General features: G+C 50.2%; 1 protein-coding gene across 3 annotated transcripts; it reads right to left on the reverse strand.

The window, feature by feature from the left end:
* Positions 1-723: 723 nt before the first annotated feature.
* Positions 724-161,403, reverse strand: COL5A1 (collagen type V alpha 1 chain). 3 transcript variants are annotated; one of them, XM_074608283.1, is made up of 66 exons: positions 160,568-161,403; positions 122,985-123,152; positions 116,298-116,511; positions 115,502-115,664; positions 88,006-88,137; positions 86,099-86,245; positions 85,726-85,974; positions 81,390-81,542; positions 80,875-80,931; positions 76,750-76,791; positions 76,372-76,434; positions 68,997-69,071; positions 67,370-67,462; positions 64,059-64,115; positions 63,847-63,900; positions 63,158-63,211; positions 62,234-62,287; positions 59,766-59,819; positions 58,725-58,778; positions 57,250-57,294; positions 54,396-54,449; positions 53,154-53,198; positions 52,421-52,474; positions 51,753-51,797; positions 50,558-50,611; positions 48,198-48,242; positions 46,583-46,636; positions 44,628-44,672; positions 43,463-43,516; positions 41,668-41,775; positions 40,604-40,657; positions 39,264-39,317; positions 34,749-34,793; positions 34,355-34,408; positions 33,337-33,381; positions 32,159-32,212; positions 31,524-31,577; positions 27,918-27,971; positions 26,185-26,292; positions 25,918-26,007; positions 25,772-25,825; positions 25,027-25,134; positions 23,223-23,330; positions 23,009-23,062; positions 22,337-22,390; positions 22,020-22,127; positions 21,871-21,924; positions 21,677-21,784; positions 21,489-21,542; positions 20,996-21,103; positions 19,851-19,904; positions 19,426-19,479; positions 18,903-18,956; positions 18,402-18,455; positions 17,554-17,661; positions 17,054-17,107; positions 16,902-16,955; positions 16,107-16,214; positions 15,567-15,620; positions 15,132-15,167; positions 14,287-14,340; positions 13,661-13,919; positions 13,132-13,244; positions 10,814-10,882; positions 6,715-6,948; positions 724-3,719 (listed from the first exon to the last, which is right to left on the reverse strand). In XM_074608283.1, the coding sequence occupies exons 1-66, from the start codon at positions 160,665-160,667 to the stop codon at positions 3,573-3,575; spliced, it is 5,514 nt and encodes a 1,837-aa protein (XP_074464384.1). In that variant the 5' UTR covers positions 160,668-161,403; the 3' UTR covers positions 724-3,572. The 3 variants fall into 3 exon arrangements, with proteins under 3 accessions (XP_074464384.1, XP_074464383.1, XP_074464382.1); XM_074608282.1 differs by lacking the exon at positions 10,814-10,882 and adding an exon at positions 10,937-11,005; XM_074608281.1 differs by having other exon boundaries at positions 10,814-11,005.
* Between the last annotated feature and the right edge of the window lie 117,422 nt (positions 161,404-278,825).

A 278,825-nucleotide genomic window follows, 5' to 3' on the forward strand; every position in this document is an offset into this window, starting at 1 on the left:
GTGTTGGCAGGCAGAAGGGTGCAATTTCTTACGGAGGTTTCCAGAGGAGCCGACATCTTCTCGCAAGTCCCTGGAGCAAAAGCCATGGGAGGTAAAGAGGAGAGGATGAGCAAAGCGTCCCCCACGTCGCTTCCCCCAGCACGTCCCTGCAGCAGTGCCCCGGGGCCGAGACACGGGTTTGGGGTCGAGGAGCTCACCAAGAAGCTGGAGAAATGGGTTTTTTCCTGAATTCATCTCGGGGTGAGAAGATCAGCCAAGGCAAAGGCTGCGGTGCCAAGCAAAGATTCCTGGGGTGCTGCTGCCACCGGGGTGGAGAAGACGGAGAGGTGGTGGCCGCCTGATCTTCTCGTCCAGCTCGCAGCCACTGAAGTCCCTGGGTTGGATTTTTGCACTGTTGGGTCCATCCGAGTTTCTCACTGAGGGGGGAAAAAAAGAAAAAAAAGATTCTAGGCCTGGAAGTTCTCTCCCTGAGGGGTTTGGTTTATTATTTGACAGCATATATTACCTCCAAGCGCTTTCACCGCTCCTCTGACGAACTCTTCGGGCTCCACTGAGCAGAGGGGTCGTGGGGGAATCGCGCTGCAATCAACTCCAAGAAGACATTCACATCGTGTTGGTTTAGGTGGAAACAGTAAACTTGATTTATTGAAAAAAATCTATTACATTTATTCCTTTATTACACAGGTTTAAAATATTTAAAAATAGCTCTTATGGGCATTACACTTAAATTTTATGACATGTTTATTGGACTTCGAAGAAATGTACAATATGTCATTTGACACTATATTTTAAAAAGGGCCTTATGTACTAAATTTTTTTTTTCCATAGGTTTTATTTTTCTTATCAACATTTGTTCAAGTCATATATATTAAGGGAGGAGGGAAATAAAATTACACAAAAAGAACGTCTGCAAATACAAGTAGTAATTTTATTGCAATATACCGTAGCTAAGTGGTCTGGGGAAATCGGAACAGTTTGGAGCTCAGTACAATTACAACACTGTGGAATTCAACAGAGGAAAAAAAATTATGTTTTTTTTTTTTTCTTAAAGCAAAGAAATAAAAGGAAAAATAAAAGAAAAAAGCTCCCTTGATGAAAATTTATAACAGAATCACATGACCTAGACAGAGGCACACGTGTGTACATACATCAACATATGGCTTATCTCTTGCAGGGAGGAACGCGCAACCTTTTCTGACCTTCCCACTGTTCCTGAACAAGGCTCTTGCCAAGGTGACCGAGAAGCTGAATCCTCCTATATATTATTATATACTCCTTTTCACTGCTTTGCTGCCGGAGTCTGCAGTTTTTAGGGTAGCACCTTTATTTTTTTTGTTTGTTTTCTTTTTTCCCCCCTAAGTGGAAAAAAAAAAAATATAAAATACGAGAGAAGACAACGGAAGAAGGGAGATGGATGGACACGGCTCTCCCAGCCCGAAAAGCACCGCGCGGCATCGCCGCTCCCTCTGGCACGGCTTCGCCTCCCCTCCTCGGCTGCTGCTGCTCTCTGCTTGGGAAGGAGGAGGGAAAAGACATCATATATAGGCTTTTCTTCACAGTAAATGTGATGTCTTTTCCTTTATGGTGAAAGACCCCCCCTCAGCTCAAGCGTTGCTGTAATACTCCAGGCCAAATAATAATAACTAAAAAAAAAAACCCCACCCTGCAACATCTATTTTCCAGCTGAGAGATCTAATCCAAGGAAAACGGCCAGGGAGAAAACAAACAAACAAACAAACAAACGGAAAAAAGACAATGGCGTCAGCAGGTTGCGAGCCGAAAAACGCTGCATGGGAAAGGAAAAAAACAAAGCCACCCTGGCAGAGGCACGGTGGGAAGAGCAGGAAAATCGCAGGCTCCCGGGAGCGCGGGGCGGGCAGGCACCCGCCCGGCTTCAGCATCGCGTCAGGACATCCAACAAATACATAAATTAGCACCACAAACGTTCGGCGACTCGAGCACAATCTGGTATGGTTACCACCGTATAAAAAGGCATGAATATTCTTGGGGGGAAAAAAAAAAAAAAAAGATGTAAGAAGCACATTTAATACTTTTTCTACACGGGCCGTATAAGCTACCGCGATACAATTAAGGAACGGAGTGGAGTCTTCTACATAACGAATATGAAGGTGACATGCATTTATAATCAAAGACTGTAGCAAAAGCCTGCAGTCTGTGTTGAAAGTGGCTAAAAAGCAAAGGCTGGTGGGAGATTGGCCAATGGCAGGGTATCACCAGTGTTGTATTAAAGTTATTCAAATAGATAGCACCACAGAGACGTGTAAAAATAAAAAGCACCTTTTTTTTTTTTCTTTCCTTTTTTTTTTCTTTTACACTTTATATTCAGAGAGGACAAATGGATTTCCCCTGCCACTGCAATCTGCCACTGGGAATGGATTTTTTTTCTTATTATTATTATTTTAAAAGAATGCTGAAGGAGAAAAAAAGAAGAATTAATTTAAAACGCGTGTGTCAAGGTAAGCAAGTGTATAAAAGGGCAGAGACTCAAAGCAGATCCTGCTTTTAGATCAGGGTTTTGCAGAAATCTTGTTAAAAAGTGGCCTTAATTTCCTTCTTTTGAAGCGAATCATTCCAAAAGGCATCTGTGGCGCAGGGGGGCTGGTTTGCCACTCGCTGGGCCCTCATCCTGCAAAGACTCGCGCCTGGGCGTCACTCCAAGGCCCTCCAGATCCAGGCTTGGGTTGGGAAGAGGCAGGAGCGGTGGGGACGTGAGCCGCCGTCTTCATTCCCAGGCTGGGGTGGTGGTGGGTTTTAAGGCAGACAGGGTCACATGCATGTTTTGAAGCCAGAAACATTTAAACATTTAAAATAATATACAATACAAATATTTACTTACAAACATACAAAAATATAAGCACCTTTAATACATGGGAAAGAGATGCCCCAGTGTGACTTTTTAGCTATCAAATTCATGGGGTTAGATTTTGTAAAACGTAGAATTACGCGGTTCAATGGAGATATTAAAAATTCTGGAAATGGCCGTGACGTCTGCTTGCTAGAGCCCACCCGAATCTCGTGGAAGTCAATGAAATGCCTCCGATGAGCTTCGGCGGGGTTTGGATTGGAGCCAGGACTGCCGGGACTTCGACGTCAAGCGGAACACAGGAGTTTCAAGTTTTTTCCAATTTTTCGTTAGAAACAAACACACACACACACTAATGTATAGACAAGCGCTCGGTATCGCTTCGTGGCAAGAAGAAGAAGAAGTCTTTGATGGCAGTGGGGTCTGCTCGGTGGCTGTGGAGCAGCAGCGGTGGTGGCAGCGTGGGGACAGGTCTCCCGGCCATGCGTGCGGCGGTCGGTCATGCGATTCTGCGTCTGTCGCGGGAACGGTCCTCTTGGTCGGCGGTTCGGTAAGTTTGGGTGCGGTGGCACAGAGGAACTTGGGCAAAACGAGGAACAAAACAAAACGGAAAAAAATAACCCATCGCTGTCCAGTTTCAGAACGTGCATGTGACGAGGAATTCCTTTTTTCTTTTTTCTTTTAATTAATTAAATGGCGCAATGAGGTTACGAGGTTGCTCATTTGGAGACTAGTTTTCAGGTGGCTCTTAGCCCATGAAGCAAGCTGGTCCCACCTCGAATCCAAATTTCTGTGACGCTTCTCCGAAGTCATTGAACATGATGTCGACTATAGGTACTTGCTCTACTTTGGGTGTGTTGATTTCCAGGATAGTCTTCTGATAGCCCTTCTTTGCCTGATGGGGAGAAGAGGGAGAGAGAGAGGAGCTCTGATGATGCCTCCAAGCCAACAACAGCAAGTTATCATGAATGAGCATTGACTGGTCAACTGGGAATACAATGACCATCTTGCCCAGGCATTTTCTGAGCTGAATTAAGGGTTATTAAGCATCGGAACAGGCTGCCCAGGGAAGTGGTTGAGGCACCATCCCTGAAGGTATTTAAAAGACGGGTAGACCTAGTGCTTAGAGATATGGTTTAGTGCTGGTTTTTGTCAGCGTTGGGCTGATGGTTGGACTCGATGATCTGAAAGGTCCCTTCCAACCTGGGCAATTCTATGATTCTATGAATTAGAGGCACCCAGCACCCAAACACCCTACATTTGCCCTGCAGACGGAGCAGACATGCTCTCAAGTGGGATGGTGGCCACTGAGCAGACCCCTAGGAGATGACTGTCCCAAGCCCAGACTTTGGAGCAGAAGAAGCTGCTGCCATGCAGATCGAAAGACACTAAACTCTGCTGTCGGCACATCTCAGAGCTGCAACAGCAGCCTGGTAAAATTGTTGTGGCCGTGGTATAGTTGTTTTGCCTCCCCGAGGACACGCATGGGTTGTTGAGCAAATGCGAGCGATTTAATTTGAATATATTAGTTTGACTATTATCCGAGTGCTACCAAAAAGATCACATTTAAAGTTTGATGGAATTCACAAGGTGATGTTGTCTTTTTATCGTGCCTGGTAGCCATACAGTTATTTCTGAAATATAAATAATTATTAGAGGAGCAGAAGCGCACCCGAGGGCATACAAAACTGCACAAACAAGTGAATTTATGGAGCAGCTTTTGGCTCTACCTTACCCTCTGATTTGTGTGTCTCGGTAGAATAGGCTATATCACAGCTACTGAGAAAAGGGCTGTAAGATCAGGAAAAACACATTCAAATAATGGCCCGAACATTAGCCCTGGAGACCCCCGTGCGCCATCTGCAGCAGCCTCCCTCCATCACGGCCGGGGCGCGGGTCCCACCACGACCTCTGCGGCAACGCCGTGTCGGGCAGCCCAACCGCGTTTTTCACATGGTAGGGCTCAATCTTAAATATCCTGCCTGTCGTTCAGGAAGGGTGATCTATCAGGGTACCGGAGATGGTAGGGACTACAGGAGACGCAGAGCCTCCTCCTGCAAGGCTGCCATAAGCTCCCTCGGCATATTTTATCTCCTTTTTATAGCCTGCAAGAACATCTCTAGCAGAAAGGAAGGACTGGGACCTGCCGGCTTGGAAGCGACGCCCAAACTGGTGAGCCAGGAGATGACATCTCTGTGTCCCACCATCACACGGGGCTTGTTCAGCCTCTCCCAGTGCTCCCACACCACAGGCGCCTGCGGCTCCCAGTGTTGTAGTTCTTGCCACAGTCGTTTATTTGCAACGCTGGGACTTGGCTGCGAGAAACAGCCAAGCAAATAAAATGAAAGGAGCTGCAGCCCTCTTTCCATGCAAATATCCCTCGTTAGGGAGAGGAACGCAGGGCACCTGAGCCAAATCACTTAAAGCAGAAGGGTTTTCAGCAGGCACGTCTGCCTTAAAATGTGCAATGATCTTGCAGCATCCCTGAGACTTAAGAAGGGAAAAGGAAAAGAAGGTACTTTTTACCGAGGACACATTGCGTTAGCAGGAGATATGAGGTACTTGAGGATAAACATCCCCACGCGGCTTCTGAGTGTTTCCACAAGCAGGACGGATGCCCTTTCCCCCTCTGAGAGAGCGTTAAAAGAAGTGGTTGAATCTAATCTGATTTTCCTCATTGCTCCTACAGTAACAAACGCGCGTGTGCCAGAAACAGAACCGCTTTCATCTCAAATTATGTGGAGGGCTTCTGTCAAACATCTCAATCTTTCTGTCCCGCGGGCTCCAGGCACTGCAGTTGCAGAGGGTGAGAATTATATGCGTGCTTTTGCACCCGCAAGCTGGGTCTCAAAATAAATGCAAGCAGCACCTGCTTTGCCAAATTTTCAGCTCCCCAGGGCAGATTTTTCAGAGCTCAGTCCCAAATCAGGCAGCCAAAAGAAGGAGGCAGAAGCAACGAGAGGATGCTGGGTCCCTTTGGAAACTCTGGCTGTCGCTGGTGGCCGCAGCGCAGGCGAGGAGCAGCGTGGGCTGCGCGGGGAGAGGAACGAGGCAGCGAAACGCCCGCCTCTGCGCAAAAATGTCACGGGGAACCGAGCTGGAGAGAAGGATGCTGCAAATCGCGTCTGCAATGGGAGTGGGGATGTGAACCCCTGTCTCCCGCATCCCGTAGCATCATCTCGTCTTGCTGCAGTGGCAGGCCTTGCTTTGGTTTGTCCTTTCGCAGGGGCAGAGGCGGCTCCCCGGGGGAGCAGGGGCTTTGCGGGCACAGAGCAAACCAAAGCCCCGTGCCAGGGCTCCTCCGGCAGCTCGGGGGATGCGGGGCTGGATCCGGGTGCACCCCGGTCCCCAGCGCAGCCCAGAGCCCTCCTGGGGCTGCACACAGCAGCCTGCCCCCCGAAAAAACCCCAACCAACCCAATGGCAAACCCTGAATGCTTTGCCTCCAAGGTTTCCTGAAATCACTTAAAAAATTCTCATCAAAGCCCGCAAAACTCATACACAACTGGGTGCCATCGCTTGCCTCTCCCTGCGTGAGAAAAGAGAGTAGGGAAAAAGGCAAGGGGGGGACATTGAAAAGCAACTGGTGGTTTTAAGCAGGTCCCTTCCTTTATGCACAGCCAGCAATTAAGTGAATTAATCTAGTTTACAAAGGTGCTGCGGCTTCCCCCGACCTTGAGCAGAATCACGTACTCCCAGCATAAGGAACAGCAAGCCCGATGTCTCCCGTGCTAGGGACGGTCCTCAAGGCGACTACGTCAACGGGCAGAGGAAATTTGGAAGTGATTTGCTCGGAGGCAGAGGGTGCTGGAGAAGCAGAGGAGGGGGACAGACACCTGCAGCACCCACCCCTTTGGCAGGGACTGGCCGAGACCAGCTCTGCCCACGTACCGCGCAGCCGTCCAGGACGGCTCGGATGTAGGGGTTGTTGTCGTAGGACATCTCCTCGTCGTTGGAGCCCAGGAAGCGGATGGCCTTGTCGTAGTTGTCAGTTGTGGCGTCGTGCCAGGCGACGGACTGGTAGCAGTTGTAAGTGATGTTCTGGTGGGCCGAGGCGCTCAGGAGCCGGAGGAAAGTCATCTGCACCACTCCGATGGGGTTCCCGTCTGAATCCACGTAGGAGAGCTATGAGAAGCGGAGAAGGGGAAACACTGGGCAGTGAGGGGCAATGCAGTGCCTTGGGGGGGCTCCGAGGACCACCAGTCTCACCCATCTTTATCACCCTGCGCGTGGGGCTCGGTCTCACCACCCCAGCGGGGAGCAGACACCGCTCCGGCCATGGGGCTGCTCTGGTCCTCCTGCGGCCAGGGCACGGCCACCGAGGGCAGCTCATTTCTCTGGCTGGTTGTGAGCTAAAAAAATAAGGCTAATGCAGAGCAGGAGGAGAAAGGAAGGGGGATTCCAGCCCTGGTTCCAAAAAGGTGCAGTGCTAAGCAAATCTGGGAATACGCGCCTCAAGTTTAAGCCAATATTGAACATACTGCTCCAGCTTTTGAAAAGGAGAGAAAGCAGATTTCTGTAAGGGTTTGGGCCTTCATTTTTCTGTCCTGTTTGAACCTCACTTTTCAGACCGCTCTGAGGATTTTGTTCTGCACACACTAGGGTATTTCCCGTTCATTTTTCCTGGGCACCAACACATTGGATTTTAAGTTATCTTTGCACTTAATCTGCAGCAATCCCGTTCCTGCCGATAAGGGCTCCGTGCTGCCCTCGTCCGCGAGGACACGCTCAGCTAAAGGGAAAACGCGTTGGCTGCCCTTAGGGCACACCATGGAACACGGAGCTGCACCCGCACCCGGATTCGCTCCATACTGCACATAAGGCTCCTTTTCTCCCTTGGAGGAGAACGGTGCCTAGAGATACATTTCTGCAAAACACTTCCAAATATGTATTACTGAAGCCCAATTCCAGCACCTTGGGGATTCAGGACTTTCTGGGACTTTCTCTCGTCCCCCACCGAGGACGCAAAGGCACAGCGGCACAGCCGGTTTGCAGGTACCACCTAACTGTGCTTCAGGTGGCGTCTCCAGCCACGGCCAAGCTACCAGAGCTGCCGCTGGGTACTGTCAGCTAAAGAGAGCGGGTTTCTTTAGCAATGACCAGGAGAAAAATACAGGCAACACAAACAGCGCAGTGTTCTTCGAGGTACCGTGACACATCACGTTGCGGTGCAGGCTGCAAACAGCACAAGAGATTTATAACCGGACAACAAAATCATGAGCAACAAGGTAATAAAAATAAATAAATAAATATACCAACCGGTTGTCAGGATACCGTTGCACTGTCGTCCTGAGAGTTAAATATGACTGACCGTGAGAGAGCCACGCATGCCAGGAGGAGAGCTATGAGAAAACCACCAGGACGTGGAAGGAAGGGGACCCAAAGTGCCGGCTACTTGTCACACACCCAATGGCACATGGCACTGCTGATCTGCAGGAGCCACTTCTCTTATTTGTTCTTATTTCAAATCAGTGCTTGGTTTGGGAGCCCGACTGCTCGTTACGGGGCCTGGGCTGCTGTTCTGCCTCTGCAGATTGCACGAAGCCCTGTCCCAGCTTTGCAACTGGCGCCACCGGGATCTGGTTGAGTGCATAAGGCTTGCTCGAGGGAACACCGTTTTGCAAAAAAATCAATCCTTTCCTGTTTTCTCTGTGACAGTATTTCCCTGTGGCAGATGCCATATGGCTATGAAGGATAACAGGACAGGATGGGTGGCAGCCCTTGTTAGAGCTACTGGGAATTGTAACACACACAGAAGGAAAGCAGAGTCCGGAAGAAAACATCTGCAAAACCCTTTTATCCCTCTAAATGCAGTTTGGCTGCATCACGAGAAATAGTATGAAATCAGCTCCAAGTACTCTGTGTCATTGATTAATGACGGTGCGGAAGCATCAAAACAAGGCGATGTCTTTGTATTTCATATTTCCTACGTCCTTCTCGCCTTGGATATGCCCAGAAGAAGGGCAAGTGTCCTCACGGCTGCGCACCTGGTGCGAGCACCGGGATTCATGCGGAGTTCCCCACGTCGGCAGCGCTGAGGAGCCACGTGGAAATCTCCCCCTCGGCTCCGGGGATCCCTGTGGGCTCAGCCCCCCGGGACACCGCGCTCGGGCCACGTGGGAAGACACCGGGGACATTCTCTAGGAAGTCAGAGGAGCAACGCTGCACCCAGAGGGGAACTCAGGCTCATTCATCCCACCCACCTACACATGGATTCCAAGTGATCTTGGATCCGGGCCAGGCAAACGTCTCCCCCATTTACCAGTCTCACAGTTCCAAATACTGACTGGGGTGAAATGAGAGGTACTTTTTTTTTTAAAAAAATAATAATAATCAAACCTTCCTTTTATGGCCTGTGTGTTTAACAGTTTTGTGGTGTGCTTAGGCAGGTCTTCCACGTGCTGGTGGCTTTTTTTCCAAACAGAAGAAGCAGGACAGGTAAAAAAGCAAGAAAACAGCAACGCAGGAAGATGGAACAAAGGGCTCCGAGTAGCACTGAAATTCCTATTTAAAAAAATGGGCCCTAAGCTGTAGGTTGGCAATTCAGCCTCTAATGTAGCTGGTAAACAGACCGGGGGAAAAAAAAAAAAAGCAGAGAAGATGGAGAAATGGAGGTACTCATAATAATAACTGATGAAGTGCTCCGTAATTAAGCTATGAGTAGTTGCCCTCCAAGGAGCTACAAGGCTGAAGCCTTGGCTTTGCGGCCTTGTTCCACGACGCAGAAAAGCTGCAGAAGCCATATCCTTCTTGTGGGCAGAATCAGAGCAAACGCGTTTAGTGGCGGTGAAATGTGGCTTAGGAAAACAACGCGGTGATTTTTCTTTGTTGTTTGCCTTTTAAGGTGGAAGTCTGGGGCACTGCAAGAAACCTCTGCCCGGGGCGAGGATGGATGACTGCGCGAGGCTGCTCAGCGCAGTGCGTCGGAGCATCTCCTGCTTTCAGGGGCAGGTCGGTTTTATCCGCTGAATATTTCCTTCCTACCCAATTCTCCTGATTTGACTGAGCTCATTATCTGCATCCCACTAATCCTACAAGAATTGATACACACGTGGGAGGTTTCTGTTGCTTACGGAGACCTGGCTTACACTGATCAGTCGCTGCTCTGACAAGGATGCTCTGACGCCCCTGACCAAAGCTCAGGCTCTGTGGGAGCGATCTATCCACAACGTGAGTGTCCTGTTACAGGACAAAATACTAGCGTTTCTTCTCCATTTTACACGTTGCTGTCTTGCTTGCTTGCTGACATCAGACGTTGTTTGACCTTATGACAGTTTTTCTCCCTTGAAAAAAATCTTTAATTGTGACTAAGTTAAATTCCAGGCTCGGCAAATACTCATGGCTTGAAATCTTCCTTTAAACCAATGAATTCCCACATCTCCCAAGCTCTGGGGGTGGCATGGGAGCCCCCGATGTGGTTAATCTCTGGCGTGGAAGGTAAGATTCTTCTGTTGGGCAAAACCCGCCCCAGCCCGGAGACGTGCAGATTCCCCCGCCAGCCCGGGTACCAGCGAGCCCCGGCTGCCCCAGCAGCGTGCCCAGCTCCGGGCCGAAGCACCACGTTGAGGGGCTCAGCTCTTGGGATAAGGCTACGCTGCTGGGGGACGGCAGCATGGGGACACCCAGTTTGCCCTTGCAAACGGGAATAGGAACTGCTTAGAAGACTCCTGCGGGATGCAGCCCGCTGCAGCGCTCCACAGGGACAGACCTGCAACAGCTCCAGCTCTGCAGGGTCCCCCAGCACGTCACCGTGTCCCCTTCTAACGCGGGGGAAAGCTCGTCACCTACTCCTAGGTTTCCAGTCAAGCAGAGTGGAAAAAAAAAGCCGTCCCCCATTGGGTTTTGTTTCTTTTTCAGTATTCCACCTTAAATTTTTTGACTGCGTCTTGCGATGGGTATTAGTCCAGCATGCAGAGTGCAACAGGTCTGGCCATACCAAAGCAGATGATGCGCTCTGATTCAGACTAGAGGGCCAGGGTTAGCCACTTACCAAAGACCCCCGCTTGTATTGACTATACCATGTGGAAGGCTGTTCTTTGGGCCAACGAGCCATTTTACTCTGTAAAATATGACACGGGTTAAAGAAAACAGAAAGCACCAAGATGCATCTTACCAGTTTACCGCGCTTGAATTCACTGAACCAGGAGCCTGGATTTTCCTTTGGCCAAGAAGTAATTCTAGCCTAGTTTGTGGACGGCATGGAGGAAAGAGAGAAAGAAAGAAGAAAAAAAAGAAATAAAAAAAAGTTACATTCGGTTCCACAAGCAGCGTCTGCATGTCTTATTGAAACTGTCCAACTCCCTTTAAAATGTTTTCTTAATCTTTGTACACCAGTAACAAGAGCAGTCGGCAGAGCCCTGGGGTGGCAGCAGCCTCTCGAGCGGAACCGGACATCGTGGTGCTGCCTCGGGTGCCCAGCGCTGCCTTGGCATCAGCCTCCTTTGCTAAGGGCTAACGATCTCTGCCTCCTTTGGACGCAGAACCAGCAGGGCAGGCTATCGGCAGGAGAGATCAAAGGACAGATAGAGGGGGAAAAAAAGGAAATATCAACAGTAAAAGCTCCATTGATCTTCATGGGAGGGCTGGGGTGGGAAAGCAATGCTGACAGCGGAGACGGCGGTTGTCACTCTAACGTCAACTCCAGATGCGGTGGGGCTGGGAAAAGCAGAGTGGGATTAAGGAAGAGCCTCTGCCTGTCTCCTGCCTTTGTGCAGCAATAAGGGGTAGCGCGGGCAGTGCATCCTCCACAGTGGGTGCTGGAGCATCACACGTGACGGAGCTCCAGCTACCTGGAGTGATGCAGGGGGTGACCTTGACAAGAAATGAGCTGTCAGAGCAGCCTTTATGGCAGCCCTGCCAAAGCAGCTCAATCCCTTTGGTTTTGAGCCGGAGCCCAAGGAAGGAGCGTGGCTGCCGTCTGCTCCCTTACCCTCCCCACGAGCTCCTTCACTTCTGCCGTAAATCTGCCCCGAAAACAACAGCCAGGCTATACACAGGTGTCTTGGGATTGTCCTTTCCTTTCCAGTACGTGAACCATAAAGCGAGTCAGTGTGTTTCTGCTGGGTCTGAAAGGGGATATGGCTCAAACTCTGCAGCGGCTTATAATAAAGCCACTCAGCCAATAGTTAATGCTGGTCTGGTAGCTCTTTTCACTCCCCTACTTGGAAAAAGAGCAGGCTGAAGCTTTTTCTTATTTATGACAGTATGTGTAGCACAATTTACATTTGAGGACCATCGCAGCCTGTGGTCAGAAGAGCAGCTCCACAGTGGACGAGACGGGGCCAAAGAGCCACTCGCAGCGTCAGCGTGGCAGGAGTCGGAGCAGCCGTAAGATCACGGTCAGACCCCGCTTTTTTAGCTGTCAAGGTTTTGAGGAGAACCACGGCAAGTTAACGCAAAGGTGAAGAAATCCATCTCCTATTTAAGCAGCCCTAACAAAAACTCCAGGAAGATTTATGTTGCGTGTTATTTGTCCTGTGCTGGCACGTATTTCTGGTGGGTGAAATTCAGCAAGCAAACGGCTTCCACTGGAGTGATCAGCTTCGTCTGCATCTTAACCCAGCTGGAGCTCAACTCTGCCATGGAGGGAGCTCCCCCAGGCCGCTACGCAGGAGTTTCTGCTTGGCCAGTGCAAGAGCTGGTCCGCAGGCGCCGGGGAGAGCAGCTCCAGAGAACAGAGCGCATGGATACGGGATAAAAATGACGAGTATGGCTGAGCTATGCACCTCATTACACAAATAATTTAATCGACCTCGCGCAGCGGTGCCAGGAGGAGCACTGAGGCTAGTTGCAATCATTTAGGAAACCAAACACCCCTGAGAAACACCAGGAAAAGATGACAGGAGATAAATATTTGTCTGCCTGAAGACACAGTAAGGGTAGAGGAGTCAACGGTGCTTATGCCCGCAGCCAGCGGAGCCGCAGCCCGGCGGCAGGAGGGGAGACAAGGAACGAGTTAAATGAAGCTCCCGGGGAGCTGCAGTTCCTGCGCCAACACACCCTTCTGCCTCTGTAATGCTAAGTAAAAAAAAATTAAGGTTTTAGCATTTATCATGCCTGGGAAATCATCAAAGACTTGTCCCAAATCATAGTTTAAGTCTGACTTCCTCAAAGAAATTCTCTTTGTAAACATATTCCTTATTATTCTCGAAGCCAATGTTGTGTAACAAAGACATGTTCTGGATCTTTAATCCTTCCTTGCTATTGTTCACTTCTCCTGAAATTGACTGTCTATGAATATTCATATTAGGAAACTATCTCTTATCACCATGATAGAGAGGCGGAAAAAAAAAAGTTGTGTGGACTTACTCCTTCAGATTTCTTATCAGGGAAGATGCAAGTCTCTCCACCGGCTGTGAAATTACAGTAAACTTTGAAAGAGTCCCTGGAACATCCTTGGTTAGGATCAACCCAGTATTCACCTGGATGCACGAGAGGGAAGAGAAGGGAAGAAAGAATCAGCGCTGCAAAGGAAGGACGACGGGCACTTCAGCCACCATCTCACCAGGGATGTTTCACCTCTGTCATAGGCTACTATTTATGTTTTTGGAAAATTGGTTACGTTCTGATCCCACATAATACTGTGGCACCTTACAGCAATAGCTATTTTTCATCATATATCCCCGCTCTTAGAATATTTCAGTTGGAAGGGACCCACAATGATCATCTAGCCCAACTCTTCTCTACTTATTCCTTCTTTGTCAGCCTCGTTCCTCGTGGCGCACCAGGGCCAGGGACCCCCCAAATTACTTCTCTTCCTGCACTTGCTTATGTTCACTGCATGGAGCTGGGAAACCCACGGTGTTTCCCCCGCACCCCCTCTTGTCCCGGGACACACCGTCTGGGAAGTCGGGGTGACAGAGCTGCAGATCCTTGCAGGTACGCGCTGGGTTATGTTGAGTGCCCAAGGGATGCTTCATTTGCTCAATTTCCAGTTTCAAGGAATTCAGCGACCCGAAAATTTCCTCCATGCCATCTGCGTAGTCCATGTAGTTGTCGGCATTTCCGTCGTCCACCAGCTGGCTGGCGTCAATATTTCGCCTGGTCCGCTTGGAAGACTGGATGGGCAGCGGCTGGATGACTTCTCCAGGAGGACCCTGATTTGTTGGGAAAGAAGATACAACTTCTCATTGCATTGGTAGTGGGGAAGAGACACAAGAGAGGGCCAAAGCAGCCACCAGAGCTGAGAAGGAGCAGCACGAGATACACACTAGACATGTAAAACACCCATTATGGCACTGATAAAAATCCTGGCCACCAGGCTTGAACGCTGGGTCCATCTTCCCATTAGTAACTTCTCCCTTCACATCCTGCTCTGTTCCCCAGCGTCTCTAGGAGATGCCAATCCATTGCCAGGACTCACAATATGCTGAATCTTTGTCCACCAATCTTCTACTTACAAACATTACAACACTCATTAAATCTGAACCTCATTTCACGCTTCATGTAATGGGTTTTACTTACAGGAGGCCCTGGGGGCCCAGGAAGACCCGATTCACCCTTTGGACCTGTTGGACCCTGGGTGGAAAAGAAAGAGAAAAACATATGAGTCATTCAGGAAAAACACAGTTGTCACTTATATCACATCCCAAACATTATTTCTTTTAAAAGTCTCTTGTGGCAATAAATTTCTTCTTGTCCCTTCAGCCACACAAGAGGAGCGTCCTCACACCCCATCAAGACAATGTTTATTTTGGTTATTTTTGATGCTTGGGTAAAAGAAAAGATCGGTCAAAAACTTGGGATTAAACACTCAAATTTTGCTTAGGCTTCCAACACAGAAGGAAGGATCTTCCACTGCATGAAAATGTTAACTCTCCAAATCAATTCAACAGTTTCATAAATCAAATGGTACCTTCAAATTAATAAAACACTGAATTCTGCATGGAAAAAAGACTTTAGGAAGTTGCCCAAGAGGAATTTTTAGCTGCCTGCATAGGAGATCTGTAACATGAAGCTTGCTTCAGTGTCGCATTTCTCACTGAGTTCTTCGCTCCTCAGCTTCCCACCTCCCGCTTCACAGGCTATTTTTAATAGTCTCCGCTTTACAGCAGTCGGTTTTCTCCTAAGGACTATGCACCGGGTTCCTCCTTATGATCTCTGCTGCACTGATGTTCAATGGACTACAGTGCGTGTAACAAAAACCTTTCCCAATTATAATTTCTGGGCTTACACAGCCTGAAAAGGCTGCATTTGCTACAGTCATCTTTGGCTAATTGCCTTAATGCCACTGATGTGGAGAAGTCACAGCAGGTGACACACTTAATAAGAGCTCCTCAGCCTTTTCCTTTAACAACGTCTATACTCACTGATGATCCTTTAGCACCTTTGGGACCAGGTGGACCCTGTATAGAGAAAAACACAGAAAGGAGTCAGTACGTTCCCTAGCAGAGCAGTCAGTCTCTCCTTAGAAAGCGACAGAGTAGTGTTATACAAGGTGGGTTTTTTTTCTTTTAATTCACTTCCTTTCTGTTTCCATTTTTCACATCCACTTGAGCTCGGTCTCGCTTTTATTTGCCAACACACAAAAAGCATTTGTGTCAGACCAATCTGTGTCAGCGCTCCCCGCTCCTGCCTGGATGGGGACTGGAAAAGCTGCTGTGCGCCTGCCGTAAGCAGTCCCATCAGCATCCTCACCCAAGGCCAGGCCAGAAGGACTGCGCTGGGTATCTGGGAGCACCGAGGTGACTCCAGAACCGCTGCGTAGCTCCCGAGGAATTAAAAGATAATTACTTATCACGTACCGGTAATCCTGGTGGCCCTGGAGGTCCGATTGGTCCAGAAGGACCTGTGATACCCTGAAAAATAAAAGCAGAACAACATTGATTTGCATGCAGAGATGATGGCCTACAACTCCACAACTAACATCTGCTCACAGATGACCATGCATCTTTGGAGGACCCCATCGAAATCTGGAGCTTTAACTGGTTTTTAAGCGTGTGCATGATCTAAACAAAAGCATGACTGGGGAACCTCATACCTCATTTAGGCACACAGCATTAAAAAATGAGTCCTCCAGACGCAGATTTAATATTACCATCCCTCCAAGTCTATTCATTTCTCTTCATATGACCCTTGAGAATCTGCTTTCCACTAAAATGGATTATCGTGGAGTATCTCTATATTTCACATGTAGAATAAACTACACTAACATAGAAAATATTCCTCAGAAATTAGCAAAAGTCTCCTGCCGAGGCTGGCCATCTCTCTATGCCGGACCTGCTCAAAGTCAGCAAACACACAGCTCAAAAGCACATTTAATTAAGGTCTCAGGGAATATTTACCTGCTCTCCTTTAGGTCCTGCTGAGCCCTGGGGGCCTGGGAGACCTCTGTCACCCTTTTCTCCCTGCTCTCCTGGTGGTCCAATAAGACCAATTAAACCTGGATGTCCCTAGGAGAAAACAGCAGATGTTAATTACGATCTCTTGCCGCAGGTAAACGAATGCCAAAGGTACCCAGCAAAGACATTTCTAAATACAACCCCAAATATGTAAGCAAGGTGACAGGAGTTTGTAGCTATCCCTGACACCTGGAAGTGGGAGGGTGCAGAAAAGCACTAGCTTTTTGCAACAGAAAATGCCACAAATATGGAAAGAGGACTGCAGCATTGGAGCACCTGCTCGTTTTGTGCACTGACATATATTGCATAAACTTCTACAAGACCGAGCATGATGTCCGAAAGCAAGCCATGTGTCCACACCTCCCTCTGCCCTCTGCTAAAGGGTCTGCATTCGGGCAGCCCCGACAACTAGAGCTGCCATGGACTTCAAGGGCTGACACAGGGGAATTCAGCTCCTCCGTGTCCCTCGTTGTCATCAGTGCTGGGGATACGGGGACGGGAAACCCAGTCTCGGATCCAGACAGGTGGTGGCACAACCTTGGGGCACACTCGCACTCTCCATCTCTCCTCTAAAGATATGTCCAATGTTTCCCCAGTATGAGAGAGAGCCCATGGGGCTGGTGGCACTCCTCAGCCTTGTCCTGCCAGCTGCAGGACCCCTCTACAATGACATTTTTTTTCCCCACACCCAGACATGGGCATCAGGTCACGTAGTGAGCTCGTGTGGGCCGTTCTCACCTTCTCTCCTTTAGGACCAGAGTCTCCTTTAAGACCAGGCAAACCCGGCGGGCCCTTTGGGAGACAGAGAGGAAAACAAAAGAGGGAATGAATTCATGTAAAATACATTCATCCATTTCAAAAACTCCTGGGAGGTGATGGTCTGCACATACCATTGGGCCTGGAGGACCATCTGGGCCAGGAGATCCCGGGAGACCTTGTTCACCCTGTAAAACAGTGCAATTCCCTCAAACCCATCATTCACGACAGCAGTGCTTCCTGCTGGGATTATTCAGATTATTCACCCATCCTCATCTCGTCCCTGGGCCAGGGAACATTTGCCGCGGCTTCTCACAGGTGGGTAAAAGCGAAAGGATTTATCTTGCTTTCATGCTCAAACCTCTACTGGAAAAGGGACTTTGTAGCTCATGGAAACGTTACCCCAGAGAGCGGGTGAGCAGAACCAAGGCTCAAATAAAACATGCTGGGAGATGATATTCACCGTTATATTAGTTCCACTAAAGATGTTTTATCTGCTGTCAGGCGTGTAAGCACAGACAAAACATTACACTGGGAGAAAGGCATCTTCCAAGGCAGATGGGTTACAGTAAAGCAGCGGGAACAACCCTGCCCAGAAGCTTTCTCAGACTTCGCTCAGTTTGGGAATACTCACGACTGGACCAGGAATCCCTCGGAGGCCATCGGGGCCAGGTTTCCCTGGAGCACCTTGGGGACCAATTGGGCCAGTCTTCCCAGGAGGTCCTTCCAAACCAGCTTCACCCTAGATGCAAGAGGCAGCATGGTTTAATTTCCATTGGGGCACCAAACGATCTTCTCACATACGCCGCGGCTGCTGCCAGGATGTCACAGAGTAAAGGCGATTCCATGAAAAACACGCAAAACTTTCTGTTCATTGATTTTCCTACTGCTCCCTACCCCTTACGCACTGAGGACAAGTCTCCAAACTCCTCCACTTTTCAGCCTTGCCTATTTCTGCTGATTTCCAGCAGGAAACCGCTCTTTGGCTGCGAGCTCTCCGGAGCAGGAAGCTTTCCTGGGTTTGATCCTGGGAGATGAGCTAGCAGAGGGCATCCTCCGCCACCAGCGTTCCTGCGGCTGCCGCAACAATCGGACCTACAATTTGCAATCCCACCCTACATTTCCCCACCACCCCTACAAAACCGATCATAGTCCAATAACGCTGTGTTTGCCCTGGGAAAGGACGTAGGGCTGTGCATGCCGTATTATTTACAACACATTAAATTGCCAAATAGGGCACTTCGTCATTTCAAAACAAGAAAAACATTCCCATGACCTTACCAAGCTCTAATTATCTCTGCAGAGTTTGTTAGAAGATGAAACATAAGCTTAGATTTGAGGCTGATGGCCCCAAATTCAGGCTAATTTGTTGTAATATACAGAAAAATCAAATCACTGTCTTTCAAACATCAGCGTTGTCAGAGGATGATCCTTTTGGCATACAAAGGACATAGTAGAAGTGAAATCCCATTCAGCTCTTACCTTGGCTCCTTTCTCTCCTTGCCTTCCTTCGGGACCAGCTGGACCAGGAGGGCCCTAGAGAAAGCACGAAATAGATGGAAAAGATGGAAAACACAGTTAGATCACACTGATCTGAAATGGGCTATTGGAATTAGCACAATGACGCTACAGCCCCGGGGAAGAAGACAAAATGGAGACAAATATCTCTGAAAAGCTTTTTAAATTAGCTTCTTGCTAAATGAAGCCCTGGGCTCTGCCAGCAAGGCAGGAAGAGCAGGAGCACCTCATACTTGTATGTTCTTTTGCGTGTTGAAATCTCAAAAAAAATCCATGGGATTTGGTTGACAACTTCCCATCAATTTCCAATGGCTGTGGATGGCGCATCAATTTTTTTTCATTACTATTATTATTATTTATTTTACATGCTACTGCCTAGCATTTACTGTAGACCCAGTAATAACATTAGTTTCAAAAAGTCAATACAAATACATTTGGAAAAATACTCCTAAACAATCAGCTTACCCTTTTTCCTGGAGGTCCGGAGGGGCCTGGCTCTCCCGTGGGACCAGGGGAACCCTAGATGGAGAGGGGAGGAGAACAAGCCATAATTGCACCTCCAGACATGGGAAGGAGGAGCAAACGTGTAAAACTTGAGTTGAGATGTAGAGTTTGTGCTAAGCCGAGGTGTGGGCGGCCGGTACAACTCCCGACACCTCCTCGGGGGTGCAGGTGGTATCTTGTTTTATCCCTTCCCACCATGCAATACCATAAGGCACGGCAGAGTTAAAATGCAAGACTGAGATTTTGTTTTTCCATGAGTTAAGTTTTGCTTTCAGGATGTATTGCCGAGCAGCCTGGATGGATGGCAGCAGCCAGGCTGACACAGACAGGAGGGACAGGCATCAGGGGACCAGTGCAGCAGAAGGTGGTGGGAATTACGTGCTGTATGTCCTCCTGTGTTAAAAGTACTCGGACAGTCCTTTAGTCCTTGGACAGAAACTGTGGGCACTGATGGGGAGCAGAACTCATCTATGCAGTTACTCACGGTCTGTCCAGGTTCGCCATCGTCACCTTTGTCACCAGGGGGACCATCTTGACCCTAAGAAAGGAAGAAGAAAGAAACAAGCAGGTGTATTTAGGGTACGAATAGGGTTGAGCAGAGCGTTAGCAGCAGCAGGTGTGGTTCAGCTGGTCTTCATGTCACTGGGCACCATCCCTTCCCAACTCCTGTTGAGAGCGCTGGCAACAGCAAATGTCCCGTGCCAAATACTGTGGATAGCAGCATTTGTACAGCTACTGCCACAAAGGTTGTAGTATGGTCTGACAGTCTTACGGTGGGACTTCCTACTCTTCCCCAAGTAAGGGCAGAATCTGTGCCAGAGGAGCTGCTGGCGAATGAACAGCACACAGTCGTATTTCACAAAACCAAGAGGAGGGACCTAACTGCCCTTCTCAGAGACAAACACTTACGGCTGGACCAGGTTCTCCAGGAGGACCAGGGTCACCAGGGAAACCAACTGGACCCTGCAAAGAGAGAAGAAGGAGATCCCCAAGTCAGAGATGGTGCCTCTGGAGAACTGTAGAGCACTAACACCTGCTACCCCAGCAGCAATGTGGGGAGTCACCCTACGGAGCAAACCCCAACTCCCTACCCTCAGACACAATCCCAGACCACATCCCGTCCTTGCATCTTCAGTAATTTCATCCTGTCACCGCCACCAGTTCAGCTCTGCATCCAGACTACGCAAAGCTCCAGTGTCAATGCTGGGACTTTCATCTACTTTTTCCTAAATACCTTGGACAAGTGACAGCGAAATCCTCACACCTTTGGGGAATGGGCAGATTAGAAGACTTTGCTTTTGCTTACTACACGATGCCTAACATTTTTCACACAAAGATCCTCTCAAAGCATTTAATGACTAAAACACTTCACATTCTTCTCCATACAATGTCTATTGTGCACTTCAAATGATTCTGAAACCGGCGTTCAGACAATAGGCTTCAACCAACAACGTGATATCCCAAACCCCATCTGTTAAGAGAGATGACTAACTCCCCTGCCTCCTCTGCTGTTTCATGCCATCTTTGCTTATCGCATAATAAATTTCTTCAGCCAGCAAGCATCAAAGAAGCCGGCACGATAAATACTGTACCATTGTCATCTGCTATAAATCAGTATAGCTCTACCGGCTTCAATAGAACTACAGCCATTAGCATCAGCAGGGATCTGACCCTAGAGGTCCAGCTCCCAGTTTCACATAAATCTCTTCTACGCTATTTTGGAAGCTTCGCTCTGGTGCGAAGGACCTTGGCAATGCATAAGCTCAAGCGCAAAGTAAACCTACTGCAGGCCTTCACCATAGGGGTGAGTTTTCTGATAGCCTGCAAAAAGAACTAATAATTCAAGTATTGCTGGGAGATATGGCACAACCGGGCCTTTTCCTCATTAGCACCCTAAAGGAAGGGGACTGACAGCACATATCATTAGAGGAGCAATTCTGTGGCTGGTAAACTGTTTCAAATTGCCACAAAAATCTCTGGAAAACATCTTTTCATGAAGAACTCTCTGCTGGGCAAGACAAGGAAGCACTGCTTGGACAGGAGGGGGTACTTACAGGGCTGCCTTTGGGACCGTCATCCCCTGGTGGACCTTTGGGGCCAGGTGGACCAGCAGCACCAGAGGGACCTGCTTCACCCTTTTCACCTCTTTCACCTTTAGGACCCTGCAAAGGAAAAAGTGTGTTTCTATTATCCAGGAAAACAACTTAACAACCTCTAATTTTCCTTTAATCGATTGCGAGAAAGAAGCTCTATTTGTATCTCAAAACTCGAGGACATGATTTAGCAGTCCCTTCCCACGAAGATTAAATGGTGTTCATGTTGTTCAGTCGTGGGTAGCCCATATTCGGTGACTAAACGTTATACTATAAATATGCAGTAACATGGCGATGTGTCACCTGATACCCAAACCAAGGAGGTGGCTGGTTCAGTCCCTTCAGCCCCATCCACATGCATGGCTCTGCCACCCCTTCAACCAGCTCCTCAGGGGACACCACTGAAGAAAAGCTCCTCTCCATCAGAGCCAGAGCCACCCCATAGCGTACTTACCGGGAGGCCAACCTCGCCAGGAAGACCAGGCTCACCAGATTCACCAGGTTCACCCTGTAGAGGGGAAAAGAGGATGAGCACTTACAATTCTGCAGGGTGCTGAGGTTTCTGCTGTCGTAGCAAAGCCCCTGCATGAGTGTTGCAGCAAACCCCTGCGGGCTTCAGTCAGGTTCGGCTGGATGCTTTACCTTCTCTCCTACTGCACCAGGGTTTCCTATTCCCCCGGGAGGACCCTGTGGACCATCTGCTCCTGGTGGCCCAGATGGACCCCTGGGTCCAGGTGGGCCTGGCGGGCCCTGAGAGAAAAGGGGGACAAATTTAAGACATGTTTCTTGGAGCAACGTCCGTGAGTGATGAAAGAAGAAGTATGAAAGCATCTTACCATTTGCCCAACGTCACCTGTTTCTCCCTTCTCCCCAGGTGGTCCAGGCAAGCCCTGTGGAGGTGAAGGGGATGAGTTTTAGCTGTGAACATCTCAGGTAGAGCCCCAGCTCTCATTACCCTAAGCCCTCCCTTGATGCTGCAAATTACCTGCAAGCCCACTGGGCCGGGGGGACCAGGGAATCCTCGGGGTCCTTCGTCACCTTTCTGACCAAAGAGGCCTTGCTGTCCTCTGGGCCCTGGCTCTCCATCGGCACCCTACGAGGAAAGAGTCTAACACAGCTTGGCAAAGACACAACGCAGATTCAAAGCTCCATCCCCACCACCTCCTGCCACAGCCAGTGGCATCACCCTGCTCATGCATTGGGCATCAGCAGTGCCGGGCAGAGACTGCCAATCCTTGCAGTGCTTCCCAGGAGCTTTTATGGTAAAAAAGGGGATTTCTGCTAACAGGGGACAATACTCACAGCTGGGCCAGGCTGACCGATTGGACCCTGCGGGCCGGTAGGTCCTGGCGGACCCTGTCATGAAACAGAAGTGCAACATCACCATTAGGAAAACAGAGTAAAAAAACTCCCCTGGAAAAGGCGGTGCCCTCCAACACAGCCTCCATTAAATGAGCATTGATTCCCAAAACAGAGAGGGAGGACAGGGCCAAGTCTCCTTGCACACACCAGCATCCCTCAGCCCTGGTGCCAATGGCACAGCAGACATGTCTATGTGCATTTTTGCTCCTGCAAAGCAATATCACACCACTCCATTCTATCTCGATACTTATGCGTAATTTATCTTCCTCTAGGCTCTGAGCAGCACAAAAAGGTGCTTCAGCGTGCTGCAAGCAACTAGAAAAGGAACTACAGGCAAACACCCAACTTGAATGGCGAGGGCTGCTAATGTTTCACAGATATTTACACGGCACATGGGTGACATGGAAACATCTCAGTGTGCTCCTGGGAGCTGGAGGCTCACGCTTCAGGCACTTGCTCTTTTTTACGTCGTGTGGGTATTTGATGAAGCAAAGGAAGATGATGCGATGATAGAAAGAAATTAAAACGATATTGTTTTCTGTTTCCAGCAAGCCACACAACATAACCAGGCTCCTCCAGGGAAGCATCTACGATGACGTCCACACAACTCACCTGCTCCCCTTTGTCGCCTTTGCTGCCCTTCTGGCCAGGCTCCCCGATCTCGCCCTGCCAGGTACAGAGGGGCACAGTTAGTTCCCTTGGTGACCACTTCCATAGCTCAACACGCAAGCAATAGTCCCGTAGGTCTGCACCCTCATCCCAAAGATACCGGTTCCCACGGAAATACCCCAAAATGTTCTGAAAAAAGCCAGAGAGCTGCTCCCACCTTGTCTCCATCCTCTCCGGGCGGGCCGACAGGACCTGCTGGACCCGGCAGTCCCACCGGGCCCTGGATGCCGTCCCGGCCAGCCGGTCCTTGAGGACCCTTCTCACCCTGGAAGCAGAAGCAGCAGGCAGGTCACACAGAGCTCTCCTCCACCCCTCCAACCAACCCATTACATCCCATTAACGTTTTATTCAGCTGCTAATAACCCCTGACTACGTGGGCACGTATAGCAAAGCCGGTTTCCAGCTGATATTTCATCAGGCTCTCTGTGCTCACTGTCTGAAACAAGACAAAATTTCTATCTCAGGAGATAAGGAAAGAACAAACAAATCTAAACGGTGAATACCCAGATCACAGCTGCAATTTCACCGCTGTAGCAATATAATCAGATTTAATCTGAACCCTCTGCCATCTCGCCCTGGATGACAAACAAGACTCCAACTAATTTTTATTCCCGCAAGATGGGTTTTACTGATTCTGGTCCTGGCTGCCCCAGCATTCGGTGCCTGCTCCCTCCCTGGCTGGTTCCCAACGGATGGGGGTTTCTCAGGAGGCCCCAAGGACAAAGGAAAACACCCGAAGCGAATAAAGCAATCTCTGCTGGCCTCCTGCTTAAACACCTACCCATATTCCTCAGAACCGGAGCCTTCAATCAAATTTGTTTGTTTATAGGAAACTGAACAGTGAATATTTTTCCGTTTCCTCGTACATAATTTAATTGCATGTGAATCCTGGGTGCTCTCTTCTGAATAATTAGATGCCACATAAATTGCCTATTCATCTATCCACTGCTACATCATATAGGTACTTGGCAGGACAGATGTTCATAAAGCTGATTCACCAGGAAATTCTTGCCTCTGGACTAGCTGCTGGGATTTCTAATAAGCCAGCAAATGTGGAATACAGTGGCCGATAAACACTTCTGCTAACAACAATCAATCCCCGTAAGCGTCCTCATGCAGTCTGAAATCCCCCACGCCAGCATTTGCTCGTTTTGCCGGGTCTGAAGCTGAGCTGAAGTTTGAGGCAGGCGACCCCAAAGTCCCTGCAAACCCCACGTGGGGGTGAAATCAGAGGCTCAGCCTCCCTCCGCGGGACTGTCACGGTGCTGGGCTCTTCAGGGACAGAAATAGTCATCCCAGCCCACTCTCTCCTGCCCGCACGTGACATTTCACGCGCGTGCCTGGGGAGCGAAAGACGTGCGAGTTTGCGCGGGCTGGCTGGTGAAGGCTCAGGAGAGGGACCATATGGCAGGACTCCTGCCGAGAGCGGCTCTTTCCACGGGCGCCAGCGGGATGCCTGGGAACGTTCCACGTCCTGGGAAGTGGAGCTAAAACCTCGGCAGCACCTTCACGTGCTGCTCCTTGGCCAGGGCGCAGCAATGGGAAGGATTTGTCTGGGCTCAGTGGAAATCGCTGCTGCCATTGCATCCTCGTAAGCAGTGACGGGGTTGGCTCACTTCTCTGCCCAGAGGCCCGTCCTTTGGCTGTTTGTCACCAGGAGGTCACAGGCTGTCATTTCACCTGGTCATTCCTCAGCCCTTCTCATTGCCTGAAGACATTTCGGTCCCTGGGATCACATTCATTTTTGATAGCACGAGTGTCACAAACGGGGAAGCTGAGCAGCTCACGTTCAGCAGTTTGATGCACCCAAGATGAGAAAATTCCTTTCTAATTGAATTCCTTTTTTTTTTAAAAAAAAAAATCTTTTATACACCTACCCCAGGGAATATCTCCATGCTCAGCTTCCTACTGTACCCATTTCTATTTGACTCACAGCTCTTAACCTTTACGCTGGTACTTACCGGGGCTCCCTTTTCACCTGCGGGTCCCGGAGGTCCCTGGGGGCCAGGTCGCCCTGGCAAGCCTATGGGGCCGGCTGAGCCCGCGGGTCCGCGCTCGCCAGGAGAGCCCTGTTTGGAGAAGAAGGAAGGAAGCATTAACTGGAGTATCAACCTTCATCTATATACAGAACACAGAAATCCAGCAGTAGGATGCTGCAAACGCATCGTCAGTAAGTGAACGCATTTGATGGGGTGACTGCCATGTGATGGCACCATCAGCCTAAGGGGTTCTGCAGATTATTTTTTTTTAATTCAAATCCCTGGAAGGGTTGGGTTCTCCTCTGGATGGTGCAGGGAGCTCAGCTCCTGGGGGCACATTATCAGCTTGGAACAAGAGCATGCGCCACATCATGGCCAATGCAGCAGGGAGGGCTGGATGATGAATATTTTCCTCCAGGGGGGCTGCACCGAGCACAAATCTCAAGCGGGAACAACTTTCAGAGAGAAAGCAGGTGCCTTAGAAACAAAATTCTCAGTGTCCTGAATCATTCCAGTTCTCTCAGCTTGTCACGTATGTTCATAGCTGACACCACAAAGCGACTGAGCTATTACATGCGTGTCTTGTAAAATAAAGCAATATCCAGCAAGTCGTTAGTTAGTGCGAAGGAAATAACGGATAGAGCACTGAGCTGTGACTAACCCTCCGTTTTGGCTTGCCAAGCTTGTAAATGCGTTAGGTGGTGCCTGTAAGGGCAAGGATACTCACTGCTGGACCTGGGGGGCCTGGGGGACCTTCGTTGCCTTTCAGCCCTGGAGCACCCTGGGGGGAGGAAAACAAAGTCATTTTGGGAGGTGGGTGCTGCACCGCCTGGGCACCCTACCCCCGGGAAGGAGCGGGCAGCCTCTACTCACAATGGGGCCAGGGAGACCTCTCTCCCCGGGGAAGCCTCGCAAGCCGGGGGGACCGTCCTTCCCTGGGAGGCCGGCGGGACCAGGGTCCCCCTGCAACGACAGAGAGAAACATCTGAGATCTGCAGACTCCACAGAGACCCAGCTCCTCCCTCTGGGCTCGAGTCGCGATGAGACACTGCGAAACATCATGTCTCTTCTGAATCAGCCCCCTCCATCTCCGGCTGCGAGGCGGGCATCCAGGCTTGCAAGCGGGCTGCTGCTCCCTACCTTGGTTCCTTCTTTTCCAGTGAGGCCAGGAAGACCTTGTTCACCCGGGGGACCTGGAGGACCTGGATGTCCCCGCTCACCCATTGGCCCAGTCTCACCAGTCGGACCCTGAAGAAACAGAGATCGGGGAGAATGTGGTGGGTATCAGCAGAGCAAACACTGAAGGAGGAGGTGCAGGCTATCAGTTTATTCCTTTAGGTTGCAATGGGATGGAAGAGGCTCTTTCCCTTAGCTGTCCCTCAGTGCCACCAGGAATCCCTGCAGAGATGCCTCCTTTGGCATCCAAAGGGACCTTGTTTCGGAAGCGGGCAACACTGCACTCGACACACCAGAGGCACCGGGAACCTCTGGAACGAAAGCGTTCACATAAATGAGCTATTAATACTATTATTATACTTAGGTTTTGGTTTTTTTTAAATTGAAGACTTCCTAAGTACTCTAGGATCATGCTGATTCTTCCTTATATGGGGCATAAATAATGGATTAGGCTTGTAGTACACGGCAATCACTGCCTGTGCCGTACGTGGCACTAATGGTGACAAGTGTCGCATAAGGCCCAGTGCAGGAGGTTCCCAAGTGGCCCGTTTTGGAGGAAGACAAAAGCCACACGCACAAGACTATAACGTCCCCGCACGCTGGTGTCCGTGGGGACGGTGGTTGTAATTCATGTCACGCTGCAGGGTGCCACTTAGTGTAAGTAGAAGGATAACGCTGCGATCGCTCAGCAACCACAGATCACGCTAACTACACGCAGCAGAGCCAAATAAAATTGCCATAGAACCTAATTTGCCTTTGAGAAGACAGACGCAGCCAGGGAATTGCCCCTAATCGGGGAATTGACAAATAGGGACTTTACGCTATCATTAAAGAAGACATATCAATTACTTTCTAACTAAAGAGCAACCTCCCCAGCAGTTCAGGGAAGAAGACTCAACCCAAAGCCAGTCCTACTCGGTCTAGGACTCTGCCCACCAAACGGATCCCGCAGCCGGCCTCGCGCGCCTGTTCTTAAGGGGCACGAATTCTGGTTGTGTAGTTACTGTTTCCAGACTGCACAGACTTCGTTGCGACTAAAAGAAAAATAGCCCGACTCTGACAGAATCTAGCAGCACTTCATGTTAGAGAGGGATGCATTTTCTTCATAACACCACGTATGAGCACTCTTGCACCACGCTTACACTGCCCTGAACGCCCCAGCAGCTGCACAGCCCTTTGAGATCACGTCTGACTCTCTGGTTGCTGAAGGTCTTCCAGTTGGGTTGTGTGTAGCTGGTCTCTCTTTCACCCTACACCAATTTTACACCCAGGTAGCTCTGCTAAGTTCACAGGAACCACCGTATTTACAGCAGCCCTCAGGCACGCTGTCTAAATGCCATCCTTCTGCCTCCACAAGGTGGGCTGGGACCTACTGGGGTATTTCCAGGCCAGGCTGGATGGGGCTTTGAGCAACCCGGTCTAGTGGGAGGTGTCCCTGCCCAGGGCAGGGGCCTTGGAACTAGATCGTCTTTAAGGTCCCTTCCAACTCTAACCATTCTACGATTCCACACCCTGGTCAGGAATTTCAAAGCCACCAAGCTTGCTGCCTTGCCTTTCTTGGAAGAGGATGCTCTGTGCTGTATAACCTGCGGCCCCAGCAGCTCCAGCTGAGCCATCAGAGCTGCGAGAACCTGCTGTGCCCAACTGGTGAAGGTGAGCACAGAGGGCTGGTGCAAGCACGAGCATTTATTTCTTACCTGAGGGCCTACGACACCGGGGGGTCCTGGAGGGCCAGTCTTGCCTTGGAAACCCTGTTGGAGAAAGGGAAAAGAGAGAGAGCTGACACTTCTGCCAAGGAGGGCTCCAGCCAGGGTCACAGGCTGCCACCCGACTGCTCCTCCTCCAGTGAAACTACTGACCAGGAACAGGTGGACACCCAAAGACAAAAGAAACAAGAAATCAAACAGAAAGTGAAAAATGGGTATTTGTACATTCATACAGGGATGAAACAGAGGAAGAAAAGGGGATTCTCAAAGCTCAGCTCTGCTGTTTTGACAGAGGTACCGTGGTGTGGCTGAAGGACAGGCCACGGAGATAAAAAACCTTGCTACACTCGTAAACCCTATAGGCGAAATGGCTATTAAAAAGTCAGAATGTGCGAGTTTCTTCATGCTGCGCAATTGTTAATAACCACGTCCCTTCTCCTGCTCCCCGTCCCGGTTTAGGCTCAGCTCTGGTTCAGCCGTTGCTCCCAGGAGCTGGGTGACCGCCTTCCACTTTCGGCACCGGCAGCGCCAACCTCCAGCCCCACCGAAGCCCACAGCCCACCGGCCCTGGGGGCTGAGCGCAGCTTTATTTCCTTCATCAACGTCTCTTGAAAGAAATCACAAATGCGTTTCTCTCCAAATGCGGATGAGGAGCGGAGTCTCCATGACAGCTACTATAATGACATTTTGAGGAGTGACAATAACGAGCTATCACCACTGCAATTGTTTAGCTCTCCTAAGCCGCTCTTTAAAAAGCACATTAATTATCATTCTTCCTATAGCATGCTGACAAGCTTGAGAAATGTCATTTAGGGCATACAGGCTATTTTCTCATTGCCATAAAAGAGGATCAGATAAACCCCAAGCCAACAGTAACGTGTCATGCTAAAAAACCTACTCAATGCTATTCTAGCTGTCTGCAGACCATGGGAAATATCCTGTCTCTGACGGGGAAACGGCAAAACATCTTTGTGAAATGAATGTACAATTTAAAAAACAAAAAAACTCTTATCTTAACAAAAGTCTTATCGTAGAAAAAATACTTCAGCCCGTTCTGTGCAGGACTTTTCTTATTCATCGGAAGAAAGGGGTTTCCTTTTATCCTGCCTGAACCCTGGGCACAGAGTTTTTAGCATTTTTCTTCTTTTTTAGATCCAGCCTTTTTAAATTTAATATGCTCAGATATTTCCCCATCCTTCAGCACGCCTATTGGCTACTAAAAGAAAAGTAAAATAAAGGGAACTGTTTGACACACAGGTTTCAAGTCTAGCTTTTCTTGCGTGAAGGTACAGAGCGAGCTACTGATGTGTAAATAATATTTAATTCGTTTTTATGTTTCTTTCCTCGCTTTTTGGCACTGTGTAAGGAAGGGGGGACAAAAAAGGGACTTCTGCTACCTGGGTCTGCACGTCTGCGAGCACCCCCAAGGGAAAATAAATTTTGCAAGCTTGTTGATGGCAGATATTAACAGATTTTTGGTTTTCTGGAAGCATTTGTTTGTGGTAGGCAAGCTACTGCTGCAATGAGTTAAGCAAGCCATGGGGGAGTGCTTTCAGACCCCAAATAATTGAAAGCCCATTCTCCATTCCTATTCATGCAGGCTTGGAGTTCGATGCTTTATTCCAGTCTCAAACGTTGGTACCAGCAGGTTCAGGCAAAGTTTTTAGTGCTGCTTCTCATTTGAGCGTAGGTGTCCTGGATGTCATAGATAACTCGGTGAAGGAAGACTAAATGTCACAGTCAGGCTCTGGCAGGCGAAAACTCTTCTCTTCACCTTCAAGCCAATCCTGACCCGAGGACTGTTTGTTCAAAAATACCGCAACCGTTGCCTTAAAGTCAGTCTTATGGAGTGTAAATAAATAGCCGGTGTTGCGCTGAGCAGTATTTGCGTTGCCTTGCTTAGCAAATGCCAGGACAGTTAATTAAATTGTTGTGTGGTAAGTTGAGGGCAAAAAAATGCATAATGTGCAAAGCCTTTTTAATGCTCATTTGCTATGAAAGGCGGTGGAGAAAAATGCAAAGCTGAGTAAAGGAAATCGCTGGTTGTTTTTTTTGGTTTTTTTTTTTTTTCCCCCTGTAAAATAAACACAGAACAAAGAGTCTATCTGCTCACATGCAGCATGCAGTGCCGGGGAGACGGACACACCGACAACAGCGAATGGGCTGGATTGTAAACAGCCGAGGAAAAAAGAATAAACATCCCCAACAATGCCAAACAGAAAAATACTAATTACTGCATGCAGAGGAATACATGGCAGAAGGGTCATTTCCGCTTAGGGTATCCTTCAAGCAAAAAAAAAAAGCGCAGAGAACAGAGCGCCAGAGACGCACGACAGCCAGGGGATCGTACCTTCCACGTGCCTCATCGTTCTCCTTTGGTGAGAAACAATGATCACCTCTGTGCAACAAAACCTTTTAAAACGGACAAAGCAGTCTGCGTACGATACAGCGAGGTCCCGAACCAGCCAGGAGCCGCACTCTGGGTTGCAGCAAGGAATTATTGCTGGAGGGGGCTTAAGCAAAACTGGGTGAGGCCTCTGTGCGTAGCTTTGGCTGAAAGGCAGCGTCGGCAGAGATGCTCTTCTCACTCGGGTGCCAAGGCAGGGGCTGATACACGAGGGTGCTGCAGTAACCGGTGCGGACACAAAAACTAGAGCAAAACCACTGCACCGCTCATCTTGGCCAGGAATTGCCTTCCTCTCCAAACAAGCACTGCCAAAACCGGGCTGGAACTCTTGCTCTCTCTGTAACTCTATGCAACAGTTCTTGGCGTTGGCCACACGGCGCACCAACAAGTGCAAAGTGTTTATTTCTCCCCGTTGCAGGTTCCAGAGAAAACAAAACTGTCCCTGACCTAACGCAGCTGGGTGCGGAAAGCTGAGCTTGCGAAGGATGGCGTCTGTCTTGCATGAAAAATTTCTGCTCTCACCTCCCTAGAGTTATGTCTCTGGAACAGGGAGATGTAAAATCCGTGTCTCTCCAAAGGACAGAGCGGGAAGGAGAGTGCGGAGGTTACCCACAACGCTCCGAAGAGCGGAGGCACAGCCTTCCCCTCTGGGAGGGCAAAGGGACGAGCGCTTTGGCGAGTCCTCAGGGTACGGAACCCGTCCTCAGGGGCTGCTCAGAAATCACCCCCCGGCTGCTTCTCCACCTCCCGAAAGCAAGCGCCACACCGAGTGCTGGTGCTGACCCCGACTCAGCCCCAGCCAACATCCCCCCACCTCGCGAGGAGCTGCCTCTGCAGCACCCGGCACGGCAGAAACCCAACTGCTCCCGTGCCGGTCATCAGCATCACGTCATCTCTCCATTCCCATTTTCTCCCTGCACGATGCACGTACTGACCTCCACACTCTACTAAAGGGACAGAGCGAGAGGAGCTGGTGCACAACCTTCACATAAACCGTCATTAGACCGACCCGTCCTGCTCAGAAGAGGGTCGCTTCCCGTAGACCATCCCGTGCAGCTGGAGAGACACAGACCTCCAGGGAAACCAAACGTGTGGCCACATCTCCCCAGCTGCACAGAAGGGTTTAGAAAAACCAACCGGCAAGACGAGACTCGGGACTAATGATCTGCCCAAGATTTTTGGCTACTTACGGTTTCTCCTCTCTGTCCGGGGTGACCAGGCAATCCGTCCTTCCCAGGAGGACCCTACAGCAGAAAACCAGGGTGAGAAGCAACGTGACCAAGTGCTCAGTTGTAAAACTGATAAGGACAGAATCAAACCTCCTCGCATTAGTTCCCATCCATTTTACAGTGAAACGGGGGTGCTCAGAACCCTAAAAGATACGGCCCTTTCCCACACATCTCCCAAAGGAAAGATTTATCTTACAGGTCCAGAGCGGGAGCGAGATGTCCACCACAGGGAAGGAAATCACTCCAAAAAGGTTTCTGAGATTCCCCCACCAGTGTATAATAATTGCAGAGACAGAAGCGTTACTCGGTTCTGCTGTCCTCCCAGTGTAGAGAGGGAAAATAAAGAACAGAGCAACCATGAAAGATCCTAGCGATACTGAGTCATTAGGAAACGAACATTTATAATCAGCCGCAATTTACTTGGCTATTTAAAATCTTAAACCGTCGAGCTATTATCATGATGTCTCAGTAATGCCTTTTATCGGGTACGTCTCCGCTTGTCAGGGAAGCAGCTAAGACTGAGCTGGCACAGGAGTCACAGCTGGATGGGAAAGACTTTATGTATTTCTTTGAATGTTCTAGAAAGAGTTACTTACAGGGGGGCCTTTTGGTCCCGGAAATCCAGTCGGTCCTTGAGGCCCTGGTGGTCCCTGGGATGCAAAACAAGCCAGAAAACATAGTTAAGGAACCTGTAACGCTTTACTACGAAATACCACCTCTGCGTGAGCAGCAGATGAGCACAAAGATACGGAAAGACAGCTACTTCTACCCCCAAAAAACTGCCCCAAAGGGTGAGATGCAGCTTCACGGGGCCATCCCTTGAAAAAAGGGCACGGAGAAGGGTAAGGACCACCGGGACACGTGTCTGTCCAGCCTGTCCAGCTGCAAAAAGCCCTGTCCGGCTGCAAAAAGCACCGCAAACACGAAGAGGGCTATCAACCGCTTTGTGCCTTTCCCTCCCAGTGCTATGAGAAATAGGTCTTTTCCCATCCCGGCTCAACTGAGAGAACCTGGGAACCACCAGCTCATGCGGGAATGATAAGGAAGAGCTGGTGGCTCTGGGGCCGCTGCTGCCGGCAGCCAACGTTCTTCAGAGCGATGCTCTTCCCCGGAGCAGCAGCAGCTCCCCCCTCGCCCCCACCGTCACCACCAGCAGATGCAAAGCAGGGACTAATTTCATAGATTTCCTCCCTGGCCAATTTTGTAGAACATTTACAAACAAACTAAAACCCAGGAAAAAAAAAAAAAAAAAAAAAGCAGAAATCGAGGCAAAAAAAATATTAATTCCTGAAAGTCCCGTTGTTTCAATATTTTCCACCTAGCGTGCTGTAATCTGGGGAAAGCAGCATGGGGTCCTAAAGGACCACCTCCTCCAGAAAACTGGGGCTCTGGCTGCCTGCACAAAACCCATGGGTGACTTTTCCCTTTCCCCATGGAGCGATGCTTCCACAGGACAGCCAAGGGCCCGTTCGAGCCTTCCTTGGAGAGCTCAGAAGGGACCTAAGGGTGTAGGTGACTTGTGAGACCCCTCTCCACGCAAGCATGCATGGCCTCCGATTTCTAAACGGCTTTTTCCCTTTTTGCTGAGCGGGATGCGCCGAGCTGCGTCCCGGCTCCCGCGAGCTGCCCACCCCTCTCTGCTTCCCAGGGTGTCTGGGATGCTGACTGTAAAAAACCCTCAGCACCGTCTCAGCCCCACCAACCCGCCTCCTCTGCCCTGTTCTTCTAACGGGCTGGGATCGAGCCCCGCTTCAGCCCCACCGGTTTGCCTTACCCTTTCGCCAGGAGGACCAGGGGGGCCATCACCACCAGAGTTGCCCTTTTACGAATAAACAAAACAACACGCCATTAAAAATACATACATTGCCATTGCAGCTGCTGTGCACAAGGACTTCAAATGGCACCAAAGCCCGCGGTGACACCCCACCCCACCGGCTCCCCCGGCCCCTCTCTATTAATCATTCTGTATCAGGAGCTGCATCCAGTGACAAACAAGCAGCTGCTCGTTCCCCCCAAATCGCTTAATAAAAATACAGGAAAGATAACGTCAGCGAGCTCAGGATATTTCCACCAGATAACGGCCTCCCTCTGAGAGATAAATGCTGCCGCGAAGACGAGGTATTTATCAAAAATTCATGCCGACACAAAGCCGAGACATTTATTTTTAAAGCCGGCAGCGCGGTGGTGACAACGTCTCGCTACAAAAGCTTTGCTTCCATCATGCCCGGCCATTGACGGTCACTTAATCAGTCTCTGCAGCAGGTTCTGGAGCTGAGCGTGCCTCCAGATTGGCCGGCAGAAAAATACCTATTTTTCCCAGTGACCAATCGTGGGCGAAGGGTGCGCATACAAAGTGGCTCAGGGAGGTGCGAGGCTCTGGAGCCCAGCAGCAATACGTGCCTCTTCGCCCATGGCACAGCCTAAGGCCTCTAAGGTGGTTCAAAAGCCACTTAAACACCAAAAAACAGGACTTAGGGGAAACGTCAGCGGGTCGTAGGGTTGTGCTGGTCCCCGACGTGGGGGTTCTCCCTCCCCTTCTGGTTGCAATGGCCCTTAATTCATACAGGCACTTGATGTCCTGCTGAAACGTGGGCCAATGCGCTTTTAAGAGCTGTGTGTCTACTTTGTGGTTGGGTTCTGGGCCATTTGGCTGGGTGATAGAGCTCTGGAGGACTCAGCTTTCAAAATACGCCGCAGAAAGGAGAGAAGGGAAATGGAGGGCAATGAACCAGACGGTCTCTTGTACCAGTGCTTTTTAGGACACGATCGCACTAGGCTCCCCAAAACCTTACCTTTGGGCCAGGTTTCCCAGTGCTTCCCCTAGGGCCTCTTTCCCCACGTGGACCCTTAAAAAGACAAAAAGAAGACATTTTAGTCACTCTTGCTACCTACAGCTCTACATGGTGATCAGACAAAGCACCCAAGAGCCTGAGCTGCAATGGGTGAACGAGTCGTCCCACCAGCAGCAAGGGGATGACAGGAGCCTTCAGCATTGCCACTGGAGGCCTGATCTTGTCATGACCTTAAACCATGTTCACTGGTGAGCCCCAGCCCCAAATCGCCATCCCCCCTCTGCTTAGCTTTAACCGCTGAAGGCCAGATCCTACGCAGGGAGGACATACATCAGATCACACGTTCCCCTGGCCTTAACAAGCTTTCAAAATGAATGAAGGGCTGGATCGTTACCGTTGGACCGCGTTGCCCCCTTGGACCTGGTTTGCCAGGCGTCCCCTGGAATGAAAAAAGAAGCGAAGAGGAGTTAGTGGCCAGCATCGCAGGTTCAGCTGGCAGCAGGTGAACCCGCGACGGAGCCTATCGCACACAAACTGCCCCCGGAACCTCCCTGGTTCTCACCTGCAACGAAAAGGACAACAGCAAGTTTATTTTTGCCTCCTGATTCTTTTATTTATTTTCATTTATAATGCTTAGACAGACCCACATGGTAATCCCAATGCCCAGACGACATCTACCATCTGAGGGAAGGAATCTCCTAAGAAAAGGTGTCCTGAGTCCTTCAAAACACCCCAAAGACTTTCAAAGACAAGGCCACCCACTCGGACCAGGCAGTCTCCTAAAAAACCATCCAAAACACCAGAGCCAGCAGAAAGCTCTTCACCTCTGCCACCCCAAAACCCTACAACCCCTTTTCCTGCTGATCTTTGCTGGTCCCTTCACCCAGGAAGGTCCTGGCCCCCCGGGAGCGGGGCAGGCTGGCTCACCCCCCCGCACACCCGCGTTGCAAGACCTGTGCTGTTAAATATTCAAGGAATGACAGCGGCAGAGCAGGGCTCCCGCTCTGAGCAGTGATTTTACACCGCACCAGCCAATTAAGCTGCCCCACATATTTACAAATCTTTTTTTCATCTCTCTGAACTTTGCGCTAAACAAGTAATTTAAGACCCGGTGTCGCAGCGGCGACAAAGCAGCGGGCTTATGAGATCTGACAGATGCACTCAGCTTCCTCTAATGGGGGACTGTGATTAATTCTGACAGAAAAAAAGACAGAGACGGCTGGGTCCTAAATCTGACATTACGTTAAGCTCCATTACCCTGCGCCTAAAAGAGAACTAATGGCCTAGAGCTTGCTCCCCGGAAACGCTATTTTGTGTCAGGTTATCAAAAATATACCCGTAGGTTTCACTCCCTTCCTTTGGACCCGCAGTCCGCTATTGTTCCCAATCACCTGTTACGGGAAGGAAGCGAGAGACTTGCTTTCCATGTAAGGAACGCAGATTGCTTAAAATATCGCTTGTCATTTTCTGCCCCAAATCCATCACCTCAGAGTCTCGCCTTCTCGTATTTGGCACTCATTAACCAGGCGAACATAAAACAGGAGCTGGAAAACTTTACAATCAACTTTCTTCAAGCTACTAAAATTAGCCCTGCTGAAACCTCCTGGTTCCGCGGTTCCATTTAATAAACCCTGCTGGCATAACTTTTTGTAATTAATTACAAAAATCATTTTAAAGAACTCCAGCTGGTTTTCCTTTAGCTACGGGAGGCTAAATTCCGAGCAGGTGGAGAGGAGTGTGTGCCGCCTCCCCGCAGGTAGCCCCACACACTCCTCTTCTTCTTCTTCAGTTCTATTTTTAAGCAAAATTTTCCCTTGCTTATTGCTATCATTAATCATGCACACAGCGCTGCGTACTGTTGCGAAGAATTTATATAGCACTGTAAATGTACACAGACCTATATTTTTCAAACAGGCGTAGCGAGGGAAAGGCATCTAAATTCAGATTATTTTCTAGGCACACAAATAAATGGTTGGATTTCGGCACCTCCACACACGCCCCAGGCTCTGTCAGACCCGGGGAGCGGGGAGATCTATTACCCCCTGCTAATGGCAGAGGCCTATTAGCTCTAAAAATAAGACCACTTATTCACGTCTAACTATTGATTTTATCATCAGGTTTTGAAAACCTCCAAGCCAGCTCATCCGAGCTCGCCGCCGGCGAGAACGGGCATCGGGACGAGCAGCCGCTCGCCAAAACTATCGTGATATTTAACAGGACACGCTTCTCCAAAAACACTGAACATCCTTTTTTTTTTCCCCCACCCCTCATTTTTAACTTTGCCAGCCCTTTCGTGCAGCTGAACAGCCAGAAGCTGTGGTTTCAGGTTAGGAGGGATTTAGCTCTGCCAGCACCAAACCCCAGCTGCCCGCGCTGGCCGGGTCAGCCGGTACTGCTCTTCTGCCTTTGCTTTTCCCCTTTTTTTATTAGTTAAGGACTCGGGATGACTACATGTATTGCTGAAATAATGAGCTGGAAAGCTTATTTCAATTCCTAGATGATGACGATCACAAGAGAAACGTGTGATTCATACTATTTGGGACACATAAACAACTGCGTTGAATAGCGTAACGGTAATACCTTGTAAAAAGAAAAGACAAAAAAGTGATTTTGGGTTGTTTCAGCTGCAAACTGGGTTAACTCCAGAATGCACCGGAGGAGCAAATCTTAGAAACTCTCTTTCTTGGCTCTATGTGGACACGCTCCTAAAAATGGCAAATTTAGTGGTTTTAGGAGAAACAGAGCGGGATTGATCGAGCCGAACTCAATGAGGCTTAAATTAAGTTGATGGTCTCCATTTAGTTTGTGTGGTGCGACCCCAGCACAGTCTATCGTTCTGTATATAATTGCTTTTTACTTATTTCAAATCGGATACTTGGGAGCAAAAAAAAAAAAAAAGAAGGATAACCAGGAGTTACTGAAAATCAGTATTTTTGCTACTCTTAAAACATTTTCAAGCTGGGCTCCTTATAGAAAAGGTGAGATTTGTATGTGAAAATCTTCCCTCTCTCACATGTAAACACTCCCATAAAACAAGCACGTTCTGCTGGACTGGGTGTGGAATGGCATAAATGGTCCAACCACATATTGGAGAGAAAAAAATTAAAATTACCATAAAATAAATCAACTTATTTCTATTTGACAGAGGCGTGCCAGACTGTGCTCTGGGTCTTAGGGATCAGGGTGCCAGTCTCTGCCCCCATGCACAACAAAAACGTTAATTTCTCCCCGAATTCCTGTCTCCTTCCTTTAACACCAGAGGTTTCGGGACTGCTGGTAAGATGGTTCCAGCCTCACCACAGCGGGCTCCGGAGCCCGACCACAGGAGCTGCCCCATCTCCTTCCAGGCTGGGCTTGAAATGCAAAAACACCTTTTCTGTTCCTAAACTGAAAAAAACCGTGGCACGCCGGGGGGTGTAACCAAGCGTCACTACCTCCTCCTAAAAGCACAAAGCTCATTTAGAACAAAAGTGAGCAAACCGCTGATTTTTTGTCTTTTCTTGGCTTATTATTGCTTGGTCCTGAAGCTGGGCCCCTTCCCATCACGCCTTCTCCCTCCTCAATCCCTTTCAGGCTGGGCATTGCCAAAATTCAACCAGCTCAACCCTTGGGGTTTTTTTTTTTCCCCCATCTCCTAAAGGACCAGCTGCTGGTACCCGCCCCGCTCCCCGAAAGGTTTCCCATCCCAGCGGTTTGTCTCTCCATCCCACCGGAATAAAACGAGCAGGTGGAGCAAGAGGGATGGGGATGCTCGGGGACGCAAAGCAGCACACCTCAGCCCCGCCGCGCTGCCCAGCCCTGTTTCACACCACCCGAAACGCCAGCCCAAGGACTTTATTGCTGTATATTCGATAAGGCGGGTGGTAATTACAGGGCTACAGTGAATTCAAGGCTGTCGTGGCAGCTGCTTATTCATGGCCTCCCTCCTCCCGCCCGGCCAGAGCGGAGGGAGGGGAGAGGATGCCGCGTTTGGAGTTCAGAATGAAATGAAAATTACTCAGTGGGGAAAAAAAAAAAAAAAAAAAGAAAAAGGAGGGGGATGTAAACCAAATTTCAGTGGCCTGATATTAATGCAGTGCAAAGTGATTTATATTTTCTGGGCTCCTATCAAACACGTCTGTTAGAAGTCATTTGTATTTAAATGAGAGCAAAAAGGAAACTAATTCCACTCGCTCTCCCCACTCCCTCTTTTTTTTTCCCTGTGACCAGAGCTGCTGCAGAAAATGACTTTATGTTTGTACTCCGAGTCCCCTAATTTCAAGCTTGTCTTCCACAAAATAAAAAAACCAAACAACAAACACCAGCGTATTTAGACAATCCCTGCTCGGGAGCAAAGTCTGTGGAGGTGGGGTGAGAGGTAGAGACGAGTCTGGAGGACGGAGCCCCCGCATTTTAAGGGTGTTTATGAATTTAGAATAGCTCCGCTTATTAAGGGGAGGAACTTGTAAGAGCGTTTTCATCTACGCATTTTGAATCTCAAGTCAGGCTAAAGATGGTTCTTGCTGCTTCTGAACAGATTCACCCATCTCCAATAATTACTGTTAATTAAAAAGCTCTTCGCGCCCCGAGCAAAGTCTGACAGCGCGGGAAGGATTCAGGTTCAGAGAAATCTCTTAAAATATCTTGAGGGAAAAATTTCCAGTGTTTAATTGGAAAGCTGCTGTCTGCGGAGCTGACTGTGCTGTTGCTGGCATCCTCCTCTCCCAACAGCCGCCGGCGGGAGCCTCTCGCCCGTCCCACGCTCCCTGCGCCGGGGACCCGGTCCCGGGCTGCGGGCGGGTGGGATGACCCTTCTTGGAGCATCCCCTTTGCAAAAGCAACCGGAGAGTTCCCCACCTCCTGCCCGAGGAGGTTTTTTTGGAGAGGAAAAAAAAGAATCAGCAAAGCGGCTAGACAAAGCGGCTCTTACCCGTGTGCCCTTCTCTCCATTGGCTCCTGGAAATCCTGGGAAGCCGATTGAGCCCTTGGGAGAAAGAGCAAAGAGAGAGAGAGCGGTTCAAGACAGCGAAAGGGGCAGCTCCGTCCATCCATGCCGGCGCCCGCTGGCCTGGAATAACCCCAGCGAGTGCCCGCTGATGGCTACAGCTCCCAACGCCTTTTTTCTAACCTTCCTTTGATAAAAACATAACCAGAGACAGACCCAAAATGACCTCAGAAACTCCATTTCATCCAAAAATAACAACAACAACAAGAAAAGGTCCATGCCTCATTAGGAGGCGCTGCAAAAGCCCAAGGCCAGGGTTGCACCGGGCGCCTGGGGAACAGCCAGGCTTTCGGGTTTTAGCTCCTAAGTCACTGTACGTTGCACATGAAAATTTAACTCCTGGCTTGTTCCTTTCTAATGTGAGCGCCTGGAGAATAGCTGCTGCTTTAAAATATGAATTAGTCGAAGAAACGCAAAAAAAAACCCCACCCCTACCCCAGATATAAAATGCAAATTAAAAAATAAACCATCAGCACCACAACCAGGAAACAATCTCTTGCAGATAATTATGTCTCTAGTGTTAAACAAGCCTGGGTTTTTTTCAAGCAACGAATATGAATAATAAAAATATGATGCTTAAAAAAAACTGTTAACAAAAACATAAGTTCCCAAAGCCTCCAGGGCATGTAAAAACCGGGCTGCAGCCTTAAGTCTATGTAGTGGAATTCACGGTTTTAATTTAAAAAGAACATTTGAAAATGGCCCAAATGAACGTGGGCATGTAGATAAGACACAAAGGATGTTTGCAAATCTGCAAACGGCACTTTTGTTTTAATTTCAGGGAGACCCTGATGCATTAGCTATTCTTCTTAATTAATTAGCTAACACTAGCGCTGATCTTTGAAGATATAATACAAGGAGAAGGACTATTATGCTTATTACTAGCATGAAGGCTCACATGGAGCCTGTTTATACCCATCACCAGAGCAGCCCTGCACGCCCTTATGTGCTGCAGCCCCTGTCCCACCGCAGCCCCCTGTCCCACTGCAGCCCCCTGTCCCACCGCAGCTCTTCCCACCGCTTCGCAGGAGACTGAAGCGACGCAGAACCAGTCACCGATTTCCACCAGCTAAGAGCTGGGAGCTATTTTTACCCACCCATCCCATCCCACATGGGCGGGAAAGAGAGAAATGCTGCCGTTCCACCTTGTCCCATCAGCAGGGACCGTGCCCCTCTGCCCAGCACCACCAGCAAAGCCCGGCCAGTGCCCACTGGGCTCCCCGTCACCCCCCATCCCTCTCGAGGACCAAACCCCACCGAGTTACCTTCGGGCCCTGCCTGCCCGGGTAGCCCGGCAGCCCTGGCACGCCGAGTTTTCCCTGAAACACAAATAAAAATACGTTAGTGCAGGGAAGAGAGGCCTCACCAGCAGCTTCAGATTTGCACCAGCAGAAGGGGGAGACGCCGAGTGCAGTGAAGTCAAGAGCCAAGCAGGTGTGACAGGGGTGGAATAACGCTGTCGGGCGCTGCGATCATCCCCTGCCCTCCCCGGGGGAAGCCCAGTGGGTTTGATGCAGCGCGAGCACCGTAAATGTATCGGGGACCTAGTGGGGAACTGTCACTTTTTTGCTATTGTGTTTTTTAACTGGATGCACCTAGAAATTAGACTGCAGTCCCTGATACTTTCAATTTCTCCATTTTTTTCATAGAATCATAGAATGTGTTGGGCTGGAAGGGACCTCTAAAGGCCACCTAGTCCAACCCCCTGCAGTCAGCAGGGACATCTGTAACTAGATCAGGTTGCTCAGAGCCTCATCCAGCCTGGCCTTGAATGTCTCCAGGGATGGGGCCTCCACCACCTCTCTGGGCAACCTGGGCCAGTGTCTCACCACCCTCAGTGGAAAGAACTTCTTCCTCATGGCTAATCTAAACCTGCCCTGCTCTAGTTTAAACCATCGCCCCTCGTCCTATTGCCACATGCCCTTGCAAACAGCCCCTGCCCAGCTTTCCTGGAGCCCCTTTAGGGACTGGAAGGGGCTCGAAGGTCTCCCTGGAGCCTTCTCCTCTCCAAGATGAACAACCCCAACTCTCTCAGCCTGCTCCTCTGGTCTTTTTTTCAAGACATTGTACCCAAGCAGATAACCCCAAAGAGACTAACATCTCAATGGGTTCAAGTCATGCCGCTGCAGTAAAACCATCTTCCCTGGGACTCCTCTGGTCTTTGTGTTGGACAACTCAGGCCAGCCTTCACTCAAAGCTCCCGCAGCTCCTCTTCATCCCTCTGCCCTAAAACTGCCCTCTCCCATGCTGGGCACCCACCCGAGACACCCAAAAAAAAGCAGGTTTTGCTGTTAAAACATCCCTGGGCCATTCCATCCTTGAGACTCACCTTCTCTCCAGCAGGACCAAGAGGACCGGGATCTCCATTGGGGCCAGAGCGACCTTTGGGACCTTCAGGACCATCCTCACCTCGGGGCCCAGGAGGTCCAATCTCCCCCTGTTAATCACAAGACAAGCACTGATGAATCAGGTAGACCCTGTGTTTGCTGACTGCAATACCCTCACGGCTGCAATCGGATACTCCACGGAGCTGCTAATACAACTCTTGGAGAAAGCTGGTGTTCACCAAGAGGTTCAGATGAGACTGTCATTGAGTAAATTGCAGAGCGTTATTAGAGCACCAAGCTTTCATTCACGCAGCCTGGCCATTATCTCCCACAACAGCCGCCTTTTCCTGTGCCCCAATTATCCCATCTACACGCAGTGCCTCTCCACCGAAACGGCCTCCATTAGCTCTGATTGCGACGCAGCCTTGTACCCACCTCCCGGTTCCCAACTCGCAGTTGGATGTACAAGCAGGCCCTGGGAAGTGTTTAATTGAGGGTTGAACGGGGCAACTGGAGAAGAAAGGCTGGGCTGGAGCTTTTGTGCTGAAAATCATTAGGAAATCTGAGAGCGGAAAGGACGAAGCCATTAACATGAATTGTTGTGACACTGCAGGCCTCGGCACACAAAAACCCAGTTGTCATTTTGTCACACAGGGTAACAGGAGATGCTTCCATGCTGCAAACACAGGCAGCCTTCTTCTTGCTCGCTAGAGGCTGGGTAGCTGCAGATTTATCTGCAGAGCTCTCGAGTACCCCTTGTCCTTTCCTCGCTCATCATAAAACACAAAGAGCTTGATGGTGGGAACTGGCGCCGCGAGCTTTGTTGGAAGGAGCTTATGTCTATCTGCATTTGGCGAGGACAGGAGTCACCACCCTGACGTGCCACCTTCGGTCCTTCTTCCCTGGTGAGAAGTTGGGGCCGGGAAGTTTCCAATTATTTTAACTGCTCAATTACACAGTTAAACGCCAGGAGATAATGGAGAATTTGATTTCGACTTTCACAAGCTTTCATGCAAGGCATTCATTTTTCCTTTAAACGTGGGAATGAATGATCGCAGAGCTCTCTTGATCCCTGGAAGGGCTTCAGAGCTCAGGGGGACACCAAGCCCCAGGCGGTGCATCGCTCAGAGAGGGGACGAGGACAGTCCCCTGTCCCCAAGGGCTGGGTGCGGAGGATGGACAGACCCGCTGCAAAGCCACGGGCTGCAACCACTGCCCACATCCGAGTCTCCTTTGGGGTTCCTGGTGCTCTGTGTGTTCCACTGATTTTAAGACGCCTCTGTGACCAGGCAACGTGCCTCGCTGCTAAAGATACGAGTCTGATATCAAACTGCACCGCCAGCAGTTTTCACGGCGCTGCTTTGGTTTCTATTAAAGTGTGTTCCCGGTAACTTTACGCTTCTCGTTGATGGTATGGAAGCACATTAAGCTCAGCAAATAAAGATGTTACCAGACCCTAGATGTAATATTGCAAGGGAAAATAGACACTGGAAATAAATATGTGATACAGCTGGATCACGCAGTATTCTGAGCAGTCAAAGCAGCAAGACAGGGCCCTCTATCATCGCTTAGGTTGGTTTTTTTTCACTGTCAAGGTGGGATTAGCAAATCTAGAGATTTACAACTGCTGAGCTTGAGGTGAACGTGGAATTTCTGAGTTCCTGCCTCGAGATCGGATGCGCCAGAAGGACTCCGACAGGAGCCCACCTTGCTGCTCTCCCCGAGCCGCATTTGCACGATAACACACGGGCTTGAAAGGCAAAGCACTACAAGATCACATCGGCCATGGACACTTACGCGGTCTCCTTTGATGCCCATATCACCTTTGAAGCCGGGGAAGCCATCTTCACCCTAAATAACAGAGAGGGGAAAAAACAGACAAGGTGTACAGATGGAATAAAAAGGAAAAAAGGCTTCTCTAGCCTCGCTGTATGACCCCTTCCTGGGAAGGACAAGATTAGGTCCCCACACTGCCCATCACATTGGCTTCTAGAAGTCTTTGGTGTGCACAAACGGGCACGGAAACCCAGCCAGGCTGCGACTGCCGAGGTCCCCAGGGGATCACAGCAAGCATTCCCTACATCGCGTCCTGGCTGCAAGTCAAGATCACGCATTTGGCCCGCTGTGAATAACAACTCCTTGCCAGAACTAGGAACCAATTATTTCTGAAGTACAACTGGTTTTATTTTCACGGAGGATGTTTTACACCAGGCTTCGAGGCAACCTCTAGGACAGTGTCAGTATTTCTTTCAGCCAAGAAGGTTTAATTGCAGCACTCAAATCAATAATGTATTTCATCCTACAGCAAATCTCTCATAGGCAATGAAGACACAGTTCCCAGAAAGACTTTAAAAAGTTTGGAAGGTCCCTGCCAGGATTCCCTAGTTAAACCTGCCGGCTTTGCTGCTGAATTGCTGGCAGCAAGAATGAAGGAACACGGATCTGTTTATGGGACCAGGCAAGGTCTTTCTCCACCTCCTGCTTCTCCTCTGGGAGAAATCAACTGCATCTTTGAGACATGCAGAGACAGACCGTGTTGACTTTCTTATCGACTTGGATTTCACAAGCTGCTCTGATGGCTGGGCTGGGCAGCGGATCCCGTACGCTGTCATCCAGCTGTAACACACCGCAAACCTTCAGCTCCACCGAAGCACTCAAACTGCAGATTCTGTCAGGAGGAAATCATCCCAACGCTGGACCCTGAGCTGCCCCAGCAAACACCTCAAAACCCGAGTGGGCCACGGAGGCTCGAGTACTCCCAGGTTCAAGCCAAGATGTGGCAGAACACGAGGGCAGGCACCCAGCCCACACCCACCCCAAAACCAAAGAGGCTGCCAGTTCTTTGGGTGATGAGAGAAAACCCCACGCGGAAGCAAATGTCAAGGGGAGCATCCTGCGGGACCAGTCGGCAAAAGCGCCCAGAGGCTGTAGGAATCAACCCCAACGTGCAGTGTGAACTCACCTTTTCACCTTTGGTGCCTTTCAGTCCACGAACACCATCTGCTCCCTTGCAGGAGATAAAACAAGATGTTAGAAGGGTATAGGTAAGCCGAAGGGTGAAGAATCATTCATCATGGTGATTTTTGCTTCCTCTGATGTTGACAATGGTATCTCTTCAAATCGTGATGTTCCTAAACATATTGCTAATCAAATATCAGCCACTGACGTCTGGCTTTGGGGTCACCAGTGAGCACCTGACAGTCGCAAACCTCTGACTACTCGATCTGGCAGGTGGGGTTGGTGCTCTCTGCCTGTTCCCCACCTAACTGCAAGAATTATGTTTCCAGGGATAAAAATCACTATGCAAAGTTTGTTTTCTACAAATAATTTCTTAAAAAAAAGCCCATTTCCACAAATGCCTTGCCAGCACGCTGCTCTGCAGCAGGTAGTAGCGCTGTCTCTAACACCTACAAAGGTTAAGCTGGGCTCTTTTCTACCATGGTTCTCACCTTTGTGCATGCACTATTTTCTTTAAAGTACATTTAGGCACCAAAAGGAGGAAAAAAAACCCAACATGACTGGTGAGGACATCTGTGACATGGTGCAGCAGCCCTCCAAAGCTTCACCACGGCAATCAATCCACGGTGTTCAGCCCCAAGGTGCTGAGCATGGTCAGGATCTGGCCCCTGCTGTGCCACCAGCCCAGACCTGCCAGACCTCCACGCTCCCCGTCTATCCTGCCTCTTGGGATAAAACATCACCCACAGGTATCCACACCAGCTGTACTGTGCAATGCAACTCTTACAACAAAAAACAGAAGGGAAGAAGAAGGGAATAATATTTTGCTTGGGGTATTTTATGTTCTTCTTCCCTTTAGCATGTTAAGAAAAGTACATCAAAATTTGTGCAGCAGGACAGGGCCCTGGTAAGCGAGGCAAGATCTGAAAGTTATTTATAGCTGCAAACCCTATGAGACACATTTTTTTTTCCCCTGAACTGGAGGTTCCTGCAGTTAATAGAACGCTGTTTGTAGGAAGCAAAACCTCGTCGTACGCACTACAGGCTTGGTGCATGACACGCTTTCTCTAGATCCCTCTAACGTGGAACAGTTCCACTTTAGCGGTAAACACAACAGCAAACCATTCCCTAATGGACCACTACGTCTCAATCCGCAGCCTTGCAAGAAACGAGATGAAAGCTTGCTTTGGCTAAATACATCCAGCTTAAATTTTGAAGGCAGAGCAGCAAATGGGTTTCTGCTACTGAAAAAAAATATACAAGGGGGTTTAAGAGGGCTTAAATTCACCTATAGTCAGTCCCCAAGCTGCGTCTGTACCTGCTAGCACACATCCCTGCAGATTCGTTGGCCCTTTGGGATGCAGGATGCATCTGCACCTGAACTAATACGTCTTGGTGGGCGTAACAGCCAGAGCTGGATGGGGAAAAAAAATACCCACCGCCTTCTTATCAGCATGCAAGCGCTGCAGGCAGCAGGAGCGAGGAAAGAGCTGGAATTCAATCTAGTGAAAAAGCACATTGCTGAGACGCACAGGCTTCGTCTAACAAGGTTTTGGATCAGGAGCATGAAAAGCTTGCTTTGTTTTAGTAATAGGCTATTCTGTTTTATTAACAAGCCTTGTTAAAGTCTTCACATTCTGGCTGAGATTTACTTTGGTTGTAAACTGGAAACGGTTGGAATGGGACTGAGCCATGCTCACGAAGAATTAAAAGAGAAATCTCTCCAAAGCGCTGAACGATGCTAGGAGGGCTTATTGGAGAGCAGGGACTTGTAATTCTTATGGCCTGCGAGAAGACCCTGGACCAAGGCTCGCTCGAGCAGCAAATAAAGTCACTGAGGTGGCCCGAAGTGCCCTGGTGGGGCATCTGTGCCCACTGGCAGTGTCCATCTCCAGCACAAGCTGGAGAACTCAAGTTGAACAAGCAACACCACAGACACTACTTCTGTGCCCTCCTTACCTTGACTCCGCGTGGTCCTGGATAACCGATGGGGCCCTGAGGACCTGGTGGACCCTGTCGGGAAAAACGTGCAAACAAGAAAAACACGTGAAAAATCAACACCAAGGTGCAGCGATAAGGAGAATGTGTGGAAAACAAATCTCCCAGCCATCTGGCTCCTTCAGACACGGTGGAAATGGCAGTGGCCATCTGAAAATAGCTCAAAACAGCACAGAGAGCTACAGAACATCACCGCCTGCAGGTGCACTGGGCTGAGCCAACCGCAAAGATCTGTACGGTAGGAAAGGAGGAAGAGAGGAGAGAAGATAGCAACAACTTGTTATAAAGGGAATTTATACATAAGGTTGACTATTTCTGTTTGGATTAAAGAAAAGAACAACTGCTCTGAGAGAGGAAGAACATGTTTTTCTGCTGTCGCCCCCGTCCCAAGCCACCCTGGTTCCGCAGTAGCGCAGCAGAGCCTGTGATGATGATGATCACAGAGAGGAGTTATTGCTTGAGGCACAAGCCTCGGGGTGATGTCCTTCGGCCTCCGCTGTGTGGCAGAGGAGATGCTCACAAAGCTCCTTTCTGGCACCAAAAGCTGCAGATCCCCAGGGACACCACGAGCTGTGCTGGACACGGTGCCCGATACGTGTCCTGCAAACACTCCTTCCACCCTCCCTGCCACGCTGTCTCACACTCGCAAATAAATCACGTTCTTTATTGAACACAGTTGGCTTTTATTTTGCTCAATTCCCTAACTAAAATACCCTTCCACTTCTCCCAGCCTGAGATGGACCATTTTTTCCAGCCTGACAGCCAGACGGGTCCAGCAGCATCCCAGACCTCACACTAGTGTCGGCGGGAGGAGACCTGCAGCACCAGCCCCGCTCTGAGATCACCTCCCTGATGTTCGCTAAACATCTCCCAGCACGGGGAGCACCAGCACAACCACGTATTGGCTTCTCAGGTTCTGCAGAGGCCAACGTTTGAATTTTCAGCCTCGTGTGACACCAGCCGCACAAGCGGCTGCGGCTTGCGCTCCGTGCAGCACCCGAGCAAGGCTCCAGCAGACGTCCATCAAACTGGACTGCGCTCTAATCAAAGACCTTTGACAAATGTAATGTTTTTCAAGTGAATGGGACACAGCGGGAACGCAGATGGTAAATCTGCCTGACAGACAGACGACTGTATAATTCAAGGACTCTAGCCTCCAGCAATATTCTCAAATATATTGTTGAAGAGGGACTTTGAGGGGGAGGGGAGGAAAAGGGAAGACCAAGAATACAAAAAGAGTTATTTTCTGCATTCCCTGCGCCACAAAGGATATTTACTTTTGTCTGATCAAGAGAAGCTTCCCTTCACAATTTCAGTTTTCGCATCTGCTGGGCTACAGAGCGCTGCTCGCCAGGAAAGCTGGGAGGAGTTGGGAAAAGACGAGCACCAGAAGAGACTCCCAGGCAGACGAAAGCTGGGCTCCGCTTTCATATTTGAACAGGGTTTGCTTCTTGCCCTCTCCACCGACCCACAGCCCCTGGTCACCCGGCCACCCCCAGAGCCCCATGGAGAGCTGTCTCCATCCAGCTGCCGTGACCTTCCCCTTCGCAGCGATGAGGATCTGGTTGACACCTACCTGACTCCCCTTCTCTCCAGGAGGACCTTCCTTGCCAGGATGACCCTGGTAAGAACAGAGACAAAGAGAAGAGGGAAAGGGGTTTAGTGCACATCTGATGCTTCAGAAGCCAACAAGCTATGATTTATTTATTTATAAGGGAACTGTTGCTCTCCAGGAAGCTCTTACTGATACAAATAGCCCCCCTGAAGCCAACTTGCAAGAGTAAGTTTCCCGCAGAAGGGAGAGAGCAGCATTTGGGTCCTTGGTGATATCCCACCTGGTTATTTTACGCTTTTCACCACCTTTCAGCAGAGAAGCACAAACCATTTTGCAATACTCTTCACATATTAGAACACCTCAGCGAGTTCAGCAGCCAGCAGTGTATAAATTTTGCAGATAAGAAAACAGATAAAATTAACTCCGTGTGTGAGCAAACTTGTGAAGGTCACAAGATGCCCAGACTGGTCAAAGCCCCTCATTAATTTCCTCATTCCTAGACTCCATTACAAGATCTCATGACAAACGCTCAGCTAACCTGCATCCCCGTTAGATGCCGGCTGGCTGGATGCCGGCCAGCATTCCTCTTGGGATTTGATGCTAAATAACTCAACATCCAGGAGATTCCAACACATTCTCATTCACAGCCTTTAGAATCCTTTTGCTGGGATTGCAGTCAGTAGAAAACAAAAGCGTGAATTGCCTCAGATATAGCCTGAAGGATTAGTGAGAAATAGGGGAAAATCCACGAAAGCAGTTTTTAGCGCTGATTTTCCTGTCGGAACCAAAACGGAGCCAGGATGGAAGATGGCTCTGTGGTTGGTAATGTCTGTAGAAAAGCACTCAGCCCCCCATGAGAGCGCTCGCTGCACGCCCAGGGAAACTGTAGTTTATAAGGATGATAAGAGCACATCCAGCTGCTCTAAAGCCACCAAGACCTGCTGCACTCAGTGGTTTCTTTACATATGAACTCCCCTCTAAACACACAAACGACTTGCTAGCAATATAACAAGTACGACCAAAAGACTATTTTCCAGCATCAGTCTTCAGAAGAGGAATGTCAGACAAGCTGGACATTTCATAAACCACGCTGGTTTAATAAAGAAACAAAACGACGGCTGTCATTTATACACCAACAGAACGCAGGAGAAAGCGCAACCTGAATTTGTCCTGCAAGTTTAAATGGCACCAGCAGCATCGGTGCAGGAAGGGGGTCAGTCCAACCGCGCTTGCCTTCAGCTCCTGACACCTGTACCCCGGGGGAGGCAAAATGGAAGCGCAACAAGATTTCAAAAGCCCTCGTCCGCTCTACGCTAAATCAGCCCCGGTTTCCAAACGCTCATCTCCATTACTGCTACTAAGATCAAAAATTGATGAGCAACTTGGTTGGCTTTCGGACTCAGATGCTTCAGGCCCTCGGGGATTTTCAGATATTTTCCCAAGACCAATTCCCATAAAGAGAGCAGGGGCGGGTTTTTGTCCTTGGAAAGAGCAAAATATGCTTACAAACCTCCAAACCGCCTGCAAACTCCAGGAGCGACCTGTGGCAAAGGACCTGTGTCCACGCACAGCCACAGGCGCTCAGCGTGCAGGGCTCACACAGCCTTCGGTCCCCAGAAAAACAGAGCCGGCGTCTTCTCCAGCCGAAATTCCCCGGCAGCTGCCGGAGGAATTTCACACCGAAAGCTACGGCCTTCGAGATGCTCTGGGCTTTGCTTTAGCAGCTCTGTTGACTCAGCTAACAACTGTACGGATGTTCGGAATGCCCTCCGTAGGAATGATAATCCCAGGGTGGGAAATGTAATTTTCTTTGCTCTGCATTTGCGTTAGTGGAATGTAACTATTTTACATTTGTCATTCTTAAAAGCAGGTGCCTCTGAGGTGTGTAAAAATGAGATCAGGTTTAAAGGACAGGGATTTTTAAGACCAATTTCTAGCGCAAGGAGCAAATGATGTTTAAAGTAGGATTAGGAGGAAGCTGCAAGAACACAACACCGACGTGCAATTTCAACCTCTTCTTATCACCGTTCCGCAGCAGCGCCCAGCGGCCCCGAGCGAGACGAGGACCACCCCGCATGGAGACACACACCCGGAGCCCGTCCCTCCCTCGGTGAGCTGCCAACCCACCAAATCCAGGCAGGAGAAGCAGGAGCGGGAGAAAGAGAGGCCCGAAGGGACGGTGAGAAGCGCCTGGTGCTGCTCCGCGAGGTCAGAGCAGGGCCAGGGCTTCCCAAACTCAAACCCTTCAAGCCAGCCGAAGCGTGGGCAGGCTGCTGGCTCCCAGGCTTCACCAGCCCATGGTGCACCCCGTGGTGGATGGGTGAAGGATCAGGCCCCTGCAGCCCCGGTGCCAAGCAGAGACCCAGGAGAGGACGACTTACCGGAGGACCATCTGCACCAGGCATGCCAGGAAGACCAGGTTTGCCCAGCGGCCCCTAAAAACAAACAGAAAATCAACTGCTGCGATGGTCAGAGTCTCCAAAAGGTCAGAGGATGGGGCTTTTCAAGACCCATTTCTTGCTTCTCCTCACCGTGCAAGGCTGCAGGGAGGTGAGCCTGTTGGAAAAGCTGCCCTAACTTGCAGGAGTCTGCTTATTTCTGTGGGTAGGGCTGTTCTAGCAACTTTAAACATAAAGCCCCTCACACACACAGGCACGATGCAGCGATGGGAGCTCAACAGGGGACGGCGGGGCACGAGGCGTCGAGCTGCTGCCCTGCCGAGGGGGCACGACGCTGCACAGGTTGGAGGATATCGAACCATGGGGCTCACCGGACCAAGAAACGCCCATTCTTTGGTGACAAATGGCAAGGCGATGAAGTGGCAACGGACGAGTTCTCACGGTTCAGTGATTACCTTTTTAATTAAGCTCTGGTTTCCCACACCGCCGAGGAGTGCCGCTGCTGCACGTGTGTGACTCAGCACGGAAACCAGAGCGCCCGTTATCTGGCAGAACCGCTCGTGTGCTCCTTTTGCAGGAGAATTATCGATAATTTGAGTCCACCCCACGCTGCCAACACAAGCGGGGGGATTATGCCGGGACGCGTCCGTGTCCCTGCTCACCGGGAGCTGTGCAAAGACCCGGAGAATTGCTCCTCTGTAGGAAAAACTGTTCCCCTTGTTTAACCCCGATGGTCACGGGGCTGCCCGGGGGAACCCAGCCCAGCACCTCCGCCACGTCCACAGCAAGGGAGGATCAGAGGGAGCTGGCGGGGAGGAGGCAGAGGGATGGGATCCCGGCTGAGCGAGCCAAATCCACAGGCCGTTCCCATTTCCATCCCTCTCAGACTTCCAGGCATTGAGCCCGCAGAAAAAGCCAACCTTCAGTCCTGTCCTAATGTTTTAGCATAGGCTGCCTTCAAAATGTTTCTCTTAAGATGGGAAATGAATGCAAATATTATGAATTAGAGGTAAATCGTGCTTTCTTGTCCCTCTTCTGTCTGGTACGAGAAGCATTAGACTTTCATAGACATGGCTGCAAACAGATGTTGCATATGGGGCAAAGGAGCAGCCGAAGTAGTAAATGCATATTAATGGCAACAGTTGTTTTAAGTCAGAGCTGCAGTATTTCAACGTACTTTCTCTCCTGGGGGACCGATCGCGCCTTGTGGACCTGGAAGACCCTGTGAAAACAAAAAAAACCTAGGGTCATTAAGGCACAAGTTATTCGTTCCAAATGCACTTTGGCAGCGCCTTCGCTGAGCATCATTCTAGTGCCTGCGACGGCTGGGGATTTCCCCAGCTCCATTCATTCTCAAAACGTCTTGCGAGAGACGATAAAATTTCATTTTTGCACGGCATGCCTCCCCTGGAGAGCTGCCCCGCTCCGCCGTGGGCAGCCAGGCTCAGCCCCGGGATGGAAACAGGGATGCTCTGAGGAGCGAGACTTGCTGAGAGCCGTGGAGAAGGCTGACAGCAAGGCTCGGGCATCCGTACTACCCATCTGGCTCCAGAGCAACCGGACCGTGGGATGCTAAAAATCAGACATGAGCCACAAGATGTGGCTCGGCCGAAGAGACCGCTTGGACCTGGGTTTGGCTTTGCATCACGGCAGCAAAAGCCAGGTGAGAACCGGGGGCATCTGAAACTGGGAGTACTCTCGGGAAGACTTTGGGCCAGTGATGTATCGTCAAGCCAATTCTCGGCAAATCCCCTTATTGCTGGTCCCAGCTCTGGCGGGGGAGCGAAGCTTGTTCAAAATTATCATTCCATTTTCCCACCCGTCAAAAAGGAGTTTTCCTCTTACCTGAGCACCTGGGTTACCCTGCTGTCCTGGCGGACCCGGCTCACCTTGAGGACCCTGCGAGGAGACAAGGGCAGAGCTGAAGGCAGGAAAGGGGAGAGCGGAGCCGGAGCTTCCTCGGGCACCGCCGCTCCTGCCCTCTCGCCGCATGTCCGCACCCTCTCCATCCTCCCACCGGGAACCAAGAGCTCCTGGGAGAGGGAAACAGCTTCTCTCCCCGGTGGGATAGGGAGGGGTGAAGTTATTTCAGGGCACACTCGCTTCCCTGCATGGACGTGCAGCCCCAGGGGGCTGAGCAGGGCTTTAACGCTACCCGGCTGCGCGCAGGCTCTTCTGCAGGGAGTCCATTTCCTCCAATTAATACAAAAGATGAGGCACATAAAGACTTTTTTTTTTTTTCCCCCACTCAGTTAAATTACTATATTTTGATGTTCATTAGAACAACACACATCTCGGTGAAAAATTTTTGATCTTTCATGGGGAAATAACGCGTAATTCCATCAGAAATTATAATAAATTAACATCCATTTGCTGTAGGAAGATACCCTTTGTGGTTTTCACAGGCTCTGATAGGAATCTAGACCAGGCTGAAAAGTGATTAGCAAATCTAATTTAATACGGTACTTTTTACCGAGGGGTTGGAATTAGGTGATCTTTAAGGTCCCTTCCAACCTGAACCATTCTATGATTCTATATAATCTCTGAACTGTCGGTGAAATTTGCACTGAAAACTTACCACATTCCCCTTGGGACCTGTTTGTCCATCCATACCAGCCACACCCTGAGAAAGGATTTAAGAAAATATCTCGTTATTTTGCACCACAAAAGCAGCGAAACCACCATAAATGCAACAAAACATCAGGAGGCCCTTTGGACCTTATGGAAAGGGAACAATTTTCTAAAAGGTGTTTGGTAAAGCAGCCAATTCCACGACTCCAGTTTACACTTTAAAAAGTCATTTCAGCGTTTTCCCCACTGGTTTAACCTGCCTGCGAGGCAGAATCAGCACCAGGTCGAGCAAATCCTGGCTAAGTACCGCGGCCGATCCCTCCGACAGCATGGAGTAGTCAATTAAAGGGAAAAATTGGCCAAAAGACCTCGCTTGGGACATAACTGCATCGTTCCACAAGGCAGCGGGTGAAGCCAACGGGGCTGCACCGCCTCGTGCCAAGATGAGGATTTGACCACAAAAGGCAACCGGGGTCAAAGACACCCTGAGCATCTTCGTTAAGGGGGTGACATGGCACATGGTCCACTGAAGATGTCCCGCTGGGGGTTCCCCTGTCACCGCTTTGCTCTGGGGCAGCGTAAGGTACCTGGGTGTGACGGCACGCTCACGGGAGATGAGACAGTTTTGGAGCAGATCCTAAGCCCTCATTAAATTCAGCAGGACTAGGAGCTCACAGGGGAGATGTCTCTGCGTCCAAGTAGGGCTTAAGGGTTTCACTATTAAATGCTGACCCTTTGAGCTCTAGCAGCAGCCCGAGTTTCGTTTTTTAAGTTCTGGGGCTTCAGCGAGCTGCAGTGATTTACAGAGAGAGCCCTTGCATCAGCACTTCCAGCAGCACACGACAGGTAAGGTGACTGTCTCCCGAATAAAAAATGGCATGTTCTTTCCTTGGCTTTCACCCGAAATATGAACAAACTGCTTTAAAGTCTCACCAGCCCTCAGGCAAAAGTTAATAGCAAAGCCGCTGTGTTAATAACTCTCATTCTTCCCTTTCAGCCTGAGCGAGGCATTAATATTTACTCAGGTGGGCCAAATCTTGAGCTGCCTTAAATGGACGTGACGCCACTGAAAATGGGGGAGAATCTGCACTTTGAGCCATAACTTTTTTTGAACACCGCTTGCTTTCATTGCACAGATGTACAACATTATGCAGCTGTACTATCTGTTTGAATGACTAATGGGGCCAGGCTATTGTGCCCGGAAAGCTCAGCCTCCTGCCCGAGAAGGGCAGCAGCCCCAGGAACTCACCGGTGGCCCTGGGGGTCCTGGCGGCCCCTTCGGTCCCAACAGTCCTCGGGGTCCCTGTTGGGGGAAAACAAATGGGATTAGTGTTCCCAGTCCCCCCCAGTGCTGCTGTGAGTGTGGACCGGGGTGAGCTTGTGCCCGGCCGAGCATCGCTCAGCCCGGGGAAGCGTCGGGGCTGGCACGGCCATGACCTTGCTGGTTTTGCAACAGCAGCAGCTTTTCTAGGTTTACAAACCAGTAAGAGAAATTCTGTGTGCACACGCCCTTGAATTACAAAGATAAATAATATCGGTGCAGACATTTGTTCTTTGGCTTGGAAGGAGGCCCACTTAAACCAACTTTTTTTTTTTATTAATTTGATCATATCCCTGGATTACCCTGTAATGCACACTATGATGCAAAACACTTTGCAGCCAAGTCATTCTAGCCGGGGAGAATTATGAAGAATGACCTGATACTGCTGACGGATCGTTAGGGTTAGCATTTCAAAATCTCTCCAGATTTAACTTTTATTATTGACAATCTACACAACTCAGCAAGGCGGGAAAAGGTTTTCAGCCTGCAGCATAAATGTACGTTTTCAAAGGCATTTGACTCTTAAACCTTAACCAGCGAGGACTCCTGGTATCCCGGTGCTTTCTTTCCATTTCTAGCTTTCTCACCAGGTTTAACCTCGCATCATCTTCAGGGAAATGGGTGGGATTGGAGCATCCCATCGAATAAGCCGGGACACGGCAGGAGAATTGTGTTCACTCACTAGGAAGCTTTGCAAATCGCCCCCCAGCACCTCCTTCCTCTGCCTCGCCCCCCCAGGGGGGTTTGTGGTGAAAGGAAAGGGACGGGGTCTTGTGTGCGCTCCGCTGCAGATCCGAAAGCTCACCTTATAAATACAGGCCCTCTCTTAAATTTGGGAACTCTGGGTATTTACAAGGGTGGTGCTCGTTCACTGTCACAGAGGAAAATCGTTCTTGATTGATGGGCAGCTTTATGTGTCTGCCCAAATATTATACTTCCCTTTTTATGATGCAGAGAGGCCGGAGGGATTAAAATGAAATGTTACAGGATAAAATCGCAGACATTAAGGAAGTGTTTGATCTTGGGAGACTGCGGAGACTGCAAAAAACGCAGTTTGCAGCAAAAAATGGATGCATCGACCAAGTGGTCTGTCCCAGCCACCAGGGACCTCCACACGCTAAAGCCCATCAGCCGGCGATGGGAACTGGAAGGAAACGGAGCAGGATGAAGAGAAGCAAATTTTGAAGTCCTGACACTATTTTCAGTTACCATGAAACTTAGAAAGACCCTCTTTTGGCTCAGGGCAGAGAAAAAGACAAACGTGCAGATTTACTGTGTATATATTTATGACAAAAACTTTCCTGTAATGCAATTTAAACCTTTACTCTGGCCATCGCAGATAGTTTTACTCATGTTGCAGAAATAAAAACAAACTTCCCTGAGTGCATTATCCTCATTTAAGTTCCTCCTTTGTTACTTTGTGTTACCTGAGCACATAAATGCTTTTAAGAAGTTAATAACCCATAAGCTATTGCTTAGACTTGTGCTACGGAGATAGCTGAGTTGATTAATCTCTCCCAGAAGTTAATCAGACATCTCGTCTATAATTTAGTTCCAGTGAGTCCGTAAATGCCAACCCTTCTCTTTCCATCATGAAGGGTGTCCAACAGTTCTCATCAATTACTCTCAGGCCACCACACCGGGCCTCAGAACAACAAAATAAGACACCGTGAAAGCAAAGCCGATGGTGAATGACAGATAGTTAATGTTCTTTTCATAACAAAGGAAATGCATTTTGGACGAAATAAGCAGCCAACAACTGCGCTACGCACAAAAATCTACAGCCGGCGGGAAGCAGAGTTTACCATGGCCAATAAAATACCCGGTATTGGGGGAAAAAAATGCTTTCAGAATCTCAAATTGACAACCCAACTGTTTCTTTTCAGTGGCATACTCCCTCAAAGCATTCCTTTGGGTTGGTCTAGAGAATTTTGTCCAGCACCACTAGCATCTCCTCTTAACCTGACTGATGCTAGAACTCCTTCCTCCGCCAGCCCTGGTTCAGCTGCTCCGGCGTCAGTGGCATGTGGGGGCCCAAACATTGACACACTCTGCAGGTTTATGAAGTTTTGTGCACTATGAACATAATATTGACCCCACATCAGGGCTAAAAGTCCCCCTCGAGCTCAACCCTGCCAGGATTTCACCCCAAGATTTAAATGGCATCACTCACGCTGCACAAAATTAAGGGTACGGGCAAGGCAGCTGCATGGCTAACTGCCGCCATTACCCGCGGTAGCAGACAAAACCCTTTCTCACTAGAGTTTGCTAGGAACGCCCACGAAAACTGTATTTCACATATGTTTACCGTGCATAATTTCTACCCCTGCCTACTTACCCGAATCCTAAATAACACATCAGGAAGAAGGATACATGCAGGAAAGGCACGAGACCAATCTAAGCCAAGCTTTCTATTTAAAATTATAGAGTTTAAATTTCAAACGTTAGCCAGGGAGCAATCAAAATCAATCAGGATTTTGCTCATTAGAAAAAGGTAATACAAAAAATAGACCAAACAAAATAAACCCCACAGAAAGCGTGTTCTCTTCTTGGTAGCCATCTTAGTGGAAAATAACGCAAAACAGAGTTTTTACAGCAAAGAGAACTCTCTAAACCGCTCACATGGGTGTCAAGCAAGAGAAGCTCAGTTCCTGCAGGACCTCAGGGGTCTTGTTCAGCACCAGCAGAGCTGCCCCACGGGACCCCTAAACCACCATTATCGTAGCAAGACCTTGACCAAAGCAGCGCTGTGCTACGTCAAGCCGAAGGAGGAGATACTCACAGGTTCTCCAGGTAGACCTCTGGGTCCAACTTCTCCATCATCTCCCTGCTCAGCGGCAAAGGCGCAGAGAGGAGCAGCAAAAGAGACAGAACAAACCAGTTATATTTCAGTCACATCACAGGTGTTTCATTCTTGTTAAATAATAATCGCACAGAAAACCAGCTTCCCTGGAGTAATAAAGGGGTAGCCGTGCATAAGGAAGACCTCATAAACCCGGAGACTAATACTGCGTGTGCAGAATTTACCGAGGATTAGAAATGCTGTAAGGATACTTCATAATTCATGTCGATGTTTATAAAGATGGATTTTGCTAATAGACAAGATATTGTAGAAACAATTCAGGGCATGGGAGTCAATAACCACAAGATTTAGTACCAAACAGAATGGCAAGCCAGCATGGGAGCGCTGCCCTGGGAACGTGATTTAGCCAAATTAGGGCTCCTCAGATCAACCAGAGGCAGGAGAGAGGTAATTTTTTGTCCCTCCACTCCCATCTGATGCCCCCACTCATCCCATGGGAGAATCAGACGGTGCGTCCCCTGAGTTGCTCTTAAATCACCCAAAACCTGAGGCTCCCTCTTAGTAAATCAATCCCAGCAGCCAGCCCTTGTAAACCCTCCTTTTCTGCTGATAAAATTCATGCTCTTCTTCCCAGTTATGCCCTCCGAGCTTCTCTCCCTGCACACCTCGAATGGTTTCTTTTTCTCTTTAGGATTAGAGCTCTCCCGACACCCACTCTTCCCCCGCAGGACGCAGGTTCGGTCTTCTCAACTTCAAAGCATTTTACAGCCTCAACTAATTAATCCTCACAACCTCGTGGTGAAGAAGGTGTTATTATCTGTGCTTTACAGAGGAAACAAACAGCCAAAGGTGGAAAGCAAACATCGTGGAAGGGAAGTTAGAGCCTGGGAAATCCATACTCGCTCCTCCGATTAAACCCCACGCTCCTCAGCATTCAGCATTTTCAATCTCTCCTCTTAAACCAGCCCTTCTAGACCTGTAATCACTTTGAGCTCTGCTAAAGGCCTTCGACTATTGACTAAACAGTGTGGAAGGAGAAGTGAACAATTCAATCTTTGATTCCCACGATTGTCTGGAATTTCTATTCCCCAAGCCTTGCCGCAATTTCCTGGATGTTAGAAAACTAGAAGTGACAGTTTGCTCACCTGGAGGACAAACATGTTTCTTGTGTTTGTTTTTTTTTTTTTTTTCTTTCTTTCTGTTAACAAAAACTGAGTTTTCTGACCAGATCTTTAAAACCAAATTCTTCTTTCCACTTTTACTGCCACTTCCTTGCTCTCCTTCCCTCTCGCCAGGGCCACCCGCAGCATCCCCGGGACACAAGGACGGGCAGCAGACGACATGCCGGCGCTCATGCCCTGGCTGCGCTTGCCACGTCTCTGGCTGACATTGCATCTGCTTCTTGTTTTTAGGAGTTGGTTATGAATTCAAAGCACTGCCGGATCCAGACTTACCCTCTCCCCATCCTCTCCGGGTGCCCCCGGGGGTCCGTGGGGGCCTGGCTCACCCTATGAAGGAAAGGCAGAGAAAGCTTCAGAGAAGGCAGGCAGGCTCCGGCAACGGAAAACATCGGGTAACGTTGATAAACCGAGTAACGGGCTTGATTTTCCTGTCTGCACCGTGTGCTGACGGTCTCCGTACCCTCAGGGGTCCCGTCTCTGAGCTCTCTGAAGCAGCGGCCCCCCTCTACCTGCTCAGGGCCACGCGTGGGCTCCAGCACTGACAGACCAACGTCCTCCAGGGGCTAGAGCTCACGGGATTTACTGGTGCCACTTCCTAGAGCTCACGGGATTTACTGGTGCCACTTCCTAGAGCTCACGGGATTTACTGGTGCCACTTCGGCAGGGTCTGGGAACCGAGCAGGCGCTGTAGCTCCTTCAGGGGAGGAACTGGGGCTCTGCACACAGTTATTACTCTACCCAAGGCATGCCATTCCATTTCTGGCTGATTAAGCATCTCTCTCAGGCACCCTCTTCCCTTTCCTGCGTAGCTTGTAATCACGATGCAATCTCCGCTGTTCAAACACTCCCCTGCTTTCCACAGCAATGGCTGCACTCTCCAGGGAGGGGAGGCATGAACAGCCTGCCAAAATAACCAGCTTCTTGCATTTTTTTTCCCCATTGTTTAATTATAAAGCAAAGAGAAGGATCCCATTATGTTTTTGGCAATTTCCATCCAGCACCGCGCTGTCTAAAAGCAAGTTTTGCTTCTTGCTTTATTTTTCAGTCTGCATTTTATTAAAGTGATTTTTTTTTCCTCCCTCTTTCCCATTTCAGGCGATCCCAGAAGGATCCTGGCAGCTTCCCGGGATGCGAATGCTGTGCCTGGGAGGGATGCTGTGACATCCTGCACGCTCGTACAGGACACTGCCGCCCTCTCCTAATTGGGGCTCGTCCCCAGCAGTAGCTGCCCTCCTCCCAGCACCTCCCGGTCACCTCCTCCTGCCGAGGTTTCATTACAGACGGTGGCCAGAAGACAAGCGGACGATAACTTACTCTATTTCCCTTCTCACCAGGCAAACCAGCCAAGCCATCAAACCCTCGGTCACCCTAAAAAAAAAAACAAAAAACCAAACCAGTTTAGTTCCCATTTCCACCTGCTGTTGAATATCTTTCCAATTTGTTTTTTTTCTGTGTCAAGAAGGGATTGATTTTCTCCCTTAGACATCCAGCCTTCACCTCCCATCAGACCAGCAATGATTTCAAAGTTATAGATTAAAAACAGAAAAAAAGCTCAAAGTCATTCTACCTCCTCCCTCTTCCCCCAGCACCTGCAGTTTTATGTTTTTCCATGCGGATTTCAGAGCTTCTCTGGGCGATTTCTCTATGACCTAAAGCATCCCCCTTCTGGATAGGTTCTTCTAGTCCAATTAACTAATTAACTAATTTTAGTTCCATGGAATTGCAAACAACAATCTACTGGTGAGCAAACTGGACATTAGTATTCCCACGCCTGCCAACCGGTCCCCAAACACCCCCCCGAGCTTTACTGCCATCCATCCCATCCATCCCTTTAACCCTGCTGGACGCTCCAAGGAAACAAATACACATATATAAATAAATTTTGGAAACTATCTTAGTGAAGTCAAGGTCAGAAGACAGATCTGGTTTGACCTAAAAAGGAATGTCATCAGCTGGAAAAGCTGGATGACTTCACACGGACGCTTACGGGTACTGCGAAAGGGGCATCTCCACGGCACCCTGCGAAGAGCAGCCTGCCCTGCCCGACCCTGCACAAAGCCGGCTGTGAGACCGCCGATGGATAGGGGATATATAGCCCCAAACTACGGATACTGGGAAGGCAAACCGAGACCAGGCTGGCTCCCAGCATCCCTCTTTTCTTACACTTTGCCAGTAGCTCCAGCCTACTGCTGGAAACGCAGCTCTGGGCCAAACAGAGCTTTGGGCGTCCTTCTGGGGAGCACGACACCAAGCCCAAAATAATGAGCTCTGCTAAAAGGCCGGGCGTGTTAATTTGTGCTTGGCACCGTGTTGAGAGATTCACGCAGCCTCAGGCTGGCAGAGCACCGGCAGCGCCTGCCAGCATCTGCCTGCAAATGGCCATGAGAATGTCCCCTAAGTGTGCTCCTCACGGCCCCCATCCAGGTCTGTGGGTGCTCCCAGAGGAAATGGGCAACATTGAGAAATTCAAGTGCGAGGAAGGAAAAGCAAAACCCCAGGAGTGCTGAGAGCAGGTGGGAGCAGGAACCTGCCTTCCCAGGGCTTTCGCCCGTGCCCACGCAGCTCCTCCGGGTCGGTGTGTGGAGAGCTCACGGTGACCCACAGCAATAGGGTTTCTCTCCAAACTTGTGCCCTGTTCTTATGTTCTGGGGGGAAACGCGGACAGGGAGGCACAGAGACAGCCTTTTCCCGAAAGCCTCAACTCTTTGGAAAAAGAGAGAAGACACAAGGGCATTTGCAAATCATGGGTGACGCTGCCTCCTGCCGCCCAGGGCAGAAGGCAGCCGGCACCACCCAGTAGATAGAAAAGTCCCTTTTTCTCTGTAAAGAGGTGAAACCACTTGCATTTTCACATACTAATAGCATGTGAAAATGGTACCAGCTCCTCCCTTCCACAAACCCTTCACCTATTACCAAGGAAAGGACAGTCGGTTGCAGCCGAGCGGCTCAGGGCCGAGGTGCACCCAGGACAACCGTCAGCTCTGTCCTTCGGCAGCTCCTGGAGCATCGCCCTGTCTCTGCGCACGGCAAACCTTCTCCTTTCCAGCGCTGCTCGTTATTCTGTTTTCCCTTCTTCCCTGGCATCCACTCCTTTGAGGGCAGTCGACGCTCATTAAAGCACTTTGCTGGATAAATGATTTGCAGTCTCCTGTCTCTGTATCAAAACCCCCCATCTATTCCGGCTTTAAGTATCTACATAATAAAGTACTTAAACCTTCTAATACATGATTCCCTGAGCAAACTTTCTCTGCATTCAATTTCAGTGGAACAGCTCCTTTCTTGCTTGATAATACCAGCAGATCACAGCTGAATGAAGGGATTTTGTCTCAAATAAAAATACAGGGCATTAAAATTCCTCACCACGCCTTCTACATTTCCTCACCCAGTTAATAGGTATTTATTTTTTTTTTTTTGGTAGTTATATTTTAGGATGTTTCCAACCGCTTATTCATGCTTGTTTTTCGTAATTGGGATTCCAAAGTATTTGTTCTACAACTGCAGCCAAGGGAGCATATTTCATTCTTAAGAGGATCCAGTAATTTCAAGAAGTTGCATCAAAAAAAACCCAAAGGAAAAGAAAAGAAAGATTGCTGTTCTGCCTTCTAGGTGTGTATTTGATTTCCCCCTCTCAAACGCGGAGCTCATGACTTCACAGGAGACACTGGACCATTTCGACAACCTCCTCCAAGCCACGAGGGCTCCTTCTTGCCGAGGGTCCCTCAGTTCCCGCGTGCTCAGAAGCGGCTGCAATTTCTAAAAACCACATAAATCCGCGGCGTTACCTTCGGTCCCGTCTGGCCTGGCATTCCCCGGGCACCGTCGCTGCCGGCTCGTCCCTGCAAGAGAGCGGAGCCAAGTCAGATACCAAGGGTAAGGCAGGACGGCAGAGACACCTGTGCTTTGCTCTGCGGCCGAGGGAAGCTGTACCTCGCGGGAACTCGCCGGCTGGGGAGCAGCTTCCCTCGGCGAGGGGAAAAACGCTGCTCTGTCTGAAGCAGCATCCCGGGCTCAGCCTGGCGCTAATGAGGGGCGTGAGACAAATGGCAGCCAAGTTTCTTCCCTACACGGGATGCTGGGAGATGGTCATTGATTTTAATTTGAAATAATTATCTTCCAGCAGGTTTTAAGATATGCTAATGACGACGTCCGCAAGTTGAAACGAGACCTTTTTTTTTTTTTTTTTCTCCCAAGAAAGCCAGAAGTGGGTCACAGAAACAACTTTGTTTCTTCCTTTAGCAAGCCGAATCGCGATGAGCCAGAGGATGGCGTAAAACAAAAATCAGCATCGGGGACGCGGACAGGGCGAGCGAGCTCCATTTACACCAGCTCCCAAAACCCTCCGGGGACTGGATCCTCCTCGCGCTCCCGAGACTTGGGGACTGTCCAAACCAGCCCGGAGCGTTTATGCAGCTACAACCCCAACGTCGCAGAGCCAAAAAAAAAAAAAAAAAAAAGAAAAAAAAAAGAAGACAAAAGAGTGGGAAGCGTGGGCTTGCAGTTCTCCCCACACCACCCAGCTTTTAACTCTCCTCCCCATTTGCCTCTGCCCAGATGGACGGAGAGGTCCTGCACAAGCCACCGGCTGGCCACCCGCCCGCTCTTGCGCAACTTTCCTGGGGCTCAGAAATTCTTTGGCAGCAGAGACAATTTCTAGCAGAAATTGTAGTTAACGCAGTCGTCAGCGCAGCAGCTCCCAGGACACTCACCCTGCGGCCTGGTTTTCCTGCCGGACCGGGAGGACCCTGGATGCCTCGTGGACCCTGCGATGCGGCAAGGAGAGAGGAAGAAATGCCGTCACCTAAAGGCACGACAGATGGACCCAGTGCCTGCGGACTTCACTGCTGGGGCTGTGAAGGTCACCGGGGCTACAAAATGGGACCTGAACCCCTCGAGCAGAGCCCGCGGTTCAACCTACACAGGAAAGGCTCAGGACTGAGCACCTCTGGAGAGAAATTGCACGCGTTTATCCATGAGGAGGCCTTTGCCCCGTGAGCAGATCCACACGGTGGAGACAAATCACGTCCCCCACCATTAGAAAACGGGAACTTTCCCTTAATGCAGGATTTACGGCTCGGAAGAACAATTTCCTGAGCATTAGTGAACTCCCCACACTCCAACCTATCTCGTATTTACAGACTCCTCCGCAGATGCCTTTGCAGGAGAGGACTACCACCTGCGGAATTTTACACTGTTGGCTTAAAATTATGTCTTGAGCCTGCATTTGGATGCTCGAAGGGACATTTATATGCAAAACAGATGTTCCCACACCTTCCTACTTTCAGCTGACAGCGGGTTACTGAATCGTTCCTTCACAACAACCTCTAAAGCAGGACTGGCTGCTCCACGCCTTCGCTTGCCCCAGATCCCCCTGGTCGCCCAATTTGCCCATACTCACCTGAGGTCCCATTTCTCCAGCTTCTCCCTTTAGTCCTCCACTACCTGGGGGTCCCTTTGGACAGAAAACATGATTTATTACATTTTTCCGTAAGAGAGCCAGAGGGAAGATTCATACCATGGTAAGAAAGTGCCATTCATGCAGGTAACCCAGCGCATCCACGGAGCCGGCACCAGCTGGGTCTGCTCCGTCCTTGTTGCCCATTCACTTACCATGGGGCCCGGCCGCCCCGTCAGACCCATTGGACCCGCTGGTCCTCTCAGCGCCAGCTGCAACAGAGAGAGAAACGTTGCTCAGTTGGTGTCTCTGCTTCATTGCTGCAACGGGCCAAAGCCATCGCGCCACCAGCCACACGGTCTCTCCACACACCGAGAACCACGAATCCTTGGAGCAATGCCCATACCCTCAGTGAATTTACCCAAGAACATCCAACCTGCTGCCCCACCAACTCTCTTCTGCATCTACAAATGGGCAAATCCCTTGGATGGTGCATGGGTCTGCGGAGAGGACAGATGGACCTACACCCCACCTGCCCATAGGCATCTTCCCCACCTACACCCGCTCTGCACCGTGCACACAGAATCATAGAATGTGTTGGGCTGGAAAGGACCTCTAAAGGCCACCTAGTCCAACCCCCTGCAGTCAGCAGGGACATCTGTAACTAGATCAGGTCGCTCAGAGCCTCATCCAGCCAGGTCCTGAATGTCCCCAGGGACGGGGCCTCCACCCCCTCTCTGGGCAACCTGGGCCAGTGTCTCACCACCCTCAGTGTGAAGAACTTCTTCCTCATGTCTAATCTAAACCTGCCCTGCTCTAGTTTAAACCATCGCCCCTCGTCCTATTGCCACATGCCCTTGCAAACAGCCCCTCCCCAGCTTTCCTGGAGCCCCTTCAGGGACTGGAAGGCCACGATAAGGTCTCCCCTTGAACCACAAAACCCCTGTATAGACACCGAGAGACACTTATAGACACGCCTGGCCTAAGCCCTGGGCAGATGGAGGGGTGAGGAGTCACCTGCATTTAAACCAGATGAGAATCCGCCTCTGCAGGTCGGATCCTCTTTTCCATCATCACGTATGGACACAATAAACCAGACACTTTTGGCAATAAATTATTGAAAGTAAATGACAAAACTTTGCCTGAGGAGGCTACACGATCCCAGTTCTATTTAGGAGGATTCTATTCTTTACAATCCTGTAAGTTCAACTTTGGAGGAATTTTTTTCCCTTCTTTTGGTTACTATTCAATATCCTACAAACAGACAATTCTATTTGCAACCGGGAGCTTTCAGCTCAATAATTAAGGAGTCATGTAACCATGCATCAAGTCAGTAATTTCCATGGTGGGTAATGGGGCTGGTCCACACTTTAAAACATCACTTGGACAATTTGTTCCCTCGTGACAATTCAACACTTTAAGAGAGTTGTAATTATCTGTGTACTCCAGTAATTAAAATCTACCCGTGATTGCACTTGGAATGGCATAAATATTGCACAAATGCTAGATTATGTGGCATCTTTTTACAACACCCCATTAAAAGGGAGATGCTCTGAAACACTGCCGGCTGGGACAATGTTCGGTGTCTAATGAAAGCCAAATTTTAAGGGAATAAATCAACCTAATAATGCAATTAACAACAATGATAACAAAAAAAAAAAACCCCAATAGTGGGAGATACCCTCCCACCTCGCGGGACTCCTTATCCATTCCTACCATATCCTGTAACTTCCCCATAAAAAAACGTTATTTATTTCCCTTTTTGCTTTGGTATCAATGGTTTTGAGCTGAAATTGTCTGACAGCAGGTTGAAGTTAAAAAATAAATGTATTTTTTCCTTTATGGGAACATTCAGCTTTTCATCCACAGCCCGAAAGTCACCCAGGATTTCTTTGTTTTTTAAATCTTTTCCTCCAAACTGGAAATTTAAAAAACAGAGAAAAGGGACTTCGAGTGAGGGGAGGGAGGTTCTTTGTTTTTTTTTTTCGTGACAGTCACAATTTTCAACAGGCCGGAAAAAAAAGAACAAAAGCAGAGAGTCTGAGAAAGCAGATGCTTCTCATGAAATGTTCATCTGGTCAAAACCCCTATTTCCCTGCAAAATAAAATGCTGATGGAAAAACTGTAGGCGGCCTTGAAATTAAGACTGACAAGGTAACACCAGAAACATAATCCACCAATATTATTCTCAGAGCAAGGTTAATGGACAGGAAAATGCAGTGGCTGGTGGCATCAGGGCCCTGTACTCTACCTGAATACATATAAAATCAAACTCCTTTGTAAAAGGGGAGTTGGATGGAAACCGAAATTGCCAAAACCCTCGTTATAAAGCCAAAAGGGGCAAATGCCACCCAGCTGGGTGGAGACCCCAATGGACCTTTTTATCATTCCAGGGTGAAATAAAGTGCTTTTTAGCTTATTTCATCATATCGGCCCAAAAAGTCTGTGCTAAAGCGATCGCCAACAGCCCCGAATAACAGGCTGGTGACATCCCAACCACAAACTCCAGCTGCAGACAGATGTGGGCTGAGAAGCACACCTGAGCTCCGGCCCTGTGTGACCGCATTGGGCAGGGAGAGGAGCAATGTCCCCTTTGCAAATTGCCTCCCAAAATTACCTTGTATTTCCCCCTTTACTGCAAGGGTGCGCTTACAGCCCGAATGTGGTCCCTGCTGGGCAAGACTGGGGCAAACACAGCAGGAGGGCACTTGTGGGGTCCTCACACATTCCCTTCTGCCGTAATTGTGCTTTTCGCGCCTCTGCTTTTAACGTAGCAATGATCAAATCTAACTTCACACAAGCACTCACGGAAGAAAAATTTCAAAGCTGTGCTGGCTAGAAATTAAATTGTATTTTGAAGAGATGAGTACGAAGCCTTATAGACTAAGATGCTCATCGAGTCAGGGAACAGGAGTTGTACTGGGAACGTGCGTGGCCAATCTGGTTTCACATAATTAACACCACCAGGGATTATTTGATCATCAATCAATATCTGAAGCAAAGAAGGCTGCATGGATAGTTATATATTTCCAAATAAATACATTAACAAAAATTTCAGGCCGCCTGTTGAGATCTGTGAAGCTGGGAACAGCTTACATCTGTGACATATAGGTAATTATTACGATTTACTGGAAAAAAAACAAAAAACCAAAATAACGAAAGGAGGCCCCTACAGCACATACCACAACTGTTCATATAGACCTCCAAAACTGTCAGCATGACCAGCAACCACTACTGAAGCCAGCAGGTCTATGTCTACTGGCACCAGCAGAAGTCCTGGTCCAAGGGCTGGAAGCAATTTCAACCCGTGGTTCTCGGGCTGGGCTATTGCTGGCCATTAGTAAAAGGCCAAGTCATCCAGATGTCATCACCTCAAGCCACACAAGCAATTCCATCTCAGACGAGAGGCTGTTACCACCAACACCACCATGGATGGTGCAACTATGAAGACATCTCCTCTGACACATTTATTGTGATCCTCCTCAGGCACCTACTGCATGAGACATCCCCACCGCCCTTCACTTACCCTGGCCTGCTGCAGGATGGCTTGGGCTTGGGCCTCCTGGGCTGAAACGAGAGGTCCTTTAGAGCCAGCATCTCCTCCTCCACTAAAGCGGAACTGATGGGAACAAGACAGAGAAAGCAGGTCAACAGGGTTACTGTCCTTCCACTGTCACGCTAGCCTGACTCCTAAACAACTCTGTTCAGCATGACTGACCCAACCCCATCGTTGTCCTTCCATACCATTCTATTAACCATCACGCTCTCAGGTCACAGGCACAAAGCGACCGTTTCCCGTATCCGTACCCACACAGCAAATGCTGCCAGCTCAAAGTAATGCACAATAAGAGGGATTGTAGGCTCTGAGCTGTAAGGACCTCACACACCACCATTCAAAACTAAATGCAAAGTTCTCACAGGGCTGATATTCCCCATGCGGATGCTGTTGGCCAGGAGACCCCTGGAGATGGGGTTGCATCAGGTTATTTGGCTGTAGCTGCCTGTGTGCCCTGGGACAAAGGCTGTTTTTCTCAAGTGTGGTACTGGGCTTCAAAGAATGGAGTTTGGCCTATTGTTCAAGCCAGGATCCTTCAGCACACAAAGGATTTAGAAAAACCCGAGCATTAATGTTTCATTTTCCCAAACTTGAAAGGGAAGGAGTTTAATGTTTTCTTTTGCCTCTTCCACCCCCAACAGCTACAAGCCCACTTCCCAGACACACACCCTTCTCCTGCCTCAACTGCCTGTGTGTTTGGGGTTTTGCAAGAAGGACTCTCCAGGCTGCAGAACCTACTTGGACGTCTCCTTCACCTCCATTTCACCTCTGTGCTCCGCTTGGTTGGCGCTAGGTATACAACCATGCGAACTTGGCAAGCAGCTTCAAAGAGAGGCAATTTAAAGGCCTAAGGCCGGTTACCGTAGGGGCCAACAAATGTATTGTAGTGGCCAGCTAAGCTCCATGTAGAGCACTTGGCCCAGGCTGTCCTAGGCACCCTGCCAGGAACCTACACAAGTATCGCCCTAGCATTTGGAGCCCGTACAAGAGTGCTGCGGTTTTTCACTAAAGACTCTTTCCCTTTGGTACCTAACCACTTATTTTCAGCAGCTGCTTTCCTTAGGGTTTTCTCAGATCAAAGCAGACACAAAATATAACCATTCCTTTAGCATCACAGGACCAAGAAGGCTGACTCGGTACTTGCTAGCTTCATGGAGGAGAAAAAAAGCAATGCAAATTCACCACTGGTGGTCAAAAGAGACCAGTTCATTCAGGTGGTTACAATTTTGTCACCTGCTTTGAAGAGCTGTTAGAGGTTCCTCACTGTAGGAAGGAGGGCTCTGCCTGGAAATCAGGCCTTTGGAGGTGTCTTCAGTTGCTTCTTCATGACTTTCCCCAGTCAGAAACACTTAAGCTTATTCATTACTTCTGGAATTTTTAACCTACCTGCCCCGTGCTTTTGACTAGTGAAGAAGTTACAGTACTTTGCAAAAAGTGAAGTTACAAGGGGAACCATCCAGATCCATCTCTTACACCAAGAAAAATGTGTCCTCAGTGTAAAAGAGATGGGAGACTTCTGCAAGAACAGGCACTAAGCAGGGGCAAAGCCAAGAAGCCCCACTCATTTAAATGCTTTTTTAGTTACGCTTGTACTTACAGGCAACATAAGCATTGTCCCCGGTGGTCCCGGTAAACCATCTGCTCCTGGAAGACCTGGGCGACCAGGTGGTCCCTACAAGAAGAAGAAGAAATAAAAATAAACTTCTATAGTGTCATTTTAATCAGGTCCATACATAAGCAGTCATGACTGCAAAGGCATATGTCACAATATAAAAGGCCCCCTATCTTGACAGACAGGCATGGAGCACGGAGGCGTCCCAACACTATGGCAAATTTTGTGGAAGCACATCTGTAAGCGCACATGATTTTTCCTAAATTCCCTCTTCTTACGTCCTGGCTCCCATATTTCCAGGGTCTGCCATGTGCAATTTTCAAGCGAGCAATAAAAGTCTCTGCAATGTTCCAAGTTAATGGAATCAACGTTTAGTTGGGGCTGTTAAAACCTATTAAAAAAAGGATATGAAAATTCATAACTCAGGTCAGTGAGATAGAAATGTGGAAAGATAAATACATTTCCGTACATGTTCAGTCATCTGGGTCATTCCATTTTTCTCTCTTCTGTCTTTTTTTTTTTTTTTTTTGAGACTCCTATGAGGCTACTTCCATCTACAATGGAGTGATCCTGTCAGCGGCTGTAAATCAGCAAAACTCTGAGGATCTCAATGGAGCTGCGCTGATTAACATCAGTCGAGTATCTTTAACTTGTACTAAAGAAACGAGTATGCAGTAAAAGATCTATTGATGAAGCTATAAATAATCAAATATGGCCAATTTTCCTAAGGCAGCCCACAGATTATTTGTATTCCCAACTGTGCACTTGGCAAAAAGTTTAAGTTAATCCAAATTTGCACATCCATCCAGCAATCCTACATGCAAATGAGGATGACATCCAGCTACTCCATGTGCATGCCTAATTGCAATTTTCTCAGCAGCTTAATGAGCCGAGGGCATGAGTGACTTCCTCACGTCCCAGTGAGGCCAAGAGGAGCCCTGGTGCTCATCTCATGGCAAGACAGACAGAACGGCCTGGCCACCAGCTCAAGCTTGAGGACTTGGACACTCCTCTATTTAGCAAACACTAATAATAAATCCATTTGTGGAGAACCAAAGCTCTTGGAAGGGCAAGGAGCAAACATCAACATTAGTTCTCACTCTCTTCACCCTGCCTGAAGCCCTCCAGCCCACGCAGGCACCAAACTAAAGTGAAAATAAAACCCTGCCACAAATTACAGACAGGGAGGGACACGCTGCAGGGACGCAGAAGAGCCAGATCTCGCCCCAGAAAGTCACACGCTCACCCCGCAAGGCAAAGGGAGGTGGATGAAGGTGGGAAAGGGAGGAGGGAAAGAGAAATAGGTTACAAAGTCTCTAAAAACCAGAACGTTTTAAAAAAACCAAGCAACCAACCCAAACCATTTGATGCGCTATCCTCTCCCCATCGTCCTCCAGCAAGATCTCAGCACATCTCTTTCCATCTCTCACATCTCTCTGTTCCCTCGTCTTCCATTCCCTCTACGCCATGTCCAACTTAACATTTCCCTCGTCGTCTCCCTCTCTTAAAAGGAACCCAAAATGTTCAAGCCACAGTTTCAAGCAGTAAATTAGAGCCCAGCGCTGGGGTGGGGGTGAGGAGCTGCTGCTGCTCCACCCTGCCCCAGCCCGCGCATCGCCGCGGCCGGGCTGGACCCGCACCACAATTACAGGGCAGGGCAGCGCCGAGGAGCAGGAGCCGAGCTCTGCACCGCAACCGGCCTGGAATAACAACGCCGCTCCCGGCGCTGCAGCGGCAGACAGCCCTGCAGCCACTGATTTATCAGCCAAAAAAAAAAAAAAAAAACCAACAAAAAAACAACCAACCCAAAAAACCCAGCGGCTCCCTCAGCACCGACAGGAGACCGCATTAACACAGCAGCCCATCCATTTTTCAGGACGAGCTCATGATGTTACATTCATGCTGTTTACTTAGTCTGGCCGACACCGGAGTCCCTGACTCCGCTGATGAGGTGCAGAGGGCAGTCCCATCTGTTGGAGCAGAAGCACAATAAATAATTTAGGCCAGATTCATTTTATATAATAAACTTTCTTCCCCCTCTCTTCTTCTCCTTTAACTCCCGTCCTGCAGCTGATGGCTCAGGAATGAGCTTGTTTATCTCTCTGTGTGTACTCTGCCTGACAAATGTTGATGTGATGTTCTTCTACATAAACACCTCTTTTTTTTGTTCCAGGTTGGGTGTGGGAGGTCTTTTCCTTGTGGGGTGGAGCAGTGGGGGGCAATAGCACGGAGGAAAATCAAACCCATAAAGCACTTTGTACATTTAAATTCATGAATGCCTGTGAGAAATGCGGCACGCCAGCCTCTCCGTTGGTGTAAATCTGCGTCGCTCTCGTTATGTAAATAGAGATTTGCTGATATATAGCAGCCAGGGATGGGGACTTCAACTTTCATTTGGTGCAGTGCTCTAAAACGCCATGCTGAGCGCAAACGCTAATGCAATATTTCAAGGGAATGTTTAAACGGAGACCTCGGTGTGTTAGTGCTCGGGCTCCTCCAGTAGCAGACAGTGACAGACAGGCTGGTGCCCAGCAGCCCACTGCGTTGAGCCTCAAAATTTGCTTTAGGTGTCTCTCTTTAGGATCATTTTCCTGCCATTTTCAGTCCTGGTCAGAAAATTACGCAACAGAAGGTCTTTCTCGCAGTATTTGGGGTCTTCTCGGGAAGGCAGCGCTTGCCGTCTGATGGAAAAAAGGGCACCCTGAAAACGTCCAGCCTTTCGGAACCCCAATAAGGATTTTAGGGATCCTATTACACTTCTGAGATGCAAAACCGTCCTCAGGGGCAATAAACCCTTTGGGATGCAATGACTGTATGGTCTCGGAACATATAGCTCTAGCTTTGACACCGGCCTTTCCCTAGAGGCATGCTGATAGAGCCCGGGGCACCCCGACACCCCAGATTTCCAGACACGCCGCGGGGTCGGGCACCCAGCTGCATTTTGCTCTAACGCTGCAGCTCGCCTCATTCCAAGGAGCACATTTTCCCCACTTGCTCCATTCCAGTCCGCAGTACCCGTGAAATAGCTCTCTGGTCCCCCAAGTGCCATGTTTCCTTCTTCCCACTGCTTGAAGAAACCTGCCCAAGTCATCCCAAAGCACCCTCCTCCCAGGCGACTCCTCTGAATCCTCCCACAAACAGGCTGCTCTGCAGCTTTGCCGGTGACGCAAGCTCTTCTGCGCGCTGTAAAATAACTGGGATAAATGAACAAGCTGACATGATGAATAAAACAGAGCTAAATGAGTGTTGGCCGATATTAACATAGCTGAATATTGTTGGTATATTTATTCAGTGCACCTGCCTGATTGCAAATAAAAAGTCTTTCGATCAGATGCAGGCATAGGAAATGTTCCTCACTGTACACATATAAGTGTCATGTAAATTCATGAGCTCTGCGCAGGGTTAATAATAAACAAATTAAAAGAGGAGCTGCTCTAATTGAAAAGGAGTATTTTAATACAGTTGCAGTTCCTGGCTCTGCAAGTTCATCACTTCTCTATGCACAATATGTTGTATTACATTCTGTTCCGGACACTCAGAAAAGCAGAATGTGCCGTCTGTGCTAGAATGCAAATTACGCTTTTCATTTCAGGGCGTGGAGCAACATCATCGGGGAGAGTGTGGCTGCTGCCGATTGGCGTTGCGTGGCCGTTCAAGAGGAGCCTGGCCAGCAAACGTCTGCATCTGCCTGGACAAACAGCAGAAATACAGAGTCCCTCCTCACCAGGGTCAGCATCCATCCTGCCAGGGAAGTGAATTCTTTGGAGCAGAAGCAACACATCAAGGGGAGAAGAAGAGAAAGCCAGGCAACATGTAGGCCCGGTGCAGGATGAAGACCCACCAAGAGCCTGATGAAGCCACACAGCTCTTTTGACTAATCCTAGACCACTACAAGATGAAAGCCGCTACTGGGACCTTGCCCAGCTTGCCCATCCTCTATGAAGTCCGACACCCAAGGATGCAGAGCCCTTCCTTGGTCCTTCTGCCAGAGTGGTGCAGGTGGAACCAGGTCTGTGGTGTCTCAAGAGTTAAGCCAACATCTCTGAGCCGTGGCCCTGGCTCCCAGCCACGGGCTGAGCCTGCAGCTGCGTATTGACTTTCTGAGCTCACAGGCACTGATCGATGGAGCACAGTCAGGGCCTCTCGTTCTCAATCATGTCACAACCACAAGAAACGTTATTACTATTCCATCAAAAAACAATAAATACACCAGGAGTGTAAACGAGGTGGGGGTCTTTGCAGCAATGCTCCAGGGGGGATGTGGGAGGGCGGTGGCCAGTGGACTCCAGCCAAGACCCACAGAGCAACAAAGAGCCTTAATTAAAAAAAAAACAAAACAAACAAAAAACAACACAACAAAAACCAAGACCCAGTTTAGTGTCATTGCCACAAGAATGCCCCAACACCTGAGTAATCTCCTCAAGTCCACCTTAAAACCACAGCAGACCCTTCCCCGTGCAGGCCAGCAATGGTTTTATTTCTTTCAGTGGTTGTCTTTTGCAACACACTTGTCACTGGGCTGGGAGGTGAATAACAAAGGTCTGGAGCCAGCTGGTTGCTTTGTCCTCCAGCAGGTGGGACAACAGGGAACCCAACCCCTCCTGCCCCTGCCCCCAGGGAAGGCAGCCAGGCCCCGGGGAGTCCCAATCCCACCCCAATGGGATGGTAATTTGGAAGAGCACCAAACTGCAGAGGGGCAGTATCCCATCTCTTGCTTTTTGCTGATGAGGAGGTGGGACGGAGAACCACCTCGATGGGCGGGAGGGGAATGACGGCAAGGTCCATGCTAGGGAAGGACAACAGCTCCAGGGTACATAGCACAGAAAAGGGAACACAGCTGGATTTTAAATGCTATGGGGAGGAGGGAGGGATAAACACTACCTTAAAAAAAGACATCTGCAAGTTCAGGTGCAGTGGGTCAGTCTCCACTTAACCCACAGAGAGTGCCAGCCTAGGAAGGACTTAGGGAAAAATATCTTGTTCTGATCCTCTGCAATGGAGCGAATTCTCCCTCTTATTCTTTCTAGGTCTTAAATTACTCAATTAAGATGAAAAAAGTTTTGGGTTTTTTTTTTAAAAAAAAAGGGATAAACAAGGCCACAACACAAATCCTTAACAGCAGTCGCAGCAATTAGCTGTGCTGAGACACACATCAGAACGGCCCAACGCTCCTATCTGTCCAGACCTTCACGTTTGAAACCCAGTCATCAGCTTTTCTCGCCTTGTCTGGGCAGAATTCAACCAAGATCTGCCAGAAGAGCGTGAAGCCCTGCAAACACAGAGAGCCTGGATCACCCCAGCTTATCCTTCCCGGGCACCAGGAGGCAAACGGGATGCGGTTTCCCATCTGGAAACCAATTGCTGACTCAGCGGAGGATGCTGCGGTGCGTGCGAGCTCGCTGTGGGCAGCCTTATCTGCCAGAAGAACGTGCTCAGGACCTCAGCGACCAGGTTAGGGAAGCGGTTGCTGATAAGCGCTCCCCTCCTCGGAAAGGTGTTTCGCATTCGCTGGGTGACACCACCGAGATGTTGTGTGTTTGGGCACGTCTCCTGTCACTGCTGCTCTCCTCCTCCCTCCTGCGCTTCCCAGGAGAAACTCCGGAAAAACAGACCTCCAACCAAGCCTGCCTTCAGAAACCCACCTGTACGCGTATTTTTTGGCCGTTTTGCTAACGGGACCATCGGGACACCTCAGGCCACAACAAGCCACAGGTGGAGGCTAGCGTTAGGGCTGCTGGGAGCAGCATTTCATCCCCCAGATGACACACCAGTCCGCTAGAAACTATATGGAAAGCGCATTTGACTGCACTCAACATCAAGATGCGCCAAGGCACCAAAACGGTGTCAAGCTCTAAGCTCCGTTTGTTTTGCTCACGCAAACCTGCTGAAATCAATGAATTTACTCATGCGAGGCAACTGCTGCTGGTACACATGTCCCCCTGTGCCGCTGCTCGGGCATCGCATGCCACTCCGCTGGGCTGCGCCGAGACGGGAACTGCTCTTCTGCCGGCACAGCCCCGGTTGTGGTGCTCCATCACCCAAACCAGTGTCACTCAAGGGCACCGTGCGCACTCCCCTGGTTTCAGACCCAAACCGAGCTGCTCCAGCAGCCGAGGCTGATCCCACCTCAGCCCCTGTGCAAAGCCAGAACCCGTCTGTGCTATGGTGAATCTTCCACTGGATGTCAGGCAAAATTCCCGATGGGTGCAGGGCTGGGAGCAGCCTGGTCCCCTCTGCCCAGGCAGCTGGGCACGGGTACCCACCGCCCGGCTACCTCTGCTGGGGAGGGGGAATAGGCTTGAACTGTCATGCAAATGAGGAGTATATTGGGATGAGGGTCATTTCAGAGGCTCATCTCAGAGAGTGAAATGAGCGGGTTTTAATTTTTGGCATTGCCAAGCACACAGATGGCTGCTCGACCGGTGCTTGCGCACCACTTACTGACCCGAGGCTCGAGTTCAGCAGCTCCCAAAACACTGGTCATTCTCGATCCCAGGTGAGGACTCAGCAATAACAAATAAATATGCAACTCTGACCAAAGCGTGGTGCTAAAGTATGGGATTTGGGGTCAGAGTCTATAAAATTGTTCGGGAGCAGCTGCCTTCGATGAGACCCCCCGACGCTGGAGCCTTCTGCAGGCAGCAGTTTACAGAGCAGTGGCTGCCAGGGACAAAACTGATTTAAAGTAACATCAAAACTAAACACGCAAAACCTAAGTTATTGCGTTGCTAAAGCACATAAATCAGTCTCTAGTGCTCGCTGGTACGGACCAATAACCCACCTACAGAAAAGGCGAGGTGCTGCACAAGAGCCACCTTCCCACCGGGAGCAGTCTGGGACTAAAGGAGCGTCAAGGAAAGACCCGCAGCAGCGGCGCTGGTGTGACCCTGGGACCATCCTGGACCCAAACAAAACCGAACCCTCTTCCAGGACTCAACACTAGCTGGAACGAGGTCGCAGAATTGTGGTTGAACGTCATTTTAGTGTGCTAACAGCTATTTTGTGTGGTTGCTTACCCTGGTTGCCCAGTGCCACAGCCCAGTTCCCACACTGGAACAAGCAGCCATGTACCACGGGTGCAACCAGAGAGCAGAGGGTTTGCCAGCCTTACTTTTGGTTTTAACCTGGAGAAAACCGCTTAATACATTTGACTAGCGCGGCTCTTCCCCAACCCTTTGCCGCTGGATGCAAAGGTCTGGCCTGTACCCTACCATAAGCTTCTTTTGGGGCTGACTCAGAGGAGATCTCTATTACAGGATGAGCAGTATTTTAGGGCTCCAGCGACACACCGCAGTCCCACTTTGCACACCCAAAACGACCCAAGGCTTCAACCAAAGAGGAGAAAAACATGGGTACTCACTCTCTCCCCAGGGTCACCCATTAAGCCCACGGGTCCAGTTGGTCCTGGAGGTCCTGGAAGGCCCTACCATAGAAAAGACAGGGGAAAAAAATAAGCCACTGAAGAAAAATGTGTTATTATTTGTAACACATTTATACAACGAGCAGGAAAAGAGTTAGAGCTTTCTGTTTATTTTTGCACCAGAAAATCGACCCCGAAGCGCTCTGTACACATGCGTGGCATATGGAAGCAATAGAGCCCGAGAGCAGCTGTGTGCTGAGTGAGCCCTCCCCGGGCAACCAGCATCGTCCCCGGGCAACCAGCATCGTCCCCAGGCATCCAGCGCCCCAGAGCCACGCACACCCTCCCACTGCAAAGGGTAGACAAAGCGTCACTTACTGCTGGACCTTCGGGACCAGGTGGGCCTTCCACCAGCATACCCTAAAGCAAAAAGAAGGAAAAAATGTGATTAGCAACACATCCTCAAAGTCACTTTGACTACAGGGCTGGAAAGCCCAATGCTTTCTCGGTTTTTAACTATTTCGGGTCTTGCTGCTAGCTCTGGGCATCCCAGAGCTGAAGGGTTTCCACTCTCACTGGATGCCATCTCCTGTGTGCCCACGGCCCCAGGCACAAAAGGCAGCACCCGTTGAAAAGCCAAATACTGTCTATTTGAGTCACGCAGGGCATGGCACAACAAGCCCTCTCCCCCAGCACAGCGTCACCCTCCTCATCACAGCCCTCCTCCCTTAGCTCATGGCCAGGCAAAGGGCAAACCCTGGGGCACGGCCAGCCTTGCTGGTGCTGCGGCGGGAGAAGAGCTCCTCTTCAGGAAGAAGCTGCTTCTAGATCCAAGCAGCATTTGGTTTTGTTTTTTTTTTTTTAAAAAAAAGTTAATAATCAAATTGCAAGGTTTTTTAAAATTACTTTCCCAGCAGACTGCATGCTGTGATTTACTCCGTGTACCTACGAAATCACTGTGTGGGCAAAATGGTAGAATAATGTTATTCCATTCCTTTTAATCTAAATATTTTGTCATAACTTTAAATCAGGTCTATCATGTACTCAGTAGAATTGAGTTGCCTTTTTTTTTTTTTTCCCCTCTTGTGTATGTAAGAGGCAGAAAAAACTCCCAATAAACCTGGCAAATGCTTTCCAGAAGGCATCAGGACAATCTGGTGGGAAGACCCCCACAGTGAGCCCTGCCCTTTTATCTCCGGACCAGTGACCGTGCCCCCGGCAGCACCCAGGTCCAGCCAAAGTGGTCACAGCACTTGCCAGCTCATCTCTAGCAACCGGGGACGTTTCTCCCATGGGATGAAATCAGCCTGTAAAAATCTGTAGATAAGCAGTCGGCTCATTCGGGAGAAGCCTGGAGGAAGCAAGTGCAGGGACTGGTTTCAGGTCACCCTTGGCCGGTCTCCTGGGCTCAGGCTCCGGTGCCAAAAGCCTCAGCTGACCCCACGGCAGCCACTACAGCAGACGGGGCTGAGCTGAACGAATCTGAAATGTCTAGAGGAAAATCCAGGCATTCCTGCCCCAAAAGTCACAGTCTCGAAGCCCAGAGGAGCAAAAAACAGGGTAAAACATGCTGCCGTGAACCATCCCTGCTTCATTAGTGGGATGCATGTTTCTGCACCGCTAATGCACGGCCAGCACTATTTTCCATCTTTCCCAGTGTCCACACTACTCATTACCACCTCGTTTAAAATCTGGCTTCCGCTTCATTTGGATGCGTTAGGGGAAATTTTCTGCCGCTGTCATCACAGAAGCGCCTGTACAGTCGTTCTTCACCAGCAAAGAACTAGGTCATGGACTTCACCCCGTGCCCATTATGACAGCAATTTCCCTTCTGCCATGGAGACACTGCTCTCTTCTGGGTGGGAATTAGGGGTGAACCCTACGCGACGTTCCTCCAACCTGCACTAACTATGAGCTATTTGCTGTCGGAGGCTACCAAGACAAGGTGAGCTACGCTGATGGAGACGGTGTCCTGCGAGACTGACATCCACCAAGCTCCATTTCAGACACACGATGAGGACATTGCACAGGGCACCCCTGAGGTCCCAGCAAACCTATCTCCATATGGGCACCCCAAGGTCCACCCCTGCTGAGACCAACAGCGCATGGTTTGGTGTGACAGGCTCCAAACCAGAAAGTAAAAATTTTCTCTGGGCTGGGGCTCTGCCCCAGCCCACATACGTCTCCCCAGGACATTTTTGGGGCTGCTGGGTACCAGGATCACCATGGTCCCAGCATGCCCAGCGCCGAGGCTCCGCTTCCCATGGCTGGCTGCAGAGCCTCGAGACGCTCCTCCGCATGGGGGAAGAGTCTGGGCTAATTAGCCAATTGGCGATGCAAACATCCTTGGCATCTTCCCATATTTATCTGTTGGTTTATGTTGAGCTCCAGCTTTAGGGACATCTGGAGATTCTCCTCGGCAAGAAACCTCCACTGTTTATAAGACTGCTCGTCAACAGGAGCGAGCCACCAAGGGCGATCGCCCTGGCGGGGGTCGCAAGCAAACCATGGACTTGGGACCGTCCCAGAGGAAAAGAGGGTGTTGCTTCCACTCGATCAACACCCGGCTGCTACCCACAAGCGAAGCTGAAAATCGCAGAAACAGCCCAAAAGCTGGCTGCCGCACGCAGAGGGGCTGCGCAAAGGCTCTTCAAACCCTCCCCGACGGCAGGGGTGAGCACCAGGGTGTCCCCCCCGCAGAAGGACAGAGGGCTGTGAGGAGGGGAAGGCAGCCTGGTGCCCCCAGAGATGGGGTGCTGGGGGGTCCCAGCCATCCCCGGCTCCATCCCTCCTCGCCCTGCGCTGCCCCGCTGCCTCCAGCGAGCGTCAGCACAGAGCAAGGATTGAGGGACGGGCGCTTTGAACGCAAAGGAGAGAAAAATCCAGCAAGAAGCCGACGGCTGCGTTTGGTTTTTATTCCCCCTCCGCTGCAGCTCCCATCAAAAAATAAAAAAAATAAAAAAAATAAAAAAAAGATTAAAAAAGAGCTGAAGAGCGCAGCAAATCTGAATTTCTCTCAGCCGAAGAGGAACCGCACGGAGAGGGAAAAGGCGGCATTTGGTCTTGTTTACGTTCTGGCAAAAGCGATACATGCTCCAGTGTTTTGAAACAGCGAAGGCGGCCAAATTCTTTCTGGATGATTAAACTTAACTATTTTGTTCGCTTTGTAGCATTTCAGATTGGTTCTGGACAGGGCAGGCTGGGCTTCTGCTGGCTTCTTCATGGGGTTTGGCTGCACCCCCCCCCCCTTCCCACTCCTCTGATAAGCAAATCCCTCGCTCCTCCTTTTTTGGGGGGGGAATGAGAGCAAGACCCAGAAAGGAAGAGAAGGCAGGAAAGGTCGGAAATGCGTTTATAAGGCACCCGTTCAGGCTTTCCAAGTCCTGCTGCTGCACCCCAGCTTCTCACTGTCCCGTGTCCCCCCCCACCTCGCTATCTGCAAAAGCGCCAGGCAAAGGAGGAAAGGGAAGAAGAATTAAAAGAAAAAGAATGGCCTCCGAGCGATGGGAAGTGCTGCCGCGACGCTGGGCGCTGCGCTGGCCCTCTGCCAAGGAAAATTAGGTTAATTGAGTTGCTGGTGTGCAGCGAGCGTGCGCTGGGCCCTTCGGGGCTCGGGCTCAGGCTCAGGGGAGGTGGGTCCAAGGACCCGAAGCCCCTTTTCCAGCCCTGGGGAGGAGCAGAAATGGGGGTACCTCGACATGCTGACATGCAGCGAGGGACAGACACATGGCCATCAACCAACAGCCCCTTGCTCTGCTCAACGGGCACCTCGGAGCAAACACCACGAGGCCCCACCATGAGGGAGCTCCATCCTCACCTACGGGGGTGCTCAGTTGGGCACCCGTGTTTTTTTGCGGATCACAAAGGGCACGGGCAGTTTACAATCATTCTTTAGAAAGGAAAAACGACCTCAGAAACAGGCAGAATCATAAAGAAAGAGCGCACCGGGTTGCACTGCTGGGATGACACCGGGTTCCTCTGAAAGTGGAGAGCTGGTGGGACCCCGGAGCCGGTGCAGGAGCAAACCTCTCCTCTCCCCCAGCTGTGTGCAGGGAGAACCCTTTAATTTCCAACGGGATGAACCCATTAGTTGCACAATTAAAGCCAGCCCCAAGCTGCAAGGTCAGGTCAGGATATGGGCTGGCCCCCGGCCGCGGGCGGGAGCGTGTTCACTGCCCAGCCAGGGACCCGGGAGCTGAGACGTCTTAACCCTCTGCCTTAACGCTTCAGTTCTGAACGGCCCAGGTTTTATTTTGGTAAATGAGAGATTTCATGGGAAATTTTGCACTTCCTTCATAATCTAGGTCGCTTCTTGAAGTTTAAAAAAAAATTAATAATTACAGTATTTTATGTTTAAAGTTTTTAAATGAACCAAATAATTCTTCCATGGGAAATTTTCCTCCCAGCTGTCCCACTGAGAGCACCAAACCATACCGAACGTATCCCTTGTAGCTTTTTCCTTGGGGAAAAAAAAAGAACACCAAAAACCCAGATGCTCCTTACCGGCTCAATAATCGCAGGCTCCCCCTTCTGTCCTTTTTCGCCCCGTGGGCCACCGATCTGCAGCACACAAGGGAAACGCAAAGGCAGACAGTCAAAAAGGTCTTCCATCCCTGGAGGTGTCCAAGGCCAGGCTGGATGGGACTTTGAGCAACCTGGTTGAGTGGGAGGTGTCCCTGCCTATGCCAGGGGGGTGGAACTGGATGATGTTTAAGGTGCCTCCCAACCCAAACCATTCTATGGTTCTATGACATTGCCTGCATTGGCATCCCCACCCCGCGCAGGAACTGGAGGTCCCGGGACAACTTCTGCAACCCAAGGGCTGCTGATGTTCGCGGAGAAAAGAAACGGGGCATCTCCTCCTCGCCTTGTGCAAAACACACGGATTGCGTTTTGTGGGTGAATCCAAGCGAGATGCTCTCTCTGCTCTTTGCGTTCCTAATCTCTATGCTATAAATTATGGGAAGACAAACATTTTGAACTAGGGCTTACCCTCGATGGAAAATTAACTCTCTTACCCCTTCGTAGATGGTGTCCTGGTTAGCGGGCATGCCGGGGCCAATATCGGGAGAGACGGTTCGGTCGTAATAATTATCATAATAATTCCCATCGTATTCTTTTATTGTTTCCTCAGTGAAGTCTTTATCCAGGTCGTCTCCTCCTTGAGCAGCCTAGAAGGAAAAGAGCAGCAACATGTCAGGCTGCAAATACTGGAAATCTAAGGGAAAGACTCGTTAAATTTGGGAATTTTAAGGTCTCCATTGACCTCCAAGGGTGTTCTCCAAGCAAGAAGGATGGGAGGATCTTTATGTCAAAGATGTACACTTTAGGTACACCCTGGCTTTGCCTGGGATTTCTCTGCTGATCCCTAAAATAATACTGTGAGTGTAAAAGGTTGAGCAAGGAAAAGAAAGCACGGCACAAAGCAGCAGCTCCTGTCAGGAGGATCCCGCACACTCTAAAGGCCTAAGGAAAGAGGAAAAAGGGAATGGAAGTTTCAAACTCCAAGCCCGACTCATCTCTCACAGCCTCAACGTTGCAGACGCTGGATTATTAAGCGTGAAAATTCACACATCCAGTCGCATATTCAAAATGCACATCGAAACCGCGCTGTGTCAGGATGAGTGTTGGATTACAGGAGGAAATGTGGAAAAATCCAAGTTCGCTTCTACAAAAGCCTCCCATTTGTTTAGTCTGGGATCCAAATTGCGATTGTACTTGTCCCAAAAGCAGAAGTTTTTACAAATCTGATGCATTAATCCCTGAATCCTTTCTGAATCCTTACAGCAACCGATGTCACGGACCACGAGCACGGACATCTAGACAAGTATCAGAATTTCCTTGCTTCCCTCCATACCCCTGTGCTTTCTGCAGCTTGGCAGGCAACCGTCTCTTGGCATCCTTTACTCTGAGCAGCACGGAAAAGAAGAACATGTGCTGATGATATATTTTTTTTGTTTCTTTCCCATTCAGGTAATGACCAAAACAGTCCATAAATTGAATTATTTCCCAGAGAAATTATCTCCTCACTACTATGAATTCAAAATCATTTAAATGCCACCATCACTTCCAGACCTCGTTTCTGTGCCAAGACTGCTCACAGCCCAGAAGCACGAGCATCTCTATCTACATTCAAGAGGTTTCAAAGTAAATGCTAAGGCAGCCATCGCTCTGCCACCCCATCTTCTTGTACCTCTGCAAATACCAACTGGTCTTTGCAGAAATCATAGTTTGGCAATTAATTAGAAAGCTTGGAAAGATTAGCATTATTTTTCTTCTGTACCATTCAAATGGATCTAGTGCTGTCACACACGTCTTTTATCCTGTTTGAAATCTTTTATCTTGCTTTGCACTTTGAAACCTTGAAACCTGTTTATCTTGCTGTAAAGCTTTTGGGGATAACGCAGCAACCTTTTTTTTTTCAAATTGCATGTCTTGAAAATGAACGTCAAAAATGTCTGGTTTGATATTTTGATTTAAGGTCCCGAAGTTAATTTGCATGGAACGACATGATATTTTGAATAACTGGGCAGAGAAAGAGGAAAGTTCTCCGTGCTGAGATTTGTGGGTGCTTTGGAGAACAAACCAAAACAAAAGCCTGAAAATAATCTCCTTTAACAATGCTGTTAGACAACCTGAATCAGAAAACGGTCCCCAAAGAAAAAGAAGAGGTCCAAAACTCAGCGTGCGCAATACCGTGACTCTCCTTTGCTGATAACAGCTTCATTTAAATCACCTTTTAGTCTTCCCTTCGGAGAAGCAATGCAGATATGCAGCCCTGGTATATGCATCTGGACAAGGAAAGCAAACTGCCTGATGAATAGCAGGCAATGAACAAAATATATCTGTCCCCAGCTCCTCTTGTTCATGGGAGTATTGCTGCCTACTAAATCTCGGAATTGCTTCCCTGGCATTTATCACGGAGTTATTAGCCATAATGAAACCCAAGCCCAGGAGAGTTCCGTGACTACGCCTGCCTCCCGAACCTGGCACCCAGGCTCCACGAAGTTTCACTTGCTTAAAACTAAATCCCCCTTCAATTCCCATTGCAGGAATTAAAAGTCTTCCCAAAATATAGACAGGTGAACTTCAACACTGACGGACACATCCCACTCTTGCAACAGGTTGGTGACGGGAGGCCAAAAATGACCCTCCTGCACCAGACGGACGTTATCCCGTTTGATGCCAGGACCTGGAGCGAGCAGTGCCAGGGCTGGCACCGCCGGCAGCGCGGGGACACCCGTGTCCCAGCCCACCTCTGCCCCACCGCATGCTTGCAGCCCTGTGCGACACCTCAGGGGCTCCCGCTGCCTTCCCCGGCTGCCGGCAGGAACCCGGGACTAGTGAAATTATGAACTTCCTCGTGACCACGAGCACTATTTTTTTTCCCCCTAAACTAGCCAAAAACCTTATGAGAGTTTTTTATTATTTCTTTTTTAAGAGCAAATAAACATCTCCAACCACTTTAGCAGTCTATCTCCCGCTGCAACCCTGTTTCTAATAACAGGTAATTACCCACAGGAGCTGCCGATCCTCACCTCAGCAGCCTGGTCTGCGGATGGATTAAAGGACTGGGTTTCCCCAGGAGTTCGTGGCAGCAGGCAGGGCCCTCAGCTCCCTCTCTGAGGTGTAAACCTGAAATCCGTACCCTCCTGGGTATTTGTCCCTCAGGCCGACACTTTTTGGAAGCCTTCCCTACGTCATGCTGTGTTAACCTACGCCTCGGTGCACGGGAAGCTCCTTCAGCCAGGCAAGTCGTGTCCTTTTCTCTGCTCATCAGCCAAAAAATTCACTGGAGCAGCCTCCCAGCCCAGGGGGTGTCCCGCAGCCCTTCCCCATCCAAACGCTGTCTCTTTTGGAGCTGCTGGAGGGGGACAGTTTGCACGCTCTCCCTGCGAGATGCTGAGCTTCCACATAGGAAAGCTTTGTCATGTGTTTCCCCACCTGAACTTTCCGCCTCTTCCATTTCCTTTTCCTAACAACTAAAGCGGCCCTTGAGCCTCTTATTTCCTCTTCCAATTTTTTTTCAGGTCACGCTTTCCAATCTTTAATTCCTCTCTATTAGAAAGCTCAAGCTTGGCCAAAGATTTCTGGCTCTTTGTCAGGAAACAGAAAAGTTTCCCATCCATGGGTTCCCTCAGGTTGGCGCTCGCTTCCTCGATACGCTGGAGCCTCTTCTGTTTCTCTCTGTGTATCATTTTGGGCTGCTCAACCTTCTCCTCCGCCGCATTATTTCATCCCCAGTTGGCTGGACTGGATCCCCGCCGCGCCACCAGCCCCCGGGGCGGCTGGCTCCCCTCCCGCCTCGCTCCAGCGGCTCGGCTCTTTCCTTGGACATTTTCCCCAACACCTTTTCATTCAAGCTTCCAGCTCCAACTCCAAATATCTTGGCCAACTTCTGTCTCTTTTGCCACCCTCCAGCGCCTCCCAGCCAGCCTTGAGTTTTGACGCTCCCATAACTAAGTAATTCTTCTCCATTTGAGGAGGAACCGCAAACCCCTGCCAAGTCCCATCCTACCTCCCAGGAAATGTTATCCCACTATCAACTCTCCTTGCTGATGCTCCTGGATAACAAAGAATTTGCCTTATCTAGCGCACTTATTTCCTGCAGCTGCACGACAATTTATCTCAGGCTCATCTAAGGATGAGACCAACGTTCATCTCTTTGAGCACCAGTATAAAAGGCAAGAACTGGGCAAGTCTTAACGATAGAGGAGTCTCAAGTGCGACATATTTCAGTCAAAGCATATTAAAGTGGGGGTAACTAAAAGTGTAATTGCTCCAACAGAAACGTCAGCTGTGGGATCCGAACTGATCTCGTCTTTGAGCAGATCTGGGCACAAAGCGGAGGGGCTCTCTCTGGGCGAATGCAGCAGTTTGAAATCAAGGGTTTGTCCCAGCATCGAAATATTTTTTTCAAAAATTACAATCTGAAAAGCATAAAGATGCTATTTGAGTGGGAACGGCAAAATGAAAAATATTGATGTTCTCCATCAAATCAACATTTTAAGGATTTATATTAATAGCTTTGAAATAAAATGTTTTTACTTAGATTTTAAAACCAACCCTCATTTTTCTTTTTGTCAGACAAGCACCTCGCACAGGGAAATACAGATGTCGACACGAACAGATTTTTCCAGGGGAATAATCCTTAACCAAATTCTAAATATCTGTGTTCCACCCCCTGAAATATCTGGAGTTAAATTATTTTACAAGAAACTTTCTCTTCCAGCAGCTGCCCAAACCACTTACAGATTTACCATATGGATGATCACATCTCCTTTGCTCTCGGCTATGAAAGACCAGAATTAATAAAAAAACACAGTGAAAGGAATAAACATTCATTAAAATTACATCGGTCTCGTTGTAGGTGATGACGGTACTCGTGGGGAGTTCAGCTTCCACGGCGTTTTCAGTGAGTCCGCCCTGGGGGTCTACTTCTTCGTTGTAGTTAACATCTTCATAGGGGAGCGGCGTGAAGTACTCTTCGTTAATGGTTTCATAATTGTACTCATCCACGAGGGGGTCATCCACCGTAGCATCCCCTTCCGTCTGCTTCCCGGGGTCCCCTCCCTCGGGTGATGGCGTGGGGGAAGGATAGTCCTATTGCAGAAAAAAAATGCCAGAATCAGAGAAGCAAAGAGAAAATTGTGCATCATCCTCCACCTCCCCCTCTATAAAGGTGCCATTTATCAACCACATCTTTGCCGGGACCCCGCGTCGGTACCTGCTTGGTTTCAGGTCTCTCTCCAGCAGCCACTTCAGGAGTGCCAGGTTTGGTGGTGGGTGTTTCGGGCTTTACAGCTTCATCAACGTCTTCGTAGTAGGGGTACTCGTAGTAGTAGGTGTCACCTTCTCCCTCCCCGTCGGTGTACTGCAAAGAGAAGATGAGAAGCAGAAAATAAGCTGGCAGCACCCAAGCACGCTCCTGCCAGCTATTTCAGACACCGTTTCATGTCAACGGGGCCACACCGCGATGAAGATCCATGGAGCGAAATCTTTCCCTTCCTCCTGTTCATGAGCTGCTGGGACACCTTCACCAAGAGCCCGGCTGTGGGCTGCTTTGGCAACGGCTGTGATTTGAGGAGGTTCCCAATCACCTCTCGACCCTGGGGCACGTTCTCCCTTCTCAGAGAAGATAGACCTCCCCTGCAGCAATTCAGTCACCCAGGATAACACAATAAAAAAAGAAAACAACATTAATTTGTTTTAACATCAGATTGTTGAGACCTCACCAGGTCACAAATCTGAAGTGTCCAGAGTGGGGAAGAAAACGTTTGAATCACGCGGCCGCTCTGAGAAGCGGGGGTGCAATTTTCACTCGTCCCACTGCACTAACAGCATCCCTGCGACTCCCCGTCCACCCGCGGCCCGCAGGCAGAAGGGCTTGGAAAACAAGATATTTTCAGCGTTTTCCACAAGGCGTCAGTCATTCTTCGAAACGAAACGCAAACAAAACATTTGGTTACAGCCGGGCACGGCAAATTTCTTCGCCGGTCCATCGCTCTCACTGGCAGCAGACGCCGGCGCGTGGAAGAGTTATTCTTACACGGAGCAACACAGCCCTAAGACAAGCCAGCCCTTGTTGAACTGCTGGCTTCAAAAGAAGAGTTTTATTTTCCTGCTACCACGTATTTTGACCGTACCGAAGGTCTATTTTATCTTACTTATTTATTGTTTCTCCAGAAGCGCTGGCGGAGCGGTTAGAGCCGTGCCTCGCCTGCGAGCATCGCGCTGCTCCCCACAGCCCTGCCAGGCCGAGCCTCAGGGTTTGACACCCGGGTTTTTAATTCAATCCCAAAGCTAAACTGGAGCGGGCTGACGGCAGTACAGCTTCACGGGGATTCCGCGGGAGCCGGCAGATTGGAGATCAGCTGAAAGCAAGAGAGTGCGCGGACCGGCAAATCAGGCCAAGAGAGCAGCCAGGATGCCGAGGAGCGGCTGAGGATGCCAGGCACGTTAATTGCTGCGAGCCGAACCCGAGACCTTAAAAACGTGATGTTCTTCTGGAAATCAGCCACACCTGAACATTTCTAATTGAGCAGCAGAAATAAAAAGTTATCCTGTATCAGTCTTCTCTTTTCTTTTCTTTTTTAAAGAAAAGGTCTTGAGGCTAACTCTTTGTTGAAAAAAATATCGAGCACAGCAGCTTATACAGATGAGCCGGCAGCATTCCTGCCAAAAATGAAATTCAAATGGCAAATACCCGGGCAAAAATGTTTCCCCCTCCTTTAACACCTGTTATTTCAAAGAATATTGAAAAAGAACTGCTTAGTCCTTTTACAAGCTCAACAGTAAAAATTGAAGTTCAGAAACAGGTGCCTGTTTTGGTTCAGGATTCGACCCGCCAGGGAAGGTCAGTATTTCATGCTCGGCTCGGGTTGTCTCTCCTGCCAAGTTTTTGAGCTCCAAGTAAATATTAATTTCGGTCTCTGGAATGGGAGGAGCGCAAAAAGGAAGGTAAGGGCAAGACTCAAGACCAGAACCCGTGAATCCTAAAAACAAGCTCTGTCGTGGCCCTTACAGACGAGTTGCAGGGAAGGAGAACGGGAGGAAGACGCCCGAGCCGTTTGCAACCTCAACACGATGCTGGTGCTGCCCCAGAAGCATCCCCAAACCCTGCCAGAGACTTACGTATTCATCCTGGTTGGGGTCCTGGGACTGGGGGGCATCGGGGATGGCGGTGTCGCAGTCGGGGCTGTAGTGCTCGCAGTAATCGTGGGCTGCTCGGGGGTCCGCCACGATCAGGAGCTGCTGGATGTCACCCTGCGGGGAGGGAAAAACAGAGCGTCAGGGGGAGGGGTGGGACACGTGGAGCCACCAGCCCCAGACTGCAGTCAAGGGGTATAAAACACCACCGCGAAATGAAAAGCAAAACACTTGGCAGGGTGATCTCGCCTGAGATGAGCCAGGAGAAAGCCCTCCGTCATCCAGGGCCGGGCCAAGCAGACGCTTATCTCGGGCTGCTCCGCGAGGTGTGAAGCCACCACGCTTCACGCCCGGTCCCAAACGCACCTTCCACAAAGATAACCGTATCTGCAGAGAGGTCACCCCTACAACCCAACAGCGCTGACAGCCCCGGGCAAGGCGGGGGCAGGAAAAATAGGAGAAGGTGGCTCTCCGCACCCCAAATCAGTAGCATCCTGCGGACAATAAAAAACGGCCTTTCCTGCTTGGCCCCATGCAGCTCTGCAGGGCTCCGGAGTTGTCCTGCCCAGTCCAAAAAGCTATTTATTGGCTTCAAAACTTCTCTGCTTCTCCCACCCCATCAGTTGGTCTCATAAAAGGCATCATCTACACCTTGCCTCACCTCGATTCTCCACCCACAACAGCGCGGCAGACATAGAAAGAGATTAGAAATGCATCTGATAATCAGAAAAGGAGAAAAGAGGGAGGGGGTTTTGTAGTGGTTTACTGAAAATCAGGTGCAGAGCAAGCTCATTAGGCACTGAGGCTGCTTAACGAGCCGCCCGCTATATCGGGAACGAAGCACAACGCAGCCACAGCCCAAAGGTCAGAGCAGAGACCGCTCTTCAGTCTCCTAAAGAACCACCGCACTGCTCCACCGTAACGCCAAAACCCGCTTCATTCACAGACAGTTACATAAGACAAGATTTTACTACTTGGATTATTAGAGCTGATACTTTAATTAGGGGGGAGGGCAATATCTTATTTAATAATAGCAAAACATGGCTAAGGCAGCAGGGGAAAAAAAAAAAGGAGCGTTACAGCAAAACCGGGAGGATGACTTGGGCATGTAATAGGAAACAGAAGCTCCGAACGGAGCCTGGCCAGGCAGGCGAACATCCCTGTGGAAAACCAAAGGATATTTTTTGAAATTATGGGCCAAATCTGCCTTCGTGCACGCAAGCTGCGCTCGCTCCAGCCACGGGGGCCGCCGGGTCCGTGGGGAGCTCAGCCCCCCATCAACACATAACCATCGACTTCACCAAAAAAAAGGCGCCGTTTACGTTTTTGGCAGAGATCCACAGGGAAAGAAGGTTGCAAGGACTGCGCGGACCTGGCCATATCCTGCCCGGCTCTGAGCGGCAGGGGCAGCTTACGGCTGCCTGGGGTTTCCCTCCTCAAATTCCAGGTTATCGCATCCATCTCTGCCGCAGCTCACCCAAACGTCTAGGCACCGCGCAGATGCTATGCAAGTTACTCTAAAATTGAGCGCTGGTTTAAGCTTATTAGTCATTGTTTCCTGTGAATAACCTTTATAAAATTAACAGAAGTGTCTGCAAAGTGGTTTTCAATTTTCTATTTTAAGAAAGAGAAAGAGTCTTCCCTTCCCTTTCCCGTTGTTTTTTTTTTTTCTCCCATAAATCCGTAGAACAGTTTTGTCATTAATGTCCTGGTTTTTTTCTTATTCAATAGAACCACCAAAAGTGGGGACGCAGCATTGGGAAAACAGAAAATGCCAAGTTTTTGTCTCTTAGAACATCTCCCTTTCAGAGCCAGCGCTAGCCACCACCTGACGTGACCTGCATGGGGAACTCAACCATGGCGTGACCTAGAGGACATCGACCGGCCCTGAGCAGGGACCTGAAGGAGCTGGGGGGTGTTATGGGGTCACTCACACCATAAAACATCAACCCTGTCTCCAAAGGCAGCTCAGAGCAACAAAACAGGCTGCCCCTTTGGAGCTCCCTCCAGTGGAGGATGCCCAACCTGGACAAGGCGATTTGCTTAAAGTTGATGATGTGAAGATCCCTCCAGCTGCTATTTCTGCACACAGGACCTCAGCCACCCCTGACAGCTGAGTAAAGCCATTCCTGCCCTTCTCTCAGCTAGGGGGTTAAAGCTCCCCGGTTTCCACAGGGTTATGGGGAGTGTCCGGCGCTGTTGGGATAAGCTGAAATAAAACAGCCACAAAAGCAGACTTGGTACTTGACTCCAAGAAGCAAGGAAGGACGGCTGAAAGCTTTTTCTTCCTGATAAGGCTGGATTTACACCTCAAGGAGAGCTGATAGACTGTGTCCTGTAAGTGACCAGGACTATAACTGTGTTTCCTCGAGGAACAGATAAAGCAAAGACAGGCATGTTGGCTAAACACAGTGCAAAAGGTTAAGCAGAAGAGAATTTGCTAAAGCTGACTTTGCTTTCAGTCTCAGCTGATGGCAGCTCCTGAGCTATGCAGGGGGAGAAATCCTGGCTCCATCCCACCCTGCGTCCCTGCAGCACAACAGGAGCCCAGCATCCTCTGGGTCTGATGCCTCAAGGCACTGGCAGCTCCTTTGAGTACGTGGAAGGACATCACCTGCAGTCCCAGGAGCCACAGGCTCAAGTCTTGTGGCCACAGCAGAAACCTCAACCTCACTCAACACACCAAAGGACAGCGTTGGCCCAGCGGTCGCCGCTGACTGACCAGGGAAAGATGAAGAACCACAGAAGGGTTTGGGTTGGAAGGGACTTTAAAGATCTTCTAGTTCCACCCCTCTGCCCTGGGCAGGGACACCTCTCACTAGACCAGGTTGCTCAAAGCCCCATCCAACCTGGCCTTGAACACCTCCAGGGATGGGGAAGAAGGGGAGTTTCCTGCCAGTTCTGGGTCGAGAACCTGAGAAAATCAGTGCGTAACTGAATAAATTTGGTACGCGAAGGGTGCCAGGAAAAAGCATGAGCCGCATCAGACAGCTCCTTCAGAGCTCACCACGCTTCGTGAGCATCATTCAACGCGCCTACTATTTTCCCATTTCCTTTTCAAACCCAATCAATCACCCTGCCCAGCAAAGTTCATCCTTTTCTTCTTGTTCCAGCAGCAGCGTGCAAGCATGCAACACCAGAAGGAAAACCAACACACCCAATGTTGGAGGAAGGAGAGCCCCAGGGAGCATCTGAGCTCAAGTACATGGACACGGGCTGAGCTCAGCGGTGGGGGAAGAAGGAGAGCTCATGGGGTTGCTAGACCATTCATCTTTGTTTCATTAACAGCAAGTGCACGGCGCTGGTGGATACCCCGTGTTAACACTTGTAAAAAGCAGACAGGAGTAAAACCTTGTTAGCAAGATTCCCAGTCAACTGACCTCATCCCTCAGCGCAAAACAATAAAATGGGCTAATTTAGCCGGTAATAAAAAGCCCCACTATCTGAACTTCACAAAAGATGCACAAAGCTCTGCTGTCAAGAGCCCCATTTTCTTTGATTTAAAAAGCCGACTTTAAATAGAGCAAGCCGTGCTGGGAGGTTCACAAGCCTTTTGTGTCTTCTCAAGTGTGTTGCCGCTAATAAATTTCACCAAGAGATAGCTGCCCCCAGCCCCGGCGCGGGCTGACAAAGGCAGCAGCCAGCTCTGCTCCCTTTCCTCGCTCAAGTGTCTATTTGTTTCTCCGTTATGGTTACACAAAACACTCGAGCCCCTCTCCCTTCCTATGGCACCATCTGCTTTTTTCAGCAAGAGCAGCGATAACGAAGATACCATTAATTTCCACCCCCCCTCCCCACACACGCACCAACGACGGATTTTCCATGAAGCCTTTGCAAGAGAGACAACTAACGATTACACTAAGAGAGTGGTTTAAAGACTTTACCAGCCGGGTCATTTAGGTTTTTAAGACTTATTTTCAAATAAAGAGGTATCTAAGTCAGGGAGCAAGTCATTAACGCGCTGGTATCGCTTCGAAGGAGAAGTCTGCAGCTCAGTGTCCTCCAGCCCGTCACCCACGCGGACGGTGGGGTAAAGGCCTCTTCTGACACGTGGACGAGTTGGGCACATCTGGGCACACAGGGCTCCAGAGAGCGCTCCGGTAAAACTGGGATGTTCCTAGTATGCAGAGGCAAGGCACAGTCACGCTTTCCCGGTCTGACAAAAATTTGAAGCGGAGGGATAAAGAAGGCCCATTTTTGTCTGAAAATACCCAATATTTCATCCATCAGAAGAGCTAGTTTTTAAAAAAGGAAATAAATCACATTTTGACCTTTATTCCCAGAGCTTCCCGTGAAGAGGAAGAGGCAGGACAGCACATTTATGAAGACGATTGTGAACTGCGCGGCTTTTATTTGCTCCGAACAGATGTAAGTGCTGACTGTCATGACCAGTAAGAATCTGCCTGACATTTATGGTAAAGCCATTTATGCCTGATGACTCATTTGCTTTATGGATTAAGTTCCATCAAGCCAGTTTAATTCAACTCCCCAGCCAGCTCCCAGACAAGACTGGAAAAGCTCTTCTGGAGCATTTTCTAACACTTATTCTATATGTGTGCAAAAAAATGTCACATCGCTTCCAATGACATCAACTCCAGTAACTTGGAGAAATCGCTGTGGTTCAACAAAACAAACAGCTGGCGAGGATCATCGGAGTGACTTCATCTGGCATTGGCAGCAGCTCCATAAATACTGGGATTCTTCAGGGCTCTCACTGCAACGCACCGATAATTAACTGGGCTGTTGTTTTAGTGCATTACCCCAGAAGTCTTCCAGCCTCTTAACACCCATAAGAATAAATACCACTTGGTGTGCTTTTTTTAAGCTCCTACATTTAAATCGGATAACCGCAGGCCCAGGATGTACAATTGTAACACGCAAAACAAGTAATATTTAAAAATGATTGGAAGCAATTTGGATGTTGTTGAACTCACCGGTTCCAGAAATGCAAACCCAGTTGGGTGGCTTAAGAGCGGCAGAGGTTCAATGTGGCTCGATGATGAAGTGGAAGCTCAGAGATCCCAGCCATCAGAAAGCTTCCAAAAAACCTAATCCCTGTCTGGGAGACAGCCTGCCAGCCCTGAGATGTTCCACTTGATAAAACCTGTCATCGGCACTTGCCCATGGACGGAGGCTCTCTGCTCAGGACACGGCGGCTGCCCTGCTCCAGGGCTCTGAGCAGCTCCTTGTGTGCAGAGGTTGGAGTGAGAGCGGTATGGGAGCAGTCGGGGAAGAAGGGAAGCAAGGGCTGACCCAGAGCTCACCGTGCCCCCGGCTCTGCCAGTGCAGCGAGACCCCAAGTCAGAGGTGCAACAACCGCTCAGAGCATCCTTTGTTGTACTGGCGCCATCCCAGAGTCCCTCGTTTAATCACAGCTGCTCCAGAAGAGAAGCAAAAGCCCAGCCAAGGGGTCAGGCGAAGCCTCGTCACCCCCACCAGCCCCTGTGTCCCTTTGTCCTGAGCCCCTCTCGCTGGCCAGCCACGGACAGGAGCGAGCTCACCAGATGGAGCAACTGGTACCTAAAGGGCATCCCTTTAGGCTTCCAAAAATTTTGCACTACAAAATGGGAAGGCAATAGCTGAAGGTCTGGCCCCCAAAAAAAAAAAAAAAACCAAAAAAAAAGCTTGACTCGCATGCAGTCGTGAGTCAGCTACAAATACTTGGTGGTTTGGATAAATCCAACGCGGATGTTTGCTTCCCCATCCCGCGCACAGGGGCTGGGGGAACAGACCGGGCAGCTTTGCTGCAAGACCTCCGCTATTTCCCCTCTCGGGCTCCAGTTACCACAAGAATGGCTCCCTCTGGCTTTTGGCACTCCCACAGGAGCCTCTTCTGCGCTCTCTTTAGAAAACACAGGTTTAATTACGCAGAAAAGGGAGCGAAATTTCACTAGAACCAAATATGGCTTCAAGGAAAAAACTCTGTTAAAAGCTGATAGTAGTTTCTCTCTCTCACTGCATCTCCATCTGGGAGAGGAGGAACCCTAAAAACCCCCGCTCTCACGACACCCCGGCCCAGTCCTGCACCCCCAGCCCAAAGCCAAGCCGTTAGCTTGTCTGATATTAAACTCGCAGAACACAAAGTGCAGTAATTACTGGGACAACCCACACGCCTCTTTCCCTGACCACAGCAACAAGAAGAAAATAAGCCCTTTGGCTCAAAGGTAATTAACCTCCCCAGTAATTTGCAACCTTTATCTTTTATAATCCCGGGGAGGAACCCAATTTCCTATCACGCGAGGACCCATTAACTCGCCCTTAGCCCTGGCCGCTGCCTTTGAAGGAGCGGGGCAGGGCAGCGCGGTCCCCACCTCTATTCCTCTTCCCCATCCCCAAACCCTGCTACCCTCCGCTCCGAGATGTCCTCGACGCCCAGCCCTGCTCCGATGGATGGAAACACGGTCGGGCAACGCCACGTCGTGCTTCCTCCACCTCCAACTGCTGGATCCTCGGGGCCCCGTGGCCGTTTCTTACAAAAGAGGCTTTCCAGAGCAAGGGGCTGTATTTCACACCGGTTTGCAGAGCCCACAGCACGCTGTAGGTCTGTCGACGTAATACGGCAACACAAATCATGAGCAGTTTAGCAAGGACTCCTTACTGGAAGGGACGGACAAGCGCTTCTCTAAGAGGAGAACAAAAGCCAGATGGCTTTGCTAATTCTGGAAAGCTCTCCTGAAGCAGCTGTCGCTCTGCCAATACCCAAATACCAGTCAAGGACTCAAGTCATTAGCAGAGGAGGAGACACTAACAGGAGGTTCATTTCCAGGCAGCTACTTCCCCCCCAGCCCCGATAACCACACGACGTAAATAATGCCCTACCCTTGTGTAAATGCTCCCACCGAGCACCCTCTGCGCTTGCTGGAGCAAACGCGAAGCCAGAGCTTATGCTAAAGTCTTTTTTTGTTTAAATGACAACACAGAGCTAATTCCCAAAGACAATATTCACGCTATTCATCAGCAGTATGGGTTATTTACGCCACAGCGCTTTACAGGCAACGCACAGACCCATCCACCATTCCGGCTTCCTATCCTCGACGGGCGAAAGATTTTCTTGCCTTTCTAAATGGCTGAGTTTGTCAAACCCATTAATCATTGCTGACATCTTCCTGCCACTTTCCCTGGAATCCTCACCAAATCCTGGCAGCCCAGAGCCCCTTTGCTCTCTCTGGTCCCACGTAACATCTCTACAGTCGCCCTCTCCTCAGCCCTCTGCTACCCTGGGTCCACTTAACCATCACGTCCTGCCCAAAGAGCTCCTTGTGTAGGGACTGGCAACGTCCTGAAGAGAACTGAAAAGGGACAAGATGAAAAAGCCTGACCAAGCTCAAACGGCTCTTTAACGATGGGGCAAGAGCCCAAGCCGAGCTCCAGACCCACCACCCAGACCACCCGGTCCCATCCTCCCTGCACCAGCTCCCCAATCCCTTCACTGCCAACACCCATCCATCCCCAGGCACTTTGCCTAATTGAAACCTCCATCCTTTCAGAAGGGACATCTATTCACCAGTTTAAAGATCCCCAAAAGCTCTGGGGCTGCTTTATGCTTTGTGGCAATTGTACTTCACCTTATTCAACCTTGACCTTGGGTGACTGACGGGGGCTGCGGTGCTCAGATGCAGCGTTACGTGCACCATTTGTTACCCTGCGGCTCCCACCGTAAGCCATAAATGAGCGTTGCTTCCAGTGGGCGACGTGTCTTTCCGAGCTAAAAGCCAATGCCTAGACCTCGGAGGACAGTTTTTGTTTGAAAATTTACCAAATGGGTGGAACTACCCAGCTAAGGCAAATTAGCAACCTGTCATTTAATTAAGATCCCGGAACTTAGGGGACACAGGGCGGAGAGAAAAACAATCCTTAAGAAAGAGGCAGCTTGGAAAACAGGTGGCGCTGGCAGAAGCACAGAAAGCATCAAATCTATAAAGTATTTACTGCAAGGCTACAGTAGCAATGCGTTCCTCCGGGGTTTTTCTTTCAGAGCTGGAGAAGGCACAGCAGGGAGAGCCCAGCATCCCTCGGCGGGTCTGCCCCACACAGCCCTCCTCCGGCCGGGTCACCCGTGGGGCTCGACACGTCTGCTGGGAGCAAGAGGGATTTCCTCCAAAAAATGGGAAAATTTAAGCCAGGAAAAAAAAGAAAAAAAGAAAACACCAGGAAAAAAAAAAAAAAATATCTGAAGGTAGACGTGGCCAACGCAGCAGAAACTGGCCTGGGGTTAGATCCCTTGTCCTCACAACGGCGGCGGAGAGGCTCCCGCAGGAGCATCCCGGGTCAGGCAGGGCAGAGCAGGAGACAGCGTCCGTCCCACGCACGTACCGGGGGACGCGGCCAGCTTTCCCTTGACTCATGTCTGGTCCTGCAAACTACCAGACATGGGCTGCGTGCTCCACGGGCTGCACCGCAAAGCGGACGAGTACTTTTAATACGGTTGCAGCTAATTGCACAAGGGAGCAGGATCCACCCAGAGGAGAAATGACTCCTCGGCTTCTGTTTATCCTCACGCCTTACAGCTCCGGGCTGGTGGCTTTACATCAGCCGCTGCAAACGTGGTGGAATCGCCGACACGCACCGCAGCCCTTCGGAAGAGAATATTTGCAAGCTTTGATTCCCCCCCCCACTTCCACTTCAAGCTCCCTCTGCTCCCCTGCTAACCCAGGTCCCTCAAAAACCGCTGCCATCCACGGGGCCAGGGCTCCGCCGTTGGTTTTTTCTGCATTCCTCCTCTTTTGAGCGAGCACAAACACCGTAACCCTTTCGATGGGACGGGAAGATACACCCAGGGCAAAGCAGGAGCCAAGAGGTAGGGACTGCAGGAAAGGAAAAGGCAGCCAAGACGCCTTAAAAAATAAAGCAAACACAAATACCTGCTAAAAAAACCCAAAAAGACAGATATCCTTAAATCAACAACCGTCATGCTCAGACGCTCGGCTCCGCTGGCTAGTTTTGTATATTTATGTCTGTCAAACAAACCGCAATCTATCTCTGCTAGGATTTTTGGGTGTGAAACGATGAGTTATGGACATGGAAAGCGGACGGGGATCGAACGGCTTCCCCCGCTCCGCAGCCCCAGCCTGGAAGGCCGGACGGCCAGGGAGAGGGGCTGCGGAGACGGTGGGACAAAAGGCTGCTTTATGTTCCCTCCTTCTCTACAGCCCGGCCAAGCACTGGGGTAACGCAGGCAAAAATAATATGAGAGGTTTCTGCAGCTATTTTGCAAAGAGAGGCAAAAAAATAGCAGTCGGTTCAGGCTTTTAAAGGCAAAAAAAAAGAAGAAAACCCCTGACAGTCCCATCTCTCTCCACCCCAATAACCAGAGGACATTACTCTCAGATTTCATTTTCTTATTGTAAAGTCAGTTTTTATATTTGCAAAATGAGCATTTTTAAACTTTTTTTTGTTTAAATTGTGTGTTCTGGGCAGATGGTCTGACCGCCCCCCCCGTCCCCCCCCAGCAGATTAGAAACATATGTGAAGAACAAGGAATCCAAACCACACGTTTTTATTAAACTGCATGACTTCTAGTTCGAATTTCATCACATTGAAGTAAATATTTTCCCTCTAGAGTAGCAGCTGCGCGTTAGGTGATCTGTGATAGATGTGTCACGTATGTCCATACGCATACACGCAGGCGCCCATACCTGCGCCTCCTGCGTTTCCTGATCAACTCAATAGATGCCAACGGGAGACCACACAGCTGAAGCCGATTTTTGCCATTTTTCTTTTAAAAACAACCTGCCTGTGCACGCGCACACACACACAATTCAAAATAAAAAATTAAAGCTACAAGGGTTACAAAATTTCAGAAATACCAGATTTAAGGTTGCATGCTCTAAAACTACCACTCTGTACAGACATGTTAGCATACAGTCTTGAATTGTTACCCAGGAACACGATACTTTTCCAGAGTATTTCCACCTCAGGTGGGGTCACCGGTGACCGGGACACCTTCCCCCCCAGCCCTCTATGCACCGCCTGCACGCTCCTCTGAGCTCCGCTTCGCAGAGCAGCGCTTGCACACGCGTTTTGCGCACCCCTGCTGCGTACCTAAGCATGTATATTTTTAAGTGTGACATCTAGAGATGCCGATGTTAAGCACTGCTACCTTAAAGGAGCTCCTCCACTGACAGAGGGAAGCATCCAGATATGGGTACTTTGGAAATACTGACTTCCTAATGACTTAGTTTCCACTTCTGGCGGGGGGCAGGCACCCTGCTAGAACCGGACGTGTCCCCAGCGGCTTTCCTGAAGCCAGGGCTTAATCCTTATCCCCGGCCTCTTCCTGCAAGAGCCGGGATGGTTACAGAGCACCTGGGCATCACCTCTGGAGCCCAGCACGCGTTTCCCACTGGAGCACCGACCACACGCCACGTCAGCGGGGACGGACCTGGCCCGGCCAGCGCAGCCTCGAGAGCCCATGCCAGAGCTTACCAAGCAGCAACCTGCAGCCGAGGACAGGCTCGCTGTCCCACCCAGTCCTTTGGAGGACACCAGTGCTCTCCGCCAGCCTTGGACCCTTCCTCTGAAGGGCTGACCCAGGCCAGCTTGAAGCCAGCTGAGCATGTGCCACTTACCCGCCTCCACCAGCCACCCACGCCAAGCCCCGACAATCTTTGGGGACTTCCATCACCTGCAGCAGATGCAAAGCCAAGCCACAACCTGCTCCTGGTACCCACCAGCGCTCCGATTTCAGCCGCAGCAGGGCAAGAAGCTCACACCCTCAGCCGGTGAACACCAGCTCCAGGGGGACCTTAGGGCTGGAGGACGAAGAACCGCATCCATCTACAACAAGCAGCCTGCTGTGGCTCTCCCGGCCAGCTGGGGACCATCCTTGGCTGACACTCCTCTCTGAGAAGTCATTTACAGATTTCCTGCAGCAACACCTTCCCCACGAACAGAAAATGGAAGAGGAGCTGGAGTCCTTTGGCTCTCTGGGACTGAGTCACTGAAGGCCCCAGAGGTTCTCACAGCTATGGGATGGAAACCTTGCAATGTGATCTATCTAGACCATGGTACTAACCAGGCTTGACTGGAAGAAATAACTCCTTTGCTGGCTTATTTTCGAGTTGCTGGCTGGGCAAAGGTGTTCCTTCTATTTCAGGGGAAGAGTGAAAAAAAAAAAGGTAAAAAACCTGACAGCACAGAACCCTTCCAAAGTGACTCAGTTTTCTTTGGCTGCTCCAAAACTCCTATGAACATGGTAAATAGTCTGACTCTCTTTTCCCCCTCTCCAGTTTTGACTGAAAAATAGGAAACCTGATTCTGAGAAGAGCTGGAATGAGAGAAAAGCAGGTTTAGGCTCCACATGCAGGGCCAGCTTGGCAGGAGGCCTTGGCACGCTCGCAGCATCTCCTAGGGAACGTGTGAGATGTTAAGGTCAGACCTGGTGTAGGTCCTTAGCAGACCTGATCTGCGCATGCTTCTTGTGTGGGATCTTAAAGGTGGCCTCCACCCCGTGAGGCAGAACCAGGTCGGGCATTTTTGCCAGCACAGGGAGCAAGAGCAGAACTGGGTCTCACCCTACAAGGACCCTACCTAGAGGAAATATGGAGTAGAGCCGTGGTATGTACTAGAGGGAAACACCTTCACCAAAGAAACCACCCAACCTTCTGGCCAGCTCTGTAATTACACTGCTAGCAACTAAACATTCATCTCTTGTGTATACCAGAATCCGCACTGAGAGTTATTTAATTTGAAGGTTTAAACTAACACATGAGGAAGCATTCTCCTCTAATGAATTCATTAGGACAGCCATGCATTTTTTTGGCTGGTTTCCCCTGAAAGCAAGCCATGTGTGATCTCTTTGTGCCGCCACAGGTGTGTCCGTCTACCTCAATAACTCTTGAATCCGATAGCTGATTTCAATCACTTTTGACAGAGGAAAAAGGCTCAAGATAATTAAACTCCTATAAATGTCATGGAAACAGACAGCTAGGTAAAAGAAAGGCATCGGACACGTTCGTTCTCTGAGGGGAGGCTTTGCAGCGAGTTCACAGCTGATCAGATACAGGCACGCACAAGAAGAACATAATCTCTCTAACGTTCCTACCATAAGAAAAGTTTAAGCAACCACGAGACACAAATTAGAAGGAATCTGGACCTGACTAATCTCCAGGCATCTCTGAGATTCCCAGTTCCCACAGTAACTGGAAAAAGATGAGCAGAAGCACCACAAAATAAGCAGTTGTTCTTGCATTTCTGCCTATACATGGAAAACACCCTCATCTCCTCAGTTTTCCGGACCCGAGAGGAATGGAGGAGAAAACCCAGCACTTCCAGGTCCCAGCTCGCCAACTTCCCTGGCAGCTCTCAGAGGAACATCCCGGGACACGGCAGAGCCCAGGGGTTTGTTGCTACCCGTCATCAGATGCTGGCCAGGTTCAGGCTGGCATTGCCACCCAGGCAACCTCAGACGAGCCTTTGCTCAAAGAGAGCGGCTTATCCACCCGCGCAAGAGACTTGTAATCGTTACTGGTCTCCAGCAAACACGCTCGGATCAAACCCTGAGAGTTATTTTTTTTCCCCTATATGACCACACGGCAGCTCACCGCTCTGTGATTGCTGCCTTCAAACTCTTCATTTGGTAACTTAAAATCAGCATTTATGTCATGCTCCACACAAATTACAGCATTGCTGCCTAAAAATAGAGGCCCCACAATCACCACGTGCTCTGTTGTCACTGTCCTTACATCTAGCCAAATACAACCCTTATGGGATGGTCACGATCCAGCTGTTGTTTCCCCCCCTGCCTCCAGATTACAAATGCTTGGCCGGCAATAGCGTGAATCTATAGGACAGCTTTGAAAGGGACGCTTTAAAAACTGCTCAAAAATTGTATTGTTCACAGGTATTCTTTAATAGATGCACCCAGCAGCTGTTTACAACATTAATACCACCAGCTGAGAGTGACTTCAACAGATTATTCAAAAAAACGAAAAGCTATCTATCAGGTATCCATCCAGAAGGTAAACGCGGTTTACTTTTTTTCCCTTTTCTTTAAGGTATTGTCTATTCCAAAGTGTTCGCAAAATAACGAGCGTGAAGAACTCCACGGCAGAAGTTTTTCAAGCGGTTCCTTCCGATTGTTTTCCAGTAGGAGCTGATTTGGCTCAGGTCTGTTCACAGGGTGTGGTTTTGTTCCTTAATTAAAGCATCAAGTCAGATTACGCTTCTGAACACTTGCAAGCAGCAAATCAGACTATTAAAAAAAAATAATAATCTCTTACTACTTGCTCAAAGAGTTTGCTTCCATGGGTATGCTCAGGCAGGGCAACCAGGAGGCACCTGGCAATGGGCTTTTACAACTGCACCCTCCTCTTGATGGTCAAGGAAAGAAGTTTTCACGCAAGGATAAAACCATGGGGTGGTGTGACAAGGTGATACACTCCCTGACAGCCACCGCAAGTGCCCAGTGTGACAGCGGGGCTCAGCCCCCCCCAACCAGCGATGCCAACTGCTGGGACAAACTGGGAAGGTGCCAGAGCCAGGCAAAGTTTGGCTTCACATCAGTGACTGCAGTGGAAAAAATGAAAGATTTGTCCCTCCTCTGCTTGCACACCCTGCCTGCAGCTCCCACCCACACCATCGCCCTCCGTCAGGGTGCTAATTGCTTTGGTGGTGCCCCGAGGCCAGGGTGAGGGGACCCGAGCAGGGTTGCCAGGACTGCCACATCCCCACGGGCAGCGTCCCACAGAACTCACATTCAGGCCCGCTTGGAAAGCTACGTTAACTGATAGCCGGCACATTGTGGGAGGCATCTACATACAGGGAGGATAGTGTCAGCCTGACCTTCCACTGTCCAGCAAGGAAATTAAAAAAAGAAAAGAAAAAAAATAGAAAAACACCAAAGCCCAGCCCAGGCCTCTGAGAAATGAATAGGACAAAATGAATGGATGTCATTGTCTATCATGATCTGCCAGCCCTTTAACTAGCAGTTAATAAAGCTGAGAGGGGGAGAGGAGAAGATGAAACAATGAGCAATTCTGAAATAACACCCTCATTTTGCATCCGGTGTATTCCAAATTACACTGCCTTTCTGAAGCATACGCTCAATATCCTGCGCTCCATAGAACAGCCTCAAAAAAGTTATTTTCTCCATTTTCCTCACGGCATTCATTAGGAATCCCTGGAAGGAACCCAAGTCCCCATTTCCCCTTGTCCTCCACTGCTCTTTGAGCACCAGGTAGCCCAGGGCAGTCCAGCTCTCCCCAACCAGTGCCACCACTCCCCAGGTCCCAGTTGTCACCACCTGAAGGCCATCCCCATTGCAGCAGCACCCAAGGCACGTGGCCTGGTTGGTGTCCCCATGCGCTGTCTGAGGGTCAGCTCTGGGCAGTGCCCATTTATCCAGGCTGCGTTTCTTGTTAGAAATGAGGAAATTGCAGCGTTTTCCTTGGAGAGGAGAGGCAGCCTGGAGGGAAGGCCTGCAGTCTCTGAAAACTCCACGTAAACCCAAATTAGAGCCCGCCAGGCTGCCAAAGGCTGCCCAGCCTTCACATTTCTTCTTGTGGTCGTGCAGACCTGACCACATACTCGAGTTGCCTATTTTCTTTACCATTTCACTTAGTGCTGCATTTCCCCCATCCAACTCCATCTCCTGATGTCACCGCCTCACCAAGGGCTGATCATGCTGTTCCAAGTTTCCTCTCTCCATCCCAAATCAAATAATCCACTAATAACCGAGGCTAAAGGGCTGGATTTTTCCTATAGAAGTTATTTTTCAATGACATATGTGTGAACCATAAGGGATAGTTTAAAAACAGATTCTCCCTCATTACAAGCTGCGGAGCGGCACATCGCGGCGTTGCTCTTTTGTGTCGTCCCCCTCCGCGCCGAACGGTGCCGTTTCCTGGCTCCAGTTTCACGTTGATTTATTTCCCTTTCATCTATGGAAAATGAGGAACGAGATCAGCTTCTACTGGTTGCGCCGCCCACACGAAGCTGGATACGCCAGCGTATTGTAAGGGGGACTCTCTCACAGTGGAAAATATGTAGTAAAGCAAAGCTCTTGGCTAAAGTTACCGGTTTGAAAACGCGCTGTCGGAGCTGCGCGGAGCCAAAGTGGAGGCAGTTGCTCAGTTTTTACTCAGCCCTGTGTAAACAGGGTCGCGGTGTCTGTCTGGGAGGTGTCGGTCCCAACGACCCAGAAAAGCTTCCGGCTTCGTTCCCACCCCTGGCTACGATGGAGGGGAGGGACGCAAAGGGAAAGAGAGGGTCTAGGCAAGGTGGTGAACAGTCTCGAGAGAGACTTGAGGGAACAGCCGGTCTTGGTACAGAAAAGGAGGAGGTGGTGGAAAGAAATCCAACCCCAGGTCTCCATCAAACATCTAGCCGTGACCGTCCACGGTGGTCAAACACAGCAGACGGCATTTCGCAGCTCCATCAGACAATTCACACCACTGCTACAAGGGCAGGAAGAGCAACCAGGGGCCGCTCTGTGGATTTCCCATCCTCTCCCCGCTCCCTAAACGCCTCCCAAACTCTCGTACGAAACCCCAGGCGAGCCCTCATACGGCTCCAAAGCCCATGGCTTGTTTTGGAAAGCCTCAGCCTCCCCCGGGTCTGGGCTCACTTCCATCGCTGAAGGGTGGCTCTTTGCTCCTAGCAGCACATCAGGGCTTCCTAATCCCATCCCACAGCAGCTGGAGCTCTTCTGACTCCTAAGATACGTAAAAGCTGTACGCCCCTTGCTTCTACTCCTCGTTTTTGGGGTTTTTTTTCCCTCATAGCTGAATTAATCTGGAAGCTGAGCTGCCGTTTTCTCAGCCCTGCAGATGGACTTTCCATCCCCCGACTGCCACAACCCCACGATCCACCCTGAGGTTTTAGCCTCAGCCCTCCGCACCGAGGTGGCTCAGGATCAAGGGTTTTGTATACACAGAGGCTTTTAATCAGGTCTTGGAATGCTTTCTGCCCCAGGAGGTAAATACAGAATCCAGGTTTTATGGATTAAAGGGAATAGGGGAAAAATAGACCTGGCTGCCAAAATTATCTCAGGATATAAGTGGGATTACACGCCTAGCCATGGGGATATCTGCTGACACACTCAGAATTTAACTTAACACCAAATTTTGGTTGTGGAAGAATTTTCCAGCATTCTGCCGGCGACAATCACCAAACCATGGAGCAACTGAGCAGGACACATCTGCTGGGACCACCCGAGAAGGAAGCTTTTGCGCAGGTTCCTCTTGCCGTTTCCCACCGTTACTGCAAATTTGGCCAGTGCTGCTCAGGAAAGCGCTGAGAACGGATAGCTGAGCTGGTGTGCACATGTAGGCATAACACCTCCCACCCATGGACCCTTCTCCAGGGAACCCGACTGTCTCCTTCATCCATGTTCACACACCTCTCACCTCCGCACTCCAAAGTATTTCTGCAATTACGTTTCGACACGGCTAGTTGTCCATTAAATACGATTTGGGGTTTTTTTATTCCTCCAAGACAACCTCAGTGCAGCATCTCCCACCTCAAATTCAGCACTCAAAAAGTCTTGTGTTTGAACACAAAATTCATTGTGAGCCCCGTAACAAAGCTAATTAGGCACTAACCCAAGCTTTTCACCCCAAGAAAGGGTGCTGAGCTTTTACACCCTTTTGCCTGAAGAGCAGATGTGAAGTTCAACCCAGAAACGTGGTTATCTGAACAAAACCCATTAAGGAACAGGAACGGATGCAGCGTGACCAGCAGTAGCTGAGCATCACAGCTCAGATTTCGGTATTCTGAGCAACAAGCTGGAAGAGGGTAAACATAATTTGCAGATAAATTTGCTTATGCAAGGCATCAAAGGCTCAGGAAAACCTTGCTATGTTTGCAGACATTCCAGAGCGGAGAACAGTGCACAAAAGTAATATTCACCACAAATTCTCTCATCTCCCCACACATTTCGCATCAGTGGCCAAAGCACTGTTTGTTCAAGCGGACTTGACCTCCTGAACCACAGCCAGTATGTGGCTACGTGTGGAGAACAATGAGCCCACGGTTAGAGACTTTTTTCCGTGTTCTTGGAGGGAATAGAAAACACACATACACACAAATACACAAATCCCATCCAGTATTCCTGCACAACTCATTAGGAATGCCCTCTTCCAGCTCCCATCCCCAGGGTGATGTATTTATTGTGAACATATACATTCGATCCCGCTCGGCTCTGTCAGGGTAAGCAGTACACCTGCACGCTGGGGATGTCTGGAGTGGGCTAGGATTTTCCTTTGGGCTTTGGCAAGCAGCCCAGACTGCCTCAAAAAGAAAAAAAAATAAAAATAATAAAAAAGGCCTCACCATGTGTAAGGAACATGTGTTTCATTTGTTCGTACCTAAATGACAAGGGAATGGGGTTGAACACAAAGTCAACCGAGAGGCTTCTAGTTAGGATGGTCTTTGCTGCCCCGGGTTTCCTCTGTCCTCGCTGCAACGAGAGGCTCTGCGCGTGAAACCCTGAGCTTAGAGAGACTTCAAGCAGTCCTGCAAAGGCAGGACAATAGCAATAAAGCCCTAAATTTTAAAGAAACGTCAGCTTGAACACCGCCAGGTCGACAAGGATGCAAGCCCACCTCCCTGCCTGACCAGCTTGGTGCAGATCCCACCATCCTCTTCCTCAGCACAGCGGCTCTCCCACAACTTTGGCTCAGACGAGCCCGTATTTCCTATAACAGCTTGCTGCAACCATGCAAGTCAATCAAGATTTTTGTACAAAAAGAGGATGTCTCCCTGTCCACAGGCTTCTGCTCCAGAAATTCATTTTTATACAAGAAGACTAATTGGTGTGTCACCTTCCGCATAGGACAAGGTTCCCAAACTCGCAGGCCAGGGAAAACATGCACTGATTGGGGCCAGTGGCACGCTATCCCCCTCTGCTCTCAGTAATCACTTTTACATATTGCACAGCGACGCTGCCAACAAAGTTCAGCTGGAAACTTCTCCCCCATAGCACGAGCGTTTGGCTTTTCCCCCACGCTCAAGCTGAGGAAAATCATCTTTCCCAAACATGTCCCTTCGCTCTCCTCTTCGGGGCCTTTCTAACACACGCCGGGTCCCTTCGCGGTGCTTTTCCTGCTCCTGAAGCCCCGTCCTGCTGCCTGCTCCCAGCAGACATCCGTGTCCGCGACGCTGCCGCAAACCTTGGCATGATGTCACCGGAGAGGAGCAGGTTTCCAGCATTACATCAGCCTGTCTGGGCTCAGCAATCAGCCTTCTGCACCTCAGAGTTTCCATGGAAGGAACCGAGCCCCCTCCTCCTCCCTCCCGCTATCCAAGGCGGCTGTGGGGGGGAGCAAACTACAAACGAAGCCGTCAGCCGAAAGAGTAATGACACTGCACCTAACGGCATCCATCATGTATAACGAGCCTGCCTGGGTTGCTGCTTGCCAGCATTTAAATACAAATCTCTGCCAGGTGAATGTCAGGAACAACCAGACACAACTCGGCTCCCCAAACCCCACAAAATCCCTGTGGTGGATGGAAATTGTTTTGAGGGATGAGCTTTGCCTTCCAGAGACCACTCAGTTTTCCTCGTTAGCAGTTTCAATCAGTTACCCCTCCTCTGCAGGAGGTACCCCACGGCAGAGAAAGTTAAGGAACAGCCTGTCCGTCCTCTCCACGTCACGGCTCAAGGTGACAGCAGTGATGGAGAGCCCCGCGTGGCATCGCTGCTTAGTGTCCCTCCCACTCAGCATCCTTGCCCATGCCCTCCAAAATGGCAAAAGCTCATCCAAACTAATCTGCAGGAGTCCATAAGGCAGCCATCAGGCTCCAAAAACTGCTTATTTGAACCATAATACTAAAAAACTTGTTTATTTCCTGCTTCAGTAGCCCCTGGAGTCATGGCACATCGCTATTATTGTGACCACTGCCCAGGAGCCAACAGGGAAGCCAGTGGTTCCTCATACTGGGGTGAGGTCCTGTGTCCTTCACCGGCCGTTCCCAGAAGACATTAACCCTGGGTTTTAATGAGTGCTGAGTGCCCCGTATCCTCAGCATTTGCTAATGAAATCGTGAGGAGGGACCCCTCAACGAGCAATTGCTCGGGGTTGGGTGCCCTTTCCCATGTACAGCCACCGCCATCCCGTCGCCGCACTCAGGCTGGTGACGGGCGAGCAGGGCTCCCGCGAGCGGGGTGTCACCACCGGGTTCCTCGGTGCCGACTGATGCTGCCAGCGCTCGAGACGTTCAGCCCATAGCTAAGAATTCTCTATTAAACAGGCGAAGCTGTACCCTTGCCTGCAGGCGCCGCGCAAACAGGATTGCACAGTGAAGCATCGAGTAAAAAGCCCTTACTCAGGGTGACACCAAAAGGAGTAAATCCCCTTTCCAGCCTAAGAGCGCACACCAGCACCGAGGGGCAGCCAAACACAGCGCTATTACACATTGCCAGGCTTCCCGGGATGCTGCCTTCTCCCCATCTCCTCCCATAGAGTCCTCCTTTCGTCTCCTCTGCTGGACACAGGGAATATAAAGTGCTTTGAGTAACCACAGCTTCCCCTCATCGCTACCTCCAGTAAGGTCAGCACGGCTTAAGGGCCATCGCTCCACCTTATTTTTAAATTACAGCACACGCCGTATCTTACTGAGCGCAAATATCCGGAGGAGGGTTATTCACATTAACTAATGGAAGTGTCTGAAGTTGAAATCCGGATTCCCGGCAGTCGGAACCCCGTCTGACACAGCATATCGCTGGAAGTGAGAAGCGGCCCCCACCCAGTAAGAGGCACCCACTGCCTTGAAGGTAACACCCAGCAGCACCCATCCGGAGGTGGAGCCCGTGTGGGTCCTCCGGCGAGATCGGGGCTTGACTTTGGACAAACCACAAGCAGCAGCAAGACCGTGCAGCTTCCAAGGCTGATGCTTAACTTGGCCATATGAAAAGATAAATGACGCACTGCATAACTATTATAAACATCAATAAAAGCCTTTATGCGCTGTTTGAAGAGAAGACTGTGGGGTACCAGAGGCCTGAAGGCATTCGATACCAGCAAACTGCAGGAATTATCTACATGTGCCAACGCACCGTTTCTTTTACAGTTTATGAAATAGAATTTACCACTGACCAAACCCCCCCCCCCGCCCCCATCCCATCAAAAAAGTTAGAAACATTAAATATGTGCATTTTGCAATCATGACTAATAAGGCTACATCATTACAGGCAACCCCGACCCAGTCGCAAAGCTTGACTGCGGTCCAGATGGTTAAACCGCCAGGTACCCAGCAAATCGAAATGAAAAACAAGAGTTTGAGCAAAGCGCAGGCAAACAATTAATCTGATGTTTCTGCCCAAACCCTCGCTTTCCTCGCTGGCACCCGACGGAGAGAGGTCAGATGAAATGGTGTCAGTTTAGGATTCGAATGAAACCACCTGAAGCACAGGCAAACTTTTACAAGCTGTTTTGCAATTCTTATTCTGGACCCCGCGTCCCGCCCCTCCCTCGGTACAGACACGCTGATAAAACCAGATGACGTCCCCGGGCACCTGTGTAAGACGATGCTGCGCGCGAGCCCTTGCCAACTGGAGCCGAATATCCCGGCTGGGTTTTGATTAGACTGACTGCCCTGCTCGGGCTCTGGCACAAAAATCTCACCATTAATTGCAAACCCATCCAAAGGTATAATCTGCAATAATTGTAGACATTTTCTAGGCAGCATTGCTCTTCTGGAAGAGCCCAGTTCGGTGATTTAATCCATATGTCTCAAGTGCACCTTTTTGCTAAAGAGGATCCCTTTGAAAAAACAAAAGCAGAAGAAATGATGAGAAAACCAGCAACTAAATGGAGAATTATTAGGAGACTGGGGAAAGCTACAGACATCTTCAATAAAGAACCCTAACGCTGGCTCAGAACGTTTTATTTTCCATCATCTCACACCATGGTATATGCTGGTGGTGTAAAACATCGACTCTTTGCACTCCCTGAAAGGCTCTACAGCAGAAGAGGTGAAATCAGATTTGGCAGGGGCAGGACAGCAGGCAGCCAGAACTCCGAATTACCTTCTTTCAGCAGCCTGCCGAGCCAGGGAAAAATACACGGGAGCATGGATCTGTGGTGCATCTCGACAGAGAAATTCACCTTAGTAAAAAACCCTGATTAATGGTGGGGGTCGGTCTCTTCTCCCAACGAACACGCGATAGGACCAGAGGAAACAGCCTCAAGCTGTACCAGGGGAAGTTTAGCTGGATTCCTGGATATTAGGAAAAATTTTTATGCTGAAAGGGTTATTAAGCATTGGAAGAGGCTGCCCAGGGAAGCGGTTGAGGCACCATCCCTGGAGGGATTTAAAGCCAGGCAGACATAGTGCTGAGGGATACGGGTTAGTGCTGGTTTTGGTCAGAGTTAGGTTGAAGGTTGGACTCCATGATCTGAAAGGTCCCTTCCAACCTGGGCAATTCTATGATTCTAATAAAAAAATGCTTTTTGAAGGTTAACAAAAACTTAATGAGCATGAGCTCTGCCCGGTTCCTTCCTGCCCCTCTGAACTAAGCCCAGGTCTTGCAGAACACGATGGGTTCAACTCCACTCTCGCGAGGAGCCTCACTGAGCTCAGCGGAGCCGTTAAGATGCTGGTGGTTTGAGGATACTGGGGACCTGTAAACGTATAACTTCTCCTGTAAACGTATAAATAAGCGTTCCCGTGTGCTCCGTACCTTGCCAGCGCTCTGTTTGCAGTTGCACAGGAGCCTCCTGCAAACAGGAGCAGCACCGACAGCCGTGCCGGGGCAGGCTTGGGCCAAGGTGTGAATCAGACACGGATTCAGAGCTGAGGCTCCTATGGTACCTTTGCACCCATGAGCAAAGTCTGCAAATACTGCAATTTCCACCAATCTGACTTTCCCCAGAGCCCATTGTGCTAGCGGCATGGCTATCCTCCTACAATAATAGATGAAAGCTATTTGATATATTAACAGCAGATCTGCCTGCAAAAGGGGAGCCCTAAATCTCTCCATCCTCAAACACCAAAAAATACCATATAATGCGGCTACATGTATAAGAACCCTATTTTGATTTGTACACATTTCGCTAAAGGAAAAGCTATTAATCCAATCTTATAACCTCAGAGGCATCTGAGAAAAATAATGTACAGAAACTTTAAAAATACGAGCGCTTTCCAGAGCTGGAAATGCTACAGCCAAGAGCATGGGAAGGGAGGGAGAAAACCCTGACGATCGTGAAATGAAATCTGGGATTATCAACCACAGCGATAATTGTTTTTTAAGTGTAAACAAGCCAGAAGATGAAAAGAGAGTTGGCATTTCAACCCAAGAGCAACACGGCACCTGAACGGCCCCAATGTCTCGTCTAAGAGCACTGAAGCATCTATTCTGCTTTGTCTTGTTGCGCCTTGAAACATTCGACAGCCCTAAGAGCACCTCTGGCATCGCGCCCGGGCTTTCTGGCTCCCCCCAGCACAAACTGCCTTCCCTCCATTTCTGATGTCTTGATTTCACTCGTGGTCTTCAAAAACACAAAGGAGGAAAGAGAATAAAAAGCACCAGCCTTTCAGCATCATCCAGAGCCCAGCAGCACGCCGTATCTCACCCCAGGACAAGCTCTGACATAAGCTAATAGCAAATACTTGGTCAGCCCCTCATGGTTTCACTGCCTTGGCAGAACGGAGTCCACAGGTGTCCAGGACCCTTCTCACTTTGCACCTTGTTTGGCAGCATCAAAGGAAACCCATTTGGTTTTACAGTACCAACTAGACCAATGAGACAGTTATGGTACTCAGCTGGGCAAAACGAGCTCCTCTTGTCTCCAGAGGAGCCAACAGTAAGAGACATAAACCTTAAAAAGCAATATACACATGCACTGAGCTTTTCCACTTCTGGGAAAACTAATCTCCTCCACACCAATACCAGAGACTACTGCAAACCAACGTGATTTCCAGAGGGTCAAGACACCAGTTACTTTGTGGGACAATCCTGCAAAATTTTAGATAGATGAACCAAAAATAATTTACATCAAATGTACTCACTTGTTACTAAGGTATCTCCAGCAGTTTTACCAAAACCTACTTGTTTTTTTTACCAATGTTCACACCACAATCTAGCGATGCCAAGGCCAGCTCTGCCAGCCAGGCGCTGCGCAGTACTTGTATCGGCACAGCGGCCTCACACAATAGTCTCCTCCTGACAGATCAGAAGACAAAATGGGATTTGCAGCAGAAATATGGAAGACATCACTTATCTGGGACTTTGGCAAGGTCTGGGCAAGTTTCGTTTTGTTCGTCAGCCCATTGCTGTAAGTGCTGGTCTACAGAGTGACACTAAGCGGTAAAACAGGGCCGGGCCACACGCCGTTGCAAAAACCAAACTTGCATGGGATTACACAAGATGCTTCAAAACACCATTGCAAAGGGGTTAAGTTCCCCTAACCCTGCCCAGAGACAGTAACATTGACCTGCCGCAGACATCGTGCAGCGCTTTGCATTCAGAAAGATCCTCCAGCTGTGGGTGAGGGGGTTTCTGGGTTCACTGCTGTAATACAGCCACCTCTGGGACCGGAACGCGGCACCAGCCACCTCACTGAGCCAGGACCTCAACTTTGTTTCAACCCACATCTGCTAAACCAGAACGATTTCTTCAGCCCAGAGCCGGCTGAACTGGTTTTCCACCGGACCACCACAGCAAACGGCAGGTTGGAAAAGCCAACCCATGGGGAGGCGCCATCCGTGTGGTCCTGGGACATGGCGGTCAAATGGATTAAGCGAGCTGCAGGCTGTTTTGGCTAAATGCATCAAAGCCTTGCCGGGCTTTGGTTGGGAGTGGAAGAGAGATCATGTTTGAGCCGGGTTGCTCACCCTGATGGAAGGAGCAAGCCCCAGGGAGATGCGTGCTGTCCCCTGCACCCAGTGATGAGCTGTGCATGGAGCGGAAATTCCTCGGCATGGGCATCTTCCAAAGACAAGCTCAGATGAAAGCCCACAAAGCACCCAAATGGCCCACAGCCATGGCTGATGGGTACAACACACAACAGAAATGTGCACATAACAGCCAAGCAAACCCTCAAGTGAAGAAAGAACTGGCCTGAGAAGTGCTCAACTTATTGCCAGCTCTCACACCAGCACAGGCTACCGGGGCGCAGCGACCAAGGCTGATGGACCAGCCTGGGGTTCCACCCGTTGCTGCCAGAAGAGATGGACTCACTTCCAGTTTCTCGTTATCTACACAAGAACTGACGGGATCCTGCACAAAAAGGTGATCCCGCAGTAGGTCACAGGCACCGAACGGGCAGCTCTCGCGGTGCCTCACTGCAGAGCGGAGCCATCACAGCATCAGGACGTTTCGTACAGTCTCCCTGGGTTTCAGGCTGAAGATGCTTTGTTTTCTGAGAAAGGGACTTTCCCAAACTTCATCCTCTCTCTATTCCTACGCCTAACCATTAGGCTGTGCTAGGACTTGGGTTCTAACGTATGTTTAAAAAAAGCACATCAAAAGAAACAGTTAATCCCTCCAAAAAATGAGATACGTTCACATGTCTTCTGACTTCCTTCCAGCGCTGCTGCGGCCGCAGGAGCGCCGCTCGCTACAGCCTGCAAGCAGAGAGAAAATGTTTATCCTGCACCGTGGGCTATTTCTTTTCTCTTTCCTCCTCCTCGCTGCAAAAAGGCCTTTGCTGTCTCACAACAGCGTCCTCTCAGGCACAGCGTGAAGCCGGCCGCCACTTCCCAACCCCGGCGCGAGAGCCTGTCCTGACATTTGTAAACTTCTGTTTTGAACAACGGCTCGGCACAAACCTTAACTTGTATAACCTAGGCTGCAGGCTTGGCCCCCGTTCAAACCTACCCAGCATTCCCCCAGCCGCACAGAGAGATCCACACAGCCTCCCAACTAATTGAATTTTAATGAGAGGAAGTCGTTTTTCCACGGGAAGAATGTTGGGCTAGAGAGAAATATTTTGAAACTCCTCTAACCTTTCCTGCCAGGCTTTTTCTGCAGCAGAACACGAGCAGGGAAGTCCCCATCTGGGCGCTCGGCTGACGGATACGGCAGAGCCGCTTCGCTTGCGACCCCAGCTAGACCTGGGGCTTAAATAATTACAACTTTCAAAATAAAACAAAAAGCGTTCGGGGTTTTATTTGATTTCAGCCCTGACAAGGGAAATATAAACTCCCACTACTTAGAGCTCCTGCTGATCCATGCTGAAACACAGCCTAAGCCCTGCCCAGTGCTGCCATCCATCCCACTCCCAAAAAACTGGGTTATTTTAATTTCCAGAAAAAGGGGCAAACGTGTAAGAGCCAGGCAGCTCCGTGGGTGCAGAAAACACTGGGGAGCATCTTATTAGCTGAGGTTTGCAGAGCTACAGGACAGCAGCAGCTTCATCTCCTTCCTCTGCATTCAGTCCAGAAATTATCAGCTTTCCAGGATACACAATTTACACACAAAAATTAACACTTTACACCCGTTTCCCGTTGTTCTGAGCCACAATTTTCCTTACACGTTTTCTGCGTCGGCTTGCAGATTGCAGAAAGGAGGAACCAAAGGAAATTAAGTTGCTGAGATATGGAGGAAATTAGGTTGTAGCCCACTGCCTTCGTGAAAACCATTAATGACATTCAGTTTAAAGCTGCTGGTATCTCGATGAACGTGTGTGAATACCCTGAAATCCCTCGTTGTTTGATGAGGATGACAAAAGAAAAAAGGACAAACACCAAAACTAGAGAGGTTATTTTATGGACGCGCTGTGTAATATCAGTGCGTATGTTATAAGACAGAGGGAAAAATACTTGCTAATTGTCCAGTTCTCAGTCAGTACCTGCGTCTCAACCCAGAACAGACAACAGGCTCCAGCAGAGGGGAACACTTGCTCCATTTCACCCCACATCCCAAGATCAAGGTGGTTTCACAAGCCCTCTGAGCTCGTACCCCTAGATAAGTCCTTTTCAGCAAGGGAGCTGTGGCCACCCCCGTGGGAAGGGCCAACGGTGGAGCTGGGAGAGCATCGCAACCCACGGACGCGTGTTCCCTCAGCTGGCAGAGGCACCGGCAGCCCTAAATCCAGGTGGGCACTAAACGCCACCTGGGAACATCTCGAGCTTCAAGGGTGGTTATGGAAACTGTCTTCCTTCGCAAAATGAAGTAGTCTAAAGCACAGGTTTCTTACACAGTTTGGATGCGATACCAGGTTCTTTCAGTGAATCTACTGCATCGCTGGGTCCAGCGGCTCCCCAGAAAACCTCACCACTTTATATAACAGCTCCACTTAAAATACTGCATCCAGCGCGACCGCTGAAATTTTTGGCAGAAGGTCCAACGCTTGCGAAAGACACTCCAGTGCCCATTAAAGCCGGCTTTTACTTTCCATTTTAATTGTTAAGCTTCCCAGGGAATGTCTATTAATTTAATGCAATTTAGAGATTCGGCTCTAACTCTGTAAGTGAGATGTTGGCAGCAACGTTCAGTCCATGCATTCTTGCTCTGTTTACAGCAGACCAGCTCCCAGATGTTGGTAATGTTAAACAGACTGGAACGTTCCTTCCGAGTGACAGCAAAATGCAGGCAAGAGCTGGCTTCGCTACGGCTCTAATTATCCACCGGCAGGAGATGTTCCCCATCCCTTGGCTGGGTTGAGGAGGCCCACGAGATACGGCTCTTCCTCAACATAAATGCAATAAAAGTAAGGAGATAGAGATCAATAGGTCTTAGTTTACACTCCATTGCACTGGCGCTGACTTCAGGGAAGCAATTCCAGCTTGCAAGAAAGATCAAGGACAAGATTCTCATACACATGAAAGCCTCAGAAGTGCAGCAGACCACAGAAGTTGAGATTGCTAGTGAAATGCGTATATTAAACTAGCTGCTGAACTATGGGAAGAACTTCTACCATATGTACCTTGTCTATAAATAATCCTCTATCTCTTTGCTTAACTCGGAGGAGCTCATGGGAACAATTCCACCCGTCACGATTTTGGTTTGCTTTTTTAAAAGCAGACGCTGTGTGGGAGGTGACAGGGCTGCCAAACAAGCTGTCGAGGAGAGTCCCCTTATGTCATGGTGCAAGAAACCAAGAATCAATGGCCAGCGCATGGGAAAAGAGCAAAACCCTAAAGCCTCACGGTGAACCGTGACTTGCAAAGGAGCTGCTTTCCTCGGCCTTCATTTACTGCCCCTGAACCTTTATCTAAATCAGCACACGAGGAGGAATGAAAACCCTGTGAGCCCTTCCCATGCGAAAAGAGCCGAGAGCACAAGAGCTACAGACCTACAAAATCCCAGCGAAGGGGCTGGTCTAGAAGCTCAGCAAGAGCATGAAACCAGAGAACCACGAACCCAGAGGAGCCCACTCCAACAGGTCGCCTGGCTCACTGTTTTTGTCATTACTACAGAAAGCATCTACCTAGTCAAAACAAAACTTTAAAAAAAATTAAATTACATAAGACAGTGTTCTATTACGCAAAAAATCCAATGTAAGTTTTAAAAGTGAGCTGTAAATACCTCGTCAACCAGAACCCAACTCATCGTCTCTGTGGAGCATCTCCAGAGCTGTTCATTGTCATGACTTACCTCAAAGACTTCTTCATCCAATATCCTTGTTCCGAATACAATGATGCCATTGACGTCAATGATGGGATGGTCACTTCGGTCCAAGAACTTGGTTATCTTCTTTTTACAGTCCAAAATCAAGGTGACATTTTTCTTCTGCACGCTGATAGCTACTCTGTGCCACCTAGAAGAACACAGTCCACAAACGTGTTAAACAGAGCCTTGGGCTTTCAAGAACAAGCTAACGATTGCAAAACAATGAAGCTTCCATCAACTGATGCTCTGCAAACCTTCATGCCAGCCATCATCTGCAAACACAGGAAAATCATCCTTGGGCAGACCCTAAAGATGTCATTTGGAACAGAAAGGCTGTTTTAACAGACGATACCATTCACTTCTCATCCCTCCAAGACGGGCAGGAGAGCGCCAGTTCTGGCTTCAACAAGAGGCAGGTGAAAAAGCCACACTGATAACTCCTTGGCTATCCCCCTTTCCCACCCTCCTTACGCCCTGCGGAAGACCCAGTGAGGATTTTGCAAGACAAACTGATTTCTTAAGGCCCTTTGTAGCACGAGTCAACAGTGTTCCTATCCCCACAAGTGTCAGAATTTGCACTGACTGCTATGTGTTGCGCACTTTTTATATATACAGTATTCATTCACCAAAGGGCAAAGCTCAAGAACGGGACACTTGGCAGTAGTCAAAGGTGTGTATATACATTTATATATACATGCCTCCTATTTTACACAACGTTCAACATGCTGGTATTGATATAAACAATACTGGTTTTTTCCTTTGTGCACAAAATTTCACTTACTTGCCATCTGCTAGGTTAATGCCTCTAAAGAGAGGATAGTCTTCTGGGCCTGGCTTTCCTGTATGGTCTTCATACAGGAATACAGGAGATCTACCCATCTCCACACCAATTTGCTGGATCCCTTGCTCATTGTAAATTGAGATCAAGAAGGACTGACCTCCTTTCTTCGCTTTTACAGTGGTTAGAATGGAGAAGTCCTCTGGGAATGGGGAAGCTGGAGTGGAAAAGCAAAGAGGTTAGTCAGATTCCCTTGAAAATTAATCCCTACAGAAACAGTCCTGTTGTCTAATGACCCACAGGGAGACCACCGGTTTACCCCTCCAGATGCGGGCACACCAACCCTAAAAATTTATATCGGGCAGCATCTTAGTGGCCAGGTGAAGATCTGGCTTTGCCCCAAAGCCTGTTGTGATACGGGCTTGGGATGGGCTGCAACCCAAGGGAGGCTGCACCAGCAAAGCCAGCGCGGAGCAGCGTCCCCCAAGGGCCACCTGCTGTAATGGCACATTAAGAACCGCAAGCACAGGATTAAGCGTCTCTGAGGGTCATTCGTTTACGATCAGAAAGCCTTTTTCCAGCCCTTATTGCAATCTGTCACAGAGCCAAAAGCCACCCCACATTTGAACTTGCAAGCAAAGGATGGCGAGGGGTCTGCTGTTTGGGGATGAGACCGTAGTGCCGGGGATACAGAGATTAAAAAAAAAAAAAAAAGCTGTTGGTTTTAATCTGTATTATTTGCACCTAACCCCTGCCTAGAGCTTTTTAGGAGACAAGGTAAACACCTTCTCTTTCATATATCATGAAGTTCCCAAATTAACTTAAGGCATTAGAGGGACGGAAGAAATCAAGCATCCCATGCCAGTTAGGACACACACAATATTGAAGGGTTTAGTTTAAGGGAGCAGGAAAGTTGCATCAGGGTTTGGCTCTTCCGGACAAGACAGATTGCACCAACCCTGAAAGCCAAAGCCACAGACACAAAAAAATCCGAGAACAGAAATAAAACTGGCAATCAGTAGGAGATGCTAATTTGTCTGCATCTTAAAAAGCATCTAACAAGTTTCCTAGCTTTTCCTCCGCTCGGGAAAACAACCCTGTCTGATCTCAGGTGATTCCTGACTCTATTTTTGCAGGGTTTGGAGGATTAAAGCCATTAGCCTATGGAGCAGGTACGGCCAGCCCAGAGGCACCGCTCTGCCCAGGCGAAGGGTCAGTGCCCTGCAGTACCAGACGAATGAATTTCAAGTTTCAGGTCAACGTGGGCATCAAATCACACCCTGTGAAAGACACAGCTCCTCCGTTTGGGTTTTCTCCGCCATTCAGACTGGAAAGATGAGCGCAAACTGGAAAGCCTGGATGCACATCCCAAACAGGACGTCTTTAAAGCACCAGAAGCGTTAATAAAGCAGCTTTCTTGATCAAATTGTTATTTTATTGGAGGTGGGACCTACTGAAGCAGCGGGTGCCTGCAGGGCACAACCTCCTCAGACGCTGCGTTTCAGCAGCGTGAGACTTGCGGGGCATCTCTCCTTTAAGGTCCAGGCTTTCAAACACAAGGATCGCGGCGTACCGCTGGCTATCTGCTTGGGAAATCTTAAACCCCGCTGGGGCAGGGCAAAGTGGGGCAGCCCCACCACGGGCACTGCCGTGTGTGTGCCGGCACCATCTACGTGTGTGGCAGCCGGCGGCACGCAGGGAAGGCAACAGCACAATGCATCGGTTTTAAACTGCAGAGCCGTAGCCACATAAAACCACAACAAAAATTTGTCAAGCTCAGTGCCCACAAGCTTCAAACAGATCGCCTTCATCCCTTTAGGCTTTTCTTAGACGGTATCCCAGGGCTGCATAAGGGATTTTGACCCAGGGAGGGGACCGGGAACATGGGAGCGGGGAATTCTTCCGACCACAGCAAAGCTAGCAAGTTCAAACGCAGAGAGGCCATGAGCTCATCCTCTCCTCCTCTGCCTGGGAGTTGCTTTAACTTTTATTAAAAAAACCAGTGTTTAAAATGCACGGAGCTGCCTAGGACGGGGCTCCACGCCGGGCAGCGGAGGAGGCAGCGGCGCGGGGGGGCTGGGCTGCGTCAGAAACCCGCGCTGCCCCAACCGGCGTGTGCAAAGAGAGGACACCGAGGGGGACATCCGAGGATACCTACAGAGACACATTGTGTTCGCACCACGTTAACACCCCTCACCTTCGTTAAATAGCATTTGGAAAGAAGCATAAAGCAGTATTCTGAACAGAGGACTGACAGTCAGTAATTAAATGCCCTGATTATAGCCTGGTTTCCCCCTAGGACACAGCCCCAGATATTTGGCAGAGGCCGGCATTCGATTATTGTGCCTCCCATAGGATGCGCTCAGCTTTATCTCCCTCCTGCTGTACACAAACCCTCCTGTAGCACTGAATCAAGACCATACGCCTTCCTGGTTCCAATTACAGGCTACAGTTTTGGGCCTTTTATGTAAAATAGTTCATGTCCAAAATTTCATTATGAATCCACAATACAGTACCTTTCAACTTGGACAAGCTGCCAACTCATTAAAAAGCTGCTTTTAATTTTTTTTTCATTATTATTAAAATGTCTCCATGGTGATGCAAGTTTCTCAACCCAAATAACCATAATGGATGAATTACAGCTGACATTACTCTGTTACTGCTCTGCTGTCCTGGCAAAATAACAATGCCTTCACTGTCGTAGCTAGAAATGACCCAGGCTATTGAATGATGTATGAAAACGCATCCACACAGACTGCAATACTAATAAATACATCGTAATAAATATATGAAGCACGTAGAAATTGACCCAAATCTGCTTAAAGGCAATGGAGACATCCCCCCAACAACAGGTTTGGGATGAAGCCCCTTGTATTCGGATTCACTTCTTCAGATGAGCCCGGGATGAGGTGCTGCACGTCCATCTCCGCGCTTAACGGCACCCCACAGACGCTGAATTCGGTTCAGCATCGCGCTGTCACCCATGACCATGTCCTTTCAAATTTCCTACGTTCATCCTCCTGCAAGGCAGCAACGGGTTAAGATAGGACCAGAGGAAACGGCCTCAAGTTGCGCCAGGGGAGGTTTAGATGGATATTAGGAAAAATTTTTATGCTGAAAGGGCGATTAAGCATTGGAAGAGGCTGCCCAGGGACGGGGTTGAGGCACCATCCCTGGAGGGATTTAAAGCCAGGCAGACGTAGTGCTGAGGGATACGGGTTAGTGCTGGTTTTGGTCAGAGTTAGGTTGATGGTTGGACTCGATGATCTGAAAAGTCCCTTCCAACCCGGGCAATTCTATGGTTCTGTGACTCCAATTCTGCAGATGGAGCCATGGAAAGAGCTGAGGAGGTCCAGGGTGGGCACAGGTCCTTCCACTCCACGGAACTCCCTGCACTCCAATGCCATTAGCTTCCCTTGAGCGGGTTGCCATCTGTGGTGTGCCCCAATGTGCAAACCAGTGGAGTCAAGCTGAGTTTCTTCTGAGTACCACAACCAGGGATTAAAGGCTCTTGTGCCATCTCATGGTCTTCAAGATAAGGGATAGCTGGGACCTCTTCCTAACCCACATCCCGCAGGTGTATCCAAACACGGCCTAAAATAAAGAGCCCTGCTGCTGCTCTGAGAAGGAGAGGAAAGCTCTAGCTGCTGAATAGCAAGAGGTCAGCAAAAACAATGAGCTGATCCAGTTCCTGACACAAGCACAAAGCAGATCTGTTGTGTGAGGTGGTGTCATTTCCAGAGCCACTTCTCAAAGGAAAACAGCTCTTCAACAGTGTCACCAACTTCTGGCTTTTTTCTTCATCTGAGAAGACTCTCAATTTTCCTATGGCTTTTTTTCCTCAGAGATGACTGTTCAAGCTATAATAGAGATTTTTGAGCTCTTAAATATATATGCAGACACCCACAAGCAGCGCAGAGAATACAGAGTTTGCTAGAAGAATGCAAATGACATTTTGCTGGCTGCCACTGAAAACTTCGCCTTTCTTGCCGCTGCTGGAAAAGCACGGTTTTTGCTGGGAAGCAGAACTTATTTAGGGAGCAAGGACAAAGAGCATCTCAGCAGATTTTCTCACTCTTGTGGGCTTGAAAAAACAGACAAGCTTTTATATATATAGCTATCTTGCTTTGCTGGCTGTGGAAGCAGAATGCAAAGCCCATAAAATTACCATCTTAGAAAAGCACCGACTTCTAATTAGCACAAAATATTATGTGCGGTGTACATTTGCCTAGGGTGCTCTATAGCAGAGAGGGAAAGTCACGCTATAACCCACCCGCCTGTTAACGTGAAATCACTAAAACCACATTTCCCCTGGTACATTGCACTGCAATTACTTTGTTATCTTTATCTCCTCGCTCATTCATTTGGTGGTGCGAGCTGAAGTCACATCTAGTTATGGAGATTTATGGAGAAAACATCTGTTGATCTGATGGAAAACACTAGGTGTTCTTCACTTTGCTCTTCCTTTCCTATTTCCTTAGCAAGCAGCAGAGCAGACTCAATGACTTTGGAAGTCTCCAGAGAGGGACAAAGCTGCTTCCAAGCACCCCACGGTTGTCCAGATGACTGAAAAGTTGCTTGAAGACACCAAGGAAACATCATCCAGATCTTCTCACCCAAGGAAGACAGCAGATGCAAACCAAGAACTCGAACAGGACATACAAGTAGTAATGGGGGACAAAACCACCAAAATCTCCTACAATGCTGAGTTCTCTCTCGTGATGACGATTCAGTTATGCATGCTGTCCTGTTGCGTTAACTTTTATCATAAGTGGTCCTAATCCAGATTCTTTGCTATGTTAATTAGCCAGAATACTCCATCCTTGGTTTTATATCTCAAGGTCACCACTGTTTGCTGTTTTCCATAGCACAAAGGTGATCAGGCAAGAGTTCACAGTGGCTACAGCAACTACTGGAAAGCTCTCAAATCCGCTACAGTTGTATATTCCGAACTGGAACAGTTTCCATCAAGTGCTTGGGTCAAAAACTGTGAGTCATTTCAGATACATGGGAAGAGAGTACACAAAAGCAGTTAAGCACACTCTGCTTGAGCTGATCTTGCCTTGGAACAGATGGATGGACTCGGGGGCCACTGCAGGGCTCTTGCAGCCTGTCCCTGGGATGAGTATTCCCCATATCCACAGGCACAGCCCTCTGGGATATGAAGGCACAACCTGGCAGAGGGGTGCAGTTGGGCACATGATGGTATTATCTATAGTCAGAAAGGACTGTCCTGCCCTGGGCAGCAATAAGGAGAAATACAGGGTCTGTTCTGCACTTCTGCAGATGTTAAAAGAGGACTTTGGCGAAACTGAGCAGCTCCTTCGCTAAGGGTTGGCCACATGATGGAGGGCTACCAGCCCCCAGCCCAGGCACAGCTGCTCTCGTCTTCATGTCAGGCTCAGTTCATACGCCAGACACAGGGTACGCTCCCGCTCACCACGGATTAAATATAAGTCACCTGCTTATTGTCACAGCAGGATAATAACGAAGCCTGAAAATAACCTTAGTGACAACACATGCAATGAAGGAAATACAGGACTGGAGGATGCAAGAACATCGGCGGTCTGGCCTCGGAGTCCTCATTTAGGCCACTGACAGGCTGGGTCTGATAGATACAGCACGTTAATTAAAAAGCATTGGTAGTGGCATGCCACATTACCTCTGATTCAGCTAATGCATTTTGTATCATTAATTCCCTCACAAACACCAAAGGAGAATGTCTGTGTCTGTCTGCTTTGCTTAAGTCGTCTCCTGCTTCAAGGACAAGTTACACGCAGCGTCTTTCTGCCTCATTGCTAAACCTTCCTCAGCAAAGGCCCTTTTCTCACCAAAGCTAGAAAATCCTACCATGCCTCCTCCCGCCATCCCTGCACTCCCCCACATAAACCAGGGATACAGCAGTGCTCCCGTCTGGCTTTGGAAGGAAGACTTCTGATGGTGACCACGTGTTCAAGACTGAAGATCTCAGGCAGTCGCTAGTTTGGGTCCATAACGTGTCCAAGTCTTTTTACAAGCGTATTTTAGTCTACAGTAGTGATTCTCCTTGGCCTCAAAAATTAAAAAACTGCAGTGCATCCTCAGTGACAAACAAAACGGTCAGTAGCCCACATGGTCAGTAGCCCACATGCTCTTCAAGGGCTGTGTGAACTCTTGCATCCTAGCGGCTTTCTCTAACAAACCTCCAATTTCTTCAAACAACTTTTCTTGGGACATCTGTTCTTGTGGGGCAGTCTATTATTTTTATATGGTGATTATTTGTGTTATGAGAGACACCACAGCCACAGAATAAGACCCTACTGTGCTTGGCACTCCACAAACGCAGAACAAAACACGGTCTGCGTTCCTTTGCATCTTCCAAGTCTCTCTCCCCAGCTGGATGTCACTCTGTGATAATGAGACAGCAGAAACTTTCTACTATAGGAGGGAACAGATGTAGGCACTGGCCACATCTTCTGCAGTGAAACCCGCCGCCATGTGCAAACGCAGTGATAAAAGAACAACTTACTGCAATGCTATTTGAGGGCTGAAAGTTTGCGGCCCCCTGAAACAGCACGATCGCTCCTTGCCAACCAAGGGAGCACGCAAGCACACTTGGAAAATTAATTACGCAGTGCCCTGTATGTGCCTGCAGAATCTGAGGAAAGGATCAGATGTTTCCCTATGCCAAATAAAAAGCTGCGGACTCACCAGGATACAGCTGCTTTGTCGGTGCACTAAGTTGAGCATCTTTTGTTACTCTATAAGCAACATCTGCTTCTTTCGAAGATCTTCTGCTTGTGCAAAACCCTGTTGTTTTTGTTATACCATCAGGTAAATTATGAAAATCTAATACCTTCAAGAGGTCTGCAGGTTCAGCTGTAAAAAGAAAAGGAGAAAACAAGAATTAGCAGGCAATAAGACTGGCACTTGCTCAGATCCAAGTCATTATTAGCCTGCCTCCCACAAATCATTCATCACAATTTTAAAAGCAGATGAAATATGTTTTCAATACGTCTGCAAATACAATGTTAATACCAGCTTCAAAGCTAGGACGGCGTACTGCTGGTCAGAGACACTAATTCAATGCAGAGAGGAACGGCTGATCAGCTGTCTGCGCCAGGGCAGAAGGCAGAATATACTACCTTATTAGCTACAGTAGTTATATTTTCTGGATGTCTTCACCCAATCTCGATCATTCAAGCACATCCTGAAGATTAAGCATTAGACAGGAAATTCACGATCTGAGAGAAAGGCTTTAAATCAAGAAGTTGCCACCACGCTGATGCAAATATTTCCATTCTTTTTTTTTTTAAATTGGTTGATCCAAAACATTGTTTTGAAGCAAATACCTGAGCAAGCCTCCCCAAAGGGTTACACACACACACCCCATGCAAAACAACCACATGTAAATTCTCATGAGCTGGGATAACAGGTAAACCCACGGCCATGCCTTGGGCTATAGACAAGTTATGGCAGAGCAGCATCCCAGCACGGTGCTTTGGTGCTCAAGGGTTGCTCCTGCTGGGAGGGTTTGTGCACAACCTCTAACCCTGCCCGGGGTGAAGGCAGGGGCCACAGGGCAGGGAGGCAGCAGCCAAGTGCCCCCCCTGTAACTCAGCCCAAGCCCAGGCAAATCCCATCAAATAATTCGCCCTCTCTGCCAGGTATTTCCCCCATGACACACCAGTGTTTCTGCACAACCACCAGTGCATACCACTAACGCAGCTGGACAGCCAACAAAACACTTATGCTTCACAGAAGAGGAAAAATCTACACGGGCATTTTGACTAATGACATGAAGCAAAAGGTTCCTTTCCTCAAGAGCCCTCCTCAAGCACATCCCATTAAGATCATATCCTGACTGGGGCTCTCACTGCTGCAGACATTAAACTAGTTAATGAAAAGAGCTTGTCTGACACCCAGTGCTCCCCACGCCAGCAAAGTCTGGGCTGCTTCACCTCCAGATGTTCAGGTCTCTAGAACGTCAATTAAGTAATGCAAGTGATACATCTTATTAACTTCCTCATCTGGTCTTGCTCACGTCAGGAGTGATGGTGTCTCCAGAAGTGGAATAACCAGATCCGACTTTAAAAGCTTAAAAGAAATTATTTTGAATTTTGACTTGATACTTGGAGCAAAGTGCTGTCAAAAAGATGAACCACCCAACTCAGCAAACCCCTAGCAGTGCCCAAAGCAAATGTCTGCACGACAGCTTCACTTAGCCTTGCCTGGACAATATATCACAGCTGTATCCTCTTGCCACTGGATCCATTATTTTCCCCAAAGAGTAATATTATTCAGACCCTCAAGGACAGCCACACATTAGATAGTCTGATGTTTGCAATGATACCCAAGACAAGCCCCTGGGCTGGCTGCCCCAGCTTCCATCAGGATCTCAGTGCATCTCACCACGCTGCATGGCCAAGGGTGCAAAGCTTATTACCAGCTCCCAGAATGACCACAAAGAGCCCAGCTGCATTCAGGAAGGTACACGGCATCACTGCTACTGCAAAACCAGGACAGATCTGGTCCAAAGGGCAGGAAAATAATACAGGAAAAATAATCTTGCAAGGGAAAAAAAAAATTAAAATTGGCCTCACGTTTGGATCAAGCGTATTACTAGAAAGACCAGAAAGGAAAGAGAGGGAGAGGATCTGCAAGGGATGTGCCATATTGGAGTGGGGCCAGAGGAGGCCCCGGAGATGCTGGGAGGGCTGGAGCCCCTCTGCTGTGGGGACAGGCTGGGAGAGCTGGGGGGGCTCAGCCTGGAGAAGAGAAGGCTCCGGGGAGACCTTCCAGCCCCTTCCAGTCCCTAAAGGGGCTCCAGGAAAGCTGGGGAGGGACTCTGGGTCAGGGAGGGGAGCCACAGACAAGCGGCAATGTCCTTAAACTAAAAGAGGGGAGATTTAGACTAGATATAAGGAAGAAATTTTTCATGCTGAGACTGGTGAAACACCGGCCCAGGTTGCCCAAAGAGGTGGTAGATGTCCCATTCATGGAAACGTTCAGGGTCAGGCTGGATGGGGCTCTGAGCAACCCGGTCTAGTTGAAGATGTTTTGCTCATGGCAGGGGGGTTGGACTAGGTGGTCTTTAAAGGCCCCTTCCAACCCAAACCATTCTATATGCAACGCATCATCCCTGGGGAAGGGCTGCAGCGTGTATGTCAGCACTGAACACAATAAACACCCCAGCAATGGAAAAAAATAGCATGAACAGATCTTTTACAATATAAAACGTTTTGGTTACCAAGAAGATCAGCCTAATATTTGCATGGAAAATGCATGTGCATTGTTAGGCAGTTTTTAAAAGTTTCCACAATCCTGACAAGTTGGGCCCTCAATGAGAGATTACAAACATATGGCAAATCCAAAGCAGCACTGCAGATAATAAACCAGCTGAGAGAGCCTGGCCCAAGCTGCGTACAGCTGTAATGTTTCCCCATCTCTCTCACTCTTGTTAGGCAGTATATGGATGACACACACTTGTCTAAGCTGTCCTTGCCGCTTGGATCTTCCCACTGCCTTTAACTATGTTTTATTTCACACAAATATCTGCACACATACAGCCCAAGCTGTGTTTAAGCAAATAAAATTACAATAAAACTCCGGCTCTGCTTCCAGTTACCTCCCCCTGTGCTCCCAGAGATTCGAATCATCCAGTTCCTAAGCTGCCTCCAACATTTATTTAGGGAGGAGAGGGGAAAAAGGCAAAGCAAGGGGGAGGGGATGCGAATTCCAGACTCCTGACATCAGCTCGGTCCCCAGCGCCGGCTGCGGGGGGATTTGAGCCTCGCTCACTGCGCTGCACATCAGCCGTCCCACCGAGAGCGGCCACAGAAACGTGGGCAGAAGGGTCTATCGTCCGAAAGGCCAGCTGCTGTCATGACAAAAAACCACTGTGTGGACATCGTCTCCTACGGCAAGGGAGCCCCAGCACAGCCTAGAGCCAGTCGTGGTCACCTCGTAGGAAAGAAGTGCACGGTACCGGACAGGTTACATGCTGCTCGTTGTCATGATCTTACAGCTAAAATTGTGCAGCATATTGAGAGGAAGGAAGTGTGACATGAAAACAGACAAATTTGACAGCTCTACGCATTAACAGAATGACGCCACTTGCAAGCCATAGGGCAACTGCTTGCCAAAAGCTCCTGCAGTGGTTACAGCAAGGCGATGGGCGTTCGACGGAGCTGGACCTGCTCCAGGAGCAGCCGGCCACGAGCAGGTACCAGACTCGGCACTCCGAACCCTGCTAGAAGCCCTCCGAGCAACACCCCCCATCATCAGAGCCCTGTGCAACACTTATAGACCTTATCGTGGCCTTCCAGTCCCTGAAGGGGCTCCAGGAAAGCTGGGGAGGGGCTGTTTGCAAGGGCATGTGGCAATAGGACGAGGGGCGATGGTTTAAACTAGAGCAGGGCAGGTTTAGATTAGACATGAGGAAGAAGTTCTTCACACTGAGGGTGGTGAGACACTGGCCCAGGTTGCCCAGAGAGGGGGTGGAGGCCCCGTCCCTGGGGACATTCAGGACCAGGCTGGATGAGGCTCTGAGCGACCTGATCTAGTTACAGATGTCCCTGCTGACCGCAGGGGGTTGGACTAGGTGGCCTTTAGAGGTCCCTTCCAACCCAACACATTCTACGATTCTGTGACTTCTCATTTGAAAAGGATGATTCAAGCATCCGCCTGCCTCCCCACGCTGCTGTGAGCCTCCAAACACAACAGGCCGTTCATCTTCATTAGGAAGGAAGATCCTCTATACCCCCGTAACTGTGATGGATTAGGTCAAAACAAGATATTAAAAGTCGAATAACACTCTGGGGGTTGCACAAACAAACCACAAACCACGCAGGTAACCGGCAGGAGAGGAAATACCCTCCGTTCCCAGATGTGCAGGAGGGTCTCGCCTCTGCTTGCTCCTGGAAATCAGAAGGGAGCGGAGGAGCCAGCTGAAGCCCTCCAGACCACTCACGCTGCACTTCACCACTGAGAGCATGGGGCTGAGTAGGACTTAAGCAGCATGAAAGTCTCCAGCTCTTCCCAGAAAGATGAGCTTCGCACAGGAGCAGCTCTTATTCCTGCCTGGTTAATCGGTTTATTTATTTCCCTTTGATTTTCCAGCCAAATCTAAACCCCAAAATCTCCTGTTAGGAGCTATGACAGCATCGTGCACAGGAGGACAGAGACTGGACTGACCAAAACCAGGCTCTACAGGGTATTTCTTACAAGCTTGCACTGGGCTTGGCCTTCATCCGAGAACTGAATTAGCTGTTGCTTTATGAAAGCTTTTTTTTTTTTTTTTTTAAACTTGCTATTTTATGAATAACATTACTATGCAGCATTACACACAGGATCATTCTTTCGCTTGAGATGCACAGGGCTCCCCGAAGAGACTGGCAGCCCGGTCCCTGCTGGAGGAGGGTGGCAGCATACCCGGTACACAAAGAGGCAACCCCCAAACAGCCCAAATTAGACCAAAATCAGACCAGAGGGTGCCCCCAAAGCCTCCACCCAGCAGCACCTAAAGCCCTTGAACAAGACCAAAAAGGAGCATTACTCGCCCATTTTAACAGAGCGGAGACGAATGACTCCCTGATAAACCAAGTGGCAAAAGGAGGAATTAAATCCCTAATTCCTCCGTGTCTGACCAAGGCTTTAACTACAAGACCAATCCTTTGTGTTAATCTGCTTCCTAATGATTTAATTACCTGTTAAAACCTGGGTTAGAGGCAGTTAGTATTAAGTTTTATAACTCTACCCCCCACTCGGCAGTGGCCAAGAGCCACGTTCTCTTCCTTAGCCATGGCTATCAAAGCAGACCAGGCGGCATCACCGGAACAAGCTCCCTGGCTTCGGGCTGGGGACAGGCTGCGGCCAAACCAGGGCCAGCGTGGCCATGCCCTGCCACCTGCCAGACCGCCTGCTCGGGCTCCGCTCTGGGATACGGGAGCAGAAAAAGCCCCAAGGAACTCAAAAGGAAACCAGAGCATCGTTAACATCCAAAAGGTGAATATTAGAACCTGTTGAACACCCCTGACCGCAGGGAAACCCCATCCCCAACACGACCGGGTTGTTCATCCTCACCTTTCCTTTCCCTCACTCTTCTTTAAATTAAATTTTAAGAGGGAAAGAAGTCTTAAGCCCTGCTGATCCTTCAGGACATGTGCAATAATAAACAAGGATGTTTTTTTAAATACCGTTCCACTTGCTCGTCACACAGTGACAATGGGGACAACCAGCCCTTACTTAGCGACTGCAGCGAAGGTCAGTTAAAGACCTTTCCACGCACCAACTACCTACCAGCCATAGGTGAAACAGTTTGGTTTCTCCAAGCTTGATATCAAGCCCAGACCCTCCTAACTTTACCTTCCCTGCCCAAAGCATTTGGTTGTGTTTTCGCCAGGGGAAGTTAACGCTGCCCTCAACATTTCTGCCCTCGCTTCGCCCCTGCGAGGGCTAACGGGTGTCCCCAGCTGTTCCCCAGCTTTATGTTCTTAAAAACAGGAAAGATCAGCAGGAAAATAAGACATTATTTCCCCCTCAAAAAACAAACAAACAAACCAACCAACCGACACAATCGAAGAACCTAATGGAAATGGTGCTATTGAAATTCAGTGCAAGAGGGACCTGCAGCTTCTGCAGACCACGCTGAAAATCCCACCATATGCAGCATTGGGCAGCAGTCGTTAATCTAAGCCATATTTATGCCTGCAATAATCATTTTTAACACCTGAAGCAAAGCTCCCGAACGAGCCCCAAAGCACTTTAGCGAGCGTCAAAATACATAAGTCACTTATATGTTACTTGTGGGTATCCGTGTTTCCAGTGTCTGAAAAATTACCAAATTACAAATAACAAACCTTGAAACAATTCTCTCCCCCGTCACTTTTCAAGGCCTTTAATTAAATCCTTATCCCCAAGGAAATCTGCAATATTTAAACTTGTCACCGGGTTGAAGGCTGTAGGTACTGTAGCCTCGCAGTGCTGGTGACAGACGTCCTCCGTGGCCTCCCTGCTTCACGCGGTGGCATTCGGGGGTGGCTGCTCCCCCCGGCCGCCCCGCGCAGCCCAGCAGGGTGAACTGGGCAGCGCCAACACCCACTGGTCCAAAGGCAGAGCCAGGCATTCAAGAAGAGTACAGTCTGGATCCCAGTAAGTTATCCAGTTTAAATATATTTATTTTCCCAACTATAGACAGACGGTTTTATAAATCTGTTACTAAAGTCCAATTATGCACAAAAAAAATTAATAAATCTCTGCTGAAATTTTATAAATCTCTTGCCTCCCAGTTTTTCAGTGCGATCTTCAAGCTTTTCCAGCTGTCATTTGGGAAGATCGGTGGGGTTTTTTTTTCGTTTGATTGGTTCTTTTTTGGGGTTTTTTTTAAGTGAAGGAATTGCCTGACTCCAGGAGCAGAGGCTTCCACAAAAAGAAAACCCCACTAGCTATCACAAGACTCTTCATACGCATCCCCACAACGCTGCTTTATCTCGACTGCAAACTTAGTGCAACGTTTAGCACCAGGATAAGGAGGACTCGGAGTCAATCCAGACTCTCCAAGCCACCCACCAGCCCATGGTGTCAGGTGTCCCAGAGCTGGGTACGTGGCATGGGACTGGAAGGAGCAGAATTACTATTTTTTATAGTAGGGAAAGCACATCTGGAAAACCTACCCCAATTCTTAATGGTTCTGTTGCATTCACCTGGTTGCTAGTGAGAGGCTCTGGTTTGACACCCCCCGAGATCAAAGCCAACCCTTGGAGAACATCTGCAGTAATGAGAGCAGCAGACGAGCTCCCACGCTACGGTCAGCCTGGTCCTTCCTTTGATGCTCTGGAAAGACCACGTATCCACCAGGTCAACAAGAAAACTACTTCCCCAATCAGAGCAATGTCTTCATGATGAGAGCTGGACCTGCCGTGTACTCCAAGAGAGTCAGCACCTAGAGTTAGCACCTAGATCCACCTCTTCCTCTGCAGCCCTCTAGGCATCTTCCAGTGGAGCTGCAGAAGATGCTGTGTATTTGCTGTATTGCTGAAAACAGATTTGCGTTCCCAATTACCTTTCGCTCCTCTTACTGAAATGGTCAGGAGGACCCCAAAGATCTCAATGGACCAGAAGCTGAAAAGGTTTCAGCAGAGCAGTTTAATCAACCAAAATCACACCCCCCCACTAGCACTGCCCAGGGCAACGTGCTGCCCACCAGTCGAGAACGCAGCTGCACGGCCGCACTGCAGCTGTGTTATAGCTGGGCCCAACACCGGGCTTAAAAGGTCAAAGCCTTCCCCTTTCACTAATTACCACTGCCATCGTTAAGGTACATCTGTGTCTTACTCTGTGTTACCTGACAACATCGAGCATGTCTTCAGCATCTTCACTGAACGTGTTCCTAGAATTCAGAGTCACACAAATCCCTTTCTCCAACTTTTTGCCTTACAATACCCTTCACAGTGGAAAAAAAAATCCCCATCAGCATCCCAAGACACGCGTTTATTGTGCAGAGCTGACCTGTCGCTGTATTAACGCAATAATTGAGGCATTTGGGTCTCTGGAGAAGGGTCACCATCCTGTAACAGTGGAGAACCAATTCTTCTATATTCGGTTTCATAACAGCTAAAGGGCATCCAAAGACCTTCAGGACTTCATGACACAGCACTTAGTCATACTAGAGTTTATGTGCAATTATTGCCAAAGATTCGAGGTCATAAGGTGAAGAATGAATAAGCATTTCTGTTCCCAGCTCATTCCAGGTGCCCTCTGCAGCTTTGTCATCATTTAATACATAACCCACCAGTCTGGGTATTTGTAGCCAAGCGTCACATCCCCAGTGAAACAGGTTTACTGGGAAGTAAAGCCTCTTTATATGAATAAACCACATAAAACAAACTCGTCATCTTATCCCACAGCAAGTAATGACAGCAAATGAGGTGAATGAGGATTATTTCAAGAGTAGCAACTCCTTGGAAGTCCCACAGTCTCCTTCTCGAGTCCCGCAGAAAGGTGGAAAGAACAGTTTTAACAGAAAAAGCAAAGCGATACACTGCAATTAACCTGCCCGCAACTAATTAACGGGCTTAAATTGCCCCGTTTCTCTCGCACGCAGCCTGCTGACGGCACCCGGGCTGGGGGGAGCTGGCTCCTGCGCCCGGCCGGGCTGTCCCACCCGCACGGCCCCGGCCGAGGCAGGCAGTGCCGGGGAACTCGGCAGATATAAGGCGGATCTAAACCTCCCAGCTTTCACAGAACAAGGTCCACTTGTGCCACCAGAGAACCCACTCCTTCACACCCCCATCTCTCATCTTTGTCATCTTCAAGCCAGACAACCACCAGTGTCTGTGTTGCGAGGAGGTTACAAGACATGCAATTTTGTGAGGCACTTCCAGGTACTCAGCTAACAAACATGAAGTTATTACCGTGTTTTCCCCAATTAATAACATCGATGTATCCTGCACAAACAACATTAAGCAGAGCACCACTCTGTCTCAATGCCTTCTCAAACGGGAAAGGAGGATCCTGCGGAGCTGCCCGAATGCACGCCAAAACCCATTCCCAGGAAGAGATGGAGGAGAGGCTATTGCCTATTTTTAATGGAACGGATGATTTCCAACAGAAGCCCCAAAAGCCTCCGAGCTGTGAGGGCTCAGACCTCGGAGCACTCCCGCAGGGACCCAGCAGCAGCACCTGAGCCGGGGAAACCAGGCAAGGTCTGGCTGCTTTACTGCCCAGCGTGAAAACCAGCAAGGGAAAACCACATCAAACGCACAGACCCTTCTCCCTTCCACCTTCACCAGCTTTTACTTCCTTAAATTCTTTTCCAGTGTAGTTTTTTTTTAGCGCTAAACACCAAGGACCAAACTCCGACCAGCAGCAAGGGGGAAGGATGCTCGTTCACTGGGCTTGGGGTTTCTCACTCCCCAGAGGGTGACAACACGGATGTCTTGGATTATACTGGGAATTAAACACCGAGGGGCGAATTCTCCTGTGCTGAGATCCACAAGAGACAGCCAAACGCAGATGAGAACTGGAAGCTGTTTCACTTAGTGATGTATTTCTGCAGAGCCTGGAGGCTCCAGTCATACCCGTGGGATTTCAGCAATTTCTTCTCCTTATCTAAACACTTTTCACCACTGTTGGCCTCCAGCAGCAGCCCTTGGATAACTGACTAAAACAAGATGGCAGAGGTTAAGGCAAAATATAGACAAAAAAATAAGAATATAAAGCTCCAGTTGCCATTGCTCAGGCATCCTTTGGATGGACTTAAAACAGCCCCTTGAATTCTTCAGCATCCCAGCAGCCCAATGAAACAAAATGATGTATTTGGACAAAGAGGAAAGAGGCATTTTAAGGAGGATAATCGAGGAATCTGAACTGCAGGACTGAAGATATAAGTTTGTTCCCTAGGAAGGGGCATAATACAGCAAAAAACTGCCAGCTGTAAAAGGGGTCAGACACTCATCTGGCGCAGATCAGCTTCGTTCGAATAGCTGCAACAGAGCTGTGTCACTTCACATTGCTCTGCATAGCCGAATATTTCACCAGTGACTCATGTCATCCCCTTACGAGTTTTTTAAAGGCCCAAATAGTCCCAACTGTGAACAAAGGAAACCATTATGCAGAGTCAGATTCGAAAGATCGTATGCACAATCCCAAAAGGGAAAGAAAGAAACCCAGAACTGATACTGGAGCAGCTCTGCAAGACTACATTAAATTCAAAGAATCAAATAATCTTTGTTCCTTTGAGCGTAAATCTTTTTTTTTTAAAAAATAATCAATCATTTGGGTTTCTAACAAAGCAGTGGTGTTAGCAGCTAACAGCAAGCAAAGAGCAGGCCTTTCCTCCACAGAATGTAATTAAACCACGCAAAAAAAATCCCTGCCGCAAATGCCATGTAAAACTTAAAGACACAACGCAGAGAAAACAGGCAAATGTCGAGGGCCTTGGGGGAAATCCCAGCCCCATTCAAGAGCAGCAAGTATCCCATTCATTTTGAAGAATTAAGGATTTGGGATTCTCCCCTGGGCAGGGGAAAGGAAAAACCCAGCAGTGTAGGGCCGGCTCCACGAGCACAGGGACCGCTCGGTGGAGAACAAAGGGTGCTAAAGGTCCGGGAGGAGGACAGGGATTTTCTTCTGGCATGGGAGCAGCTCCGTCCGGGGCGATTCCTGCCCCGCACCAGCGTGGGAGCCAGGGCACGTCTGTCTGCAGCCCAGAGAGCGGCCAAGTGACACAACCCTCACCGGGAAGCTGTGTGCCAAGAGCACATGGAGGAGGAGCGCCCAGAAGAGGGGCTTCTGCCCCTTTTGAGGAGCTGATGACTCCTGTTCCCACAAATCCTGGGGGCGAAGTACCGAACAAAGTCCAGAGCACAGGGCAAGGGCAGGTCTGAGGGTGCAAAGCCACCACACAGTGTCCCCTTCCTTTCTCTGCCCACAGGCAGCCGCCCCATCCCTGCAGGAACCAGTGGGATGTGCAGTGGGTTTCGCCCATCATTCCCAAGAAGGTGGTCCAGAGCACGACGACTTCTTCTCCCCCCTCTCCACTGACGCAACCCGTCGCGTCGGCTCACGAGAAAAGCACAAAGCCTTTTAGGGCAGAGCCCAAGCCAAGCCCTGCCGAACCCCCAGCCCACGCCAGCGCGACTGTTCAGCGTCCGAGGAGTTTTTACGCGCCCGTCCTGACAGCGGGGTCGAAAGAATTAGGTGAATCACCCTCTTCGCAGTCGCCCTCGTTGCCTCTGCTCGCGCACCCGGGCTGCGACGGAGATGCCGCACATACCACCCTGCCCACGGCCCCGCGCTGCTCTCAGCCCGGCCAGTCGGGACCCAGGAGGAGCTTTTCCAATCCCCCACCGGTTGGGATGAAGTATTTCTGGGTCACTGTGACATTTTGGGAAGTTTTCCAGCAGCAGTTTGATTACTAGCCGGAGTCTTGCCCTTTAAAGAAAAACTAAGGGTGAACGGAGTCTAGAAGTTTTAGAGTTATTAAAAGTGCAAACTCACACACTCAGCAGATCTGCAAAAGGAAGCGGTGACGGAGCACGACTCCGTCTTCTGAATGATTAACTGAGAGGTCTTAAAGAGAGCTCGGTTTTAGGACCAGTTTCTGAAAGTCAGCCATAAAGGGATGCAAGTTATGTGCAAAGGAACAGGCGCTCTCCTCTCCTTCCCCCCGCCTCAACTCTCCAGTTCCATTACTCAAAAACCCCACTGTCAAATCCTCGCAAGGCCCTTGGATTGTCTCAGGCCCGAGGGAGCACACGGAGATGTACGAGCAAGAGGTGGAAATCACATCCAAGGGATCTGCCATTCTTGCCGAGAAAACCTCGCCACAGCCTTTTGGAAAGCAGCTCTGCAGCTTTAGCATTGAGGTGGGGTGAAAACCACACCAAAAATGTAAGAATTGTCCCCTCTCTGCCTGTGGACCTCAAACTTTTCTGCAGGAGGTGATGAGGAACCAGCTAGTATCTCCACAGACATCTGACCGCATGGCCCAGCTTGGTGACAGGGAGGTCCTGAGGTCCCAGGGAACATCTCTTTTGCACCGAGCTGTCACAACACAAGGCAGGGACACAGCTCGAGCCCAGGACCACGTGTGCACAGAGTGCTTCAGGGACTGTGGACACATCAGCATCACTCGGGCACCTCCAAGCCACACTCCACGCTGACCATGTCGCACAGTCAAGGCAACCCAACCAAATGACATGTTTCGCTCAAGCTAATGACAGTTCAAGCAAAACTTTATTTACTCTTCTATAAGCAATCATTATTTTCTGGCTGAGGCTTACAGGACATGCATTGCCCTTCCCCGTGTCACCGTGCTGCCAGGGGACACCCCCAAGCCAGCTGCAGCCCCCGCGGCGGCTCCTCGCAGCTCACAAGCGAGTGCATTTGAAGGGGGAAAAGGGAAGTTCGACCTTTTGTCTTTGCTGTAAGGACTGCCATGTGTTTCCAGACAATTTGGCACTTGGACAGCATTTGCAATTTCAAAGTACTTTGTAATGATCAACCACTTAATGCTCTTTGCAAGATTTAATTAGGGCCTGATCTCGCAGCACATTAAAGTCAACGGAAGTTTAGCAACCAGTTTTAATGGGGTGCAGAATAGTTACTCCGGCAAGGAAGAAAGACGCTGGCATGCTCATTACCCAGACAGAGGGAAATAATCCATGAAGACCTGACATAACAGGCTCTTTGTCAGAGCAAGTGTGAGCATCCTCCCTCTGCCGCCGCAGCGCGCTGCCAGGGCCACCATCTGCTCCAGCCTGCTGCTCCGAGACGCCGCACCGCAGCACGGAGGGCACCTTCCTTCCTCCTCTCGGCATCCAAAGCTACTTGGCACCGAATCAAGAACAAGAAGGGCATCACCCTTGGATGAAACCAGGGAGACACGGATCAAGGCAGTGGCCTCCTCCGCGTGACATCTCTCTCAAAACCTCCCGAACAAAAACCTTCCAGAAAAAGAAACCAAATTCAAACTGCTGAACTGTGGTTTTCCAGCAAAAGCAATACTTCGCAAGCCTCTGGGTCATTTTATGTGGGTGACCATCTCGTTGCATCCCGAGGATGTCACTGAGCACTCCCAGACATGGGACAAGAACAGCATCAGGCTGGCTGCAGCCATCATATGCAGACGGACACACAGCCGTGCCCTACACCCAGGAAGCCCCAAGCCCATCTATACTGGATGCTTACAAGCACCCAGCAGCCCACACGCGTGTCAGGGCAGTTTGGGAACAGGAGCCATGGTCAAGGCTTTTTCCCCCTCCTCTTCCTCCCGCGCTAGTGGCTGGAAGCCCAGCCAAACGCAGCAGGACACATATGAGCAGCCTGCATCCGAACAGGATGCCCAATGCCACGTCACTTCTTGATGCTTCGGGGTTTGGAGAAAAAAAGAAGCCCACTGGGCCACTTTCTACACGGAAATCCGTGCCAAGGGAAATGGGACCACCCTCACAAGTGCACTGCGAAGGATTACGTTCCCCCTCAGCATCTTCCAGCAGCACTCAGGGAAAACAGGAGATGATGAAGTACCATCATTAGAACAGGCTGTCCAGCAACCACGGCTGGAGCTCCTGTGGTGCAAGGACACAAGGGACAAGAGGCACAGGGGGACAGGGAGCATCTTCTGTCAGCTAGACCAATACAGTCTGGAAAGAGCAGGCAAAACGGGCAAGCTTTGAGGGAGCATCAGCCATTCCGGAATAATACCCTCTCTGCAGCCTTCCTATAGCCGTGCCCAGCCCTTTAATTTCTGTTGTGGTGCTGCAAGTGGATTGCCCAACCATAAGCTTAATTAAACACATTAACACAAGCACCTGCATAATTACAATCATTTCCACCATGGTAAACATCGCAGCTCCAGCCAGGCTGGCAATCAGCATCGCATGGTTGGCGCATCACATCAGCCACTTAAAAGGGAACAAAACCCCGGCGGAGTTTACTGCGGGGCGCAACCCCCCGGCCGCACTGGTAGCCCAGCTGGGAGGCTTCCAGGATGCAGTCCTTTAGGAGCTAAAACGCTCATTTTCATGCACTGCGGGGTTTTTAGTTGCCCATAAACTTAATGGGACCGAGCATAAGTAATTTTTATTTTTAAATATTTCATTGGATGATGTTTAAAAAGGCCAACGCTGAATTATTTCCAGCGCTACTGTACGCTTGAACATTTTGACCCGGGGAAGGAGAAACGTAAAACCAATTCTTTCTTCTCAGACGTTTAAATCTATGAACTCTTAGCATTTACTTTATATCCGTATCTGATTTTCCTCAGAAAAAAAAAAAAAAAGTAGCCAGAAGGCAAATTTCAAATTAGTATCTGCTTGGCTTCATGAAAAGTGTTCCCCAGGCTTGTTTTCCAAAATTTTCTCAGGAGCATTAGTTCCTTTGTGAGTTTATATAGCCCCCGTCTGCACAGCACAGGTGCTGCTTTCAAGGCAGGGACGGCAGGAGGAAGACACAGCCCCGAATTAACCACACACAGCCATGAGTTTCATCAGTTCTCAGACACCACAAACCGACCCAAGAGCTGAGGTGCCCTCAAGGGAAGTCTGCGAGCAGGGAGAGAGAAATTCACCACTTCAGCTACTAGTTCCTAGTGATTTTCTCAGTTCTAAGCCATATTTATTCAGCAGATCTTATTCCCAATTAGGTGTTTAAACAGATTTCTTTGTTAACATCACTAGGGAATGAACATTATTTTACTTTAGGCCAACCGAGGTTTTTTCATGGACCAGCTAGAATAATATATAATCTGCTGGTGTCCAAACATGCAGAAGAGGCGGCTCATCCAAATACAACACTCCAGCTCCCATTCCTTTCTGCTTCCCAGTCCCATTATAAATAAAACCCAAGTACACGGTGTATTTCCATACTGCCCAAATTCAGAAATGGCACATGGTGAGGTTTTGCATTAAAAGCACAGGATTTTTGCATTAAAACCCCAGGCCCCTGGTCCGGGCAGCACCAAATGGTGGGAGGGGGTTTATCACCGTTAACTGAGCCCATCAAGTGGCATTAGGGTAACATTAAGAAACTCCTGCTCAGCCTTGACCGACCATTGTGATCTCTGACCCCCGGTCATTAGGGGAGAAAGCCAATCCATTAACCCCCCTCCATCCACTCAGAGCAGTATCTCCATTACCAATTGCTATCAGGAGCCAAATAGGAGCTAATTACCCACCGCCAGCCCCCTCCTCCCTGCTCGTCCTACCTGTGATGGGACACAAACGCTCCCAGAAGCGGCAAAGCACCACCAGAAACCACCTCCCACTACCATTCCAGGAGCTGATTTAAAGGAGATGATGGATTTTTGCTCATCATGTACCAACATTCCTCTAAGATCATGGGTTCCTCTGCTCGAACCCCACGGCTGCCACTATGGTGTTTTGTGGCAGCGACAAGAACTGATTTTAGAAAATTTGGTTCACAGCTGCATGGTCATTTCCCCCGCCCTCCTTCAGATATTTTAGATATTTCCTATTAAACTGGTTACCATGTGGTTTGTACATTGACTGTTCTTGGAAATATCTGCTGCAGTTAATAGCTGAGATGTCATTTCAGGTCTTCCGTGATACATGGAGGACAACTCAAACCCAAAGATAGCATCTAAATTGAAATATGCTACTATAAAAGCTAACAAGAAATATCCAAAATACCCACCCAAAAAGCTTTCCCAGGACTCAAACTAACACTGGCCCAGACAAATATTTACATAATTATTCACATGGGTTTGTTTTAAATAAAGAAGCTTTTATTATTATTATTACTTTGGCATCAACCCTCTAATTAGGGGCCAATGACAGTTTAAAAATCAGCGAGTTCTCCCAGCAGCACTGACAGGGAGATGTGGTACTTGAGCCATGGGCAGCACCAGGAACCTCACGGCCCTCCTGGGGAAATCGGGAAAGGGGACCATCAGGAAAAGGACTATCTCTGGGACGGAGGAGGGATGGCTCTGCCTCCGGCTGACTGCGTGCTGGGGAAAGGGAAAATCGATGGGCAACGGGTAAGAAGTCTCCTGGAAAAAATGCCCGCTCGTGCCTGGTTCCTTCCCAGCTCTAACACCAGCACCACGCTGTGACACCGGACTGGGCGCTTTTATACATCTCTGCTTTACATATTAGCTTTCTGGGACAAGCCTTTCCCCAAATGCACACAGACAACCCAGCAAAGCTGACCTCAATTCTGAAGTCCTGCTGTAGCATACAAACATAATGAAGAAATAACCCACTTAGCATGGAAAAGTAGAGATAAGCACATGCCAACGTACTTGTGGTGGTCTTTAGGAACAAATTGCGCACAACCCAGTTTTAAGGTGAGGTTTCAAATATACCGATGAAGTGGAAGATAAGAAAAACCACCCCCGGCTTGCGGTAAAAAACAACTGAGATCTGTTCCGAGTCACTTCTGTGCACGTTTCCAGCTCACGCCGCTGGAGATCCCTGGGGCTCCTTGTACACGCAGGCTTCCTATCATCAATCCCGCTATTAAAATTGCCTCTTCCCACTGCTGGAAAGGATCCAAACTGGTGACACCACCTCAGGTGCCTCCAGGGACCTTGAATCAACAGGGAGCGCGGCCGAGGCAGGAGCGCTGGGGACAGCAGGGCACGAGGGATCTGCTGCTCTGCAGCCCGGCTCCTGCCCAGGCACTCGTCCTGTTGGGCACTTTTCCTGCTGTGCTTTGTGCTAGGTCACCAAACCAGGTCCTTCAGGACTTCTACATGGCCTCTTTTCCCTAATTTTTCCTCAAATTCACTATCTGAGCAAATAGCCAAGCTCAGCACCGAAATCCTTTCAGGCTCCTGCGCCTCTGGAAAGGACCTTCCCTTACTGACGTGTTTCAACGAGTCCCTGCGAGTCCAGCCTTCAACATCCATCACTGCTTCAGCTGCTGGTTCCTAAATCCCTTCCAACTTTGCCAAATCTTCTAAGATAAGAGAGGAGAAGACACAACACCCCCAGCACGCAGGGAGGGAGCAGTGACCACACTCGCTCCTGGCCACCACCCTGGTTGTGCACACGCAGCTCAGGGCTTTGATTGTCATCTCGCCCCCCCGGGCACTGCCACATCATGCCACTAGCTGATGCCTGGCAATGGATGGCTGAAGTACATAATCACTTGCTGAATATCTTTTTCCTCCTCTTTTCTCACAGTTTTATTGGGCTCCTGAGGCCTTTTGAGCCGGGATGCAAGTTACTGAAAGCAAGACAATCCATCAGAGCATGGCTGAGAAAGAATAGAAATGAAGCTATCTGGGGCTGTAAAGTTAAGCTAAAACAGTAAGAAAAATTTCTCACCCACCCCTATTTATCTTTCTACCCCCAGGGCAGCTGCAAAGAGAGGAAAAAGCTAGAAAATGGTGCCTTTGGAATCTGCTACCTTCAGAATAAGGAGGTGGCGCCGAGACCCTCATCACTGGTTATTTGGTCAAACGCGAGTCTCCGCACGATGTTCCTGTGGAGCCCGATGGAAAGGTGACCCCTCTGTATTTGCATTCGCAGGGAGAACTCGAATCGCTGTGAACCCATTTAATTCAAGCAAGAAAGCAATTAGTGCTCCCTCCTAGTAAAAGGGTAGATAATAAATACCGGGTAACTTTCCCGTGAACCAGTCCCGAAGCACCAATAAAAAAATATGAAAATATATTTTCCTCTACTGATTCCTTTCCAGCTAATGAACGGAAGCCACTGAAGATTTCCCTATGCAATATTCAGCTAGCGTGGTGACCAGCGGGCCATTTCTTTCTGTAAGCAAGAAAAGGGCTTTGTATTTCAGTAGCTCTACCCCCAGGACATCTTTTCTCAGGCTGTAAGCAAAAATTAAAAAAAAAAAATAAAAAAAAAGAAAAAACTACGACCAAAACCAGCCTTGCTTTGCCTCAGCATCTGGGAGAGGTCAATTGCAGTCTGAAGGTTATTTTCAGTTGTCTGGAACTGGTTCACGGCACGACCTCTTAATCATACTTGGAGGTTTCAAGAGCTCAATCACAACTTTGATCAGTCAGGCCTGTAATATTTGCAGACTGCTGAAAATGATGCTTTTCCATATCCTAGCCGGAGCGCCTTCAGGAAATGATACTTCTGGCTCCAAGCAACTAACTTCGGTGACAGCGAAGAAGGAGCCTGGCAGACGGCAGAGGTGCTGGCACTGCCGCGGGGCGAGCGCCGCCGTGGGAGAAGACAGCCAAGAGCCTGGCAGCCGCGGGATGCCGAGCCCATCAGACCACCATCGCCCGGCTCCTGACGGACAGCTGGGCAAATGCTCATTCCCAGGCAGGGAAAGAAGATAAATAAATAAATAAAGCCCCAAACAAACAGGGCGACATAAAGGGTGGCACGTGCAGGCTCTTGGCAAAGGCAGCCAGTGGGATTAATGGCCTCCTTTCACACTTCTGCAGGGGAACTCAGCCCACCCTTCGCACAGGCAGCGGCCGTTCCCACCACGCTTTATTTTCTCTGCCTTTTCAGTCATGGTCAGTGGGCAGGAGAGGGACGCCCGGCAAGGCATTGTCCCCCTTCAACGCAGGTTTCCCCCTCCCGGGTTGCCAGCGAACTTGTTCTTCAGATCGTAATTCACGTAGTGCAGAAACCCAAGAGCGTGGATTTAGGGGGAATTGGGAGAATAAACAATAAAGAAGGAAGACACATAGGGACTCCTGGTATAAAGAGTGATGATTCATCCAGATCTGAGCCGTTTCAGAGCTCCAGCAGGGGTCAGATACAACAGCAAATATGAAACAAAGTCTTGGTGCTGCTTGAGGAAAAGATCAAAGATGAAGAAAATTGAGTCTCGCTGCCAGAGATAGCGAAATGCAGTTTTAATCCCAAATACAGACTCTTCCTCACGTTTCAGGCGAAAACCAGAAAACAGATTAAAGAGATGCTGAAAGATTAATTTCACTGCAGGGCCAACTCTCCTGATGTCCCCCAACCTAAAAGGGTGCTAAATTTGAAAAGTAATTCGGAATTTTATCAAGGAACAAAATGCTTCTCAAATTGTTCTGCGTTCCCAACTACATGGGCGTACTCCATTTAAACCCAGTGAAGTGCAGAAGAATAACACCTCGACATACTGGCTACTCAAACCTGGGCTTTTCTCATTTGCTTTTTGTTTTTGCTAATACCGGAAAAACTAGTTTTCAATCAGACAACTGAATTCTCTAAAGGGAAACAACTAAACTCCAGCTTTCTAAGCAAAATGGCTTTGCTGCAGAAGCCGAGCGCAGCCATATGCTCCCCACATAACTCTCCCAAGCCCTGTTCCCACTGAGGAATAGGATATTACTTTGCTTTCAAACAATCCCAACCTGTTCAGTGGCAATTTACTTGAGACGAGGCAATAAGCTGGCGAATCCCTCCCTAAGAGACGGGTAATCAAAAAAATAAATTTGCGTGAGAGAACACGGCACAACAAGCTTTCCTTTACATGACGCTGAGCAACGCAGTCGCAGCACGCAGAGACGCCCGAGCGAGACCGAACGCAGCAGCCTCGGACACCTGCGGCAGCCCCGAGGGCGAGAGGCTCCGGCTCCTGCAGCCCCTGAAGCCCCTTTGGCTTCAAGCGACGGATCCAGCACAGCTAGAACTAACTGCGGATCGGTATTGATGCCTACTCTACCCGTGTCCCTTAACTACAGGGGGCAAGCGGAGCCCCCATCGCTCTCACCCTTCCAAAGGCTGCAAAAATGCAGCAGGTAAAAAAACCTAGGTGAGTAAAAAGCAGCAGAGAAATCAATACCCTGACATATTAACCACTTTTTAAACTGTTCTCTCTGTAGCGTGAGACATTTACCTTGACATTATCCCCTTTATTTGTTTTAAAGGCTCACAGCATTTCTTGTTAAGTTTATTTTCTTCCTTTATCACAAGCAGGATGATACCAGTGGCCTTGAGTAAGGTCACAGGAGTCTGAGAGATGAAGAGACAGTTCACCTGCAGCTCTGAACACCGGACCATGCTGGCTTGACCAACCGATAAACTTCCCCTTAATCACTTACATTACCCATTAAATGTTAATTAAGCATGTGTTTTATAAGCTTTAAACTGGATTATTTTTTTTTCTGCCACTACTCTTCAGTCCCGAATGCATCGTAACCTTCCCCCCAAGCACATGGCCGAGAACCTGCCTCAACGCCCAAGCCGTCCAGCAGCCCCTCGGTAACGGCGTGTCCATCATCCCTGGAGCATGGCCACCAACCCGCCCTACTGTCCTGGACCAGTTTTTAACAACACCCCGGGCTGTTTCCAGCAGAGGAGCTCATGGGGCAGGACTCTGCCCACACGCACTGTCTGCAAAAAGCGGCTGTTGGCCACCTCCAACCCCAGCCGGGCAACCCCAACCGCCCGAGCCACTCGCATGCAGACCTGAGTGAGGAATTTATTTGTTTGCTTCTTTCCATTTCATAAATCAAGATTCTGCCAAGAAACACCCCTGCTTTTCAGAGCACAGCACGCTGGAAACCCCTTCTCACCATTGCAAGGCTCACCCTTCCTTCCCTACTCCATCCTCTAACCCCTGGGCGCATTCCAGCAGAGCTGCAAGTGCAACCGGCACTTCTGTTCCCAAACTACTTTTGTCTCCCTTATTCCTCTTCGTGTTTCTGCAAAGAAAGAGAATCCTTTTCAGGCCCTTGATCTGCACAGCAGAGCGCTGTCTGTGGCAAACTCTTTCTGGTTCTTTCTCCTGGAAAAAAAAATAAAAATCACGCAGCATCTCAAAGTGGCTTCTTTTTTTTTTTTTGGACTTCAGAAAGCACCACGGTTAAACAGCAGACACCGATCTCCTCCGCCAAGCGCACCTTTGCACTCAGAAACAAGTAAAAGCAGCACCCAGGCAAAGGCACCAGAATGAAAGAGCCCTTCGGAAAGCAGAGGGAGGTCCAAGGATGCTCTGCAAGCACAGCCGACTCCAAGATGCCTTCAAAATATTTCCAGTCCCCATCCCAGCCAGCAGCCATCCCGGGGACCAGCCCAGGGCAGCAGCACAGCCGGCTGAGGAGCTGAAGGCAGAGGGAGGGAGAAGCAGCAACTTTGGCAGGGGATGACGCTGGAGCTGCAGAGATGTTCCAGGCAAGCTGGCTGACAGGACAGGCCGGGCTACGGCTGGGGACAACAAAGGGGTCCCGGTGGCTGGGGGCTGCTCCTCCAGCCTGTGCTCCGGGGTAGTCACTGAAAACCGAGCTGGAACTGTTTTCCCAGGTAAGTCCGTGCCTGTGCGAAGGCCAGAGCTTTGATCAGCAGCAGAAGAGGGATTTTGATTAAGGAGATATTGATGAGGTGGGAGAACAGCTTAGCTGTCAGTAACCAGGATACCACAGAGCAGATCCTCATGGGGTGTAAAATCAGCATCACTCTGCTCAAATCCTAACAGAAGTGGGCAATTCATTGCAGGGAAAAATCCTTCTCCTACACATAGGAAAACCACAGTCTCAGCACATGAGAGTCGGCACACAAGAACTTATCAGGTCCTTTGTTTGGACACGATCCTTGAAAAGCAGCCAGCCAGGATGAATGGAGATGCCACTGAGTAAGAATATTTCAAACTCAAGATGACAACAGTATTAAAATACCCATGGAAGCAAGTATGAAGGAGTCATGCAAAGAGCTGCCAGCTTCAGGCAAAAGCAGACGGCAGGATGATCTGACCTACAAGTGTGCGGTCCCATCCCAGGGGAGCCTTACGACACAGAAGTAGGAAATATTTGGGAAAGTTTGGAGCCTTGCAATTAAAGTTCCTTCCAACTTAATCCAAAGAGAGGAGACTTGTGTGAGCCAGCACGGCTGGGTATGCACAGGTAGAAAAGGGGCTGAAAAAACTTTTCAAAAACTTCCCGCAGTTAAAAGAAGGGTCGAGCGGGGGGAAAAAAAGAAAATACAAGCAGGATCAAGTCTAATTAAAGGAGCAAAAACATAAATGACAGCTACAAAAAGGCAGGGGCTATTTTCATACGGAGCAAAGGGTCGCTGGCATGTATTTGCACAGCCCCGACACCCAGAAGGCAGGGAGAAAAGAGGTCCTTTGTGAGAGGGATGGGGAAGCATGGGAACGCAGGAGCCCTGGGGTAGCTCAGAGGCATTACTGTACTTAGCACAAAAGAGAGAAACAATAGAGGGCAAAAGGAGACGGGGCTGTTTATTTTTCCGGGTATGGTAGGCAAGGGAGGGCTCACAAACAGTGTTGGGAGAGACACTGGGAAAAGCGGCCACTGAGGAGGAGGGAGCCCAGATAACAGCCCGCGAGGCACGGGGACCACCAGGTTAAAAACGGGGGGGTCCCAAATGAGGCATCGTTAGAAATTCTCTGATTATCAAGCAGCTCTTTCCCTAAATTAAATGGCAAACCGGCAATCTGCTTAAGTAATTGCTACACGGTATCTTCTGAAAAGAGGAACAAGGGTGTTTGAGAAATGCCAGGGATTATTAGAAGGAATTACCTAGAAAGGCCCTTAAACGAACATGCTCTCTTTTTATGTGAGGCAAAATGCAGGATGGAAACAAACCACTTCAAAATTACATGTACAGTTATTGTTTCTAAGGCTGTGGATGAAGCCTCAGCTCCGCTCCCGAGCCGGGGCCTGCGTGAAATACCGAGAAACTCCCCAGAGCTCTGCAGTTCCCAGGGCCGGGACAACAGCAGCGACCAAGAGCTGTGTTTTCCGTTACTCCTTCAATTTCAGCGGGAACGTCTCGAGACTCACCCATCCCACTTTATAGAAGTGCCAGGAGCCCAGAGCTTTCATTCAGAGAACTGTTAAGCTGAAATTCATTCCTCCGTTGCTCTAACTTGGGCACCCAAATCCAACACCCACCCCTGGAGCTTTGCCACCATCTGATGAGAGCGACTTCTCTACAACCCTGCCCAACTCCGGTGTTTCTACGATTCCTGTCCCCAAAGAGCCTGAGAACTTATCAGTCATTGTGCGAATAATAAAATAAAAAAAAAAAAAAAAACAAAACAAAACAACAAAACCCAGCATCCTCTTGCAGATAAAGTAGAAGGACAAAAGATTAAGGGTAGACCTAGAGCTCACTGGAGCGCAAGGAGAGATGCCGGGGAGCACCAGGACACCGGCACTGCAATCACAAGCAGGGCAACAGCAAGGCCCTTCCCAGGCAAGCTGCTGCCTTCCTGCCATGCAGAGCAGAGAAACCCAAGACAAAGTTAGTCTTTCTCTCACCAAGCTATTCTTTCCCCAGGAGACATCCCTCCCTACCATGACCAAACTCAGCTTTCCCCATGAAACCAAGTAAAGACCGGCCATCCTGCTGCAAATCCAGATTTGAACCCTGCCCCGGAGTCGCAGCTTCATAATTGCATTTCAAGTCCCGTTGGCTTGTTCCCGCGATGGAGCGTGCGGCTTCACCTCACCCTGGTGAAACCGAGACAAGAAGCGCCCCGTCACTTCAGTTCAAGTCTGGTAGTAATTAATTTCATTGAGTTTGACATTTGAAATAAATGAAGTAAGGAACACGCTTCCACCATCTGGAAAAGTGCACGCTGACACTTCCAATCATTTGTGCATCCACTCGTAAACGTGTGTAAGTAATGTTTGGTATTTTTACATACAGAGAGAGAAGGTAAATGACACATCAAGGCATCAACCCATGCAGACAAGTACAGCAGCCCAGCGCCACTCATCATACGGATGAGCAAGAGGCATGTTAAGTAGTGGAAGGAGCCAAATGAGGTAAGGAAATACTTGGGAAACTGGGACAAGGCAAATGCCAAGAGCTATCAGTATATTTTGAGAAGACTGATCTACACATGGAGCGTGCTTGATATTCTCTCCATCGCTAAAATAAGCAATATACGAAGTACTTTGTACTACGGTATACGCGATAGCTTAAAAGTAATCTGTGTACATGTTATATGCCCTCACTTATTACTCAAAGGGAAGACAGACTTTCCGTAGCTACAGGAAAACAAATTTTGTCCTTACAAAAGTGCAAAGAGGTCACTCACAACATGTCCCCCTTCCCTTCATTAGCATGCCGAGATATCTTTTTCAGGGCAAGGAGAAGGGAGGAGACATTCACTTTGCCATTAAGACAGACATCCTAGAAAATACGTCAGCAGCTACAAACGTGACTCAAAGTCCCGACAGTCTGGAAAGGACCCAGTGCCATCCTGGCTCCTCCTGCCCTTCTGCCCATTCCAAGTGCATGCAGAGAAGTCCGTAGCTACATGCGTAATAGACTGAAATAATTTAATATTAAAAACAAGATATTACAGGTCAAATTCACCACTGTGTCAATTCAAAGCAGCCATAAACCTAGATGAAGAGTTGCTGAGGTTGGTGGCGTGAAACAGGAGTGGGACGCTAACCAGGACCAACCAGCCTATACGAAAAGCTCCACCAACGCCGGAGCCACCGTGCACACGTGGACTATTCCATTCCCCAGCCCTGCACTCTTGCCATTGGGCTCAGCTCTGTTGTTTCTGCAAACATCTAAAATAACCCTACTGCAGCCCTCCGTACAAAGGAAAAGGGTTTCTGCTTCTCACACCCAAACTTTGGGGGAGCATTAGTTCCTCCAGGAGGGACTGACGTCTTGCCTTACAGAGCAGCTCCTGCCCCACATCCATCCTTTCCTCTGCTCCCTCTGGGAAGCTTTATACACGATGGTTTGGGGTGCAGAGCCGCTCTCTCCGCGCTGCGGGATGCTCTCGCACCGGTGTCGGCCTCACCCGTGCCAAGTACGCCACCTCCCTCCCAAGCGCTGATCCATCGCTCGGCTCCTTTCCAGGGGCACAGATGAGGACTGGGGCTCCTCTAGAGCAGGTTATTTCACCTCCCAAGCCCTCCGATGATTACTTCTCACTAGACTTTACTTCCTAGAAGAATTTTCCACATGCCTTATTTAATCCTGTGCCGACTGACATTGCACAGGCACGACGCACCTGCCTGCATTAACACCCCCTCCGCTATCATTCGTCGCTCGCTAAAATGGAAAGAAGAGTGTGGAAACAGAGCTGTTCCCCCAAATACATTTCTTGGGGCACATCTGCAGCTTTCAGTCCTCATCGTAAGAGAGCCCATTTCGGTTTCAGAGAAGCTCCCCCGCATCTCCCACATCCATTTTCAGCCTTTCCATTGACTAACATTTCCTATAAGATACTCTGGGGCTGGGCTTTTGCCACCATCAGAAAAATAATCAACTCGACCCAACAAGCCACAGCAGGGACAGGTATATCAGGACCCAAATCCCACCCGGATTCCTTAGAGGCCACATGAGCTAAAGGAAAGATGCGGCGGATTTCGCTCCCCCAGAAGCAGATGTTTCAGCTTCATCCATAAAAAGCTTAGTCCCAGGCCACAAATTGGCCAGCTCTGCTCAGGCAGCAGAGGCTCAGCTATTTCCAGGCTTGCAGAAATCGTGCTCGTTTTAGCAGCACGGCTGTTCGTTATTTGGGATGAGTGTCCCCAGGGCAAGGAGGGCCCCGGCTTGTCTGGCCAAGGCTTTGGAGAAGGGAGCTGCAGGGAGCGGAGCGTGCTGGGTTACTCAGTTACTCTAAATGTGCAGAACATCTTTAACTGATGTTCTGACTCCGAACGTTTCAGAGCATCTCTAAGTTGATTAGTGTGAATTTTTAAGTACCTTCAAATGAGGAACCCAAAAGTCTTTACAGACACTCCCACACCCAAAACAAGCTCCAGTTTTGGTTCTGGTTCATATTTCATAGGAAAAAATCGTAGTCAGCTTGCAGTTATCCAAGCCTATTCCCTATTGCCACAAGAAATCACATTGCATTTTCCTAGGCTGCATCCCAACCAGTATTGTAAACGCTCCATAAACTGCCAAAAAAATGCAGGCCTGTGGGCAGTGAAGGCAGCAAGTGAAGAGCAGCGGTGGAGAAGGGATCAAGGGTGGTTTTGTGATTTAGGCCTGATGACGCTATCCTACTTCACTGCCTGAATTCCCGAGATCAGCAGGAGCTGTGTCCCAGCCCCGCGTCCACCTGTAGCTCCACGTGGACGGACTCCTGACACAGTGCAGCGCGGCGAGAGCCGGACTCCCAGCCAAGCAGCCAAAAAAATCCTGTCTCTGCCCAGCCACGGGGCCCTGGGCCAAGACAAAACTCAGCGTGTAAGCGCCGAAGGGTCGGACCGAGAACCCTGGCCCCTGCCCAGGGCTGACTTTCCCCTCGGTGCCCAGGAATCCCCTCAGCAGGGACCCGGGCTGCGCGCGGAGGCTGGGTACAACGCGCCGCATCCAGCATCCTTGGGCATCGCTGGCTCCCAAGGGCTGCGCGGCTTCTCGCCTTCCCCTCGGACGGAGCAAAGGGCCCAGCGCTGCTCCAAGGGAACATCTCACAGTCGGACCCTGCTGTGGGAATGTGGAAATGTCGAGGGGGGAGAAAAAAAAAAAAAAAAGATAGTGCGACACTGCAGAGGACTTAACCCTCCGAGCCGGCTCTGGCAGCGGGGTTAATCGCGCCTGCTGCCTTTTCTGTGCGTAGTCCTATAGGACAATAGCCCCCAGTGCACAAAGGCTTCGCTGCTTCCTGATATAGCTCTTTAATTACAGAGCACTGGGAAAACTGATGTTTCCCCGAAGAGATATGGCCCTTATTGTTTTTCTGGTTTGCATCCTGCAGGGAATCAGGACTGAAGCTTAAAAAAAAAAAAAAAAAAAAAAAAGCCAGAGCCAGTTATAAACGCTGGGCTCCGTTTGCTCCTCCTCCCGGTCCCAGCTCCTGAGGTCAGCAGGGAAAGCATCCAACAGTTGCAGAAAGACAGACTGTTTTAATTTGAACATTTGAGAGAGGCAGAGTGAGGGACTTTCTCCCAAAGTGTACAAGACGTGATAATATGCCTCTCCCCGATCCCTGCAAACCCTTGCGAGAGAACATTCCTAGCAGTTTTCCTATATGAGCACTCGCCAGCATGTGCCAAAGGCAGTGACCAGGATGAAAGCCGCTTCCTCCTCCCGCCCTCACGTCGCTTTTGCAGCACAGAAATGATGAGGGGATTCTGAGTGATCTGCCCTCCCCGTTACAAAAAGCAGAATACCCAACAGGATCAAGAGAAAAACAACAAAGAAAACATCAAGAAAACATCATCTTCATCAAGAAAAGCAGCAGGGCTCCAGGCGAGCAGTCCTTATCCTTCAAGGAATCGACAGCTTTCCAAGATGAGACGCTGAGCAGCCCGCGGTCAGGGAACAGATGCAGTACCCGGGGGATGGACAGACTCGTATCTTCTAGGGGAATCCTTCCCAAGGGGCATGTCCAGCCGTGGAGTCACACGCATCTCGTGTGGCCAGCAGCCATGTCCTACCTACAGCAGCCAAACCCACCGACCCATCATTCTGTCTGCAGAAGTCTTCAACTCCCACGCAATACCAACACAAGGGTTCTAGACCCAACGCTTCACTGCGCAAACCAGGCACGGTCCTTCCATGCACGTGAGCTACAAGCCACCAACTCCTGCCTCGCGACACCCCTGGGTCAGCATCACGCTACTGCATCTCCAGCCAAACGGTCCAGGTTCCCAGCCATTTGATACCAAACGGAACGTGTGATTTCTTTTTGGCCACCTTGCATCACAACTACACTGGTAAATTCATTTCAAAGTTGTTTATGGAAATAATCTTACATTAGATGGGCAAGAAAAATGGTTGGCTTGATTTTTCTACTGAAGGTGTATTTTGATGGGGAGGTTAAATCAAGACTCTGAAGCTTGGAGTTCTTTTTTGCACCAGAGGAATGATTTCAGAACAGAAAAATCCAATGGCTAGAAATCAAAAATGTAAATATTTCTATGTACTGTCTCTCAGGATTCGTATTCTGCCAAAATACCAAAGCAGCACTAGACAATCCGCAGGGGTGTCTGCCACAGCACAGCCTCTCAAACGCACTGGGGGGGTTTCCTTTCCAGGACGGGGACGAGCAATTAGTCAAAATGCTGATAACCCCCAGGGAGGGTGTTTCAGCCACGTGAAAAAGGAAACCCATAGGTACAGGAGCCCGTGACTTACAGAAGCTCTACCCTATTAAAAAAAAAAAAAAAAAAAAAAGCATTAACAACTTCTGAACTGGCTTCTGTTTTCTGGCCTCCTGGCCACCACTGCTGCTTTTATGGAAATTGCCCCAGCAGTACCAATTAAAGGAAAATCCTGGCCAACTCCCCATCCTATCCCACCCACTTGGCATTAGCCCATCCGGAGCTCGCCGCTCCCCTGCCACACGTGCAACCCACCAGCCACATCTCTGTTTCCAGCCCCTTGCCAGTGTGGTTAACCAGCTGCCTGGGGCTCGTCGAATGGAGCTTTGGGGCAGGAAATTAAAGAAAGCTTCATGTGCAACTGGGCATTTACTAGGGCCAGGGCAGGGGATGGGTCCATGCTCCCCCTCCAGGCACCCTGGGGACTCTCACATCCCATCACCCTGCTCCAGCGCTGCAGCTCCATCCCCCAGGATGGTGTGGGAATGAGACAGGACCCCGGCGGCACCCGTGGCTCAAGGTCAACACATTTTTCCGCACTAGCATTTCAAGGGGTGGTACTGTCCTGTGACAGCACCTTCACAACATTACTAACCCTTACTCTAAGTGCTGGAGGAAAGCAGCCTGCCTGAGCATTAGCATCTCCACGTCGATGTGGGGACAAGCCTTTTCTGGGTACCACTGGGTGTATAAAGCAGCTGAGACCAAGAGCTCACTAACCCTACAGGCTCCGGCTGTTTGTTTTGCAAAACAGCAGCAGCAACAAGCCCAACGCTTCCAGAATATTACCCTGATTTTCTGCACACAGCCAGCAGCAGCAGCTGCCTTCGGAGCCCCTGGCAACTACAATTGCCAAATCCCAGCTCCAGCCCCTCGCTAACTTTTAGGTGCTTGAACATTTCAGCAGATCTCAGCTGAGATTTACTCTTGTAACTCCCTGAAAGTACAGCGAAACAGAGCTCTTTGGCACCAGCTGAAACACCTGGCTTGGAAGCTCCTTTTTTTCCATTTCTTCTGAGCAGAATGACACTTGTATTCACAGTGACTCATCTCCTTGACCTTTCTATTCACTTTTAATGGTGCAAGCTGGAAATAAGGGCATACAAACAATGCATCCATTATTCAGCTGGTGAACTGCGGCCCTCGGACCAGATCTCTGCCCTGCCGCAGACAAGAGCGCACAGAGCAGATATCTCATTCCAGCACATCGAGGATGAGCCCCCTCAAAGACCACACAAACCCACTGCTTAATTCACATTTGAGGGCTGCAGCTGAATGAGCTTGTACCCTGCCATTATTAAAAAAAATAATAATAAAAATCACTGTGTAAAATGCTGCAGGAGCACAAGAGATCCTGGGAAACTGGCAGCGTCATCTCCAGGAATTCAGCTGCAATGAATTCTTACTTAAGTATTGTCTTGGAAACAAAAAAAAAAAAAAGGGGGGGTGGAGGGAGGAACAGCGGAGGAAAGGAGGCCAGCAAGGCTCCCCGTGAGGATACGCGAGCTCAGCCAAAGCACGGCTCTTTCCTGTGTACCCACACTCAAAAAATAGAAACTCCAGCTGACATGCAAATGAAATTCTAAATCTGGCCACTAAAACTGCCTGACAGTCCCTTCGAGCAGGGGCTCCAGCAGACCCCTTGGTGACCTCCCTTCTCTAGGAGTTTCCCCCCATCAACCTCTTACGGCATTTCCAGCAGAGCCGCAAACTCCCCGTGTTCCCTTTGCAAGTTATAGCAGGGAAGTGCAGAAAGGCGAGAAAAGAAAAGGACTTTAAACAGTTTGTTTAAAAGCCCAGCCAGGGAAAAAAGACGTATTACTTTATTTACTCTGAAAGAATTAGCATCTCCCTGGCTGCAGATGCACAGTTTGATCCCGGCAGGGATGGCACGCAGGGTCATCCCAGCTAACAGTAGGATTTAGCTGTATTTAAGCCAGGCAGGTCATTCGGATCTTCAGCAAGCTGCGGCCTCCTAAGGAGAGCAAGAGGTGCCCCAAGCACACCCCCCCACCCCTCATCTGGAAAACAGGGCGCCAAGCTCCTTCGGGTGACATCCAGACACTGCTCAGATCGATGGAAAAGCTGTCCCTGGGCACAGCAAGGCTAAGACCAACTTCACGTCTTTCTCCGGTGAACCCAGAGCAGCAGGGCAGGAGGAACAGGGCGTCAGGCGTGGGAGACGCCTCAAGAAATCGAACCAAACCCATCCGGATGAACGCACTTAGGCTACAGCCTGTATAAGGGCAGAGCACTCGGCAACGAAATACACCGGAATTACTGTCTTGCATCGGCAGAACAGCTGAATGTCATCACCCCAGTGCCCCCTGCTCCTGCCCACGGCAAAGCCCCGCAGCGATACCCAGCCTCAGGATCCACCACTTCCATCTCCATCCCTCCCCCTTCCAAAGGGATTTCTTCCCAGTAAACTGAAGCACGCCTGTGGCTGCCCCAAGACATCCTCTACCGGCTTTGGATGTCAGTTATACATCTAACGCTTCAAAGTTCTGAGAGTAGTCAATTTAACAGCATGGGGGTCTGTATTGTACCCCCTCATACAATCTGCAAGCAATCTGTCCAAATCTAAAGACAAAATCCAAATAACCTTCTGGATTTGCAGCGTGAGGCACTAGCGTTGCCAGACAGGGAATTGCCATCCCAGAGAGGAAAAGCAGTTTTAAAGTAGAAAACTTTTAGACCGCAACCACTAACGTAACCTGAGGCACAGGGATGAAGAGAAAAAAACACACATCTCGTTGCTAAATCAGCATTACATTTGTGTTAAAGCAACACCTCGATGCCAGGCTCCACGCAGGGAGACAGGATCCGGCCCCAGGGCACGGGAAACGCAGAGACTCGCCCGAGGGCTGCGAGAAAGTCTGCAGCAGAGGTCAGGGACGAGCACTGATGGAGCTCATCCCGCTCATTCAGTCCCAAAACGATCTTATTTTCCTCTCCAGTTTATTACACAGCCTTGAAGAAAAACTCCAGCATCGTAAATACATTAACACCATTTTCCCAGCTTCAAAAAAAATGACATCTCTCAACATTGTGAAAGCTTCCAGATGATGCTAAGAATCCTGCTGGATTCTGGAGAGAAAGAGAGCCCAGACTCAGAGCAACCAACCTCAAAAACGCCTTTTGTGCAGCTCCTTCATTTATTTATTTTAGAACTAAAGATTTTCCAGACACATCCACAGAGAAACCACGGCATCATCTGGACGGTTCACTCAGTGCTAAGCTTCATTTCAAGAGCCTTGAAACTTGCCAATGGTAACCCAGTGGCTAATTATACCATGTTGCCAACCTAAGTTTTTTCCATATAACATTAGAATTTAACAAAGTTTTTCCATTCTTTCATGTCCCAACTTCCCTTCCCCCCGCCCTGGTTTTGGTCATTCTTCCCATACTGGGGTTTTCTTTATTTGTTTCACACAAAGGTTTAGTTGATTTTATTTTTAAGAAAAACTGCCAGCTTGCAAACCTGTCACATGAGCTCTGATTTAACTAGTACAAATAAAAGCTACGACATGCAGCAAGGCCAGGCTGCAACGGGAGAAGATGGAACTTCTCTCAAGCCATCCAGGAGGGCAGCGGAGAGGGAACGCGCTGCCTAGATCAACACCAGCTGAAGGGGTAAGCAGGCGACAGGCAACACCAGGAGGCTGGGGAAAAAAAAATAACCTTAAGCATCTGAAAATTCAATTCTGCTTGCTTTGGTCAAAGATTTGCACCCACAGCCACACAACAAAGCTGCTAGCTCAGGACACCGCTACGTCTTGCTGATGCTCAGCTAACGGGGAGCAGCCAAACTCCAGCAACAAAACCGTTTCCCGCTACAGATGTGAAAGCTCTGCCTTCTCCAGAAAGCAGAAGACAGTGTCCACCTGGAGGGGTTTCCCTTCAAAAAAAAAAAAAAAAAAAAAAAAAATCTCCTAAGGCCTTCCCCAGATAGCCACTACCCCATTAGCAGGGAACAAAGACCTACCAGTATCTTCAGACTGCTGTTCCCCGTAGCTCTGTGCCCCATAGCTCAGCCCCAAGGCTGTACTCCAAAAGGGTCATAACCAGAGAGAAATCCAAATAAAAATAACAAGAGCCAAAAAAAGGCACCGAGCAGTCCAGAGGAACATAACCAAGCACAGAGAAGCCTCCACATCTCATCAGAACGGGGAAGGAAGCGGAGGAGGAACGGTGCCTTCGGTTGCGTCAGCCCTCCCTTGGGGCTCCCCACCACGCCAGCCCATCCAAGGGGAACCCCCTTTGTGGGGACAGTGTCTCCCAGTGCCATGCCAGTACCAGGTCCTACTGCTCATACAAGACTTGCCGTATATCCAAGATAGATGGTTGCGCTCCATACTAAAAAGAAGCTAAAAGTTAAGGACCTACGGCGATAGCGCAGGGAAACCAGCGGAGAGCATCAAACTGAACTGCAGAAGCAGCACAACTCGTGTGCGCACATGCCTTTGTGGTGACACTGACTTCTACTGTGGGACAAATCCTGCCGATCTCGAATTTGACCCAATTCCAGCAGATGACTGTTTCAGGCCTCAGCATTCCCAGAACATCCCCAACAGTAGCAGGATCAGAGACCTGAAGCAGAGTCGGGGCTTTCCGAGGCACACGATGAGTAGAAGCCTACACTGGATAAAAAGCACAGAACGGAGAGTGGAAGAAGTCTTCCTCCACGTCAATAAAGTCCGAGGTGTGTTTTCTGGTCCATTCCTGGTTTATTTCCCAGACAATTCTTCTCTCATTTTAAACAGCAGTTTCCATTTACCAAAATCTAGGTAATGAAAAGTTATAATTGTGTTTTCAACAGAACCCAAATAATGTTTTAAACCTTTCTCTGCAAAATAATTAGTTTTATAGAATGATAGCAGCTTCCTGAGGGTGAGACTCCTGCTAAACACACCAGGCGAGAGCATACGTGGGCGAGTGTGTACGTTCATGATGAAGTGCCAAGTTTAGCCTCGTAACGCAGCAGGGATTTCCCCCATCTTAGGGGCCGCTGCACTCCAAAGTCAATTCACACGACAGCAGAGCACGAGCTCCAAATGCAACTGCCCTTCCCAAATCACTCCGGACCTGGGCACCTCCACCCCACACCACGGCGTACGCAGACCGGTCCTTACTGTCTAACGCCACCAGTGCCAACCAGCAGCCCAACAGAGATGGCCTTAATTAGACCCTTTGGAAGTCCTTTAAGGCCAAACAGTCCCACCCGTGACATGGCCACCGTTTGTCTGAGCAAGGTCCAAGACCCATCTCTGCACCTGCAGCGTTCACTGCCGTCCAGCAACCCCAGGGGTTCTCAGCTCCCCGCTCCTCTCAGCTCCCACCATTCTCCAGACGTATCCACAGGCAACCACGCAAACGCACATAAACAGCAAACCCATGAAACACCACGGCGATATCTCATTTGAGCACTTTTCTACCCTAGATACACCATCTGACCTTCCCCCCTTCCCCTCATTGCCCCTTGTAGGTTTGCTGGGCCACAAAGCCCCGAATCCTCAGTCTGCTGGTGCGGAACCATCCACAGCAGCGTCGCTCCGTGCGGTTCTTCCAAGTGTGAGGTTTTCCATGTCAACACAGAGCGCCTGGCCATCCATCCTCCGCCCGCTCCGGGAAGGGTGGCACCCCAACGCCGCCCCAGCGCCCAGATAGTGGGAGAGCACCGGGAGCGTGTCAAAGCGCCAGGGCACGAGACAAAAATTAACCGTTAAAAAAATTGCCAATTTATCTCTACAGAAGGGAGAAAAAAAAAAAAACAAACCACAAAAACTCAGACCGAAGAATTTCCTGGAAAGTACTCCCACAGATTTATTTCTGACGTCCAGACAAAACTCAGATTTATCTAACGTGCATCTAACGAATGGTACTTCACACAAACACCTCTGCGTTAGTGGCACGTGTCACAGCAGCGCCTTCTGCTTCTCGGTACCAGTTGCCACACGTTGGCTCACCTGAAGAAGTATATACATATATACATATATACAGTATATGAGCACATACTCAAAGCCTACGCCCTGAGACCAGGCTGCAGGACGGACAGGGGAACTTGGAGTCACCAAATGAGGGATGGACAGACAGCATCAGACCAGACCTCATCTTTGGCGTTAGAAGAAAAGCGACTGGGCACGTGCTACTGACTGATGACAGGACATTTATGTGCCATTAAGAGTTTGGCCCTGTGGAACAGAGGCAAAGATTTTCACGTTGGAGCTCTGAGAAAAAGAAAAGCTACGTCAAGAATTGAAACTGTTACGCTGCACATCGCACGGAGCGCAGCTGCTGGTACCGTACATACGGAGAAACGCACTCAAATTAACTTCTCTTGGGAACCACCAGCAGGGTATTCCCAGTTCAACAAGGCTCGCGCCTCCTCACCCGCATCACCCTCCCGCGGCAGAGGTGGGAGATCGGGGCAGGAGCCACGCTACCGAGCCAGACCCCAAAGGATTGCGATAAGTATTAGCACATTCCCTACGACGCTATGATCCGACTGCAAGTTATCGCGAGACAGAAACCTACAGTTAGATTTCCTCTACGTTTCAAGAGGAATGAACCTGGAAAGTCCACCTCCAACAAAACACAAGGGGCAGGGACTGCACCCATCTAGAATAAAGATGCTCATCCCCTTTACAGTCCCTCCCTGTTTGTCCTAGGACGCACTTTACGTCTGCACGCAGAGTAACACCAAGCCGGTTTTGCTTATTGGATTACCCTTGCACTTAAAAAGAGGTTTTACACGTGAAGATCCAGTATTAGAGATCCAGCGGGCAAGTCCACACTCCTGTCCCTTTTTGTACGCCAAAAAATCAGCAACTCTCCAGCAGCTTTTGCCTTAGAGCTACCCCTAAAGACCAGAGATGAAAAAGGATTTCTCCAGTCCCCAACAAACGATTGCCCAGACAACACCGCAAGGCTTCGGACTGGAGGACCAGAGTTCCCGTTAGCTTTGGGGTCCAGACTCAACCGAGAGTCGGAAACCAGCTCCCGCATCCAGCACGGCTACGGGGAGCCTTTAAAAACCACCTCAAAGGGAACGGTCAGCTGAGAGTTTTCATCTTGACCCCAGCTTACATGGAAGGAATAATACATTACCTCAGCTGAGCGCCTCTTACTGCATCCCCTGGACGGGGCACGTCCGACAGCTGGGTGCTTTTAAATCCTGTTCCAATCTGGCAACGCATTGACAGCATAATCCAGATTTTACACTGGAAATCAGATCTGCCATCAATTCCAGACTTATAAAGTCATATTTCTTCTTGTAAAACAATATCAACACTTTTGATTGGCAAAATATTAAACAAAACACTTCTAACTGGCTGGATAAAGATTTTATTTTTTTTTTTTTTAGCTCGTTCTAGATGACTGGGGAAGAGCCAAGAAGAGAAGCAACAGATGGTAACAGGATACTTCATAATTTCCAGCATTTTTATTTCTTTTAAAGGGCATGCTATATATTCTTATTACACTTCTCTTTGCCACTAAAGGAAACGGCTGCTTCCAAAAATTTTCACCCAGAAACCTGATTCAATTTTATAGGGATTTGTAAAAGCAGAAACAGATTCCAACTTTGTCTGTGGGTTAGATTTTTGTGTGACATCATCTGTTAAAATATGGGAAAATGTGAGCTGGAAGGGCAGTGTTCAGAGGCAGTTCAGTTCGTGTCGCCTTTGACACTGCGGTTTCTCTATTTTTCTGGAAACCCTCCCTGCTCGCTTTCTTCCCCCTTTCTTTGGGGCCACCTGATGGATCCGCTCGTGGAGAAGATGACAGAGAAGATTCACCTCTCCCCATCCAGAGAAACCAATTAAAATGAAACTGAAACAGAAACAATCTGCGCTGAAATAAAACCAAAGAAAACTTGGAAAGATTAAAAAAAAAAAAAAAAAGAGCTATAAAGAGCATTAGTCAATGCCATCAGCAGTCCCAATCCGACTCCTCCCTCATTCAAATTATTTGATGTCCTATTAGGAGGCTCATTAGGAAAACTCAAAGCCTTTCGCTTCAAGAGACATTACTTGGAGCTGCACATTGGCCCTGCAGAAGCTCTCCAGGCAGCCAGCACAGCATCGGCTCCGGCCAGCCCACAGCTGGACCCAGAACTTCCAGAAAAGTTACCAAGTAACTCCAAGAGGAGCTAGGTCTTAGGTCCAAGCTGTCTGAAGGATGTACGACCGACAAGTAAAAAGCCCAAGCATGCTCCGAAACCATTAAAACATTCGGACAGACTGGTAATAATTCCGTTTTCAACTAACACAAAGTAACAGAGCGGCTGACGAGCTGCCTGCGCAAAGAGGGAGCTCAAGATGAGCCAGAATCACCCCAGCAGCCAGAGAACTGCTCTAACAGCCCGGGATTTTTGCAGTACAACGCACACTCCCGTGGCAGGTCCAACCGCCGTTAACTTCTCCCACAGTGATGTTCTAGAGGTGTTTTATTCATCGGCTAGCAACTTATTTTCCATCCTGCTCAGGCTTTGCAAGCAAACCATTAATGAAAGCATTCCTCGTACGCCCACCTCTTTTTTCTTCCCCCCTTAAGGTCATTTTAAGAACGTAGAAACTACAATAAGTCACAATCGCGCTGCTATAGACAGAATCCCACATGCATTTGTCCCGGTAACACACAAACAACCGCGCAAACACCGCTGCCTGGGCTTCCCAGGGAAAAATACCCAGAGCCCCCAGAAATCAGGCATGAAAGCCGAATCCCAGACAGCTCAGCTCTTCGGGGCGCTCCTCGGTTTCTCAAGTTACGCTGCAGAACTCCATCTACTTTTAACTTTTCAGATTGCAAAAAAAACCAGCTTTGCCAACAAACCGCTTCTTAGTCTTTCCCTTGAAACACAGTATGAAAAGACCTCAGGGCAGCCGTGCCTTTAAGTGTCCGCTACAAACTCAGAAAACACCCTGAAAACACAGCGAGAACTTTTCCAGCAGACCCCCACGGCTCCATCTGCCCTGCTCGGGCATTTCGGAGCCCACCCAGGGAAGACAGACATTCGGAAAGCGGAGCTCTGGGAACAGACTCAAACCCAAAGCATCCACTTAGTGAAATGAAGTGCTTAGTCTCCCTCTTGCATGATTGTAAAAATGACATTCCAGGGTGGTTTTTTGTTGTTGGTTTTTTCCTGGCTGCATGTCTAGTGCTGTTGCACATCTGGTTGCTTCACAGAGCTTCCTCTTGCCACGCTCACCAGCCACAATTTTGGGGAGAAACCCAACAAACTGGGGCTGGCAAGGCAGAGGGGGCAGAGATCGCCTTGGGGTCGCCAGCAGAAGCGGCTGCAAAGCTTTTGTGTACCGAAATCTGCCGCTTTGATGCACAGAGGGGAGAGCACATTAATTACTTCTGGACAAAAAGTTTCTTCTCCTCAAGGAGGAGGAACTATGCGAGACAAGAGGTTTCCAGTCGACTAAATATATATTCACATATATATACCCGCAGATCTATAAAGAACTACAGCCTCCAGAAACACATCCTGACTTTTGCTCCAGAAAAACGAGCTCAGCAACAGGCAGCTCTGCTCAAAGCAAGGCGAATAAAGTATTGTTTTAAGTTTTTTCCCCTTTTACGGGCCCCCTGACAAATGGCATTCAGACTCGGGCAGCTAAAGGAGGTTGGGTTTTGGGTGGTGGTTTTTTTTTTTTTTTTTCGCCGGAATGCATTGAATAAAGCAAAAAACAAACGTTTTGCCCCCCACTAAAAGCCCCTCGCCCTCTCCACCCGCAGGGTTCCCCCCCCCCCGGCCCCGCTGACACCCGCTTCCCTCCCGCGGCAACCGGGGCTCGGCGCCCCGGGGATGGGCGGGGGGTGCTCGGGGGTCGCTTACCTGCCCGGCCGAGGGACAGGGCACCCAGCAGCACCAGGGCAGCGGGTACCGACCGGCTCCGTATCCAACTGCGCCTTTTCCACCGCGTGTGCGTATCCATGGTCCACAAAAAACGGGGCACCAGTTCGGGACAATTCGGGGGGGGAAAGAGTGGGAGGAAAAAAAAAATATAATATATATATATATATACACACACAAGCGAAGAAAAGGAGCTCAGACCCCCCCGCCAGCCCCCCCCGGAGAGCAGCCGCTTTATAAAGCCATGGGGCGGGCGGAGGGCTGTCGGGGGCTCCGCCGCGCTCACTCCCGGCCCCTGCCTGCTCCTGCAGCGAAAAACTTTTCTTTCTCTCTCTCTCCCCCCACCCCCCGTTTTTTTTTTTCTTTGCCTTTTTTTTTTTTTTTTTTCTTTTCCCTTCCCCTTCTTTTAAACCCAAGGCAAGAGTTTGTCAATCTCGGAGCCGAGCAGCAAATCAGGGCCGGGCGGTGCAGCCCCCAGCCCGGCCCCCGGCCCGCCCCGGCCCCGCGGCAAGTTTGAACGCTGCGGGGCTGCCCCGGCCCCGGCCCCCAGCCGGGGTTATCCTCCCCTTGGCCCCCCCCCCGGGAATTACCCCCAGCCGGAGTTGTCTCCCCATTCCCACCTCCCAGTTCTTTCCCACTCCCGAGGGAGACAGGGCTCGCGGCGCGTGGAAGCATGAAAAAAATGCAAGGATTTGGTGGGGGGAAAAAAAAAAAAAAAAAAAAAAGGAAAAAAAGTTGAGGCTGCTGCAAAACGTGCATGCAAAGGGGAAAAGTGCAAGCAGGAAGGAGTGGACAAGAGGAAACGGCCACAAAGTTGCACCGGGGGAGGTTTAGATTAGATATTAGGAAAAATTTCGACACTGAAAGTGTTATCAAGCACTGGAACAGGCTGCCCAGGGAAATGGTGGAATCGCCATCCCTGGAGCGATTTAAAAGACGGGTAGACGTAGTGCTCAGCAACATGGTTTAGTGATGGTTTTTGTCAGCGTTAAGTCAACGGCTGGACTAGATGATCTGGAAGGTCCCTTCCAACCTAGGCAGTTCTACGATTCCAAGGAGCAGAAAGGGAAGGTGGCAGCCCCTGCCAGGCTGGCTGGGCGCTGGGGGTGGCAAAACCCTCCTCTGGCAGGCAGGCAAGGAGGAGAGTCAGGGCTGAAAGCGCTGCTGGACCTCACTGCAGGCACAGCTTGTCCCAGGGTGCAACCCCAGCGCTCTTCTGCTCCCTCCCATTGCTTTTCCTCTCACTACACCGCCAAGCACCAATCCCCTTGGCACGCCAGTGATGGCTGATGCATCACACTGGTAAACATCAACTTTAAATGATTTTACTCATTCTGGCATTGTGTTGCAGCAATATTAGAACAGTACTGTAAATAAAACAATAAAAACTGGTGTGACTTCCCCACACCAGACCCTTTCCTCCAGAAGTGTCCTCCCTCAGGTCCCAGGAGAGGAGGACAGACCTCAGGCTGTAGGACAAGGTGGCACACAATGCTATAGAGCCCTCAACAAAACCAAGATCAGGTCATGTGGAGACCAGAGAAGGAAAAACCACCATATGCAGCCCTCTCCCTTAACTAAAATACTTTGAAGACACTTGCTGGTGTCAACACTTGCTTTGTCAGTGCCATTAGGGATGTGGACACCATTGCTAACACACATCCAGGTGACAGCCCCAGCTGCCATGACTTTAGTGGTTGAGGCTGTACTGATTTTCATGGAGCAGTGATTTTACCTATAGACTCATACCCTGAACTACACCAAAGCACCCAAGCCCTCCCTCCCTTGCACAGCAGCATCCTTAAGGCCTTCATCATCCACAGGGAAAATAACCATTGCCATCACCTGAGCTGCCACACTCTGCCTCCTCTGGACTCCAGTCTCTTTGCCTATGGGTTCAGTCATTCAGAACTGCAAGACCCCGGGCAGTCAGTGGCCATTCCACTTATTATATACAAGGGGGGCAGTGCAGGAGTTAGGGGTCACTCGTCCGGTCCCTGCTTTGGGCTGTCTGATGGAACCCAGCACAACAGGGGCTTATGTTAAGCTTTAGCAATTCACTCAGCGTAAGTCTTTGACCTGCAGGAATGGAAGCTTCTTGGACAGGTAATTGATACCAAATTAACACATCGAAACCTAGAAGCAGAGGAGGCCAAATCCCACCAGCTCTGTAGAAGGAAGCAAGGGGACAGGGGCACTCCCAGTAGCCTAATAAAGGGAAAGGGGGGCTCAGTTTGTAGCCTAATAAAAGGGTTCTCTAATGGTTCAGTGGAGAAGAGCTATAGGAAGTCTCTCTTTACCTCTGAACCTGTTGAGATGCCTGCTCCCACCTGCCAGCGGAACTGGAAAGGCTGGAGCATGAGCCACAGGCAAGAAGAGATTCTCTGCTGAAAGAGCCTTTCACCAGGGAGAGGCGAGAGGCAGATTGGCCGCAAGCCCCCAGCCGGGAGGAGGCACACAGCCGTGCACGTGCTGGCTGCGGCCACGTGGAGGGTGGGTACGGTGCCAATGGCACTCCCGGGCAAATCCCTCAGATGAAAGCCCCTTCCAGTTCCTGCCTTTCATGAGTAACCAGATGACTAGAGGCTGGCTAGACAAATTAAGTGATGCTCCGTGTCCAGGGGGAGCCTGGAGGCGAGCTCTTTCGGTATGAGTAACACCTGGGCAACCCTGCAAACACCACTGCAGAGCACCCGCCGGGTGCAGCCCAGCAATGAGAGTGTCCATCACCACGGCGTCTCCCTCCTGCTTTAAAATATCCCACTGCTCACAACAACGCTCCTTCCCACAGACTCTCAGCTGCAGCTGTGGAGCAGAGAAGCTGTTCCAGAGCCACAGAAACACTGCGTGGCAGAGATGCTTTCTCTCCCCTCCGTTTGTGTGGACAATGCAGCATCTCAGGCACATGGATATGGAACTAGGACAGCTAAAAACACCAGCAGACCCTGTGGGTTACAGATACCCTCCCCTTCCCAGTAACCCTTCTTATTATGATAACAAAGTATTGGCAGTATTTCTATGGATGCCCAATTACCCTCAAGAGGCACCACCAGCCTCCCTGACAGGGGTGGTGTCCAATTGCAGCCCCGGTCACACAAGTGCCACAATCCTGGGTCTTCTCATCCCAGATCGGCATTTCTGATCATACCAACGGCTCCTTGTTTGGCAGTGAGACCCTGTTTTGCCTTCTCCAGCTGCAAGTAGAAATCCCACCAACACCTGAACTCTGTAACCCAGGTGCTGACATTCCCTGCCCTTCCAGAGGCAGACAGCCATAGGAAGGAGCATACCTAAAGCAGCAGCAGGACCGCGGGCAAGGAAATAAAAGCAGCTCAGGTCGGCGCGCTCACCGACACGCCACCCATTTTCCAAGGGCTCTCCATTCCAGCAGCAAGCCAGATTACCCAAACCTGGACCCACATCAGACGCAAAGCAACTTTGCTTTACACCGGTTGAGAACCCGGCGCAGGGAGCTCTTGCTGAGCAGTAAGTCTGAGTTTCCAGTTGCTTTCCAGGTGATATAGAAGCTTGCACAGACCTGTTTGCCCCTCCTTGACAAGAACAGAGAAATACAGAAATAAGCTTGTAATGGCAAACTGGAAAATTCCAGCATCCGTATGCCAAGTTTAAAGAGCCAAGCTCCGAGTTGGAGTGGGCCAAATCATCTGGTGGTGCAAGCTCCAAGTAGGTTTACACGAGTTGGGTCGGTCGACGCCAACTCCAAATCCCTCCAGCAGCCAGTCGGGGTAACATCTGAGTAGCCGAAGGAATACATCGCAGCGGTGGCAGATGGCCAAATATCCTTAAGGAACAGCAGTTTAGAGCAGTATTTCCATGACTAAATGCATCTTGAGCCCAGCTAGCTGCTGTTTATAGGATGGAGGACACATTTGTCAGCTTTCAAAAAAAAAAAAAGCTTAAGATACACGTGTAAAAATTTTTTTTATATCGTTTATATGCTATGAAGCCAGAGATGAGCATTCAGCCAAAAAACCCCAAAGGCCATTATTCTGTAGTTTGAAATAAAATATTGGGGTAATCAGAAAGAGTAACCCTAGCTGTTACTGACAACCATTACACCCTACGACCAGTTGATGAGAACAGACTGAAAATTAGACTTTCTTAGAGCTTACCTGAGCTGCTCCATAAACAATCAGGACAATCAACTGCTCTCAGGAACGGTTTCAAATGCTATTTACAAAGAGCACATGTATCTAAAAAAAAAAAAAAAAAAAGACAACTTTCCTCTGCAATCTTATAACCTGCCTTTATTGTTTGCAAAGATATTAACACAGTTGCGCATCCCTACCCCAACTCAAATTTTAGGATTCGTCTTATGCTGAAGTCACAAATCCTGACTTATGATCTCACACCTGTTGCCTTGGAAGTGTCTGCTCTCAAATTCAGCTTAAGAAAAAAAAATAATAATAAGTGAATTTAGTGCTGCTGAGACATTTTGGATTGAGACTTGTAAAAAAATCGAGCTATCCCTTTATCCACAGAGGAAGCACCACATCTGGTATCCCAAAGTGGGACGCTGTCTCATGCCTCAGTGCTCTGTGTGGTCTTTAATCCGAGCAGAGCGTTTACCGCACGATCCAGGACTGTCCGCGTCCATCCCCGCCCTGCTGAAGGGCTGCAGCGTGGCAACAGCTTCCCCAATGCCCTAAAGCCTCTCCAAAAACACCGTTTTGAGCAAAGGCCATCGCAAATCTGCGTTTGTGGAGCATGGTGATGGGTAGCACATCAACACTGCTACTGCAATACTGCAAGCCATCAGGTGACACCAAACCCGTAGAGCAGATACCCTTATGTTCTGGTTAGGCTCCAGGCTGGCTGGTGACGCGACGAATAGATTCAACAGGTACCTCCCAAATGTGAAAAAAGTACAACGCTAGAAAGGGTTAAATTTTTTTCCTCCCAGAAAGACAAATCACAAAGCACAGAAGTAAAAATAACACCACTCCTGGGGCTGAGCACCTGTTTTGGCTTTGCAGGCCAGTTTCTTTACAAAATGGCCACAGTGTCAGGAGCTGGACAGCCAATTCTCCCAGCTGCTCCGGTGGAAATTCAGATCTGATTTTTGCCATGAGGTGGCACCAGGACAAGCCCCATCAGTGGAAAGAGCGGCCAACACAAGGTGGGGCTTGTTTTTTGTATGTTTAAATGTTTCATAGTCAAAGAGGTTTGTTTAATAGAGGAAATAGCATTATAAAGAGAACAGACTTTCCACTCCTCCTCTTTTTCCAGTGTTGTTGCCCTCTCTTCGTTTCATGTTAATGACTCCAAGCCTTGTATGTGTTTGAACCATACTGAGCTATTAAATGCAGAAGGACAAACTGCATCACAGTGCCTATTGAAAAGGATGAACTCAGTTCACCTTCTCCTCCTTTCGTCTGGTTCCTCTCCATGCCCAGTGCCAGCCTGGATGACTGGTAGGAGCTGCCATTCCCCCTTCACATCCCTGTGTTTTATTTCCTCGTGCCCTATGATCTGTGGTCAATGGCCCAGGCTAAACCCTATATAATCTGTCTAGACTTCAGGGAGATAATCCTTGGTGCTGCAGAAAGTGTTATGTTAAACCACGAGGCTGCACATTAACAAGGGCCTGTGATTTATTCTGTGATCTTCCCGAGGGTCAAAAAAAAAAAAAAATGAAGTTCCCAAGTGGCTTGGACTAAACTCTCGCTGACCCCAATGAAGGTTTTGTTGAATACAGACCACAGAGTTCATTTTCTAGCTCCAGTTGTCCATCATAATCATGTCTGAAGATTAAAGGTGAGCCCAAGCCACAGGGCTTATGTACAGGTCCAAGAATCACCCAGCGACATCTGGCTTCAGGGGTTGAGCTTGGGTGCCCGTCAGAAATATTGCCCTCTAGACCACCATGGGGTTCATTTTCAAGCCCATCCACAAGGAAGGTTTTTAATATTTTCCCCAGGGATGAATGGGAAGTCAAATGAACAGATGACAACTTCTCATGCACCTCCACCATGCTAATGGTGATGACAAGTTTGCTTCACACTCCATCTGCCAGGACACCATACATTTTTTTCAAACATTATTGAGTTTTAGGGGCGGTTTTTTCCCCCCTCATTGTTATTCCAAGAATGCAGATGAGCAGTTTGGCTGGTAGAGCCCAAGAACTGAGGTCACTCTCCTCCTGCTGCCTCACATTTCCTGAAATAATGACCAGGACAGATGTCAATTGTGCTGATCCCCAGAAACCTTTCCTCATTGTCTACCTCGTCAAGCAATCACCCTGCCATTTTTGCTAAATATTCCATGCACAGTTATTTGATATGAGTAAAAGCATCCTTTGGTAGCGTCTAAGCCTAAGAAAGATTTGGTGTTGCACCAAGGAAAAGCCAGCAATTGATTTTCCCCTACCACATCGAGATCTTTCCTAATGAGAGATGTGCTAGAGTCCTGCCCAGGAAAGACCCGAATCCAAAATATAAATTGCTGGAAATCCTGGGGTATCAGACTGAATAAGAAGTCAGCAAAAGGTATAAATCTTGATCTATAGGATATGGAATAGCTTTTGGAAGCGTGGCAGCCCAACTTGTCCCTGGCAGAGCTTTCTCAGAAAGAGGAATCTCTGAAGACATCTGTGCAGATTTTGGGGGGATATTACAGCGGTTCCAGAGCTCTGTACTCTCAAAAGCAACCCATGCAACCCAAGCCTGTGCCATCTGTGCATACGTGAGGGTACAACACCAAACAGGTAGAGTTCAGGGAATGCATAAGGACGCTGCATGGGCATTAAAAAGCACAAAATTCAGACTAACACGTCGGGAGAAAAAATCCTTACATTAAGATCTCCTCAGCTATGGAAGATCCATTAGACTTCCCAAAGGAAGTGGTGAAAAATCCCATTGCCTGAGTCATATCAAATCAGTCTGGACAAACCTACAATACCGTTGGGAACAATCCTGCCCTGGCACGAGAGCGGGTTGGATGAGAGATCTTTTCCACTGATGGTTTCTGCAGCTCCACAATCCTGAAAAAATTCGGTTGAATTTCACAAGAAAGTGTGGTCACAGCGCTGAGACAAACCTTGTGGCTCCTGCTCCCACCATTGAGCAAGTGGGTTACAGCCTTCTCCTGCCTTTGCTGGCATGTACGGGACATCCCAGTGCGTCTCCTTGCCCACGTACACTCTTAAGGACAAACAGTTTAATTCACTAGGTTTTACACACACAGGCTGGCAAAAAACCCTGCAAGTGTTTTTTCATCCCTATGAGCAGTAACAATACAAAAATTTGCATGTTCAACTTATGTACAAGCACGCCCCAAATTAGCATCATTTATGAATTATTCTGCCCAGGTCTAGTAACTGTTAAAGCATCCCAGTACATTTTGGTTGCATCAGCTGGTGGTCCTTTCATCCTCTGGTCCTTCCTTAAAAGAGAAAGTAGAACAACTTAAAGCCCAGAGATTTTATTTCCCCATGCAATTTTCATCCACGTATCCCCCTTCTCTACCATTTCTATCAATTAATGATGTAACACAATTTCCAGGCAGCTATTTCCATTTACGATCTTGTTGCATTAACTATACCAAAAACGGCACATTCCATGGATTCCCCTTTGATTTCACAAGATTACAGGTTCATTCCACCGAGGGCTTCTGGAGTGACAAAACCCTTCATTTTGTTGTCTTTTCCCCCCCTTGTTGAAGTAGTGGTTTAGAAATTATGAGAATACAAGGATGCTATGCGCACCACCCAGCCATCAAAAAGCAATTCAGAAAACGGGCAACAGTCTCCATAAGACTAAGCTACTTTCTAAATAGAGAGGGGAAATAAAGTGTCAGGCAAAGCAGTCATTTTTGTGGATGAATCATTCGAGGAATCCAGTCCAGCCACCAAGTGGTCTCTAACATGACTAATTTTTACTTCTGTCTCTTCAGCGTTTCCAGTAAGTCACCTTCTTGGGTGCATCAGCACCTTTCCACAAGTCCCCACAGTAACTTACTCCCTTCTCTCCCTGCTGATGAGTTTTCCAGTTTGGGGAGCACCAAAATGCATGGCCAAAGGTACAGACCTCGGCCAGAACAAGGTGCCAGCTCGTTAACATATTTAACTAGACACACAGTGCTCATACCTTCAGATCAAGCACCTATATACCACCCGAGATCACCCCACCACCTGCTAGCCCTGGTTCACGCACCAGTTTCTCAGCCTCTTGTTTCAGCTGGGTTTCCAGGATGCAGCACCCACATACCCACCATATTTCTACAATGGATCATAGAATGGTTTGGGTTGGAAGGGACCCTAGAGATCATCCAGTGCTGCCCCCTGCCCTGGGCAGGGACACCTCCACCAGACCAGGTTGCTCCAAGCCCCGTCCAACCTGGCCTTGAACCCCTCCAGGGATGGGGCATCCATCCAGGAGATGCTCAACTACTGCTTGGGGGGTGATACCTTCTAGTGCTGGTGTTTTTCTTTAGCATCTACAGTCTTCTGAAATTGTTTCCGGGTTTTACAGTTACCCGAAACTACAGATTGGTTGGTCATGTCTTACAGGGTACCTTACTTAATTGTTTTTTAAATATAGACCTGGTTTTGTTCTCAGTTCGGTTCCAGACCAGAACAGCATCCTAAAGCCTCCTGTTTACGTATTTTGGGTTGATTTTCTTTATTTTTTTTACATTTCTCAGACACCTTTGAGGAAGTCCAAGGAGTTTTGGCCACCCATTGTATCTCCAAGAGCAGCAATGCAAAATACTCCACCAGTATTTCACATCCTTTTTTTTAATGTGTATACATATATACACACACAGGCTTGCATTTTTTTTTTTTGCCTGCAGTCCCCTGCCCAGAGGATGGGGAGGATCTCCAGGATCGCTTAGACTTGCCCAGTAGGTTGTAACTGTCTTGTCGGGCTAAAAGGGTTCGCTGCATCACCATACCCAACCGCAGAGTGCAACCGCAGCTTTGTCACACCTTGTGGTTTCATTAGCCCTGGGAAGCAGCACCGCGCCTGTCAGGGGCTCTGCAAACATAGGCGGAGAAAACCCCAGACATCCAACGGATACAGGCAACTCCTAAATGTTAAGAAATAGATATCTGTATAATTAACATCTGAGGGAGATTAAGTTGGCATAGAGATTCATGTGGGCCTGATTAGGACCAGATGGGGTGGTGGTGGGTTGTTGGGTTTTTTTTTTTCTTTTTTTTTTTTAAAATGGTGGTGATCACAATAGGAATTTGGCAGCGCATCTCAGGCAGGGGGGCAAGGAGAGAAGGCTGGAAGACTCAGCTGGGTCCTACCCCTCCCCTGGTTCAGACCCTTCCACCTCTGACCGCCACGAAACACCCTCACAGCGCTGCTATCGATTTACTTGTATTTCTACTCAGATTCATACAAACCAGAAGCACAGGGCTATAGGACACCTCAGCCCCAACCCCGGTACTAAAGCAAGGGCACCTTCTCCAAAGCATCCTCAGCAGCTCCCTCTCCACAGAAGCAAAGCTTCTCTGGCAGGGCAGAGCACTTGACAGCTCGTTACACCTCCCAGCTGTGCAGCTTCCACATTTATGGGTATTCTTTAACCCTTTCTGGCCCCAGGGCCTTTTATTTACCTATCATAGAGCTTGTTTTCCTCTGGCAAGGCTTCCCCATGGCTTAGTATTCATAAATCATGAGGCCAGAGGAGTTCATGTTTCACAGAGGCCATGGGGCTTCAATGAATTAAGTCTTGTTTGAACTAGAGTATCTTTTTTAGCAAGCCAAACAAACTTCCTGACCTGACTTGTACTGCAGCAAAACGAGCTCAGAAAGAACTCCTGGCAGCAGTGGGAAGGTATTTTGCTTGAAAAGTCAAGTATAACAGCTTCCTCGTGGCACTGCTGAGAGAATGGAAGGTCTGAGGAGACACCCTCATCTCAGACACATTCTGCTGGGTCCAGGGCTGATTTATGTAAGGGCCCTTTATACCCTTCTGGCAGCCCTTAAATTGCCATCAGTGCCTTCTTGCAGTTAGAGATGCTTTTCTTGGTGTCATGTTTGGCCCCACTGAGCAGTTTTTCTCCTCCTTGGTCCCTGGCGTCAGCAGCAGCAGCGTGTATCTTGTGCAGATGGGATGCTCAGCCAATTTAAATTGACACAGGTCCATCAAAGGCAATGATGCTTCACACATTTATGCTTGCAGCATCTCTGCCCCACGCCTGCCTTTGAATGAAAGAGTCAGCTACTTCGTCACCAAACATGACTGTGATTTAATTTCCAGGGTGACGTTAAATCTTATTGCTAACTGGACTCTCATTCTACAACCTTCCCCAAGACCCACAGAAAATTCAGACCTTTTCCAGAACCGCTTTTCCACTCAGGCAACAATTTATTTCCAGCACATACGCAGCTCTTGTGCAGGACTTCAAACACTGATCCGTTCCGTGGGCAGCGCTAAGGAGCCAGCTGCACGAGTGGGGCTCCCATCACTTAACTCATGCGATGTCAAACCTAACATCAGAAATTCCGGGACTATTTGCCCCAGTCCTGTGCTCTGCAAAACCATCTATTCACTTCAGGGATGTTTTTGCATAGACTCCACTTTCAAGGATTGTGTATTTAAAAAGTCAGAAGAGTCTTCGGATGAAGGATTCAATTGACAAAGGTCACCAGCAAACATGACTGATCCATTATGCTGTTAAACAACTCAACATGCAGGGGTTAATCAATGCTAGCCCAAGGTCTAATCCCTCTTTCTGCTAAATAACTCACTGAAAACAAACTCTGCCTACTAATGTTCTGGAAAGGAAGATAAATGCATACAAGGCTGGAGAAGGCTCAGTTTTCAGAGCTCTCAGTTACTCTAAAGCCCGACTACTGTCAGTCTGGCCCAGATGTTATTCCCATCCTTGAGGATAGGGATGAGGGGAAGGCTGGCTGGCGCTTCGCCAGCTTACAAGGCTCAAAGCACCGGACTCCTCCTCAACCTGAGTTCGCAGGGCTGTCCTGCGCAGACAAAGCGGGAGTCACTATTCCCTTGGGTTTTTCTCTGCGTATTCCAGGCCCCTATTTATAGCCGTGATTTGTGCTTTTACAAGATGGTAATTTCATGCTGCTCATAAATCTCTCCCTGAAAACTGGTATTTGTAGGTCAGCAAGGAGAGGAAGCCAGCAACCAAAATTGCTGAACTTCTGCAGAAACCATACAATTGGGCCGCAAACACTGAAATGCAATTAGGAGGAATCAAAGAACCTTGTGTTGTCTCATGTTGGGAGGGGACATGTTTGTTCCATGTGGATCAGCGGCTGCTGCCTACACATTGAGGAGGTTGTTCAGGATCTGGGAAGAGGGTGACACCATTTGCTTACCCAGCGGATACAGCTTACTGCATCGATATGCCAGCCAAGTTTGGACTGGCAAGTCACATCACTGACATTATGTCATAAAAACGTTCATCCCTTTTGGGGTGTTTTTTTTTTTTTTTCTTCATTTCTTACACCTCTGGGATTACATTTTCCATTAAAAGGGATGAGAGACTCATCAGAAGGTTATTTCCTTTGACATTTAAAGATATTGGGAGGAAACTAATAGCAGTTTAGACTCTACAATGGTGGAAAGCCCGCAAATATGAATGCTAACCTGTCCTTAAAATCCTTCTGTGTCCCATCGATTCTGGGGCAGCCTTGCAGAAGTCCAGTCCCCGGGAATAAATGGCCACACACAGAGTTACTGCAGGTCATGCCAACTGCCAATGCTTGTAACAGGCAGCTCTCACAAGCTGGGATCCTCCATACACAGGGTCTCAGGTACCATTTTTCCCCCCTGCCAATGCTTCCAACACTGATAACTAAGGGAAACCCTTCGGGCTATGCCCATCCTTGCATTCGTTATACCCAGACTGCAGCACTGAAGTGAAACAGCTTTTACTCCAAATGCTTTGCTGTTACATGTAAACAGGCTTTTATAATTCGGAAAGAAGCATAATTCTTGAAAGAAAGCAAAGAAAACAAACCATGTTCTAAGTTGCATTCAAATGCAAGGGCACTCCAACTCCCAAATAAATTCAACTTTTCATTGCGACAGTTTTGCCTACCTCTGACCAGCAGTTACTGACTTGCAGGTTGTTTGCTGTTTGGCCAAGCACTCAAAGCACCCGCTGCTTTTCCAAGCTAATAGATTTTTTTTTTTTTTAATATGCCACTGGAAATTGCAAGGTTCACAAATAGCTCCAGAGTGAATTTGCAAACTGCATCTTTCCCTCTGAGCTCTCCAGGAGCATCTTACAGTCTGATACACCAGAGGCATCCGATAAAAAAGTGTGATTACGAAGCAAAGAGTCAGCCCAACAGCAAGACTCCCAAAAAGTAACTTAAAAAAAAAATCAAGTCTTTTCTTAAAGACACGGTGCCTGACCTCGGCTTAGTTACACCCAAGTATGTCAGTAGAACTACTTGCAGCCAAAGAAATCCTGTTGCCCTATGAACTTCTTTGATTTCGGTGTGTTTTTTCATGCAAAAAGGCCCAGGTGCTGGGCCTGGGATGCGAGTGAGGACTGTCATTGATAGAAAGCCAGGATTGCGTTCCTGCACACCGGCTTCACCATCCTTCCCCGCCCATTCCAGGCTGTTAGCAGCAGGCAACACGGTCCCCGTTCCCCACCACCAACGTTCAAGGGTCTTGGCTGGGCAGCCCCCGTGGATGGCGGAGGGGAGCTGGGATCTCACACAGCAGCTCTGCCAGAGCCTCCCTGGAGCAGGAGGCAGCAAATGTGGAAAGCAGATGTGCGAGAGGAGGAAACCAGGTTTGCAGGAGACAAGGAGAGGAAGCGCAGAGCGGCCTGCGGGAGCAGCACCTGTCCCGCTAAAGCAAGTTGCATCCTCCGACTAAAATGCCTTTGGAGCAGAGACAGGCACATCAAGCAGCCAGTTCTCTCCCACATCCTCTGCTAATTTGTCTCAGCACAGCAGGAAGCAGTCTAGCCTTTGAGATACCAAGAGGCATCAGCAGGGACCAGGCTGAGGATTTCCAGCAGCGAGACGTGCGTAGCTCCCGCCTGCGCTGGTACCTCACCCTACGAGCCAAAGGGAAGAGCCTTTGGACTGAGTCACCGGCATGGGGAAGGAGCCTGAATTGTTTCCCAGCCCCTCGACTGACTCTTTGGTGAATCAGCCGCTGAAGTCCAACAGCAGTCCCTGCACTGGCCACAAAGCTATGTTTTTTGAGAAAAAACACTGGATGCTGGATATTTTAAGATTTAGTACTGTCTACCTGATTTGGAGCACAGAGTTAAACCTGGCCGCCTCCTCCTTCCCAGCTGTGGAAGATAAATGATAAGTTTCCACAAGGTTTAGTCCCCAAGAAGCAGAGCCTGCCAACTGCAAAGGAAGCAAACATATCAAAATCATTCTCAGACAGCTCTGAAAAATATCCTGTAAATCTTTCACCTGTGACTTTTCACTTGATCTGCTCCAAGGCAGAATGAAGGGGGGGAAAAAAAAAAATAATCAGAAGTGGCTCTTTTCAGGTACGAAGAGCTGTGGTTTAGCTCAGTACTAGATCTGGTGTACAGGAGCGTTGGTCACGGGTGCATGTGGAGTGTCGCACTGAATGTTGTTCAGTCACATCATATAAAGTTTCGGATTTTTGGCATGTTGTGTAGTAGCTGAACTGTGTCCTAATGCCAGGAACATCACAGATGTGCGGGTTCCATCATCCCCCACTAAAGCTATACGCTGACCTCTTCAGCGCCTGCATTTTTGCGTCCCCGAATGAATAACTAAATACCACTGAATATCTGTACTCCTCAAGTTCGTAGTTTAAGCATGGATTGAGCAAATTCCTCAGACAGGTTGGAAACACATTTGTGAAAATATCAGTCTAGAGTCCACTGTAAAGTCATTATCCCACACACAAATCTCTGCGGTGTAAACAAAGCCAGACGAGCCCAGTTGCTGCTCTGCATTTTCCTTGCTACAGCCCAAATCTCTCCGACGCTCACGGGAGGAGATGCCAGGCTCCCACGGGTACCCTCCGAAAGCCCGACAGCGACCCCCCCGACCCAGCAGTGACTCACGGTGCTGCATTGCCTTCCCAAGTTCATTCTCTCGCATACAACACGGTCCCTATGGGACATGACAAAAAGCTGGCTGGTGACTGTTTTATTTACTGCCAGCTGCAGCTTCTCCTCTGAGTGCTGCAGCATCTGATACGTAAAGTCCAATAAGCTGGGTACACCTCTTCCTCATCGTCCCGCTCTGGCTCTTCATCTACTGATGTCCCACGAACACAGAAGGAATCATGTCTCACAATATGCGGTTTGGCCTTCAGAGACACTGAGCATCTTCGTTCACTACAGATGTTTGGCACATGGCAGCACAAGTATCATTTAATAGCAGGATTGAGATCAACATTTGCTGCTAAAAATGTCAATTCAGTGTAACCGAAGTTAATTCACACGCAGATCCTCCCAAAGCAAGACAAAGAGGGTGATTGGGGCACAAAACCGAGCTGTGCCAAGAATTATGCATACAACAGAGCAGAATCAGCATTTTCCACAACAGCAGCGTCATCGCAAGAATCGAGAGTGAGCTTGGGGTGAAGCCGGGCCATTTGCACAAAACCCCAGGGGCAGATTGTTTGCAGAATGTATCCCACCAGCTCTGAAGAAGTGGTGTGCAATGGGAGCGCTGGCATCCAGAGAAGCCGCTCGAGAAGAGGGCAGCTCACCGGGTGATGAGCTTGGGCACCCCACGGACATGGCCTCCAGGAGAGGCACCCAGAGGTGGGAGCACCACACATCCACCCAAAAGAGCCTCTCCTTTCCACTCCTCGATTTACCACCTTACAGGTGGGCCAGTTGGAAGCAAAAAGCACACAAACAAGAGCACTTGAGCCATTGTGGCCATCACAACCCTCTCCTTCTGGCTCCCCTCCCAGCAAGGGCCTCTCTCCTTCCCCTGCAAGGCTCCAGCTATGAGCACGCCATCCCAGGACCAAGCATTGGTATCATTTCTCCCGCACAGTAAAGGTCATACAATATAAACAGCATGTTTTCATCGTTGTGCTTAAGCCGAATGGCAATTAACTGTACAGGGTTATTCATCCCCTCGCTGGCTATGCTACAATATGGAGTTAACATTATTAGTTTAAACAGGAGCTTCGTTGTTTCCCCAAATGCTGCGTTGGCATCAGCAGCCCTGGGGATGAGGAAAAGAGCTGTGCTCCGTAGCCGTCTCTCCCATCTCTTTTAAAGCACAGTAATATGAAGAGGAGATAATCTACGGGCTTTGTTAGAGAAAGGAGAGGCTGCAGAACTCCAGCTTTCTATGGCTTTTGATAATTCTGTGAGCATCCCTGCCAAAACACCACTCAGAGGCTGTCAAATGGCCCTTTCTAGACACACCGTCCCTCTGGGGCACTCACCATTTGTTCCTTCCAGGGAGCAAAAGGCATTGCTCCAGTGTTTTCCCCTCTCTCCCAGGTCCAGCTGTCACGGTGACTGCAACAGCTTTTGGGGGCCGTGGAGGGAACCGTTTCCAGCACGTACTTCAGAGGAGTCACCAGTTCACACACACATCCGTGCCAGTGGTGCACAACAACACGCCAACTGTTACTGCCACAGATCTTGAAATAAATGAAAGTTTCTCCCCACCATGTCATGGTTTAGCCTCATTACGCTGCACTCTTCTCTTTCCAGCTCAGTGTATGTACCTGCATAAACCAGAACTAGCACAGAAAAATCTTGGTATTCAGAGGTGAGAGACAAGACTATTGCTACGCTTCAGGAAAAGGTGAGAAAAAAAAGAGGAAAGTGCCATCACAAGTGTTTTTCTCCTCAGCCTACTCAAATCCTGCATGCAAATTTGGAAATTCAGATCACATTCATTCTAGTGAACAGGCAGCATGCATGAACGCGCACGCACGTGAGCAACGTAAGTATTTCTTTTTTACACCCAGGGAAGAGTTAAGCATGAACATTTTCAGGATATTTAGTAAGGTTAACTGAAAATAAATCTCTTGCAAGAAAGAGAGCAACACAGTATATCAGCCTCCCCCTAAGAGCTGAATTACTTCTGGCTTTATCGTGTTCATCATTTATTTTGCCCAGAGGTTTGACAACACTGCAGTTACAGCTGACAACACACACGGCGGGAAGCGCCGGGGCCAAGGCTCAGTCCCACTCTGTGGGATACAGGCCATAATCTTAGCTGCCGACTTCCAAAATTAGCCAAGCTATTTGCATTTCTCATACATACCACGGCTTTCTTTTGACGCAAGAAGAGAAAAAGGGATTTCTTCTTGCCAAACACCTCTCGCAGCTAGAAGGCATCATGATGAGTCTACCAGCCCTTCGACGCGTGAGAAGATAGCATACGGAAAAAGCTACAGTCCTCCAGACTGTTGGACAAACCTGACTTTTTTCCCCCCTTGTTAGACCCAAGATGGACACAGGGAACAGCTGGGATGGTTTTTAAACAAGAGCAACCAATTTAATGAAATGTGAAATTTATGAGCTGGTCAGCCTTAGGAATAATTAAGCTGAGGGACCCTCTGGGATCCAGAGGGCTCCTCAGTAATGGAACATCGGCTGTCTTCCTCTAGGGTCTACGGGCTGCAATGAAGAAACCCGTAACCCCTCTGGGTAGCCCAGGGACTGATGTACCACGACTGGCATCACGACACAGAAGTGAAATCCCAGTTGCAACCTGGAATAGCAAACTCCCAGCTCTTCTACTACACCACACAGCTGGCTTTTGCATTTCTTCTGTGCTTTTGTTTTCTTAACTGTCTCCAGCAACATGAGCCTGGAGCTTTGTGAATCGAAGCTGCAGCAGGAGCTCCGAGTCCAATTTCTACTCAAAGAATGTAAATCCATTTGCAAAATTGTATGCATGTGTAGGCACTAGCAAAGTAGCGGGGGAAGAAACTGGGGAGCTAAGGATGGGGAAAAGCCAGAGTCTGGATCCAGGGAGAGAATAACACACTCATTTCTTTTGTACTCCTTTTTCAGTGGTTGGTTGGTTTTGCTTATTTTTCACATGGGCAAACAAACAAACTGCAATATTCTGTAGCAGGAGTAGACTTACAATAGGAAAAGTCACCATGTTCAGGCCATGCCGCAGCTCTCCGAGGCCACGGCAGCGGGCGAACGTGGGATGCGGAGGGGGTAGCGCTCCCCCACCGCTGCCAGCGGAGAACAGCCCTCCCTTACGGAACTGCTCCGGACACCAGTTTGCAGAAGAAATAAATATATCCCACAGATCAGGGCAGCAAAGATCACGGTTCAACGCTACACTGAGCATGTACATGTACCGAGAGCCAGAACCTCCCCGAGTACTCCTCCACAGCAAAACAGCAGCAAAGGAAAACAATAACTGTAATAAACAGAGGAACTTCCAAAAGGGACAGATTTAGCCAGTCCCAGATAATAGGATGTGTCTGGCACTCACAGCGCTGTCTTCTTCACTTATCCACCAAAGCACCAGACAACATTGTGCAAAACCTATCCCTAATACATCTGATACCGCACGCTATCCAACCGCCTCAACACAGAATAGCTCCATCACCTCCTGGGGGGTTTTCAACACCCCCACAGCACAAGTGCACCTCGCAGGGTCCTGCTGCTCCCAAACCCCTTTTCCTTGGCAATGGTAGTGGCACCCAAAAATGTTTTGCTATTTGCAGGCCTGCAAACAGCAAAACACGTTGTAGGAATAACCAGCCCCCCCATCATGTTCCCTGGTCCAAGGGGCAGCCTAAAACCCCAGCAGCTTCCAAAGCCACACATTGAAATGGCCAAATTCAAACCAAGGAGAGTGGCCCAGGAGCCGCCAGGCTAAACCTGGCCCCCATAAAGGATGGCCAACCATCAAGCCAAGCAAAGGGAGGGGATTGCTGTGGCTACGCTGGCTCCATGCCCAGGGCAGGGGCTGTGTTTGCCCATCCTGCTGCCTGCAACTGGTTTGAGACCTTCACCATTAGGCTGGTAATACCAGTGGCCCTCGGGCAAGGAGGATTTGGGCAGCCCTGCCACAGCCTGCCCCTTCTGCCACCCCTGCTCCAGCCCCGGCTGCGGGGGTCTCGCAGGGGGTCAGTCCCTTCAGGCACATCTACTGTCCAAGAGCAGCTCTGCCACTCTCGCCACCACAGGAGAACAGAGGAGTTTCCCCCCGCCCCGCCTCTTCCCCCTCAAAAAAACCCCCACAAATCTTTAAGAAATAAATCACACAGTACCTTTGCAAAAACTTAATACCTGGCATTAGTAAGGAGCTGCCAAGATACTCATTTTCGAGACAGAAAACAGTCTTCTCAGAAATCCCAGTGTAGTAAATTAATCCCAGGAGGTAACAGACTGAGCTTTTGCTACTGTAAATAGACTTTTTCATTATTCTGGAGCATTTTGACGCCAAAAGACTGTCCCAGCATATTGGAAAGTGTAAGTAACTGTCTCACTTCTCTGCAGAAGAGGAACATTAAACAGGCAGAGCAAGACAGATTGATTAGTTCTTCCATTCAGCTGGCAGGGTCTAAAGAGTGACTGTTGCTGCTTTCCCTTGTTTCTCTTGCTGGGGAGGAAGGACACACACCCCAAAGCTCCCCACACATGGTGGAAAGAGCTGACACTGGAAGAACAGAGGTCCAGGCTCATGTTCTCAGCAGCTCCAGAGAAGTCAAACACATGGGGCCGGTAGCCACCACCAGGAGCTAAGGACCTGCCCCAGCATTTTTTTTTGCTTTCAGCTACAGACACCGCTGTCTCTCTTGGCGAGACACTACAAGGTGACACTTATGCAAGCTGTGATGGGAGCTATAAATGGTTTTTCAAAACCCTGCTCATACTTTTTCCCCCCCCCTTTTTTTTTTTAAGTTAGAAGGTACATGTGCCTCATGCCTTACAGCGGAACGATGGCACACAGTTTGTCCTAAGCAGGAAATTATTTGGGGGAAGTTTAAGCCCTCTCTGCTCCATTGGATTCAGCAGCACGATGAATAACATGCAGCATAATAAGCATCCCCATGTCTTGGCTCTGAAATTTGCACATCAGTCTGGTCTCCTGTGCAGCAAACGTGCATTTAGGAGATCGCTTGCTGCATTGAGATGAAAGCTAAACCATCTTTTGTCTCTGCCCACCCCTCCACCTTTTTTAAGGTATGGCATGGAGGTGCCAAACAACTTACAGAAAGCTCATGTAATTCCGGAAAGGAGCAAAGAATTATTTCAGCATGAAATCAGAGTAAGAAGCTATGCAAGATTGGTTGCGGTTAATGAAGATTGACTGCAAAGCTGCTCAATAGGAAAGTATGAGCTCAAGAGCCATGAGGCTATAAGCCATCCATAAAGCCGAAAGGGAAGGGAATACGGCAGGGGAGTGGAAGAGCCTGGCTGGGTGAGGGGAACTCTGTGGTGTGACTTCGGATACACTTCATGAGTCAATACCTGCTCCCAAAGCCCTTGTTTGGAAAAGTACTAGCCCAGCGAATAAAACAAAAATCTGCAATTCCCATTTTACCAGGGATCGGAAGCAGAGAAAGACAGACACCAAAAGGGCAAGACTGTATCCTGAATAGGATTTGGGATCAAGAACAGCCCTTCCTTCCACCTTCCCTCCCTGCTCCTGGGCAAGGAAAAACCCCTCCCTCTCCCCAGCCTGGGGGGACCTGCTCTCCCGTGCCAGCAGCCGCCCCCATTCCAAGTGTCACCAAGTGAATGACTCCAAGTGTCATTCTTTAGCATTCCTGCCATGTACTACGTGCACACACCAAGCACCCCGGTCTGGGCACAAAGCCTGGCTCTGCACACACACACCAAAAAAAAGCCAAGTAATTGCCAGATCTCCAACTCCAGCGAGTCGGCTGGAGGGGACCAGAGCCCAGCAGGGCAGTGGCTGTCACAGCTGTACCCGGGCACTGGGTCCGACTCCTGTCACACAGACAAACCCTGTCCCAAGCCCAGGCAGCGGCACAGCAGCCACACGCCCCCAGGGCCCCCGACAAGCAGCGGCTGTAGCCATATAAGAGCTCAGTTTCCACCTATGTAGCAGTAGTGCAGAAAGTGCTTCTAAACTGCATATTTTCCACCAGCTTCCCATTTCCCCTCACAACTTCTCAATTAATTTCCCCAGGCTTTTAGCACCATTTTCGAGGGCCTGTTTGGCAGACGATGTCAGACAGACTGCAAGGAGTGTCACCCTATTTCCTTTCGCTAGTGTCTTTACTGACATCCTTCGCACAGAGCAGTGCTGATCCCGCCATCCCACACCCAGCAGACACCCAGCCACCTCCCTGCGCTGTCTCGAAGATTGGGAACACTCCCCAGACGTCAGAAACCCCCTACCCATCTTTTGCCCCCCCCATCCTTCCCCAAAGCCTGCTCTGACTCACACTCTGCAAAGGGGTGCTGTGGGGAGAAGTAGCAAATAGAAGTGATGAGCTTCTGCTTTCATCTGGGTGAAACAGAGAAGCTTCTCATTGACCAAGCACAAAAAGGAGTAGCAGATTGAACCAAGGATTTCTGCGTTGGTGCTCCTCAACATGCATTTACAAGCAGCATGCATCACTGAAGGTTTCTCACCTGCACATAAACGGATGCACATGAAAACACCTAACAAGCCTTTGGAGAGAAACCTGCATCTATCAGCTTTGCAGCCTTGTAAAGCTCAGCTCATCTTCAAGGAGAAGCTGGCAATTATTGCTAATAGCTGGAACTAATTCATCATTGATTGGGAACACGAGAGGCACTTGAGAAGAAAGCAAACCAGTCCTCCGAGTGCATCTCAGCACAAGCAGAGCTACAGAACACCCCCTCAGTGTGGTGAGCACCCCCATCTCCTCCCCAGCCATCCAGAGCTACACGTCTTAATTGCTCATAAAGACATTTGCTTTTAGTGACACTGCAAGGGGATGCTGGTTCAGATTTTCCTGGGACTTGAGTTTTTCAACTTCAATCGCTGCATCGTGTTAGAGCTGCTAAACTCTTCTCTGCAAATAATTAGAAACAGTAATTTGGGATTATCGTTAATTAATGAGGAAGAAAGCACAGTGCCTCCAGTCCCTGGAATGCTCTTCTGTGGTTATGTCACAAATTATTTTTCAATTGTTTAGGCTGAAAACTGTCTCGTCTCCTCCCCTCATGAGTATCACCCACTGCTCCTCAAGGGTTCAGCTGGACCTAAGCAACCTGCACCAGCTTCCAGGTGGAGGTTACGGATAAGTTTTCATTTAGGTCCCCACTCACACAAGCTTACAGGCATTGTATGTACGCGCTGACTAGAAATCTGATTTTGCCCCCAGCAGTCAATGGGAGTTTTCCCATTGACAAAGGTATAATCATTTTCCCATCAGCTTCAGTGGGAAGCATGCATGGCTCCATGGCTTCCCTTCCCAGGGATCCCAGCCAGCTCTCATTTGGTTTCAATTTAAGTGGATTCACACCCCTTGACTTTAATGTGGCTTTGAAATTCAGGTTCAAGTGAATCAAATTAAGCTGTGAGCAATAAATACCACAAACCAAGATATTTTGCCTTCTTTCCTATCAGTATTAAGCAAAGCAAAAAATCCCAGCCATTGGAAAGTTCATTACAGTATATATAAAGCTACTATTCATTCACAGGAATAGTTCTTATCCTTTAATTAAATCCCACGTGAGCAGAAGTTTTCCAGCTAACAGCAGCCTTGCACCTCTCCAAAAGCCAGCGTGACCTGGGGAGCGCCCTCAGCCCTTTGGGTTACAAGGCCACAGGACAAGGGAGTGCCTTTTAGCTTTATATTTTACATTCTGTGCAAAATAACATACCAGTCTATTGCTGGGTGCTACTGTAATATAAATACCTTGCTTCCACATAAGTGTACTGAATTGAACGTCTCTTTCTCATACCAAAAATACACTTAAATTGTGCTTCCCCCCACTAAGATCCCTCTCTATAGCTGTACACGGGGGTATGTCTGCAATTTCTAGATCACCCAGTAGCAAACTTGGTCTGGTTCAAACTCTAATGTTCACCCAGCTGTTTCTACAGGACTGCTCAGGAATTTTAAGCTGCCATTACCCACAATATTCGACCTGGCCCACATCAAAAGCGTACAGGCTTTTTTTAGATCAAATGCACAAGGAATATATGAAAACCCTATGAGAACAAAAACACTCCCTTTGCCTTCGCTCCCAGGTGGGGAGCCCTTCCCAGGCAGAGCTGCCCGAGCATCCTCTGTCCCAGGAGCTGGTCCCAGTGCCTCCCAGAGCCCACCAGCCCGAGGGAAGCACCTTGTATGGGAGTTCCCGGAGAGCATTTCCCACCTCCAGCACGTGCTGAGGATTGGCATCTTGAAGGTGCATCCCAGGGATGGCAGGCATGGAAAAACTGATGTCCTTCAGCAGCCTCACAGGAGCAGGATCCAGGGAAAGAGGGAAAGTCTCTACCCAGAGCATCCATCCTCCAGCTCAGCCCCATCCACCCCAGGCAGGGAGGAGGGGGCTACCCTTGGGCTCCTAATAAAGCCCACTCCCGCTTTGCTCAATCGCCCAGAACTGGGCTCAGCTGGCAGCTCAGCTGTTAATAATGTGAAACTCCACCCTCCTGCTGCCTTTTTACCTAAGCATGGCTATTCCAAAGGTGTTTCCCATCAATCTTTCCCTCCTGTCCTACAACACTTCTCCCCCCGCAGAGGTAAAAGCCTTGCCCAGGGGCCCCGTGCAGAGCCCTAACCTCAGCCAGCAGGACAGGATAATGTGCCATGGGATTTGTCCCGATTGTCTCGGAGTGGGCGAGCAGATGCTCTGCTACAGATCTCTTGGTGTGAAATAAAAAGGACTGCTCCCACCAAGGTCCTGCTGTGCCAGGAGGGAGAGCAGAGGTGTCAGCCACCGCTTTCCAGGCTAATTTCCACATCAGGGATTGTGCCTTCTGCAGACACGAATTCCCACTGCGCTGGAAATGAACGCAGAATTGTGTTTTCATTTCCAACCAACCGATGGCAACTTTTCCTCTCTAGCATCACATGTATAATTCATCATACAGTGACATTTCGGGGCGTTATCAACTCCGCAGCTGCTACCGTGTCGCAGCGTTGCAGGTTCGAGAAGTGTCTGTTCCTTCGCGTTTCCCTTCCCTTCCCAGCTGCCACGTTTCTGCGTTCCGTCGTTTCGCTGGATGTACGTCGTTAAATCCCCGCTACGCTGCAGCCCGGAGATGGCTGCACGTCGCAACGCCAAAAAAAAAAATCCCTTTCCGTAGTCAGCTCGTAGTTCTTGCAAAGCACCGAAAGGCTGGGGGAAAGGCGCCACCATAAATCAACCCTCCAGCTGGAGATTTGTGTGGCGATTACAAAACCAGGTCCCAGGTTAATGGCTAAAGCTATATATATATGTGCACACACACACTGTAATGAACCAACAAATTGCCGGCTGTGCAATTTTCCGTTTGTGTTTACAAGTGTGCCATGGCATCAGAGCTCAGATCAGAACAGAAACCAGAGATGTGGGTAGAGCGGGACGATTTAGTCACGTCCTGGCCAAATGGACGTATGCCCACATGGAGGACGATACCGTCTGCGTGGGTCTGCGGTGTTCATGGGCCACCCCTGCTTTTAACTCACCCACACAGGGAATACGGGGATCCACTGACCACCCCCGAGCCCCCCTCGCTGTTGCAGAAGCTGACTTTGGCACAAAGCTGCCCCTCAAGGCCAGAGTTATCAATCCCGCGGTTTTCCCTTGTGCTTTCCCAGTCCCAGCTGGTTTTTCTAGGTCAGCGTTAGGAAACCAGCAGCAATGCTTTGTCGAGGAGTGCCGTGGAAGCACGAAAAACGTGAGCCTTGGCGCAGAGGCCACTCTCTCTCCTTTGTTTTGCCTTCTCCCTCCCTGACGCATAATCCTGTACCTAAGCACGTGCTCCTCGGCGCTGGGTTTGCGTGGGGTAGGTGGTCCCCATCCCTCCACCTGGGAAGCAGGACCCTCCTGCAGCTCCAACTGCGTGTGGGAACATGGAGAACGGGCACAGGAACCAGCTGCGAAATCCCTCTTCTGGGCTGGCTCCAGTTTACGGGCTGGGCTCTGTATGTCCAGTCATTCTCTTAATCTCCAACCCATTTGTACTCGTCGGGTGTCACAATCTGTGCCTGAGCAAAGCCCTGACCCTCTGCTCAGGGGCCGCATCTGAAATATCCTGCTGCCACAACCATGTTTCAGCTGCTCGCTGCTCCCTCCAGGGCTATAAATGAGGTAAGAGCGAATATGTGTCCATCTAGCAGTAAATGCAATTGTTTAAGTCAAAACCTGAAGCTCTCTTGCTGGATACAGTGCTAGAATTTGATCATTGGTGACTAAAAAAAAAAACTCGGTAAGAAGCAACTCCTCACGTCCCCTCCCACAGAGAAGAAGGGACGACATCTTGGTTTCCCAAAAGGTTTTTGTGGAGTTGCACCCTTAGAAAAACAGACCTTGCTTCTTACCAGCTTTGCCTATCGTGGTGGGGGTGGACTTGGTTTGCCTTTGGAGACGTGACATGCAACTCACTGCAGAGGGACGAAGCAGGTCTCTGTCGCAAAGCCAACCTCACCCATGAGGGGTGAGGAAGCCAAGAGCCTCGCTGCCCTGGGCACATCAGGCTTTAAGGATTTTGTGGGTCAGGACTGCAGAAATCCCAGCTTTAAGGGATGAAGGGAGCACTCATCAGCACACAAAGGGAGAGGGTGCCGGGGATCGGACCCCACCACGGAGCAGGGCTTGGCCACCTGGCTGGATAAGCTCTGCCATGGTGTGGGCAGGAAGAAGGAAGCTTCTTGCCTGTAAAAACATCCATCACACCTTCCAGTTGCACTGGCAAGCGCTAAGCGGAGGATTTGATTTCTGGTATCCAAACCCTGCAGACAGACGTGCTTATAAACAAGCTGATGTTTATTCTTGTTTCGCTCTGCCACGCTTGGAGCTGAATCCACTCTGTCTCTCCAGCACCATACTTTATTATTAATTTATTAATAAAAAGAATGGAGGGAAAATAACTCTCCAGGGAGAGGTAGAAACTTTAATTTAGCAGCTAAAGGCTTGGCTGCACCAGCTGGAAATTCCTGGAGTTATGAACATGAGGTAATTCTGACGTAGGTGAGATGTGAAGGTGGAGCATGTCCTCGGAGAAGGGTTCAGAGCCTCCCTGGCACCTCGGGCTGCACCTCCCGCCCTGCCGCAGCCCCAGCGAGTGCTGCCATGGTGGTTCCCCACCATGTCCCCCCAGCCCCCGTCTCCCCAGGAGCTCCCATGGCACAGACGCCTGGCGCTTTGCTGGAGCTCAGGCCCCGAGCCTGCAGAAGTCACCCTGGAAGAGGGACACCAGCAGGAAGGCTGCAGCTCTGCCGTGTCGCAAGGGCACGCGCGTGTCCTCTCCAGGGCGTGATGGTCACCCATCAGTTTTTATACTTTTGTTTGGAAACAGGAGAAAGCTGAGGAGCAATTATGATCTGCGCTGTGGCAGCACATGCAGGACAGCAGCCGTGTGGTTAAAGGCTTAGATCTGGATTTCATTCTCGGTTCTGCCACATGTTCTTTGCATGACCTCTGTCAAGCTGTTTTAATTGCTCCGTGCCTGGGCTGTCTGGCTGCAAATGAGCGAACGGTTCTTTTCTGCCTCTCCTTATCTCGCTCATCTAACTCGCATCTAATTTTGGTCCAGCAGCTCTCTCTGACTGTGCACACACGGCACTGCGGGTCCACAAGGAATCCTCCAATTTCCCTTAATCGAGGAGACGAACAGAAGAATCACCTGCAGATGAAGAACTCCCCTTGCTGAAGCAGCTCGGCTTGTTCAGCCCAGCAGAGCAGAGCAGGGGAGGGACACACACCTGGGGAGCTGGAGGGTCACAGCCCGTGTCCCTGTCTCAAACGCCACGGCTGTGGCTGCTGCCTGAAGGGAGCGGGGGGATACGCACGTACGCCCTGGGAATGAACGGTGGGAAATGGGCACTCTCGGGGCAGGGGGGCAGTAGGGGCAGACAGGGGGACATTTTATTTATACTACAGAATGACAGAATGGTAGGGCTTGGAAGGGACCTCTGGAGATCACCTAGAACCTGCCAGAGCAGGGTCACCCAGAGCAGGTGGCACAGGAACGCGTCCAGGCGGGTTTGGGATGTCTCCAGAGACAGAGACTCCCCCACCTCTCTGGGCAGCCTGTGCCAGGGCTCTGCCACGCTCAGGGTAAAGAATTTTTTCCTCATGTTGAGATGGAATTTCCTGTCTTCCAGCTTGTGCCCGTTGCCCCTTGTCCAGTTGCTGGGCACCGCTGAGAAGAGTTTGACCCCATCCTCTTGACGCCTGCCCTTTAAATATTTATAAGCATTGGTAAGGTTAATAAGACTAATTTATTTTATTCCAGTGAGCTATCAGCAAAGATCACAAGCAGTTATGTCCGAAGGCCACTGCAGAGTTTGTACATCCGTATATAAATGTATACGTATTTGTAGAGGGTGGTGCACTCCGCAGCACGGGATAGTTCAAGAGAGGTTTAAGAGGAGCTGGTGGATCACAAGGGACCTATAGCGAGCTCCTGGCCTCACAGGCCTCCAGCTGCTGATCCATACATGTACCGTTCCCAACCCTGCATCATTGCTTGGCACCGTGCATCAAGCCGCTGATCTTCCAAACCCACCCAGGACTATCGCCTTGCGGCACACGGCAAGCGCAGCCCCGCTCCGCTGCGGTTAAAATCCACAGCTTCCCCGTCTCTCTGCTGAGCTCTGCTTTCCATTTACCGCAAAACCATCTTTTTTTTTTATTTTATTTTAACTTTAATATAATAATCTTGAAGAACACTGTGTCTTAGACCAGCTTCAGTACTTGAAGGAGACCTTGTGGTACTATTGGTTTCAAATAGAGTTTCAATAATAACATTTTTCTTTCTCCAACTATTCCCTTGTTCAGCCGCTGCTTCTCCACTTCCCAAATTGCGGCAGGTTCTGGCAAACAAAGTGCTTTGGAGAAAAAATATGAAGGCCCCTGTGTAATAAAATAGATGCCATTCCAGGTTGTGTACAAGGGCCTGCAAACGGCCGGTCTGACATTGGACTTGGAGCCATCTGTCTGCGTCCCCCTCTCACGAAAAATCACACTTTGACTACCCAGGTCTGCACAATGAAGCACGAAGGGAGGAGAGTTTTACAGGCTTCTTTTAGGAAACCTACGTTTGTAAGCAGGATTTCTGTGCCGCTGGTGTTACCAAAAGCCAACCACGCTCCCTACAAACCGCCCCCTTTCCCCGTGACGCCCACGCCCGGCTCACGTCGCTGCTCGGGAGCGGAGGGTGCAGCCGGAGCCGGTGCTCGTCTGGTGCTTCCTCAGCGAAGACGAGATTTCCATTTTATACTTCAGCAAGCAAATGCCATTCCCGTTCATTTCAACTGGGGAGCTGCTAAATAAGAAGTAACTCAAGTGAGGATAATTGCTGGCTGGCAGATAGCGGAGGTAGAAGTATTCCAGCAGACAGTGTGTTTGTAAATTAGAACCGTAGAATTGTCCAGGTTGGAAGGGACCTTTCAGATCATGGAGTCCAACCATCAACCTCACTCTGACCAAAACCAGCACTAAACCATATCTCCAAGCACTACGTCTGCCTGGCTTTTAAATATCTTCAGGAATGGTGCCTCAATCCCTTCCTTGGGCAGCCTGTTCCAATGCTTAATAACCCTTTCAGTGTAAAAATTTTTCCTAATATCCATCTAAACCTCCCCTGGTACAGCTTGAGGCCGTTTCCTCTGGTCCTATCGCCTGTTCCTTGGGAGAAGAGACCGACCCCCACCTCGCTACACCCTCCTTTCAGGTAGTTGTAAATTTGAGCTGTAATTTGTAAATTGAGGCCCTTGTGGTTATTATTTGACAATTTTATGTGGAATTTCCATTTTCAGCAGGGTTTCTGGTAAAACTTTAGTAAAACTACCCCAGCAGAAGGTCCAAACACACCTTGCCTTCAAAGCACGGCTGAGCAGCGGGCTCTGAGCGCCGGCACTGCTGCCGTGAGCTCCGCGGGCACGGACAAGCAGGGAGCAGGAGAAACCGAGCCCGAGCGGAGTCTTCTCCTCCGGGCCTGGTCCAGAAAACACTGGTGACAACGGGAGCTGCTCCTCTGGCTTTGCCAAGCTCTGGTTGAGGTCCTTGGTTTGAACCGGAGGACGCAGCTGGCCTGATCCAGGCTGCAGTTTTGTGAGCTGACAGAGGGAGAAGAGCGTCCAATTCTCAAGGAAATAAAAAACCAAGTAAAGCTTAAACAACGGCTTTGGGACCAGGCTCAGGTTTTTGTCTCCAAGAACACCTACTGGCTCACAGAGCAACCTGGCAGCTTTCCTTCTCTGTATAACACGGAGCTTGGAAGATGACAGCAGCGATAACGCGGGATTCCTCAGCCGATATCGGGTGCCAGCTCGAGAGCAGTATCCCTCCCCTGTGACAGCTCTCGGAATAAGCAGGACAAATGCAAATCCCATTTTTGTGGCTGCAACTCCTGTGCAGGCTGCCAGCCGGAGCTGGCATCGTGCTGTAATCTGTTGAGCAAAGAGCCTCAGACAGCGGCAGATCAGGACTCAGCATGGGGGAATCATTTTCGAAACGAGTTGCGTGTTACATTATCCTCGCTTGTTCACGACCAGCCGAAGGAAAAGAGCTGCCTGAAATTAGACACGACAAAGCAGCACCAGTTTGCCTGTTTGGTGGTGCTGCGGGAAGCGCGGTTTCTTTTTAGCCCGGAGAAATGCTAAAATAGAGAGGCGGCTTGAGCGGCTGTAAACCCCATCAGAAGACCACGCGATTGGAAAAAAAAAATAAAAATCCCCTGTCGCAGGTTGGATCTGAAAAGGCTGGATCCAGCTGGACCTCTTCCCTGAGCAGGAATTCCTGACGGAGGATTTGGGATTGATGGGAATCCGAAGTGGGATCACCGGCCATTTCCACTGTGCCAAGCGGTCCCAGTGAGATGCTGGCACAGGAGGAAGGATGCTTGTAATTGCATTTCAAGCGCTTCTCGAAGGCGCAGCGTTCAGACAGCACCTCTTACCATTTCACGCACCCAAACAAACAAGTCGTTTAGGGCGACTTCCCACGTGCCAAGTCCCTGGGTGCCAGTCTGCCGGCCGCGGGAGCATCCTGGCGTTAAGAATGGATTTAACCACAAAACAGGGAACGGGAAGCAGGAAAAGTCCCTACCCCGGGGCACAAAACTTGTGCATGGCTAAACTGGGATTTGCTGCCAGGCTCTCCTCTAAGCGGAGTCCTGGGATCCGGCCTCGGGCCCTGGGGGATTCCTCTTTTGCAGCAGCCGACTGGGCTTGAAACACGCTGCTTTGCCCAGCGCAATATTGAAGCAGGAGGGGCTGTTCCAGCTCCCACCCCTAAAAAGTCAGTGGCGTTTAATTCACTTCACCGCGAAGGCTTTTGGAGACATGGCATATGGAAGGCGCTGTAAAAATCCATCTTCTGCTCTATAACCCATGTCACCGCACGAGCTAATTGCCTATCAATATGCCAGGCTTTTATACAGCAATTCGTTCTTCTGCACTCAAAGGAGCACGTGGTGGAAGGAAAAAATAAGAGAGTTTCTTTGTTGTTTTCTATCTAATTTTAAGTTTTTCCTGAGTTGGTGTTAGGTTGTTTTACTGGTGTTTTTAAAGCGTTCTTTGGCCCATGTGGCACCCTGGTATGATATTAAATGAGAGAAGTGGCTGTTCTGTGTCTGAGGGGCTGGTGGTAAAGGAACCAGAGACAAATTAGATAAGTAACAACTGTGTTTCTTCAGAGGAAAAAAGAAGATTTTTTTTTTTTATGTGCTCAAGTCCAACAGGACAAGCAAGCAGCGCGAGACTCTGATTTTGATTAATAGTTGGCTAGAGATAATCTTAAACTATTGGGGATTAGGGAAGCAGTCCTCCAACACTGAAATCTTGGAAGGGAAAATATGTCCGTGAGCCAAAAAGCTCGAGCACCAGCTTAGAAACAACATAAGAAAGCAAAATTGATGTGGACAGAGTCTCAGCTGGTGACAGCACTATTGAAAGCTGTGGAGCTGTATGGCATCCCCGGGCAGCGCGTTCAGCTCCGAAAGTCCGAGGGCTGGCGTCCTTGGAAATGGAATCAGGGGAGGTCATGAAGTATTTTCCCCCTCTCTTAGGAGGTGGGGATTTGAAATGCATATACTTAAATTAAAGGCTTAAATAACAGCTGGAGACTTGAAATGATGTTGCAGACTAGTAATGTACCTTTAAAACAAAATTAAATAAAACCCGCAACAGAAAATGCACAGCCGTGAGATCCCGGGCAGCGCCCACCGCGGCCCCCGCGCTGATGGAGAGGAGCCTGTGGCGGCCGGGAACCTTCCCTGGGGGATGCTTTTGTCCTTCACCTCGACAGATTTTCTCAGCGTGGAGGTTTATACCTGATTTGGGGGGCCCGGGCGTTTTCTAAGCTCATTTCTGCAGTTGGGCCAAGGCTATCTGTCTATTTGGGTTAAATCCCAGGCTCGGAATTGCTCCATTGAAGAGAAGAAGCTGGTGCAATCAGCCCGGCTCCACTGGAAGCAGAGCTCCAACCCCAAATGAGCAGGCACAGGATGGAGAACCCCACTGCAGTGTGCGAGAGACCCCCAGAGCAGCCCGGGCTGTCCCCAGTTTATTCCCAGTCCCACGCAGATGCCGGTAAACGCGCCAGCAAGGGGGTTTGGTAACCAGCATCCACGGAGTCTCCCTGACTTGGCCCTGGAACAAAAGTCATCACATTGGAAGACAAACAGAGAGCAGCCAAGTCTGGTGGTGTCCAAGGAGCTGCCAAAACCCCAGCGAGAGCCGGTCCCGAGACCCCGAGCCCTGACAATGTGTCCCAGGGGATTCACTCTGAGCAAGCCAGCATCTCCACCCCGCTCCTGATTTAAATTCTCCAAGGAATTGGGGATGCATTGTATCCCTGGCGAGTCTGTTCCAAGGCTTAATTATACTCACCGCAAGAAAAGGATGGCCTATTTTCAGCTTTTATTTGCTGTATCTGTTTCAGGGTGGCGCAGCGATGAGGAAGAGCTAAGGTGGACAAAGTGCTGTGAAGATCATTAGAAAGGTCCACGCAGCCAGGGCCAGGCTCTGCCCTCTCATACAAAAATAACTCCTGAGGAACATCGAAGAGCTCTGCTCTGGTCTCTGAGAGCTGGACTGGCCATGAGGGTGCCACGTGGCCCTTCTCACCAAGAATTTGGACGATTATTTCCCCACTGGAAAAAAGGTGGCATTGGTACCTCTGTACAAACAAATGAGCAAGTGAATGCAATTCTGCAGAGCCACATCGGTACACCTCTGCGATGGCAGCAGCCGCAAGGTGGGTTTCCAATTTCAGGTTTTCAAGAGAATATAATCACCAGGAATCAGGAGCAAGACGGACTTCCAAAACTGTTTGCACAACTCCCTGGGAAATCCATCAGTGCGCTCTGTCTATAAATCTCCTCAGAGGTGCAGAGACATCTCAACATGTTTGATGCTTCTGTCTTGTGAAATATCAGATTGTTAAGAGGTAAATTCCCTTGTCTTTATCTCTTAAGCATGTCCAGTTGTAAAGCTACTAATGATAGGGTTTCTTTATTTCATTACTGTACGTTTGATGATAGCTAATAATTGTGATTATGACTACACGTATTCCAGTTTAAGAAGAGAGATCCCTTATATATTACTTTCTTTTGCTTCAGATATTAAAGACATATGCTTTTTAGCATGCAATAAATGTCTTATAATAAAAGAAGGACTAGATTTAGTAGCATAGGTTTTAGTCATTTCTTTAAAATATTAGCCAATTATTGAAAACATACTTGCTGAAACTTAGCAAATCTGAAAGGGGCCTATACCTACAGCACAGCTAATCCTCAATATATTTATTTAACAATCTACCGACATATATTTAACCTACCATCAGAGCCAGTGTTGGCAGCAGGCAGGCAGCGGCAGGCAGGAGCCGAGCATGCAGGGTCCCTGCTGCTGCCCTCACGGGCTCCTCCCTGGGTCCAATGCCGGCCCGTCTGTCCATCCAGACCAGGGTGGGTGGCACTTCGGGTGCCAAGCGCATGCTGCAGAACTCCGCTGCAAGTGGATTAGTGGCGTAACACCCACCTCACCCAGGACAGGCACTTTTCCAGCACTCGCAAGGGACGTGTCCTCCCACGTCACCTCCACGGTGCCCAGAGGAGAAGGGTCCTTCCTCCACACTCCCAGTTACCAAGACAAAGTCACTTGTTCAACGTCCCATCAGGAATTCAGGGAGATATCTACCCATCTGAACCATGAGCATCGAGCTCAGACCTTCCATTTAGGGCTGACACAAAACAAGCATCAGCTGGTCCTTCTCCTCCCCGGCACCGAGCACCGGGGACCTCCCATGGGCCCTTCACCCCCACGTGCCACCCCGAGGCAGTGCCTGGCCCTGCGTGTCCCAAACTCTGTTCCGACCTGCACATGGGGTAAGAGGCAGTCAAAATAAATGGTTCATCATCATCTGTGCAAGGTGGAGGGGAAGAGGAGCTGCTGTTTGCTGCAAGCTGGCTGCTGGGTACATCCCACCGCTCTCCCGCATCCCTCTGCCAGCTCGGAGTCCGGCACATGCTCCTCAGCCCCGGCTGTTCCCAGCCAAAATCTCCCACGTGTATGAACTCCTTTCCCAATTTTCTCCTCCCTGATGCCAGGGGCGAGGGTTTTCTTAGAGGCGGGTCCCTGGGTGTGAATGCTCCACCTGCAACCAAGTCTTCTGATGGAGGAGGACACTGGCCATGGGGCTCCTGGCTCCTCTGCGGGGCAGGGACCAACTGTGCCCGTAGCTGCTTGGACCCACAGAGCAGAGCCAGGACGATGCCTTTTCGGAGCCATTTACCCCCTGAGCCCAGCACTGCAGAACAGGCTGTGCCCAAAATTCTTGCGGTGCACGCAGGTTTATATTGGCCTGTTCAACGTGAGCTGCCAGGGCCAAGGCAAACAAAAGGGGAGAAGTGATTCTAATTATTTGATGCATTAAGGGCAGTGACATTTCCAGGAAAAACACAAGGGGTGAGATGAGGATTTTTTTTCTTTCGTGTGTTAGAGCACACGTCTTTTATTTTTTTCTAGCCCCGGTACAAAGCGTCACTTGTGAGCTCTGCTCAGGGATGCGGAGGATAAAAGGTGGCAGCAGGAGCGGAGCTGACGGCTGAGTGGATGCCGTCTCCGGGAGAGGGGGGAGGTGTGGATTCGTGGGGAGCCCGCTGTATTGACAAAACATTGGTCGTGGCGTTGGGGGAAATGTGCCCTTAAAGCCGGGAGCTCTGAATAGCGCTGCTACAAAAGTCCCCATTTATTGTGCATCAGCAGAATTCCGCTAAGCTGGAAATTTCCCAAATAGATCTTTACCTGCAGCAGCGCTGCCAGCCCTGGCTCCCCAGGGGGGTTTCAGACCCTTCTTTCTGCTTTCCCTTGCAAATTTTAGTGGGCTGCTGTAGCAGTCTGGGTCTGACAGGGTGTTCGTCCCCTCCGAGCCCAGCTGCTGCCTGCGGACCCTCCTGTCCCAGACCCTGGATTCCCTGGAGCAGGGATGCTGCAGCTCCGAACGCTGCTGGACTTTGGACACGGCCTTTCACCAGCGCAGGAGCACATGGCTGGGACCTCAAAAGAAGCAGTAGCAAAACTGCGATGGTCTAATGGTGCACGTGAAACACCCAGACAGTCCCGGGGAGGAAGCCAGCCTGCGCTGAATTAAGTCCATCGGGGTTTTTCTTGCTGCCCCTTTTGGTGGAGGTGCATTTCGGTTTGTGGAGGTTGAAAGATGTGGCTAGTGGGCAAAACCTTTGCTGAGCCTCCACAGAGGCCAGGACGATATGCCAAGAGCCTGATGCTCATTTGAGCACAGCCTCATCCCACTTAGGTGATGGAGCATCTTTACCAAGTATCTGCTGCCTGAAGTTTAACATCTCCCTCCTGTTCAACACAAGGACTGTTCTCGCCTGAAGCAGCCCCTTCGGGCATATCCTCCTCTTGCAGACAAAAAGCAGCTTTGGCCGAGTTTCGTTCAGCCCTTTCCCAAAAGCGACAGGCTGCTGCTTTCCTAGTTTGGCAGAACAACTGCCATGCTGGGGGAAATCATCCTTTGGACCTAGCGAGCCCTAAGCTGGTGACGCTGAGCAGAAATCACTCGGCTAAAGCGGGAGAAGCAGCTCCGCATGCGAGCAGTGTGGCGGCTACGGGGCTGGTGCAGTTAGACCTGTAAAGAAGCAGACTGTGTCAGTAAACGAGAGGAGATCCTGCCGAGGACTGGGGTTTAGCGTGCTGCCTGGGCCATGCCTGTTCACTCGCTTGACCAAATTTCCCCCTGCAAGTGCGCGGTGAAGACCAGTGACATATGTAATATCCATATTCGTGCTGTCCTGCAGTAAGGGAAAGTTAAAGCGGAGCCTGGAAGGGCGGCGTGGGTGCGAACGTTCAATGTAATTCTGCGGAGGAACGCATCCCCTCTGCAGGCACTTCTCGTTTCTGTGGCTTAACCCGGCCAGGCAAGACGCATCCTCGACTCCCCTCACGCGCAACGGCTTTCCAGGTCAGCCCAGTGACTTTAGCACCAGCCGGTGGCCACTGGCCAGGCGCTGGCCGGCAGAGGGGCTGCTGGGCAGGCGCGGGAGGAGAAGGGAAACCACACGATGGACATGGTTCCTGCCTGTCCGTGGTTCCTGCCTGTCCGTGGCCACCTCTGCTCCTCCCCACGCAGCCTGTCAGCAGGCATTAACGGCAGCCTTCAGCTCCTCCACTGCCTCCCAACATCCTGCTGCCCATTCGTTTGCATCTCCCACGTGGATCTGATGCTGTAGCGATTACTTAGCAAAAAAGGGATACTAATTAAAAGGCTCATTAATAGGGTAACCGGAAAAACCGCTTAACCAGAGATCTCCGTTTGACGCAGGAAGTGCAGAAGAAAGAGGGAAGCGGTCTGGGAGTACCGAGGTTGTCCCTGTAAGGTACCGAGGAAGGAAGGGACTGAACGGTGGGGTTTCCAGGTGAGGTTTGGGAGCCCCTGCAAACCCCAGGGAATGAAGCAGAGGTTGCTATGAAGTTCAAATCGCAGTCCCGAGCGGTGAGCTTAATGCAGATCCTTAGTGCTGGAGCTTGATGCCTCGTTATTAATATCAGCATAAACTGCCTCAGGCTGGGGTAGATACTATTGATTTGAGTCGGGCGTGTTGCTGGGTTTAGCTCCCGCACAAACTGGAGCTCAGCCAGCTCAGCCAGCACCGGCTGCTGCGAGGGGAGGGTAAGGATGGCCCTGTGCCCTGCTTGGAAAATTGGGGAAATGGGGAAAGAGGTAACTAAAGTGTTGAGCAGTTCTGGAATAAAGGAAGAAGAAGAAGAAAAAACAAAACAAAACAAAACAAAGCAAAACAAAACAGAAAGTCATACATTAAGTCCTGTTGTGTGGAGGAGTGTGCTGGTTGCTGGGGGCTGGCCAGCTGGCCCAAGGCCACCAAGGACGATCTCACAGGTCCCCTCATTGCAGACCCATGTGCGAAGCGAATATGGGCAAAGGCAACTCGTTGAACAAGGAAGGGAGGAGCACCAAGAGGCTGTGAAGTGCTGTTAGGGACACAGCTGGCAAGCCACCCGGCCATGCAGGCCGACACATCTCATTTTCCATGCAAAAGGGCCAGAATCCACTGGCCAGACAGTCCTGCCTGCAAGGAGCTGGGCGCAGACTAGGAAATAGCCCCGAAGTTCATGAGAAGGTCAAAGTTTTTGGCGTGCTATTTGGCATGGGCTGTCCAGTGGTGCTTCCATGGGAGCCAAGAACACGTATGCTGGAGCTAAAGTGGAGGAGACAAACCCTAGTCCTACCATAAACTGCTAAAATGCAGGAATATTGAAGCACGGTCTTGCAAATGAGCTTTCTGGAGAGGCTTTTCACTTCTTTTTGGGCCACTGTGGGCCAACCGTTTCTAGACATTTCTCAAGCTTTGGTAGATGGAGAGCGCGGAAGATCGAAAGGATGGAAAGAAATAAAATTTGCATGGAAAAAGAGAAAACAAGTCTTTCTGACCATTCCCAAGCATCTTTTTCCAGGTTGTTCTCTTAGATTTGGATGTGGTTGCTATTTTTATTTGCGTGGCTTCAAATTGTTTTCTCACTCATGAAGAACACGTGCTCCATCCTCGTTTCAAAGAACAGGGGAAGCGGTGGGAGAAACCCATCATCCCTCTGTGGTCATGTCCCCTGTTGACAGTGGAAGGGAGAACGTGGAGCTGGATCTCAGGGGGACAGGACAAGGAGATGTAAAGAGAAGGAGGGAGACGAGGACGTTGGGGTCGGAGAAGGAGAAGCAACAGCCACATTCCCTTGCAATAACAGAGGAGGATCTTCAGTAACAGACTGATGGGGAACAGAGGCCCTTAATTACAGAGGCATCTGCATCTCATTTCGTGTTAATTCAGCCCTAGGAGCAGGAAAAGCATGTCAGGAAAATGAAGGTGGCTTTTTGACAGGTGCCCTGGAGGGAGGGCTCAGGCGCTGGAGGGGTGCGAGCGGGCCTGGCAGGCTTTGCTCCGTGACGCAGGAGAGCATCGGGCTCGGGCTGTCCCTGGAGCATTCGCTCGGGATTTGGAGAGCACTCTGCTTTTCGCACGTTTAGCTGCTACGATCTGGAAAGTCCTCATGCCGATGGGTAAGAAAGACACTCAAATCCCCTCTGCAAAGATCATGGTCTTTTACCAGCGAGCCTTCCTCTAAGCTTTGCACCTGCAGTTCTAGACATGCCAAACCCTGAGTGCCTTAGAAAAAAAAAAAAAAAGAAAAAAAAAAGAGAAGAAAAAAAGAAAGCACTCACAAGGTCATCAAGTTCTCTTTAGGAGGACACCGAGCTGCCTGAATCCAGGGTTTCTGCTTCCACTGCTTCTAAAATCAGTGTGAGCGAGGGTGGAGTGGGATCAGATGTGAGACTCCCCTTCTGGCCCCATTTTTTAGGTGCCTGGTCTAGGATAAACCTAAAGAAGATGTGCAGGAAGGGCCAGCTCAGAGGCTTTCATACAGTCATAGAATCATAGAATGGTTCGGGTTGGAAGGGACCTTTAGAGACCATCTAGTCCAAGCACCTGCCATGAGCAGGGACATCTTCAACTAGATCAGGTTGCTCAGAGCCCCGTCCAACCTGGCCTTGAACGTTTCCAGGGATGGGGCATCTCCCACCTCTCTGGGCAACCTGGGCCAGGGTTTCACTACCCTCAGCGTGAAAAATGTATTACTTATATCTAGTCTGATCTCCCTTCTTTTAGTTTAAACCATTATTCCCTCGTCCTATTGCAACAGGCCCTGCTAAAAAGTTTGTCCCCATCTTTCTTATAAGCCCCCTTTAAGTACTGAAAGGCTTTCATCTCCTCTGTTCTGGAGTCCTGGATGGCAGGAGTCGTTGAGCATCAGCTGGTGGCATTCCATAGAGTAACGCTGTGTGCTTGAACCCTCCTGGAGGCGTCTTCTGCAGCGCCGGCTGAGCAATCCGCAGCTCGTGCAGCACCTGCAGCAACGCATGCTGGGGGGGAAGCACCACTCCAGTCCATCGCAATGACCTTAAAGGACTTTGCGTCAGGCCCAAAGCAAACACAGTAAGTTGCACGTAGAAAATCAGACATGCAGATTGAGAGGCAGCTTTTTAAAGCCTGGAGGGCACTCGAAGAAAAAAAACCACAAAGTTTGTATTTCATTGCTTCTGCTTGACTCTTTCACCTCCACACTTTATTGATTCACCAGAACTTTCTAAATACAGTTAATAGCATTTTTAAGTGTTTATATTTGCAGTACTTACGTTTATTAAGGAAAGGCTTCTTTTTAATATTGGCCCTTTCCTTCTCCTTCAGCTGGCAAGCAGCTCCCAGAAGCTTGTACTGATTCTGATCAAATGTCTAAAACTTTCCACACAGGATGCCAAATTAACATCTCTGACTGTAGAAGTGGCTGTGGATAAACGTGTGTATATCTAGGAAAAACAAATGCTAAGGAAAAGATACACAGAGCTGTGTGTGCAATAAAAATGCCTCTCTACTTCACCGTTAGAGCCATGCCAAAATGTGAGCTGGGGGGAGCGGGGAGCGGGAGAGTGGAAGTGGGAGGGGAAGGATCCAGCTCTGCCCTCACTGCCCAGATCCAAGTGCCCATGGTGATGCCAGGGCGTTGGGAAGGGGAAAAAGTTGTGTGGTGCAAGGGAAGGATGAAAAAGGGGGGTCAGTAAACTACGTCTCCATGAAGGCTGAGACCATGCTCCTGCTTTCAAAGGTAATAAATAAGGGAAAGGCTCCCAGAGCATTGGTTAAACCAAAGAGAATTGGCAAACAACATTCTCTAACATCTGCTACCTTTAAAAACATATGTCTCTGAAACATAAGCATTGCACAGGACTCTCTGAAGGTCTTGTTTGGTCCCTGCTCGGGGAAGGGAGTGGGGCCCAGGGAATCGCGGTGCAGGGTGGGATGGAGGCCACCCAGCTGGACTGCGCTCCCCTTTGAAGGACGGGGCTGCGGTGGAGATGGCGCCGATGGAGAAGGTCTCCTGGAGTTTGCCATGAGCTGCACCCTGTGCCCAGGAGCAAAGGTAAACGGAGGTATCAGTCACGGCACACCTTGCTGAGCAAACATGGCTCGATTACATCTGTTTGTTCCCCCTCTTATGGTTTCTCCAACAGCCATTTGTGCCTCCATCAAGCATCCACTTGCATCTTGTTATCCCCAAATCCTTTCCCTGATCTGAGGACTCAGCAAGCGGCGCATTAGAAGCTCCCCTCTGTGCTGAAGCAAGGCAGCCTTGTCCCCAGTTTGCCACCACGCGGCAAGCCAGACACAGCAGACTTGAGGATGAAAACTAATAGGCATGTGTCTAGGAGCCCTATTCATCTCCTCTCACACGGGTTCTGCTGGTTGGCTGACCAGGTGTTGATAAAACTGATGCACAGTTGGGGAAAGTTACTCATCCGAAGCTTGGCACCTTCAACAGAATATGTCATGGGAATGTGGAAGGCATAAAGAAGGCTAATTTCTACATGCAGAGCAGCAGCATTTCAGGGAGGAGACAAAATTCAGCTGCAGACTTATAAAGACTCTTGCTGAAGATGTGTGCGCAGCTCGCTCAGTCTCCAGAAAGAAAAACTCCCTGCTCATAGGTAGGGGCTCAACCCAAACCATCAAAGCTCTCTCACTCTGCTAACTCCATCCCAAAAGCATGTCCTGCCCTGATGACACCCCCAGTGTCTTAATCATTGTCCCAGTAATGACATCACGAAGTCCCAACGTGAATGTCCATGGCTCTCTGGGACACCCCTTGCTCCCTGGTAGGATGAGTCTCCACGAATACGCACTGGCGGGGCTGCCAGCACGTTGTCCCGGCCATGTCACCAGGATGGAGCTGGCAGGTCGGTCGCATGCAGATGAGAAGGTCTGAGTCTCCATGTGGCACCCGTCCGCCCGCGGAGCACCGCAGACCAAGCTTCAAAGCGAGCTCTGCATCCTTTTTACTTCTGAGTAGCATATGGTCCAGAGCAGAGACAAATTCCGCAGCCGAAGTTGCCATCTGGGCTCTGTCCATCTGTACTGAAGCCTTTAGCTGCAGCTGATGAAACGCGAGGGCAGGAGTTGAATTTTCCAATATCTCATAAATGTTTAGCAAAACTATCCACTCAGTGTTATGCATTTAATAAAGTTTTTTGCTGTTGTTGTTATGTTCTGTATTCAGAATAATGCTTGACGAAGCATAGGAGCAAGCTCTGCTTCCAGTTATTCTGGGTTTGTAGAGGCCGTACCCCATATTTCTGCTTGTGGAAGTATGAGGGGAAGATGGTCTGTAATTTTAATTGCTATTTAAAATACCCATAAATGAAAGTGGGCTTTCTGTCTGGTTGGTGTTGGCAGATGTTTCCAAATGCCTCATTATAAATGCAAACAAAACAGAGGTTTTGTGCTCAGAAATTTGCCAGGGGATGCAGAAGAAAGCAATAAAGCCCTGTTAGGTGATTCACAGGGCATCCTCCCAGAAGAATGAAAAAATATATATTTACCATCTGGCGCAATCAGATGCCTTCCAAAATCAGCGAAACCCACCCCTTTTTCCTCAGAAATATCTTCATGAACAAGGGACAGGGGCAAACTTGGAGGCGTCCAGAGCTGGGCCAAACTCCACCAGAGGAACAAATCTCTCCTTTCCCCTCCATATTCTGTTTCTAATTTACGCTAATTAGGTACATGTTATTTTTAATTTATCCTGTGACAGGATTTATCCTGTGATGAGGAAAAGGGCTGGTCCCATGGATACAGCAGGGAAAGAGGTTTTCTGAGCATCATTTGCAGTTACGCTGGCGGCTGTTTGCCTTTTCGGGGGGAGAAACTGGGTCGATCCTTCGGGGGCACGGCCAAGTCCTTCAGTCCATCTGATTGTCGGGCACTGCCACCTCCATTAGTGCAGAAAGAGTGATAACTTACACATAAAGGAGATATCGCCCTGGTGAAAGAGCCAAAAGCCCTTGCATAGGTGGTTCCGGGACGTGCCGAGCCGTTGGGGTCAGGCGGGAGCACCGGGAGCAGGGAAGGTGAGCGGCCGCCCCGGCGGGAGCAGCTGGGTGTGCAGGAGCAGATGTTCTGCAGAGGAACGTGTCGGGGCGATCCCAAGAGGGACATGCCTTTTTTTTTTTTTTTTTTTTTTTTAATTTTATTTTTGCAGGGCTGGGATGATTCTGATTCATCCCGACGGCATCTCCTTTGCTGCGGAGAAAGCTTCGCTGCATCCACCGACTCCGGTTCAAATTCAAGCTGAAAGCAAGTGGGGGCAGAGCTACCTCAGAGGCCACGCTCTGGATGGAGAAATACATTTCTGCCAAGATGCTTTCAAGGAGTATGTTGGCTCCCGGGGCTTGATTCTCCAAAGAGAGCGATGAGTCTGGAGAATGCTGTTCACCCCGGAGTACCCCAGGAACTACAGAGAGCTTTGGTCTCCCAACGACACGGAATTTATTTCTTTTTGTGTTTGCTGCGCTGCATCTCCTGCTCCCCGCTTGCCAGATACCTCTCGTTTCAGACCCCGGTCAGTGTTAGGGGTCCCACAGCACCAGCCAAAATGCAGAAATGCAGAGCGCAGAGGACCCCATCGCAATAGGAGGGCAAGGCATGGTTAGGTGACCTGGGCTCGGCTGGCCACCAAAGCCACGTTGAGGTCCCCCAGCTGCCTTTGCACAGAGCCTTTTCCTCCCTCAACCAGCCCGTGCACTTTTCAAAGCATCCAGACGGCATTCCTCTGCCTCCTGAATGAATGGAACAGGCTTTTCCAGAGGCTGTCTGCAGCCCAGATGCATCCAAGGGACAACTGGGCTCCTCTTTCCAGGAGATCCTTTGATCTCTCCCTGAAAACGGACGTAGCATTATTATTTCTTTTTTTTTTTTTTTCAGTGTGCATTGCCATCTATGGGAGATGCAAAAGATGTAGGACATTTGGTTATCATAACACAATGGTTTCAATTAGCCAAACCCCCCTGCCCTCTTTTAAATCGACCGGCCTGCCTATCAAAGATGTCGTGATGGCATCTGGGGCACACGTTGGGACTCTGAAGCTGAAGAGGTTCTTGTGAGCCTCCTCTTCCCTTTCTGTGCTGAGGTCGTTCGTGGAAAACATGTTGTTTTAATATATTCCAAATTAAAATGTCATTCAATCAAAGACCTGATCGTTATGGATGCCAGCACTTTTTGTAAGCAGGAGCCAGAGGAAGGTCACAGAAAATAGTGTTTTGTTTTGCACTTTTTTTTTTTCCTCTTTTTTTTTCCTTTCTTTTTCCCTCACTGCTGGTTCCACATCATAAAGATGGTGCAGGATGGCTCCAAAAATGGACAAACCATGAGAGACTGTATCCAGCCACACAAACCAGCCATGCCTACGTTCCCAAGCTTGGGATGCCAGGACACCAGGACACGCTCCACGCCAGGACGCCAGATCACCACCCGGGTGCCTCCCCTCTCTCCAGTGGCTGGCTTTTCTTGCAGAATCCACATTCTTTTCCCTGTATTTGACTTGGCATTCATGACCTTCCCTTCCCTGCCCAGGCCCACCGCTCCCCCCTGAGCCAACACTCCTATCAGCCATCCGCAAGGCAATTTCCTCTCCCAACGCCGCTCGCTGGAAGTGAAAGCCACGCTGCCACGCACCAGCCTCCAGATGTGCTTCTCCTCTCCCTTCCCCGCTCTTTTATTCTCCTCCACCGCAGCTACAGAGCTCAGGAGCTGAACCAAACCTCTTTGATCCCAGCTCCAGTGATTCTTTTGCTGCTGAGAAAAGCAAGAGCAGAAGCAGAGATGGAGAAGAGCATCGCCTGGTCCTGGAGATCCACTTTCAGCGTCCTGCAGCCCCCTGGGGAGGACACGTGTGGCAACGAGCTGCGGGAAAGAGCATCGATGGGGAGAGGAGGTTCCCCCCATTTGCGTTTCCTTTGCAGCACCTCCATGATGCAACCCCAGCCATTCCACAGGCACATTTTTAGACTGTGAGTCAAATTTCATGGAGGTTTTGCAATCAGCCCAGAAGCATGTTTGATTTACAGTTCCTTTCCACCAGAACACATGGAAGGACACTCCAGCTCTGTTAATAATATCTGGAAACAGAGGCATTATGTGGTGAAGGAGTCTCACAACATAAATTAAACTGGGAGTCCAGTTCTCATGTCCATCGCTTTCAGGAAATTGGATGAAATGGTGCACACTGTGTTTTCTTTGTTACTTCAATCAAGGAGCTCTCAGGCTCCAATTAGCGTTTAGAATAAAATTGGAGATAGCTTGATCCAGCCCCTAGATTTAACTCCAGCCTGCTCCGAATACAGACTGCGTTTATTGGTATGGCTCTACGAATGCAGACATGTGACTTCTGCTCCACGCGTTCAGTCTGTATTTCTGGGGGAAAAAAAAAAAAGAAAATCCATTAAAAGAGTTGTTTCATACAAGAGGAGAGTAAAACACAGCAGAATCTGCTTATCTCTGCCTGGATGTAAAGATATTAATGTAATTTTAAAATAAAATAGAAACATGACCCTGACTTATTGTCTACTTCTGACTCTAATTAAACAGATCCTAATGGGCAACGAGCATGGCTTGTGTAGGTCTCTGCTTGTTGGACCACCTAGAAAATTAGCGCACCCTGCTCTGGTGCCTGGTGGTGGCCAGTTTTGGGGAGAAATAGCCCCCATGCCCTCCTGAGATACCTGCGGATGGAGCAGGGCAAGGAAATATGGGACGTGCCTTCTGCTGCATCTCCCGCTCTCCACATCCTTGCAGCACATCTGGTGGGGAGCCGGTCTGGAGACAAGTAAAGGTCCAGGCAGAGTCAGGGCACGACCTATATATTGGGAATTAATTGTTGCACGTCGTCTTCCAAGAAGCCATAATCCCTTCAGTTTCATGCGTTCATTTATCCCCTCCTTTAAGATAGCCTCAGTAGATCCTGAGCCTCAGGGATGCTTAATGAACACATGCCAGTGCAGCAGAGGCAGTTCGATACTGCAGAGAAATTAATTCTGGAGATTTTTGTGTTAATTATAAATTCTTAATTAGGGTCAGTGGAATCACCCTCTCCCTTCATGCTCATTTCACACTAGCTCGTGGGAGAATCTCTGTGATCACTAGTAGATGAAAGTTGCCAGGGTTGATCAAAGCCCATCGCACGAGCAGGAAGGTGCCGCATCAGCGCGAGCTGCTCGCTCCGGGTAATTTGACCAAGAGCTCAGAGCAGCGATGGTCATTCGCGTGTGCACGGAGGGCACTCTGCACTGTAGCTTCCCATTAACTCTTATGTTTTGCTTCGCTTTGAGAGTGTTTGTCCCGGAGACTGAGAACCTCAACACACACACACAAGAAGAAAAAAAAAAAAAAAAGAAAAAGTGGAGACTTGCTGAGTAAAGGCTCTTTCCAGATATGATGGGCTGGATCAGAGCCAGAAACTGGTAGGAAAATAGAGTCCAAATTATTAAGGACAAGCTCCGAACACTTGACCAAAAATGTAAGTTAAAGGCTGTGAGAAAGATTTCTTTGCTGTGAGGAAACTGCTGGAGCGGGCTGGCGGGAGAGCAAGAAATGCAACAGCAGCAAAGTCACAACCGCGACATTTGGTCTCCGTCCGCCCCACGGGGAGAAGGGGACCCGCCGTCGCATTTCTGGGAGAGCGCACAGGGGCGAATGGGTGACTCAGCTCAGACTGTCCTTCGCTCCAGGGTCTTCGCTCTACCCGATTTGTCTCTTTTTGGACCAAGAGGAGAAAACGAGGCGGATGGACCCTGTGAGACCTCCCCGAGGGGGGTTAGACCGGGATCCGGCACGCACTGGGGCTCTCACCCATGCTCCTAGTGTGCGCTCTGGAGTTGTTCCCATTTCCACTGGCTATCCTGCCCTGCATCCAGGAACCACCCCCTTGGCAGATTTTTTCCCCCAAAAAGACATATTTTCTCGAAAAGATCTGCATTTCACAGATGCAAACTATTTTGTAAAGCTAATAATTTTCAATCAGTTTTACTGCTGACTCTCTAATCTCAGCACAGTCTTAAGGATGCTCTGGGCATCCCCAAGCTCCTGGGGACAGAGGCTGATTCCTGCCCGTCACAGTCGCAGAAGGCTTTTTGGTACCATCTCCCACTGTAAAATTTTAACACCGAGTTTTTCTTCTGTGGGAAATAAGCAACTGTGGTAGTTTCAGGGTCATTTAAGGGTGGATCTGAGTATCAGGATGTAACACCAATGCTGATTTGGCTTTTTGGCAATCTAGAAATTGTGGGAAAGCGATCAAACTTTGTTTTGAACACCTCCTCTTCCCCAACCGGAATACATCTGCCTGAGTTTGAACAAAGCATCCAGGTTTGAGTCCAAGCCTTAAAATGTTTGTTCTTTATAAGTCAAAATCCCAACCAAAAAGATACTTTCAACATATCATACATTTCTGCTTGCTGGTTCCTATAGAAATATAGGATAGGAAATATACAGGTAGGATTCCTATCTCTATATAGAAATATATAGATAAGAACCATATATATAAAAATACAGATCTATAGCTTGTTTCGAACAACTTTTTATTTCAAAATGACTTGGAATGTTTATCTTTTCCTAAATGAGGAAATAGGCAGGTTCAATACCCATTTTCAAAGCACTCTAGTACCTTTGAACCTGCATTTTCTGGTTCAAAAAAGCTCTCTGAGAAAACGGCACCTATCTCTAGTAACAATTCAAACAAATAAAAAGCTAGAGAAAACAATCTAATGGGGGATGTGTGTGTGCTGCATATAATCATCTCCACATACAGGATGTACTGGGAATGTTTTCATAGCTGGAGAAATAGAAGGCGGCTTCTAGGAAATTATCTCCTCAAGGCACAGACTACATGAAACGCCGCGGACTGCGAGGCTTTCTGAGGGGGACTACACTGACTTGAAAGCTGAGGAAGAACAAAAGATTGTGCTTTAACAGACCAGCAAGATCTTAAGCGACATCCAAGGTTTCCACAGCAAGAGAGGGAAACACCATATCCTTCAGCTCGCAGCGAAAGAGGGAGAAGAGCGGCAAGAGATGATGTGTTTATAGAAACATCCCCAAGCCTGGATCCTTTCCAAGGCATTACTCCGTGCGAAGGAATGTATTAAATAGCTTTTTGAAAATGTATGTTGAAACACACAGCTCCATATGTCCCGTGTCATCGCCTTTGTGATATACCGCGTGGCCGGGGTGCCGGGTCCAAAAGGCAGAGCCGGGCTGGGAACGCACCCATCGCTCGATCCTGCTCGGAGCTGAGCACCCGCAGCCTCCTGCCTGCCCCTCCCGGCAGGGGACACGCACGTCTTGTCCCAAAAAGTCTGTCTCTAGCCAAGTTCCACTGCAAACCCAACTGGCCCAGGTCTGCACAGGTGGGAATTGCTCTCCGCCTGAGCTCATGCGCAGGAAAACCTGCGGCTAATCAACTTTGTCCTAATCCTGCTGCGATAGGGAAAAATTAAGGCAGTTTCAACAAAACGGGAGAAGAAATGCAAGCTGAAAACCTGAAGTTGAGAAGCAGCAAACCCTGAAGGCACCTGTGCATGCAGCACAGGGGACCAGAGGTCGGGTTCCTGCGGTCACGGCCCCGGGAGCTGCCAAGCCCGGCACTGAGAGTGATGGTGCAAATGGCCTTTCCCCTCCTGAACACACACTGCCATGGCCCTGCTGGTGGCTGCATGGCCCGGGGCTTGAAACACATTAGATAACCAGCCTGTTTTCTTCGTGGCCTCTTTGCTTCGTTGCTTCCAGGTAGCGGCCGGGTCAGCTCAGGCCAAGCGAGTGGTGCTGGTTAACAACTGGCAGCGGCTGAGCCGCCGGAGCAATTGAGAGTCAAACCCAAGCCCTGGTGGGGATGTGTCTGTCTGTGTCAGGGATGGGACCTGCTCACCCTGCCGTGATCCAGGAAACCTCAGCACGGAGTTATTCTGCTTTCTTCCATCAAGGTTTCCCTTTCCACTTCGTGCCAAGGTCCTCCGAAGCGATGGGGATGTCCAGACCCAGCAAAACAACAGGTCTTGTGAGTCCTTCCCAAATCCGGCCACGGGACAAAAGCCCAGGGGATGGATCTCTTCTGGGGAGAGGGGTCCCCCACCAAACAGCCTGACTTTCATCCCAAATCCTGGGGCAAACTGGGACCCTGGCGACCGCTCTCTCCTCCTGCTATTTAAACAACAGCCCCCTGTTGAGATTCCACCCATAAAGTCAAGGCGATGCTTTTCCAGGCAGCGAGATAAAAATCCCTTCTGAACTTGCAACTTCTTAAGTTATCTGGGGCTGCTGCAGAGCTAGAAACAACTTCAAATAGATGGAATTACAGTGTGCCTTTACAAGTTATTTTGCTGTTTCTTCACTGCAGAAATAAATCCCTTTGTTCTGTCAGATAAAAATGTGCATGAAAAGCCAGTCCTTAATACAAACTCTAGGCCTGATTATTTCTTAAAGTAAACAAAAAAATACATTAAGGAAATAAATTGAGTTTTCTGAAGATACATATGAACATCACGCGTTTCAGGTTGCAGTTAGGGGTCATGTCCCGTCAGGGCACGGTCTTCGGGTGGGGGTTGTAGTTGGGGTGTCTGAGCCAGCGTGGATTCCCCAGAACCGGATTCAGGGTCTGATTTCCCAAATTGAGCTTTGCTTCTGCAAGGCTGGATTAATCCAGACCCGGTGCCCAGACCACAGCACTGGAAATACGTCGGCTTTTTGGCTGATGTGGCCGGCCAGAGGTCAGAGGTTGGGTCATTAAAGCTGCTAGAAATTCTCCATCGGGAACTTCTTTTAGTTCTTTTTTTATTTCTCATCCCAAACTAAAAATCCTGGCAGAAAGCTGTGTCCTGCATCTTTGCTCTCTTTCTCCTTTGTCATCCTTTTTTTTTTTGCCTCATCACAGGAACAGAGAGTTCTTTCCATTAGGAAAGAAGCAATGGAAAAATTATGGTGAGAGACAAATGAAGGAAGATGTTTTCCTCCCCATTGACATGTTGGATCTGTAGCAGCAATTAAAGAAAAGAGGCACTTTCCAAGGCGTTATGTGTCTAACTTTCCAAGGATTTTGGGGGCCAAATTCCTCCCAGATTCCTGAGAAAAGCACAGCCCAGGTGCCCAAGTAAGAACAAGTAGCCCTGAGCCTTAACAGCTCTCCTCCCTTTCATGTCGGAGCAGATCTGCTCAAGGGTTAACAGCGGCTATAACTTTTATCAGCTGGATTGCGACTCAATTTCACATTTCATCTCTATTCACAGAACTCCTATTGATGTCAATATCCTGTTAGGGTTGGTTTTTTTTTTTTCCTTTTGATGTTTGATTTTCTCCTGCTGGCTGCGAGCATGTACACAGAGGCTGATCAGAGTGTATGACATTTATCTTAACAAGGGAGGAGAGGGAATGGGATGTTTTGTCTCGCTCAACATCCCCTGCTTTGCGAGACGAGGTAGCTGTCACAAGATCTCCCGCATTTCGCGTACGGAGTATACAGTTACTTGGCTGACAATAACGTAGCTGTTAATTGCAGAGAATGAAGGGCTGCCGGGGGAGTCGAAGCCCTGCAATCCCCGCACAGGCTGCGGAGGCCTGGGGGGGTCGGTGAACTGGTGCTGGGATACGGGACGCGTTCCCATCCAGTGGCAATTCCCGGTGATGGAGCACACTGCTACCAGCTGTTGCTGCGGCAGAAGTTCGTGGCAGGGAGATGACCGCCGCAGACTGCCACGTTTCTTGGCAGTCTGCGTTCGGCAGGACTTTGGAGCTGAAATCACTGATGGTCACTCCAGGTTCAGGCCGAGACTCACAGCTGCTCCCACTCCAAACTGTGTTTTGATGGATGCCCCTTGGATGAGGCTGAGAAGTTGGATTTGCTCCTTCTACAGACCATTCCTGATAAAGTGGTGCCTTTTTCGCCGTGGCGTAGACACGGCAAAATGCCGTAATAATTTTTTCCAAATTATTATTGATGTTGGCATCACTGAATGGCATGAGCTGTATCCAGGCAGAAAAAACTGGCCATGAAAAACTTCCCTAATTTTGTCATATTTCTTGATACAAATATTGCCAGCTTCAGAGTTTGGAATTCAAAATTTGGGTCCAGATTTCTTTTGGCAGCGACTTCTTCAACTTAGGATGGGCTGACACAACTGGGGAATGAAGGCGGGTATTGAAGTCTGAGACAATTTGGCCCCTGCTCAGAATCCACAAGTTCAACCCATCTCTTTGCAAAGAATTTCCTCTGACGAGGCATCCCTGCTCGGATTTCTTTCTTCTGGCTGTGGGGGAAGAAGGGTCAGTGTCTGGCAGGACAGATGTGAGACAGCACACGTTATGGCAGTGCCGTGCATTCATGCTAACACACGACTAGTCGAGAGCTTGTGCTACCAGTGGATCTTTGTTTCAGTCCCGCTGGAGGAGGCTGAGACAACCTTCCCGGTGGTAACTAAGCTAATAATAATTTAACAATGTGCAACTGCTCTGTTTATGGTAAAAATGCTGACCACATAGTGTACGATGGTTTTCCGTGCACTGTACCTCACCAGGAAAAAATGCAAAACCCCCGAAGAACAACTGAAGTCTGCAGTTTTCCCGGTCCCCAGATCGTTTTCTCCAGTAGCTGGAATGTTTCTGATGTGGCATTTCCTACCATCCCACTCACGGGCCAGGAGCTGCAGGAAGAGGGCTCAGGAGCAGGAATGGCGGCACCGAGCAGACTCCATCTCTGAGGGCTTTCCCCATCCACTGCTTAACGGGGGCAGACGGGAAGTTGTCCTTGAGATTTAACCACAGCCCTTCCAGTAGCAGGCCGGAGGACACATCTGCAGTCTTCTTCAGTCTGTCGTAGCTTGTTTCCATAAATTACCAGTGTCATCATTCAATTTAAAATCTCTTCCTTGCTAAAATCACATGCTACAATCAATAAGTCAGCGCATCTACAAGGCATTGGGATTCCCCAGCGCGAGACGGGGCATATAAATAATAATGAGATCACTACGAGACCAGATAGTTTTCTCTCTTGATCAGCAAAGAGCACACTATCTTTCTACACACAGCCGACTTGAAGGAAAATATGATAATAATAATAGTAACAATAATAATAATTTCAATGGGTAATATGATAAATTGCTATGCAAATCTGCCAGCCATCAGGAAAGCATTTTACCAGCTTCTTTCCATATTATGGGGTTTAATTAATGTGATATATGGACAAGCATGTATTTTATTTCCAGAATGGGAGTTGTAATTTCCTGAGGCTTGGAAACCCAGATGTTTTTGAGTTTAGAAAATATAAGGATTTGTTTTTCAAGAGTGTTTCAGTAAAGGTTGGAGGGGGAGCATTTTTGTTTAGTTGAAAGTTTAATTTGTGTGCTTTCAGACGAAGTTCAGAGCTTCTGATGAGATGCTTGCTGGGAGCAGGGATAGCGAAGGGCTGAAATATGCAGACAGCCACAGGACAATAGCTGTGGGAAGCCTCGCCTGCCTTTGAAATGAGCTCTCATCCAAGGAACCGGGATGGTCCCAGGCTGGAAGAAGCCTAGGATGCTGACGGGCGACGGGAGCAGGGATCATGGCCCTCGAAAGTGACACCCAGATCCAAAAATAAACCTCGCCTTGTGGCGCAGGCTGCCCAGCCACCATCGTGGTGTGGCACGGGGAGGGTTCCCGTGCTGGTTTTGAATGATACCCTTGGGATGACACAGTTAGAGAGTTCCTGGGGTTGGTCATCCACAGGCATAATAAGGACCCATTACATCTTTTCCCTGGGGTTTCTCTGCCTTGTAAGGGCTGAAATAGTGACTCACGTCTTAAGTACATTAAACCCATCCTAATGGGCTCACGGATGGAGAAATCATTAAGGAGCTGACAACATCTCTAGCTCAAAAACCAGCACACATTGAGTCATTAAATGTTCTTGCGCTCTGGATGCAAACCACTTTGCTGTATCTCTAACCCTTTTTCCCACCCACTTTTTGCAAGCTTGTGTTTCTCATTAACTTTTTCAAGTCCCACCACCTCCACAGAGCTGTCATGAAGCATTATTCCAGATGTGCAATGCCATCCTCTTCTCGATGCTGGGTACACATCCATAGGATGAAGCATTTCTTGAAAAGGATGAGCCATTAAGCCCAACAGAGGATGTTAAAAGGCAGAGAAGTTCTCATTTTTCTTATCCTGACATCTTTTTAATGCTGCTGGTCATGGGAGCTGCTGCTGCTCAATGCTGCCGGTCAATTGCAAATTGGCTCCTCCGCCAGGACCACAAAGCTCCTCTGATTTTCTCTTTCAAGCCCTTTTAGGAATTAATTTAAACTTAATTATGTCTCAGTTAGTGTCTCCCTTCCTTTCCCTTTGTTTAGTCCACCAGATCAGAAAGTGGTCATTTGGAAACGGGCTTTCTGCAGTGCTGAGCAAGCTGGCCTGCCCCCACCAGCTCCATGCCTCGCAGAATCAGGTTCTTCTGCAGGACAAATAGATTTTGGCAGAGGTAATTTTGCACCCAAACACTCCAGAGCCTGTTTTCTCTAGATGTCTGCAAAATACACCCCAATGCCGCTTTTTGTTCTTAGTGGAGTCCGAAGAGTTTCAGCTTCTCTTTCCCAGCAAAATCAACCCTGGCTATCGACTGTGTCTGCGTTCGAGAGGCCAATAATTGTAGAGTTTCTCAGTCAAGTTGTATCTGACGGCGAGTTCCTCCTGCCTCGAGCCTTTGTAACCAAACACGGGGCTGAGTGGCGCAAATGCTAAAAACACTCGAGCTGATTGTCAGCGGACGGAAACTGCAGACTCAACTTTTGGTCTGCTCAACAAGTTTAAATAATAGGGCTATTAGGTAACTTGATTTCCAAATCAAGCTGAGTGCCAGCAGTAATTGCAGTGGAGTATATGCGGACCCGGTGCCTCCATTAATCAGGGTAGGTTTTGTGCTGTCACAGGTACCTGGAGCACGGCTGATGGGGGTGCCGATGCTTTTCTACAGGCAGAGTAAATTGCTCTTAGTTTGAGTCTGTTTGCACCGTTAAAACATGCGTCTTGCCGGCAGCAGCTCAGGGCCCGGCAGCAAACTTACTGTAACCTCAGGATGCTGCCAACATGGCTCGAATTGGAACAAGCTGATCTTCAAATGGAACGACTCAGTTGCCACATCGAGTCCCCTGGGGCAGTCATTCCTGCGTGACAGCGTCTCCGTTCAGAGGGTTTGATGGATGCAGGGTAAAGAAACTGCAGGCTGTTGTCAGCCCTGGACCCAGGACTGGGAATTTTAAGCTGCCTCGGTGGTCTGAAAGCTAGAGGGGTCTCCTCCAAAAGCATAGTAACCCCAAGCCTTCAAAAGTCATGAAATGGCTCAAAATATCCCGCTTAATAACAGTCTTGTTCCACTTCACTCCCCACTTCAAACTTCAGCCATTACATCCCCAATGCTCTGGGACCATTGGATGAGAGTTTCCTATTTTTACAGAAAAGGAAGCAGCTATTCTTCCATAGCCATTGGGGCCACCAGGAAAACACCAAATGTCCTGAGACTGCTGATAAAATTGAGGGCTGACCATGAGAACTGTCCTACCACCATCAGAAACAACAGATCAGATTTTGGCAATGATGTAAATCCCTCCATACCTAGGTCCTCTAAATTAGGACCTAAAAATACAGAAGGCTGTCTAAACGTATTTTAATCAAGAGCTCATTCTTCTTCTGCCTGCTATTTAGCATGTGAGTGCCATGGCTGAAATCATCTTCCAAACACAGAGACTTTACAAAATTGCAGGGAGGAGCCACCACCATATCATTATCCTCCTCAGACGAGCCTGGTTAAAAATACACCACATCTCCATGCAGAGGGGCAGCAGCTTTCAGATGCAGTCACCAGCTCAAAGGGATCTTAATTAGGGATAAGCAGTCAGCTGGGACACTGCATTTTTCGATCTCTGTTTTCTATTCCCTGAGCAAATTGTGCATCAGTGAGAGATTCCTGGCTGAGATTTGGGCTCCCATCTTCTGGTCAGGGAAAGCAATCTAGCCCCTTGGAAACCATCTCGTTAACGTGGATGTGGTGGGACATCTGAGCTGGAGCAGGTGATGTCTTTGCCCATAGCATTCCGGAACGGATATAAGCAGCAGCCATAAAGCATCTGCCACGTGGGAAACAGTCGTGCTTACAGATGTGTTTTTGGTGGCTGCTGTGTGAGTGCCCATGCCCTGAAATTCCTTCCTGCTCCCTCCAAGTGTCAAAGTGAACCAGGATGGTAAACCGCTCTATTTCTGCTTCTATTTCAAGCCAATGTCAGCTTGCTTCTGCTTATGTTCAGTTCTGGAGCTTCAGACCATGAGCTAATTTGGCTTCTCGGAGTAGAGTCATAAGCCAAATAGAAAGGGGGGGGAAAAAAAAAGGGGAAAAAAAAATAGACCAAACAAGCTCTGCATTTTCCAAGCAAAGGGTTGTGATGGCACCAGCCCGCTCTTTCCACCCAGTCCCTGAGCAACGTAATCCTGCATTTGCCGTGATTGCTCCCTGCTCTGAATTTCGCGTGCGACTGGTGAGGCACTGGAGCGACGGCTCGTGGCTCACCACAGTCAAGACTGTTTTCATGTGGCCTTGGTCCCCTCTGAAGGATACAGTGCTCAGCTATGAGAATATTACAGCCTTCGCAAGCCACGGCCTCTCCTTCCTCTAGAGAAACATTGCATTTCGGTGGGGTAGGAGCCCTGGTAAGATCCTCCCCTGGCACCTCTTCCGGGATGTGTTTAAAGGAGTCATAAAAGTCCCTCTCCAGCCCTTTTTTCAGCAGCTTTTCTACCGAGCATCGCCCACCTCGTGTCCAGGAGCTCCTGCTGAGAGCTCCAGCCCCTGGAGAAGCACGCGGTAAGGGAGAAGCTCCTGAAAAAACGACTGCTGAAATAGCAGAGCCCAGTAAGAAAGGGTTTTGTTTGTGCATGCATTTTGTGTGATTTTTGTTGGACAAATGCTGCATGAACCTAAAACATTTCAGTGGACATTGTCAAAAATACTTTCACCTTTTAGCATTGTTCCCACTTCCAGTTTTTCATTCCAAATGGGGACGGCAATGGGGGATTCTCCCAGGACGAGAAAACTGACTCTTTCTGTTCCTTTTCCCGAAACCTGCTCAGCACCTTAACATAAAGCCAATTTTCCAGTAGAAAAATAAAACCTGCAAAAGCCATCCTGAAGGATGGCTGAAAGACATATATATATATTTTGATGAATTGATAAGGGAATTATCTGGCCTCGGTGCAGGCCATTAGAACACGATAACTCCCCCAATTTTGAGCACACCTGGTCTTTCATTCTCTCCAAGTTGTGCCCTGGGACAATTGTGTTAAAAACCAGGGCTGAGAAAAAATAATCAGTGACGATACCGGTACCAGCTGTGCCAAGAGAAGATCCCGGTGAATCCCTGGATCTGCGCTGAGCCCCGTCAGCTTCAGTTCTCTCTCTGCTGGCTCTGGCAGATGGGCAAAATGTAAAACCAATGCTGGATAGGGAGAGAAAAAAAAAAAAGGAGTCGCTCCAAAACACTGAAAACAAAGGCCATCAGAGGTATTTTTTCATACGCGGTTCACCTGGGCTGGTTTCCCTTGGGGAGCTGTAACTTACTGCTATCACCAGAACAGCTGGTTGAGGGCACCTTTCCTCCTGCTTGCAGCGTCCAGCTCAGATCCTCCCACCTCCCCACACGAATTCCCACTCTGCCTCTTGCCCAGAAGGGTTTCATTAACAAACAGCCAAGATCTTTGCAAATTCTCAGTTCTGCAAATTCAGGGGCTGTCAGTTCCCAACACTGGGAAAACATCAGGCTCTTGCGGGCTTCACATGGCTCTTTGTTGTACGATCATTGGAAAGCTGATGGCCATTCATGAACTCCGAGTGTCGCAACACGATCCCTTCTTTTTTTTTCCAGGATGATTTAAGAAAAAGAGAGGAAGGAAAAAAAGAAAGAAGAAAGTCTTTTAGGAAAGTCATTTCAACAATTCCTTTAATGGGTATATAAACAGGAACAAAATCAAACAGCAATTAGCTGTAATTATACTTTAGCCTAAAAAATCCCACACATGTGAAATAATTACCATAGCAATTACTGAGGACTTCTGCGCACGTTTGGCTGGCATAATTACACTGAGCGTGCCCTTCAGGAGAGAGCAAATTCCTTCCCTTCGTGGTTGCTGGGTTTTCCTCCTCCCTGCGGATCTGCCATCTTCAGCAATGGCTTTTGCAGTGTCTGGAGCTGAGCAACCGGAGTGGGGACGGTAACAAGACAGAAATGCTGCGGCTGGAGTGAGAAGACCAGGAAAAAAAATACAGAAAAAGGTAATTTGCAGCTTTTGTGTGCGCATGTGGGAGGGGTGATAACGGAGGGCTGGAGGCAGCTGGATGCTGAGAATTGAGCTGGGAGCCCTGTGCCACCTTTGTGTTTGCACACTGGGATGCGGTGCCCCGGGCTGGGAGATCCAAAGGACATCACATATTGCTTGGGAATGCCACACCGTGCTGCCGGACAAGGACATCGCCGGGCCTCCACGCTGCTCTGCCAAAATTCAGGGGTTTCCAGCAGGCAGGTGGGGCCGGGGCTGACTCGTCCGTATTGCAAAGGCAATAGCACCAGCGAGAGCGGTGACGGCATGAATGACAAGTCCGCTTGTCCCCATGGAAATGTGTTCTCCAGCCAGGTCAGAGCCTGTGCTAAGGCTCATTCTTCCTCCAAAGGCAGCGGAACAGCCGGCAGGCTGATTTCTATTCCGACCAGCACCACTGTTTAATCTTGACTTATGGAGGAAACATATGGAATGTATTGAAAAAATATTGCTGTACTCTCTGCGACTCTTCTCTCCCTCTCCTTGGAGCAGGGACCAGAAATATTAAACATCTGTGATTCTTTAGCGCTGGCTGACGTACCGGGGTGAGCTCTCACCCCGGGGGCCACTGCTTCATCCACCCTGCAGGTACCACGGAGGGACGTGGCATGGTTTTGCTGAGATCGGCCCACTCCCCAGGAAACTACTGTCTCCAGACACGTGCTTTGCAGATGGAAGCAGAACTGTGGTCACCTCCAAAGCTTCCCAAAGCATCCGGCTGACAGGTCTGGCCAAGCAAAAGCCTGTGGTCCCGCTAGCCCAGGTGATCCACCACGGGTAGGTTAGTGGCATGGTCTCCTGGGATATCCAGTTTTTGAAAGCCTGTCTTTAATAAGCCCGTTTTGCTTTCAAAATATCCCCAAACCAACAGCTCCTTCCCAACCCGCACATTTTTGGTGACGGGTTGGTGCTGTGCAGTGACAACCCGTGTTACAGCAGACTGCTGGGACAAGCCCACTGCCCGATGACGTCAAACGGGATTTCAGTACCGTGGGAGGTTTTGCTCTACTCAGCACGGGGCCAAACGTTACCTGGGGCTATCAGCATTCCCAGTCTGTTCTCAGAGGGAATCAGTTGGGTGCCCCGTGCAGAGCACAGCCCGCAGGCAATTCACACCTCCCAATGCCGCCGGCATCTGCCAGCCTGGAGGAACCATGCTCCGACTTGTCCCTCAGATCAACAGGGAAGAGATCAGGAGCCAAGACCCAGATCCACCCTTTCATCCATTCTTGCGTTTTCAGGGGGAAAAGAGAGCAGAGACAGGCGAGAGCATGCCAGGGTCATACGAGGGCAGTGTGGTTTCCAAGCACGGCGAGAGTTGTAGCAGCTTCGTCGCCCTGTCACAGCCCCACCAGAAAAGCCACTGGGTTTCATCGCTGCCTTGGGCCTCAGCAGCATTTGGGGCTGCCCCAGATGGAACAAATATTGTTGGCTCGGAGACCCTGGGCTTCACAGTCCTTCAAGACATTCGCGTGTCAGGGCTTAGCAGCAAAGACATGCAGCGCCCAGGTTCACGCCACCAGTGGACACGACCGCCGGCCAGAGGCTTCGGCGAGCTGCAGCGGTTGCAGAAGAGAGCAATGGAGATGGAGTCCACACGCCTCAGCAGCTGTGACGGGAAAGAAGTCTACCTGCCCATACCAACAGCGCCGGGACGGCAAACCCCTTGCATTGGTCTCCCCCAGCGAGGCACCAAGGTGCAGAGCTCAGCAGTATCCCCTTTTTAACCCAGAAGATTTATGACTTCAGCAAGAAATCTCCCATTTCTTGAACTCACCCAACAGATCTTATGTCAACTTAACATTCTTTCTAAAGTGCCTGCAGTGTTTATTCAGTCCAGCCACTGGTTTATTCTAGTTAAATATCTGTTTCAATTTGAGGCAAGTTCATTGCAGGTTTCTATTTCCCCACTGCGAAGCTTTAGGATAAAAAACCCACTTGACGGCTGAGTAAATGACACCGATAAAGAACTCTCGTTGGCTTGTGAAACAGCTGAGAGATATGGAACAGAAATCTCTGAGCTAAAGATGTTCGTATGTTATGTATCTGTTGGTACTGCTCTGGCGTGGACTCTGGGCCTCTGCTTTCCTACGGCTTGAACCAAGTGCCAGCATGGGTAGGCTCGAAAAAAAGGAAAAATAACATTTCTTAATTGTAGCTGGGATTGCTGCTGGGAAAAGTGGCTCATTTACTTCTGAGGGCTCAGCATGAGCTGCAAAACCCCTGGGATATTTCAAATGGAAAACATATCTGTGCTGCCTCCCAAAAGGAGGAAGAATAAACTGCCAAGGCTGAAAACACGGGCTCTTTCATGGGACCCAGAAGGTTCCTTTGTATGCGATTGATTCTCCTGCACAGACATTTCTAGATATTTTTCTGGCTTTTAAGTTAAGGAAGAAAAAAGACACCAAACTCAGTGTTCTGGAAGGATTTTAAATTAGCGCAGCCCTTCAGCTGTGTGCTTTGTGGTGCTGCCTGAGATTCCTCCTGAGAGGTAAAACCCTGTGGTCCGTGTGCAGTAAAAGGATGGCGAAATAACCACGGACCCTCCTAAGGACTTGGGGAAAGGTTTGGTTTCCTTCTTGTGAGCTTCTCTGAGGCCATCTATAACAGAGCTTTGTGGGTGTGGATGTGTGTCGGTTGGGGTCTGAGCCAATTGCACTCAGCGGGAGTCCTTTGAAAGTCCTCTCCTATGCCCGGAGCAGGCCCTGGACTCGGCTTGTACTGAGAATACTCACGGGGAAGGATTGACTTGAAGGAATGTTTTGCGGAAGGAGCAGATTTTCAGAGCGTGTTGATAGAAAGTGATTACCGACCTCATAAATAAGCGCATTTGCACTGGCAGGGGTGAATTGAGTGAAGAGTGCATTAGGAGCGCGGGTCATCCAAAGCCAAAACCCAAGGAAGAGAGTCTTTTAACTCCGAGAAATTGCTCACATGCTATCAATCCTCCCAGATATTTTAGCCTACAATTGCCTGGGCGAGCTGCTTGCAACATGAAGTGATGTGGCAGGAGGGAGCAGAGGGCGCGTGTCCCCTGGGTAGTCGGGATTTTTTGCATGTAGGGGTAAATATTAAAGCTCTGCAGGTGCTGGAAAAGTGGGAGCAGTCAGGGAAGTCCCTATTTCAATGGGAAGGACCGTGACAGCCAGAGCACCCCGGGGACGGGGCCCTTCTCCTGCGCTGGGCTGTTTCGGCTGCTCACGCTGTTTGATTGCTCTCCTGGCCTTCCCTTCGCATCAGCTGTGCCAAACATTGAGTGGAACCATCTGATAAAAGCTGGAAGTGTATCAAAGATGTGATTTGAACACAGTAATTTAGTCCTCATCTGCAGTCCAGAATCACCATCTGCTCAACGTGTCCTGCCCTGGTTCTTCACTGCTCGGTGAGGACCGTGTACAGCATCCCCCAGCTTCGTCTGTCGCTCCGGTCGTAAAATGAACTCAGAAACCTGATTCTTCCCTCACTCTGGTGTAAACTTCTAGCCTTTTATTGATGTTAGAAGAGAAGTGAACCCACAAGTTGTTGCACAGCTCATGGAAATATCAGAAAATGGTCAGGGCCCCGGAGGGACTGGTTTATGGGGAAGAATTAGAGCCTGGATGTATAGCTTGGCTCGGAGAGGTGAGTTAGAGAAGTGGACATGATAGCAGCCTGGAAGGGTTTCAAGGGTGTGAGCACAAAGGGCTGAGATGAAATATGTAGGATGGTACAAGGACATATGACTAGGAGCAAAGGAATGACACGGAAGAGGGAAGGACACTGCGTTACGAGGTGAGCGAGATCAGCCTGTGGCCCAGTTCCACATTGTTGCCGTGAAAAACTGGAAAATACGGATTTTTAATTTAACTGATTGCTTCATTTATTTTGTTGAAGTGCCATTAAACATGACCAGGTTTTGCCAGCTGGTTTGGGGACTTTCAGCACAATCACAGCCGGTTTTTATTCATCATCCCTCTGTACAGCATCACGCATTGTGCAGTTTTGGGGCTTAAGCGTCCTCTCTCAGTAAAAGTAAATGCAGATATTAAAGCAGGGGATATGCAAAATTTATTGGGTTTTCCACAATAAATTGGTAGGAAGACAGGATCCATACTCCAAAATATTTTATCTTCAACGTGTGTGACTGTGGGATCTCATCTATTTTTCATCTTTGACTGCACAAATCTCTATTGGCGTATAAAAAGAACTCTCTGAGAATGGCTATATTTTATCTTAGCCGAGAGTTATTCATTAAAAAACCCTCTGCATATTCTTACGTCATGCACTGGGAAGCTATTACTAATTAGGGACAGATGAATCAATTCAGATAAAATTAAATCCTGTTTCAACTTTTGCCCTAGTTTCCAAGTTTTCTCCTTCCCTGCAGTTTGCAGGAGCCTGCCCGGAGCGCTTGCCTTGTCCTTCTCATGGCTTGGGCTGTGTTTTGGTGGCTCTGGTTTGCAGGCTCAGGCCCCGTCTTCTTCGGAAGTACAGGCACCGGGATGCTTTCTTTCCCGCTTAAATGAAAGCAAAAAGAAGAGCTCTGCACACTTCTTAGCAAGGGAACCTCAGACTGAATAAGCCTCAAGGGGACGTGAATATAAACCAAAGCTTTACTTTGCTGCAAAAAATGGAATTTACATTAATCAAAAGCCTCTTAAGAGATTTCCAACCCAGTTTTACAGGCTCGAGGAGCTTTGCAGACAGAGGATTCCCACCGGCTGGGTCTCCGCTGGGTCGCAGTCTCTGCTGGCATCTCTCTCCTGCCGCAGCCGAGCAGTCGGAGCGTCTCAGGGCAAAAGGCAGCGCCGCGCTAATCGAACGGGATCTCCCGCTGGTACCCGCCACAGCACCTCGCTCCGTGGCTTCTTCATCACATCTAACCACCTGTGGTCCAAGGAGCGTGTGCCTATAGAATGACGTCCAAGGAGCGTGTGCCTATAGAATGACATCCAAGGGAAAACTTGGCGTGTCAACATAAGTACATTTACTGCTGATTTATAATCAGGCGTGTAAGCGGAAAATCAGGTTTGCAGTGTTCGGATAGACACCAGCATTTTTTGCCTTCGCCAAGCTGAACCCCCAGGCTTTCTGAACTTCATTTATCACTGTGCTCCCAGTCTCCTTGGGAACAGCTCTGCGGCGAGCAGAGGATCATGCTGTATTCCACAAACTTTCCTCACCCGCTGCTCAACCCGGGGAAAGCTTCTCCAGTCACTTCCCTGACCAGGATGCTCTTCCACAAATCCATCAATAAAATATCAACAGCAATCTTTCCTTTTGGACAGCGGGTTGAGGAGTCATCATTAGCAACGAGCCTCAGCGACAGTCCCGTGGCAAATCAGTGCTTGAGTCAGGCTTCGAGTTTTACAAGCCGGTTTCCAACAAATTCATTTTCTAGCAGGGAAAACTTGATATTTTTCCCAGAATAAACATATGTGAATCTCATTTCTCTGTTTCTTGCTAAAACATTTATTTTTGCTGCGTCATCCTCCTCAGAGTGTTTGCGTCTTGGATGTTTTCTGGGACAGAAAGGTAAAGAGAAAGATTCAGAAGAAGAACATATATATGTATACATCCTGATGTACACATTAGCCAACTCTTGACTTGTGTTGTTCACAACCAGGATGACTCACAAACTCATATGGACAACATATTTCCTGCCCAGGCATCCTCCCTGCCTCTGGTGAGGGGGACAAGACCCTCGGGATGGGACTCTCCTGCTTTGGGGAGCTTTCCATTATTTTTGCTATTGCCTGAAGTTTCCAGCTGACGAAGACGCTAAATCCTCACTTTCCACCACTCTCCCCTCTGCAGATGAACCCTTCAGGCTTTCCTGCAGACTGGCACATCATTGCCGGTGGCTGTTTGAGACAAGATTGAGGGCCTTCAAACTGCTTTTGGAAGCCGCCTCCGCAAACATGTAAAGAACAAACCGCGGGAGGCTGCTGGGTTCTTCCTTGCAGCATTTGCAACTTGGCCACCACAAGCCAAAGAGAAAGCGGTTCTGCTGTAGATGTGCAGGGAAGGGGCCAGAGATGTTTTAGGCAGCTTTCTACTTCCCGTCTTGTTTGCAACATGCATTGTTTAGGTCTGACTTTAGCGCTGGAGCTCTCCTTCCCCCCTAAATGGGCTCTGGTTTTTGTAGGGAAAGCAAGAAGGCTTCCAGCTACCATGAGCTCACGCCAAGTCTCCAAACAAATCTGTTTGAAGGTTCCTGGTCTGGCAGTGATTAATTCAAGATGGGGGGGATGGGTAAGAGAGAGAGAAAAAGGGGGGAAAAAATCAAGATAAGAAAAGCTTTCTTGAAGAAATACTGTAGTGCCATAATTCAGGGGTTTATTTTATTAACTCTCTGGGCTCTCATGGTGTGCTCATCTCCGATTTGTTTTGCGGTAAACAACGTGCCTTTCAACAAGGCAAGGAGAAACTGAAGCTTGTTTCAGGCTGTCGCCAACATTTTCTTTCTTCTGCATGGCCTCGAAGACCACCAGCAAACACCCATTGCCCCATCACGGTGCCGCAGCCAAGAGGGAATGGGCTGGAGGACACCATCACCATCGACCCAGCGCAACCAGGGATTAAACACGTTCCTGGGGAAATCCTGCAAGTGGGCTGGAAGAGCTCTGGCTATGAATTAAATCGATTAGAGTGTTTTCAAAACAGCCTCTGCACAATATCTTGGCTTCCTTATTGGTGAGTCAAGTGGAAGAGCACAAGGAGCACATGGGAATGTGGCCATTACAACGGCATTTAATTCATTCTGCTGATGCTTTTTTGCACAAAGAGCCTCCCATGAGAAGGAGCGCGTCGAGCTGGGATTCGCAGCCTCGATCCCTGCCGTGGCAGTTAACAGCTTTTTACGCTGCTGTAGGGAAAAAATCCAACCTCCGGGTTTCTAGTTCGGTCGTCTCCAGGAGAGGCACGGCCACAGCTCGTTACCTGCGCCTTCCCCTCTCGCTGGCTCCAGAGACGTGGGAATCGACTCCCAACTGCTGTTAAAGCCATCGGAGGGGATGGTTCAGCGCCGGGGCAGCATGCTGCGGCTCCAGGGCTGTTGCAGCCCCCTGTCTTGGATGTTACCAATGCAAAGCTCAAAATTTCCATCCATCCCTCCAAGCTCTGCTCCCTCTTTAGGGGTCTGATGCTCCATCTCTGCTCCGAGCCTGGCTTCAAACCACTGTTTTAAAGAACAGTTGAGAAGAGCTCCATCTTGCCTTTCTTTCTGGGGGGTTTTGCTTGTTTGGAAGAATGTTGCTGCCATGTACATCATCCCGCGGTGATGCTGAGGACAGGCAGCAGACCGTTTCCCTGCCATTCCCAGAGGACACAGGGCTGTCCCTTCCGCACTCACCCCCAGACTGGCACATCCCAGCGCCCGGGAGCAGAGCCTGGAAGGTGAATTTTGTCAGGTTCCCAGCAGAGAAAGCCAGTCTCTGCCTGAGGGAGGCCTTGGGGACATCCCCACCACCTGCGGGTCCTCCAGCGAGTATTTGCACGGAAAAGCAGCAGTTCTTCTCCTCCATCACTGCTTACAGCCACGGGGAGCCCACAGTGTGGTACAGAGAGATGGGGAACACACGGGGTTAAAAGCAGCCCTGGCTCCAGGGAAAGTGATTGCAAAACCCCCTTTGGCTCCAGTGAAGCGATTTTCCCACCGCCATCACCAGTTCTTTCTTCCCAGAAAGGTGCAGGACATGCCGGGAAGTTACAGTCAGGGCTGGGCAAATAGTGCAGATGTTTTACTATGAATACGTGCCGGTATTGCTGTAGCAAATTCAGTCCTCCTGTGGCTGTGCCTCGCAGCTTTGTTTTTGTGAATACTCCGGGGAGCTAATTTAAAAAGCAGGTGTGTTCATCAAAAAAAAAAAAAAAAAAAAAAGAGACATTCTGGATCTGTTGTTGGTCCCGTTAGCTGGGAAGTGGAAGGCAGGGCCAGGAAACCTTCGAGAAAGGCGTAGAACCAACAAGTCAGGGCAAAGCTATCGTTCACCGCAGCAGAGCCAGGATTTTACCTCTGGACTTGCTTCTGGCTCTCCCCGACACACTCTAGAGAGTCGTCCTATTTTTGGTTAAGGCTGCAGGCTCCCCCGCAAACACGGGCTATATAATTTAGGCAGAACATGCTGGAAGTTGACCTGCAGGTGTGAGGAAAGACGTTAATAAACCGGAGAATAAAGCAGAGAAAGAGAAACAAAACCTAAACCGGCCGCAGTTTGGGAAGTGGCTTAGGAAAAATTTTGCAGACCAGAGGCGTTTGCAGAAGAATTCTGAGTAACGTGAATGATCAAGAAATTACAGTCATCTTTCCTGAGGTAACTCAGAAATTAATGCATAAACTGATGGGAGTTTGGGGAGAACTTTCTCATCGTTTTTACAGTCACCTGTGTGCTGACAGCGGCTTCTGCTCTGTGGCGGCTTTGCTGATCTTCGTACCAGAGTCACTGGGAAAAAAACTGTGTTAGTGCTGATGTTAATGTGCCACTGAAGGGGAATGAGAGTGTAAGAGGAAGGCTCTGGGCAGCTAACGCATTTATTCGGGATGAATAAACCCCTTGTGGTAAACAGAGCTCCCTAATCTCCCTCTCTCGTGGTGTAACTACTCCGATGGTATCAGATCTTTGCTATACCCAGCAATTTTTCCTACCAATTACCCGCCGGTTACAGTCCATCTCCCTCTGAAATAACAGGCAGGTCATTAATGTCAAATTCCAATAGGATGATAAGGGAATTTATTGCCGAGATGATCACTGAAGCCGCGGTGATGAATGGGCTCAGAAGGATTTTAGGGTATTATTTCCCAGCGTTCACCAGCCAGTTATCTCCTTCGCTCGGCGCTTTGTGTCTGCGGCTCGTAGGCTGGCTCCTCGACGGCTTTTCAGTTTGCTTTTAGGGGGTTATTTCTGCACGAGGATGCGCACCTTTCTCCAGGCTCTATTTTTGTTACAGCTCTTCTTGTTCAGGGAACAAGACAATGACAATTAGACCCATGGTAGGGGTGATGCTTCTGATTGGGTTTGTTGTCCTTGGCACCCTGTCAGCAGACGGGTTTGCGATGAAGAAGGCGCACGTTTAAGGTACTTTAATCATTGCCGAAGTGCCATGTAGTCTGTTAAAATGAGCTGCTTTGCTTTTGAAGCTGGCGAGGAGGTGCAGTTTGAAGATCGGCTCCCCACTGCTGCTCACCTCCAAGATTTAGGTTGTTCATTTTCTTTTCCTAGGAATGAGCTTTGCGGCGTTACCTGAAGCTGTTTAATAGCAGAGATGGATCAAAGAGAAAGATTCCCAGCTGCAGCCCCAAAAATTCGTGGCACAAGCCAGTGGTAAAGCAGATTATCTGAAGGGCTGGTCCGGTCCATGATACAGTTCAGGCTTTTTAATGATCCCGGCCAACAGGAGCAGAAAAACATACAGCCCCTCTCCTTCACCCAGCCCAATTTTGACCAGTGGCCAGTAGCAAGAAACAAAGCAGAACCAGGGGAATCCCTAAATTGCTATTTCTGGTGAAGAGGAGGATGAATCTGGATCTCTTTTAGCATCCCTAGTCGGCCTGAAAAACTACCAGAAAGCCCCAGCAGATCCTCACACACAGTTTTTCTCTCGAAGCCGAGTTCTTCAGTGTCCTTTTCTCATTAAGTATCTTCTGCTGGGTCACTCTGCAGGAGCAACGTGATGGACAAAGCGGTCACTGCCGCCTCACGGCAGCCCTAGCACAGACAGCCGCTAACAGCGGTGTGTGCGTGCCGTGGAGCAATGGAAGAAAAATGTAGCTGAGGACATAGGTTTACAGTTTGTTTTTGCAAAAACATGATCTTTTCAAAATTTGGAACTGTACCCTGACGATATCCTAACACAGAAAGGCAGGGGACACTTCCCAGGAACTACAACCAGCTGGAAGATTTAACCCTGGCTGGTTTTTCTCATTCCCAGAGATACAATCAGGGTTAACATGCCTTTTTGTTATTGTAAGCTGTGTGGGTTTTTCTTCTGGGGCAGATAAAGATAATTTCCCAATGGAAAGTGCTGCCCTTTTCCCTAGCTCTGACTTTGGTCAAGCATGGTGCAGTTCTTGACCGGTGCTCTGCCTGCCAGCACAGCCTGGCCTTGCAGCTCTGCCAAAGCACGAGCTGGGGTTTATGGAATTGCTCAAAAGTTATCCGATCTTACAGTGGGAGGGAACAGGAATTAGACCTGGCTTTTATTTTTAGCTATATTTTTGCTGCTTTTTGCTTTTGCCTCTGCAGGTGGGTGGGTAAGAGATAGGGCAAGCCACGCTCAGCGAAAAGCTTCCCCAAATCTGTCTGAAGTCAAAACAATTCAGAAAGAAAAGTCATGCTGGAAAATCTACTTTTCTAAAAGAGCAAAAACCTTCCTGTTCCAAAGGGTGAGGCAAATTGAAGCCTTTATGATCGAGGAAGAAACTGCACCTCTGGAAATCTCCCTGTGCGTTACAAGGAGCAAATGTAAAGCGAGGAAATGGCATCTCGGCATCCTTCCCATCAGAAACCCACCCCAGGTCCTGCAAGAGCTGGAGGGAGCGACCACCGTCCAGCTCCGGTGGTCTCTGCCTCCCACCTGTCTACTGAGTGGTTGTGGATGAGTCAATTCGTCTCTTTGTGCTCGTGTTTTCCCCCTGTAAAGCAGAGATCTTGATCTCCCATAGCTCTGCTCTACATCAAAGGCGGTGGGAGGAGTACGGCTCTGCCAGGTTCAGCTGGCCTTTGCTGAATCGCAGGATGCTGACGTTTAGAGACCGTTACTCTGATCCAGGCGGGCCTCATCTATAATATCTCACAGAGAGAAAAGTCCAAGGTGTTTAGAAGCAAGAGCCCTTGCTAAATTTATATGGAGGCGCAGTTTATACCATATTTAAAGTTGACCAGAGGGCCAACGTTTGATCTGCGTTCAGCCTTTCCCCACTTTATTCTGAAGATAGTCACATTTGGGGATCCGAAGTCTGGATCTAATATATAGCACAGTATTAATAGATGTTGGAAAGGGTTGCTACAAGCTATTACTGAGGCAAAGTAAAAGAAATCAGATGTTTATGTACAATTATGCTATTGTGCAGATCAGTGGCTGGCAGAGAGCAGAGACAGTAAAAAAGAAAAGTGGCTTTTTGCATTTGGGGATGGCGTCGAGATGGATGGATAAGGAGAGGAAGGCATGCGGGGCTCAGGTTTCCCTGACATCCCGGGGAGAAACAAATCCCAGCTCTGCCAGCTCCTGCTCCACGAGGACGGGGGGGTTTCCCTGCTCGCAGTGCCCCCACGGAGCACCGAGCCATGGGTGGATGTGCGGCATGGAAGGGTGAAGCCAAGCCTTTACCCTGCCCGCGGTGACAGCAGCGTCCTGCCGATGGCACGGGCGGCAGACCCTGCTCGGCTCAGGCCAGCACCGAGGGGCTGCTCTGCTCTGCATCGGCTGCAGCAGCAATAAAACGCTTCTTGCTTTAATTACCTGGCTCTATAGCCCGCCCCGCAGACATCAGGATTTCCAGCAAATCCAAGGAGGTGGTTCATCTCCACCTCGACCCTGGGGTTGGCAATACCTCTCTGGCCAAATTTCCCTCTGAAACATGCACGCACGTACATCAGCATCATGTTTTTCACTGAATCATAGAATCACAGAATGGTTTGGGTGGGAAGGGACCTTAAAGCCCACCCGGTGCCACCCCCTGCCCTGGGCAGGGACACCTCCCACCAGCCCAGGTTGCTCCAAGCCCCGTCCAACCTGGCCTTGAACCCCTCCAGGGATGGGGCAGCCACAGCTTCTCTGGGCACCCTGGGCCAGGGGCTCACCACCCTCATAGTGAAAAATTTCTTGCTGATATCTAATCTAAATCTCCCCTCTTTCAGTGTAAAACCGTTCCCCCTCATCCCATGGCTCCCCTCCCTGCTCCAGAGTCCCTCTGCAGCTTTCCTGGAGCCCCTTTAGGGCCTGGCAGGGTCTGGAAGGTCTCCCCGGAGCCTTCTCTTCTCCAGGCTGAACCCCCCCCAGCTCTCCCAGCCTGTCCCCACAGCAGAGGGGCTCCAGCCCTCTGATCATCAGAGGGCAGCCATCCTTTTGTGGCAGCCGCCATCCAAACCCTCCAGCAGAGGGTTCCCCAGGCATCTGCGGTGCCGAGCCAGCCCGCATCAGTGGTGCTGGCCCCTGCCCTGTGCTGGGGCACTGCCTCGTGGCACCGAGTCCCAGCGAGAGAGCCGCCTGTGCCCCTTTGGGACGGCAGGACTGGCATGTCACCCGGCCGACGGGGAGACACCGCGACCCGCAGCCACCCCGCGGTGCTGTCCCAGCCGGAGCTCGCTTCTCACTGCAGCCATGAGCTGGGGAAAAAAAAAAATGTAATCCAGCAGCATCCCCAGGAAAGTTCCCATCGGCATCGCTCCGGCCGTCCACGCGGCCCGTGGGAGGATAAAGGCAGAAAGAGGGAGAGGGGGGAGAGAGATAAACAATTTCCTACACAGTGGTGGTTTGAGCCCATCTTACAAGAAACACATGGTCCCTGACACAATATTTAGTTCTACTGTAACATGGTCCATTTGGAGGCTGGTGGCTGTGTGGAGAGCTGTAGTAAAACATTCCTTGCTGGTAACACACACATAGACAGAAAAACCCACCCTTAGCAGTAATAATTGTGGTTAACTCCATAACGGCTGGAGGACAGGATGGCAGTGAGCTGCTTCTGGAGCTGGGATCTGCTTCGGCATCTCAGCAGCTGGGCAAAGCCCCAGCTCCACGGGTTTGAAACCCTCGTCCTCATGGGTGCTGACCCTTGGCATTGCCCCATTGGACCTGGAGGAGAGGAGCCAGGGTCTTTTGGGGCTGGATATTTTCCTTCAGCGTGCTGTTTCTCTGCTCAGAAAACATTCCCTGGGAGGATCGCTATGTTAAGCCAAAGAAAAAGCCTTTTTTTTTTTCTTTTTTTCTTTTTTTATTCAACTTTTCTGTTCATTAGCTCAGGAACTTACAGTTGGAGTTGTCACTAGGCTCCTCCTGCCAACATATTGCAGGGCTTCGCGGGAGTTACATCATTTGGCCCCGGAGGACCAGCTAAGTAGAAACACATTTGCGTTCGCTCATGTTGCTCGGGCTCCTTTTCGCTCGCTCCCCACTTTCGCCAGCGCAGAGCATGAGGTCAGGCGGCTCTCGGCGCCCGCGCTGCACGGGGCCCGGTGCCGGGGCATGCGCTCCCCGGGACATCACATCCCACGGGCACCCGGCTCCCCAAAACCATCCAAAATCCTCCCACAACGTGTCCAGATCACCTCTGCCCTGGTGCCGGGCAAAAGCGCAGAAAGTCAAGTATTTATCTCATCCTGGAGTAATCCCTTCTGCCTCCTTACGTTTTCCCTCGAATTTCTCCTTATCTCTGAGCCAGTGTGACCCCATGGTCATCCCTTCTGCCCTTCCCACTCCTTTATTTTCTGCTCTGGAGTGCAGGGTCTGCTTTGCCCAGGCAGAATTTCTCTTTTTTCTGCCATTTCTCCAGGAATCAGATGGCGTGTTCCTCCCGGCTTAGCATCAGTGAGAAAATGGTTGTATCTAGAGTGGTCCGTCACTCTGGTCCTCATTATCAAGAGTAGGAGGAGAAAAGAGAAAGGGCTAGACGGTCATAAAAAACTGTTTGTTTCTCTAAATATCCAACATTAAAGTGTTTTGTAAAATAACTGAAGGAGGGGGAAGTTCAGAAAGATTTCTTGCATCTCCCCCTCCCCTTTCACAGCTGGAAAGTTCAAACAGAGGGTTTTCATTTACAGCTAAGGCTGGCACATCTTTCATCTTCCAGCCTGGGGGCAGCAAGCGATGTGCTTCTCAGCGCTCAGGGTACCTGCTGTTGGCAGTAGGTGAGTTAACACCGTGTCATTCCCCAGGGAGAGTCTTTCTAGAATAGGTGGCTAAAATTAGTGATGGCCCGGTCCCACGTGGTAGGAAACACGCGTCCCTCGGCTGTGCTAATGGTGCCTGGAATTCAGGGAGAAAAGTTCGTGGTGATGATAGCCCACCTGCTGCTCTCAAAGCAAACCATGAGTTGTTACAGCAGGGAGCGGCGCATTAGATCTCAGGAAGAAATTGTTTGCTGTGAGGGCGGTGAGCCCCTGGCCCAGGTTGCCCAGAGAAGCTGTGGCTGCCCCATCCCTGGAGGGGTTCAAGGCCAGGTTGGACGGGGCTTGGAGCAACCTGGGCTGGTGGGAGGTGTCCCTGCCCAGGGCAGGGGGTGGCACTGGATGGGCCTTAAGGTCCCTTCCCACCCAAACCATTCTGTGATTCTATGATTTCTGAGCCTGCAAGTTCGGTTCAGGTCCTGGAATAGCCCCATGACCGAGCCCATAAATGAAGTCCATCCAGACCCCTTTGTTACCCAGCTGTGCTTCCTCTGCCCGGTCAGAGGATGACTGTTTCTATCTCAGAGGAAACCATTTCCCCACACATGGTGGCCCTGATTCAATAACTGTCTCCACAGCTCAGGAAAAATGGGCACCAGCATCCCTGGCTGCAGGAATAGCTTGCCAGCACCACCGGCCACCTCCTCCCCAGACCAGGCATCCTGATTTCCAGCATTTCCCTCCCAAACGCCACACGGGACAGGGAGAAGGGAAATGCTTTTCGCAAGAGGTGTTGCAGCCACTGAGCACTTTTGTCTCAAGGCTGCAATTTCACCCCCCAATCAGCTTTTGCAACCTGCTGAAGGTAAGCAGCGTGTCGGTGACGTCCCAGGCTGTGTGCACAGGGCAATTCCTCCCACCCTCAACGTGTGACCCTTCCCATCCCTGTCCTGGCATCGGCTGCCTGAGAAACAGGGAAAGATGGCAAACGTGATCCCAGCCAGCACGAGCGATGGGGAAATGTAAGAAGCGAAGTAATGCTGATGGCTTTCACCGCTGCAACCCGCCTATTTGCATTTCCAGGGTTTACATCACAGGGTAGATCCTCTGCGAAAGCTATTTCTCGACGTTTCAGAGCACAGTATTTGCATTTCTGGCTTGTTGTATGGATTTTCCACTCTCTTAGTGCCAGGACACCCCAGCACTCGTGCAGGACAGGTTTCCGCGGGAGCCCTGGTGCTGTCTGCCATTCCGAGACAGCTAAAATGGGTGGGCTAACACCTTCTCCTTCGGTGCCAGAACTTGGACACCTGAGGCAAATCCCCACCAGGACTATGAGTTAGCTCCTTTACATTATATCAGATCATTAAAAACTGAACTTAAACAGCCCATTAATTCCTGTTCATTTAAAAGAAAAATAAAGCTTTACTAAGGAATTGAAAACACTACCAACACCAGCCCGGTCCTGCTATAACCAAGGGCAAATAAGATCCTGCAGAAGAAAATTGAGTAAAGATGTAGCCTGAAACATTTCTGACCATGATGGGACTGTGCAGTGTTAATATTGCCTACAACGGCTTCGTCTGCTCCTCTATTAGTCTATTAACAAAATTACAAGGGTGGCTGGCACCCAGCCATGCCACAATAACCCTCTACCTCGCCTGTTCCTTGCAGTTTTGTAACCACCCTCAAACCCAAGGAAAAGGGCGATGATAGAGCAAAAGGCGAGGGTCCCGGCTGACAGGCTGGAGTGGATTTTTAATTAATTGCAGAAACGTGAACCCATCGCAGGGCACCCAGCTGGCAGCGACTCCTGGGCTGCCTGTGTCCCCAGCCTGCCCGGGGAAGGGGACTTGCAGAAAGCGAGAGCTGATTTGAAGCTCCCCCACCAGTTTGCGTGTCAGTACAACCCCAGCTGCTCCTCTCCTGGATGCCACAAGGAGCTGCTAATAAATAAATCGTGATTAGTAATAATAAAGCCAAAAAGCTGTCCTTTTGGTGGCCACCCCAGTAGAGGTCCCTGACACCCAGGTCATTAGCTTGCCACAGGAAGCTCTTTGAAAGGAGATGTGTTTAGACCTCACCAACACAAGCAACCGCCTTCCCTGCATCTGCTTCATGCCGCGACATCGACACCAGATTTTCCTCCGGACTGGGGAGTCGCTGATGATTTTTAAGTAAATTTGTGGTCCTGGTTCATTTTTTCTGTACATTGATGTTTAGTCATGAGAAAGCGATCTCTTCAGAGAAGGCCCTGAGCTTCTCTTGGTTCTTCTCCTGGGTGGGTTCGTCTCGGAGGACGTGGCGCAGGGACGGCTGCAACGATTCACAGCGACGTGAGCCCCACGGGAGGCAGAGGAGCCTGGGGAGAGGAGCCCGATGAAGCAGAGCTGGCACGTGGCAGCAGGTCTGACAGCGTGCGGAGTCCTCGTCATGGAGAAAGCAGCCACTCGGCCCTCCTCCTCCTCCTCCTCCTCCTCCCTGCATCCTCTCTGCCTTTGAACACAAAGTGAGGAGAAGAGCTTTTGATTAAAAATGTCAGGGGCTTATTTGTTCAGCCTGATATGATCAGACCCTAAAATCAGGCTGTTAATTACTCCCATGTGTCTGATCAAACAGCCAAAGCCGCTCACCTAGCCAGAGTTAACCTGCAGCAAAGCAGTGTCAGCTGCCGAAGGTAAATGATGTCCCTCTTTCCCTGCACTGTAAATGCTGTTGAAGTGTTTCTCCATCCTGCGTGAGGCCTGCTGGTGTCACCTTGAGGTGGGTAAGGTCAGCGTCACAGCTAGCATTAGACCCTGGGTTTGTCTAGGTCTCTCTATGTGTCCTTCATTTTTCTGTGTTTCTGCCTCCACTTATCTTCAAAGAGCAAGAACAGCCAGGGCGGTGGGACAGGTATTTGTGCTGAGTGGTGTGAGGATCAGCTGAAACTATGACCCGGAAAGCTGGGGTTTCTCACCAACGGGGCAGAGCTCTTGGTTCCCTGGTGAGCTCTTACATGGACCTATGTGTTGGCCTCAAATACGTCACTGCCAGGGCTGAGTTGAGGGTGCTCTGCAGGGTTTGCTTGCAGAGGAGGGTGGGAGCGAGTAGGAGGAAAAAGCTGAGAATTCAGCAAACTGAAGCATTGCTTTGGTTCTGTCGCAGGTGCTCTGCCATCCCCGCCCTCCCCAACAGGGCTCTCCGGAGACGTGAAATATCCATATCTTGTCTAAATCCACAACAAAAATTACAGTTAGATACCTTTTCCTGCAAAAATCTCTCCAGTCCTGCAGAAGCTGGAACCCCTTTGGACGATGGGCAGGGTACGATGTGCACCCGTGCCCTCTCCCCGTGGAAGATTTCCTGCTCTTGACTGAACATCCCTGCTGCTTCCTGCACCTTGGGCCACATCCCGAGGCTGGGGCTGGGGCTGGCCACCCTGTCTGGGAGTGACCACAGCCTCGGCCGACGCTGTGGGAGGGCACTGCCCACCACATCCTCCTCATTTGCTGGGAACTCATCCTCTCACGACAAGACACTTGGCACCCTCGGGTGAGTCAGCCCCATTTTCCAAGCATCGATTTCCTCCAAGGGACGAGGAGCAGCTCTGTCCCCTGAGCTCAGCCCTGTGAGGTGTGAGGAGCGCCTGGTGAGCAGAAACACGACATTCCCAGACACGTTTGTTTAGTGTCTGGCTGTGGTGGCTTATCAGCATTGAGTCAGTCGTGTGGGTGAGCTCTGCTCCCTCCTCCCTGTGCCCCAGCACCTCCCCAGGGCCGTTCACCCAGCGAGGAGGGGTAAGAGCAGCCAGCTGTAGCTCGGGCTGTGCCGGATCAGCCAGGCATTTAGAGAGGACCTCCCAAAAGCCAGTGATCCTTCCACAAGAGAGGAAATCCCCATCCCACAAGCTCCCATTTGAATGCCTGACTCCACTGGTGATGGGAGGATAGGACCTGCAAAAGGCTGTGCTCCAGCGGTAGGGACTCTGGGGAGGCACATGTATGTGTGTGTGTTCCCAGCTCATCACCAGCACAGGGAGCACCGACTGGGAATTACAGCTAGTTGCCCATTCCCACACTGTGGATTTGCTCCCCTGGCCTCAAAAAACCCACGTGTGGTCAGGGTTTGAGTCAGCACAAACTGATGCAGAGAGGGAACGGGGTTCCCCGCGCCCCATCGCAGGCTCAGCACCCTACAGCCTCCAAGGCAGCAGCAGCAGAAGGGGCAGGTTCTTCCCCTAACACCCCAGGGACGCATCCTGCAACATGCTGAGCCCAGACCCTTCCCCTTGGTGAGCCCGGAGACGAGCTGAGCATCTTCCTCGCCGCCGCTATTACGAACGGCAAGACCGGAGGAGCGATGCCCGAGGACCACCCGGCCGCCCCCGCAGCATCCCCGCGGCGCTGGCCCGCCGGGTGCCCGCTGCCCGGGCGCTGCTCCGGCAGCTCGGGAAAACGCAAGCGTTAGCACCATCTAGTGATGCCGGCTGCCGTCCTCTCGGCGGAGGGCTGCCCGGGCAGGCCCCGAGCCAACCGGCCCCCAAAAACCCCGCGGTAGCCCGGCTGGGCGCTGGTGTACTGGGTTCGGTGCCGTGTCCGGCAGTCCTGCCACAGGGAGGGGGCAAGGGGAGCGTCAGAGACTGGGAAATTGGGTAATCCCATCCCAGGGATAGATCCTGCGTGGTGCAAACCCTCCGGACCCTGCTCACTGAGCACTTCATTCATCCATCGCGGCCGATGCCCACTCTGCCACATCAGCCTCCGGCACAGCCCTGCCCGGGAGCACATTGCAGCGATTCCAGGGGTGATTAGCTCTACTGGAGCTGCTCCGGCTTCTGAGTGTGTAATTCCCTGCCCTGATAGTGCAGAAGATGCAGACATCAGCACGACAAGACAGCACTTGCTAGGAAGGGTCTTGAGTTAGCAGGTACTTTTCTTAAAGGTCCATTTCCCGGAATCATGTGATTTTATAAGAGTCTCCGCTTTCATTTAATAGCATTTATTTGAAACGCTAGGAAAATATAAGCTAAGAGAGTGGCAGGGCTTCAGAAACTTGAAAAGCCACATGAAAGATGTATCGCAGATACTGCAATTTAGAGATGGGTGGTAAAAGGGCAATTCCACTTAGTGAAAATTTTGAAGGTATTCAGAGAAAACTTGGCCTGTTCCATACCGAAAGCAAAATGTTTAAAGGTCGGGGGGGGGTGTGCCCAGAAAATCAACCCTGCCCCAGTCAGTAAAACTGCATTTTGAGCGCTGAAGTGCCACCGCGAGCCTGCTCTGCTCTCACGCGAATTGTGGGTTGTTGGTTTGTTTTGTTTTAAAGTCACAGCTTTCACGACAAACCTCTTGGTTTCTGGTACCAGACTGGAATCAGAAATGGTGAATTTTGCTAACAAAGCTTAGCCTGACAGCCTCTGAACTCCTAGCACAAAATATTCATCATATTCTAGCACTTCGCCCAATTTCAACTAAAAACATCCCAAGCACCTTGTCCCAGATCAGCGGGTACCTAAAGCACAGCAGGGGACAGGCAGGCAATTTGCGGAGCGTGGCAATAGCACGGATCACAGCGGTTATAATAACAGCAAGCATTTGGGAAAGGATTTTCAGTCTCACTCTTCAGGGTTTAGGTTGATCTGGTGTTATTAAAGACTAGGCCGAGACTTAATATGGGCAGGGACACCCGCTGCTGCGAGAGTCCTCCACTTGCCCCCCTCCGGCAGCGGTATCTGGCTGCTGTAAGAGATGCAGATGGGCTTCAGGTCTCCTTCAACCTGGCATTTCCCTGAGCGAGGTTGGACCGTGGCACTTAGACCTGCCTGCTGAGCATCAGCCCACTTTTAGGTTGCATCCAGTGCTCCGCATCTCGCTTTTGCTGCTGCCTCTGCAAGAGGTGAGGGCTTTGTCCCTGCGAACGAGAGGGCGGCTGCGAGCCCCAGTGATTTCCACTCCCCGGGGAGGTTCGGGGTCCCCAGCAGTGCAGTGCTCCATGGGGAATAGCTCTGCTCACAGCCGGGAAGGCAAAAGGCAACGTGGCAAGGAGGGGTCCCCCAGAGCTGCTGCCCGCACCTCTGGAGCCATGTTCCTGCCAGCTCAGCTCCGTCTCTCCCTTTTTTTTTTTTAAGGAATATACAGCATGTTCCCAGGCTGGGCTGACAACCAGTTTCCCCTGTGTCCAGGGGCCCGCTGGCCCTTTCCTAGGTGAGCTAAGCAAGCACAAATGTCCTCCCTAAACAACAGCAGCGAGGAGACAGCTGGATCCGAATGCGCGGCTCTTGTGCAGGCTCCCTTTCAAATGAGTCATAAAAGTTCCTTGGCAGCTGCCTCTGTATATCTAATTGGGATCAGGTTAGGGGCAATGTGGATAACTGAGGATGGAAAATATGTGTCGAATTTACTCCTCTGTCCCACTGCTGCTCCGAAGGCTTGGGAACACTCCTGCTGGAGCCCTCTGCTACACGCCGGCTCCTTTCACTCCGGTCTGAGCTGTTCGGGGGCTTGTTCTCCTTCCCATTCCCTGCTGGAGGCTGTCCTTCTGTCCTGTCCCGTGTGTCCCTCTGGATTCCCCACCTTGAACCCGAGGCAGGAGCATTGCCTTGCCACGTTGGTGGGGCAAAGAGGCAGCCACGGTGCTGGGGGAAGGGGGAACAGCAGGCAGCAGCATCGGATGCCCCCGGCGCTCAGCATGACTCACATTGTCCAGGCCACAGAAGAGGCGTGGGGACGGAGGCTTTTCCATCTCTTTTTTTGTCTGAGAGGAGCAGCAACTGGGAAACAGTCCCGTCCCCTCTCGGCAGGCAGGCGGGGAGCAGCAGCACCCTCCTGCCCCGCTCCCAGAGGTTTGCTCAGTAGCAGAGAGACCTGGCAGAGCTCTCACTTGTGCAAAGCACGGTCATAGAGTCGTGGAGTCATAGAGTCATAGAATCACAGAATGGTTTGGGTTGGAAGGGACCTTAAAGAGCACCTAATTCCACCCCCTGCCCTGGGCAGGGACACCTCCCACCAGCCCAGGTTGCTCCAAGCCCCGTCCAACCTGGCCTTGAACCCCTCCAGGGATGGGGCAGCCACAGCTTCTCTGGGCAACCTGGGCCAGGGGCTCACCACCCTCACAGCAAACAATTTCTTCCTCAGATCTCATCTCAATCTCCCCTTTTTCAGTTTAAAACCGTTCCCCCTCATCCCATGGCTCCCCTCCCTGCTCCAGAGTCCCTCCCCAGCTTTCCTGGAGCCCCTTTAGGGCCTGGCAGGGGCTGGAAGGTCTCCCCGGAGCCTTCTCTTCTCCAGGCTGAACCCCCCCAGCTCTCCCAGCCTGTCCCCACAGCAGAGGGGCTCCAGCCCTCCCAGCATGTCCGTGGCCCTCTGCTGGACCCATTCCAACAGGTCCATGTCTTTCCTGTGCTGAGTTCCCCCAGACCTTCTCGCTGGTGCAAACCCATCAGAGCGGCTGCTTGTCACATCAGGCTGGCCTTACCCGGTGACCCGCCGCTCGCCCGCTCCCTGATTTTATCCCCATGGAAATTAGATATGCACACCTCCAGTGCAGCCCAGACTGAGTCAGTGGAAAGCCAAAAGCAAACACGGTGAAAAATGCTCTCAGTCTTTCTTTAGTTTGAAAAAGAAAGTGGCAGGGCCTGGAGGAAACACAGTGTTTCATAGTGCAGGAGGCGCAGCTTGGATGTGGTGCTCAGCAGCAGTGCAGCTGGATGAGAGCATCCCCTGGTCCTCGGTCCGGGCGTCTCGGTTCTCGCCCCACATACCTCCTCCCCACAGACCCACAGTGAAGGGAGGGAGGGCCAGCATAAAGCTCTTGGGAAGAGATTCCCAGGAAATGGAGACACTAAGTAGTCCCTGAAATCCTGATGGAAATGGAGCTCTTGGCAGAGAGCAGAACCATGCTTTTTAGTAGATCTATATTTGGTTGAGAGAAAGAAAAGCCCCTCTAAGGAGCCTCTGCTTTCGAGGCAGAAAACAGCACCCTGGTTTCAACAGAGCCTGCAAGAAAGGAGGGAAATCCTGCCAGAAACATCCTAAGAGGCTGCAAATTCCCTTCTGCACGCCCTACCCTTCCCCTTGTCACAGCATCTCGGCCCTCAGTCCCACCACCAGCCATCAAACACGGCTGTCCGTCTGCTCGTCTCCCACTCCCACAGCCCTCCTTTCGAACACGAGCCATGATAAAAGAAACCCGGGAAAAGCCCCTCTGCAGCCCCCGCTGCCGCTGGGCACATCCCTCCCGGCATCACCATCAGTCAGCCACACGCTGTCCAGGCTTGTGGCCAAAAAAGCCGATCGCTCTCCTTTTCTCAGCCATTTCTCTGCCTTAAGTGGACATTTTAAAAAGGAAAAATGAGAAATGAGCAGAGAGTACTGGGACTGCATGTACAGTCTCGGAGGGCCAGATGTGTAACTCCTCCCTGCCAAACTCTCTGTTTGCTTCTTCCCTCAAAGTCCCCTTCTTGGTGGACACTTCCAGGGGTTCCTCAAGGTGTGAGCCTGCCACACTTTCTGTTTTTTCCCTACCAGGGAGTTGAAGACCCCAGGAAAAGCATGGGCTCTACTTAAACCATCCCACACTGGTAATTCTGAGCCATTACATGGTGACTTGAAAGATCTCACCTGGTCAAGCCAAGGAGGAATGGTGCTGGGACTGCTCTTCACCAAACGGGGACTCACTTGGCAACTTCCCTGCTGCTTTATGGGGCAGTTCCTCCCAGATTTGGGAGTTGGTGTCCATCTCACAGAAGCACGTTGCAGCCCAACCTCATCATCCCCGCTTGTGTCCATACAGGACCCATTTCTATCTTGGCCGGTGAGCAGCCAAGACCACAGAATGACGCCTAGGAGGGAAGGGTTTGCTTGGGCAGGAGTAAGGGGCAGGCGAGTCTCGTCCGAGCGGGGAGGACCCATGCAGACGCTCTCTCCGGGGGATGTTTGCAGAGCAAAGAGCTGGATGTTGGAAGCTCTGGCTCCCAGCCCAGCAGCGTGCCCCTGCCCGCGGTGGGGACAAGCCGACAGGACGTCCGCAGTTGGGCTAAGATGTCTGGGCCCTTCTGCTGTTGTTTTTGTCAGCATCGTCCTGATGGCATGTGGCCTGATCACAGAAGGAGCTTTGCCCTCCCTCAGCTCACACTTTTCCTAAGAAAATGAGTTTGGGTCTTTGCCAAAAAGCTGAAAGCGGAAAACCTTATCTTTTAAAGTTAAAATCTTCACTATTTTTAGCGTTCGGAAGCTTTATAGAGGAAAACTCCCAACTGAAAATGCCTCTACAAAAATTCTAAAGTAGTATTTTGACAGAAAACTTGGTGTTGCTAAAATTTCTCACGGAGATTAAAAAAAAATAATAATTGAAGAACCACCTTAGCAGTGGTGCCGATCCCGGAGCCTGTAGCACTCTCAGCCACCCCATACTCGTGGGGCTTGATCAGATGCTCAGCATTTATTTGGGGAGAGAGAGAGACTGTCCATGTACAAGAAGGAGGACTGAAAGAAATACAAGGAGGAGCTATAGTCCTCCTGTTTCAGGAGGACTCTGATGGATGGGAACTTCTCACAGGCAATGGGAGGTCACTGCTGGGGTAGGATATTGGGTAATGTAGACCATTGGTTTGATCTCTGATCTGCTCAGCAATTCTACTAGTGCTAAATTCCTAAGATTTCATGGTCATAATATTTTTACGGTAACGTTCAAACAGGGAACGATTGGCTTCATATTCTGGTAATCTGTGGGATAAGGAGCGCAGAGCGCCATCTCACCCCACCGGGTTAGCGGAGACGATGCTGGGCTCTCCACTGCTCTTTGGGAGCTATTTAGAAATCATGGAAGTCAATAAATCTCTGAAGTTATTTTGGGCTGGAACCCAATGATGTCTAATCAGAAGCAGATGCGGATGGAGGGCTTTCCTGGAAGGCTGGTGTGGGGGCAGGCATATGGGCTCTAGAATACAGAGGATTTTTATTATTGTTATTATATGTTAATGTCCACGCTTTAAAAAAATTTTCAGATGTACTTGGATGTATATTGGGTGCCTTGCACCAACGAGAGGTAACGATTATCCATCTCAGAGCAGTTCAAAACAAAGTGAAAACTGGACTTTGATGAAAACCTCCAAATAATTTGATTTTTTTAGGCTAAATGTTCCTGCCAAGTCTGCTGGATTGGCTGGACATCATGGACGGACGACTGGGTGACCAGCAGTGGGCTCCTCCATCCCTGGTGCCCTCAGGCTGTTTTTCCTTGGGATAAAAACACCATGTTTTATGGCCTGCCTCCAAATCTGCAAAACTGACTTACGTATTTCTAAAACTGCTGCTTTCTGGCAAGAAACAGCTTGCCAAGGCCAGGAGCTGGGATGCTGCCGTGGGGATGAGGTCTGCTGCCTTCACCCCAGCCCATCCAGCGAGGCATCGCCCGCCTCGCCCTGCCCAAGGCTCAGGAGATGCCCTGGGCTTCCCTCGCAGGCGGGAACCAAACACCACCTTGTGTCTACAGCCCTTAAAACCACGTTGAAACGCGGGGGGAGGGGGCACAACCCTATTATCTTCCCTATCCCATAAGAACCGAAAGGTGAGACAGCTCTGCTACCGCTCTGCAGCCAAACACTTTGCTGTAAGGAGCCACAAGAGGGCATTAGCTTTATATTTTTCCCTACCCAGAGAAATCCAAGACAGTTTCTGGATAATGTTCCATTTTCCTATGCCCAAGTCGAACTGTGGGAATATTGGCTCGTGAATCCTAAAGCCGTAAGAAGACGGGCTGGCTAATAATGCTGAGCCTGACTTTCTTTTCATTCTCGCAATTTGGCTTTTTAGTCGCCTCTGTGGAGTAAGAGGAAGGCAGAGAGCGTTCCCTCTATGTGGGCAAAAAAGAACATTTTGAGAATTAAAAAAGAAAAAAAAAAAACCCAAACCCAAGCCGCAACATTGCCGGCGCCCGAAGAAATTGAACAAGAATTAAAAGCAAAATTTTTGAAAATGTTGCAAAACACCGTCCTGGTTACACCTCACGTGTCAACAATTTTTTAGGTAACGTCAGTAGGTTCAGCGTGCCTGCTGGCATCCGGCGCTTCCTTCTGACTTTGATTTCAAAGGAGGCATTTCCTACCCCGACAGCATCTGTGCTCATGCGTGTCTGGTGTCACTCCAAGGCGTCCCACTGTCCTTAGCCGAGTTCACTGCCTCCAGCACAATTACGCTCGCTGGACTGGGGCCGTACGCTGTAACTACCCTGCAAGCGCGCAGAGATATTTTTTAACCATAAAGTGCCATTAAGGCTAGCCCCCTTAATGAAAAGATCATGCAAACCAGATGAATGTCATCAGGCTGAAGCAGAAAACGAATCAGCAGCAGAGCCCCCCTTTGTCTTCAAAGTTGTTTAAGTGTTTCAGCAATATCAGTACTAAACCAGAAATAGATAAAGAAATCAATATAGACCAACGCATCTAAAAATGAGCCGTCTCGACTGGTGTTTAGAAGAGGAATGGGCAATTAAAAATGTTACAGCTGCTATGTCCACCCAGAATTGAAAGATAACATTTGCTCTGCAAGGACCAGTGCAGCGGAATGTAATGAAAGAAAAAAAAAAAGTAAAATCTTGAAGCGATCTTATGAAGATTTATTTTCTTTTTGTTTTGTGCTCTCCTGGGCTGCCTGACACATTTGGAAGAGAGTCCAGAGAGACGCGTGGGCCAGAGGGAAGCATTCCGGGACGTGAGGCCAGGTAAACGCAGACGGAATCAGCCCAGACTTTGCTTTCCCTGTGCGGGGCAGCTCAGGCAGCACCGTGCCCTTGGCGAGAGGCGGTGCCAGGCCTGGACCATACGCAACCGTATGTGACACGATGGAGTTGCTCAAAAGCCATGCCCCAAACAGCTTTCTGGAGTTCAAAAAATGTGCCTCTAGCTGAAATCATGGTCTGGGGGAAAACGCATCCCCCAATGGATGGGGTGTAGGAGAAAATGGAAATGGGTGTAGGAGGCACCATCCTGGAGGTGAGAAGAGCCAGCAAATACACGGGAATGAGTGGTGAAGGAACACAGCGGTGGACATGGAATGAAAGAAAAGGAATAACGGGGGGACCAGCACGTCCTCAGCCAGTTCCCACAGGGATGGGGCTGCTCAACGCTGGTGTGGGCCCCAAGAAGGGTTTGCTCCAGATATCTTCCCCTCGCTTGGATCCAGAATGGGCTTTGTAATCCCCTCTGCTCTCTCCTTTCCCTCTGCCTGCCTTTCCAGAGGTCTCCTGGCCTCCTACAGTTCCCTGCCTTCCTTCTTTTCCTCTCACCGTGTGCCAAATTTGATTAAAACGTCGCTGGTTTCTGCCAGCTCATGAGACAGAAGGAGAAGGGAGGAGGAAAAGGAAAACAAAAAACAACCAGCCCTTTATCTCTTGCCTTTCCAGACTTCGCACAGCCTGCATGAGGTCTTGTCTAGGATGCTGCCGTGCCTGTTCCTGGGGCGCCACGGCCCATGCCAGGGAGCAGCAGACACCCGTCCCTTCCGATGGCAGCACTTGGCTTGACCACGATGCTCATGAGCTGGATGGTGGTTTCCTTCCCTTTGTTTCTCCTCCCCAGCCTCGGCAGCAAACATGCAGCATCCCGGGATGGTGCAGGGGTCCTGTGTCCACCTGCATCACCGGGTGCCTCTCAGGGACATCCCTGAGGGGAAACAAGCCATTGAGCAAGAAACGGAGGAGATCGCATAAGCCTGTCCAGCTCCATGCCCAAGCTCTGCCAGGGTTCAGCAGCAGAGATCCTCACCTCCTGAGCAAGGGAAAAAACCAAAAAGACACAACCAGAGGGCTCTCATTCTCTCCACTGACCCCATAAAATGAGGGGATGAAAATATTGGCAAACCTGTCCTTACACTAATTAAAGGTTGACGGATGGGGCAGCATGGACACAGGCCCATGACAGCCATGAGTGATTTTGCCCGCATTTCCACTCTGCAATTTCATATTCGTGAAAAGCCAAAAAAAAGCCTGTATCACCTCTTATTTGGAGGCTAACTAGGAAACAAAAACGGCAGAAGAGTTTTAGAGGATTGAGCCAGCCACAGTCATGCCATGTATTTCTGGAGGTGAAATGAGCCCCAGCTCAATGTGGGGGACGGCATCCATCCGTTCTTGCATCCGCATGAGCCCCGGGGACCAATGTCTATGCCATCAGATGAACTTGAAGATCTCTCTACATGAAATTCTGTAAAGGGAACGTACAGGGAAAAGGGATCTGGTCACGGCACATCTTCCCCTGCTGTCACGAGTGGCTGAGCTGAACCGTGAGCAGCTGAGCATCATCAGAGCCATCCTAGAGCTGCTCAAACTTCATCAACACTGAGCAAATCTCTTAATCCCCAAACCCAGAGAGGCAGAAAGGTGGAATATGCAGCCCTTCGGCCACGAGGAATTCAGCCACCGGCGCCGCACCTATGTGCACACGCCTGAGTGTGTCTGCAGGTGCCTGGGAGATGAACCGCTCCGAATCCTCTCCACCAAGAGCCCTGGAGTTGTGGGGGAGGGCTGGAAACTCTGTCTCTCTTCCTTGGGGGATTTGATGTACTTCCAAACCATTTGGAGGCTGCCAGGTTCTCCAGCTCAGGGGGAAACAACAACAACGCGCAATTAATCAAATGAATTTCAGGTTCCTGCTGCCAGCACGTGGCTGCGGCACATTCGCTTCCCGAGCTGACATCTGCCATCATGCAAAGACGTGTGGATGCCAGCCCTCATGGAGCAGCACAACTACCTACCGCAACTAGCCCACCCCAGGCCAAGATGGGATGGAGCCGATCGCACACACCGAGGATGAAAAATAAACCTCATGTCTACAGGAAAAAATTCCCAGCGGGGGGGGAGGGCGCATCTCTGGTCTGCCCGACCACCTCTCCTGGTCCGGGGTCCTTTCCCACCACCACCCTCCATCCCTTGGTGACCGAGCCAATACGAAGCTAAAAGATATTAAACATCCCGACAGTATCTTCCAGGGTAGTGGCATCCACAGTGTCTGCTGTATTCTTCAGAGCTGCCTTCTCCTCTTTAATATGATATATTTTGAAGGCCAGATAATAAGGCCATTAATTCCTTGGCTCCTGCTGTGAACTATTTAATGGAAAATGACAAGAAAACAGTGTTTCTTTCGTGGGAGTAATTATTGTTTGACTTTAAGTCTTTACCTACGGCGATAGCTGTAAGGAGAATAGTCCCATTAAAGGCAGGTGGGGACTCTAAATCCTTAGAAACGAGGACCGTTTTTTAACCTGAAAGACATCATAAATGACCATAGCCAGGACAGTTAATTTATACCTGATTTCAGAACATTTAATGGTGCTTCTTTTCATCACTGAACCAGGCACCCGGAGACGCTAATAGCTGGTGTTTTCCCACATTGCACCTCTTCCCGCGCCTGGAGCCAGCCCGGCCGTGGGACCGAACGGGCAGGAGGCAACAAACTATTCCTCCGCACAGGGATGTTTCAAAGAGCTGCCCTGTGTCTCTTTCCAAGAATCGGTCTTTTCCAACAGCAAAGACTATAAGTTTCAGGATGAAATATTTCCCCCAGGTCAGAGCAGCTGCCCCTTTCCTTGGCCGCGGCAGAGGGACGCATCCCGCGCTGAAGGCGATGTTCAAGCGTAAGCTTATATTTCAAGGAGGGGCTTAGTTAAAGCCAACCACATGTGAAAGCACCATCCAGACAAGACGCTCCGCGCTGTCAAGGCCTGATTCAGAGCCCACTGCAACCCCTGGAGAGGCTCACGCTGCCGTTCGGCAGCGCGTGGACCTGGCTCCCGATGCGGTCCAGCCACGGCCAGCAGCTCCAACTGACATCAGCTGGGCTCTGGGGACATCGGACAGCCAGGAGAGGCCCTGGGGGGGTCCACGTGGCAGTCTGCGATGGCTGCCGGACATGCAAGTCCACCCCATGGAAGGGATTCAGAAAAAAGGCTTTACTAAAGAGAGATAGATGGAGGGAGGATGAGGACGGAAAGAAAGGATGGAGGTGTGAGAGCAGCAGGCAGAGACAGAGCCCCGACCTTGAGGCTCCATCAGACAAACGCTTTGCCTCTACTTTCCCCCCTCACCATCGCAGACCCTGCTGCTGCCTGCTGGAAAATCCTCATCGAACTTAATTAGCTTATACGGATTTGATGTATAGGGTTATGAGAGCTTTTCCCTCTGGTTTATTATTGTAGGGTTGCTCCCGATTGCTAGGCTACGCCGTGTTGCTGTTGGCGCTGAGGGACGTTGGCTGCGGCGGAGCCCACATGTGCGGCCGTCGGTGACTCATGAGATCTGGAGCGAGCGTTTCAGGCTGCCTTGAAAAAATTTCTCAAGAAGAACATTCCCTTCTGCTGAGGCACGGCCCCGGCCACCACGGCTCCTTGACACCCTGGGCAGGAGCGAGACCTGGGCAGCCCCCCCAGGGACCCGAGCACCCGCAGGACTCCAGATCTGTGGGTGAAGAGCCCCGGGGACACTGATCCTGCTCCCGTGCCCTGCGCCGAGGGATGCTGGGGGACACGATGGCATGGCAGGGAGAAGGACCCTGTGGCATGGGGGCACCCCCTCTCCTCACCCAACTTCCCCCCCACCCAGGCTGCAAGCTCTCAGCACAGCCCCCTTTCCGAGGAATGCTCAAAAAACAGTTGAAGCATTGGCAGATTGCCCTTTTCAGAGCAAGCCCCCGGGGGATCTCTCACTAAATATTGCTCTCCAGACAGACACGCTCCCCCGTGAATCGGCTGCTCTTTGCGTGCACAGCCCCGGCCACGCGCTTTGGTCACTTTTGTTGATTATTTGGATGTCGCTTCCGCTGGCTCTTGGCACCTGAAATGGCGTGGTCCGAGAGCCTGCTTTGAACAAACGAGTGCCAAGAGTGATGGAGGCTCCATGGGTGAAAAAGCCACCCCTGGGGAGCCACGTCCCTCGATGTCCCGGGGGCCCCCGAGGGACACATCTTTCCCTGGAGCCAGGGCCAGCCCGGGGCTGGGCTGCAGCTCTGGGAAGTGTGTAGGAGTTCAGGAGTTCAGCCACAGCTGATGTGAAACGTCTCCAATCTGCAAAATGGGCCTGGAGAAAGCCGTGTCCCAGCCATTGGCTTCTCTTTAAAGTCAAAATCCCGGGAGCGGATACCAAACTCGGATCCGACCAGCCCCTTTCCGGACAGGGCTTTACACTGAACTCAGCTCACAGACGACAACCAGCATCCCCCAGCTCCCATCTCCTTTGCTTTAACAACGTTTTGCTCTAGAAATCAGAGCACCATAGGGAAGCACAGCTCACCAACAGCTTTGCATATTTACTGGCAAACGCCAACCTAAAGCCCACACCTCTGCATCCCCTTTCCCTGCCTCGCTCCCCAATTTTCCGCAGCTCTCCAACCTGCAGCTCCCGGTGGCCCCCGGAGACACCGAGTGGCTACAAACCACATTACAGACACCCAGAAGCCTGGTAACCGTGAGCGTCGTGCTAGAGGATGGCCTTACCTCTTGTCCCTGTCCTTAAAAAGTCCTGGCATGTCTCTAATCAGCCCCTCATGTTCCCGCTGGATCGCTGGATGGCAATAAATTTGGGATTCCAGCTTGCACAGGTTTAATACAAGGAGAAAGGAAAAACTATTCTTCAAAAGTCACCCTTGAATAGGAACCGTTTCTGGGACAGGAACCCCGTTTTGTCCCAGTTTGTGCCGTGCTCTGCGTGCGCTGCAGAGACCAGGTCCCCTGGGGGGGGCTGGCTGGGGGGGGCTGTGTTTCGGGGTGCTTTGCCCTCTGCTCCCGGGATGCGGGGTCCTGCTCCGACCCCACATGGGTGGCTGTTTCCAGTTTACGTTGGGCAGCTCAGAAGTGTCTGGGGTTGCAATGGGGAGCAGAGGCAGCACCTGCCTGAAGGGGCACAGGGGTTCCCGAGCAGGACGGAAATAATCTCTCTGTCTAATTTTCAGCCTAGCTTCCTGCAAATGCAACGTTCAGGCCACCGCTTTGCCTGCACCGCTGTCAGTCCTCCTCTCAAACCTCCTTGCCAACTTCTGCCAAATTTGGTGGGGGCCCAGAGTCCCAAGGGGAAGAGTTTTGAGGAAGTTTCATGAAAACGTGCAGCCGAACGAAGCCAGAAGGATGCTGCACCTGCCCCATCTAGCACAACCCTACGAGCCATCAGCGATGCCACACCACCCTCTTCTGGGGCTGGGCTGGCAGCCAGGTGCGCAGCCACGGCCTCAACCTGCTGTCTGGTGTTTTCCTCCTGGCCAGAGCCTGCATCAGGCAGGGAAACGCAGCCCAGGGTTCTGTTTGGCTGCGAGGCAAGAGGAGCCACAGCGACACCGCCAACGGGACCCCCGAGAGCAGCGGGGCAGGAGGGTGCTGCCAGGGTCCCACCCCACAGGTGGGTGCAACACCCTGGATCAGACCCTATAAAACCATATAAAAAGTCAGCTTTGGTGCCCGCGGGCAGTGGTCCCCTCCTGGTTGCTGCCAGGGATGCCCTGTGCCTTTCCCAGATGTGCAGGCAGCTGCCGGGGATGCTTTCTGTCCCCACCTCCTCCCAGTGCCTCTCTAAGCCAGGACTGGGTGCTCGCTACGTGCCTCGCACGGTTGCAGCCGCTGGATCTCATCCCGGGAACATCTCACACCCGTGTCTGGAGGGAGCAGACACCCTGCCAGCTCCAGCAGCGCCCCGGTTTGCTCAGCATCCTGCAGCGCTTCAGGGCTGGGTTTGCAAACTGGGCTGGGGGCAAGCCTGGAGGTAAACCCGGCTTTGCCCCTGGTGTTTGCAGAACACACACAAGGCACTGTCCCACCGGCCGTCCCCTCTGCGGGCAGCTCCGAGTCCCCGTCTGACCCCAGCCCAGGATCTGGAGCTGCTCGAGGCCGCCCGACAGCGGGACCTCCACCGACACGCTCCTCCTTCCTGGCCTTCTGCTCTGGTTCGCCGGCAGCAGAGCGAGCAGACAGCAGGGTCAGCAGGGAGATTAAGGGCGTTTCAAGGCAGCAAGGAGTTTTTGCTGGATTTTTTTTCCTCTCTTTCCAAAACTATTTTTTTCCCACAACACGGCTCATCTTTATCAGCAACAAGAGCTTGACCTCACTGATGGTTACCCCCTGGAACCTCTCAGCTCTCCATTGCTGTCTTCTGTCTGTGTCCCCAAAAGCCAGCAGTGAGATAAGAACCCCGATGTGATGCATATGTGACAGGGACATCTGAGAGAGACATCCCTTGCCGGAGACAAGAGTGTCACCCATCCCAGGTGGCTCCGGTTCCACCAAGCACGTATGGAGACACCACGCTAATGCAAAGTGCTGATGGGATAAGCTGGAAAAATGGTAAAAGTCGAAGCTGGTCCAAGAAGTTTAGTGGGTCTGGGCATCAGAGGTTAGAAAACCAGAGCTTGCTGCTGCTCCTGGTCTTAACAGATTGAGATGTTAAGCTTAACACCAGGTTGACCTGATGTTTCCACCACACACACAGCAGGCAAGCCTCTGGCACAGCCACAGTGTGTTTTCCCCTGCTACCAGGGGATAAATCCCAGCTCCTAAGTCACTCTGATGGCTTATGAACTTGTCACTGTGCGTGTCAGATACTTGCCCTTTTCCTCATGCTTTGTTCCCAGGAATCTCAGAGGCCAATTGCTTATGGTTACAGAATTGTCCAGATAGGATTCTCACACAGCACTGCTGGGCAAGGGCCATGCTCCAAGGAAACAAGAGCATCCAGCTCAGCCGCTGGCTTAAAATTGTTTATAAAAATCAGCAATTTTGAAAATGGAAAGATTAAATTAGTCCAAACAAAAAGGCCCGCTCTCACCACTGCGGATTGTGCTGGGATGATGTCATGTAAACAGGGAAGGGGTGGCCACAGTTATTGTCAGGAATCAGATGGAGCTGCCAAAGGAAATAATTAAGTTATTTTGCCTTTTGATGATTTCAGGGTTTGACCCCAAATCAGGTGCAGGTGGACATCCTGGGATGCACCAGGGATTCCTGCGGGCACTGATGCCGGGGCTGGGAGAAGGGCGACCCGGAGGCATAGGGGGGAGCGGTGCCACAGCATCCCCAGCCCATGGGACAGGGTGGGCAGTGCTGAGACGGTGGCACCCCCAGCCCTTCTGCCAACCCGCTGCCTGGGCTCAGGGACAAGCTGTGGCCACGTTCGCCCCACGCTGGGCTTAATCAGCCTGGGCTAAGGGAGCCAAAAAACAAAGCAGCTTTGGGAAAACAGCCTTTCACCCTCTCTCTCTTAGCTTCCATTTGTTAACTTCCCGTTCAAAATGTAGAGTTGTTTGACATCAGGCGGTAAGTTATCCCCGGGCCCTTTAGAATAACAGATTACTCGTGCCTATAAACCACAGTGGTTTATTTGTTTTGTAAACCAGGGCCTCTCCTGCTGCTCCAGCACACACTCCCTCCCTGAGCTGAAATCCAAGCCCTTTGCACCGAACAGAAACGCTATTCATCCCCTGCCCCAGCAGCTCAGCCCCCTTCCATAGTCCCCCTCCCGTCCCTCCGCGGCCACCGCTCACCCAGACACCTCGGTGTTGGCCAGTCCTGGGGCACGCGGAGAGGACAGTTTCAGAGGCTCACGGATGATGCTGGCACAGGTCATTTTGGATGTGCTGCTTTGCCTTCCATCCTAGAACGAAGTTTTGTCCGGAGGATGCCCGCAGGGTCCCCGCTGCCGCCTGGGACCGGAGCGATGCAACCCTCCGCAGGCTCAGGTGCTGCACCCTGCGCCCAGGGCCAGTGGCCAGCTGGCTGGTTGGGGACAGAAATGACATGGCAGCCGCTTGTGTGGCTCCAAATGCACCACAAAATGAACGGGCACCAGGAAACATCTCTCCAGTGATAACCATGACGCAGAGAGGAGAGCTCAGCTGAAAAAGGCATGGCCATGGCCACGGCCACAGCCATGGGCATGGGGAAGGACATGGACTGTTGGTGTGTCCTGGGACCAAAGGGCTTTGGGACAGCAAGGGCAAGACCTTGGGGGGACGAGGAGGCTGAGCATCTACAGCACACAGGGGGAGGGAACACAGCCCGGACAGCCATACTCGTGCTCCAGTGCTTTTAAGACGGAGAAGGGGTGTCTCATGCCAAGTCAAGGTCAAGAGTTTTGAATGCCCCATTTTAAGCACGACAGCCAGCACTGCCCTGCTCCTCCGCGGGAAAGGCAGCGCCCTTGTCACCGCGCTCTCCCTTGAGAAACAGACGGCAGGTCGTAAAGGAGGAATAGCAGCTTGGCAGGAGGTAGAAATCAAAACCAAAGGGAAAACAGCCTCTCGAGAGGTGTTCCCCTCCTGAAATGCCGATAGGAAAATGCGCAGGCAGGTTCTAAGGCGGGCTGTGGGACATGACACAGATCAAGGCAGGAGGACACCCCTGTCCTAGAGGCAATGCCCGGGGCGGCAGCCCGGCCAGCTCAGTGCAGCGAGTGCTGCCGTCGTCTCCCCTCTCCTCCTTTGCCTGCGTGCAGGAACCTGGCGTAACCAGCCCGAAGAGCATCAATATTATATAAAAATCACGAGCTTGCTTGCTTATTATCTCCAGCTCACTCTTCAACTTTCCATTGCCCCCATAAGAGTCTCCTCCAGGGGCCAGCAGGTTTGATGTAATACTTTGCCTGGCTCTTCCCACCCGTTGCATCAACGCCTCGGGGTTCACAGCATCACCACGTGGCGTAGCCTTTCTCTGCGATTAACCGAGAGCCCAGCTGGGCTCAAAGTGCAAGGCTGAGCCACACGCTATCCCAAATGCCTTCCAGATGATAGCGGAGTGGCGTGCAGCAGTGTCCAGCTTTGCTAGATCGACACCTCCTAATAACTCTTTGCTGGCTGGAAAAGTTTGAATTTGGGGTACATTTCTATTTGGGGACCAGTTGCTTTCTGATCGTGGGGCCTGCTGGAGACATCTCTACCAATTTTTTGGTTAATTCTGCTCCTCGGGAAGGAGCAACGGCACTTCTCAAAGGGTTAAAACAGTCTTGATTATATCACATGGATTACAGGAGTGACAAGAAGCCCCGATCATGGACAAGGCTGCAAATTCAGGAGGTGTCAAGCTGAACAGAAAATACCAGTGAAGGCAGTGCCTGCACCCGCGGGGCTCTCCAGGGCTTCCTGATGCTCTGCCAGCCCAGGGCTGGGATTTCTTTCCCCACCTGCCAGCCGATGGAAATGAACTCAGAGCTGAAAATGCGCCAGGACCGGGGCTGCAGCTAAGCAGAACTCAGCTTGGCGAAGCCACGGAGCCAGCAGCTGAGCCCGCTCTGAGAGTCCAAACTAGCATGGTCTAGGAGACACCCAGAGACCCCCCCCAAACCCAAAGGAGACCTTCTCCCTTGGGCTCCTGTGCCCTGGTAAGGCTGCACAAGGCACCCATTCCTGCATAACCTCCTTATTTCCGAGTTGAACAGTGCCCACGTTTCCCCACTTCTTTGCATGCACACGTTTGAGGGCCATAACTGTGTTTTGTGCCCTGCTTTGGGGTTCCTCTCACACGAAGGCGGTTCTGCTAGCAAGAATGGATCAGGCCCTGCGCTCCCCCACGTACCTGCTTTCTCCCCAGTGTTACTGGGGAGGGGGGGCGGTGTAAGGGGGTGTGCAGCCCCTGGCAGAGCTGCCATCCTGCCTGCTCCTCCCCACCACGGCCACGCTGGCCCCGCACAGCAGCTCTCCATCCCTCTGGGCTGCTCGGCTGGAAGGAGTAACCCACACTTCAGCGGGGAAAGCGGGTTTCAAAGCCACGAGGCAGGCGTCCTAGCAGCCAGGTGTTTGGCAATAAATGAGCTGATCTTGTGGGAACGGCAATGAATGAAGAAATGCCTGAGAGAGCGTTAACATTAATGCCGCATAAAAGTCAGCTCTCGCAACCCTGATTTGTCAAGGATATGGGTTTTTTTGGTTGGGGTTTTTTTTGTTTGGTTTTTTTTTGGGGTGTGTGTATGGTTGGACTTGACTATCTCAAAGGTCTTTCCAACCATGAAGATTCTATGATTCTATATACTGAGATACTTCTGCTGCCTGGTCAGACAATCACTTTCTTTATTAATAAAAGTAATAGATCAATGACCACCTTCCTTCTGGCTTTCTAATGCGCTCCGTGCTGCAGCTCTTGGGGGTTTTACCCTCCCAGCACCCAGCGCTCTTCCCCTAAATGCCATCTGTCCCCTTCCCCTCGGCCTGCCACAACGGGGCTTTAGAGCTGCCCGTAAGGGGGTGCATGAGGGAGTCCCACGGGCGCTTCACTGCTCCCAGGGAAGGGGGGGCACCGGGGAGTGGCAAGAGATGAGGCACGAGCTGCGAGGACCTTTTTCTCCCGGAGGAGGGGGACACTTTGCATTGAAGTTCCCCAAAGGCATTTCAATCTCTCGCCAGGGAGGGTCAGCAGGACCGGGGTGCAGAAGATGGGGCGGTATCTTTGCCCCACTGCAGATTTCAGGAGGACTCTAACAAGTGCCCTGAGTTTCCCCTGCCTTTGGCCCCTCGCAGCAAATGGTGCTCTTCAGGGAGCATGTGAAATACCATTCCTGCAGAGCAGAGATTTCCTTGCCCAACCTTTGCAAAGAGCAGGTCTCATTTGCAGCCTGTTTGAGTGGCTCTCTGTCCATCAGTTAGTCCTGCCTTGGCTGTGTTCGCTGCTTCCAGCAGGTGTTCCTTTAGCCCTAGCGATCCACCGCTAAACCCTGACCCGCATCTGCAAGGCTGGGGCGAGGGCTCCCGCAGAGACCACCTTCCCGAAGGCACCTTCTTCCCTCCAAACCCAAACCATCCCAGAAACGCCGTCGCGGCTCCGGTGACAGCTCGGCATCCGCAGCTGAACTTGCAACCAGAGCAGGAGAGAGCAGGGAAGAAAGGGGGAGCTTGTTCCCCGTGCGGCTGGGGGAAACCTGTACCTTTTAGCAAAACCACACAAAAATGAAATGCAATGATTGCGCTGAACGCAAAGCTGTGTGAAAAGCTCATTCCGTTTCTACAGCTCATCAGCCAAGCAGCTGAGACGTTTCTAACGCTTGTGTCTCCTCAGAGGTTTCGTCTATGCAGCATTATCGTGCAGTCAAAATTAAAACTCCCGGCTAGGCTCTTTGCAAAAAAAAAAAAAAAAGAGGAACTGGCTTAAATTAAATGGCCCATCTCACTCTGTCAAACTCAACTGCAAGAAACAGTGTGAGTTCAGCAGAAAACCTGCTATCCGCACTAAACAAACACAAATAACCCGCAGAGCAGACGGGAGCAGCTGTCTAGGAAAATTTGTACTAATTGTTGTTTTGCTGGAGAATTCACGGCCTCGGCTGTGCGGTCTGAACCGCTCCTAAAGCATGGGTGGTGTGCAAGCTCCGAGAAACACGGTCATCAGCCCTGGTTTGCTTTTTGGAAAGGAAGAGAGGCAGGAAGGCTGGGGGTAAAGCTGGATGAAGACCTGGACCCTCAAACTAGCAATGCCAAAGCACGAGGAGGCAAAGCGAGCCTTTAGAGACCCAGGCACGGAGAACAGCGTGCACGCCAGCCTGATAGTGCCATTATCGTCGTACCCAGATGCCGCTTGGTGGTAAGATTTGACCTGATTTATTCCAACAGGACTTGGAAACACGTATTTGCCGGCAAGTATCGGACAGCTTCAAACATTTCCTCTCTGCATTACCCCAGACGGAGAATGGAGACATCCTCTTCTCATTTCGCTGAGCGTTCGGTAGAGGGCTTGGTAGTTCAGGTCATCTTTAAACGGGATTAGAGAGTAATTGGGAAGATTCTCTCTGCTTCAGAGAGATGGTATTGACCGCATCGGGCTGTGAGAGCTGCAGCACGGAGGTGGCTGAGCTTGGGCCACTCCTGGAGACTTCAGACGTGAAGGCCAGCGACCCCCTGCATTTGCAGGGGGGCTCCGCACAAAGCTGCCCTTTCAAAACCATTCTTCAGTCTTCATACGCCCGGAAATCTCTGCCCAATTTGCTACGTTATCCTCCATCCCGTTTACTGGCGCTGGGGAGGCAGGAGCTTCAGCACAGCCGTGGTGGGAAACCCGTGCGAAAGAGGCAACGGAATTGCCCTGGCTGCTTTCATTCTCCAGGCTGAGCCAAGAGCTAAAAGCCGGCAAACCTGGGGAGCTTCAACCTCCCCACCGGCATTTTCATGCTTAAGTGGAGTCACTGACTCTGTTGGGGTTCGCTGGAGCTCAGGAGAGGGAGATATTACGGCCTAACGCAAACGGCACGAAGAAGAAGGAACATAATTAAGGCCCTAACGACAAACGTTGGACTTGGGTTTAATCTGCCAAAAAATCTCCTTCATAACATCCCCGCGGAGGTATAAAACGCTGAGCAAACCTGGAAAAAAAGAAGATCGGGCTCCTCATTTCCCAGACTGATTTATGCTCTACAAACAGTATCACATGCTGTCGCTGACAATTTCGTGCTGAGTTACTTATGCCGCCGCCCCGACATAACGATACCTACAGATGGGAAGGAGATTCGGTACGCCTCGAGAAGAAGCAAGGGAATATTTCTATTTGACAGCTTGTTTTCTTTGGTCAACGCATCCAAGGATTTTAGTTCATTATTTCATGTCTAGGCTCAGTTCCCAGCCACCAAAGGGACAGCTGAAGTCGTGGGGTTAGATAGAAACTGAAATACTTCTCCTGATTTCGCCTGAGCGACTGAGCAAGATGTGCCTGGGGACACGGAAATGAATTAATTGCTGTAAGCTGAGTCCTGAAGTCCTTGAATGAATGTTTTAATTGGGTTAAAAAAAAAAAGGGGGGGGGAGTTCAGCACTTTAAAGCACTTCTAGAGCCAAATGCCCTAAGCTACAAGGCACCAGTGGGTGCTCTGCTGGGACTGCAGCCCCGAGGGACCGCCCGGGGAGGAGGCGCTGGTGGGAGTGGATGGAGGAGGAGGAGGAGGAGGAGGAGGAAGAGGCAGCACAGAGGTAGCAGAGGGGACGTGGCTGATGGGGACCGGCGGCGCCGGCTCCCAGCCCTGCCAGGGCTCCTCCGCCATCCCAGGGAGTACAGCCAGGCATGTTGTGCGGTGCCCTCGCCTTCACCCTACCTGCCTAATATCCATTCATGATTTAGGATTAGTCTTGGCTTCAAGCAGTGAGGCTGGAGCTGTAACATGAGCTGAAATAGCGGAGGGTAATAGCCTGTGTAAAGAATAGCAGTAAAGGAATAATATTTTCTTCATATGGTGATTAGGAAAGCAAAGGCGAGTGTTGGGAGAGGGTTTGGGGGGGTGGGTGTCTCCTACTCAATACCCAGCTGATGGGAAGTGGTGTGACACACATCCCTAAATAACTTTTCAGGGCCGTGTGTATGCATCTGTGTGACACAAAGAGTGTTTGGACAGGAGAATCCCTTGCAAAGAGGGGCTGGGGGAGGCTGGCTGTGAGGCCCCATCGGCTGTAAACACTTGAATTCTTATTTGCGCTCCTGCCTCCCCTTAAGAATTTGCAAAAAGCCAGCAAACCCTTTCAGGATGCTGAGAGCATCGCGTGCAGGTTGTTTATGGCGTATTATCAAAAGGCCTAACCTGCATCTCCACAAACATGTCAGGAGCTGCTATTTACAGCCACCACCAAAGAATCTTGTAAAGGGTTCGAGACGTCACCCCATGGACAGGGTTAGCAGCTTGAAAAGGTCAGACTAGTAAAAACACATATATATACACAGGACAGCTGCACGGACGGCATGGATAAACGGGGCTTTCACCGAGCACGGCCACCTTGAAAGCTCAAAGCAAAGACAAGGGCAACATTGTGCTGCAAGGACATGTCACGTCTGGGGACCCATGGACTCTATTTCTTCTCCTTCTGTTGATGGCTCTGCAGAATGAGTCCCGGCGGGTTTGAACTCAACCCCTCCCAGCTGCCGCACTCATCCTGCCCCTCCGGAGATGTTATTGCTCCTGGAGCAGGAGGGACCCAGAGCCTGCACAGGGCTTGGTTCACCATCCCAAGGACACCCCCCTCATCCCTCCCTCGGAGAGGCTTTTGCGTGGGCCTTTGCTTAAATCCAACTACAACTGTTAAAGCGTCCATATTTGCAGTCTTTATGTATTTGCTTTCCAGGAATATTTGTGTTCTGTTGTTTCCAGCGTGTGTGGAAATGAGCTTTTGGCTTTGGTGACCCATAAAAGCAGCAAAAATCCCGTTCCCTCAGAACAAGCCTCACCAAAGCTGCTGGAGCGAGCGGAAGATTTGCATTGGCTTGAGTGAGGTTTCAGTGCAGTCCTGGCCCTCGTCTGCCATCATGGCACGCTTCGGGGCTCAGGGAAAGCAGCTCCGGCCAGGCTGGCGGGGCTCGGGCTGCCTTGCTTTGCTGTTTGCCACCGGCGGCAGGGAAGAGCCAGGCTCTGTAGAATTTCACGCTCCATTTCAAGTGATCGCATTGGAGAAGGAGGCAGGCACTCTGCAGAACTCCCAAGCGAAGTGATTAAATGTGCAACAAATTGCAGAGTCAGGACAGAGAAAAAGCAAACCCAGGGCTTTGGCATCCCTGGAAAAGTCGCTGCTTCTTCCTGTGCATCCTCTTTACTCGTTGCCTCTCTTGACTGCAAGAACTTTGAGGTCAGCAATTCCAGAAACTCAGTGTTCATCCCAAAGGGACTTCGACCTTATCTTAGCGCAATAGCAGAAAACTAAGCAAATGATATTCACCGCTGTAATCACCATCCTAATTAAGATTTAGCTGGGTGTGAGATGAAGATGCAGCGTGGAGATTTCCACAGGCTAAAGCTTCACTCCAGTGAGTTCCCCTCGGCCTTTCAAGCTGCACCTCGATGGGAGGAGAACTCAAGGCAAGAGCTCAGCCCACGCCTGGACCGATGTCTGCACGTCCACGGGCCACTGCTCCGCGCAGAAGGATTGCCTGGGGCCTGGGCAGGGAGCATTCAGCCTCCCTGGGCTTTGTTGAGGTTCAGAAGGGAGGAGAGGCTGCGCATTTTAAATGCCTGCAGATTAACGGCTGCTGTTTGATTGCCTGCAGACAGGCTGCGTGGCTGCGTGTCCCCGAGCACGGGGGATGTCGGGGACGGGGTGGGCGCTGCCGGCTCCCCTCGCACCCCTTTCCCGCAGCCGAGCCCCTGCCTCCCCGCTCCCCGGGAGCTGCAGCAGGGCCCCAAGCCGGGCTCTGAATCCAAGGTTTGCGGCTGGATCCAGACTCCATAAGGGGCCGAAGCAAAATCCCAGTTCTCCAAACACGGCTTGTGCTGGGAACATGGGGACAAGCTTTGGTGCCCGGCCATTTGCCAAGCAAAAGTGACATCCAAGGGTGGGAAACAGCCTTTTACTCCAGTGATCCAGCCCTCCAGCTATTCCAGGTGCCTGGAGACTGCCCAAAGCCTCCTTTCCTGCCAGCCACCAGCACACACAGGGGTACTGGGGGATCTCAGGTCCCGCCATGGCTACACTGGCTCCCCACCCTTACGAGGCTGAGGACGGGATGAGCTTTCCTCCTCCCTTCATCTCCACTTTGTGACTGTGAAATACAATCCCCACTGCTGGAAGAAAACCGGGAAGATTTCCCAGCGTCACCCAGAGGGACGTCCCTTCCTAGACCCACCCCCATCTCATACACTGTTTTTTCGTGTAGATGCGAGGAAACTTTAATCTGCAAACAGATCTTTCTCTGGTAAACAGGGAGCTGTACAAAGTCTCCCGCAGGATAAATCCCTGGAGGGTGATGCTTTGGGAAGCTGGGGAACCAGCATCTTTAAGCCCTGGGGAAATCAGGCTAGAGCTGATCTTTGCAGAGAGCAGCGCAGTTGTGTTCGCTTTGCTTTGATCTCCCCCATCTTTGGCTACTCCAGGTTTTACTAAGAATCGACTCTCAGAGAGGAACCCAAGAGCTCGTTGTGCTTCAGCTCAGGAAGCTCTTAATCAAGCCAGGAGCTTTCCCAGGCTCGGAGCCACCCCCGCGAGCCAGGAAGAAGCTCCCGCAGCCCGGCGTGGGCGCTGGCCGCAGGCAGCCAAGGCCGAAGGCTGAGTCACGGTGACACCAAACCCCCGCAAGCACAGACGCCAGAAAGCAGAGGTCGAGTCCCACCTTGGGGTGCTCCCATCACTGCTTCCTTTCCTCGCACCCAGAGGCACCCTGCACCCCGCGCAGCCCCAGCACGCAGGGAGACACGGCTGCGGGAGCCGAGCAGGAGCAAGGGCGCTGGTGTCATGGCAGGCTGGAGGAGATGGGGACCACCAGGTTCTGCTTTACCTGCTGCGGTTGAACAGGGCCAGGGGATGGGCTTGAGCACTCCTGCACAGCCCCTGGCACAGCTTTGCCCCAGGACAAGTCATGGTCCCCCAGACAACGCCGGGGACCGGGCTGCGTGGAGGATGCACCCAGCTCCAGGGAGATGTCCCAATGTCCCATGCCGCTTGTCCCCACGGCCAGAGAGCAAACCACAAAGCAAACCTCAGCCCGGTTCACAACATGGCCATCGCCACAGGGTCCCCAGGATCCCAGAGGAGGGGGAGAGGAGCCCAGCCCCGAGCCTTGCTGCTCCCAGTGCCCGGGATGTGCCCTGCGGCCTCGGGGGCATCTGGAGCACCGAGAAGCTCAGAAAATCTGGCCCCTTTCCCAGGATCGCTGACAGTTTCCCTGACTGACCTTGGGCAAGTCATTTAATTCTTCCACTTTCATTCTCCGTCCAAAAAAGCTGAAGTAATAACACTTACTTCTTCCTGTCCATTCAGACCATAAGCTCTTTATGGGGTCACTCTGGTGACGTGCGATGAAGATGTGTGTGGCTGGCAAGGGCAGGGTGATGTCTGCCATGAGCCCTCCTGGAGACAACAAAAACCCACTCGTGGCCTCCTTCTCTGCCCCCGGGGATGCCCAGGACCCGCAGAAAGGAGCACATGGTCCCCTGGGGGGCTGTCATCCCCCCCATTGTGCTCAGGGCTACATCAAGGCGGCAAAGAACTGGCTTCTGGGTTGGATGGCCAGGAATTTTGGTGATGGAGGTGGGGAGGAGGGCTGACAATCCCTGGCTGGGCTGTGGTCCCCGGGGCTCCCTCCGATCCCTGGCTTTTGTGAACTCCTTGGATTTATCACCAATTCCCTCCACATGGCCAAAGCTCTGCCGGGATCTCTCTGTTGTTTTAAACTGCAATGCAAAAAAAAAATAAAAAATGGTTACAAGGTGATGGAGGGATGCCAGGAAAGCCCCAGGAGGGGTAATCCACGGCAAAACCTTCCTGTACCCGAGCTGATGGGCTGTTTCTGACCCCAGCCCAGAGCACCAGGCTGGCAAGGGCCCCCCCAGGCACCACAGGGTGGGGGTCCCCAGGCAGGACAGGCAAGCACCAGGCAGGCTTCAGACAAGGCCGATCCGTGGGGAGTTTTTACTCAAGCTGGATGAATTTTTCCATCCCTTCAGTGACGGGGAGGAGAAGGGAAGGCAGCGCAAGCAGGGCATTTTGCCGCCATGCATCTTCTGCAAGGGAGATCTGCGGTAAAGAGAGGGTGTAGGGCATCCCCCATCACTCCTGCCCTGCTCGGGGCTCCTTCAAAAACCCCGGCCACACAGCCCAGCGGCTTGGGCCAGGCCTGACTGGGACACGGGGATGTTGGGGACCATCTCTGGGGCCACCACAGCCACCCGCTGCCCTGTTCTGTGCCCGCGAGGCCACGCTCTGTCCCACTCGTGCAACCAGGAGTTCACTCACTTCGGTGTTTCCACCCGGGCAGGGCAGGGCTTCCCCTGCATTTGATTTTAGGGTTTTTATTACTTCTCCCGACAAACTGAGGAAACTCAAGTTTTTGCATTGGATGTTTTCCTTCAAGCAACCCTGGGTTTGTACTGAAAGAATCCGGGTCTGTGTCTTCAGCGATGGTGAGCTCAGAAATGCCAGCTGAGCACCAATGTTTTCCGCGCTTCAGCAGCCAAAAGATTAGGAAACAATCTTTTTAAAGGCTGAAACCTTTTTTTCAGCCAAAACTCCTGGAGAATCTCCTCTGCCCTTATGTCTGATGAGCAAACACACCCCCCCCTCCTTTAAAAAGAGACATATGTGGAAGCTGCAGCAGCGCCTGTGTCCTCCTCGGTGTTGAAGGCAGAGATGTCCACCCGAGCCATGACCTGCGGGGAGAAGGGACCCCAGCATCACCCCAAAGGCTGACGGGCACCTTGCACCGGGGTGACGGCCCTGATCCTGCCCTGCGAGCGATGCCCAGCGGTGGCTCGCTCCAAAGCTGCTGCTCCAGGAAACCCCGAACCATCCAAGCTTTCGTTAATGAAAGCGAGTAGCTGACATGTCCTCACATCAGCTGCGTAATCAGACATGCTGTGATCCGGAGCTCTTCATTAAAAAAAAAAAAAATGAAGGGAAAACGTGAGAAACCTGAATTCCTTCTTTATTTGCAGCCGAGGAGAGACTCGCACGTTTTTCTAACAACTCTGCTCAGTCGCTGGCTCCTCCAGCATCAGCAATGGTGGCTCTGGGCAACTTCTTTTGGCACAGGATTTCCCCTCCCCGTTTGCACACCTGATTTCTTCCCATGGGAACTAGGGGCAGGGGAAATTTTTCCATTATTCCCAAGCCTGTTTTATGACAGTTTAACCCCTATCAGCTGAAAGCCCATCTCTCCTGCTTTTTCCAATGGAAAGTCCGTTAAATCTGACAGCAACATCTTTATCCTTTTAAGTGTCTCTGTCCCAGCGCTGGGCTCCAGGCTCCACACGGAGACACCTCATCCAAACCTCCCCAGACTGACCCAGGAGGCAGTGTCAAATGGGCAAAGATAGCTGGAAATTGCCTGAAAACAGGAGTCTCATGGTTACTAAACTGGGACCAACAGCTCCTGCTTACCCCATTCACCAGCTGGGCTTCCGAAAAGTAAACAGTCCCTTTTCAGTGCAAGCAAGAAAAGCCCAGCTGGGGACGTGTCCTGGCTGGGAGCAATCCAGCCCCAGCTCTGTCCGTGGGGATTTCGGGACTCAGGGCAGGGGCAGACGTGCAGGACAGAGGAGGTTCGTTCGGATAGACACAGGGAGGCGTTTCCCCCTCTCCCAAGGGATCAGCAAGGCACAACCAAGGCTAGGAAAGCAAGAAAGAAAAAGCCCGTCTGGACAGTCCTCTTCTTCTGATTCATAATGTTAAATAAAAGGCCAGAAACCGATCTCTCTCTTTTTTTTTGGTTTTTTTTTGGGGTTTTTTTTTTTAGGTTTTTTTTTTAAGCAGCCAGTAGGCCCTTCATATTTTCCCACTTACATCATCCAACATGGTTTGAATCTACAGTGACTGGTAAAGCCTCAAAGGCATAATTGCAGTTGTCTTAGGAAAGTGAAATCATATGGTGTTCCCAAGATCCCCTCCCCCTTGCTTTTTTCCTTTTCTTTTCTTTTTCTTTTTTTTTTTTCCCCCCCTTTTAATGTTTCTCACTCAGCTTCCAGATGTTTCCTGAGGAAAAAAAGAAAAAGAGCAAGAAGCAAAGCAAGGCGGAGAGGAGGGTGCTGTAGTGGAAAAGGCCACGTGGCAGCGAGAGCTCCCCGGCCAAAGGAGGGGAGCGGTGAAAGCCGCAGCCTTCGTTCAGAGCAGCCCGGTGGCTCCCCGGCTGCTGGGACACAGCGACCTTGCTGCCTGGGGGCCTGAGGCTGGACCCTGCTCTCCCATCCCATCCCATCCCATCCCAATCCCACTGGGAGCCGGCCCAGCCTCTCCATCACTCCACAGCCCAGGTTGGGAACCCCGTAAAAGTCCTGAGCTCAGCAAGGGGTGGTGACCATCAACATATGCCCCGGGCACACTCAGACTCCACATTCAGGGAAAGCCCAGAGCCACGCAGGACTTCTTGCGGCCCTACAACTCAGACCAGGCTCCTCACCTGCCCGTCACCCCATATCACAGTGGTGGCTCCTGACTGAGCCTTCGCCAGCTCCTTCCTGAGCTCTGGGCACGTTCAGGACTTTGATGATCCACCCTTTCTATGGGTTGTTAATGCCTTTGTGGGCGTACTTCCACCCAGCCGCAGACCCTGGGCTTGGGAGGTGAGTTGGCACCCAGACAGCCTTACATCAGGCATTGGCATCAGTTTTTAAGGGCTCCCAAGCTCTGGAGGCATCCAACCCCACTGACCCTCACCTCTGGTGGAGGGTAAAAATTTATGACTGTGCTGGAGTGCCAAATGGCTTGTTAGAGAGAGAGCCGTGCAGAAAGACACTGGAGGAGCACCTCTGTCCCTGCAAACAGCCTCACTACAAGCAGAAATGCTCACCCCACGATTCAGGCCAGCACAGCCTAGGCATGGTTTCAATTAGGGCTGTAATTTACTGGGCTGGCTTGGAGGAGGGTGGCGCAAACTCCAAAGGAGGTGCCTGAAACCCTGCCTTCTCTCCGCCGAGCTCCCTTTCCTTGGGGAAAGGGAAGAAGGAGTCACACCCTGCTGAAAATGCCTCTTTCTCCCTCCACAACCCCTGCTGTGCTGGGACCAGAAAAGCTGTGGTCCCAGGGCATCAGGGATAAACCCCATCAGTGGGGCAGGCTGTGCTAACCCCAAGCCGGGCCTTTCCCTGCCCTGCCATGGGAGGAGAAGCCACAGTGCCCACAGGAGGAGGCGGCAAGGGGTGAGCTCAGAGCCGAGGAGGGGAGGGCAAGGAGCACTGGCTGCGGTAGCCTGACCAGCCTTCCCTCCCTTCCCAACAGTGACAGAAATCCCACCTGCAGTGCTTTCCCGCGGTTTTGTAGCGGCTGTAAGAAAGTGAGGGTGGCCCCATGCTGCAGGAATGACCTTCCCTTTGAGCTGGCAGAGCACAGGATGCAGCAGTGGCCTCAGCATCATTCCCCCGCGGCACACAGGGTGCTTGCAGCCCCAGGAGACCGCCACGATGACACCCCTTGACCGGTGGGCCAGGCACAGATGTTACGGAATGAGACAGGTACAGTTCACCAGAAATGAATCAAGCACTTCCTAGGGCCTAGAGAACCCTCAGAACTAGTAGCATGAGGGGGTGGGAAGGGATGCAGTCAGCCAAGAATTGTCGAGAGTCTGGGTCAAACTCATCTCTGAATCAACTTAAAGACCTCAAAATTAAGTCACATCCAGCAACAGACTCCTAATAGTGAGGGGGTGGTTTCCAGCCTCCTGTTGGGAGTGCAAATACAGCTCATCTGAACCCATTCCAGATGTTCTGCCCTTGCTGGAGAGGAGGGAGGAACCATAGCTGTAGCCCCCTAGGTCTATTGCTGAGCTGTTTCAGAAACAACAGAGAGTGCAATCCATCCTGTCTTCCTGCTCAGAACAGGTAGCAGGCTGAAGGGCTGTTGAGTTGTGCAAGATTCACCCCAGGGCCGGCACAAAAAGGGTTAAATGCAATCTGCATGGGAACACATCTCATTTGTGCAGAGCCAAGGCCTGGGAGGGCTCCTGCTTCATCCCACAGGCAGCGTCTGAAGCGCCTTCTCTACCCTCAGCACACAGTTTACCATTCCCAGTGGAACAGAAATCTAGCTCCACCCAGGGCAAGAATGAGACCTGGCTGGAGAAGCCAGAGTAAGAAAAGGAAATTTGGCCTCTAAAAGATTATCTTGAGTTTCTAGATAGTCTGTACTTTTGCTTCGCAGCCTAGGCCAACCAGATGCTACTATCGCAGGCCACTGCCCAGCTCCACACCAACGTCTGGCTGTCTGCATCACTGTCCACATTCACTAGAGCCACAGTGTCCTTCCATGGAGAATTCAGCACAACTGACCCTCAAAATGGGCATCTCAGTCGACACACCACGGAACATCTGCCAGCAGAGCAGCTCGGGAGGGCAGACAGTGGGAAAGGAAAGAAAAAGGGGATAGAGTGGGAAGGAAAGAAAGAGAGAACAGGTCTGGTATTCAAGTCTGGGAGCGGCAGAGCCACAGAGGCAGCATTAGCAAAGCGTTCAGCCTTGCACAACCCTCCCTGTGTTACAGTGTGACTTGGGTTTGGCAGCGGTTTCACCCTGTTTCGCCCCCGCTGTCCTCCCGCTCAGGGCACGCTCTCACACAGCCATGCGTGGGGGCCTCGCCGCCGCTGCTGGTCCAGCGGAGCAGGGTCCGGGGAGGGAAGAGGGGAAAAGAGAGAGTTTTTGGGAGACCCAGGCGATGGGGGGGATGGAGGGATGGAGCGGGGGGTCGCTGGACCAGTTGCCAGCACGTTGCCATGGCGACGATCCGGCGCAGCCAATGGGGGGGGCGGCGGCCGGGGATGCGCAGTGCGAGGGCGCCACCTGGTGGGCACCGCGGGGAGCTGCACTGGCACCATCGCATCCCGCCTGCGGGTCCGACCCGATCCCGGCCCCGGTTCCCGGTTCCCGATCCCAGCCCCTGCCCTGGCCCGACCCCGACCCCGGCAACAGGCCCTAAACCCCGGGGCTCACCCAGGGGCGCACACTGGGGCCTTCCCAGTAACCCCAAGTCCCACCGGTTGGCAAACCAAAGCTCCGTCACAGCTGGTTTACACCGTGCAATGCCAGAGCAGAGCATGAGTTAAGAGTTCTTTTGTCTCCTCTGATCTTGATTAAAAAAAAAAAAAAAGAAAAAGCTTTGCTTCCTCGCATAAACTTGCCCTTGTGTTAGCAAGGCACAGGCTTCCTCCAGTCCTCCCCAAAACTGCTTTGCAATGGGTGCAAGCTCTAACTTGTTCACACTAGGAAACAAAACTGGTCAAGGACAGCTTCCCGAGAAACCTGTCCATAGCACAGGCTTCTTATTCTGGTTCCTAACACTGCTTTCCATACTCTTATCTTCTTCAGATCATACAAATCATGACAACACAACAGGCCCAGGGAGGTTCCCTTCCCTTATGACACCAAGCTGATGTGCTGGATTTTCCATTCAGGTTGATTTTTTTCCCATGGGAAAAAGAAAAATGCTGTTTATTCAACACTGTCAGGAGTGGAAATAGCTCCCCCCACCCCCAGCATTACAGGGGCTGGAACGGAAGCTCTGTGGGAGAGGGGCTAAACTCTGCAGAACCAGGCCCCAAAATGTTTGGCCTCTCAGCAGAATGAAGAGCTTTAGTGTAGTTCAGAGGTGTTGTAGGCAAAAAAAACCACCTTAAATTGTGAAATCTTGCAGGTGGGAGGTAATTGGATGTATGTCTATGGGGAGGTGAATGGTAAAACCAAACTTTCGAGCTCTCAGTCAGAAGCCTGATAAGTACAATCTGCAGCCAGCGCAGGTCGTAAATTTAGATAAAAGAAAGTGTCACATCCTGAATCCTCCAATTAATAATGGGGCAAGAGACAGTCGCTGATTAGGAGGCTGATCACACATTGTGCTCCTGGACATAGGCTGCTTAGGTCTGGAAAAATGGGGGGCTTACACCTCCAGAAAGAAGACGAGTCCAGAAAGAAGGGTTCCCGAACTTAACAAGTGTTTTTGGAGGGAAGCAGGGGGCCTGGGAAGAAAGGAATTCCCTCCCGGCTGGAGGAAACATCCCGGGATGGGTAAAATCCTGGAGATCAGGGCGATGCGTGGAGGCAAACGCAGGGGATGCTGAGCATCACTGGGGGGAGCAAGTGAGTCAGTGCGAGGGAGCCCAGTCGGGGAAACGCTCGGGTCTCGCTGCTGGATGAACCCCAGCACCCACATCCACTCCGGACTGTCCCTGCCCGTGACAAGGGGACACGGCTTTGCCATACTCCCTGTTTTTCTCCTCTGTGCTCAGGATCAGAGGCAACCCAGTGCTCCGAAGACCTTGTGCTGTTTTCTACTCAGCCGGGGAGGCGAAGGGCTCCTCTCTTTACTCCATTTTCTCCTCAGACCCTTCGTCCTGGCCCTCCGCCCAGCTCCTCTGCCAGGTCCTCACCCTTCAGGTCACTGCCCAACCCAGGTCACCCTGCCTGTCCCCAGGGTCTCTCTGCCTTGCGGGCCAAGCGCTGTGATGGAGAGCTGCTCCAGTGGGGCAGACGCAGCAGGTACCACCACCAAAGTCCCTGGAGCAGGGTTCTGCCCCTCAGCCCCACAGACCTGCCCATGCTGTGACAGGGGACATGGATTCACGGGCCAGATCTCGGAACCAGGGCTTATTATGGTGATGCTCAGGCAGAAGCCACAGAGTGAGTCTTCAGCCTTTTGTTTAGCTCCTTAGGACCCGGATTTTTGACTTTTAAAGCACTTTTATAAAACTCTATAAATAAATCGCATTCTGTGAGCTTGAGTCAACATTAGCCTAAAAACCACCCTCCTTATAGCTCATGTCAGGCAAATAAGACAGGCTTGATAACTGGAGAGAGTGATTTATAAAGGCACCATATGGGAGCTTGTCTAAGAATCATAATTGATTAGCGAGCGGCAGAAATATTGCCGCGGTACAGTGCATGAATACCTCAAAGGTTTAGTTCCTTCAAAGGGGCCTGGCACTACAGTGACTCTGGCGTTTTGTTCCATCCCAAATCCTGTAAAATCGCCCTCCCTGGTGGCAGCCCGTTCCCCGAGGGCTTCTCACCCCTCTCACCAGGAGCAATGGCGCTGAATCCGGGGGCATAACTTGAGGACATGATTCATCCAAGGATAGCAGAGGTGGACGCGTAAGCGCACCCATCCATCTGCCAAGCTCTTTTATTTTCTTAGTACTCCAGGAAGAACTTCTGGCCTGGGATCTGTCTAGACATCGCAGGCAGGTATCAGGCAGCGGTTATTCTCGTGGCAATAGCTCCAGGTGCCGACAGACAGTCCCAAGCAAGCAGGGAGGGGAGGAAAGCACCGTGGTTTCCCTCTTAATCAGGGATTTGGGGCTCAGGGAAAGCAAACAAGACCCCACGGCACACTGAGCACTTAGTACGTGTCAGATTTGTTCCCAGCTGCGTCGCAGCTCGCGCGGTTTGCCCAGGGCCGTCCTGGGTCTCAGCATGAAGTCGGGGGCCCCTCGGTGCTGCCGGTGTTTAAAACATGCTCCTTACAGACCTGCAGCCCCAACCGTCTCGGCAGGCAAGAAGGGAGAAGTGAAAGACTCTAGAGCGCGTGACAAAAATTCATATTTCTAGCAGTAGGTAGCATCCAGAGCACATTAGACAAGAGTAGCTGAGTTAATTAGAAATGTATATTTGATACCCAGGCTGAACAGGGCCCTGCACGCCGCTAAGGTTTAATAATTGATTTGTAATTTATTTGCCCATTAATTCTTCCTCTTTCACAGCGAAGCCAAGAGCGGGTGCGCACTCGTCCATCATCCCGGCCGGCAGCGCCGCAGCCCCTTCTCCCACAGAGCTGTCGGGGGTGACAGACTGGAGCCTCGTGCGGGCTGTAATTAGTTACTTACTTCAGAAGCTTTTTATAGGAGGCTGCGTGCCTCTCGAGAAAGATTAACAAAGGGTTTATTTCCTGCGGGCTCGGGCGGTGTGTCAGCAAAACCCAGGCTCCAGAAATTATTGATTTGCTTTCCATAAGGTTTGCATTTTCAAGGTAAGTGATTTGGCCGTTACCGGCGTCACGTCCCTGGGCTCCATTCATCACGGCGCAGAAACGGGGCTGACCGAACCGCTGGGAGCAGGTTCAGGTTTAAACAGCGGCTGCAACACTTTCTCTCCCTGTCGCCATGTATTGCAACAGCAAAAAGGGCTTCCAGTGTGCCTGTTCCCAGCTAATCAGAGAGAAAATATAATTGCAGTCCCCAGGTGACTGCAAGCCCCCCACTCCCTCCTGCTGCCAGAGGATCAGGGGGTTTCCAGGCTCATTCCTATATGCTCATTCCTTTTATTTACCACATGTCTTCTGAACCTTCAGAACTGCATCTGACTCATCATTTTCAAGTGGATTAGAAGCCTCCATTGCCTTCCAGAGGAAAACAGAGTTTCCCAGATGACTGGGAGATCCTGGGGTCCTGGAAACCAGCGACAGCCCGCACGGACCAGCGGACGCTGAGACGTCCAGGAGCACCAGGGCAAAGGAGCAAAACACCAGCAGGATGGAAAAGGGCCCAAACAGCAACAGCTGGCAAATGGGAAAGTATTTTAAATAGTCAAGATTAACATTTCACAGGGGTAAAGATCGCATTTTTAATAAAGAAACATGCGGTTCACACTCTTGCTAGGAAGGAGAGCCCCCTCTTTCTGCCCAGTGCTGCAGGGCAGAAGCCACCGTCTCCCCTCCCATCTCAGCAGTCCTCATCCTCTTTCCACTGGCCTGAAAAACTCCGGCTGTGAGAAAGTGCTTCTAAAGATACCGGCAATAAGGAGAGAAAAAGAGGTGAATGTGGGTAGGAATGGGGTAGGAACGTCACCTCCCTACATGGGCATGGCAGGGGCATGGCAAAGGCCCCCCAGGAAGGTCAGGAGGCCCAGAGATGATTTTGGCAGGAGCGAGGCCATAGAACAAGCCAATCTTCATGTGTGAAATCTCACATAGAGCTGCGGCTATAAATAAGGATGATGGATTGATTGCCATAAATCATAACCCTGCTGACACCCCAGAGCTCTCGCAAGCAGCGGGGATGCTCGTGTGGCTGGTTGTTCTCCCTTGGCAGAGGCAGGAGAGAGATTAGTCACTCCTTGTGTTTCCTGAAACCACCTCCTCCCTCCCCCGCAAGACGATGGCTTGGATTTGAAGCTCCTTGCGAAAAAGGCTAGGGCAGGTCTTAATCGTTGAGTTCTCCAGATTCATAGGATCAAGCTCCTGGTGAAAATGCTGTCATTAGCAAGGTTACTGCTTATGTTGAGCAGAAGAAAATGAGAATCCAAATCATCTTCCTTTGAGGTTAAAAGCCTCGTTTCTACTATGTTTATTGGGATGACACATGTGAGGTAGCCCTGTCCTCTGGACCAGGTCAAAGAGGAGGTGTCTGCCCTCACCAGAGCTGGGTTCTCCCTTGGCCACAGGCTGTCCTGGTCCAGCAAACGCTACAGAACGGCGGCGGGTGAGATCCGCGGAGCAGGATTAGCTGTGTGCTCTGCTCACAGGGATGGCATCTGCCCGGGGGCTGATCCTCCTCAAGAGCCCAGAAACCCCACCCAGGGCTCTCCGTAGAGGCACAGCCTGGTTCAGCCGTTACAACCCGGGGCTGCACAAAAGCACATGGTTCCCTCGTTTGATCTGTCTGAAACTTCCCTGACTTCCCCAGCGCCGCTCCCGGTTTACGTCCCCATGGAGGTGCGACAGCCTCCCCCTGCACAAGGTCCCTCAGCAAAGCACCAGCAGCCGAAACCCAACAGCCCCAGCGACACCCCCAGGCAGCGGCAGCCCGGGGACCCTCCTGTGAGCCCTTTAACGCCTTTTCTACAAATGCACTTTTCTTAAAGTTCAAAACGCTCTGGGCATAAATCCTTCTCCTCCCTTCCATGCCGCTGGAAGTTTGCTACCGGCTGTATATTTTTAGATTTTAAAAATGTCACCCTCAACTGCTCCGAGAGCACGTAAGTACTGTAAGAAACAAACCATATAGACTTCCTGTCAATAACCCCAGCCTCAGATGGACTCCCTGCAGCCCTGGCCGAGTAAATTATAGCCTTTCCCCCCCAAATGATGGCTGACTGCTTATTATTGGCTTTCATCTTTATTGCCTCTTAAGGTAAAATGGTTGGAGTGACAACAGCAAATAGCTAGCCACAAATTGTCTCTCCTGCCGACCTTCCTCCCGCTCCTCAGCAGGCTGAGATGCTCGGGAAGTCCCCAGCACCCAGCAAGGATGCTGAAATGGGCTGCGTGCGCCCTACCAAGCCAGCCAGGGACCTTTCCTAGATCCCACCCAGCCCTTCCCCTGCCTCAGTCCCTGCAGGGACCAAGCGACATAGGAGGGACACACACCAGAGGAAGCACTGGACAGTTGGTCCTGTTTCTCCCTCTCCCTTACAACACTCCAAATTTTTATTGTGTGGGAGCATCCCATATTAGACACCAGCTATCTGGATGGTGCAAATGGCTCTACACAGGGAGAATGTTTCATGGGGCTCATCCCTTGCTCGCTACCACAAGTTGGCCCCTGAGATCCACCCCACTCCCTCTGCTGTCACCGGAACAGGCTGTTTTGTCCTTGGGGACACAGTGCTGTGTAAGGTCAGAGCTAAGAACTGGCTGAACTGAGCCGTACTGGCTCCGTGACGCAGAGCCTGACATTCGTGGTGGGCGCTTTTGATGGGCTTGAAGGAATCTCCTGTCAACAAGCCTCTTCCAAGGGGCAAGGCAGAGAGCTTAGGGCCGAAGAGGTGGGAATTTTCAGCAGAGAAAGATGGCAGAGACAATTGTCCCCTAAAAAGAAACAAGAAAATTAATCAGCACATGCAGACCAGATCCTTCCAGGCAGGGGTTAATCCATGGGGTCTTTGGGGACCCACCTCCACCCTCCAGATAGCAGGAAATTGTGCACAGCACGTTCTTTGCCATAAGGAGGGAAACATTTTTGGAGCAGGAACAGACAGGCCAGAGCAAGCTTTTCTCATCCAACCGGAGTCTGACGGGAGGATCCGGTTTCAGAGGATTAGGTAATGTCTTCGGATCGCCCAGGAACCCACGTCCTGATGTGTCTGCTCGGGCAGCGAGCTGAGAGGGGAGGCAGATGTTGATGGCCATGGACGCACAGGAGCAGCCCTCCCAACCTGGCCCCACGCGGCCCCCTCGCTTGCCTGCAGTGTGCGGGCAGGGATGGGGCAGGGATGGGGATAGGATAGAGCAGGGATGGGGCAGGGATGGAGGAGGAATGGGGATGGGATAGAGCAGGGATGGGGCAGGGATGGAGGAGGAATGGGGAAGGGATAGAGCAGGGATGGGGCAGTTATGAGGCAGGGATGGGGCAGGGATGGAGTAGGGACGGGGCAGGGATGGAGTAGGGATGGGGAAGGGATGGGGCAGGGATGGAGTAGGGACGGGGAAGGGATAGAGCAGGGATGGGGCAGTTATGAGGCAGGGATGGGGCAGGAATGGGGTAGGGATGGACGGGACAGGGATGATGCTCCCTGGCTAGTGACTGATGGGAGGCAACAGACCCAGCGAGGGGGCAGTGCCAGCGCTCTCTGCTCCTCCTGTGGGACATCGTGGTGAGAGTGCATTTGATTGCCAGCCCAGGGGTGAGGAAGGGGTTTCCCCTCATGCTGGACTGGTGGGATGCTGCAGCGGCAAAGGTGTCCTCTGTCTGCAGCGCACAGCACAGCCCCCTCCCTGGCTCTACCAGGACATTGGAGACCACCTTCCCTGCCATCGAGATGAAGCCCTCCAGCTCCTCCAGCCCCTCCTGGTGGCACAGTGTCCTTAGGGCCCCACCACCCTCCTGTGACGGCGGCAGTGCCGTACCCCTGCTCCTTTCCCACCACAACCAGGACAAGCAAAAAACAACCCCTTGAGTGGGCAAAAAGGAGGCAGGGACCCCCAGGAACGAGCTCCAACCCGCAAAGTTCACAAGCAGCAAAGCCCAGTGTGGTGGGAGGCTGCGGCGGGCGGACGGGGCTGGGTGGGAGCACCCTCCCCGCTCTGCTCCTCGCTGCCAGACGACCTTGAGCCGGGCAATTCCCCCTCCCTCCCCTCCTCTCCCTCCCCAGTTCTCCCCAGCTCTGCAAGGTAGCCCCCACCGCGGCGAAGGATGTGGCCGCACTTATTACAAGGTAAGGTGCTTTTATGTTATAAATTAAAAAGTCCAGACAAAATGAACGCCAAGAGCTGTGTCCTCAGGAATCACAATGACTCAAACACAAGCTTTTTATAAGAAAATAAATTAAATGACTCGGCTGTTTTTTTCATCGGGCTGTTCTACCTTTAACAGTATCCTAGCAAACACTTGTGTCTTCATTTAATTTTCTTCAGCCTAATACCCGCCATAAAAGAAATACAGCAGAAAGCCCGTCTGATAACTTTAGCGAATTTCCATTTGACCCTCCCCCTGGGTTTTAGGTTGAGTGTTGAGTGAATGAGCTTTAAAAGCATCTTTTCATTTAGTCTTCCACAGCAGAAAATCACTGAGCCAAGAATCATACCTCACTTTGTCAGTAGAAAAACAAGATGTGGGCTTAGTGGAATTGAGTTGCGTTGGAGCACGGTATGGAAAATCTTGCATATAAAGCCAAACAAGGTTTCACTGCCAGTGTTGTAAGGGAGAGAGATGCAAAATTTTTGTGGCTAGTATTTCTCGCCTGTGCCTTGGGATCTCAGGCTCTTTGGAAATGTAAGATACTCATTTTAGGCAACACTTTGCTTCAAGGATTTTGTTAACCCTTTGTCATACCGCGAGGCAAAAGCAGGCGCTTGTACTCTTTGAAGGAAAAATGAGTTAAAATACTTAAAATCCAGCGTGTTTAGGTGGTGGGCTGCTGATCGGCCCAACTGGCCACAGCAAGACATTTAGAAATTTCAGAGCCAGGGCAGGGAGGAGGGAAGGAGATGGAGGTGACCGTCAGCGAAGTATCTTTCAGGGATGGGCACAGAAAGGCCTGAGGTCCATGGATGGCACCAGGGAGCGCGGGAGGGGGGCAGACCTTCGCTTCACGAACTTTGTAGCCTTCCAGGACGCTGTCAAAAGCGGGTGACGAACGAAAACACCACGATTTTTCTGTAGGGTGTTCCGTTCCGGCCCCGGGGTTGCCTTGGGGGGGGGGGCGGGGGACGACCCGGGGACGGGGGAGCAGGAGCTCCGGGAAACGGGAGCGGGAGCCGGGAAGGGTGAGCGGGAGCCCCGGGGGGAGCGGGAACCGGACGGGGGGAGCGGGATCCCCGGGCAGGGGGAGCGGGATCCCCGGGGGGAGCGGGAACCGGGCGGGGGGAGCGGGATCCCCGGGCAGGGGGAGCGGGATCCCCGGGGGTAGCGGGAACAGGGCAGGGGGAGCGGGATCCCCGGGAAGGGTGAGAGGGAGCCCCGCGGGAAGCGGGACCCGGGCAGGGGGAGCGGATCCCCGGGCACCGCTCGGCTCCTCCCGCCCGGGCAGGGCTCGCTCCGGTCGGGAGGTGGCAGCAGCACTTTGCTCTTTGCTCGGACGGGTCACACCGGACCCCAGGGGCTGCCCGAGGCACTGCCCGGCTCCCCCCGCCACCTCCCCGGGGGGAATAGCCCCGCTCCTGGGAGCTGCTGGCCCGCAGCCTTCGCTAAACTCAGCCCCTGCGCTTCAGCCCCCTGCCCCGCGCACAGCCGCCCGCGCTCACCCCCTCTCGCTCCCTGCAGATGAACCCCCCCGGGGTCTCCAGCCCAGAGTCCCACCAGGGAGACGCCTGGACTGGGGGGTCCCACACCGCCCTGGGGAGCCAGGGATGGAGAGGGGAGCACTGGGGAGGCGATGAGCTGGGTGCTCAGGTGTGTCCCCACTGCTGGGAACCCCACATTTTGTTAGTACCAGGGACTGAACCTGTACCACGTCCTCCAAGCTGGCTGTGCGCCCATCTCCCGGTGCTCCCATCTGGTCCCATTCTCACCCCCAGATGGGAGAGGCGGCGGAGGCGCCCTGGGGCACGCGCTGGGGGTGGGTGTCTGTACGGCTCGGTGATGCCATGGGGAGAGCCGTGGAAATGTGGCTTGGAAAACGTGATGCAGAAGGCCAAGGTGCCCTTTGCGGCCCCGGCGCAGGGGGACGGCTGCACCGTGGGGGCACGGCGGGACCCCGACCCCGGCCCTGGGGCCAGCTGGGGTGAAAAGGCTACTTGAGGGAGGTCAGGAGGAGAAAACTAACCTGCTTTTCTTTGGCAATTATGAAGTGACAAATCACCAGTGAAAGAGCTCATCTGTCTGTATTTATTTGTAGAGCCCCTCCTCGCTGCAGAACTAAGGCACGGAGAGGACCGGGATCACAGCCCTTCTCTTAAGGATTTCCAAACAGTCTGCTGACACCTCACTCCATCTCTGTCAGCACTGGGGATGCGAAGAAATTAAGTGGCCAGCCTGGTGCCACTAGGCAAGATGCATTTCTAAAAGCGAGCACGCCAGGCATGCTCTGCACTCCTCCAAGACAGCATCTTCCACTCTGCATCCCTTCAAGAACCCAGAGGATCAGGAATGTCCTCTCCTGGTCCCACACCCCCAGGAGTTCAGGGTTTAAGGAAATCTGGTAGTCGGAGGCTCCTGATAAACCAGAGAGCTCTGGACCCTTTGTGTGTGCCATCCCCGAGCTCCATGTCCCCCTGCTGCTCACAAGTCAAGGGTGAATCCTGCACACACCCAGCCCCGAGACACAACAAAAGCCCCGAGCCATTGCATGTGTGAGATATTTAATTGCATTACAACTATCTTCTGTTATCAAGGAATCAGGAGGGGAGTCAAAACAGGCACTTTGATCCCCGCAGAAGCTGGAGAAACAGCAACGAGTTGGCCAAGATGCAAAATTCCTCTTCCCTCCCCGGCAGCAGAGGAGGGGGAGCAGAGCCCTTCCCCAGAGCCAGGTTTGGGGGCCTGGGAAAGCCCCCCCGGCCTTCCCGAGGGGGCAGCAGCAAACATAGCTGCAATCACCCACAGGAAAAAAAAAAAAAAAAATCAGTGGCTAGCACAGCTTTGCTTTTCTTTCTGTTATTCTTATCTTTAAATAGAGAAGCAAGCCCGATTTTCAAAGCAAAGCGTGGCTTCCGAGCCAGCGGGCAGCCTGGGGTGCGAGGGAGAGCATCCCGGCGAGCGCTGTCCCTGGGATCCCAGCACGCTCCACCCCGGGAGATGGGGGGGAAAATAACCCTCAGGAAGGGAGGTAAATATTTACTCTCTAAACACAAACTGCTGCCTGGAGGTTAACGAGACACATAACCACCCTCTGCAATAGGAGCCATCGGATGGGTGAGTGCGGCTGGCGGGGGCTGCCCGGCCCCTGGGGTCTCCCGAAGCAGGGCTGGGGGTGGGAGTGGGCATCGGCCCCGTGCTGGGGACCAGCAGGTTGCTGCTGGGGGCAGATAATCCCCCGTTCCCCTTCCCCTGCCCTCCGCGAGCCTCCTCCCAGGGCTTCCCAAATGAAAAAATATTGCGGCCAAGTTAGAAACACACGGATCGTCACTAACCAAATTGAAACTCTTATTTTCCTTCTCCATTCGACTGGCTCTGCAGCCTTCGGGGGAGGATTTATCTCCGCTGTAAACCCAAGAGCAAGTTCAATCTTGTTTGTACCTGGCAACAAACCCAGGTTAAGCTAAGGCCAGCGCTAACGGCTCCCGTTCTCCGGGGCTCCAGCACCTCCCTTCCCGCAACGCTCCCGCTCCGCAGGCACCCATGGGACTCCAGGAGGGACGGTGGCTGGAAAACAGCCCGTTGTCACCTCTGGTCACCAGGGTGGTGCCCAGCCTCTGTGTCCTTCCCTGGGTCAGGGGCTCCCCCCGAAGCTGAGCCCCCAGGCAGGGCTTGGAGGGCTTTGGCCGGTGCCGCAATGGCACGGGGACATCCCTGCCCACAGCCCTGCGGTGGTCCCAGGGTGGCTTCGGTCACCACAGGGAAAGGCCAGGGTGACCCGCAGGCACCCACCTGGCAGGTCCCCCCTGGGGTCTGGCCACGCTGAGCATGCCAGCAGCCACAGTGGCCACAAAGGCCACTTGTCCCATGTTTGGTCCAAGGCAAGGAGGAGGGGGACGTGCCGGGGGGCGACGGTGTCCCTAACAGAGTGCAGCTGGAGACGTCAAAGGGATCTGAAACTCATTCAAAGGAAATTCGGGAGGGGAAGGGGAAAATTCTCCTTCACGGAGTCATGGGGTTCCCCCCTGGTTCTGCCCTTGCTCCTCACCCGCAGCCGGGCTGGATTGACTCTCAGACTCGGCCCCCCGGGTACAGAGACCCTCTGGGGGAACGGGGACCCCCCCAGTGGGAACAGCCCTTCCATGGGGGGACCTGAAGGAAAAAACTCAAGACACACCAGTGAAAAACAAAAGAGGACTCGGACTGGGTTATATTTTAAAATGCTCATATATTTTCTTTTTTTTTTTTATCCTTTTTTCTTTTTCTTTTTTTCTTTTTCATTTTTTTTTTTCACAATTCTAATACAATTGTTCATCAAAATACTGGCGTTTCCAGCAGCAATTCTTTTTTTTTTTATTATTTTTTCCTTTTTTTTTTTAAGTGAATAATAATATACGGTAGTGATTTCACAGTAAAACAGACCTGCGGGAACGCCGGATATACGTGACAAAAGACACCCCCAGACCAGCCCGCTCCCTCCCACCCCCTGCCCCCCTCCCCCCCCCGAAAAAGATTTTGGAAGTGGGGGAAAAAATAAAAAGTTCATTCAAAAAAATTATTTCAAAAGAGATTTCATATAAAGCCTTTAAAACACGGTCAAAAGGTTCTCCCTCTTCTCCAGATCCCTGTCCCTACGGTTGAACATTTACAGAGAGAGAGAGAGAAAAAATAGAGAGAGTTTATAACAATCTCTGTAGAAGAAACAAAACAATCCAGAAAGAAAACATCCAAGAATATGTAAGGGATAAAATTACATTTGTACAAAAATAGATTTTAACTTTATTGATGCTTTAGATATTTTTCCTTATCTTTTCTCTTTTTTTTTTTGTCATTCTAAATTTTAATGTATTTTATTTTTTAGCTATGCATCCCATAGCCAAGGCATCCATCACTAAGTATTGGGAACTGCTAAAGCTATTTTTACTCAAAACCACCTGCTGCTCAAAAGGAAAAAAAAAAAAACCAACAACAACAAAAAAACCAAAAACAAAACAAAAAGGCATCTTAAAATAGATGCATTTCCTTTGTCTCGAGGAATAAAGATCCAGATTTGGCATCTGCCAATTCGGAAAGGGCTTCAGATACAATGTACTCGCTTACATGAAGCAAAAAAAAAAAAAAAAAAAAAAGCAAGGAAAAAAAAAGGAAAAAAGAATCGACTTAAAACAAACAAAAAAAAAACCAACCCACAAAAAGTCTGTAATTGCTACGGTTATAATATATGTATATGTGAGTGAGGGTATTTATACAGTGTATATATCTACAGTACATACATGTATACACACGCACATATCAACTTAAACCAGCTCATGCACGCTCGGCACTGATGGGGACAGCATCAGCTCTTGAGCCACGGTCCCGCCATCTCCAACCCTTTTTTACGACCAGGAGCCGAGCGCAGCCAGCGATGCCACGGCTGGGCACGGGGACACGGCTGGCGGGGGCTGGAGGGGGGGGACACAGCCAGGACGGGGAGGGTCCAAAGTGCAGAGAAGCTGCTGGTGAGCTCGGTGGGGTCGGCGTGGGCTTCTTCCACCCATGGGTGCTGGGGAGATGATGGTCCTTTGCCCGTAACTCCACCCCGCGGGTCCCACCCGGCGGCGGCGCTCAGCCCTTGGGTGCCGATGGATGCTCAGGAAGGCTCCGCATCCTCACGGGGTGGGGGGGGTCCGTGCTGGATTGGGCTCGGTTTGGGTTAGGGCTCGGTTGAAACGCGCACATGCAAGAAGGCAGCGAGGAACATCCAGGGCGGCAGGCGGGTGGCTGAAAAGCTGATGTTTGTGCTATCTTTAGAAAATTAAAGATTGTCCCACCAACAAAATGGAATTTAAAAAAAAAAAAATTAATTAAAAAATAGATCACCCTAATCAAACCAGATTTTTGCAAGAGTACTAGGATCTGGTTAAATGAAAGTCCTACCTCTCTAGAGAATAATGTGCCTTTTTTTTTCTTTTACCCACGTATCATCTCTTCAAACAAGCATGTAGTATATTTATAATTATTATGATGAGGACCAAAAAAAAAAAAAAAAGCCAAAAGTGAAAAAGAATACAAATGAAAGACTCAAACTCATGCAAAAGCACGTTGCTTTAAGGCTGCTGTGGCAGATGTTGCCGGATGCACAAAAGCTTTTCCTTCTGATGGGGAGGGCTGGGCTGGGGGTGGGGGGAGGCGTGGGCTGGGCTGGGGTCCTGGCTCTGGGGGTTGGTCACACATTCAGGACTCGCTGACAACCCAAAATGCCTGGTGTGGCTGCCAGGGAAGTCACAAGAGCTCTACCAAAAGCAAGAGAGCCATGTTGAGTTACAGCAATGTGGGCAATCCCTCGACACCGGCTGAGAACAGAAAGCCCAGGACAACGCTCAGCCTTTCCCCAAAACCTTCCTCAGCTTGGGACATGAATCGAGGCCACGCACTGCTCCAGCAGGGAAACTGAGGCATGGAGACACGCATCCTGACCGAGAGCCCCCGGCCTGCAGAGCCTTCCCCTTTGCACCACGCTACTTGTTGAGGACACCCCCTTGGTCATGGCATTCCATCAGGTCAAATGCTGACTGGGATGGGATGGCATGGCATGGGATTGGATGGCATGACATGACATGGGATGGGATGGGACGGGACGGGATGGGATGGCATGGCATGGGATTGGATTGGATGGCGTAACATGGGATGGCATGGCATGACATGGGATGGCATGGCATGACATGGGATAGGGTGGCATTGCATGGCATGGCAGGACATAACATGGTGTGGCATGGCATGACATGAGGTGGGATGGCATTGCATGGCATGGCATGACATGGGAGGGCACGGCATGACATGACATGGGATGGGGTGGCATTGCATGGCATGGAATGACATGGCGTGGCGTGGCGTGGCATGGCACGACATGGGATGCGATGGGTGCTCCTGCTCAGCAGCCTGGCAGTGCCCAGGGCTGGGATGGGCACTCACAAGCCACCGACAGCTCAGCACCCATCACCAAACAGCCCCTTCCAAGCCATCAATCAGGAAAACAGTGGTTCCACCCAATGGAGAAGTACAGCGGGCTTATTCTAGTGCAGTATCCACCAACTCTTTCACAAAGCACCCTCATTCTCTCCGGAAAGCGATCTCCAAGCTCCTTTCCGGGCCGGGGGCTGCCGGGGGCTGGTTTGGCTCGGGGCTGAGCTCCGTGCCGGCTGGCTGGGGGCTAACACCTCCCTGCAAGCCCCCCGCGGGGCTGCGGCAGCCTTACGCTGGCAAGGAACAGCCTGCTCGTGTTTACTGGCACCCTTTACATATTTCATTTCTCTTGCCTAGTTTTCTTGGCAAATTCTTGCAGGGTGAAGCTGTTTAATAATATTTTCGGCGGCATGCAGGCTGCTGGAGAAACACAGCCAAAACACTTTCCCCGCCTCTGTGGATTTGCCACTTCAGGCCAGCCTAAGGGAAAGTTACGACCTGAAATCCTGAGTATTTATTTAGCAATGAGATGGCCTGGTTAACTGCAGGGGATGGAGCCGGGGACTCGAGCTGCCAGGCAGGATGACGACAGGCGGGTGACAACTGTGTCCCCTCAAAAACCAGAGCTGGTGGGCACTGCTCCATCCCCCTCCAGGCACAAAGGAGATGTCTGAAGAGCCAGCAACAACCCACGGGGAGAAAGAAGAGAAAGAGATACCTTTGGGACCTAATACTTTGCCTGTTTTTAAAGCAGAGAAGACATGAAAGAGGTGGGGAAGCCTTGGCCCCCGGCCAAGCGCAGGCACCTCATTCTTGGCTCTGAGCACCCACCCCACGGTGCCTTCGGGACAGTCCGTCCTGCCAAGGGGGGACAAAACCCTCCCCAACATCCCTCACTGCTTGCTCTGCTCTTTTTTTTTCCTCTAACTCATTTTTTCGGTGGGGCTCTGGAGATACCTGATGAGGTGAAATGGGGAGGTGAAGGGGAAACGCTCCCCGTGGGGTGTGGGCATGTTCCTGGGACCGTGTCCCTAATGCCCCAAGTCCTGTCCACCTCCCTGCTGTCACACCAAGGCTCAAGGGAAGGACCGTGCAAAAGCCAAGGTGCTTTTGGTGCTCCCGGCATCCCAGATGGGCCGGGGATGGGCGCGCTGCCCACGTCCCCCACCTTTCACCCCCG

The sequence above is a fragment of the Larus michahellis genome, chromosome 15 (genome assembly GCF_964199755.1).
Source record: "Larus michahellis chromosome 15, bLarMic1.1, whole genome shotgun sequence".
NCBI lineage: Eukaryota > Metazoa > Chordata > Aves > Charadriiformes > Laridae > Larus > Larus michahellis.

Excerpts from the sequence above, each read along its gene's own strand:
- COL5A1 (XM_074608281.1), bottom strand. The coding sequence starts at position 160,667 with ATGGATACGCACACGCGGTGGAAAAGGCGCAGTTGGATACGGAGCCGG. Across the intron at positions 80,932-81,389 it reads AGGACACCATCTACGAAGGG|ATCGGTGGCCCACGGGGCGA; the intron begins GTAAGAGAGTTA and ends TGTGTGCTGCAG. Across the intron at positions 16,956-17,053 it reads ATGGTCCTCCAGGCCCAATG|GGCCCGCCGGGTTTGCCTGG; the intron begins GTATGTGCAGAC and ends TGTCTCCCAAAG.